Raw genomic sequence first — 288,358 nt, 5'->3', positions numbered from 1 at the left:
TAGCTAAGTCAGGTGTGCTACTCATAAATTTGGGATTATCAGAGCTACCGCCTTCTTCCCTCAAGATACTAATAAAATTTTTATTTGAAGACTATTAAATTGTTTCTTAGCTTACTCTTCTCTAGGATAAATCATCTCATTTTTCCCCATCTGCAGCAAGAATAAGAACCACTCCACCTCCATTCCACCCCTAGTCCACAGATTATAGGAAGCCATAAACCCTGCCTAAGAAATTGATGCTGCAGAAGTAGAAGAAAAATGAATTGCAAACCTTCTGCCAAGTGTCATCAGAGATAGATCACACTTTTGTTTAGCAGGATACCATTGATATACAAAAGTAAGTGTCCAGTCAGTTTGGAAAACACTTGAGAGTTAAACTGGTTAACGTATTTGTGTAATGAGGTAGGGAAATACAGGTAGCAAGCTCTGGAATGGGGCAAAGGGGGCAGAAAAAAGAAAGGTCTCGGGATAAATAAAGAGAGCAAGCAACATGGCAGCAGGCCAGGGCCCAGGGACAAAGACAACCAATGTGAGATTTCCCCCAGATTCTCCACAGTACATGGTGCTAAAGAACTTCAGTCAGTAATGTCCAATATTAAACTTCATTTTAATTTGGCTCCTGTTCTGGGCTGTGCTAAAATTTGTATCCATTACCCTCAAACTTCCACTGTAAGTGTCTATACCCAACCGCCCGATGGTGGTGGCGCTTCAGGGAGTGGAGGAGGGGGGAGAGTGGCCACCCGAGGCAGTCAGCAGGCTGGAAAGAACACAGCAGCTGCAAGATGACTCGGGAGTTGGGGAGGCAATCCTCAGCATCCACTGCAGAGGGGACACTATGGCTTTCTTTCATTCAACAATTATTTTCTGAGACTCGAGCACCGGGCTGGAATGGTGCTAAAAATTTAACATGAATAACACAAAGGCCTCCCCCTCACAGGCTCACAGCCTATTGGAGAGGAGAGAAAGCAGTTCTTCTAGCACTGTGGGATAAGTGCAATAAAATAATCTACAAATATACATTATACATTAGTAGCATGGAGGCGTGGAGGGAAGATCCCGAAGAGGCAATCCTCCAGTCGTATCTCCATTAAGAATGTTTTGGCTGAAGATAATAGGAAAAAAAAAAACAGGCAACCAATTCCAGGGCCATAATTTTCGAGTCCCTGGTTTAAACAAATAGAAGTCTATTTTTCTTACATATAACAAGGAACTCAGAGATGAGTGGTTATTGGTTCTGGCTCAGAAGCTCCTGGCTACCAGTAGGCTCTTTCCATCTGTCTGCTTCACCTGCCTTCATGCATGCTTTCTCATGACACAAAATGACTTGAATAGCCCCAGCACCGGGTCCATCCACGTTCAAGAAAGGAAGAATAGGGAAGAGGCAGCCTCAGCTGCTCTCCTCTTGTGTTTGTCCCTTTTATTAAAAAGGAAACACTTTCCCATGAGCCCCAAGTAGATAGATATCCCCTTTGCTTCGTTGGCTAGAACTGAGTATATGGTAAACCATGGCAGGAGAGGAGACTGCAAAAGTGATCATCTCTCTCCTTGACAGGGGAAATGAACAAGGGAGAAGGAGCTGGGAACACGGTCGGGTCCATTCTGCAGCATCTGCCCCAAGCTGGATTCTGGTGAACAGGCAACAAACAGCCAAAGAAACAAGGAAGGGCATGCAGGCAAGCTAAAGAAACAACATATGAGAAGGCAGGAAGAGAGGAAAAGAAACAGATTCTAATTGTTGACAAACATTCCACATGGCTGGAGCCCCAGAGTCACAGGGAAATGAGAAACAGTGGGAGCAGAAGGTAAGTTTGAAGCATGATGATCTCTGTGGCCTCACTGATGGGTTTGGGTTCTACATCTCTTAATATGCCTACACCTAACAGTGCCTTGATAAAAGCAGAAACCCAATCAGCGTTAATGGTAACTGAGACCAAAACAGAAAGACAAACAAACCTTTGTTGTTAAGAAAATCCTAACTAATTATAAAGTGAAGATTCAGTCAACTATCTGGTGGTGGATGGCAAATGTTACCCCCTTGATGTCAATTTTGTTTTTCCTATTAACCCCAAATTGCACCACGATAAAAACGAACCAGCTGTACCAAGGATTGCCAGTGCTCTAGAATCTCAGCCCTGGGCTCGCAACAAGCCCGGTGTAGCCCTGAGCACTGCCCAGGCTCCCCCAGTTCCCTTCCTACTATTTTTGTGCCCCCTTCTCATCTTTGATGGGCTGTCACTTCCAATAGCCAGCACCTGCAGTTTTCTTTGGAGGACCAGCATTGCTACTAGAACCGCATTGTTCATGAGTGCCAAGAGCTAGAAGCACCTGAAGACTCCCACCCCCTGGGGCAGCTCTTAACCAATGACTGACCGATGGGAGAATAGAAGCCCCAGGTTCCTTGCCCTAGGTCAGGACAAATCTGAGGTATTTACCATCACTTCCCGGTGGGATTGGCTGGAAACTACCCTCTGCAGGATTTTCCTGAGATCCCCTCCTCGCTTGGCCTCTTCTCCTCGCCCATCTGCTTCTCCCGTACCCTTACTAATCTTTCCTAGAAGAACTTTCTTAATAAATCACTTGCTCATGAATTCTTATCTCATGAAAAAATTGTTCCTGGAGAATTGGAATCAAACACCCTATCTTGTATGACCAAGTAATATTTTAGAGGTTTTGGAATTAGTAGCATTCGGTTGCTAGAAACAGAAACCACCCTAGTTGTGTCAAGCAGAAGGAATTCAATACAGGAATGAGGCCCTTACAAATCATTCAGAAGTTGGTTCTAGGCTGGGTCTACAGGACTGACTCCCTGCACAACATCACTAGACTAGCCCACTTCCTATAATCCTGAAGATGGAACTGGACTACAAGAACACCCTGGCTGTATTCGGAGGGCCAGAAAGCCACTATTACTGCTGCCCTTTTCCACATGGATAAAACTGGGGCCTAGATAAAGGAACATTGTTGCAGAATGATACGACGTGCCCTATGCTCGTCAGGAACAATAGCCAAATAACCAGAATAAGGCCCTGCCACATTTCTACTCTCCAAGTCTCAGGACCTAATCAGAAGAACCTAACTCACAACCAGAAACCCAACTCTAGGGGAGTCTGGGACATATTTTTGTGTTCTGGCCTGTGTGTTACATGAAGGCACAAGAAGCAGGCATTGGAACACATGCTGAGTGGCAGTCACCATATCTACTAGTTTGTTCAAAGGCCAGCTTTGAATATTCACTTTGGGGTAGGAGGTTTATCACAAGTCACATGTGGCAACATACATTTCCTAAGGAAATCAGCATCCTTTCATGCCTAATTTTATCCTCCTCTCATTAACGTTTTTTTGTGTTCTGTAGATCAGGTAGGAATGGATCTATTTTTACTGGATTTCTCTGTTCGTCATATACTTACTAAAGTCAAATAAGTAACTGAGACTCAGCAATTCCACTCCTAGGTATCTACCCAAGGGAATTGAGAGCTTACATACACACAAAGACTCACTTGCAAATGTTCATGAGCAGCATTGTTCATAATAGCCAAAAAGTGGAAACAACTCAAATGTCCATTAACTGATAGATGGATAAACAAAATATGGGATAGTCATACAGTAGAATACTGTTTAGCAGCAAAAATAAACAAGCTCTTGATACATGTTATAATGAATGAACCTCAAAAATGTTGGGGTTAATTGAAAGAAGCTGAACACAAAAGGCCACATACTGTATGATTCCATCTATATGAAATGTCCAGAAAAGGCAAATCTATGGAGACAGGAAGTCGATGAGTGGTTGCTCGGGGCTGGAGGGAGTACTGGGGACTGAATGGACATCTAGATGGACACAAGGGACCCTACTGCAGTGATGAAAGCTAGATTATGCTGGTAGTTGCACAACTCAGTAAATTTACTAAAAACAAACAAAAAATTAAATTGCATATTTAAAATGGGTGACTTTTATTACTTAAAAGTAATCTATGCACCCTGGGTGTAGAAGTCAAGAGTACTGACCAACATCACAGTGTTTGGTTGGGGCTGTGCTTCCCAGAAAGGTTTTCTGCAACATTAGTCCTGGGAAACACTCGTTGAAGGGGGTTTTCTTGTCCAGTTTGAAGGGGAACTCTTCTTAGAGATTCAGAAAGCATATTGGCCCATCAGCAGGTTCTGAGAATTCTTGCAATGTACAAACCAGAGTTTCCCAAACTTAGCACATACAACGTGCCAGTCATGGTGTTAAACATCACACACACATTTGCTACCTCCTTTAGTCCCCATGACAATGGTAAGAGGTAAGTACAATCATCTCATTTGAAGGAGGTGGACATTGAAGCTTGTGAGAGGCAGACCAGGAAAATCTGACTCCAAGCCTGTGCAAGCCCTACCACTACAGGGCACCATGTCTTTGGAGCCTCATTGCTTGTATAAAAAAAAAAAGTATTCCATGAACACACTTTAGGAAACACTGGTTCAGGGAATTTCTATTACAAATGTGTCAATAAAAAGACACAGCGAATGAAGATGAAGGAGGCTGTCTCCATGTTCCTTTGTAGAAACTGCTCTGAGGGAAGAAAATCATTTGTGACCCAATACCAGTAAACCAGAATCCAATGACCAGGGTCCAATGAATATTCTATCAATAAGTAAACCATGTCGAATAGGACACAATGATTAGTCTGGAAAATGAGACAGTTTTCAATCACAAAAAAACAGACTTTGGGCCGTTGAGTTCCCAAGACTATAAAATAATAATAATAATTTAAAAAAATTTTCTGCCACATTTCTTGGAAACTTGAACTGATACATCACAAATTATTCCAAAACACAATTCAAATGTCACTTTAAGAATAGGGCATGTCAGATTAGTCACATGAGAGTACATTATGGGAAGATGATGATGATGATGAAGATGAAGATGATGATGAAGAAGATGATGATGAAGAAAGTTCTAAGTTTTAAAATGGAGCAAAGCAGTAAAAGGAAATTTTAAAATGTGATAACCATTGATTGTGAACTGTATCCATAATTGATGCATTTCTTTGAATTCATATATGATCCCTGGACCCACCTTTAATGTACCCAGTTCAGCTGCAGAAGGGTGGTAATGAGAAGGCATTGAATGCCGTGCCTAGGGTTTAAGTGTGAACATCTGTTTGATCTGCCTCCCTGTTCATTTTCTCGTAGCTTCTATTTTCATTAGAGAGGGAGGGAAATGAGCCCGATAGGCTACGTGTACCCAGCTCCAGAATTTGTCATCTGCATGGACTGGCATGAGCACAGGTGTTCTGGATTTTCTGAGTTGACTAGAGTTTCAGAAAACCAGGATTGAAAACACAAAGGATTTTTTTTTTTAAGATTTTATTTATTTATTTGAGAGAGAGAGAATGAGAGAGAGCACATGAGAGGGGGGAGGGTCAGAGGGAGAAGCAGACTCCCTGCCGAGCAGGGAGCCCGATGCGGGACTCGATCCAGGGATTCCAGGATCATGACCTGAGCTGAAGGCAGTCGCTTAACCAACTGAGCCACCCAGGCGCCCACAAAGGATGTTAATCATAGCAATAGTTATTTCTGCAAAGAATCCATATTGACCTAAATGCCAACAAAAGGGAAGTGCTAAATAAATGAAAGAACACCCAAGTCTGTGGGCTCATATGTAGTCATTAAAACTCAAGCTTTGAACATTGTTTAAAAACACAGTAAAAATTTTACAATAAAATAAAAGTTTACAATAAAATTTGCATAAAAGAAGATATAAAAAGGTATCTACAGTATGTCCTAGCTCTATAAAATAAAGAATTATATTTCTAGTATAAATACAAACAAGAATTTCATCAAAATGTTAAAGATGGTTATCTTGGAACAATGGGATTACTGTGACATATTTTTCTTCCTTTTCTTTCCTGTTAGTACTTGCCTGTGATTTTTTGTTTTCGGTTTTTTTTAAATAATGACATTGTTCTATCTTTATAACAACCACTATGTCTTCATTGAAAAACCAAAACAGATACCCACACTGGATGTCTGAGAGATAAAAATGGGTAAAATAGATCCTAAAATGCTAAACTAAAGCTATCTGTTTTATACCAGTTGTCCCTGAGGGCTGTAGAACAAGACAGTTCTGGGTTCAACTCCTAGTTCAACTACTTCCTATCCAGGTAAGCCTGGGAAAGTTATTTCATTTCTCCTAGTTCTGTTTTTCATATGTAAATGAGGGCTGATGTGACACGGACAGCACCCAGAGCAGACCGTGCCACAAATAGTGAGTCCTTGATAAATGTTGTTGTGGCCCTTACTTCTTTGCCACAGTTCCACAAAGGCCTCACAACCAGGACAGGACACGGGAGTCTGTGACGATCTGAGAGATACCTGTAACCGCCAGACAAAAAGCAGAATTTTGACTGTTAAGACAGAGCAACCTGAGTCCTCTGTGTGACGTGGTCCATCCTTTTTCACAGAGGATAGCAAAACATTTGCCATCACCCAGTAAGATACAGGCCACCAGCCTACAGCTAGTAGGAATATTCTTTGTGAGCCAAGGAGAAAGTACAGATACCATTTCGGTTTATAACAAGTGCATTTCTGAAAATCCACTGTGGCTTAAATTGGGGGGATATTTCAAATGCACTAAGTCAATTGAGAACTGAAAGAACACTGTAGGACACCTATTATAATATAGTTTATTGTAATGCAAAATTGGAAAAAATCCAACTATACATCAATAGGTATGTAAGTGAGGGCAGAGCTGCCACCCAGTGGGCCTTGTCCATTGGTGAGCTGAGAATGGGTGCAGGGGTGTTGAGACTGGTTACTTCAGCTCACAGGACAGCTAGCAGGGGTCTAGGTTTATCCAAGTGAGCCAGAAAAGTATACTTTTCATAGAAATTTTTGTGTGGGGCATGATATGAAAAGGTGGGAGCACAGGTTAGGGTTTTTGGGTAGAAAGAACAGAAATCAGGTCTGGCCAACTTATTAGAGGCTCTCAGAGACTTAAAGATCAACAGGGGCCTGAAGTTCCTGCTTGAAAAACCCAGGTGATTCTGAGGCCCATGGGAGCAAGAATCACAGCCATAACCAATAGCAGGAATGGTTTAATCAGGACATGCTTGCCTGAATGAAGGATCACCTTGGGTCAAAGTTCCAGCAGAAAGCAACAATCTGATTGGGTGAACTCTCTGTATCTAGGGCAAGGAGAGGAAAGACTGGCCCTTTGACTTCTTAGTGAGAGGCAGACACAAGATTTAAGTCCCACCAAGACTAAATACAAGGAAACCAAGGTGCCAAGGAAGCTGGGTAGCCAAAAAAAGTGACAAGTGTCCATGATAACAGATGACTGGTTAAAGTATGGTACAACCATAAGTGAGATTCTGCGAAGTTATTTTAAAAAGGATAAGGTAGAAATGTCTGGTTTCTCAACCTGCAACTTGGAAGACTAGAAGTTGCCACTCGATCCTAACAACAAGTAAAAAGCTGAAAAAACTGAAAAATCAACAACTCTTCTTAGATCCATTGAACAACGGAGGTCACAGGGCAAACAACTGCCCCAAAAGCTAGAGAGACAGACAAGAGAATGCAGAGAATTGCAACTTACCAGAGCAGAACTATCTTAACAGAGCCTCACCTACCTGGGGAAGGAGGGGAAATACCCAAATCCATCCCCTCTGCCAGTCTTGTCCCACCTGAGAGGAAATGGGAGAACGAGAAGCTCTGGTAACATTTACAATTCAGGACACAATCTCACCAAAAGACTATGCTTCCCTCCCCCGCCCCAACCTTACCACTACATTAATACAGGCCTACTTAGCACAGTTCCTTTGAACCAGGACGTCATGTCCACCTCTACACAAAAAATTACTAGGCATACTAAAAGTCAAAAAGCCCAGTTTGAAGAGACTGGACAATCATCACAACCAGAGTCTGATAGGGCAGAAACTTGGAATTGTCATAACAGGAATTTTTTTTTAAATGTATGATTAATATGCCAAGGGCTTTACTGGGGAGAGTAGACAATACGCAAGACCAGGAGATAATGTAAGCAGAGTTATGGAAATTCTAAGAAAGAATGGAAAAGGTATGGTAGCAATAAACACTGTAACAGAAATGAAGAATGACCTTCAAGGCTCATTAATAGACTGGACACAGCTAAGGAATTTGATATGACTTAGTATGACAACAGAACTTGATATGACAACAGAAACTCCCAAAACTGAAAAGCAAAGAGAGAAAGCACTGAGGGAAAAGACCCCAAGACACAATATCCAAGAGCTGTGGGATAACAAGAAAAGATATGACATATGTGTAGTCGGAATACTAGGTGGAAAAGAAAGAGAGAAAGGAAAAGAAGTAACATTTGAAGCAATAATGACTGAGAATTTCCCCCCAGATTAACATCAGACACCAAACCACAGATTCAGGAAGCTCAGAGAACCAAGAAGGATAAATGACTGAACACAAACAAAAACAAACAGATAAACTACTTTTAAAAGCTACACCTACACCTACCATATTCAAAAGATAAAGGAAAAATCTTGAAAGACGTCAGAGGAAAAAAATACCTTACCTAAAGAGAAGCAAAGATAAGAGTTATATCCAACTTCTCCCCAGAAGCCACGGGGAAGTTGAGTGAAATATTTTAAATGTTAAGAGAAAAAAATCCACCAACCTAGAATTCTGTACCCTAAAAAATGATCCTTGAAAAGTGAGGGAGAAATAAAGACTTTCTCAGACAGACAAAAATTGGGAGAATTTGTTGCAAGTAAACGTGCTTGCAAAAAATGTTAAAAGTTCTTCAGACAAAAGGAAAATAACATAGGTCAGAAACTTGGGTCTACAGAAAGAAAGGACAAGCATTGGAGAATAAATCAGTAAAGGTACAATACGTCTTCTATTTTTCATATTCTTAATTGATCAACAGATAATTTAATCAAAATAATAGCAACAATAAGCTTACATATATGTAATGTATATGAATATGCTTATGTATGTTTATAAGTAAGATGAATGACACAAATGATATAAGGGACAATGGAGGAATTCACATTATTGTATTACAAGGTACTTACACTACTTGTGAAGTGGTATAATATTATTTGAAAGTGGACTTGGATTAGTTGTACATGTGTATTGCAGTCTCTAAGGCAACCACTAAAAAAAACTTTTTTTTTTTTCAGAATAAGGAACTTTAGCTTTTTATTCCTTTTAAGACTTTCTGTAGTTGACTACTTTTTTCTTGCTTTGCCATTCACTTTGGATGTGTATCACCTCAGATCCTCTGAGATAAAACAAGGACAGAGAGTCCTCATTTAGAAAACATTTCCTAGTTTTACATTTAAAAGTCAATAAAAAGAAAAACCTTCTTAACCCCCCCCCCAACTTCTCACCCCATTCTGAATAATCTAGTTTAATACAAGCCTGTAAATTTTTTTCCTCAAAAAAAAATTCTTGTAACTTTACAAGAATTATTGTTTAAAAAATTTACCTAGGGAAATTAAAGTTCCAGTCATTTTACCCCTACAACAGATGGTACTCAAGTATTTGAGTATCAGTGGTGCTTCCTCAGCTCATCACCCTTTAGTTGTTCTGTTAGCTTGCTGGCCAAGAGTCCTCTTAATCACTCTTTTCTTCTCCTTGATAATGTCTATACTCTGGCTTCAGCTCCTATGTGTTTTTGTGGGTCCCTTTTACATTCTGAACGCCAATTTCTTCAAGATTTCCTTTAGGTACCCCATAGGCTCTTTTGTGATGTCCACCAAGTCCTTAAGATTATAATATTGATGTTTCTCAAATGCCGAAAATAGCATGTCTAAAACGTGTTGTTTATCAGCTCGAGCTCGTTTTCCATCTTCTTTCTTTTTCCTTTCATATTCAATATTGTACTGATGATTAGCAACAGGTTTATAATTGGTTGTCACAACTTTGTCCAGTTGTTGTGATACCCTTACAGGCCTGGAAGATTCTTCTATTTGCAATCTCTTTAATCTCATGTAGTTTTCACTGGCAGCAGGTCGGCATTCAGCTCTTTGTACCACTATTCCTTCCAATGGAAGTTTATCTGATGAGTTCTCAGTAAAGACTGTTAATGTCTGTCCTCCAACACTTTGTAAGACAAACGGATGTTCTCTAGGAGTGCTGACTGAAGCTGGTTTTCCACCAATATCGTGAATATTTGCAAGATCCTCATTCAAAGTAAATGACACCCCAATCCTTCCTTGATTCTTGGCAATCCACAGTTTCCCAACTTCACCTCTTCCAGGGGCTTTAGCCGTTTGCTGTGACAAATATTTAGGAACCTTGACCAGCCACACTCCGGTGTTCTGTTTGGCGCCCGTCAGATCGAGTTCCCCACGGGTCTGTTGCCGGTGGAGGCTAGCGGGTGGGAAGAGCGGCCCGGGAGCTGGGGGCCTGCAGTGCAAAGGGCCTGCGGTGCAAAGGGCCGGAGAACAGTGTGTGCCGCTGCCGGAGGCGGACTAGGAAGAAACCGTGTCCACCCGCCAAGATATAGGGAATCCCCCTAAAAAAACTTTTTCATAAAGTTTTAAAAATTAATAAATTAATTTATAAATTAATATGCTAAGAAGAGAGATAAATGGAATCATAAAATGCTCAATAAGAACCACAAAAACAAAAATAAGAGCAAAGGAAAAGGGCAAAAAATAGAAAACAGTAACAACATGGTGGATAGTAGTCCAACGTTATAAATAATCACTGAAAATGTCAGTGGTTTAAATGCACCAATTAAAAGACAGACATTGTTAATGCAGATGAAAAAGCAAAACCCAAGTGTGTAGTTTCTATAAGAAACACACTTTAAACATAGAGATACACATATCCTATGACTAGGTCTCGGTCTTTCAGTGAGCCTGTGCCTCTAGACAGTGAACATCACGAGTATTTCTCCGTTTTTTTCTCCCCCTCCCCCCCCCCCAACTGCTTAGGTGCGTCAGGATGGCCAGAGTGGGCTAGATCAGGGCACTTCACTTCCTCAGGATTAGGGCATATCCCTTAGGCTCTGATAATACCCCAGCAGATTAGGTTAGCCAGTTTCTCCTGAGGGCAGGTATGGTTAAGAAGAACAAGATACTCTGGCATTATTTCAAAATCATTCCTTTTACCTTTCCTCTGCAGGAAAGATGAGGTGACTTTTTTCCACCCCATACTTTCTATGAGAATTTGGTCAGGCTCTTGGAGGTAAAACGCACAGTATTGCGGAGGCCTCCTCATGACTGAGTACCCCTGGAGTATTTTAACTCCGGTGCTTCCAACAGTTGGCAATTACAACTCGGGTTTTCTGGTTCCCACTGAGGTTCCCACTCACTGGTGAATCTCTGCTCTGGTGAGCTGTATTCGCTTGTCTGACTCTCCAGTTATCGGGGTTTGCCTGGGGTCCTCCTCTCTCTTACGCATCCAAGAGGAGTTGTTGATATTTTAGCCTATTCGGCTTTTTACTTGTTGTTTGGTTGGACTGGCAACTTCCAACCTCCTTATATGTGGAACCAGAAACCAGAAGTCTCCCCAGCTTTATTCCTAATTGTCAAAACTTGGAAGCAACCAAGATGTCCTTGAGTAGGTGAATGGATAAATAAACTATGGTACATCCGGACAATGGAATATTATTCTGTGCTGAAAAGAAATGAGCTATCAAGCCATGAAAAGACATGGGGAGCCCTAAATGCATGTTACCAAGTGAGAGAAGACAATCTTGAAAAGGCTGTACACTGTGTGATTCCAACTATATGACACTCTGGAAAAGCAAAACTAAAGAGACGGTAAAAAGATCAGTGGTTGCCAGGAGCTGGAGGAATGAGTAGGCAGAGCACAGAGGATTTTTTAGAGCAGTGAATCTATCCTGCATGATATAGACTGGTGGAGACGTGTCATTAGATATTTGTCCAAACCCACAGAAGGTACAACACCAAGAGTGAACCCTAATGTAATCTGCAGACTATAGGTGATAATGATGTGGCAATGTAGGTTCATCGATTATGACAATGACCCACTGTGCTTCAGAATGTCTATGGTGAGGGAAATTGTACATGTGCGGGGACAGGGGCTGTAGGGGAACTCTCTGTACTTTCTGCTTGATTTTGCTGGGAAACAAAAACTCCTCTGAAAAATAAAGTTTAGTAATAAAAAAAAATATCTAGAAGGTCATAACTAAATGGTTAACAGTGGTTCTCTCTAAGGAGCAGAATTCAATGGTAGGGAAGCAAGGAAGTTGTTGGATGGTGGATTTCCACTTTCTATTTTAATTACCTCCTCATTATTTGAATGACTTTTTTTTTTTTAAAGAGCATGCATTGCTTTTATAATGAAAATTCTCATTTTAGAAAAATCCGAAGAATGAAAAACAAATGGATGAAGAAATAAAGGAGACTTTCCATGCAGGCCTCTTTGGGGTCTCCATTGTTTTTGTTTTTATATTCTCTTGTCAGGAAGAAATAAGGTCTTGCAGGTAGTAAAAGTTAAGTGACATGATCTATGTAAATCAATTCCCCCGGTGCCTTGAATTAGCCACTTTTAATTCCTTCTTGCCCATTTCCAGTTTTTTCCCAGGCCCCATCTTCACCTTCCCTCCAATTCCTCCCCCTTGCTGAGCAGAAGCCTGAGTAGGTTTCGAAAACCCTCTTGCCCTCTTTTCAGTATCTTGTCTGCCCTCCATTCCGCCACCACCGCCCTCACCCCACCCCATCCCCACTGTACATGTTATGCGAAGAATGTATTCCTGGAGACCTCCTATAATTCAAAACTTCCATAATTCAATCCTGCTTTCCCCACAGGACTGAATATAAAGTGTATGCGGGGGAGGGGGGGCATGCAATCTTGGAGTGCATAAATCTGCAAACGTTGTAATGTATATTTGCTTTAAGACGGCTTTTTATTTTCCCTGTATTTTCTCTAATATTTTGAAGTGCTCTCTCTTAAATTAACACCACAGAGCATCATGGTGGTTGTTTGGCCTTCTCGATGGAGATTTAGCACATCTAAGTTCTGTTCCAAAGTCCCCGACTTGCCTGAGTGTTTTACAGCTCTACCGCTTAATGAACTCTTGGGTGACCTTGTTATGGGATTATAGGTAGGATATAAAGAAGATTTTAAATTATAATGGCAGCAAATGTTCAAATAAGAGAGGAGAAGCCATCGGGTCTCTCCTAGGGGTTCCCACGCACATAAACAGCTGTGGTTCGCCAGGCATTTACAAAGGATGGCAGTGGCTAAGGTGCGGCTGATGTGTGGCCACAGAGCAAACCCGGTTCCCGACTACTCCGCCCGCCCGCAAGGATAGTGTGTGATTCCGGAGGAAGGTTTTTAATGGGGGGTGGGGAGGATTTAAGTTACCTTCAACTTGGAACGTAAAGTGAGACTGTTAATATTTTATACAGCACTAGTTCCATTTTACATAACTTCAATAGAATGCCCCACACGTGGAGAAAATGTCTTATTTCTTAGCTTAGCATTCAAGACTCCTCTGGCTTCTACCTACATCTCCAACTTTATCTCCTTGCCACTCTCATCCCCAGCCATGCTGACCCTCATTTTCACGCACCTCACTACATTTGCATTAATTTCAAATGGTTCCCTTTAGAAATGAAGATAATACAAATAAGCAAAAATAAAATGAAATCACCCATAATTTCATCACACAGAGGTAATCATCATTGATATTTGGATGTGTTTCTTTGTGGTCTGGTGCTATCTACATGTACACAGAAATGAAAGTATTTGTGTATGTGTACTGTGTGCGTAATTTTTTTGGCCGAAACGGGATGATTTGGTAAATATTGTTCTGGAGCATATTTCTTTCATCTTATGATGTAATTAACTATTCTTCATTATTTTGTTTAAAACTTGATAGGCTTCCACGATGTAAGTAAGTGTTCCATAATAGATTGAAATAATGCTGTGTTTTTGAACACTTACTGTTTACAAATGTGAGCTTTTGTGACCAATACTGGAATGAATATTCTTGTTGCTAAATCTTTGCAATCTCCATGACTATTTTTAAAAAAACAAATCCTTGGACCAAAAGGAGTGAAGATTTTCAAGGCTTTAAATACCCACTGCCAAATTGCCCCGGGAAGTTGGAAACAATTTGTACTCCCCTCAGTGATATCTGTGAATCCCCGCATACTTATCTGATGGGAGCCTTCTTATTCATCTACCTGCCTATTTCAGAGTGTGATATAAGAAAACCCATAAAAGACACCCATAGTCATTTTTTATGTTTAAAAAATCACTTCCTATTGGTATAGCATGCCTCAACGGACTCTGCTCAGTTGTCTTTCTTAGCCCAGAAGCTCTGAGAATGCACAGATTATGTATGCGTAAATCTTTCTTGGTGCAGGACCACATAGAAACAGGCTCTTAAATGTCAAAAAGCATTTATTAAGTGGGCTGATAAATGTATTTCACTTGCAGGCCTGATGTAAGTTATTTGTCTTTCCTTGGTCTCCTGTTGATGGCTTATTTATAGAAATGGATAGCATGATTGAGTTCGTGTGTGTGTGTGTGTCTGTGTGTGTGTGTGTGTGTGCGTGTGTCTGTGTATTGTTTTGCCTTGATTGTTTAATTTTTAATTGATGGATATATGCTCCTAGCCTTTTGATGGGTGTATTTTATAAAATATTTAAAATCAATGAATTAATCTATGGTGCCTCAGGGACTGGATATATCAGTCCCCTTGTGGGAACTAAGTCTATTCTGGTGAAATGTAAAAAAAAATGGCACTCAATTATTTCTCATATCATTCAGTACTAAGTGACAGTGGCAAGGTCACCGTGAATACACACACTACAGGACTCAAGTTCATGTGGGAGATAATTGTCTCTTTTGATAGCCTGTTGCTGTGTCTTCTAGTTAAGGTTGTTCGCATTTTGCAATGAGTCTCACTCCAAATTCTTTTCCCTTTCAGGCATATTACTCACGTGTATTTTGCCCTGTGACTTCCAGGCAAGGAACAACAACAAGCAAGACAACAACAGTTCTTCTCTCCCTCCACCTCTCTCTCCTGGGATATCTGGCATTCTGTTAAAGAGATAGTCAATCCATTAAGGGATAGATCCATCTGTTCCTCTAAGTCATCCACTTAGAAAATGGCCAGTTAGTTAATGAATATCTCATACTAAGAGTCTAGGAAAAAGTCATGTGGCAAAGAGTCACGACAATTACTATAAAATCACATTAGCAAGTATATATGCTCCTCCCTTTGGACACGTCCGAATCCTTCCTTCAAGTGCCAAAGGAAAACCCCTATGGGACGCCATTCTCTACACTGGGGCTATTTTCTCAAGGTGTTGGCTGCTGCCGCAGGCTCTTGGGAGGTGATTATTGCTTTCTCCTAGGTGGGAGGGACGGAGGGGCTGATAACTTCACAGCTGTGAGAGGAAAGGGGAAGAATTTAAGTGAATAACCCTTTCTCTCGGGCTCATTCAAATGGAAGAGGTCACTACCTAGAAGGTGTTACCCCCTCCTCACTCACACCATATTTGATGGAAATCTTCCCATCAAATGTGGCTTCTAGCCAGTTTGTCTCTGAGTTATTATAAATATTCTGTTCCTTTCCTTGGACTTTTTGCAGGTCAAGCCTAGTAGCTGCAAAGGGTGACAGTGAACAAGAAATTTAATTTCTGCACAGTGAAAGCAATAATGTGATTGGAGTTTTGTCATAAAAATCCCAGCACCGATCATGGCACCAGCCATGATCCTCTCTGCATATAAACATGTCAACATACCAACGTGTGATCTGAACACCCTGCAGGTCCAAACCCCGCCCCCCATCCTGAATTCCTAATCAATTATAGAACTATTGAAATTGATGATAGACAAACCATTAAAACAAAAATCCACCTCCATCTGAAAGTGCACTAAACACGGGCTGAAGTACTCCATATTTGCTCCTATCTGGGCTCCATTGCTCTGGCCATTTGCCAGAATTAACATATGTCCGTCTTAGATGGAGTATACTGCTTCCTCTCTTTACCTTTTTTTTTTTTTTTTCTATTTTGTTTTTTCTGGAAGTATCAAACATTTTTAAGCTTGTTCTCCTTACCTATAAATCAAATGTTTGATTTAAAAAGCACCTGTCCCAGGTTAAAGGACTTGATAAAGTGTTGAGGGAAAATGATGCTTGTGGTGAGGTGGCAGGGGAAGCAAATACAGCTGCCATTCTAAGCCAGCAAGTGTTACAGATGCCACCCTGACCAGTGAGACTTAGGTTTGCACTCCCGGATGAACTTGACTTCCCAGAAATAAAGCAGCGTTGGACAATTCATTGCCTACAAATGATCCTCTCTCAAAGAAGACTTTCATTCAATTACTGTTTCTTTTTCAGAAATGAGATTCACCATATCCAAGAATTTTTCTGAAGATCAACGATTCAATCAAAACAGGAATACACATTCCACTCAGGTCACAACATACAGCTGGAGCCAAAGGTTAGGTACCAGTGAGTATGAACCATGGGCTTACCTTTTGTATTATTGAATGGACTCTGCTTCTGGATCTGTTCTGTCCAAGGTAGAGCCATCTTTTGTGAAATACATCACCACCAGAGTGCTTTGTTCTGATAATGTATTACTCTAATACATCTGTTGCTTTAATGATATATTAATGTAATACATTATCAGAGCAAGGACAACTGATGATATATTATGGGAAGTAATGGTGCCATTCAGAAAATGAAGGATTCAAGAAAAGATTCATTAGAATTACCGGATAATAGCCAACATATGGGACTCTGGAAACTGCAATCTTGGTCTGTTTTCTACTGGTTGGATAAACAGCTCCCTCGTTCCAGAGGCTGCCCCCCACCCCCGCCGCCCTTTCCATTCAGGCACCAAATTCCATAAAACATTGGTTGCTACATATTTTATAAACTCTTTATACATACTAACAATGTCTCCCATGAACCTGGGGTCACTGCAAGCTCATTGTATCCAGTTACATTGTTTTTACTAGGAAGTCCTCCTTATTTACCCCTAACCGTAGGAAACCAAGTAACATTGACCTCTGGACAGTTAGAACAGCCTATCATCTCTCATTACAATAATCTGAACTCCAGTCATTGTTCAACATTAATTATTGCCAAGGCTATAGCATTTTCTTGCTACTTGACAGTTGATCTTCATCCTATCATTAACCTTAGGTCAATTTAATCCCAACCTCCATTTTCAGCACTATACAAACAATTTATTTTTGCATTTTTTTCAACCACACAAAGACAAACAATGTCAGACTGCTCCACATTGTTTTATGCATTATGATGATTAAACATTTTTAAAGACATCCAGACATCAAAATTTGGAAAGCACCAATCAACGAGAGTTCTGGAAATGAGATGTCATGGTGGTTTATTTTCCTGTAGAAGAATTATATAAGGAAGGACTCGAGAGTATGTAAGTTCAGGACTTAAAACATATTTTCTTTGAAGATAATTCTCTAATATGAACCAAGAAGATTTATACTCAGCGTCTACTATACAGAACTATCCACTAGAGTATAGAATACTATGCATTTTGTGTTTTTAAAGCCATGAGCAGAAATGATAGCCGAATTCAGACAATTTTATCTGCCTATAATGTTTCTTTTTTTCTCCTGGAAATCAGAAGTATGAATATAGGAGAAAGGAAGCTGGAATTCCTGCTGAGAAATTTATTTGGTGTTCTCTATTCTTCTTGACCTGATGCTTATATTGAAATGCCAGAAATAACAGTTTGACACAGCAAGGGCCATTGAAACAATAGTATTTAATGCATTTAACTGAAAAATAAGTAAGCTTTGAATAATCACTACCAATTGAAAGTTAAAGAAATGCTTTGCAGAACTTCGGTGAGCTTTCCTCTGCAAAGTAAAATATAAAGCTAAAAAAGCTGTTGAAATATATAAGACTCAGGAAAGCATTAATTTAAAATTCTTCCAGGGGATAAACACTTTCACTTACAAAAGAGCTGTTTTATTTCCACATATAAGACGTTATATAAGAAAATGGTTAAAATCAAACAAGCAAACAAATAAACATAAAGTTGTATACATCAATATACCTTTATATGAATTTTAATTATTTCTGTGGCTTATCAAGGAGTTAAGATAAAACATCCAATGTTCTCTGTTACGACTTCGCAGGATGACAGGGTAATGGCTTTAAGTATAGATTTGTTAACAACTCTCCAGGCTGAACACTGGCCCTTCCTTTGTCCCTCGCTGCCCTTACCACAAAGGAAAAACTGAAACACCTTGCCCTTGGCAGAAAGAGTGAAAACATGTACCTTTTCCAAAAGCACTTTTTTTTTTTTTTGCAAGACTTAAAATGTGGCATATGAAATTCAAGATTCCAATTTGTTTCCACACAACTCTTAATGCAGAATGTAGGGTGACAGTACTTACGTGTACAGCTGGGCATTAGCGTCAGGTATCTCTCATTATCCTGACCTTGAACAATAAAGGGTCTAATTTCAAATCTGCCTCAGTGCCTCAGAGTGATTCCCAGGGAAAGTTCTGACTACCTTCTGGACCATCAGTTATCACAAGACTCAGGGAAAGCGGGCTGCCCTTGTTCTGAATGTGTGTACTATTGCCAACAGCCTTCTCACTTCCAGGAAGGAATGAGGTCCAGGGACAGAGCGGAAAGGCCCCCTTTGTTGTTGAACTTAGGAATTGACAACAAAAGCAGGTAGGTAATAGGAAGTCTCCCTGCCATCCTGGCAGGCCAGAATTCTGCATCATGACCCAGTGGCCAGATTCGTCTGCAGTTCTGTGGGAGCTCATGGACAAAGGGACACAAGGCCGAGGCTTCCCGGAACCCTAAAGAGTCTGGAATGGGGAGATAAGCCTACAGTTCCCCCTTAGCCTTGGGAGAAAAGGCCTTTGCACACTGAGGTCTAGAACTAACTGGATACTGGAAGACTCATCCTGTCACTCTATCATCAATTCTTAGAAAATACAAATTTTAGAGGTGTCTGGCTGGCTCAGTCAATGGAGCATGCGACTCTTGATCTCAGGGTTGTGAGTTCAAGCCCCATGTTGGGTCTAGGGATAACTTAAAAATAAAAATCTTGAAAAAAAAATAAAATACAAATTTTAGCAGGAAATCCTGGGAAATGAGTTAGAAATACAATTGAAATGGTGATAATAAATTGATCTACAACAACTCACCTTTATGCTGATCTTTGGCAGGGGCCTCCTCAAAACTTCTAGTTCACAGCCAATAGAGGCAAAATCATAGTCTGCTTTTCTTCTCTCCTCACAAATTCTCCGGCACCCTCAAAATTCAATCTAACCTGCTTTTTTGTAACATACTGGTGTGGGTATCTTGATGAGAAAGAAATACACGTATGAAATCTGCAGCAGCCTTTAGTAAAATATTCTTTAGTATAGATCATGCAAACCTGCCAGAAGCAGGTAGCACTTCTCACGACAGACGTTGTTAACAATTCCATTGGAATCTCAGAAACCTAATAAAAAAAACTCTGAGTTCAGTTAATACTGAATTTTTAAGTTATTTAAGTAATTTCACAGTCAAATGCTGAGTTCTTCTATTCAGTGATGAACTTCCACATGGCATTAAAAATATCTAAATTCAACATGTCAAATAAAAAATGCTATTACCAGGCATATGTCTGTGTCTGCACACCCTTGAAGTATGGGGATTTCAAGTGAGATTTGTCATCTAAGAGGTAAAGATGGCAGTCTACTTGAGCTTGTCTGCAAGGAGGAAGCAGAATATTGGCATTCACCAATCCCCACTGCTGTCTTGGAAACAACACTCCTAAAGTAAACAAGGAGTGATCTACACCTTGATGCGTGCAACCGGAATGTGTTACGACAAATTCTCTCCAAGATCAGGGACCACCTTTGTGCAATTCTGTAAAATGACACCCAGAACCAGGTGAGAAGACCTTCTGCTGACAGACTGGTGGTTGCCAGATGCAGGAGGTGGGGGAGAGGGGTGGGTAAATTGGGGGAAGGTAGTCAAAAGGTAAAAACTTCCAGTTAAAAGATAAATAAGTTCTGGGGATATGATGTACAGCATAGTGACTGCAGTTAACAGTCCTGCATTATGTGTTTGAAAGTTACTAACAGACTAAATCTCGGAAGTTCTCATCACAAGAAAACTAATTTGTAACTATATGAGGGGATAGATGTTAACTAAATTTATGGTGATGATCATTTTGCAATGTATACATATGTCAAACCATCACATGCTTTACTTAAAACTCATACAATGTTATATGTTAATTCTATCTAAAAAAAAAAAAAAAAAATAGTGGGGGGAAAAAAGATCTGCTGTACTAGCCCTGGAAGGACCAACCTGTGATCTCACTCCTGGATGACTTTGTAAATAAAAATTCCATACGCACAGCTTGGTTTAGGTAGATACCATAAAATATGATGGAATGGGAGTGGGAAAAGGGGAGGAGTTCTCAAGCCTATAGCTTTAAGGATCTATCACACTACATGGCCTTCTTGCCAACTGCTGACAAAGAGCCAGTGTTGAAGGAAAGAGATGGGCCTCTTGCACGTTGGGTAAGGTGATGAGTTCTGGCTGCCAATGAAACTGAGGTGAGCCAGACCAAGAAAATTCTGGGATGGTGAAATTTCACTCAAGAGTGGACATAATAAAACCTCAACCTCTCATCAGTGCCCTTTCCCCACATTTACCCTCAGTCATCACATCCTAAAGCTCACATTATAAACCTGTATTCACAGGCCAACTTGGACACAAAGCTCCACTTTCATGCAGTCTATATTCCATTGTACAAATTGCAGGCACACAGTTTAACCTGCTTTCACAAATGTTGTTCTATTCGTTCAAACATAAGCTTGATATGCCATACACAGTAAAGCAAGTTAAACAGAAAAACATGAAAGGACATGACGTAAAAAGCAAATTGAATGTAAGCTAATCTCTCAACAAGCTTTCACTGAGCACCAACTCTGTAACCAGTTCAAATAAGCCTCAAACCGAATTCAAAATGAAGTTATGGACACATTAAGGGTCTTGATACACATGTCCAAATTGCCCTCTAAAAGCATTCTGACACTTGGCACTCCCACAAGCAGTGTAAGAAAGTCCCTGTTTCACTGTATGTGTTGTATTAAATTAAAACCTTAAGTAAAAAGGATGTCACGCAAACTGTACATTGCATAAACCCAATGTTCTGTAACTTTAAATCCCTAACATTTTAGATGGTAGAGTATCTAGTTTATAACCTAGAGGACAGACCCTCACAACTTAAAACAAGAGGAATAAGTTAGGTGAACGATAAACATAACTATTTTGGTTATCTTCACATAGAAGCCACGGTTCTTATGCCCACCTTTCATTTAACTCCAAAATCTATTGATTTGAAAAATTCCCTACACATTCATGATTTTCATACAATGACAAGCATTATCTCCCCTCCCCCATATTCAGAGACCATAGCTCCATCCATACCCTGATGAAATGAGTGTCTGTGTCCATGTTTTATTTAGCTGACCCAAACTCTATGGCCAAATCTGCTTGGACAAAGAGGAAATGCCTAGGCCCAGCTGAACCAATCAGATTTCTCCTACCAAAGTTTGTAATTGGAACACTTTAAGAATAAGTCTGAGCAATGGGTAACAGCCAAACTGAGTTCAAATTTGGCTCCCTGAAAAGTCCAAGCTGAAACTATGGGGGAGCAGAAGTTGAGGGGCAAGTGGGAAGATCTGCAATTAGAAGAAGTGGAGAGACATGCAGAGAGAAGACAAAGCCAGCACTGGAGATCTTGGTGCCTGGTGACCTCCTGGTTCTTGTGAAGTCTTCCTGTGCTTCCTGCACACCACATCTAGATCTTTCTATGTCCTTAAAATAAATGCCTCTTTTTTTTTTTTTTTTTAGGTGAACCAATTTGGTAAGAACAAACCCTCTCCAAGTTTTCGTCTTTCTACCCAATTTTAAGATACACCTCCTCCTCCCAGCCACTTTACAAAATTTCTAATATCATAGGATTTATCATACAAATGGTATGTATATTAAATATAATAAGAGTTTTCCCCCTTGAAAGGTTATTACACTGATGGTGCATCTTGCATATAACAGCATCTCAGAACCTAAGCTTATAGAACATAAGCTTAGGAAGTAAGCCAGGTTGGTCAGCTGCATGCTGTTTACCCCCCTGCTCCCCAGCTAAAGAGATCCTAACACCTTCTAGGCAGAAATATCTAGAGTTTATATATATATATGTATATATATATATATAAATTTAAAGATTTATTTATTTATTTGAGAGAGAGAGAGAAAACTCCATGGGGAGGGGCAGTGGGAGAGGGAGAGAGACTCTTAAGCAGACTCCCCTATAGACTTGATCTCACCACCCTGAGATCACGACTTGAGCCAAAACCAAGAGTTGGGAGCCCAACCGACTGTGCCACCCAGGTGCCCACCTCCCGCCTTTTCTTTAAAGATTTACTTATTTATTTTAGAGAGAGAGAGCCCAGGTAATTTGAAAGAACCAAATGGAGAGACAAGGCTTATTACGTTTATTTGAGTTCAACATTTTTGAGCTGAACCCACTTGTCACAAAAAGGTCTATAAAGATTGTTCCACCTTAAACTTAGTTAGGTATTACCATCACCATACCTAATTATATAATGAATTTTTTAAATCCCTTTTTTTTTAGATTTTGAGAAATTGAAACTTTCTACTTCTACCAACTCTATCCCATAGAAAACAGTAAAATGAAGAAATAAAGTTTACTAGTTTTGACTATCATGAGAATTTGCCTTAGAAACATGGTGCTTTCCAGGTAGACAGACAAGGGATCTGATTTAGGAACTGAGTGCCACTCCATTATTAATACAAAAGCCACACCCTCAGAGACCCCTTCCTCTTTTAGCCCATCTCCCTCTTTCCCACTGCATTATGAGGTCAAGAAGCCTGCTTTAATCTAAGGGTCCAGGAGTTGGACAGAGAGGACTGTCAGAAGCATGGAGAACACCCCACAGAAGATCATTCTTAAAGGGAACCACATGTGTCTGGCATCTGTTTGCCATCTCTGTGGTAACTGGGTTTTATGAGTCCTAATTTCTGATGGGAACAAACAGAACTCTGAATGCACTCAGGGAATCCACCTGGTGAGTACTTTTGTCGTTTCTTCATTTCTGTTCGCCTGCTTGTTGTGCTTCTTAATTTGTCAAACCCTCTAAAGATGTGTGGCGAAAGAACATAATGACATTTTTTTTAATTACCAAAAAAAAAAAAGCATTCATAGAGTATTGGCAGAATCATGCAAATCCATTTGCTCATTTCTATTTGAGCTAAAGTTTGATGTTTATTCACATAACCAAAAAGCTTTTTAATTATGGTAACAGAACTATGTTTTCTACCCTGATGGATTGGGATAATCATATATAGTGATGGTGCTTCTTCATTTGCTTGCTCGCTGTCCTAAGGCTTGCAGACCTGAAACAAATGGAATCAGCCAGCACCAAAGTTAGAAAAAGCTCACCTTCTATTTCACAACCCACCAAAAAGCATAATTAAACAGAATATGCAGTCGAGTCCAAACATTTAGGATCACCACTTTCCCAAAGAAGATGAAAGAAACTTTCAAAGTCATTTTCCCTTTGGAACTTTCCTCTAAAAGATATATGACCTGGGATCATATGAAAATGAGCATTCCAGATTATACTGTTTGAGCTCGGAAATGTTCCAAGCTATCCTGAAGCCCTAACCAGTGCTTTCCAATGTCTGTCTGCGTTTCCCTCAGTGGAATTTAGGTTGGTGCCAGAGCTCCTACTGAAAGCTCACAGACTTAAGCAATCTACAGCAGAGACCTTAAGATAATGTGATAGGTGCTATTTTAGGGTTCTGAATGGAGCCTTGATGAGGGAAAAGTCACAAACGGCTTCAAGAGAGATGGGTGTTGAAAGTTGCCAGATGTGGAGGGCTCCGTGATGAGCTGCAGAGAAGGCTCCACCTGAAGGATACACATTCGCCCTTCGAGAAACCTCTGTGTTCGCCAGACAAAATATTCTGGAGGCCAGATTTAGTGTGTGGGCCTTCCAATTTATGTCCTCTACTTCAAAGATGGTTTAGGCTGTGGGGACAGCAGGCACAGGAACAGGAAGTTAAGGAGGGGAGATTGAGAGGTCTGGGCAGCTGACTGTAGTTTCTCAGGAGGGGCAGGAGGTGAGATGACTCAGGGTTGGTTAGGATGGAGGAGGCTTAGAAAACTACTCGACTAACGCTAGACTTTATGCCGAGCACCCTGGGAACCAGACACTCACTCTAAGCAGAGGGATGACTTGAAGGTTCACTTTTAGTAAGATAATTGCCAGCAAGCCTGTAGAGGAGACAGGCCAGATGCAAGAAGGCTGGTTGGTGATGTGAGAGACCAAAAAGGAGGCCAAGATGGTGGCAAAGAGGGTGGTGAAGATGGGTTAAAACTGAGAGATATTTCTGAGGCAGAAGAGATAAAGCTTAGATACGGGAGTAAGAGAGGGGAGAGATTAAGAATGATGCCAAGGTTTCAGTAAGTGCTTTAGTAAGTGCTTAGGTAAAAATACACTCATCAAAATTGAGGATCAGAAAAGGAGCACTTGGAAGAGTGATCACTTCTGCTTGAGCTATACTAAATTTTAAATACCTGTGGTTTTAACCAGATGGCAATATTTTTTTTCTTTCTCTTTGTGTTCTTTTGCATTTTGGAACGTTCGAAACTTCCAGAAAAGTTGGAAATAGAATAAAAAAAAAAAAGACACACTTTATACCCCTAAGCCCTACTATGTCTAAGTAAGTCGCTGACCTGATACCCCATTACCTCCTAATTCTTCAGTGTATATTTCCTAAAAACAAGAAAATTCTCCCACACAATGGGAAGATAAGCACAAGATTAGGAAATTAGCTTGATACACCACTACTACCTAAATCCCCAAACCTCAGTCAAGTTTTGCCAAGTGTCTCATCAGTCTTTCTTAGCACAAGCTTCCCGCGCAGAATCACAGGCTATGCTCAGTTACCAGGTCGCCTTCGTCCCCTCCAGTCAGGAACAGGGCCCCTGTCTTTGCTCACTTTTCCTGTCCTTGACTCCTTTGAAGATGACAGGTCATTTTGTTCTATGTCCCTCAGTTTGGGTTTGTCTGGTGTTTCCTCATGATTAGATTCAGGTTATGCATCTTTGGCAGGAAAATCAATGAAATGATGCTACCTTCTTACTGCATCTTATCAGGTGACACATGATTTCAATTTATCCCGTTACTGATGATGTTTGCTTTGATTGCTTGATTAAAGTGGTATCTGCCAGTTTTCTTCATTTTAACATTACTCTTTTGCTTATGTAATTAATAAGTAAATTTGCTGTTGCTCATCAAACTTGCAATTTATTCATTTGTCAGTTTATATCAGAATGGATTTGGGATTTCTTTATTCAATTGGTTATAATCCATTGCTATCATTATTTATTTAGGTGCTTAAACTGTTCTAGATTTGGCCACTGGGATCCCCTTCAGGCTGGTTTCTGTGTCCTTTTGACATGTTCTTATCATTCTTTGAACACTTCCTTGCTTTCTGGCATAAATAAGATGTTCCAGACTCATCTTGTACTTTTCCTACCAGCCTTGAAATCAGTCATTTCTCTAAGGAGCCTTGTTTCCTTTTAGTGGAGAATAATATTTAGAAGCTGTATTCTGGGAGCTGGATGTGCTCATATTATTGCAATGTCACTGTTCCAGGCCCTCTCAAAGGACAGAGCTAGGGAATGTATTTGTGTATACACATCTATACACACATACAAACATAGAGATTCACACACATTTATTTCTTTGTAAGTCTATTTACATATATTGAAAACCATGAGTTCATACTGCCAACCCTAACATCATAGGGTTTGTTCTAATTTTCTCTTTCTCCATACCTCTAAATTCAATTTCCAATAGTGAGAAAGCTGGCTTTCTGGTTACTTGTGACCAAACCACCATATATAACCACACCCCAGCTCTCCTGCTGTTCCCTCCCTGGCACAGATGCCCCCCCCCCAGGCCGCTCAGCCTCTGACACTTCCTGCAGGACCACCCCCCCCCCCATACTGGTGCCCTCCTCACCCCCAGGCTCTGATAGCCCATTCTGGACACAACAAATCCTTCCCCCACCCCTTACCCCACCTTAGGTTCAGACACCAACCTTGTTCTGCCCCACCTAACAGCTTTAGGACGAAATTGTTCAGGAAAGGAAAGGAAGAGAAAAGAAGATAATGGAAAAGAAAGGAAAGAGGGGAAGGGAAGAGAGAGGAAGAGAGGAATGTTAAATAGATATATTGAGAAGCACTATGGTGTAGGGGATAAGACAAAAGGCTGGGTTCCAACAGGCTCTGCCATTTGTTTTCTGTGACCTTGAGTGAGCTGCTGTATTTTATTAGATATAAGATGTACATTTTTTAATTAAAAATTTTTGGTTGTAGATTCCCATGTAGTTTTGAGAAATAATACAGAAAAATCCCATGTACCTTTTACCCAGTTTCCCCTGATGATAACACCTTATAAAAATCACAACCAGGATATTGACATTGGTACAGTCAAGATACAGCACATTTCCCTCACCATGGAAGTCTTTCATGTTGCCCATTCATAGCCACACCTAGTTCGCCCCACTTGTGGAGAATTTGTTAGAAATTGAATTAAACCTGTATGTCAGTTTGGGTGATATTTACACCTTTACTACGTGGAAGACTTTCAGTCCATTAACACAGCCGGTCCCTCTATTATTTAGGGTTTCTCCCCCCTGTCATCAGCATTGTGTGCCTGTTGTCATATAAGTTCTGTTGGTGTTTGTTAGATTTATGCCTACGTATTTATTTTTTAAGCTATTTTGTATGGTATTGTATTTTAATTTTAGTGCCCATGTACTCATTACTCGTATATAGAAACTACACTGTTGGTGGGAATGCAAGCTGGTACAGGCACTCTGGAAAACAGTATGAAGGTTCCTCAAAAAGTTGAAAATAGAGCTGCCCTATGACCCAGCAATTGCAATACTGGGTATTTACCCCAAAGATACAAATGTAGTGATCCGAAGGGGTAAGTGCACCCCAATGTTTATAGCAGCAATGTCCACAATAGCCAAACTATGGAAAGAGCCAAGATGTCCATCAACAGATGAATGGATAAAGAAGATGTGGTATATATGTACAATGGAATATTATGTGGCCATCAAAAAAACCCCGAAATCTTGCCGCTTGCGACGACGTGGATGAAACTAGACAGTATTATGCTAAGCGAAATAAGTCAATCAGAGAAAGACATGTATCATATGACCTCACTGATATGAGGAATTCTTAATCTCAGGAAACAAACTGAGGGTTGCTGGAGTGGTGGGGGGTGGGAGGGACGGGGTGGCTGGGTGATAGACATTGGGGAGGGTATGTGCTATGGTGAGCGCTGTGAATTGTGTAAGACTGTTGAATCACAGAACTGTACCTCTGAAACAAATAATATATGTTAAAAAAAAAAGAAGATAGTAGGAAGGGAAAAATGAAGGGGGGAAAATCGGATGGGGAGACAAACCGTGAGAGACTATGGACTCTGAGAAACAAACTGAGGGTTCTAGAGGGGAGGGGGGTGGGGGGATGGGTTAGCCTGGTGATGGGTATTAAAGAGGGCACATATTGAATGGAGCATTGGGTGTTATACGCAAACAATGAATCATGGAACACTACATCAAAAACTAATGATGTAATGTATGGTGATTAACATAACATAATAAAATAAAATTTAAAAAAGAAAAAAACAGTTGATTTTTGTACATTTATGTTGTATCCTAATTCACTTATTCTTGTAGCTTGAATCTAAATTCACTTATTCTAGGAAGTTTTTTTGTATAGTCTTGGGATTTTTCTATGCAGACATTTATGTCATTTGTCAGTCAGGTGGTTTTATTTCTTCCTTCCTGATGGCTATGCCTTTTATTTCCTTTTCTTCCCTTATTGCACCGGCTAGAAATTCCAGCACTGTGTTGAATAAGAGTGGTGGAAGAGACATCTTTGTTCCCAACCTAGGGGGGAAGAATTCAGCCTTTCATTATTAAATAGAGTGTTAGCTATTTTTTGTTTTAGATGGGTTTAGGGTTTTTTGTTGTAGATGTTCCCTATTAAGTTGAGGCAGTTTCCCCTATTCTATTTTTTTTAGAGTTTTTATCATGAGCAGGTGGTTGAATTTTGTCAAATGTTTTTCCCACTATTGATATGATCATGTAACCTTTCTTCTTTAGCCTTGGAATGGGGTGGATTACACTGAGTTATTTTCAAATACTGAATCAACCTCACTCCTAGAATAAACCACACTTAGTCATGGTGTATAATTCTTCTTATGTATCACTAAATTTTATTTGCTAATGTTTTGTTATGGATTTTGCATCTGCATTCATGAGAGGTATTTGTCTGTATTTTTATTTTTGTACTATTTTTGTCTGGTTTTGGTATCAGGATAATATTAGCTTCATAAAATAAACTGGATAATGATCACTTCTCTTCTATTTTCTGGAAAAGACTGCGCAAAATAGGTGTTAATTCTTCTTTAAACTTTTGGTAGACTTCTATGGTGAAACCATCTGGGCCTGGATCTTTCTTTTTTGGGAGTTTTAGAATTATTAATTACACAACCTTAATAATTACAGGACTTTTCAAATTATCTTTTTCATGTTGGATAAGTTATAATAGTTTGTGCTTTTTTGTGGAAATGGTCTATTTCACCTAAGTTATCAAATTTATGTATGTGGAGTTGTTTGTAGCATTCCCTTATTCTCCTCTTAATGTCTGCAGGGTCTGTAATGATACCCCATTTCAATCATATATTGGTGATTTTTGTCATTTCTCTTTTTTTCATTGTCAGTCTAGTGGACATTTGTTACTTTTATGGATTTTTTTAAAACCCACTGTTTGTTTCTTTGATTTTTCTCCATTGTTTTTCTTTTCAATTTCATTCATTTATACTCTGTTATTTCCTTCCTTCTGCTTGCTTTAGGTTACTTTTGCTCTTTTTCTAGTTCTTGAAGTAGGAGCTTGGATTATTGATTTGAAACTTTTCCTCTCTTATAAAGTGTACATTTAGTGCTATACATTTCTCTCTCAGTATGTGCTATGTCCCCAAAATTTTAACATGTTCTATTTTATATCAGTTAAACATATTTTTAAAATTTCCCTTGAGACCTCCTCTTTGACCCACAGATTATTTAGTAGCATGTTGTTTAGTTTCCAAGTGTTTGAAGATTTTTTTGTTATTCTGTTATTGATTTCTAATTTGATTCCATTGTGGTTGAGAACCCACACTATATGATTTCAATTTTTAAAAATTTGTTGAGGTTTGTTTTAGAACCCAAAACATGGTCTGCCTTGGTATCTAATTTATGCACATACAAAAAGAATGTGTATTACACTGTTTTGCGGGGGGAGTGTTCTATAAGTTTTTATTAGAGCTTGTTGGTTGTGACGTGGTTGAGCTCTGCCAAATCCTTGCTAATTTCCGTCTAGTTGTTCTATCAAGTGTTGAGAGAGAGGTGTTAAAGTCTTCAACTACAGTTGAGGATTTATCTATTTTTCCTTTCAGTTCTATTGGTTTTTGCTTCGTATATTTTGCAACTCTGTTGTTTGGTGCATATGCATTTAAGATTGTTAAGTCTTCTTAGTGGATTGACTCTTTTATCATTATGTAATGTCCTTCTTTGTTTTTGGAAATTTTCTTTGTGTTAAAGTCTACTTTATTTAATATAAATATAGCCCCTTATGCTTTCCTTTGATTAATGTTTACATTATATATATATATATATATGTATATGTATATTTTATATCTTTTTACTTTCAACCTGCCTACGTTATTATATTTGAAGTAAGTTTCTTATGGACAGCATATAGTTGGGTCATGTTTTTTAATCCACTCTGCCATCTGCTGTTTTTTAATTGGTATATTTAGACCATGTGCATTAATGTGGTTATTGATATGTTAGGGCTTACATCTGCTGTTTTATTTTTTGCTTTCTGTTTGTTCATTCTCTTTTATTTCTTTTTCCTTTTTTGAGACTTACTGTGGATTACTTAAACATGTTCTTAGAATTCCACTTTGGTTTATCTAAAGCGTTCAGAGTGCATCTCTTTGTATAGGCTTTTCAGTGGTTGCTCAAGGTATTACACTATATATACATAACTTAGGACAGTCATCATTGGTATATCATCATCGTACCACTTCAAGTGAAGTATAAAAACTTTAACAACCCTTTAAATCCTTCCTCCCTTCCCTGTTTATAATATAATTGTCTTAAAATTTCCTCTGCATGCATTCAGAATTACATCAGAGAGTGTTATAATTCTTGCTTCAAACATCGAACATAATTTAGAAAATTCAAGAAGAGAAGGAAAGCCTGTTATATATACCCATATTTTTTGCTTACGATGCTCTTTCTTACCTCCTGATGTTCCAAGCTTCCTTCTTTCACTGTTGTCTTTCTGTTTAGAGAAATTCCCCATTCTTTTAGGGTAGGTCAGCTGTGTTTGTTTTATAGTGTCCAGGATTTTTAGCTATACTAAGCAGGAGGAATAGGAAAAATTATGTCTAATCTACTCCATGTCCCTAGAAGCAGAAGTCTTGAGATAGACATTTTAACCTTTCTAAATGAGGAGCTGTCTTTCAATTGCTATTTGTCACAGTGCTGCATTCACAATATAGTGGTTTCAGTCTCTGTATGTGCAAATGTGATCAGAGCTATTTATATTGATTCATTTTAATTGAGTTGGGTACCTTGCTTAAGCACAGGCTTCGCCTTTAAGAGAAAGGAATTCACAGACCTAAGAGGTCCTCTCAAAGAAAGTTGAAGGCAAGAGGATTTCTCCTGGTCCAAAGGTCCCTCTGAGCAGAGGAAAGGAAAGGAGTGGCAGACACTAAATGTCACCTGGAATAGCCCTCCATGAACTCCATACCACCCACCCAGTAGACTCTTGATGTATTTTATGGACTTGTATAATAAAGAGGAGCTTGCTAGAAAGTATGGTGATATGATTGTTATTTCAGGTGTCATGACTGGACAACAACATCCTCTTGACATTTCAGTCAACAGATCATTAAAAGACCATCTGAGGAAGAAATATGAACCCTTAGAGTTGTCAGAAACCTTCCATTGAGACTTTCTGGTCAGATCAATAAAGTGTCAGCATCAAAACTTGCAGGATGGGTGTCATTATCTTGGCAGAAAATACGGAGACAATAGTGATATTCTCTCCTAAAACATGCTACATTACCAGTGCTATGGATAGCCCAGAGGACAATTTTATGTGGAAAACCATGGATATCAAGGACTCAGCTTTGAAAAGTAATTCAGGAAATTCAGACACTTATTATCAAATTCTTTTATTTATATATTCACAAGTGTGATACATAATAAAAATTACACCTAAATAAGTCTCTAAGAGCTCTTTCAATAAATATAAAATACAAATTCTAAGTGATAGGAAATCATTGTGCTATTGTTTAATTGGCATCATTATTTTCCCTAGTGGAATATAAAATAAGGATGTATTTTATACTCGATAGCATCTTTTTTCAGTAGCATATTAAGAAATACAGGAAGTGGCAACAGTGAGGAAGACTGAGAAAAGAGCCCTGTAAGGTATGGAATAAGAGAACCAAAGCTGCAAGGATGGGAGTTTGTAGTCTAAAAAGAGAACAGTGGAGTTTCAAAAGTGGGGGATTTTTGATGAACAAACTCTAAGGTATGGTCTTGGTAAAGGTTTGGGGAAATAGAGACCAAGGTCACTTGTATTTCCTGTGCAACTTTCTTTCTGGAGAAGCCAGATCTCTCTTCTGACCATCTTTCCCTTGATGCTAAGGGCATACAATGGTTAGATTTTCCCAAAGGTCGTCTGCCTTGCAACCTGGCCTAGAGCCAGTGCAATCATATGAAGAGGAGGATTTAGGTTCCACAGCTAGTGAGCCCTACACCCCAGCTCTTACTACGCTTTGAGTAGTTGTGATTATTCTAATAAATAATGGATTTCCTTAAATTATTGCCTTGGTCCTCATGCTGTAATTTGATTTGTCCTGATCTTGGTGACCATGCCCTCACTATTTATTTATTATGAATACCCTCACACAAGCACACTTTTTCACATGCTTTCTGGAACAATCACGGCCACATCACTATCTTTGGCTTACAACAAGTGAAGGATTAACCCGCTGCCATTTCTCTGTTTATTGAAGTCTGAGCCAAGAGATCATTTCTAAAGTTGAGTTTACTTATTCGGCTTTGCTGTTTGAAGTTAATTTATGATATGTCCAACTAACTTGTTATCTCCTTACCAGCCCACAATGGTTTAATTTTTCATCGTGGCAAGGGAATATTATGTAAGTATAGAATGGTCTTAAACTTACAAATGCTATATTTATCTTCTTTTTTATGGCTTTAAATATCAACTATCAAGTCAATAAGTCACTCTTTGGCATTATTGTTCAATATGCAAATATATCTTCATCCATCTGGGCATTTCTAATGGCAATAGATTACATTGATACTAAGATATCTGCTGAATTCCACATTTACCCAGAAAACAGTCCAAGATATTAATTATATGGAGTTTTATCCAAACTTAGGTGTTTGGATAAAACTTTCCAGTATAATCCATGATTCTCTATCAATAGGAAACTCATTTGGTATTGAAATGAATGACTATCAAATAGTTTTTTCATTGCAGTGTATTTAGTCTATCATAATACAGCCAGTTTTAAAATTTTCTCCTAAGAATTTGAAGATTCATACATAAATTTATAACAACCTTACCAATTCTCCCCATCATTATCTGCTTCAGTCTTCCAACCTCCAAATGACTTTCCTGCTTTTGTAAAGCAATTGGAATTCCTATTTGCTATCTTCCTCTCCATCCCAATCCTGCCATCTGCCTGGGTTGCAATAATGTCCATGTGAGGATCCATTAAACACCATAGCTTCCTTACAGCTTCCTAATCTCACTTGTTGTAAGCCAAAGATAGAGATGTGGCCGTGATTGTTCCAGAAAGCATGTGAAAAAGTGTGCTTGTGTGAGGGTATTCATAATAAATAAATAGTGAGGGCATGGTCACCAAGATCAGGACAAATCAAATTACAGCATGAGGACCAAGGCAATAATTTAAGGAAATCCATTATTTATTAGAATAATCACAACTACTCAAAGCGTAGTAAGAGCTGGGGTGTAGGGCTCACTAGCTGTGGAACCTAAATCCTCCTCTTCATATGATTGCACTGGCTCTAGGCCAGGTTGCAAGGCAGACGACCTTTGGGAGAATCTAACCATTGTATGCCCTTAGCATCAAGGGAAAGATGGTCAGAAGAGAGGTCTGGCTTCTCCAGAAAGAAAGTTGCACAGGAAATACAAGTTGAAAATGACACACTATGTAGTAAATGGATATTGAAGAAGAGCCATTAATGCCACATATTTTAGCACTATAGGAATAATCTTAGGGTGGGGAGATTTTTTTCCCCCAAAGAGTAATAAAAGATCCACTAAAAAAAATCATTATTGGTCACATGGAAATGAAAACATTCTCACTATTAATTTTTTTTTTTTTTTGAGAGAGAGAAAGACAGAGTATTCAACTTCGAAGCTTTTAAAGTAATACTGAACTCAATAAATACAAGTAATAAGACTAATGCCTTTAAGCTGGCTATACTGTGGTCAGTTGAGGGGAGAAGAGGAGACATGACAAAGATGGGGAAATGAAAGAAGGAAGAGAAAATAAGATGATCATGTTCAGTTGTGGCTTTTCCTCCCAGACTCTGCTCCCTTCTCAGCCCCATGTGGATACCTGGGGTGGGGGGGTCTCTCTTATTCACTTATCCCACAAACTGCTCCAGTCTCTTCCCCTGCCACCCACCACCGCACTTGTGTTAATAAAAGAAAGTTAGTCCACTTTAATACCCATCACCAGGCTAAGGGCACGTATTGAATGGAGCACTGGGTGTTATACGCAAACAATGAACCATGGAACACTACATCAAAGACTAATGATGTAATGTATGGTGATTAACATAACATAATAAAATAAAAAAATTAAAAATAAAAAAAATAAAAAGAAAGTTAGTCCAAACATTCTTCAGGGGCCTTCAGCTCCTAGTGTCCTAAGTTTGAGCAGACAACACTATTTTTAACTTTCCTGAGAAGTTCAAAGTGGTTAGATTTAACCTCCCCAACTCAGTCTGTTTTCATCTCTTCATGGCGCCTTTCATTCTCCCCTCCCCTCTCAGGAAAGACTACCCTCTCTCGTGTTCCAGCCTCACCGCTCCACCTTTGTCCTGAAGAGTTCCTCTGTGGCTCTAGCCTTTCAACCAGCTCCTTTCTCTCTCAACATGCACATAATGTCGTAGAAGCAACAATCAGAGAAAACATTTGTGTGGTATTTTTAGTATACAAAATTCTCTTGCTACATAATTTCCTTTGAATCCTTACAATCGGGCTAGAAAATAGGTATTATTGTTTCCCCACTTTTAGTTCCCTGAGAGGTGAGCTGACTCACCAACAGTCACACAAGGAATGAGTGGCAGAGAGGGGACTCCAACTCGAGTCTTCCAGCTTCAGACCCAGCGTGCTAGCCAGACCACCTCCTTCCTGGGATTGCTATTAGCGTGGCTTCCCAACTGGTGAGTGCAGACACTTTCCCAGCCTGGCCGGAAGACAGCTCCCTTGGTAAATCCTTGTGGGGTCCCTAAGGGGTCCCTATGGGGCTGAGGGGTTGAGAGGCCCCAGGCCATCTCCTGCCAAGGCTGGTCTCACCCATCATCCCAGGATGTTTTACAAATATGACCATTTTCCACACGCCATGACTTGAACAAGGCTGGAAAAGGCTATTGGTGACCCGTCATCCTGTTTGCCCAGGATTTTCCCAGTTTTAGCGCTGAAAGTTCAACACCCCTGGCAAATCGAGACTGTTGATCCTGCGGAGAAAGTTCTGATCGGCTCTGTGTCCCTCCCAGGGTGCTTCCTAGATGCATCTTTTATTACCATGTTTCAAATTCACTCAGTAAACACTTCTTGAGCCCCTGCTGAAGTCAAGAGCCCTACACCAGGCATCAGTACATAAAGATGAACGATCTGTGTCTCTGCTTTCAGGAGCTTGCAGTCAAGTGGGGAAGATGGTGTGTATTCAAATGAGCACACAAAGTGAAGCGTGATAAAACAAAACAAAACAAAACCCTGAGTATTGTAACAGCCAAAGGAGGAGAGAATTTCAGGGAAGAGATGGCAACCAATAGAATCAAATGCTGTGGGAACACCCAGAAGGATAAAGCCTATGAAGAGCCCACTGGATTTGGTGCCTAGAACTGAAATGAAAGCAATTCAGCTAAGACAGCAAGCACAGAAATTAGCAGGAATTGAGAACAGTAGCCAGACCATCCTCTAAGATGTAAGTCAGAAGACTCCCACTTTCGATCATGAAGAAGTAACAAGTACCAGACTAGTCCTCCCACCATAAACAACTAGAAAACTGGACAAAACATACAAATCAACATCAGCCATTGCACCACTGGCAGTTGGCATCACTAGAAGAAGTAAGCCCAGTAGAGGCCGAGCTTTCTGCCTGTAGGCATTTACCGGACCCTTGCTCAGGGAGGGGAACCTAAGCAAGACACGGTGCTCACACTAAGCTGAGGAAACGAAGATCGGGACCCAGGGTGATGGCCTCCTTACCTCCCTGCCTTTACTACACTTTTCCTCCAGAGCATGAATCACCACCTGACATTATAAATTTGATTTTTTCATTGTTATCATCCATCTCCTTGGATGACTCCCTCCTCAGAATGTCATCTTCATAAAGACTGGGCAGAGATACTATCTATTTTATTCACTGTTGTATCCCTGAAACAGTGTATGTGGTGGGTGCTCAAAAACTATTGTTGAATGACTGAAACAAAAAGGAAGTAGGTAGGGGTGCCTGGGTGGCTCAATCAGTTAAGCATCTGCCTTTGGCTCAGGTCATGATCCCAGGGTACTGGGATCGAGCCCCGCATCGGGCTCCCTGCTCAGCGGGGAGTCTGCTTCTCCCTCTCCCACTCCCAGCTCATGCTTTCTCTCTCATTCTCTCCCTCTCAAATAAATAAATAAATAAAATTTAAAACAAGACAAAACAAAACAAACAAAAAGGGAGTAGGCAATGAGGAAATACAGTCAGGAAAAACAGACAACTCTTTCAAGAAATGTATAGATGAGGGAAGATGAGAGATAAGTTGGAACCACACAATGTCACAGAGTTTAAGGAAGGGAATTTTGTAGAGAAAGGGGATATCTAAAATATGCACATGTTTGAGGGATCCAGGTTACATATGGTAGCAGGCTGATGGGCTGTAACCTCTAAAGAACCCCCTGAAGACTGGTGGTTGAGATGTTTGGTCATGATGAAATTGTGGGAGACCTGGAAATTGCAATACTATGGCTAGAGAGAAACTTTGTAACTCCAGATGGTTTGGGTTGTCCACTGCTGCATAACAAATCACCCCACATTTAGTGGCTTTAATCCATAATAATGTATTGTTTCCCACACCTCCTAATTTGGGTTGGGGAATGTCTAAGATGGCTTTCTCACTAATATGTCTAGAGCCTCAGCTGGGATAGCTGGAAGAGCTGGGAGTAGGCCAGGCCTCTCTTTCTCCACATGGGCTCTCATATGGCTAGCTTGAGCTTCCTCACAGCATGGTTGTCTCAGAGTAGTCAGACTTCCAGCTCATTTCTAAAAGGGAGGAAGTAGAAGCTTCCAGTTGTCTTGAGGCCTGGGTTCAAAGATCACAGATGTCACTTCCACCACACTCTATTTACCAAAGTCAGTTACTGCCAGCCCAGATTCCAGCTGAGAATAAATAAATTGTACATCTTGGTGTGTAGGGCAATTTGAGTGTACATGGAGGAAAAACTTATTGGGAGCCATTTTTGGAAGCTAGCTACTATGAAGGCTTAGAAAAGAGCAGTCCTAAATGAAAACACAGTCCAAGATTAAGATGAGGTCACATCAGTGGTTCAGTAAAGAGTGGAGATTATAGTCTTCAGAGCCTAAGAGGTCAAGAAACTGAAGGCTTGTTGTATCATTAATGTGAATACCAGAATACCAATAGATGTTGGCTATATATGGGACACAGATCTGAAGTCATTGAGGAAGATAGAAGTTTTCTCTAAAATGAGAAATGATGGCGGAAAGAATAGACAGAGGCTGGCGTCCACGAAAGGTAGACTCCAGAAGAGAAAGTGGTGGAGCCGTTGCCTGCGATTAGCAGAGTTCAGGGAGGGGATCCCTTCTTCTCAGCCCATAAGCAAGAAGAGTGACTTCTGGTGGAGAAAGTTGATAAGAGAATTGCATCATGACAGAAATCCTGGTTTCAGTTAAACTGATGAAATGGGGGACCAAATTAAAAATGTAAAAGAGATCAAGGGACTCCCCATGGCAAAAGGCACATGGTAGACAGATGCAATTGGATGAAAGGTAGTACTGAAATCCTGCTAATGGATGTGGGAATAGAGATTTGCTGGGAGAGCTGTGTAAGGAAGTATTTATTAGAGGGATAACATTAGCAAATAGGAAGATCCCTCACTCTTGCACTCATTCATTCATTCATTCATTCAAGGGAGAAGAGAAGGGTAGATGCTGGCTGGTGCGGATTGGTATTAAGATTTTCCATCCTGTTGCTTCCGAGTTGGGAGCCATCACTTTGCCTCTTTAGCTTCCTTTGGTTTGATGCTGAAGGCAGGGGTAAAGGTGGAGGACAGGAAAGAATGTGAAAGACAAGGAAGGTTTGTCTCAGAAGTTTGTCACAGAGCTTAATAGCAGACGCTTACGTCATGATATCAGACTATGAATCCATGTCTAAAATTCTGAACACTATTTTCCTCCTAAGGAAAAGGATATCAGTATTTAGTACATAAAGTTAGTCAATTAATTAAAGATGCACACTCTCTTTCAAGTGAAGGAAGAAAGCAGAGGAAGTAAGACATTCTGTGGCATTTTAGCTGGCCAAAACAAAACAGAACTAATGTAGTATCATTTCAAAGGTTTGGTTGGTTGGTTGGTTGGTTGGTTACGTAACTTGAGCCAAAGGATTGCCAAGTATTTTACATACACGCTGCTCTCTTACCCTGTGAGATAAATCAGCAGAAAACACAGCTCCTCAGGGCGCCTGGGTGGCTCAGTTGGTTAAGCGACTGCCTTCGGCTCAGGTCATGATCCCAGGGTCCTGGGATCGAGCCCCATGTCGGGCTCCCCGCTCAGCGGAGAGCCTGCTTCTCCCTCTCCCTCTGCATGCCGCTCTGCCTACTTGTGTTCTCTCTCTCTGTGTCAAATAAATAAATAAAAAAAATCTAAAAAAAAAAAAAGAAAGAAAACACAGCTCCTCACCTGGCACCTCCCACTCTCTAAAAAGAACATACTTACCAAGATCTTTTTTTTAAAGTAGGCTCCAAACCCAGCATGGAGCCCAGCACGGGGCTTGAACGCATGACCCTTGAGATCAACACCTGAGCTGAGATCAAGAGTCGGAGGCTTTACCTACTGATTGAGCCACCCAGGTGCCCCCATACTTAACAAATTCTAAGTTTTTTGTTTTTACAATGATATTTTAAGTTTGGAATAGAAAGGACACCTTTTTTTTTTCATTAGGGAAAAAAGAAGATGCCCATGAAATAGGGTATTTGAATTAAATGTTCATATTTATTTTGATTTGTGTTTCTCTTTTTTTTTCTAAAGAGGCAAAATACTCTGATAATGGCTCCGTGGAACTTGTTCCTGCCTGGAACAGCCATTCGTAGGGTTGAGGGAAAACACATGGGGTGTTCATCTGTTTGATCTGATCTTAAGTGGTGTTCTGACTTAGAGTACACAGAGAGGTGAGCAGACCTCTCAATTCGGTGTGGCCTGTGATTCAATGGATTTTCAGAAAACTTCAGTGACACAAACATTCTCTCTTCTCTGACCCCAACAACATAAGCTGAGAGGAAGGCAGGTTTGCTTCTGGAAGTGGGCTGTGGCTACCAGGGGAGCTGGGGAGAACCTGTCTCCCCTCTGAAAATGTAATAAAACACGACACATACCAAGCTCTCTTGTCTAACACTTAAGCCCAGATAGAAAGTCATCTGGCATTTACCCAACTTCTCTAAGACATAGAAATGACTTACTTAAGATAGTCCAGTCAGAAGCAGCTGTAGAAAAATCACCTACTCCTCCTATAAAACAGCGTCCCCAGAGGACAGACTCCCTTTCGCGAAGAAAGGGAATTCACTCCCCACCCATACCCACAACCAGGGCTCAAGCTGAAGCTGATGCTGGGTTAAAACAAAATTCTTTCTTTCTTTTTTTTTTTAATGTTTCAACAAAATGAACTTCTCCCTCCTCGTGTCTTAAATCATAGGAATTGCTTACATAACAGGACACAAGAATTGTGAGGAAGGAAATCTAATTTTCCTCCACATTTGCTAATGATCTTTTCTCATTGTCCCTGGGGAATCCAATACTTAGCATACTTCCCTGCAACCTCTTAGATCAAGTCCAGGCCTTTTATGCCAAACCAATCCATTACACTTTCCTTCTGGAGCCAAGAGCAATGGACATTTTTTTTTTTTTTTTTTTTTGGCCACTCAGCGTCCATACACCCTATTTCTTAAAACTGAGATCAGGGGAGCCCACTCCACTCACTCTTGGTCCCTGTAGCTCAGGAGCATCCCACTGCCTTCCCCAGCACCCCAAGTCACTCTACGAGCTGACCCAGGCCAAAGATGGTGAGTGCACCATCACACACTCTGCGGAGGTGCTGTGACTCAGCCAAAGGCAAGTAAATGGCCCAATCAGAGCCAATGAAACACAATGAGACCTAACAGATACTTCTGGGAAAGAGACCCTCTTTCTGCTCATGCCGGATTTGAGAGGACAAAGAGGTTAGAGCTGTGCCTCCACTCTGCTATGTGGGGGAGCTTAGATGAAAGTCACCCCATCAGGAGGAAGGAGCTGAGGAGAGAGAGCAACCCAGCCCAATGACACTGCTAGAGCTGGGACTCCGGGAAGGCCTGAAGCAAGCCTATCCCTGGACTTTTCAAAGAGCCATTAAGTCTCTTTTTTCTTGAAAAGAGAATTTTGCAACCCAGAAGTCAGACCTGCTACTCCCAGCATCATTTCAGGCACCTGTTTCTAGATGCCTGCTACATCGATAAGCTCTGTTTTGCACACTAAAATTATTATCTTGTCCTATCCGACACATGTCCCTTGGCAAGGGCTTTGCATTTTGTTGAAGCCATCCTCATTCATTCCGTGCAATCCAATGTTGCAACATAAACTCTTTACACTTTTGCAGAATCCTCTGTATCTTTCTCTTCTTTCTTTTCATTCACTTTCAATTCAGGAACGATTTATTGAGTACTTGGTACGTGCTTGTAGAAGTCAGCAGGTGCACAGTAAAGGAAATGAGCAACAGAGTAAAAAAAGACCAGTGGAATGGGAGAAAATATTTGCCAACTATCTGTCTGATAATGGCTAATAGTCAAAATATATAAAGAACTTCTAAAGCTCAATAGCAAAAAAATCTAGTAACTCAATTAAAAAACAGGGTAAAAACTTAAATAGACATTTCCTCAAAGGAAACATAGAAATAGCCAATAGACATACGTAAAGACTCTTAATGTTGCTAAACATGAGGGAAATGCAAATCAAAACTACAATGGGTTATCACCTTACATCTGTTGGAATGGCCATTATAAAATAAAGCAAAGCAAAACAAAACAAAACAAATGTAACAAGTGTGGGTAAGGATGTGAAGAAATTGAAACCTTTGCACACTGTTGGTGGACATGTAAAGTGGCACAGCCTCCATGGAAAACAATATGGAGGTTCCTCAAAAAATTAAAAATGGAGCTACTGTATGACCCAGCAATCCCACTTCTGGTTGTTTATCCAAAAGAATTGAAATCAGGACCTTGAAAAGATATCTGCACTCCCATGTTCATTGTAGCATTACTCACAACAGCCGAGATGTAGAAACAACCTAATGTCTGTCAACAGATGGATGGATAAAGAAAATGTGGCATGTACATGGAATGGAATTCAGTCTTTAAAAAGAAGGAAATTCTACAATATGTGACAACATGAATGAATCTTGAAGTTATTATGCTGAATGGAAAAAGCCAGTTACAGGGGCGCCTGGGTGGCTCAGTCGTTAAGCGTCTGCCTTCGGCTCAGGTCATGATCCCAGGGTCCTGGGATCGAGCCCCGCATCGGGCTCCCTGCTCCGCGGGAAGCCTGCTTCTCCCTCTCCCACTCCCCCTGCTTGTGTTCCCTCTCTCGCTGTGTCTCTCTCTGTCAAATAAATAAATAAAATCTTTAAAAAAAAAAAAAAAGAAAAGAAAAAGCCAGTTACAGAAGGACAAATACTGCATAATTCCCCTCATGTGAGGTATCTAAAATAGGCAAATTCATTGAATTAAAGAGTGGAATAGAAATGAGTTGCTCATCAACCCACTTCAGTTAAGCAAGATGAATAAGTTCTAGAGATCAGTCATACAACATTATACCTATAGTTAATAATACTGTATTTTACACTTAAAAATTAAAAGGGTAAGTCTCATGTTAGGTATTCTTACTAAAATAAAATGAAATAAGCTGTGAGGGATACGAAGCCTCAGCAACTGTGCAAGATCACAGAACAAGGTGTTGTGGACTAGGATCCGAGAATGTAAAAAGTGATAGAGGATACAGAGCAGGGGGCGCGGTTGGAAGAGCCAGGGCCTCCCAGCATTGTCACAAGCCTTTCTAAGATCTTCAGAAGGTCAGATATTTGAGCAAGAAAACATTTTCCTACTTCCTTCACGCTCACTGTTCAATCTCTTTGTATAGTGGAAGATGAAGTTTTGGAATATAGAAGAAATATCTCAGATGCAAATTCATTTACCGTGGAGCAAACATTTATGAGCATCTACGGTGTGCCTGACAATGTGCTGGGCCCTGGGGACGGAGTACCAGTGTCAGAAAACTTATATTCTAGTGGGAGAAACAGAACACAAACAAGTAAAACATCAATGAATATTTAATATGATGTTAGATACTTACACCAAAAACAGAGCCAGGTTAAGGGATGAAAGTGATTGGAGTTGAGGTGGGGGCCTGTTTTAGATAAGGTGACTAGAAAAGACCTCTCTCAAAAAATACTGCTTTTGCAGAAATGTGAATTCAGTGAGGTTATAGGTTGGGTGGTGATCTGGAGGAAGAGCATTTCAAACAGTGGGAACAGCAATGCAAAGATCTTGACAAGGCCGAGTGCTTCATCGGCTTGACAAACTTTGAGGGGACCACAAAATGTTTTCATTTCTTTTAAAATCAGAAGGAAAGAAAAGAACTTTCAGATCAAAGGAAATGTTTTCATGTATAACATTAATATATTTATCTTTATAATGCAGTAGTGAAATAAAATTTATTTATTCATTTATTTTTTCAGTGGTAGAGCAGGCCCACAAAAGTCACAGTGCAGCCCTGGGCCCTGGGGCAGAAAAGAGCTGGGCCTGCTGGAAGAAGAACGGGACTGTGTGAGCAGAGGCGTCAGAGTGGAGGGACGGGGCAGGAAGTGAGTTCAGAGAGGTAGGGTATCAGGGTGGGGATGGCAGGGAGCTGATATGCCAGAGACAGCCTCAGGTCTTGGTTTGGATTTGGGAGTTGGGGAGTGGGTAGCTAAAAGGGAAAGGGGGGGCAAAGAAAAAGTCCCAGTGCTCAGAATTTCTGACACTTTGTTGAAGTCCACAATCGGAACGTGGAACATTTCTGGCCATTTCGAGCAAGGGACTCCTATTGACTTTTTAACTTTTCAGCAATATAAACGAGCGACTTCAGATGGGTTACCAGTTCCTCCTGCATCCTGAAGTCAGCTTCTGCTGCATCTAAGCTTGCTGCTTTCCTCCTGACTTTCTACCTGCTCCACGGTGGGGCACGGATAACTTCGAACAATGCGGAAGCACTTGGCAGTACTCAAATGCCATCAGATCGCATATTGTTGTCATTCCAGTGAATACTAATAAGTAATAATGCTTCTGTCCACGGATGGACTTTGGCTTAGAGACGAATGACCTTTCTTGCTGGCTCACCTACCTTGTGTCCGTATCCAGCACTATCAGGAATCCCTCAGCTACAACCAAAATTTCAAGAAGGATTTGTCACGCCATGTTGTGAACTCATAAAGTTTATGGCACTGCTCGTGGTTGCTCCTTTACTAATACCAGTGATATTTAAAGCTGTTAACAGTGAAGGCCCGGGCCACTTGCTGCATCGCCCCTCTGCTGTCCTACATCCTGTTGAGACAATTGAGGTCATCTCCCTTCGTTAGTGTGCATTCTCATATTTAACATGACCCAGCGGAACCGGGGCCTGGGCCAGCAAGCTAGGCACTCCCCACACCCCCCAGACTTTTCAAGGTCCTTTGCAAAGCTAGCCATTTGAGCAAGGAAGCCTTTTTTTCCACCTCCCTTCTGAGAAGGAAATCAGTTGGGATGCCTTAAAGGCAGCGAGGTCAAAGGGCTCATGGATTTTGTCAGAGCTTCTTTAGGAAGTCACTTTTTATTATGTTCTCCTATATGGGCAAATACCAAGTGAGAAATAATATAAAAGGGCCCCTGTATTTTGGGGTTAGGGAGGGCTTTATAGGAAGAAGGACAATTGGTTGTGTTGTTACCTAAAGGTGGGAGGTGCCCTTCTTGGAAATTTAACTTTTAAGCTTTTAAGTCTACATTTATCATTTAGTAGTAAAAGTGTCAGAAAAGGTGGTGGCAAAGCACAGAGGGGGGGACAAAAAGTTTTGTCTTAACTTTTCAGTGCCTCTTGTCTTTGAGCCTCATCTGATTTCTGATGGGCACAGCTTCCAAACAGAACAGTCCATGGATGAACCAGAAAGCTCCCTTTGGTGCCTTTGTCAATTACAGATGGATTTTCAGAGGAAATGCAAATCCGTTCATGCCTGCAGTTCCAGAACCCGGAAAGAAATGGAAGTATTTCTTATAGATCAGTTTTGAAGACATCTGATCAGGGAGTCACAGTCCTGGAGGTCTCCCTTTCTCTGCCTTTCTCCTTGGAGGCAAGTAAGTGAGCCCTACTAGTGATGCTGGAGACACAAGCTCTGAGGGCCCAAAGAAAGTGAGATAAAACCTAACACACTCGTGCCATGCCATGGGAGGCGGCCTCCGGAAAGTCTGCATTTGGAGCAGGGGAGGTAAGCTTCCTGCTCACCTTTGCACACGCACTGTGTTCTGGCCTGTGTGCAGGGCCCAGACAGACTGGAAGGACTCCAGGGGAGAGCAGAAAGGAAGACCGGCTGCTCTCAGCCAACATTTGGAGGATAGTCATGAAAAAGAGTGGACTGAAGGAGTATGGCTTCAGATGGCAGAAGCAAGAGCAGAGGGCAGAAATGCTAGGTTTCTTTTTCACATTTTTTATGGTAGTAAAATATACATACATAAAATTCACCATCTTCACCAATTTTAAGTGTGCAGTTCAGTGGCATTAAATACATTCACATGGTCCATGCAACCATCACCACCAAATCTCTCCAGAATCTTTTCGTCTTCCCAGATTAAAATGCTGTGCCCATTAAATGAAAACTTCCCATTCCCCCCTCCCCACAATGCTGAGCACTCACCATTCTACTTTCTGTCTCTATGCATTTGACTACTCTAGGTCCCTCATGTAAGTCAAATCGTACAATATCTGTCCTCTTGTGTCTGGCTTATTTCACTTAACAGAATGTCTTTAAGGTTCATCCATGTTGTAGCACATGTCAGAATTTCCTTCCTCTGTAAGGTTGAATAATATTCCGTTATATGTCTATACCACCATTCAATCATCAATGGATGTTTCGATTGTTTCTACTTTTTGGCCACTGCAAATAATGCTGCTATGAATATGATGGTTCAAATATCTGCTGAGTCCCTGCTTTCAATTGTCCTGGATATATATCCAGAAATGGAAATGCTGGAGTATCTAATAATTTTAATTCAATTATTTGAGGATCTGCCATATTGTTTTCCACAGTGGCTCCACTATTTTATATTCATACTATCAATGCACAAGGGTTCCAATTTCTCCACATCCTCACCAACACTTGTTATTTTCTGTTTGTTGGGTAAAGGCCATCCTAATGGGTATGAAGGGAAATGCCAGATTTTGATGGACTCTAAGAAGGAACTATCTCACAATAAGATCTGATTAGAGTCTGTCCCGTTTTTAGGGTTGATAAGTCAGAAGCTAGCCTCGAGAAGTGCTAATCCATTTCCAGAATTGAGGGTCTATGAATCTGTAACACACAATAGTACTTGAGGGCCTCATTTATTTTTGGGTTTGATATATATAAGAGTAATGTATGAATTACAAGGATTTCTTGGGGGTTATGTATAGACAGAGGGGAGATCACAAACTGGTGATCCCCAGATCTGATCCACAGATGTACTTTGTTTAGTACATATGCCCCCAAACTTGGAGATTTCTCAATAAATTTAGATTTCCTGCTTCTCCTGGAAGGTGGGAAGATATGGCAACAATGGGTCTGTAGTCCCTGGAGTGGAGAAGCAGGAAGTACCCTGGCTGCCCTGATCAATAGCGTGCAGCCCACTCCCACACCAGCCCCTGTTGTCCATTGAGACAAGCTACTTAATCACAAATGAATGGTGAATTAAGTGATTTCTGTACTTAAAGAACTTTCAATAAGTATACGAGCTCTTTGGCCAAAGCATGTGAAATGAGACATTACTGCATTTATTATTTTTTTCCAGTGTTCATATGTTTAACTATTTTGTTAAATTTTAAAGCAAATTAACAGGATAAAGTCTAAGGTACTAGCATTAACATGTTTTACAGAAAGGATCATGACTTGTCATTGTGATATTTGTTCTGTAACAGCAAGGACCGAGGTTCTTTTTTCACACTTGTACACCCAAAGCATACTTGGTGTAGGTAGATATTAGCCATACCATGCACGCAATGTTATTATTAAGTACTGAGTGTATTTTGTGGTGAGTTGAATGCAGTTGTCCAACATAGTAACTAACAGAGTGACATAGGTATTTAAAATAGTGTGTAATTAAAAGCATTCATTTAAGGGCACCTGGGTGACTCAGTTGATTAAGTGTTGGACTCATGATTTCGGCTCAGGTCATGATCTCAGGGTCCTGAGATGGAGCCCCGCCTCTGGCTCTGCGCTTAGCAGGGAGTCTGCTGGAGATTCTCTTCTTCTTCCTCTCTCTCGGCCCCTCCCCCTGCTCATGCTCACTGCTCACACTCTCTCTCTAAAATAAATGAATAAATCTTAAAAAAAAAAAAAGCATTCATTTATTCAAAGTACATTGAGACAACTACATTTGTCTCCTGACTTTAGTCCTTTCAAGGATAAAATTCCAAACTAGGATTTGGTTAAATGTTATCAAAATATATATATATATGTGTGTGCTTTGTTTGGTTTGGTTTTTTTTTTTTAATTAAATTTTATTTATTTTTAGTCTAAAAATCCTTTTTCTGAATTCAGAGAAATTCCAAGTTTATAAATTTTTTTACTTTGTTCTTATTAGTTTTAAAAAATTTTTGCTTGCTTATCTGTTTGTTTTGGACACAGAGAAGTGTTAAAAGGGAAAGGGTAGTGCTCATTCAGAACTATACTTTTCCGTAAGACTGTAATGTAGACTTGAAAGTAATCCAATGTGGGTTATGATTTATGTCAGATGAATGCCAAATAATACTGGGTCATTTATTTTGTTTCAGGCACAACAATGGGGGTGGAGGAGGGAGAATAGGTTGGTTTAAAACAAATCAAATCATGAAAACCTCAATAAATGTTTTATAAGTGAAATTTATAACTGAATAAATGCCACAGTGCCTAAAATTCCTGCTATTAAAGTCACTGCTCTGGGATAAAGCATGGGGAATCCAGAAAGCAGAGGTAATATATTCAAACTTTGCCTCTAGTAGCCAAAGAAAATGAAAACTTATCCCATGGGAGTCTAGGGGGTAGAGCTTGAAGAGGTTTCCGGCAAAACTTCTTTGAGACCTTGCATTTTGACTTAAAGTTTATGCGGAGTTTGGACCTCATGACATAGCCCATGCCATCAGGAGTAGTTACTGTGCTTGGGGCTTCACACACCGGATTCATTGAAATCCCACACCAACCTCATAAGGTAAGGAATTTGCAGTCATTACTCCCATTTTCCATGAGAAAAACCAAGATACTTGGTATATCCAAACATATCTTAATAAAAGTATGTCTAAAATTATTTGAATGTTAAATTAGTTAATTTCCCCCCAACAAATATTTGAGTGAAAAGAGCATTCCAGAAAGACGGCCATGTTTATTCTATGATATCTTAGACTCTCTGGCTACTTTATATATATATTCCTCTTTGAAAAAACATGAGAGCAAGCTATTTGTATTGCTGAAGACATCAGCGTTAAGTAGCTAATATATTATTGTTACTGTCTTTATTTTTATTATTTTTTAATTTTATTTAAAGATTTTTATTTATTTATTTATTTGACAGAGAGAGACACAGCGAGAGAGGGAACACAAGCAGGGGGTAATGAGAGAGGGAGAAGCAGGCTTTCCACTGAGCAAGGAGCCCGATGGCTGGGCTCGATCTCAGGACCCCGGGATCATGACCTGAGCTGAAGGCAGATGCTTAACCAACTGAGCCACCCAAGCACCACTGTTACTGTTTTTAAATGCTTACATTTTAAATTAAAAGAATTATAGCTATATGTTTCAATCTTGCAGACAATAAAAGAGAAAAAAAATGAACAGCTCTCATTATCCCATTGGCTATCATTTTTGGAGAATGAAAGCATCAGGAGGCCCTAGGAAAAGGGAGAAAACAGGAACAGGGATATTTTGAATGTAGAAAGATGATGAGCCCGACCTGCTGGGAGAGGGTGGGTTTGATGGGCAGTGCAGTGGTTATTCTAGATGCTGAAAGGAACAGTGCTGCTGCTCTCCTTGAGAGCACAAGTGGGCACCGAACATGCTGCTAGGGGGAGGGGAGAAGGACAGAGGAGGCAAAGGTGTTGGGCCTGGTGGAAACCTTTCCCACTTAGCAGTTTTGCTAAGAGCATGGGACTGAGATGGTCCTAGATCCTGGCGGACTGGGGGATGAAGACTTTTCTTTAGGCAGCTAATTCTGCTTGCTCTTTTTTTTTTTACATTTTTATCATCTGCTATATTGGTCAGCTGGAGTTGCCATGACAAAATACCATTGACTGGGTGGCTTAAACAATAGAAATTTATTTTCTCACAGTTCTGGTGACTGAAAGTCTGAATTCAGGGTGTCAGCATGGTCAAGTTCTGGTGAAGGTCTCTTCCTGGCTTTGATTGATTGATTGATTGATTGATTTTTAAGTAATCTCTACACCCAACCTATGTCTAAACTCATGACCCCAAGATTAAGAGTCACATGCTCTACTGACTGAGCCATCCAGGTGCCATTCTTTCTGGCTTTTAGATGGCGGCCGTCTCCCTATAGCTTCACAGGGCCTTTCTCAGAGAGAAAGAGAGAGAGAGAGAGAGCTCTTCAGTCTCTCTTCCTATAAAGGCACTAATCTCATCATGCGGGCCCCATCTTCATGACTCATGTAAATCTAATTACCTTCCAAAGGCCCCATCATATTGGGGGGTAGGGTTTCAACAAATGAATTTTGGAGGGACACAAACATTCAGCCTATAACATTTAGTAATTATTTGCTTCATATTGGTCTGGGTCTATTATTATTTCTCACATAGCTTCATTTCCTGTTCTCAGAGTTCTTAGCTGACCTGGAGAATTTCTGTACTTTAAAAGTAAAAAAAAAAAATCATCTCAGTTTGTTTTTTTTTTAAGATTTTAAAAATTTGTTTGAGAGAGAGAGAGACATAGTGAAAGAAAGCACGAGCAGGGAGGGAGAGGGAGAAGCAGACTCCCTGCTAAGCAGGGAGCCCAATGAGGGGCTCGATCCCAGGACCTTGAGATCAGGACCTGAGCCAAAGGCAGACGTTTAACCAACTGAGCCACCCAGGTGCCCCTCAGTTTTGTTTTTGTTTTTTTTTAATCATTTCAGTTTTATGGGAAATGACAAATAAGGGTTAATTAAAATAAGCCTTGGAGTTCTGTAAAATCTACAGTCAGGGATAATATTACTATTTGCTCAGCATGGTATTCCCAGTGGTTTGCTCAATGTTTTGCACACTATAGTACTTATTAAATAGTTGGCGAATGAATGAATGAATGAATGAATGAAAGAAAAGAGCTTGATCAATCTAGGTTCAGTCAGTGAACAGAATTCACCTCTTATGGGTCAAATAAAGAACCTCTAATGAAGGGACTACTTACAGAGGTATGGGTAAGGTTATGGGGAATAAATGAGGACTGGTTAGACATCTAGAGACTAGTTATGGTGGAAAGCCATCACCTCTAGGACTGAAGGAACAAGGAGTGGAAATAGTATATCCCAAGTCCAATGAAGTCTGAGTTGTGCTCAGAAGCCATATTCATGGAAGGACAGAATTACAGCAAAGGCATCAAAGCTGGGAAAGAGGAAAGAAGAAATATCCCTATCCTTCTCCCCCACCCCCGGGCTTTTTCCTATTATGAGTACCCCCTGCTGGCTGGACCCAACTGTAGATCAAGCCAGCCAGGAGCTTGGGTGGTGCAGTCACTTGAGGTCAGTTCCTGGGGCACAGAACAGGGCAGAGGAAGGAGGAGAATTGAGAGAAACAAAGGTAGAGGAACCAACCGGCAAGGTTGAACCACCCACCAACAATGTCCATTTCTGCCTATCTGTGTTCTGGTTACTTTTAGAAATTACTTTGTTCTCTTTAGTAACGTAACAATTCGTATCTCCATGGGAGCTCACACTCTTTCAGGCAACTGGAAGCAACATTTCCTGGGGAGAGAAGCAGGGGCATCTGGGTTTACTCCTTCCCTATTAGATAAAAGCTGGAAGTCTCTTGGCCTCTAGGGCATGATACATGGCCCATCTGTTCCTTAGACTTCTGCCTGATTGATATAGAGAGATCATTAAGGGCGGAAGTAGAATACTAGTCATTGAATTAAAATATCTATAGCTCCAAGTGAAAGTGGTCTAATAACAAGGTTCTGAGCAATTTCTTGCCTGAGCCATGCCTCAGCTTCTCCAGCCATAGAAATGGTTTAAAAAGTTAATGTGAAAATGAATTAGGGAACCCTTGCTGATACACTATGTTCTCCCCCGACCCCATATGTAACTATGTTGACACTCAGACAGAAATACTGCTGAACAAACCACTTATATTATGCAAAAGACACAACAAATCTTCCCATGGACGCCCTACAAAGAAGCAAACTCTCCAAGGACTTGGGGTATGTAAAAAACCAGTCCGCAACCTAAACTTCTCTAAAACAACAAACGACCTGGCACAAATGAAGCTTGAACCTCCTGGGGTGCAAATTTCTAAAGGCATGACCTTTGGAAATTAATTAATTCCCGCCATGCCCGTTTTCTGTTTTTCAGGACAACTAATAGGAACTAGATGGCAGACAGTCCTCAGTGCTCTTTGGGAACCAGACAGATGCCAAAGGGAGTCTTGGTCTATAAAGCTTTTACAAATAGAATATCCATGGAGCAGCTCCTCTCTCCAAGTGTAACTCCACACTAATTTGTTAATCCATTCACCAGCGTCTGTTTACCGAAAGGACACTTGCTGAACCAGTTGTGCTCAGATCCAGGGACAAGCTTGTATATTGTAGTTTATCCATTCTGTTTCTTCCTGTTGTTCTGAGCGGTTTGTAGGTATAATTTTTTTTTTTGTCCTGAACATTGCACGAAGCTCCATTTTCCCCATTGTCCCTCAGGTATGTAATCGTGAATGCAACGTGGAAGAAGGATGAGGTTTCAGGAGCAGCTGCTGTTAAGAGTGCCCATCCTTCCAACGTGAATATGACCCCGCTGACCTGCTGTCTCAGGTCATGATCTCAGGGTCCTGGGATCGAGCCCCGCATCGGGCTCCCTGCTTTGGCCCGAAGCCTGCTTTCTTTCTAGCCCCCAAAGTTACCCTTTGTTCACATTTAAAAGAACCTTCCAGAAGCTAGTTAAATAATAGCAAGCCAATTCTAATTTACCATGTCCAATATTTAAACGCCCTAATTTTTTATGTTGTTATATCAAATGCTTCTACGTCCTGGTTTGCAAAATTGGTTTGTTTAAATCCAATAGGATGCGTCAATATGCTTTCACATCATCCTATGTTTGAGCTCTAGTTTTCTGAAATAGCAAATAGTCACTAGTCTGAGCCCAGCTAGCAGCGTCATCCAACAATTCAGTCCCTCCAGTTCCCATCTGTGAAATATCAGGGCTAAACCATGTGATCTGCTAGGCACCTTTTGACCATAAAGTTCTGTGATTTTAATTTGAAGCTCTAATTTTCCCTCCTTGTTAAAAATATTAAAATTCGTGGGTAAATGATTGAAGAGAGGGAGCATATTACCTAACTCCCATGGCATTATCATGTGCTGTTGTCTATGAAAGGACTTTTAATCCAATAAAAAAAGGCATAGCCAACCACTCAGCTATGGAAAAGACACCTTTGGAGCTCAAGGTAACTTGGCCTTATCTTCTGTGAGGTATCAAACCACATAAAATCTGGCAAAAAATGGATGGAGGCCAACTGACATGACTACAGACGGAAGAGCTGGGAATCACGGAGGAAAGAGTATATAAGGGAAACCCACAGGAAGCTTTTTGATTGGCTTCTGCTCCCATTTTATTGGCTGGTCACCAAAAATTATGATACTTGGTGTGTTATAGTTTTGCTTTCTGTTATTCTGATGGCATTATACCACACAATGCCATGGTCAAAATTGCTTGGCATGTGGGTTGGGCAAACAACCTTGCCAAGATGTCCCAGTGGGTGCCCCATAGTGGATAAAGGGCATAGGGGAACAGAATAGACAAAGGGAAAGATAGACATTGTAGAGAAACTGAATCAGAGCTGATCACAGCCAGAGAGAGGGGCTGGGAGAAAAGCCATAATGCACGAGGGGACTTGCAAGGAGACAGCAGTATGATTTGAGGCAGGTCAGAAGGTGACTGGGTCAGGCAACAAAGAAGTACATTAAGCAACCAGACAAATCAGTTGGAAAAATGCATGAAAGTGGGGAGCAGCTGCTTAGGGGAGTTTTCATCCGTATAGATAAAAAAAAAAAAAAAAGGGACCCAGAGAAGCTAAATTGATAGAGATGCTAAGAATCCTGGCAAATAAGGCTTTAGAGACAAGAGATTTAGTCCCAATTGGGGTTCAAGTTTGGAACGAATAAGGAAGGACTGAGTGACCCAATCATTAAAGCTGACAGGAGGGACCAGGTGAGGGAAACATAGATCACAGGGATCAGGAATTTACCTAATCTAAATATGACTTGTACTCTGAGATGGTGCAGAGTTGAAAAACAATTGGTAAGATATTTAAGGGAAAGATCCCGAGTACATGAACTTGGACAAAAAGACACCCAAAATGCTCAGAAGTGTTTCCTGTGCCAGGTTCTCTGTCAGGTCATATGCTTTTGAAAGCATGGTTTATCCAAATTGTGACAAAATTTGCTGACCCCAGCCAGGCCCTGGCCTCCTAAGAACGCAAGTACAGGTTACAGCAAATGCTTCTCTCTCTGTAAATGATGGCTGGTCATCGTCCCTAGATACTGATTTACAACATGTGAGGTCCAGGCCAGGAGAGACGCCAGACCCATTTCTCTGCTTTGGGACAAGCACTAATTATTTAAAATGTCAAATGTGGAGCACTTTTGGGGTAAAGACTGTCCTGAGGCAGATAGCTCAGGCCCTGGGAAAAAGAAAGAGAGAGACCCTAGTGGTTTCACTTTCCTAAAGGGCCTGAGGCCAGAATAGGCTTGGACCCCGTGTTCAGAATAACCAGCTTCTCCACATGGCTGGACATATTCCAATAGGACTTGCTGAACACCTAATTCTCCTCTGTGATGGTTGATGTTATATGTCAACTGGATTGACTAAGGGATGCCCAGAGAGCCGGTAAAACATTATTCCTGGGTGTGTCTGTGAGGGTTTTTCCAAAAGAGATTACCATTTGAATCTGTAGATCAGCCTCACAAATAAGGGTGGGCATTAACTATTTGTTGAGGGCCCCCAAATAGAACAAAGTCAGAAGAAGGGTGAATTCCCTCTCTCTCTGATTGAGCTGGGACATCCATCTTCCACAGTGCTCACACATAGGTTCCTGTGGTTCTCAGTCCTTTTGGACTTGGACTGAATTGCACCATCATCTTTCCTGGTTTTTATCTTGCAAACAGCAGGATCATGGGATTTCTTGGCCTCCATAACCATATGAACTGATTCCTATAATTCCTATAATAAATCTCCTCTTCTATATACTTATATATCCTATTGATTCTGTTACTCTGGAAAACCCTGTCTGATACAGCCGCTCTGTGTCTCAGAAGGGAGCTCGTCAAGAGGAGTCGGTCTTGGGGCACACAAAACCAACTCTCAGCTCCTGAAGCTAAGTGTGCTTCACTTTATGAGAAGTTGAAACATACAATTTGGTCCCCAGGCCTCTAGTAGAACACCCAGAGAAGGTCTTTAACTATGAAAAGAAAAATTTCAGTGAGAAGAGTAGCCTTGTGTTTTATTTCTATAAATCTCTATAATGTCTGGCTTAGTAGAAGAGAGCTGGATTCTCATATCTGCTTCCACATTCAATCTGTTGTGATATGTTGCTTTGGTTAAAGACACACATGAAGAAAAACAAACTTCATACAGATATGTAGTTGGAGGAAGGGAAGAGTATTTTAATAATCTTTTCAGATAATTGTGGATATTCTTCTTTGACACTATACCAAAACTTGATGAGTGGCAATTTCTTAAATATTACATATGGTGTCGAATCTGAAACCATATCAATGAACTTTTTATACTCTTACACTAAAATTCATTGGTCTACCTTGTACATTGAATGGATCCTTTACTACGCCATGAATTTGTAACACCACGTATTGGTCATTTGGAAAATATTGGTTCACTGAGTTATGCTGTTCGTCCAAAATGTTGACACAATATATAAAAGTCATATTCATTAACATCACCATGGATCACATCAGAAAAGCCTGTATTAGGAAGCTGTTAAACTCACAGTGATGGATACAAGTTATCTAAAATTCTAATTTTCACTTATAAGTACAAATATTGTCATTGCCAAACAATCCCGTGCATTATTGTCCTTGAAGTTACAGGATTACTTTATTCCTTTTTTTGAGGAATATCCAACTCTGCATAACTGCAGTTTGTCATTCTTTCAAGTAGAAATAATATTCCATGAAAAACGCAGCCATATCAAACAATCTCAGAGGTGATTTTCTTTGAGACAACTGATGTATGTCAGTATGCACCAGAAGTATTTTCTATGTACCTACCATTTTGTCACAAAGAATATTTAAAAGTCTTGTACTCAAGGGTCGAGATTTAATAAAATTAGTAAATTTTACTGCTCAATCAAGGGGACTTTTAAATGAATCTTCCTTTTTTCTCTGTCTAAGTGCATGGTGGTGGAGAATGACTACTAATACATTTTGCTGCCATTGCCTTGATTCGAGCTGCTAAGGTGTCAGCATTTTATTCCCATTGCTTTTGCATCATCAGTAGAAATATGAACACAGATAAAAGGGCAAATAACATCTTAGTATTATTATGAAAATACTCAAGGACCCCTCTAGAGACCACACACCATTCTAGGGGAAGTGCTCCCTCTGTCTAACCTCTCCAGCAATACTTGGGCTAGGATAGAATGTACTCCTGCGAGAGCGACCATTTATGAAACATCTTAAAATGCATAATTCTGAGAAAATCGATTCTAATCTCACATTTGAGAGGTGATGTAGATGGGGGTGGAGAGAGTACTATAATTATTAAGATAAAATATTCTTTTTTTTAAAAGATTTTATCTATCTATTTGTCAGAGAGAGAGAGCACAAGCAGGGGGAGTGGGAGAGGGAGAAGCAGGGAGCCTGATGCGGGGCTCGATCCCAGGACCCTGGGATCATGACCTGAGCCGAAGGCAGACACTTAACTGACTGAGCCGCCCAGACGCCCCAATAAAGTATTCTTTTAAAAGCTTGGACTGTGGGGGTGAACCAAGTGGAATATTCCAATGTAATGACTGTGGTCAACAATAATCCAAGTTAAAGGTTCATGGCTATGTGCATCCAAAAGGCAGGCATTCCCAGAATCATTTATTCATTTGATTTTCAAATCCATTGTAGCAACTTCCAGCTATTTATCATCCTAATATTGTAGATTGGCCTAACATTAAAATGAGTTTGTGTTCTCTGAACATATAGCCATTGAGAGTGGTGCCCTTGAAGAGTGGTTTGTAGCAGACAGATACCACGCTGAGATTTAAACAGAAATTGTTCTGTCCTTATTTCCATTTTCTATTGTTGTGTACTACTTCAAATAATTTTTGGAAAGTGGTACAGGTATGAGTAAATTCAATTAAAAATGCTTCTGGCTGTTGATAGAATACCTTTATAATTAAACGTTGACAGCTTTTGCCTGCATGCCTTTAAAAGGCCGCAGGAAATGTACTCTACTTTGAGGAAAGGCCTAAAGTGTGTCTTCGATTATAGTGTACTAAGCATTGTAAAGAGTCATAGCAATTCAGGAAAACAGTGGTGGTGAGTCTATGCAGAGTAATTGTCCTTCAAATCCTAGCCAAAAGTTCAGAGTGTGCAGTGGTAGAGTGCTGTGACAGTTCTGTTTGCCCTGTGTTAGGCTTAAAGATCCTGCCCACTCAGGGCAATGAGTCTACTTGGAATGGATGGGCTCTGACTTATCATTCATATATTAATTTCAAGTCCAATGCTACTGACAATAGTCAAAGTCATGGTAAGCTGAGTTTGATTTGAGTTGGACAATCGTTCCATTTCAAATTATAACCCCGGGGAAACTTAGATAACCGGTTTACTTAAGCCAACACTCAGGGAAGAATTGGTTTAAGAATGATGCTCCATTTTAAACTTGACTGCTCTCTGTTTTGGTTTCAGATTGAATTCAAGCAGATGTTTCAAAACCTGCTTCAGATAGCATTACCTGTCACACACTGAAGCTGGATCTTGCTGGGAGTTGGCAGAGAGGGTTTCATCCTGATATTTCATTATCAATGGAAAACATTTTATGGGAGATATAACACTCTTTAAGCTTCTTTAACAAAAGTATGCAATATAAAGACTTATTGTTATTTTTAAGGGGGAAGTAGGGATTTATCCACCATGGCTGTTGTTAACACCACTCAAGTTGTAAGAATTAGCCTAGACCCTCCAAGAGGCATTAGCTATCTGTGTAAGCTTACAGAGTGTCATTTTAACATTCTGTATCTCCACCATGCCTCCACCTTCTTTGATGAAAAAGTCTATTTCAAAATTGGTAAGAAAATATTTAACATAATAAGATGATGAGTCAGAGTTTTTAAAAAGCTAAAAACGGAAGATGTAGTTAAATAATTCACCTTTTTATTTTTTAGCTACATCTGACTCATGACATATAATGTATTCTGCTAAGTTCAAAGTTTCCTCTTACAAAGAGAGTTTTATGAAACAACTCTTCTTCAGACCATTTTTACTTCAATTATAGTAGCAGGTTTTGGAGTTTAAATCATTAACAACCTCTGAGTGAACTTTTATCCAAATGACTGCAAGTCACAAAGAGAACAGTCCTCTTTCACCAAGTACCTTTTGTGCTAGAGTGAGACCCATCCTTTTCTATTTTTCTCCTTTATGTCTCTCTTTGAAGACAGATGTGTGATTTGTAAAGTAATGAAAGTATGTATCAGTTGATGAAAACTGCTATATTTGGGTTTATAATGCAAACTAGAATTGCTTCAGGGTAGCTTCACATACCTGCACTACAGTAGCAAAAAAAAGTAAATTTCAGAAGTCAAGATCTCTCTGTGCACTGTAGGAGTATCATGTAGCAGTTAAATCAACCACGGGGGTGACCGAATCTCATTTTTTCCCCCTTCGTCAAGGGGATGTAATTTTCATTTCGGCAGCGTGTTTCAGTTTTAACTCCACTGAACATTCCAAAACTGGGCACTTATTCCATCAACCTCGTTATCGATTTCACCATATGCTATCTTTTTATTTTTTTTTTTAAATTATTTTTATTGGAACGTTTTTGGAAGAGTGTGTGGGAAACTGTAACCTCCACAAACTTAAGGTGATGGGGTGAGAGAGTAATTCTTGCAGTGAAAAAGCCTGAAGAATTTTATACAGAACAAAATGTAGTTTAATAAACAAAAGAAAGTTAAGAGAAAAATCTGTTTTCTTTAAAAAAAAAAAAAATGAGCCAGAGTAATGGACTAATCGTTGTTTAAAGAGTGGGGAAAACTTTTTTCCCCCTAGATTTGGCGAATAGCGGGATAAATTCGAAGAACTCCATCCCACCCCCGCACGCGCGCCCCCCATTCTTTCCAGACCGAGCGGTTGCAAATCCCAGGCTGAGTCCGCCCTGGGAGCCTTAGGGCACCTTCCTCTTTGCTCTGCGTGTGTGTGTGTGTGTGTGTGTGTGTGTGTGTGTGTGTGTCTAGCTCTCGCTCTTTCCCTCAGTCTGTGCCTCTGTGTATGTGTGAGTGTGTGTGTGTGACAGAGAGAGAGAGCGCGAGAGGAGAGAGAGAGCGAGAAAGAGAGAGAGAGCGAGCGAGAGAGCGAGCTGTGAGCTGTACCGCCGCCGCCGCTGCCCTTTGATCCCGACATTAGTGTTAGGGGCTCGGAGACACAGAGCGCGGCCATAGACACCGCCGCACCGGCACTCATTTATTTATACCTCCCATCACACACGCGAGCATAGGACACACACACACTCACACCTATTAGATCCGTTTCCATTGAAGAATATTACGCTCGGGGACAAGCCAGGTGCACGACCAAAAATTAAAAAAAAAAAAAAAAAAGGAAAAAAAGAAGGGAAAGAAAAGAAGAGAACCCCTCATCTGGCTCCAGGAAACAAGCTTCAACCCATTGCACACACCGGAGAGAAGGGGTTTCCCCCTGCCCGCCCGCCCGCCCCCCAACTACCTCCCCGCTCCTGCCAGTGTCTGCCTCTCTGCCCCCACGGGGGTTTATTTGATCTCACATTAACCAAGGAGGAGAATGTGAGAAAAGGGGGAAAATGCCCAGGAGGAAGCAGGAGCAGCCCAAGCGCCTTCCCTCACGTAAGTCATCCCTTCTCCACCTCCTCTCGTGCCATTTTCTCGCCCTCCCTCTCCTCTTTCCCCTCCGCAGCCTCCTCCGTTGTTTTCTGCATTAGTTTAGGGTTACAGAGGTGAAACTGACAAAGACACAGCCCGGGTTACTCCTCGTTTAGGTCTATGCTGAGGCAGCCATGTTGGTGATGATCAGCCCCGTGCCCTTTCTATTCTCTCTCTCTTTTTCTTTCTTTCTCTCACCCCCCCCCTCTTTTTTTCCTTGAGATCGGGCTTTTTTCCCTTTTCCCTCCCCCTCCCCCTCCTCACTCCGGGTTGCTGGGGGGAGGGGGCAAGAGACGGGAGGAGGGGAGTAGTGTGGATGCCGGGTTTTTTTTTTTTTAAATCGGGGAGTGGGGGGGGGAAGGAGGTGGGAGAGGTTGGAATCTTTAAAAAAAAAAATTCCTTGTGGATCCTAGTGCCTGAGGGTGCGGGGGTCGGGGCGTGCGGAGGGCTGGGGGCCGTGACATGGCGTTTGGGGGTGTCGGGGCGAGGGCGCGCGGCCGCCCGCCGGCTACAGGATCCAGGGAGAGGTCCGTCTCCGGCTAAAGGTTGCGCCGGGGTTGGTCGGCCCCGGGGCCGCCGGCGGCAGCGGCGGCGGCGGCGGCAGGAGCAGGAGGAGGTGGAGGAGGCGGCGGCGGAGGAGGGGAGTCGGGGGCGGGCGAGGCGGGAGCGGCTGGGGAGGGTGTGGGGGCACCGCACACAAACACAGCGGTACACACGCGCCGCCGGGCGGCTGCTCCCGCGGCGCCCGGGCGAGGGGGCGCGCCGGGGCGCGGGGGGCGCGGGGCGGCCGGGCGGGGGGCGAGGCCGGGCAGCGGCGGGCGGATGTGGGGTGCGGGAGCTGCGCCGAGGCGGAGGCAGGAGGCAGGGCGGCTCGCGGCGCGCGAGGTCCCTGCAGAGCCGAGGGGAGGGAGGAGCAGGGCTCCTGGCCGCAATAAAATGCGGGGTCAGTCGGAGCAGACGGAGCCAGGCGAGACTCGGGCTCTCAGACCCCCCTCCCCGGCGAGCCTGAGCAGAGTCCAGGACTAAAGTGCATCACAACCCTCCCCGGCTGCAGCCACACACACCAACTGGAGACACACACCCGCCGGCACGGCCCGGTCCCCTTCCCCTCCTCCACCCGCGCCCCCGTCCCTCTCCGCCCTCCCTCCGGCTTTTCTTTGCTAGACTCTTAACTTTTCCCCCACTCCCTCTCCAGCTCCCGCCCCCCCCACCCCAATCTTTCTCCGCTTTGAGTGTTCCGAGATGCTGCTAAAGCTAAAAGTGAAGGAGAAAGAAGCAACTAAAAATATCCCCCGGGGCCGCCCGGCTCCTTGAATGCAGGGAGGAGGGGGCAGGGGAGAAGGCGTGGGGCGGGGTGACGGGGAGGAGGGGACGCCGGAGGCGCCGGAGGGAGGGGTCGGGGGAGACTGAGGGTCAATTTCTCCTCTCTCCCCCCTCACTGCTCCCCTCTCCCGGCGGTTTGGCGCTGCTTGGATCCCGATCCTGCAAAACCCGGGCTGGGGGCGGGAGCGGAGCCGGAGCGCCCGCCCGCCTGGGTGTCAGGCCGACGTGGTCGGTCACCTGAAGTTCACGGAGGGTGGGGGAAGGGTTAAGGTTATGGTGTCTCGGGCTCGGGTTGTGTGTGAGCTTGTGCGTTTCCGCTGCAGACAGGCAGCGCGATCGATCTCCCCCTCGCGAAATATCCGTGGCGGTGCCTGCCCGGGGGGACGGGCAGGGGGCGCGGGTTGCTCGGGCCGAGCGCCCCCGCGGCTCCGTGTCACCCGGGCCGCGGCCGAAGTGGCGAGCAAGGGCACTTGCAGGCAGCCCGCTCCGCAAACATTCCTCTTTCTTTCCCCTTCCCGGTACGCAGGAGTCGACGCACAGGGCTTGGGTTGTGCTTTTTTCCCCTTCCTTTAAAAAAAAAAAAAAAATGCCCCTGTGCAGTCCTTTCTTCGCCTGCCCGCTAGAGGTTCTGAGGATAATATCACATATGTAATATATATGCACATAAAATCACTCGCAGGCGGCTGCGTGTGTAGGGAAATTTTGTGCGAGGAAAGAGAAGGCGGTGGAGTCGGGGAGGGCGAGTTGGGAGGCTCCGCGCTGCGATTCACAGAAAACTCGCAGCAGTTGGTGGAAGAGTGTGTGCGTGCACATGGCCGGCCGGCCAGTTCCCAGCTCTTTTCGGGGGCGTGTGGCGGGGGAGGGAGAGGAGGCAGGAATCCTGGGGGGGTCGGGGGAGGCTTGCCCTGCTCGGACAAAATGGGCTTCAGTGTTCTCTGCGAACTTGCCCTTAGATGGCAACTTTGGGAGCTGATGAGCTTGTGTGCGAAAACCAGGGCGGTGAGGTTATTTGGTCATTTTCCTTTCTTCTGTTCTCCCCCTGCTTAAAAAAAAATGTTGGCGGGGTTAGAGGGAGGGTAGGAGAGGAGAAGGGATTTATCTGTTTTCGGCTCTGACGGAGATGGAGCGCTTTCCCTCCCGTTGTGTGTAGCGCATTCGGGCAGCTGCAGGCTGCCCTGCTGGTGACCTTGACCCTGACCTCGTGCGACTACCCTCTCAGTCTGAGAGGAAATTCAGGCTCCATTTTAGCTCGTATGCGTGGTGGGCCTCTCTTGCTTGCTGGTGCCTGGTGATTAAGTTATATTTTAAGAGTGGGCTCTCCCACCCTTTTCTCTAATTGAATACTGTTATCCACTCACTTAAAAAAAAAAAAAATCCAACTCCTTCCAGTCACATAAAGCCACTTTTACTGAAGTAAGAAGCAATTACCTTTTGGAAACACCGTAAATGTCCCTCCAGTTTTTAAAGGGAAGCCTAATTTGCAAAGCTTTTCCACTTACCTTTGCATTGAATGGATTTTTGTGGATGTGTGCTGCTTGTTCTAAGCATGGTTTACACATGTTTTGTAAGCAATTTGCATTTGGACTAAGAGCAATTTCTGGGCAAATGGTGTGTTTTGCAATTCAGACACAGTAACCTAAGGCTTCCTAAGTGCTGAGTGAGTCTTAAAGAAACTTGCAGTCGTGGGGAGAGGTAATAAATATTGACTTTGGTAAAATTAGTGTAAATTAGTATTTAATGTAGAATATACTTGTAGTCTTAAATCTCAGTTTTAATGCTAAATTCTTTATTTGTTTATTTATATGTAGGGGAGGGGTTTTTTCTTAACCTGGAGAACCTTTTTGTATACAATTAAAAAAAGTAACTCTGCGGATTATGGTTGCCCTAATAGGTCATCTCAGGGTTTTAAGAAGTTATATACAGCATTAGATTTTTAAACTCGACCCTAATAAAAGAAAGGAGAGATGTGTATAACTTTTTTTGGCGGGGGGGGGGGGGGGGGGCGGCTAGAATTGGACCAGGAATGAGATGGGGAAACTTGCTTTTGAAACCAAAGAACCCTTCTGAGTAAACACAAAAGTGGCTAATAGCTACTATTGATCTAGAGAAACTGTGAGCACATTTAAAATTAGAAGTAGAATATAAATTAGATTACAAAAAAGAAACTTGTGAAAACTGAATCTATTGAAACTTCAGAGTGCTTTCTTCTTTCCCATAGGCACCCCCCCCCCCCACCCTTGCCTCTGCACTCCCTCATAAACCAGAGACTTTATGTGTGGAATCTATTTTTTCTGTCATAAAATATAATACTAGCCAGGCACAGTGTGGATGGACAGAGTCCTCCCACTCTACAACACAGACACCAGGGAACCTGGAAGTTCCAGCCTCGAGTAGATTAGTCCTGGAAATCCAGACGAGCACTTGGTATTATCTGATACCGAGTCTGGGGTGCGCCTCAGCCCCTGGCACGGAGTTTCAGCAATTCCCCAGGCTGGGCTTCGGCCTGCTAAGGTTTCCTAGCTCCTTCTGTTCCACGAGACACCCATGGGACTGTTCAGAACCGAATTAGCTTTGGGGATGGGCGAGCCTTTAACCTGACACTACTAACTTAAGCGTTAGATTTCTGATTTAAAATTCTACCTAGTCATTTCCTCTTGGGCCTCTGAAGTAAGAGAGAGAGAGAGAGAGTGTGTGTGTGTGTGAGTGTGTTATATGGGCCTCATACATATGCAGAAAAGAAAATGGCCTGTCCTTTAAAGCTGCGTGGTGATTCCACTGGCCACAAATCAGAAGAAGTTTTGTACTAGTTTTTGGAGGAGACCTCCAACAAAGGGTGTTAAACCTAAACTATTTTTTGAGAAGTGGCTTTAAAAATTATTACTCCAAATAAAGCCTTTACTTCTTGGCCTAGAGCAATATTATCATCTGGGAATTTAAATATGATTCTGCTGCTGTTGGTGGCTCTTTTCTAAAAGTTCTTTCTATCAACAAGGTCCAATTCCATGTTCAAAAAAATGTCCTAGAGCCCCTTTGAACCATACCATGTGCTTGTCTGTAGCAGGATCCCAAACTGCATAGCTTAAAAATGTTTGTCAGTCTAAGAAAGAGGAAGAGGGGGAAAATGATACTGGGTCTGTTTGCCAGGCCTGGGGCTCAGCACTTTATGGACATGGTTACATTTGGGATCACTAACTGAGGAGGGAAAGGGTCAGGAAGGGCTTTCCCCTGTGTTTGTTACATCTGTAAAGCCTTTTACCTTTGACGCCATCAGCACTTTTAAGATCTCCTCATTAGCTGCAACTTACCCATGAACATGTATGAGTTCAGATCCTATTGTATTTATCATTGGAAATCTGCCTGATGCCTATTCCCAAGGGGGAGCACAAAGGAAAAGTTAATAGAATAGTTGTTTTGCTATTCTCGTATTTTCATTGTTGACTCAGTTGTGGGTCAAGACCAGAACAGGTTATTGTGTTCTTCATTAACAAAACTTTAAAAACCTTCTCTTGCTTTCTAGTAAATGTGGGAAGCAAAATGACAGGAAAGCCACAGGAGCCCTTATATTTATATTTTTCCATGTCTTTATATATCTGTTGGAAGAGAAAGGGTCGAAGGTTTAACTCTTTCCCCTACTTACTCTTACTAATTTTTTCAGTGACAAGGCACTTCCTCCTGACTATGACAGGAACCACAGGGAAAAATCTTGAGTCTGAAGCAATAAAATAATTCACTGTTCCTGTCAGGCAGAGCTAGATGATTCTGAAGTACCACGTAGCAAGCCAGGTTGATACTGAGCAATGAACGTTCATCTGTTCTCCTAAAAGAAATCCGTATATTCCTAATATAGTAAGTAGGGAACACTGAACTTTCCTGTTAAAATAAGGAAGAGAGTTCAAAATCACATTCCTTCTAATGCTTCAAAATGGTTTCTAATAAAAAAATTGATTTTTAATTTATCTATGTGCTGCCATCTCGCTCTGGGGATGACACAGCTGGTGTGAGTTGACCAGTCTCCGGCACAAAGTGTTAATAAATCATGCTGGAGAAGTATAAATTGGACAGCTTTCGGCCCATATGAGGGCTGACTGTGCATTTGAGTTTTTAGAGCCTTTGAATGGCCTCTATTAGGAGAGGTCCAAGGGAGGTGTGGAAAATCTCTGTCTTGTGAGGCTTGTAAAATTAGATGGACAAAGGCCGTGGAGACACCCAAGGGACAGTGTTGTGTTGGTGGAGCAACCAGGCAGGCTTCTCTTAGGGTCAAAAGGTGGCTGAAAATACAAGGAGTCCTATTAATGTTAAGATGGTCCTGTAGGGAAGATTGGGTTTGAAATGTGTGCTGCCTGGCTGGGTTGGTAAGCCAGTTAGTGATCCCAGTCATTGGGGTTCCATGTCTGGATGAATCAGTTTGACAAAAGAGAAAAACTCACCCAGGATCACTCACCCTGGTCACTTGCACGCCAAGTGGCGTCTTTGGATGCACCGGTGATAAGGTGTGACAGAAATGGGGGACCCCACAGTATCACTGTGTGAAGAAGTTCTGTCGGTTTCTGGGACCGGTCGGCAGTGCCGTCTTTGAGAGCCGAAGGGCTGCAGGCTTCCTTGTGTGAAGTTGCCTTGTCTCTACTCCATCCTTTTTTAAGTATCTGCTGGAGCATTAGGACAGGAGGACTGAAATGCAAACACAACAGGCTGGAACTGATCTCTCCATTCTGAGTGATGTATTAGTAATTTTCTATAATTTAATCAGACCGATCGCAGAACAAGATAATGATGGTATGACCTACAAAAGAGGACGTTTGGGGGCGTTAAAGGCTTTCTAGCATAAGGTTTTACAAGACCATGGGCTTTGTGGCGAAGGAATGGAGTCTGAGTTTTCTCTTGTTGCAAAGAAATCCAGACCAGGCCTCGTTATGGAGAAACATATGGGTTTTTTTTTTTTCCATCAGACTTTATTACTACTGTATTTTGGCTTAGTTAAAGTACTGGAGAATCACATGTGAGAGATAGAGGTTATAAATGAAGACGCTGTGTCCGGTTTCTGATGTATTCTTTTCTGTTCCCTACTTTGCTAGGTGTAGCTCAGTAATTCATACCATCTAGGGCCAAGTGTACAAAATACTTTATGGTTCATGGTCGCTGAAATGTCTTCTGTCATATTTTATAAGAAGCTAATGTGCAAAGTACAGACCTTAGAAAGAGCTAAGAGTACTCGGGCCAAAGTTACTAGCTGCTTTCCCTCTTCTGTGGAGGAGCAAGTTTTGTATTTCTATCCTCTGTCTGTAAATTACATTTTTTATGATATCAAAGAATAGTGTATGACTAGGTGCTGAAGCAGGGGCCTCTCAGATTACTCTTATCATGCCCCGAGGACCCACCTTTGGGATAGAATTGCTGTAGTAACAAGGTAGTTTCATAAAGTAAAATCAGACTTTGGCTTGAGACTAATCTTTAGCTGCATGGGTGCATATTGCTGTTTATTTTATAAAAGTCAGCTTCACTGCCATGTACACACACACACACACACACGCACACACACGGAGGCTGCACTGTAGCTAATTTTATAAAATGTACAGTGATACACGCCCACGGTCTGAGATCAGCATGTGGCCTTTAGCAACTCTGCTTTTGACCTAGGGTTATATTAAATGCAGCAGATTCTGTGTGCCTAAAAAGGATATTGTTTCCAGCCATCCATTCCCTTCTTATTAAAAAACAACCTCCACCACTGAAGTTCTGTCTCTAGAGTTCTTAAATGACTAAGGCTGAGGTGCTCATGGCTTCTGATGTTGAGAAAGTCCAAAGTCAGCCACGTTCTATCTATCAGCAAGAAATGCTGGGCCTTCTCTGAAACTTGAGCCTGAAAAAGCAGACCCTAAAATTATCTCTCTTTCTCTCTCTCTTGTAATTTCTGCATGGGTCAGACAAGTGGTTAGACCCCATTAGAAATGTGGTGTGGAGGAAAAAAGACAAGCAGGGAGAGAGAGGAGGGTCCCAGGCTGAGTTGTGCTGAGTGCTCTGAAGCAGTTGGCCTTCAGAGGGGACCGGAGAAGGCCAGAGGAAAATGATCGTTTACAAGATTGATCAGCAGCACTCTGCTTCTGAGCTTTGGAGACAGGCTGCTGTACTTGCGGAAGGTGATAGATTTTTCTAACGGTATATAGTAGTGCTAGTGTCTTCAGTTGTGATTTTAAAAAGCTTTTGTTGTTTGTAATGAGAGGGAGGAAAATATCATGTGATTTTGCCCTCTTTTCACTGTGTCTACTGTATATGATACGACTTAAGTGAAAGCAGAGAACACACATGCTTTTTAAGTTCATAGTGGTTAAGTGCATGGACTCTGGCACCAGGCTGTTCGCAACCCAGCTCTGGCACTCACTTGCTGTGTGACCTTGGGGAAATTGCTGAACTTCCCTGTCTTTGCTTTCTTCATCTCTCAATGGTGATAACAGTTCCTCTACCATAGGGTTATTGTAAAGCTTGGCTGATAAATATCGGTATCGACATTGATAAATATCAATAATATACACACACATAAAACCATGCCTAATTAGTGCCTGCTGCATAGAAAGAGCTGAAGAAATATTAACTCTTACTATGTATATGAAATAAGTTTCCATTTGCTTAGATTGTGATTAGACTGCAGGCTTTTCTGACCCAGGATGTTTTGGTGATTTCTGTGTTTAAACATTTTTTTTCCCATATCTCTCATTAGAACGATGAGTAATAATATGATATGGTAAAATTCTTTTATAAGGCTGTTAAAATAGGGCTTGACTAATACTTGTTTCATAGGCCAACAATATTACACTAGACTTTAACTATCGGAACATGTTCTGTGTTTGTGATTTGACCTGAATTATGTCTAAACTGTGTAATAATCATATGAATTATGACTGGGTTTTACTGTAAAGTGAGGACAATAAATCCATGCTCACAGACTTATAGTGAGATTGAAATGAGAGAATAGGTATTTAATAAATGTTTATTTATTCATTTATTCAACAGTCAGTCTGCTGATTAAAATTACCCAGGGGAAATTTATATTGGTTTTTCCATGTGTTGTTTAGGTAATAGTTTAAATTTTGCACCAAAGAAGGAAAGGCAGGGTCTGCTGTTTCTAATTGCAGAGAACCAGTCCAAGAGAACACATTAAATTAATTTTAAATGAAGGATTCAGGGGTGTGTGTTTGTGTGTATGTGTATGTGTGTTGTGTTGTCTGTGTGTGAGATAGATCATATCAGAGGTTACAAGCTAGTGGCCTACTGATGTGTTTTGCCCTACACAGTATGTTTAAAAACTTGAGACAGCATTTGGAAATGGGCGGTTTCACATAAAAATCCAAATTTCTAGCTTCTTCTGAAAACTTGGAAGAGCCAGCAGCACGGGGCCCACCTCCCCACATGGCAGCAATCTGCTGTCGTCGGTAGCGGCTGTCTCCCTTCCCCAGGCATGTGCTCGTCAGTCTGCCACAGTTCCTACCACTCTGCTGCCACGTCCCCGTCTGCATATACACCTGCCCACCTCCCTCATGTATATTACGTCCTGGCCCCGGCGTGCATTTGGATTAGAAACCGTTCTACATTTTCCAACCTTCTGTGAGCTTTTAATTCATCGTTGAGGCTAAGGTATTGTAAACCTCATTCTGTGGCAGTATTAAGAAGCAGTAGAGGGTGGGGATTAAGATCCTGGTACCAGATGCATGAGACCCGTCCTGGCTGCATCACATTTTAGCCGTGACCTTGGCAAGTGACTGCAGTTGTCTGCCTGTTTTCACATCCGTACAATGGGGGGACATGTAGGCTCGTGTCTGGCACATACTTTGCACGGTAAATGCTGGCCACATTCATAGATGTGAGGTGTAAATTCATTTCAACTAAGGATCTCAGTAGGATTGCTCTAACTGCTATGTAATCAATCAGAGACAACTATCGCTGCCTATAAGTTTCTGATCACCGTTAGGCAGCGCAGTGATTCTCAACCCTGGCTGCACGTTAGAATCACCTGGGAGATTAAAAAAATGAAGACGCCCCGCCTCCCCCAGCAATTTAAATTTGATAGCTCAGAATGGATCCTGAGCATGGACATTCTTAAAAAGCTCCCTGAATTATTTGAATGGATAGCCAGTGTTGAGGACCCCTGAACTTACCGGAACTCCCACTCTGGGCTGAGGCCATTTCCTCCAAAAATAAAGACATGTCATGTTGAGCCTGGGCAGCTTATCGACGATAATTTGTTTGACTTTTAAAACCCTAGAAATAGCTCATTGACTCCCACTCCTCCAAGTTGAAACCAGAGAGGCTCAAGGAGGGACCTGCCCTAGGCAGGGGGCATGGACGCCAGTCTTTTCTCTAACCCTCTCCCTCCACGATCACCAGGGTTTCTCACTCACTTTGTGACTTTGGGCAAGCCAGTGAATGTCTCTGTGCTTAATAGCACCATCCTGTAAAATGGGTAATAGTAGATTACCCACACCTTCTGTTTACTTTGTACTGTATTGTTCACAAAGCATTTTCACTGATCTCATCTGCCTGTAAGCAGGCAGGAAGGACTCCTTTTCCCACCACTTGGACGGAAGTAGAAACTGAGCCATGGAGAGGAAGAAACGAGCTTGAGGTCACCAGTGTCAGCACTGTCAAGGGCTGGACCACCTGCTGGTCTCCCGAGGCCCGCTGCGAAACCTTCATGGGGCCCCGCACGTGAAGGACATGACTTCACCACCTGCTCCTTTCAGAGACCTTCCACTATAGGAGGAACCCTTAGGTGTTGATGGAGCGTGTTGCTCTGTGATTCATGAGAACTTGTGCCACCAATAATATAGTTCTTTCCTCAAAGATGTATTTGACCTCAGACTAAGCTGAGGGTAAGAGAATTAGAGTCACATGCAGTGACACTTTCTGGGGTCTGAATTACGTGCTCCATATGGAGAACACTGCTTTCGTGAAATGGCCTAGAATTATAGTTGTCTTCTAATCTGGGCTTGTTTGGCCCTACTTGTTAACCCAACAGTCCTCTCCAGAGCATGAAACACAGCTGTATTTGGAAGGAAACAAAGTGTGGGACACCCTCTGCTTCAGGAAATGTTCCTGAAATGTGCTACATGATTTCTCCCTTCTAGGGGAAAGCAAACCTCAAATAATCACGTACTGGATTTTAATCTGACCTTAAGAAAGAGGGGAACCAAATTATAGTGAGCTGCTTTCTGACATCGCTAGGAAGAGAGTAATGTCACAATCTAGAAGTGGGGTTTGGGTTGGCTAGACCACTAGATCATATTTAGAGAGAAATGCTATGCACCAAAGGCTACTCGAATACTTGCTGAGAGGTGAGAAAATATATACAAAAAAAAAAAAAAAAAAAGAAGTACAAGTATTTTAAATAGGACTTAGGTGTACTCCATGAGACTGGAACCTAGAAATCACAGATATGAATTCTGGTTATTCATTCATTTGTAAAAGTCTATATTGGCTCTTAATGGCAAACGTAGTACATGCTTCATATAAATAATGAAAACTATGTAGAAATGTTTAAAGTAAAACGTGAAAGCCCCCTTCCCCAACTTCTATCCACAGAGATAACCACATTCATAGACAACAAGCAGAAAGATAACAAGCAGCATTGAAAATTCAGCCTTCATTCGAAAAATGGAAGCATTTCAGCGGAGTTGGCTGAGTTAATGCAAGTGCTGAATTCAGAACAAGGGTGGCAACACTGGTCTTGTAAACTGATTAGATCACATCTGTACCTTGAATGCCAGATTGGGTGCCCTGATTTAAAGGGGGAAATTGATAAAACTACTCACCAAGAGGGAGGCAACTAGAATCTAGGCTCTTGAAATCATCATCAGAGGAATTAATTATTGCGACAATTGCGAGTTCTTAATTTGAAGCTAAGAGTGAAGAGAGATAACAGTCATGCCTGGTAACTACATTCAAATTATATATAAAGTTCTGTCAAGTGATAAAGGGAGTAAACTTACTCTGAATTGTCATTCCTCCTAAATTTGTAGTTTGTGTCTGATAACTGATACTTGATTGATTGATTGATTCATTCATTCATTCATTCAGCAGTAACTGAGGGCTTCTGTACCAGGGAGTAAGGATCAGTGGAGTTACATAGAGCATGGTCCCTATTTGTGAGGGGCTCGAGCCAAGGGGGCAGAGAAAGAGATGGAAACAAATAATTAAAATTTGGCTTGAAAGATATTTTCTTAGATTTATGAAATGCTGAGCAGAAAACAGGGACTAGGACCAAGAGGGTAGAAGTTATAGGGAAGTAACTGATTTTTTTTTTTTTTAATATAAGGGACTATTGAGTAAATACAACTGTGCAAAAAATGAAACAGAAGATCTTGTGTTTACAAAGAAGCTGGTTCAACCACCAGGCAGGGGTGATTTTCTAAGGACTTCAGGTAAAGAGGGGCGGGATGGAAGGAGACATGTTGAACTTTGAAATCATTTAATATTATGAAAAAGAATCCTATAAAGCAAATGTTGCTTTGCTTGGTTTCTGTCACGAAGTCAGAGATCCGTTCCTACAACAGAGGAAAACCTCTCTCGATATACTGAACTGGAAAGCCTTTTCAGGGAATAGGGTATATGTCAACATATATGGTGTTACATTAGCGTAGTGAGGACATGATCCCCTGAGAGTTGTAGTCCCTACTGGGTGCTCATTCATTAAGAAGAAGTTTTGAGCATTTACCTGGCTGGTAGAAATTGTAGAGAAGGCAGTCCCTGCTGACAGTTCTTTCAAATGTTGACACAAAACAATCACAGAGGATAAGCACAAATCAATATGCTAACAAGTGCACGACAATATAATATGAATTAGATGTGTAAATGTTCGAGGAAAGTCGGAGTGAGAGTGACGGGGAAAAGATTCCTGGAGAGAGGCGATACTTCAAATGTCCTTGAGGAAGGGATAGATTTAGATCTTGAGAATAGAGGAGAGAACATTGCAAGCAGAAGAAATGGCATTAGCCAAAAGTATGTGGGAGACACTAAGAGAAGAAACGTAGCTGAATCAGAAGGGTTATATTGGTGGTAGAAGGACAGGAGGTAGGAAAAATGTAGTAGGAGCTGGTCCAGATGATAAGAGATTATGATTACTAAATTTTGTAGTTTGGATACAATACAAAATCAGCTGTGAAATGTAGTAGTTTCTTTCAGTGTGATAACAAAGGAGATGGAGGATGGTGGCCTGAAGGGGGCCGGGGAAGCTTTTTTAAGTGGGGAAAGCTGTTCAAAAACCAAAATGGATGAATGGTACTGATGTCGCCTTGAAGGTGTCTCGGAAGACCTGCCAGTGATGGGCTTCTCTGGGGCCAGTGCTCAGTGCTGCAGACCCTCAGCCTGGGCTGCCCTGTGCCTCTTGCCCCTTCCTCACCTCTTTGGTTTTCCTTGGCAAGGAGAGCTCTAATGCAGGGACTCCCTTTGAAGGTCGTAAAGTAAGAGCTATTTACAAAAAATAACATGGCTAACATTTATACACAGATAATGAAGCGTAATGGTAAAAGGGACTGCCCAATCTAACACATTTAAACACTGTCGAACTTCTAAGGTGCTCTTTTCCTGCTACCTGTTCCCCGTTATCCTAAATTTTCTGTTTATCATTCCCCTCGCTTTACCCTATTTGGTTTTGCTTGTCTTTGGGATTTGCAAAAATGGTAGCACACGGCACGCGTTCTGCACCTTGGGTTTTCACTCAGCCGTTATCTGGGCGAGATACAGCCACACTGACGTTTGTAGCTGTGGTCTCCCTGGCCCTGCTGTCGGGTGGTACGCTGACGAAACACACCACGATGGACATACGGTTCCTTTCTCCTTCTTGCTATGATGAACAGTGCTGCTGTGCACGTGCACGTGCAAATCACTTTGTCTTGAGGGACTGTCAAGTTCATAGTGTAGGGGATATGGGTTTTCTAAAATTTTAGTTCTTGCTTGCAAGCTTGAATTTTATCATTGGCTACAAGTACGGTCAGTCTTTTCTTAAAGTATCAGCATTACTTTGCTCGTTTCCAAGAAACAGTGTGCTGGATACCCAAATTTGAATGACCATAGTTCACCGGTTATTCTTTCATTGAAAGTGACGTTCCCTGAAAAGAGTGGCTAGTTCAGCTCCCAACTGAATCAGAGATTGACTTTTCCTTGAGATAGCCATCACACTTCAGTAATGGTAGAAGTGCTTCGTGGACACATTTCATTACATATCATATTAAAAAGATATTTACTCAGGGTCAGTCTTTAATAAAATTAGTAATTTTTACCGCTGCTTCATCAAAGTCATTCTTAAGTGAAATGGACAGGGTTGCTTACTTTGGGGGGTATGCGCGAGCGTGCATGCGTGCGTGTGTGTGTGTATGTGTGTGTGTGTGTTTCACTGTGAGTTTGTGGCAGTGAAGAATACAGTGATTACTAGGATGGTTTGGTGCCACTGCCCTGATTCGAGCTAAGTTGCCAGCATTTTACCCGTCATTGCTTTTGTATCATCATTGCAAATGTCAATAGAGTGAAAAGGGCAAATGACATCTTAGAATTATTATGAAAACAGTTTTGATCTTGAGGACACTTAAAAGGGTCTCAGAGACCACTAGGGGTCCGCAGACCACATTTCGAGAATCAGTATCTAAGCTGTCTACATAGGAATGGAAACGCAAGTCTTGGTGTTTGTCTCTCTTCAGCTTTACTTGATAATGTAATGCTGCACTTCGTGAATATTGGCACTGAACAACCCAAAAGGCAGAGAGCCCTGAAGACAGGGAACCCTTTGCTCACAAGTGTTCTCAGCTTCTATGCGATTTCTTTGAAGTCTCTTGTTCTGTCTGCAAATGGGAATGAAAATATGTATCTTTCTGTATAAAAATCTGTTTTGAAATAAAAGTAATGTTTTAAATAAACTTAGCAGTTAATATTTTTCTTCCTCACACAGACATCTATATAACATCATTGGTCTGTGGAGACGCTTGAGGCTTCCCCTGTGACTTGCTGGCATCCCTGTTAGGGAAGGAGCACACCACTGGGTGCCACGGCTAGCACGCCTTACCGTGGAGGGTGCATGGCTGCGTACGACAGATGGCCACGGGTTTTGGGAGTATTTCTGGGCTTCTTGTGTTCTCTCCCTGGGCTACTGCCCTCACCAACCATTAACCCCCTTACCCAGGACAGAAAGCTGAGTGCGATCCTAGGTGCCATGTTCTGCCTTTCCTCCCGCATCAGACCAAGTCTGTTGACTCTGCTGTCGATGTATTTCTGGAATTCATCATGCCCACTCCCTGCCATTGCTGTAGTTTATACTCCTAGTTTCTCCTGTGAGGATTCATATTTTTTTTCTTCTTTTTGCCTTAGTGTCCTGTCCCCTTCCCTCTACCCTGGCCTTTGTGGAGCCCTGTGTTCACACTGTTAGCATAGTGGGCTTTGGAGACACTCACATATTTATTTAGTATCTTTTACACATCTCCTCAAAGGATAAAGTTTGTTCTTCTTAGCAAAGTATAGAAGGTGCTTCATCATCTGAGCCTCCGTTTTTTGGCCCTGCTATATACCCTTTGTTTCATTCACACCGAATTATCTATTTTACAGACCACTATGTTTGTATTTCCTTATTTTGGAATTCTTTTTCTCCATTTCTGGGATGTCTTCAACCCATCAGATTCTACTTATCCATTAACACTCAGTTTTGGGGAATCTTTTCCTGCTTCCCCTCCTCCCCGACTGTTGTCCCACCTACTAGGCAGAATTAGGCATCCCCTCCTCTGGCTCCCATTGGTCTCTCATAATACCTCCCATGCCACACTGTAATTCCTTATTCCTCTATGTCCTTATTGACCATGAGCTTTCTAAGGACGTGGACTCTTCCTTATTCATTTTTGTACGTTCTTGCATGTAACAGTACGCGGTATATAGTAGGTGGTCAAATATTGTTGAATAAACAGATGAATGAGTGAAATTAAGAATGGGTCACGGGATCAAAGAAATAGGCGGTGTTCCATAAACATTGTTGAATGAATGAATGAGTTGAACAAATGAAGTTCAGAGTGGGTCCCAGAGTCAAAGGGTTTTAGAGGTAGAAGGGACCTTGGAGAACATCTCCTGTTGTCATCCTCTCTCAGAAATGAGAACATGATTTGCCTAAACTGTACAACGGGGCCGAGTGGGAGGTGATGAACAGTGCCACAGACATTCACGTGGATGTGGCCTAGGGATGCCTCGGCAAAGTCATGTGCTTCCGGAGGAGACTTGCCGAGGGGAGCAGAGGCCATGGCCTACGCCACAGGGGGATACCGCAGTCGAAGTGCAGAGAGAACTTTTGTGGTTGGAAGTCTGTGGCACATTCCAGACGGTAGAGTCTCCCGTCAGCCATTGGCTGGTGCTCTCTCTCTGTCCTCAAGCTGTGCCAAGACTGTAAGATTTTCCTGATGACTGGGCATATTCTACATCTGGATTCCATGGTCATAACAACCAGAAGTTTCCTGTCCTCTTTGGTTGAGGTGATTATGATATAGAGCTGGGTAGCAGTCTCAACAATTTTGAGGTAAGCCCTACCATTTAAAATCTAATGTTCTCTCATCTGAGATTTCTAGGTGCCTGGGAAGGAGGGCAAGGGGCCACTGTTATTCACTAAGTGCTAACTCTGTGCCAGGTGCTTTACTTACATAATTCTGATTTACCTTCGCAATAACCCTGTGAAATAATAGGGAGAGATTATTTCTCTCTGTTCTATAATATTCTATAAGTGAGAAAATAGGCCGTGGATGGATGTCGGGCGGGTCTCTTAGGAAGCAGAGTGGGAGTGTCTGGGGTCTAAGCTTGTGCCTCTTCTGTTTTGTCATGTAGCTTCAGCTTCTAGAAATGGTGTTTTGCTCTGCAAAACCTATCGTGGCCTTATTTTATTAATTTGGTGAATTCTTGAAGTTGCACTTATTTTATGTACTTAAAAGGAGGAGAATCTGTAGTTTGCTAGTTTAGTGTTGTCTGTGCTTTGCAGTTCACAAATGCTTTGCCATCTCTGCAGGACCACGAGGTACAGGAGAGGGAATACGTGTTATTACCCTGCTTTACAGATGAGGGATGGAGTGATGGGAGGCAGAACGTTCCACATCTATCTGGTTCATCTCCGTATCCCTAACACCCGTTCTATAGGTTAGCATTTAGTAGGCTTTCCTGTTTTTGTTAATTAAACATGAGGAGTTATATAGCTGGTAAGTTCCAAATTCAAACAGGAATCCAGGTCTCCGAGTCTGAACTCCAAGCTCTTTCCACTGCTAAACCATTCTGCTTTTCCTGGAGCCCTGATCTGCGGGACTCTGGAACACTCTGGTAGGGCTATCTGGCGGATTTCCACAAATCTAAAAAAGTACAGTTGGACCCTTAGAAGAGCTCTCTTGTTCTTGTTTCTTTGCCTTTAAATACCTCAACATAGGATTTAAAATAATTTCCTATCTACCTGACACTTCCTAATAAAATGACTTGAAAAGGATTGATTATCCAATAATGGATTCATAGAGAATTAACAGCAGGAGAATTCCTGAGATCATTTAATACAGTATTTTTCAAAACTTTAAAAAAAAATAGTGGAACCCTTGTCTTTAAGGGGAGCTCCAGTATATAGATAAGAGCAAAACCAGGTTGTGCTGCTTAAATGTGTGCTAAGGTGGGAGGTAGGGGTGGATCCATGGTACCATGCTCTTCCTGGAGTTCTCGAGTTCATTGACAGTATGGTTTATAAGTCACTGATCTGTTCTTACCCCTCATATTATAGTGAAGAAACTGAGACACAGAGGTGCTCAGTGACTCAGAGAGGTGGTTGGATTAAGATGATGATGAAGCTTGTCGCCATGTATCAGAATGTCCAATATTGTTTTAAGCACCGTTCTGCTTTTATTATAAAGAAAAAGTAAAGTACCTATTCTTTCGAGTGGGGGTCAAACTCTGACCTGTTTTTGTGCGGCCCCTTGAGCTAAGAATTGTTCTTATATTTTTAAAACAATCATTAAGACAAAAAATAAGCAACAACAAAAAACAAAGAATATGGGACAGAGACCGTATGTGCCCTATAAAGCCTAAAATATTTGCTGTCTGTCCGTTCTCAGAAAAAGATTGCCGATCTTGCTTTATTGTATTCACTACTGCTGACAGTAACATGGAAATACCAAAGGAATTTGGCTTTCTCTAAGTAACTTCAAAATATGTAGATTTGGGGTGCCTGGGTGGCTCAGTCGTTAAGCGTCTGTCTTCAGCTCAGGTCATGATCCCAGGGTCCTGGGATCGAGCCCTGCATCGGGCTCCCTGCTCGGCAGGAAGCCTGCTTCTCCCTCTCCCGCTCCCCCTGCTTGTGTTCCTGCTCTCGCTGTTTCTCTCTATCAAATAAATAAAAATAAAATCTTAAAAAAAAAAAGGTAGATTTAAAAACAAAGCCTCCTTAGTTGAGTGTATTTAACTAAAAGCTTTTCAAACTTGTATTCCTCAAATGAACTTTAAATTGCCCAACACATTTTCATCCTTCTTTTCAAATACCAGGTTTTGGTGGAAAATAGGCTAGTTAACTAAGTTCTTCAAATACGCAGGAAACATTGCAGCCTGAGGGCTGCCTACAGTTGTATGAAAAGGAAGTGATGTGCACATTTAAATACAAAATTAGTGCATTTTATAGACCCCCCCAAAAGGTTCAGAACAAGAGGAACAAGAGTATGAGTGATGTGAATTCCTCCTGGTCACTTTGGGGCCATACTTATGCATGCCAGAGGGATTTTTATTGTCTTGAGCCTCTACCTTGGAGTTGGGCCTCTGTTTTGTTTGTTTGTTTGTTTTTTTCTTTTGTTGTTGTTATTTTTTAAATTATTTTTTTCATTTTTTAAATTTAAATTCAATTAGCCAGCATATAATACATCATTAGTTTTGGATATAATGTTCAGCGAGCCTCCCTTTGAAGCAGGGATCAGTAGAGCACATTTCTTAACCTCATCCTTACTACTTGATGCATTTCCGGAAGCATCTGAGCTTTGTTGGGAAGAGGAATAGATGTTGGACTATGGCTCATGGGGATAGACAGCTAGAAAGCAGTGCCAGGTCTTTCAAGTGAAAGATCTAGGGAAGGTTTCTCGGTGAAACCCCAAGTGGACATGCCCGTGGAAAGCTCCCAGCCCCGGGAGTCTTCAAAGGGAATTAAGTGGGTGAAACCATAGGACTCCCAGCTGTTGAGGTGAGGGTCATCTAGCTACAGGGGACCCTTGGAATTGCCCCGGTTTGTTGGTTGGTTGTGATATTTGTTGTTTTCATTGTCTTTGGCATCATTCACTTCTTGTGCGTGTGCCAGGAGGTGGGCAGGGAAAATAAAAGGAGGCAACGGATAAGAATACATTTGACCACTTGATAGCAGCCGTGGCACAAAGCCTGGTCAGAGAAAAGGTTAAAATTGTTGGCCTAAATCAGTGTTTAAAGTTAATTGAGTTAGGGTTGTCCTTGTCATCAGTGTCATGGATTCGTGTGGTTAATAAAAAAAAAAAAGTTCTCTCCCAATTCATTACCCCAATATCCTTTTGTGAAAATGTGGTGGGGACAGGGGGTTGGGGGCTGCTTTCTCTATAGCTTTTGTTTTATATGTACTTAAGCACTAAATAAAAAGCAATTCCATGTCCTCTCCTTTGGTAAATCTCTCATCCCCAAAGGCCCATTTTCTTCCAGTATAGACATATATTTTTAGTCAATAAAGGACTTACTGTGTGAAATTTTCCTTTGGCAGGCAGAATGATTATGAGCATAATCTGTTTCATTACAAGGTACGTGATGTCAATGCTTGGCAAATGTGCCCAGGAAGAAATGTATCATTTTATGTATAAGCTAAGATTTCAATAAGTAGCCATTTATCTCTCTATAGAGTGCTGTTCATAGAGGACAGAGTGCATTATTATGTTATTAGGGCTTTTTTTGTAGTTAAGTTCTTTTTTGATCTATTAAGAATGTCCTGGTGATTTCAGTAGTTTGGTAATATATTGTTCATCTTATAACATCTTATATAACATAACAGTATTGGTAATGTTGGGATGAAAACATTTATACAAGAGGAAATAAAAGTCAAGGAAGCAGATAATCGACCGATTTATCAGCCTTAACAGACAATTTTTCTGATAACGCCATGGTAGCCATGGTAAATTTACTTCTGATTGCTTGAGGGGACAGATTCTGTATGCTTTTTGTAACATGGAGGTGCATGCAAGGGTGAAGGAGCAAAGGAATCAATCTGTGGACTAACCAGTAGTGTTTTGGTCTCCAGGTTGGCCTTTTGGCCAGTGGATTCATGCTGTATTTTGAACTATCCCTTTCTTACTAATTTGCCACAACATACGTGGTGATGAGTGTATTTTTTTGTCTGGAGATTTTGAAGTGCTCTAGTAACAGAAGCCTTCTCTTACCTAATGTCTTTCTCAAAATCTTTCCTTTGAACAAAATTTGGTTAACATGTAGAGGTAGGTAAAAATAACTTAACAGTCTGCTCACAGTCCTTGCAGCCTTAGAGGACTTCACGCTGAGCAGCAGGGTGGTCAGTTTTGCGCGTTAATAACCAGCTTGGACAAAAACTACAGCACTAACCAAGGCTACAGTTTAGAATCCTGAGGTGAGCAAATCCAGAAAAAAAAAAAAAAAAATGTTTCAGGCCTTCATTCAGGCTTACCTATATTAGTTTTCAGGGGCTGCCGTAACAAAGTATCACGAACCGGGTGGCTACAGAAATTTATTGTCTCACTGTTCTAGAAGCCAGAGGTCCCAGGTCAAGGTGCCGGCAGAGACACAAGGAAGACACTGGAAGGATCTGTTCCAGGCCTTTCTCTTCCTTGGCTGTGACAGTGTCACTCCAGTCTTCCCTGCGTGCATGTCTGTCTGTGTCCACATTTCCCTTTTTTATAAGGAAACCAGTCATAGGGGATTAGGGTCCACTCTAATGACCTCATCTTAACTTGATCATCTGCAAAGGCCATCTTTCCAAATAAGGTCACAGTCACAGGTCCTTGGGGTTGGACTTCACCATTTTTTCCCAGGGGCACAGTTCAAGGCATGACACTAGGTTTTCATCCTTAGTTTGCACACAATGTTAATAAGCTGGGTGGTTGTTATTACAGCTATGACAGACAAAAAGGCACACATTTAGAAGGAAGGGACTCATCTCTGAGGGTGTATATATTTTGAAATCCCATCAAAATAAAACTTAAAATGTTGATTATTTGAAGGTACTGTGGTACTTTTTGGTCACCTGAAAAATTACTTTTTTGTCAAGCTACTCGTACTCTTAGATTTCCTGAAGATTTGGGTTTCAACCTTGCTTTGTCACTCATTAAGTGTGTATGTTGGCTAAGCCATTAACCTGTGGATTCTTGGTTTCCTGGTCTGTAAAATGAAGAGACTACGGTCTACCACATAAAATCATTGTGAGGATAACATTTGCTGATGAATATTAAAGCATCTTTAATAAAGCACCCTGTATATTTTTAGTGCTTTATGCATGATTGTTCATTCATTCAGCAGATGTTTGTGGGGAGGCTCCTGTGTTCCGTGGCTGGTTCTAGAATTCACTTGTTCACTTCATGATGATTATACCATGATTTAGTAGTAAAAGTACTGGCCTTTGGAGTGAGACATCTGAGCTCAAGTCCTGTCTATGTTAGTAAATCAACCATGGGACCATGGGCTAATCACTGGCTCTTTCTAGGCCTCTGCCTAGAGACTAGCCATATGGACTAAAATAAATCTCAAAGCCTTTTCCATCTCTAATTCAGACACAAAATTCAAATTTAGCAAATAGAGTTACAGTTCTGAGTCTCTTACAGATCCATGGTGCAGTCCAGGGAAGTTACCCTCTGTGATTTAGCTTTTCTTTCTGAAGTGGGGGCAATAGGACTAGTACTTTCTGTTTTCTGATAGTAATAATAGTAACAAGGATAGCCACCCTTTACTGAGCTCTTGACCCTGTGCTAGATACTTTTCATAGATCCTTGCTTCCCCACATAGGGTACATGTTTCTCCAGAGCAGGTGGGAATCCGGAGAAACGTGGTGCATCCCTGCAGAGAAGAAATTTTCCTCAGTGGTTTGTAAGATACACCCCTGTAGTATTTAGTAAGAACAAGCATGGCTATAGCATAGAGTAGAATGTGGGATTCCCTTGAAATGTTAAGCCAAGAGTCAAAAGAAATTGGGGGCTTCCTGGAGGGGGCTTCAGCTTGGGTCCCTCGTTCCCCTGGGCTCTTTTCTTGGCCACTAGGCAGACTGGTGGAAAAGTTTGCAAAACACGCTCTTTTCCCTATTTCATGTTTGACTCACATGAGAAAAATAGGATTATCATTTGTAATTTTGAAAATCGTTCTCATTTCCAGTACTGACAAGTGCTGCCTTTCTGATTGTTAAGTGCATTCTTCTTTCTCATTCATACATTTGACAAATAATAACTGAGCACCTGCTCTGTGTTCCATACCAATCTAAGTGCTGGGCATACAGCAGCGAACAAAACTGTCTCTTGTGGAGCTTTTATTCTAATAAACAGTGATGTTGGAGGGGAGACCTGAGGAAGTAAAGGAGTCAACCCTGTGGCTATTCGGGGGAAATTTTGCTATTTATTTATTATTTATTAGCAAGGCAGAGCAGTAGGAGATGAGGTCAGAGGGATACAGATTATGTAGGACCCTGAGGGCAAGATAAGGGTTTTAGATGTTATTCTGAGAACCATGAGAAGCCATTTTGGAGGCTTTGAGGATGAGGGTCATGGAGTGTGATAGAGATTTCTAAAAGCTTACTGCGGCTGCTGGCTGAGCAGAGTGGGGCAAGAATAGGAAGTAAGGAGGCCAACTGGAAGGCTACTGCCATAGTCCAGGGGAGGGATGGCAGTGCTGTATATCAGGGTGGGAATGGTAGACATGGTGAGAAGTGGCAAGATTTGGAATGTATATGGAAGGCAGAACCAACAGAATCTGCAAACGAATTTGATGAAGGGTATAAGAGAAAGGGAAGAGTCAAGGCTGGCTTCGGGGGCTTTTTGCTCGAAGCAAGCATAGAGATGGAGGAGTTGCCATTTGTGTTGAGATGGGCAGTTTTTGTTTTTTGTTTTTTAAAGATCTTATTTATTTATTTGTCAGAGAGAGAGAGAGAGCAAGCACAAGCAGGGGGAATGGCAGGCAGAGGGAGAAGCAGGCTCCCCCTAAGCAAGGAGCCCGATACGGGACTCGATCCCAGGACCTCGGGATGATGAACTGAGCCGAAAGCAGACGCTTAACCAACTGAGCCACCCAGGTGTCCCAAGAGATGGGCAGTTTGATGGAGGAGGTTGGGTAGCTCCTCGGTCACTGGAAGACCTGGCAACTTTATGTAAGGATACTGAAACCGGCTCAGATACAGTTGGCAACTGCCTTTGAAGGTAAGGAGTGATGTGTTCATTTGTGTTACCTTTGTTTTACTCGTGGACATTTACAACAATACTTGGAAAATACTGTTGTGTGCAAAATGTGAGTCTTGACCCAGAGGGCCTCTCGGTGCTATCTCAGTCTGCGGACTCTTATCCTCTCCAGACTTCCTCCCATTTCCCCCGTGCCCTCACGGCACCTTTTCCCCAGCTGGACTGGTGACAGGAGTCTGGTTGTCTTTTCCACCCTGGCAGTTTTAAATAACTAGCTGTTCTTAAATTTTTCTCCTGGCCCTGCTGACAGGTTGGGTACCCTGGGCGTTGCGATATTTCGCTAACTGTGAAAGGCTGGGGGGCCGATTGCCCACCCGTGTGTTTCACTCACACCGTGGCCTTGGAGCCCCGAATCCTCGAGAGGTCTCTTCATGTGGGGGATGTGCTGAGGCTTTCAGGCTTCAAAGGGACAATTTAAAAATTGGCAGGTAGGACCAGCCTAAATGAGGATATGTTTTATGCTTAAAATCATCAAATTGGTTCGGAACAGCCTGATGTGCAGCATGCCAAACCTTTATTAAACAATACAGAGGTCATCGTTCTTGTCTTCCTGGTGCCTCCTCCCTCTTCTTTCTTCTGTGACTCACATTAAGCCAATCGTGGAGCCCACCCTCTGGCTTCAGTGTTAAGTCCAGAGAGGGCGGAACCTGACCTCCAGCAGGCTCATCCGAGGGAAAAGACCTTTCTCTAGGTAGTATGTGGTTGAGAGTAAAAATCCAGAACCTGTACAGCCAGGTTTTGGGCCTCCAGGAGAAGTTGGCCTGAGAGGAGGAGGTTAAGCTCTGAGAAGAGATGAGAAGCAACAAGAGAGAGAGCCCTGATGGTGCGTTGACGTCCTCTCAGATGCTAGCTTCATTGTGCCCCTCTCTGGCTTTGGTATAGGGGCTGAGAGCCTTACCTGTTGCTTCATGCAGTCCTAGTAGTCACTACAACCACAGGGGACCTAATACCCTACTCTGGGCAGAGCATCGAGCAAGCAATGACCAACTCATGGTCCCACCTCAGACATTCATAATCTAATGGTCTGATTTCAAAACGAGTGGGTATGGTAAGAAAATTGGTAAAATCTGCCCTTTAACAAATCAATAGATGGTCTAGTTTTTAAGTGTGAAGAATTAAGAATGTAAAAACCGTTTCATGAGGTTAGTTTCACTAACGTATGTCACGTGAATATTAGCTTACTCCATGACAGGACTATTTCCTGTTTGGTAGATTCGGAAGAGCAAGCCCTCCAATACGTGAATTTCCAGTGTCACCTGTTAAAATCATCTTCATCCCTTCGAGGTCCATTTCCAAAGCCATCTGCACGATTGGAATTGATTTATGCACACACAGCTCTTTCTCGGTCGCTTTGTGACGGCACCAGCCGTTGTGCTTCAGATGCTTGGGCAACCCTCGCTCCCTGATGATTACAAGCCGTTGGGCAAGAGACTGCTACATCCTGAGGCTCCCTGTCGCAGAGAACAGCTCCCTGAACCATAGTAAATGCTCAGGAAATGTTTGTCAGATTAAGTCAATTATTAGCATTGGTTTTGCTCATAGCTTCCATACAGAGCTCCTCAAACCACTTTTTTTACACACCCCTTTTGTATAAAATTGCATGGAAGAGTTGGTTGTACGATTTGAAGTAGGTACAAGTGGTTAATACCGATAGAGATGCGTGACCTTAAAATTAAATATAGATACTTAGCTATCGATGTGTGGTAGCTGGAAAGGAAGGGCACTTGGAAGATTTTTAGGTGAAAATGAGCCAGACGGTTAGTTGGTAGGTACCAATGAACACACCTGTTGTCACAAGAAGGTGTTGACTGCCAGAGGACGGACCATGAGTCAACACCATCCCAGGCGAGTCCTAAGAATTTAAACCTTGTTCTCTTCAAACCCTGCTGGTTAGATTTACGGTGGACCGACTGGTGGAATGGGTTGTGGGTAGATTTAGAAACGGGGCTTTTAGATTTCCATCTCCACTTACTTGAACCTCAGCCAAAAGGCATGAAAATTAATAGGTGTCTGTTTCTTGTGTTTTTTTTTTCTCCCTCTTTTCGCTCCCTGTCTTTCTGATCGAGGATCTTCTGAGTTGAGTATTTGTCCAATTAAATGCATCTGATTAAAACTGTCAAACCGAAGAGGAAGTGAGTTGGGAAAAAACAACAACAACAACAACAAAAACGCAGCGAGAGTTGTGGATATCGAGTTACTGATTTTCTGCTTGAGAACCGAATTATAAATAAATGTGTTAGGTAGTGGAATTTTGTTTTGTTTTCCCCAAAGGAGAAATATTCACCACATGGAAACAAAATTTATTCAGCATATTTTCATTCTGTAATTGTACCATTTCTATTCTTAATTCTTTGAGTTTATGATTTAAAGTGAAAAACACCCAAACAGACTGTTGTGTAAAATTGACAGGAATGAGTGTGAACCTGGCTGTCAGAGACATAGGTTGTTGTAAAGTTAGCAATGGAAATAGCTTCCTATTCTGGAGGTTAAAAATAATGTATTTAGAAGGAAGTTATTTACATTGGCCGTTGAGAGGCTTCCCCCGGAGCCTGAGTTGGGAAAGCTGTGAACCGCACGGCCGGTGTGCGCAGGAAGGGTTTCCGGGCCGGCGGCCGCGTGTGGGGCGTTCTGCGGCCAGGGGGCCATGACTGGGCGCTGGGGACAGGCAGGAACGTGGAGCTGTCTCGCTGCCCAGGGGCTTCTCGAATGGTGAGAGGGAGTCCAAAGTCAAGCCCAGCTTGTTCTGAAAGTTTGTGGTGGCCAACAAAGTAATCCCCTCGATTGCAGGAACGCTTTGTTTTGAGCTTCTCCAGTGAGACCATCTTTCCTCAGAAGGTAGTGCGGAAGGTGCTAGGGGTCCCTGCCCACCCACCCCGCTGAAGCGGAGCTCCCCGTAACTGGACCAGTGCAGCCTTCAAGGACGTCTCCTGCTTGAAATCGAATGTGAAGTACAGAGCCGCCCAGCAGGGGGAAGAGAATTCGTATTTGTGGGAGAGAAAAGCCTTGTGGCTGCTGTAAGGAGAGCGTTACTTGTTTGAGCCTCTTACGACTGTGCGGCGGCCTCTGCAGGTCTCCACTTCCCTTGCATTCATTTCTCTGAAAGCTTTCCCCCACTTTCCGCTTGACCTCAGGTGGTGCCAGAATAATTTCAAAAGTGGTTCTCCTCGGGTTTCTGGTCTGGCTCCTCCTAGGCCATGCATTAACATTATTTGGTGATTTATTACTTGAATAGCCTCGTTGTAGTAGCAGCGTCTTCAGAAAAGCAATTAATAGAGTGTTAGGAGTTTAAAAATATTCTTTACGGACCCGAGTTTTCTTGCGTTTCAGAAGAGAGTGTTACCTCGGCCGTGTCTGCAAAGAACGGAGGACTGGATGGTTGAGAAATATCCAGGTATTTTAGAGGACGTCAACTGGTCTAAGAAATGCTTCCGTTGGCGTGTTTGGGGTTGCTGTTTGGCAGGGTTGGGAAAGTTGCTCTAGATGCAGATTATCAGCTGTTTGTATCATTCAAGAATGTTCGGATCTCCTTATCGCGGCTTGATAGGATTAGAGCCTGAATGGACGACTTTAGTGTTTTGACGCACTCACCACCACCTCTGCACGTTCGGAGGGGGAATATTCTTGCTCACCGAGGCTGTCCAGGGGGTAGGAAATTAAGCTTTGCGTTTGGGGCTTTGCCAGTAGATGTGCTGAATTCTTGAGGCATTTGAATTAGTTTTTGACCACTGCAACAAAGAAGCTGCAGGGAGGGAATGGAGAGATTAGGGTGTGGGAATAATGGATACTTACCTCTTCGTGGTGTATCTCAAGATAAGGAGTGAATACTGTCCTTATCTATGAGAATTCTCTTGCTCCTTTCTGTTTCCAGACAGTGGAAGGATGGATGACTACTGGGGGTGGGAGGGCCGCTGCTCCAAGTTCACTAGAAGTTGCCGTTCAGAGGGCATCTGGCAGATGGGGCAGTGGGGCTGTGCAGAGAAGCACTGGCTGGGTGTTGTGAGATTTGGGTTCTTGGTTCAGACATTAGCAGTAGGTAGCTGTGTGTCTTTGATCCCAGCAGGTAGCCCCTCAGAGTGTTTAGTAGTCTCAGTAAAATGACAAGCCTGGCCAAGTGGTTATGATTTTTTTTGTGGTTCTGAAAACCCTGGTTTTATGTACCTTGTTCTCTGCCACTTATCACATTGGTTCTAGACCAGTCTTGACTATCTAGAGCTTCTCTCGTATGACAAAAATATAACCTGAAAGTATTTACTTTCGAATCCTTTATTTTCCTATGTTCATTTAGTGAGTGTCAATAAAGATCAGAGAAAGAGACTCTTTGAGGAGCTAGTCACCTGCTCTTACTGTAGTGATTTTTAAATCTTTTACTTTTCTTACTATTTATAGGATAGTTCCCATGTGATTTTTCTGAAGGATGAGATATTTAAACTGAAATCAGGAAAGGTGGTTTGCCAAAGGAACTTAAAATTAGCCCTGTTGTTGAAATTGATGTTGACTGCTTGGTGTTTGGTAAAAAGCATCTCTTCGAGAAGCCATTGGGGAGATGAGTAGTTCAGGGTCCTACCGGTTTCAGCAAAGATGAAAAATGTTGAAATCGAGTGGGAAGAAGGAAATGTGGCAAATCACAAGGAACCAGACTGTTTTTAACAGAGCGAATTCAATTTTAACTGCCTTTTTTCAGCAAATTCCATTTGATATTTTACATTTTCTTGATAATTTAATAAAGAATCTCAGGAAGGAGTTGCAGAACTTTAGCTTAGTGAAAGAGAATTTGTCATTTGTGACATTTCTTCTCTAAATAGCATGGGAAGATCAATGTATTAGCTTGTAGCTCAGGCATTACTAGTTCTAGCTATTTCTATTCAGAAAAGAAACAGCATGTTATGTAGCAAAACTTGGCACAATGGGGACTTTAGGCTCAGTCCCTAAACATTCATTGAACTCTCCTGGGGTCCAGGCATTGTGCTAGGCGCAGTGGGGGACATGTGGATGATAAAACTCCTTCCCTGCCTCCAAGGAACACCACCGCTTACCTTTTAGAAGATACACTGATAGTAGACAGGTAACTGAGAGTGATATGTAATCAGTAGAAACAAAACACGGGAATGTGGGTTCTGCATTCAGAAGATGCACAGAATCTGGCCGATTCTTGCGGCCGGCAGTCACCTTGAGCTGAACTTCACACTGGCATCCTTCACCTGGGTTCCAGCCTCATAGCTGGTCTCCCTGCTCCCACCCTTGTGTCTGCAGCCTCTTTTCCACACAGCAGCCAGAAGAGTCCTTTGAAAATGTAAGCCACATCATATCAAAGCCCTCCGTAGTTCCCAATTTCACCAGATGCAAAAGACCTTTCAGCAGTTTACAGCCTTGTGCGGGTCTGCATAGCCTCGCTCCCTCACCACACACTCCCAGCCACCCTCGCTCTCCCCCCTCCCTCCCTCTCTCACATTATTTCTCTGACTTCCTCTCCTCCTGCTCTGCCTGCTCTGACCCTTACTCGTTCCACTCAGCCCACACTGGCCTCCTTGCTGCGTCACAAACACACCAGGCATGTCCCCACATCAGGGACTTTACAGAGCCTCCCTCTGCCTGGAACGTTCTCCCAGAGGTAGCTGCCTGAACAACTGCTCACTTCTTCCATCTTTGCTCAGATATCACCGCCTCTGTGAAGCCCCATTCTGACCACCCTATTTAAGATTGAAACTCACCTCCTACCATTATCCCCCAAACCTCCTTGTCCTGCTGTGTATTTTTTTCCGTAGCACTTATCACCCTCTGGCTTACTCTATGACTTAACTAGTTTTTAAGTTTTGTGTGGCATCTATCTTCCTCCACTGGGATGTAAGCTTCAAGAAGGCTGGATCTTTGTTTTGTTCAGTGCGGTTCAATCTAGAATGATCTAGAACAATGCCTGGCATGCTGCAGGTACTTCACAATTATCTGTTGAGTAAGTGAATGAATGAATGAGAAGGAGAGATTAATTTTGAGAGTTCCAGGGAGAATCACAAGGAAGAAACTTTTTAGGTAGGAAGTTGAAGGATAAATAGACTGTCAGGTTTTCTGGGGGAAAGAAAGACATTCCTGATAGAAGGACTATCTTGAGCAAAGGTAGAAAAATGACAGAGCTCATGGGTGCTCTTGGATGGCAGGGAGTCCCAACTGAGCGGTGCTTGGGGGGCAGTTAGACTGGTAGTGGTGGATAGATAAATTAATGGATGGAAAATCATTAAAGGGGACTCTCAGTAGAATGAGGGAACAAATCCCTAATCATTGCCTGTGTCAGGATGGCAGCATGTTGGTAATTGGAATCCACGACTCTCAAAGAAGTAGCGTGTATATCATGGGAGACGTCGTCACTTTAAGGAATCAGTTATGTGAATAGTGTTTGCTAATGAGGTCTGACTTTTGTATAGAACTTGACTGTCTGCAAATCACAGTCACATGCTTCTTATGATTTAAGCTTCCTAACAACTGGGTGAAGTTGTAATATATAACAGCAGGTATTATTTACATTTTTGGATGAACTTTTCAAAAAAATCAGTTGCATCTTCTATCAAACCAGCTAAGCGACTTGCCTGAGGTCATGGAATCAGAAAGTGGGGAGGCAGCTTCCCACTGTCTTGTGCCTCACAATTTCCCACCCTGCCAGGCTTCCTCTCTAATTGTGATGCGACACTAAAGATATCATGCTGGTTTTTTTTTTTTTTTTTTAACAAGGGGCAAAGCTTCTTTCCGTTTCCCCCACCACTGAGAATAAGTCTCTTCATGCAGTTACTTTTTTACAGATGCATTTTTCTCCCCCCCCCATTTCAGCTTGTCTGGAATAATTATAGAAAGATGAATATGTTTCATAACCGGGTGTGTTTTTACCTTTGCTTGTTTAGTATTTTACCTTCTTTCAGGCTAATGCCCAGACTGTCTGACTCAGCACCTGACATTCTAGTAAGGTTGTTGCTGTCTCTCTTGTGGTTGTTGCGGGGGGAGGGGAAGAGGAAGCATGTTCAACAACTCCATTTGAATGTCTTCAGACTTGCTCAGTGCTCACTGGGGAGTAAACCTGATCTTCTTACTTCCCCCAGATGTTAGTAGGCTGGAAGAGGCTGAGGGAGAGCTCAGTGAAGGAGAGCACTGGTATGGAAACTCTTCAGAGACTCCGTCAGAAGCATCCTATGGAGAAGTCCAGGAGAACTATAAGTTGTCTCTGGAGGACCGGATCCAGGAGCAGTCCACTTCCCCTGACACCTCCTTGGGAAGTGCGACCCCCAGCAGTCACACCTTGGAGCTGGTGGGACTTGACGGTGAGGTCCTGCGAGACTCGCTGCAGTGTCAAGACCACCTCTCCCCTGGCGTGTCTTCTTTGTGTGAAGATGACCCCCCAGGCTCCACGAAGCCCTTGAGCAGCAACCTGAGGCGGCTGCTGGAGGCCGGTTCCCTCAAACTCGATGCCACAGCCACGGCCAATGGCAGGGTGGAGTCCCCGGTAAACGTGGGCTCGAATCTCTCCTTTTCCCCACCGTCCCACCATGCCCAGCAGCTCAGTGTTCTTGCCAGGAAGTTGGCTGAGAAGCAGGAACAGAATGACCAGTACGCTCCAAGTAACCGTTTTATATGGAATCAAGGTAAGTGGTTGTCCAACTCAACCACCACCTGTGGCCTGTCCCCGGATTCAGCCATCCTCAAACTGAAAGCTGCAGCCAATGCTGTTCTGCAGGACAAATCTCTCACCAGGACTGAGGAGACCATGCGATTTGAGTCCTTTTCCTCCCCTTTTAGCTCGCAGTCTGCCAGTTCCACCTTGGCAGCCTTATCCAAGAAAGTCAGCGAGAGAAGCTTGACTCCTGGTCAGGAGCACCCACCTCCGGCCTGCTCTTTCCTTTCCCTGGCTTCCATGACCTCCTCGGCCGCCCTCCTGAAAGAGGTAGCAGCAAGGGCTGCTGGGAGTCTTCTGGCTGAGAAATCGTCACTGGTGCCTGAGGACCCTCTACCGCCACCGCCTTCGGAGAAGAAGCAAGAAAAGGTCACCCCACCGCCTCCGCCACCGCCGCCCCCACCACCTCCCCCTCCACCGCCACAGTCCTTGGAATTATTGTTACTCCCAGTTCCTAAGGGAAGAGTTTCTAAACCCTCCAATTCAGGTATGGAATCTTTTATTTCAGTCATCGTGTACGTTTTTGGTTTTTGTTTTTTTTTTTTCTTTTTTACTGTAAATTGCCATGTCTTCTTCACTGCTTTATTCCGTCGGGCTCCCCATCGGATCTGAGGCAGGAATAAAAAAGCAGGAGCACAAGAAAATACTTTAAGTAAGCAGTGTAGTGGGCTTTCATGTATGTATTACACAAAGACTTCACAAATAGCTTCATTTTTGAAAGGTAATGAATAATCTTAAGAGACGTACAGTACTCCTCCCTTTCATATAAATGATCTTTTTTTTTTTTTTTTCTTACCAAGTGCAGGCTAGGTCCATACAAGACATATTTAATGGGAGAAGATCAAAGCATCTCTGTCATGGAGTGCATGGCATCACTGAATATAGGGGGAGAAAAAACCCCGCTGCTTTTGAAACAGTGGACAAGGGAGAGCCCACCCTCCTGCTGCCTCCCATCACAAATGGACTTTTGTATACAGTAACTACTCTGCCCTAATTTATCACACTATACACTTTTATGTTAGCATTTTTATTATTTTTGTGTGTGTGTGGAATTTCAGCCTTTCCCACTTATCCTGTTCTTCTGTAATTTCTTGTCATATAAGAACTCTAAGGAATATTGTCATTCAGACATAATCAAAGCATTTCCTGCAAGTGCTTTTTTAAAAAAATTCAAATCCAATCAGATTCTGAAGGAATGTGCATGTGGAAAATTTGAATCATAAGTTTTTCTTGTGAGGGCAGTCTTTCCAAAGGAGAAGTCACTTGTCTTATGGAGCCTTGACATTCACAAGTTACTCATCTGAGGGAGAAATTTAGTCACTTGCGTTCTCACGGTGGAAGCATCACTTCTTGTACTGGTTTGTTTTTAAATTGTGTGTATGATAAATCCATGGTACTGGGATGGATGTATGGAGCTTCAGATGTCTCCTGAGGATATCCTGTCAGATTGGAACAGGAAGTAGGCTATGTGTGTCCTCATCAGTATAAACACTGCCGTTGTGTGTGTCTAGCCAACTTCTGATTATTTGCAGCCACATTGATGAAGAGTGCTTAGAATGGCAAATAATTGAACGATCGCAGCTAGCATCAATTTGATGCACTTATGACAAATTTCCATTTAAATTGCTGAGTGGGCTATATGGGCTAATTCTAATTATTTTAAAACTTGTGTAAACAGCAGAATAGAACTAGGAAAATGGATATCTGGAACTTTTATGACTCTGCATGATCCAGACCATTCACTCCAGAGTTTCTGAAGTGTCCATAAAAATCCTGAAATATTTATCAATTCTGAGTTTCATGACTCCTCAGTTCTTACCTGCCATCTGGTGAAGTAAAGAGAGAAATGGCTAAAATTAGGAAACCAGGAGGAGAGCAAAGGGAGCTGGGTAATTTTGCAATGGAATAAATCACTCCTCATTTAGAGAAATTTCATTTAGGGGTAGCAGCAGAAAGAGAGGTATGGCTGTATATAACATGTAATTTTATAAATATTCTCCGTATCTGGTTATTGAATGAATGTATTTATGGTGTTTACACTATAAATTCATCCGGACATTAGTTATTTGGAAAAGCTTATACAAAATTAATAATCAATGTTAGTTGGCTGAAGACTCGGAAAGAGGTAACTGATAAAACTGTGGCTCCTGAAGGCAAATCATAGCAGCTTGATCGTTGTGAAGTGTCTTGGGTATAACGAGCAGTATCGGTGAAGTATAATTTTTTTTTTCACTCAAGTGCTTAGATGCATGTAAAGATGTTAAAGAGGTCATGAACTTCCGGTGCACAGGAGACTTTCTGCCTGTTTTGTTGTAGGATATATCCCCAAAGGAAAAGGTATCTTCCCTTTATGGTTTAAATGCACTTAATTCATGCCAACATCTCAACGAGCTTCTCAGCAGAATTTTACATGGAAACCTATCAACAATCGTTTTTTTCTTTTCTTTTTACTGAATTTCTTCTACTGCCGAAACCCTTACTATTTTAATCGACGAGTGTTCAAAATGATCAGATTGAAAGAGGGGAGAAAGGAACTTTCTGGATTGCGTCCCTGCAACCCCCTGGTGGCTGACTGGTACCCATGGCCCCTGCTCTCCATGTGCCTCTGGGCACCATCCCAGAGTTGGTGAAGCATCTCCACTGACGAGTCACTCATTTTGTAAAGCTCACACATGTGGAAAGAGCGCTGTGAGGACAAACACGAGGGCTCTTGACATGGTCCCCCAAAAGATGTTCCATGTGTCCATGTGGACGCATCCTAAATTCCAGTTCTGTGTCTGACCACGTGGGTTGGCAGTAGGGGGAAGGGTGGCTCTGTGTACTTCTCAGTTAAAGCGAATGTTAACTTCACAGCATGCTAGCTAGACAATGGGTTAAGGAGAAGTTGATGGACTATTTCCATTCTGTTATTTATCTTCATATCGTGGAGTGATGATTTGGTGGCTGTTACCGATTTTTGAATCGGAAGAGTGGAAGGGAAGGTGGGTCTTCTCCATCTGCTCCCCCCTTCCCTTTGTACACACTATACTGTTGGTTTCAGGGCAACCTGGGGCTAGATTCAGATGTGATTTGGCTTTACCGGGCAAGTATTATGAGAATGTGGTGAGAGCTGTCACCCATGTTTCTAAACATCTCTCTCTTTACTGTTTTTTCCTTTGCCTTAGAAAGAAATCTTCGTTGAATTCGAAATAGATAGGTAGGCTGGCTTCTTGCAGCAGAGAAAGGATGTCTGTTGCCTAATCATTTAAATAAACAAATAATAATTTGCAAAACAGATCCTTAAAAATAACAACACACCATCCTGATTTCAAGCAGGGCTTACATTTTAAAGCTGTTTCCCAAAATGTTGCAAAAAGGGCACAGAAAGTGGATTCTGGAGTTACAAAGAGATATGTGCTCGAAAAGCCAATCCTGTATTGAGTAATTTAGACACCAGCATTTCTTTGACCTTCTTTAGGTCAAGGGAAGTCCAAACCATGGGAGAAAAAAAAAGTGTCTTTTAGGTCTGACCTTATTCCTCCTTTTTGAACAGAATTCAGTTGTTGCCAGGTCATGGTGTATTTAATTCCTTTAAAGAGTCCACACTTGGTAGCCTTTCCCCCCTGCAAGAGAGACGTGACACTTGAGGAGGAGGTTTCTTTCATGTGACCCTGCGCCCCAGCACATGCCACACTGTTCCTCTGAAAGGGGATGCGAGAGAGAGAAGATTATGTCCGTTTGCTATAAAGATAAATGTCACACATTGACTCAATTCTCTTTGAAGCTACTGTTTGTTGCCTCTCAGAATAAAATAAATGGTTTTTATTTTAAAGACAAAGTTTCTTGTAAACGGCCACCAAGATTCCCAGGATGCCAGGCTCCTAGTTAAAAGAAATAACAAGGAGAGTTTCAAGAGAGAGGGTCTCTGAAACATCTTATTTTACTGAATAAAATTTAGATATGCTTAGAAGCAAGCTGGTGTCATACAACTGAAGGCTAAGAATATTTCCTGGGTCAATAGAGAGAGAAGTTTTCTGGGTACTGTTTTCCTTCATATTTACGTGATGCTATTAAAATTTATTGCAAAGCCATGGAAAGTCCAGAAAGTGAGGTAACCTCCTCCTCTACTCCCATTAGGTCCATGGTTACTAGAGCCATAATCTGGGAGTGATCACAAGACAGGAACTTGTTTAGAAAATTCACTTTTTAATCAAGATTCAGAACTATCTGTCACCAACCTCAGTTTTATTTCCCCAGCGATTTAAACGTAGACTGCCTCTAGTCTAGATAGACAGCTATCTAAAACTTCTTAGTTTTATTGAATACTTAGCAATCGTTAAAATATGCATTAATAACATCAAAGTCAATAACAACAGATAAATCCAGTGATATCCATTGCTAACATAGTTTTTTACACCCTGAAATAGCATTTGAGAGACATGCCCATGAAATTCTATTAAAAGATATTAATTCCCTGTATATTGTTAGGAAGGAGTACACAGATGTGCACTGGTGGGTTGATAGGCCTGGAGTGGAGTTGGTGATGAGGGTTATGCATACCCAGGGTCACCTGGCGTCTTGAATTCCTTTGACGTGTATGGTAAGGTGTATATGCAGATACTACCTGCAGAGGACTTGCAGATTAGCTCGATTTTTCTGCAAATTGCTACATAGGATCTAACAAGAGAAAGTTTAATTTCAAGGCCTACAAAACAGTTACATTGGTTTTAAAAATTCCTACCTTGAGTTAAAGCAAGTAAGTTAATGAAAGCCTCCATGACTTCTTCCCCCCAGTGATATGTGTTGTTATTGCTTTATGGATTTATATATAACAGCAGGGTAGAAGACCAAACCAGAAGTGAAGATATTGGCTCTAATCCCAACTCTGCCACTAACTAGCAGAGGGATTTTAAGCCTATACCGTAGTTCAGCTTCCTCATCTATAAACTGAGCTAGTTGGGAATGATCTCCAAGATTCCTTCCTGTGTTAAGATTCCTTGCTTTTCCTTTCTTGTTCTTGAACTCTGTCTGTCAACTCAAAACAAACATAATTTTTTTTTTTTCTATTTTTTGAATTAACTATCTTGCTTCTTAAAATTCACCCTCAAACCTCCCACAAGATTATCTCTGCCTTGGGTAGATCTTGTCCATTGTAAATAGTCTAAACATTTTCCATTGTACCTTACTAATGGTGTAGTCATACTGCATGCATTTTAAATATCAGCTGCTCCAAATTCATTTTGGAAATAGGTGAGATGTAAGTACATGAACATCTCTCCACACCCATTCATTTGAGACATGTATCGGCGTGCTATGTGAAAAGAATGCACTCTTGGGCTGACACTGCATCCACTGGGACTTGCTGGCAGCTTCCTGTACCCTTTTCTTCCATTTCCAGCACTCATTTCACTTTTTGATACTCTCTTGACCAAGCCCCTTCCAATTACTCTCATTACAGTCCAACACACATTTATTGAATTGCACATCATACCCGCACTGTCTGGGTGCTGGAGACACACAGGTAAAGACCTCTAGCCTTGCCCCAGCCAATCGCCCCTCCCGCCCCTTCCTCCCCTTCCGTCTTTTCCACTTCTCTCTTTTCCCTGCTGAGCTGAATTTGACCATCAGAGTTCTGCCTAGAGGCTGAGCTGGACCCTACCTGCGTAGCACAGTGGACTCCTGCTCCTTTATTTTCTCCAGGCTCCTGTGACAAACCACCATTTTGGGCCAGGCCCTGAGCTCCGTATTTATGTGATGTCAGTTGTTTAAATTTACATCTGCTCTCCTGTGAGAGCTTTGGAAGGTACGACTAGAGCTTATCATCACTACTATTATTGCAACAGCTACTACCAGTAGCTTTCATTTACTGTGTGACAGGCGTTTTACACACATTTATTATCTCTCTTATTCCAATAATACTGTTGTCTGTGAGGAGAATGTGTATTCTCCAAAGAAGCAAAGTAGCAACTATCCATGCCACTGGGTCTGTTAGCATTTGGTGGGATTTAGTTTTGTTTGTGGTGATATTAACCAGATAGTGATCTATTTGGGGGAAATTGTTTATCAGACAGTTGTAAACTAGGTGAAATAATGAATATTTCGATCCTATTGCCTTAAGAATGTGTGGTTCAGTCTGAGGAAGTGGTCATATTTCCTTAGGCTCTAAATTTGAGTGAAATTTACAGCTGTCAGTTCCTTGAAAATAGTTTGGCATACAAACTAGAATACATCCTTACTTCCTCCCTTAGACAGGGAGGGCATCCTACTAAAATATCAAAAAATGTTTAATAAATAAAAATGCACATGTACCAGGAGAGATTAATGGCCAACTTTGAAAATTGATCATTGTATTATGGTTATTTTTAGCATTTGGCTTGTGTCTTCTTCCTTTCCTGCCGTGATCAGTTAAAATTTTCAAACAGTTATAATAGTGTAGTGCTTCGACACATATCTTGCTGTTAGTTTCTCTTCGTTATGAGTATTCTAATTCTTTTCCCAGTCAATGCAAGGACACCCTAATTTGTACATGATTCGTGTGTCTTTTGGTATTAATTAAAACAAAGGAAGCATAGCTCCGAAATAAAATAGATTTATATGAAATGCTAATATGCAGGATTTAATGTAGTGTGCTCTGTAATACACACTGGGGGGGGGGTTGTCAGAAAAAATAAGGAAGATATTGGTCATATTAAGCAAAGTGGGGTGTCCGGGGGGCGCTGGCCATGTTCCTTTTGTCAGTTAATGCCTTTTTATTGCCTTCCTGTGATGTGCCATGAAACCTCAGATTAGTGGAGGACATCTCTGTTTTTCTGTCCTCTCCCAGACAATTCTGTAAAATTAGGCAGTTTGCAGGTTGAAAATGGAGATTAGGGGCAGCCTGTTTGTGTATGTCTTTCTTACTATTTTGATGTTCTTACAACCCCAAAGAGACATCATTATCATTTTCCCCCCTCTGGTTTATGACAATAATCTCACCTAGAGGCCTGGTTCAGCCTTTTCTCTCAGATCTATTGTTCAATGTGTAGTCTTTGTGATCAAGATACCAGAGTGGAAGAAACGACAATGAAGGATAGAAAATGAGAGGCCAAATTAGAGATAGGACTCCAGGTCAGCAAAAGCAATCAACAAAAAACAGCAGGAAAGCTAAAGGCAGGTTAATAAAAAAAAAAAAAAAAATGTTTATAGGCCTCTACAAAGTGTGCTTGTCCTAGAGCGAAAGAACCCTCCATCCCACCCCATCCCCCAATCAGAAAAGGAAATGCTTGGGATGGAAACATCACAAGTAGAATTTCCAGACTTGAAGGTATATTTTTAGCAGATTCTTTTTTAGGTTGCTTGGTTAGGGTAACCAATATTGCTTATTATACCTGTCATAGTAAAATAGAATTTTTGGAATGCCCTAAGTGTATTCCAGAACCCTTCTGGTTTCATCCATGATAAGTGGTCCTTTGCATATAGAGACTCAGTTGACTCGATGAATAAATAATAAGATGATTTTAAAGTTTACACATGAGAATATATCCTTTTAAAATTATAAAAGTAATGTGCGCATTAAAAAATCCAGTGATTATAGAAGAATATAAAATAAAAACAAAAATTTCCCTCTCCGACCCCTTCCTTTTAATCCACAGTTCTTCAAAGGTAACTGCTTAATGGTTTCTTGGGTATGCTTCCGGGCCATTTTCATATAAATAAAAGGATATCATTTCTTGTTTCATTTACTCATCCCGTTCTTTCTACTCTGTCTTTTTTTGCTCAAGCATTTAAAGGCAAATCCCAGACCTCTATCCATTTGCCTGTAAGTATTACCATGTATATTATCTCCAAAAGAGAAGAACTTTAAAAAAAAAAAATAACCACAGTAACTATTATCACATCGAACGGGATCAATGATGGTTTCATGATTTTATGGAACACCTGGGTTACAATCAGTATTCCTTCAGTTATCTCGGAAGTGTCTTTTCATAATTGCTTTGTTCGAGTCAGGATCAAAATCAGCTTCACACCTTGTATTTGCTTGATATGTCTCCATAAGCATGTCCCTTTCCCTAGTGCCATTTCCTTGAAGAGACTGTCATCTGTCCTGTAGAATTTCCCACATTCTGGATTTGGCTGATTCTGTCCCCTGGGCATGTGGGTTTACTCTGTTGTTGCTATTTTAACCACCTGTATTTCTGGTAAACTTCTAGTTATATAGAGGCTTGATTAATTTTTTTGTATTCCTAGGAATACAGGAATACAAAAAATTTCATAGGTGGCTTATCAGAAGGCCCATGATGTCTGTCCCCTTTTCAGTGATGTTAAACTTAATGAGTGGCGTTAGGTGTTGTCAGCTTGATCCATCCTTTATAAAGTTTTCTATCAGCCTTTCACGTCACTGTATTAGCAACAATCGATTCTCATTTTTTTAGAAAACAAAAATAGAATCTGCCTAAATATAAGTTCCTATCTTGCTTTATCCACTAACTCTAATATCTTGGGTATGTTTCTATGTCAGCATCTATAGATCTAGTTCATTTTTGAAAATGGCTCCATATATTTTATAAGTATATTACGACTTATTTAATCAGTTTGGAAATATTTTGGATCCCTCATGATGAAGAAAGGAAGGTCTGAGTCTTCAACTTTACTTGTTTTGATTTACTATATCCCCCAATTGCAGAAGCTAGTACGGCACTGAGCAATAGAAATTGATGAACCAGAGGGTAGCAACACAGTGTCACAGTGGAGACCCTTTCCTGTGGGAATGGAGGAGGAGAGAGTTATCTTAGCTTTCCTTGGAGGAAGTAGTTGGTTTGTTTGCTTTCCTGAAAAACTGAAGCATTTGTGACTGCCTTGTTGTAGCTCTTCCCCAAGCGGGTGGGTGGTGGGGCCCGGGTCAGAGGAAGGCAATGGATCTTGTTAGTGACAACCAGAGGGACAGAAATAAGTGGGTGAAAAACCCTGACCTTAAGACCCCTTGATGGCCAAATTGGCACTGGCGTTTGCTCAAGACATAACTAAACAAGTCAACAGAGGGATCCTAAAATTTGTCTCCGTTGGAGTTCGGTTTGTGAGGTTTATGATGGCTGTTTGGTTTTCAGCGTGGTGCAGTGCATCATTCCCTGTCCCATTTGATTTGTCTTTATTTCTTGCTGTTTTCTAAGTTAGGAATTCAAATATGGCCTCAAGCCTGGTGGTTTCCTTCAGGAAACAAAGCCCCTGAAGTCAAGCTTTTCTGGGCTGAACTAGGTCAGGCCAGGCAAAGCCCTTTTGCAGACGCCTTCCTAGGTGTGGGATGGCCTTTGAAAGTAAGACCGTCACACGGCAGCATGGTCAGATTTTGAAAGATGGAACCCACATGGAAGTAATGAGATGAACATGGGTTTCTACTTGGAGAAAAGCAGTGATAAAACTTCCTGGTGGATAAAGTCTTGGAATTGCCCAGGGAAAACACCAAATCATTTTTAGTGCTCTCTACTTGGCAATGCATGTGAATCAGTGCTGGATGCAGTGTACCTTTTTGTTTTCCTCAATTTTTCTTTCTTTCTCCCTCTTCCAAGCTTCAGAAGAGGAAAGCGGAAAGCCTTTCCAGTGTCCGATATGTGGTTTGGTTATCAAAAGGAAGAGTTACTGGAAGCGGCACATGGTGATTCACACAGGTTTAAAAAGTCATCAGTGTCCTCTCTGTCCATTCCGCTGTGCTCGCAAGGACAATCTCAAATCCCACATGAAGGTAAGCCACCTGCAGACGGGCCTCCCAGAGAGGCAGGCGCAGCCGGAGCTCTTGCACACGGTCCAGTGCAGGAGGCTTCGAGGCAGGAGAGGGGCCATCGGTGGATCTTACGGAATGTAGTGCTCATTGTCTCGAGGTCGGGTGCAGCACCCAATGAAGCATGTGGCGAAGGGTCTCCTTTGTAATGCTACTCCCGTCCTTTTTAAAGTCAAAGAGAAGCTTCGGTGTCCAAACAATAGACGTAATGTAGGGCCCTTTCCTATTGGGGAGCAGCAGCCTACCTTAGCCTTGCATGGCAATGCATGTCTGGGACGCTGGGAGGAAGACTTAGGGAAGAGCAAGGAGCAGGAAAGACCAGTGCAGGACGGGCTGCTGGACCTGTGCTCCAGAGAGGGGTCCACCCTCTTCTGCTGTTGCTTTGCTCTTCAGCTTACAAACCCACAGGAACACCCAGAGGCTCCTTATAGGAGGTGTGAGGACCTTGAAAGACACCTGGGCTCTAGCTTTCACCCTGTGTGAGGCTTGGGGTTGCTATTCCTGACAAGACTGGGTCCTCCCAAGGTTGTCTGTGTGTGTGCTGTCCTAACTCCCAGGATCACAGTTACCAAACATTTAAGAACATTGTTTTCACTGTCTTATTAAAAACAACCGTGTTTCACTCTTATGTGACATGGAGAAAACTTAATCATCTTGAAATCTTGCTGGCAGACCCCATTACTAATAAAGGTTTTCTCTGAAATCCAAGGAAGAAAATCACGAGATCAAAAGAGCATGGGCTCTTGAATTTGATAGACCTGCATTTAAATCTTATTGTGCAACTTACTAGCTAAGTGGCCTTGAGCAAATGAACTTTAGGCTCTCAATTTTCTCATCTGTTCAATGAGAACGATAATGTTTATCTGGAAGCGTTGTCATGCGTATTTAAGGAGATAATGTTAGCAAAGTTATCTGACACAGAAATGTTCAATAGTAAGTTATTTAATTTTGATAACTGTCTTTGAACACCTTTATTTTCCCATTGATATTTTCAGTACAGCTTGGCTGTTGACGTTGTTTATAACGTTTTTACTTTCCTGCCATAAGAAGCGTAGTGAATGTACATAATCAAGATATTTGCTTTTTTTCAAAACCTTGTAGTCTAATCCGTCTGAATAGATCAGTGATGACTGTATAGAACTGTAGTTCTAAAAAAGTGTGATCAGACAGAACCTCTCCTGATTTTAGGAGATAGCTTAGAAGATTAAAAAGAAAAATTAAATCCATGATGTAATTTGTATTCTGTCATTTGCCTTTTTCTCCTGGGATTAGCTTGCCCTTCATCTTCAGAATCCATTGAACACCAGGAGTTCTGGTTGGTTGGATTTTACTGAGCCTACTTAGGTTTTCCATTCCCCTCGTCATCCTCTATCACCTCTTCCCAAAGCAAAATCTCGTATTTTATACCTGCAAAGTGGATTTCATTAGCAGGATGAGACTTCAAAAGGAATGCCTTTAAAACTAAAATTTGTTTTCGTTACTGTGTCCTACGCTGTGTTTAGAAATCAGGTCTGGCAAATTTAAAGCTTCGGTGAGCAGAAAACTTGCATCTAGCCTGACACCTTGTAAGCTTGGTTTCAGCTCAGGGTCACATAAAACAACCTATTTATAAACCCATGGAAAAAAAAAAGCTGGGTTTTCAATAGCAGGAAGTACTGACCCTGAAACTACAGGGAGATGAGTTGGGTGCCTTGATGATACAGACGGTCGGCCATGACAGTGTTACAGATGAGAGCTGCAAGGGCTTTGCGGGTCGCGGGGTCTCAGAATGCTTTCAGAACAAATCAATAACCGGTACAATAAAGCAGTTGTGTGAAATTACTACTTTATTCAGACTCATAGTGTCCTAACCTGTTGAGCTACGACTCTGAGCTTTTGATAAGGGAAGTGTGAGAAGGGCTCATGCAAGTTTAATTTTATCAAATGGTGTACTCTTTCTTTTCTCTGTTCTCCACCTCACCGATGGGCCGTTTTCTTTCTTTAAAGAATCCATGCTTTTGTTTTGACTTGACGTACTTTAATTTTGAGACATTTTGTAAACACAGTCTACGTAGGGGTAGAGTTGTGGTGGTCTTGTGACTAGACATCTGCTGCTGCATTCGCCAGAGACTAAAAATATGAATGGATTTTCTACAACAAATCCAGCCTGTGAAGTGGGGGCATTGTTGCCTGTAGATTAAGATCTCACACTGAGTGCGGGGTCAGACAGACCTCAGTTAGAATCTCAGTTCCACGACTTTTAGTAGCTGTGAGACTTGGGGCGAATCATTTAACCTCTCCCAGCCTTCATTTCCACTCGTGGAGATAATCATCCGATCTGTCACCTGGAGTCTGGAGTCGTTATAAGGGTTAAATGAGATAATGGACATAAAGCAACTGAATACAGTGCCCGGCACAGAGCACACCCAGGAAATGTAGCTAACCCGGTCATTTTCATCCAAGAGTTCTCGGAGTTAGCGTTTACATTTGGAAATAAAGTAATGACGTCGGACAAAAAATTATTCTAAATTTTATTGCCTTTTTCTTTTCATGATAAATCTTTAATGGTGACAATTTAGGAAAACCGGTAAATGACAAGAATATAAAATTGACCCTCGATCCCATCACACAGAAATAACCATAATCATTCTAAGGGATATCCTTCCATATTGATGCTATTGACTTAGTTAAGACGAATTGGGATTCTACTTCATTTGTTCAACAAGGACAGTATTTACTGTGTTCCCACTCGGTGCTGGGCACTGTACATTTTTTTTTTTTTTAAACCCGCCTTTTCCTCCTCCGTATATCTCGCCAACATTTTTATGGGCAGCTGAGGAAGGAGCTTGTAAATGCCTCCAGCTTCCTCAGGGTTATCTTAGATTTCCATTAAGTCTTTTACAACTTTCCTGGATGAGTGAGCATATAGGAATTAAATACGAAATTCATAAGCCAAGATGGAACAGAAAAGGTGAGGACTGTTAAAATAAAGCACAGTGGTGAAGTAATGGCAAGAAACTGGGCAAGGGTCAGAGCGCTGAGTCCTGCTGGTCTGGGGCCTGCCACTTAAGGGGCTGTGACTCCTGAGGAGGCTCCTTCCCTGCCCGGCCCGGTCCCCTAAGGGGCTGGAGCAGGTGTGTGTCAAAGCTTCCTCAGGTTCATCCCACCACCACCGGGAGACAGACCTTATGATGTAACAGTGCCTTCTCTTTCCCACCCCTTAGGTGCTCTCGCTGCAAAATGACCAGTCCATCAGCATGTCTCTGTGTGGCCTGGAAAGAATGATATGCTTTAGACAAGCGTTTCTTCATGTTAGCGGACTTCAAAGGGTTTTAAAGCCAATGTTAGGCTAAAGAGATTAAAAATCATCACAGAAAGTGCTTTTCTGTCAGGACAGAAGGGAAGAAACTCAGCGGTAGGACATAGGGAATACTTCTCTCAAAGGCCCAATGCGACATCTCGCCCCTTTGGGAAGGTGTAGCTCAAATAAAATGACAAGTTCGAGAATCAACACCACGGCCCCTGTTCCTCCTTGAAACCGACACTGATTTTTCCACAACTAAATATAGCAAGGCCAGGATCTGGTGCAAAAGAAGCCACGTAAAAATACTTGCGCACAGACGCTTTTCAGTCCAGGGCTCCCTTTCGACTTTAGAACTTGGGCTCCCTCTCTGTCCTTTTCCTTCTTCCAGAAGCTGCTTCCGGAGCTTCTGTTCTTGGATTAGCTCCTCTCCTCTCCTGGGTCAATAGATGTAAGGACACTTCTGAAATGGAATCTGCCCCATTGCACTGCTCCCGGGACGACGGAAGCGTTCTGCCTCGTGACCTTTACCACCTGGTTCCGGGCATGCTCTAGGCAGCACCTGTCAGGGTCCTGTGGGGCTGTGACCCGAGCCCTCAAGGTGCCCTGCTCCTGCGGGAATTGGGTGGAGGAGATGGTGGGGAATCTTCAGGATTCTGTGAGAAAGCAAAATGAAATGATCAGCTCCAGACTGAAATCCCTTTGTTGTGAAAGAACAGAGAGAGGTGATGTTAACAACCAGTGACAAACGCGTCCCGAACCCCCCAACCCCTCCCGACCTGGCAGAGGGGAAGCCTTTTAATGAGCAAGGCCTTGCTGCAACTGAATTGAAATTTATATGGTTATTTCTGAGAAATGCATGCTTTGGGGGACCCAGAATCTCTTCAGCTGTTTTTTTCAAAAAGCCACAGTGGGGTGCTGTAGCGACAGGATCTCACCATTAACTTTTAATTTCTTTGCTTTTGTTGGTCACTCAACATTATTTAAAAGTATGTTTTGGCTGGTGAATAATGCTTTTGGATTGCATTCAGAATGCGTAAACAGCTGTAGTAAAACTTGCTCTCTTGGAAAGGAAGCCTACACAGAGCGGCCAGGTGGTGCAGTGAATTAACGAACTAGCCTTTAACCTTCGTTAGACCTGGGTTCAAATCCCGCTTAGGTCACCCCTGGAAGATGAGGTGTCAGTTCTGTTTTGGTTTTGAATCCCAGTCACTTGCTTGTCCAGATCCCACAGCTCCCCGAATCATTTGGCCCAAATCTACACAATTGGCAGTTTCTACGCAAGGGAGGGGCAGTCCTGAAATAGCAGGGTGTAGCAGGTCAGCACTGAAGTACATTGGCAGAGCTCAATGGGGAAGTTACGAGCTGACGAGCACCTGCCAGCTCGAAGCCTGGCTCAGTCTAGTGATTGATTTCCTCACTTTTTCAAGCACTACATTTGGTAGGGACAGGAAGAAAAAAGCTTCTTCCAATTTTTTACAGGTACTGTGCCTGCAAGACTGGAACTGGATTTAAAAGTCTGCACTCTTTCATTGCAGACAGCAGAATCTGGAGCCCGATAGAACCACATTTGGAAACATTGGTTTCATCTTGCCGAGAATACTTGGTGGGGATCAGACCTTGGTTTTTCTCACACTCTACTTTGCGTGCTTCGTATGTGATTTTGCTCAAGCCACTTACTCTGGGGTCTCAGTCTCCCTGTCTATGAAACGGGAATACCCCGGAGACCTCATTTTCCACAATTCTTAATTACCTAGAGAAGCGTTTTGAAAATTGAAATTACCATTTGCAAAACAGAACTAATTCTCTGAGTGACAATAATCGGGTATGTGCAACTTATTATTATTGTGAGAGGAATTACTTGACAGGTTGCCTCTTTTGACCCCCAACTGGTAATTATGTAAGTTCGCACTGTGTTGGGTTTATATTTTCTCTGAAGACCCACCAAGATGAGATGACTAGAATATTAGGAGGATTCACCTGAAAACAGCCTCCATTGGCAGACAGCATCCTCCGTTGTGAGTGTGGCTCTATTCATGGGCTCTTAAGCTACGTGGATCCGCATTATGTTTAGGGACGGACCTCATTAGCTGGAGCACGGTAACGAAATGCTGCTCTGGTGATTCTGTTTCCTGGGCCAGCCCTTGGTACTGTGAGGAAATGGTTGATGAGTAGTCTGGATATACAACAAGGCATTTTCCGTAAGCACATGGTGGAGAGCTCATTCTTCTTGCTTCTTCGTCAGGTTCATCAGCACCAGGACCGGGGAGAGACCTTTCAGTGCCAGCTATGCCCTTTCACTTCCTCACGCCACTTCAGCCTGAAACTCCACATGCGTTGCCATCAGCATTTCCTGAGGACAGAAGCCAAGGTGAAGGAGGAGATCCCAGACCCAGATGTCAAGGGATCTCCCCACCTCAGTGACAGTGCCTGCCTGGGGCAGCAAAGGGAAGGAGGAGGGACAGAGCTAGTGGGGACCATGATGACGTCCAACACTCCAGAGAGGACTAGCCAGGGTGGGGCTGGCGTCTCGCCTTTGCTGGTGAAGGAGGAACCCAAGGAAGATAACGGCCTGCCAACCTCCTTTACTCTGAATGCTGCCGACAGGCCGGCCAACCACACAAAGCTGAAAGACCCCTCCGAGTATGTGGCCAACAGTGCGTCAGCATTGTTCAGCCAGGACATCTCTGTTAAGATGGCGTCTGATTTTCTCATGAAGCTGTCAGGTACTTCAATAGGGTTGTATTCTCTCTCTCTTTCTCTCTTTCTCTACCAGGATTCTCATCTGTAAAATGAGCTGGTAGTACTAGATGATTTCAAGGTCCCTTTAAATTCTAATCGTTTGCACTTTCATAAATTCTCTCCTTGACTTTTTCTTCCCCCCCCCCCCCAGTCCTTTGGAAGTAGACATTGCTGTGGTTTGGGTCTAGAAACAACAGGGCTTGTTGATTTCCTTCCGGTTTTTCCCCTTTATGGGTTCTTGTTGTGGGGGACAGGTCACATGGTCAGCCAAGTTGGTGATAGTTCTTTGTGTGACCTTGGGCCATATTTAACTCGTCTCTGCATTTGGTTCTTTTAAAGTGCTCATACGGAACGTCTCATTTTGCATTATGCAAGTTTTTTATTGCCTTAGTTTGAAAGAGTTTTAAAAGACATATATACAGAGACTACTGTTAGGAATTATAGTTTTAAAATTTGTGCAAATGAAAGATTATCTTTACATTATTTTTTCCACTAGAAAAATTTTTATTGTAATAAAATATGCCTAACATGAAATTTACCATTTTAACCATTTTTAAGTAGACAGTTCTTTGGCATTAAGTACATTCCTATTGTGTAACCATTACCACCATCAATCTCCAGAACCTTTTTGTCATCCCAAACCGAACCTCATACCCATTAAACAATAATTCCCCATTCCGCTCTCCCCACAGCCCCTGGTAACCACTAGTCTACTTTCTGCTTCTATGAATTTAACTATTTTAGGTGCCTCATGTAAAGTGAAATTTAAAAAAACGAACAAACAACTTTTTAAAAAAATATTCTTTCCCAACTACCCCACTGCCTTTTGGAAAGAAGATGAAATATGTTATAAAAATTTATTATTAATTGACCTCATGTTCATCATCAGATTACACATGGTGTTTCTTTGTGTTTTTTGTCCTTTATTTTTCCCCCAATTTCTCTGATTAAGTTGTGGAGTTGAATAGGGGGTGTGGCAATCTTGAGGGAGCACTTTTTCCTGACTGTTTGGGAATGATAAAACATGACGTGGGATTGTGCTGCTACATGTTACATTTTTAAAAGTATGATTTTAAATTGTAAAAGAGATGCGGTGGGTGGGGAAAGGTCGGCTGAGAGTTGGTTCTGTCTTTCAGTGAAGATGGCAGTCCCCACGATGATTTCCAAATGCCATTTCAGCTCTTTGGAGATTGACAATACCCTTTTAAATGGAGAATAATTGGTCACCGCCTTCCTTTAAATGGACTGTGAGTCGCATTTCACTAAATGTCATTGCCAGGTGAATTAGAGGTTCAGCTTCACTCGCTTGGAAGTCCCTTTGCTCAGTGACACTTCAGTCAGGTCTCTTGGAATGTCCCCAGCACCCTAGATCTTTGCCCCTCAGGAGCACACAACACTAGTTGGAAGAAATGAGGAAAGGTAGGGGACAGGAAATGAGGCGTCAGAAATGACCCGGGGAGTCAACTGGGGCAGGGAATGTTACAGCCAGGAGCTCCAACCCGCCAACCCACAGCGTGAGTGCAGAGTCCTCCGCTGGAAATGGTCAGATCACAGGAAGCCAAGTGGATCTGCCTGTGGCCTTGAAGAACATGGGAGGGTGGCTCTCTCCTCTCCTCCTCTCCGCCCCTCCGCCTACCTTCTCCCACCCCAATCTAGGGGAAAATGTGCTTGTAGAGTCTTCGAGTTTTATATTTAAGCATTTTTTGAAAATGTGGGGAAATGCATGATTCTAGTTTTCCTTTTGCTGCTGATCCTTTAGGCTTCACCTCCGGCAGGGGAGGGGGCGTGCAGGGTGTGCGTCTCTGGTTTTTCCTGGGTGGTCTCTCTCACCAGTATTATAGCAAAAAGGGCTCCTTTTCTGGGCTCTTCTAGTGCACTCCCAAGGGAGGGAATGCAAATGGCGTATTCAACTGGTGTGGTTTAAACATGGGATGTTTCCTTACTTAACAGACCGGGGGAGACTAAGTGGGGGGGGAGGGGCGGTTAGTAGCTCTTAGTATGGGGTTACTCCCTTTACTCCAGGACTGTAAGAAATTTTTAAATCTGGAGGAAGGGGAGAGAGGATGAAGGAAGGATTGGTCTTCGGATAAGACACTTGGTGTATGATACACTACTCCTGCTGGGCTCAGGCTGTAATTAGCTCCCGACCCAGTCTCAGGGAGCATAAGATAAGGCCTGCTGAGAGCCCGCACTGCAAACAGGAGAGACTCAAGAGAAGCCAGTCGGGTAGGTTGGGGTGAAAGACTGCACCAAAGCCTCACACTGTGATCTGTTTTCTCAGTTATCGATGGGACTTGTTTACAGTTTGGCAGTGGGAGTATTTACTGACTGATCAATTGGCATAAGAAAACAGATAACAAATGCACACTATTTATGCAAAAGGCCCATGCAGCTATTTTCTGGTGGCTTACTAGAGGTCCTGAAACCTGACTTGTATGCACTGTTACCTAGCAACCTGTTACAAAGTCACCAGGGAGTGAGATGCATCGGTAATTTTTTTTGTGTGTGCATATTTGGATGTAAATGTAAACTTGGTGACTGTGGAGGTGCAGCCCACAGGAGGAGAAGATATGTTAAAAGGAAAGGAATACATTTTCTGGAGGAATTTTTTTTTTCTTTAATTTCCACCAACTCTCTGGTTGGTTGGGCCTTATCATTTATAGCTGCTATCACTGGGGTGCTCTATGTGGCCGTGTCTGTGAATATGATCCTGGGACCCAAAGGCCAGATCCCAGGGAGCTGGGGCTGAGTTTCTAGCTCCTGCCATCCTCAGCTGTAGTACAGTATGTGCTTAGTATCAGGCCTTGTCCCTCGGCGTCATAACGGCGCCATTGTTCTTGCAATGAATTTTTGAGCTGGGCTCTGTGCGTGCACCTGCTGGGACCGTAGGGTGCAGCTGTTTGGGGGCACCAAGTCTGCGAATCTCTGTGCCAGCCACATGACTGCAGAATTGGAGCACAGTGACAGATTCAAGCGTGCACATACCTACTTGTTTCCCAAAGAGAGAGACGGAAAACACTTGATTCTTTCTTGCTTGGTTATTAAGGGAAGTCTTTCTTGCTCCTTTGACTAAAACTAAGCATCAGGATGACTTCATGGAACCCAGTGGGATTAAAAAATCGCCGGTAGAATGCTGTTTTCAACAGACTCTAAATCCTTCTCCCCCCCCCCCCCACTCCCCCACCTCCATTTTAAGGTTTTTCCCAGTCTGTGTGATTGTGAAATCAAACCCCTTCTCCAATCTATCAACTATTCCTCTGCTGAGCCCACACTTAACATTCTGTAGTCCTTCAAGATTAATGTTGCTCCCTGAGAACCGAGGCTCCCAGGCTCAGCACCGGAGCTGATTCAGGGAAGAGGATGAGGAAGCCCGGGCTGCTGGCTTTCTGGGCTGATGGAAAAAATAATTTTGTAAACTTCGCTCAGGGTTTCAGCCTTGGAGGCAGGCCGTGGAGGGCTGCAGCCCTGTGTATTTGCATATTTCTTTCTTGGGAGCCAGAAGACCCGGGCGGATGGTGGAATGCCAGAGCAGGTGATCCAGTGGTCACATGACCGGGGCATGGGGGTGGGGGAGGCACTCACTCAACCGTGGAGCACCTAAGTTCCTGCTGCTTCTGAGCCTTCTCTCCCTTAACTAGCACCAAGTGTAAATTCAGCGGCACATTATACTTACCTGGGGAGTTCCTTAAAAATGCCAAGGGCCCAGCCCCATTCCCAGAAGTGAGGATTTCATTGGTCTAGGAAAGGACCTAGTGCCTAGTGATTGGCATTTTCTTTAAAATCCTCAATGATTCTCATATGCAGCTGGGACTGAGGCCCACTGATGTGGAATACGCACTTGGTACCTGATACAGTTTTTTCAGTACAGCTGTGGTGTTGTGGTGTTTTTGGGTTTTGTTTTTGTTTTTTCAGTACAGCTCTCCTTCCTCACTTTCTATTTCAGACCATGAAAAGGGGCCTAGTGGGTGGTGTGAGATGAGTCTGAGGCATTCACCATAGGTCAAGGTTGACATGAATAAGAGGCCTGGTTGAGTCATGGCCACTGAGCCCCTTGTTTTTCCTTGTGGGGCCTCATGACAGGAGAATTAGAAGAAGCATCTTAGTGTGTTCTCCCGTTAGAACCAGAAAGTCTCAAGACTCATCTAGAGCATCAAGGGGCTGGGAGTGTCATCATCAGATGCCTGACTAAAAGTTGCTTGCAACGGCCTTTACATCATCTCTCTTCCTCAAAGCTACACTTTTCAAGATAGAAAATTTAATTCTAACTCTCCACATTGTAACCAAGCAGTTGACAGAAAGTTGGCGCCGTTGTAGGCTGGGAATATCTTTTTGTCCCTGGTTTTCCAAAATAAAAGATACAAGTCATTTCAACTATTTTTAATATGGAAGCTGGCAAAAAAAAAAAAAAATTTCATACTGTCTCCCACATTATATTAATTTTGTAAAATGAAGTCCAAAATAATTTTAACTAGAAGAGATGGCATTTTTAAAGCAGTGACTTACAAATGGGTACAGGCCGAACCGTTTCTGATTTATTAGGAGCTCTGCCGTAACATAGCAGTGGCTTTCTTGGACCAAGACAGGTGAGTTGGGGACCGTGTTTGTGTGCTGTCTTGCAGTTCCCTGTGGGCCTTTGTTCTTCTGCTTCCATCTATTTCACACAGTTTTCTGCATCTGCAGTTACAAATATAGTTAGTCTGTAAATGGCAGCTGCCCTATCCGGTGAAGCCTTTGTTTGGCCGCTGGAGAAGGAGGGATAAGATGCGCTGTAAACCAGGTAGCCCTTATTGCCTGGGGGCTGGGGCTCTGATTGGCTTTCAGTACAACATATTTCCACATGAGCCTTCTTGTAAGTAAATGCCAGCCAGTCATGCCGTAAGACTCCCATACCAGTAGCCAGGGGCTCCCACTTCCCTTCCCTAAATGTGCCGTCCCCAGTGGTTTTATTTTTAACAACCTTCCTTTACGCCTTCAGTTGGCCCTTCTATTTTATTTTATTTTTACTTTTTTTTTAAACATTTTATTTTATTTTTTTAAGTAATCTCTACACCCAACATGGGCCTCGAACTTACCACCCCGAGATCAAGAGTCGCACACTCCACTGACTGAACCAGCCACGTGCCCGTCTTTTTAACCCTGCCCTGCTTTTCTCATGATGGGCACGCACTGATCACGTGACTGGAATTCCTGGTATTGGAAGCAGCATTTAGGGCCTTATCCATGCAGGCAAGCCTGAATGCCCTTTTGAAATCCTGGATTTTATTGACCCCAGTGGCGATTCACAGGAGAGGGAGAGTGTGACTCCTGTTTTTCAATGACTTGCTACTCCCTGAGACAAGGACTGATCTGAGTCACAAAAGGAGCAGGACAATGGGGCCTGGGGGTGTACACCCCTGTACTGAAACTTCTGGGGACACTTGGTGACATCTACTCATTGTTGATTATTTTTCCTTAACAATCACTCATATGGATATAGTGCTTACTCTGTGTCACCTAACTCACTTGAACTTCATAACAACTCTATATAGGTACATAGTATTAGGATTCCCAGTTTACAGATGAAAACCGAGAAACAGGGGTTAAGAGACTTGCCCAAGTTTGTGCTGCTAGTAAGTGGCGGAACTGGGATTCTAATCCAGGGGGCCTGGTTCCAACATTCCCTCCTCCCCCAGGCTGCCTGTACCCCAGATCACAAAATAAGGAGGCAGCGCGACTGAACTTGGCTCTGTTCTTTGCCCTGGTGTGCTGGTGCGGAGTTAAGAGTCCCCAGCATGGAGCCTTTCTCTGAATGCTGTATGTTAGACACCATTGAAAGTTGCATTAATTCTTTTAGGCTTTTCAGGAATTACTTAGCGCAAATAGTAATAACAGTAAGGCCAACTAATAGTTCCGTAGGGCTTTACAGCGTATGGCGTATTTCCAAATACATTGCCTCATGACAAGCATGTAGACAAAGACCAAGACTCAACGAGATTAGCTGTAAAAAGGTCATGACTGGAATTCAGATCTTTTTTCCTCGCTGTGTTGGATAGAGTATACCTCGTTCTAGAATTGCGCTGAGAATAATTTTTTATCTTGACAGATCCCTGGGAAGATTTATCAGAGTCTATGTTTCTGCCAACCTGAATGCAGGTCATTTCCTTCCTTCCCTCATTAGTATATTTTCTTCTCCTTATTGCTGTTTGTTACTACTGTTACCACTTACTAATCAGATGTGTCTATAGCAAGCTGGGCGCTGTGCCCACAGCTTCATGTAATTTCTCATTTAACCCTCTTAAAAGCCCTAAGGGGTCACTAATATTAAACCTATTTTACAGATGAGGAAGTTGAGGCTTCAAAGGTTTTAGCTGCAAGGGAGAGAGCAAAGATTCCTCTCTGCCGAGCTGCGCAGCCTTGGCTCATGACCACTTAATTAGCGATTACTTAATTTTTTTTTCTCAGTTGAGCGAACTGTCTTTTGACCTCTGTCTGCTTCACTGTTTATTTTCCTTGGCTTCAAACCATGGCATCATTTCTAATGCATGCTAATTCGGTCACTAATCTGGTTAAATTTTTTGTGTCTTGAAAATATATCTATAATCCAGCCCTCCGATGCAGCCTCTCCTGGCCATCAGCTCACACCTAGACAGCTTGCCTCTTTAGCTCCCTCCCTGGTGCCTTCTCCACCCCAGCGTCCCCCTCCAGGCCCTCCAACGCATTCTAACGGACTCTTCTTGATACCTCTTGTATCAGGCTCTGCCCCTGCCTGGCTCCTTTCTCCAGAGGAACCGTAGCCTCACTGCTCTCCAGAAAAATATTGACCGTCTTCACCAGCTCAAACCTACACCCTCTCATCGCTGTTTCTTTGCCTTCACTCATGTTGTTCCAGGGGTCTGGTCATTTGAACTGTGGAGTTCCATGCAGCTTCCTCTTGTTAGGTAAAATGGGAAATCAGAACTTTTCAAAAAAGAGTAATAATGTTCTTAAAACTAAATGAACTGTTTTAAGGCTCCTGTGACCCAGAAGTGGTTCTGTATCTTTGTAGGGAATTTCTAGCAATGTTGGGGCCCATTCCTGTGATACCCTCTCCTACTGTTTGGCCCATGCAAATGCTGGTCATCCTTCGAAGAATATTTTGGTTCCCACTTCTTCAGTAAAACCTTTTCCTGTTATTCTGGTCTTTACTGACAACCCTCTCACCCCCTGTGAATTCCAGTGATATTTAGAGTCTTTATCACCCAGGCTGGGTGGTTGTATTATTGCATAGTTCATTCTATTGCTTGTGTATGATTAGTCAGGTCTCTTGAGCTATTTCAGGTTGCTATGGTGTGTATGGCGGGGGGGGGGGGGGGGGGCAGATAATGTTTCTTTTGTAACATCTTTATCTTTACCATCTACAGTGCATTCCACGATGGATTATAAAAAAGATAAGCCGTTAGTCATATTCTGGAAGTCCGGTTTTCTGAGGTTGTGATATTGCTTCACTTAAAATTTGCAAGCAGCTCCTTAGTGGTATAAGAAAGAAGATGAAGCAGAGTGGTGGTCTGTGGAAAGTAAGCAGGCTGTTCAAAGGGTGCCTTGATGGCAGAGTCCCTTGATGTCTTCTCATGTCCCATGTTCCAAGCCCTCAGCTTGGAGGGCCTAGTCTAGAAACTGGTGTCTGTCACACTGTTAGTTAAGTAACAAACCACTCCACAGTTTAGCAGCTCAAAATAATAGCCATTGATTGAGCTTATGAATTTGTGGACTGGCATTTTGGGCCAAGAAGCATAGGGTGCTTCTTTGGGTCTCTCCAGGCATAAATCTCAAATCCGTTTCGACATGGGCTAGGGGCAGACTGGTCTAGGATAGCCTCAGCTAGGGATGGCTTCTCCCTGTTCTCCATGGTCTCTCATCTTCAGTGGGCTAGCCCAGGCTCGTTCACATGACAGCCCGGCAGGGTTCCAAAGGAGAGAGCAGAAGCGCACAAGGCCTCTGGAGGCTAGACTGAGAACTGGCCCAACATCATTTCCACCACCCTCTATGGACCAAAGCAAGCCACAACTCCAGCCAAGATTCAGGGAGTGGGAAAATGTACTCCACCTCTTGATGGGAGGAGCTGGGAAGTCACATTACAAAGGGGTGGGGCTTCAGGGAGGGGAATTGTTATGGCTCTTTTTTTTTTTAAGTAAGCTCTATGCCCAATATGGGGCTTGAACTCACAACCCCAAGATCAAGAGTCGCATGCTCTACCGACTGAGCCAGCCAGGCGACCCCTGTTACAGCCATTTTATAGCCTACCACAGCTCAAGAGTTCTTCAGGCTCTCTGGGTGTTCCACAATGACAAAAATCATTTAAAAACTGATGTATAAACCAGAATGTCGGCATGGTAATTTAAAATGACAAGTGTAACAATCAAGAGGAGATGTCATTTGGGGCAGATGGTCACCAACTTCCCTGAAAAGTGTCGGAAATACATTATCCAATCTTTAGGTTTTCTTTTTTCTAGTCTCAAATCACTTCATGCTGTTCATACATACAAATCACTTCACTGCTGTTCATACATTTCATTCGTACGTGTTAATAGAATGAATTTAAAATACAGCTTTCTTTCGCATTTACTTATGACTTGATTGGTTTTCCAGGACTTGTCCTTCCTGCTTTTGACAAGGGAGATATCCTGTCTGTTAAGCGGATTGCTGCAGATAGTGACTTTTGCTCATTATGTGTTGATTTTGCTAGTTTAGTTCACGGAGGAAAGCCTTATTTATTTATTTTACAATTCTGGAGACACCGCTCATTGTTATTACCCTTGACCCTGCCCTGTTTTGTTTTCCCTTTGTCACTGTGTATAGTGTGATGGTAGCTGTCTTCGGGGACCTGTGTGGTCCCGATTGGAGGACATTGATACTGAAATGTGGCCAAGGATTAGCCCAGGTGGGGATTAATGAGAAATAGGAGATGGTTCAAACTTCACCAAACACTAATTATAAACTACTTAAGGCAAATTAAGTAGTGTACCTTATTAGAGAGCAAGATTTAAAAATTATTTAGCTAATGTTTTAAACATTCTATTTGAATATAATATGCTTAACATCTAAAAGCAATGCTCTACTCTAATTAACTATTATTTAATTACATCTTGGCTTTCCTTATAATTTAGAAGGCGATTTATGTTTTTTCTCACCTAAAGTGCATCAGGTTATCAGATAACCCCCGATCCTGCCAGATCATACATATTTACATAGACTTACAAGGGAACTTGCATAGTTATTTTGTCATATGGGGAGTTGAGCTCCGATTCCAGCTCCATCATCAATGAGCTGTGTGATTTTAAACAGGTCATATCATTCTCTGAGCCTGTGTTTACTTATCGTGAAATGAGAGAAGTAAAAACAATAATGGTTTTCACTTCGTTTTTTTAAACGATAAACTCATTTTTCCAAACAAAATCTTAAGTGCCGACTCAATATATAAAACACATAAAATGTGTAATTTTAATGGAACTTTGTTTTTTAAGTTCACGTTTATTGTATTTATTTATTCAAAAAATCCAGCAATCAGAGCAAAGTTGCTGTTTGATAAGCACAAAACATGGGATTAGCGTTATGATGGGGGGAGGTCGTATATAGCAGCATCAGCCTCTAGTATATTTCTAAATTTATTTTGCCGATTGCAGTTTCCAGAAATACCATTTATACGGGGATGTTGTAGCAAAGAAGAGTAGATTTGTAACAATTCACCTTGTAATCTCAAGATGCCTTTAATTAAATTTATTCAGCCGCTCGAAAGAAGAGCACAATAATGAAAAGTTTTTGCTTCAAAGTTGACAACATTTAGCAACTGCCCTCATTCCTTGTCATACGATCAGAAGCACACAAAACGAGCAATATGCAGTAAAGCCCCCCGTCATCCTATAGTAACTACTTCAGTATTGCTCCATTAACTGGTATTTGGAGATTTATTTACTCTCTCTAGTCTCAGATTCCTCAACTGCAAAATGGGGGTAAGAGTAGGGTTGTTGTGAGGATCAAATAAATTAATTCAAACAAATTAACACTTAGCATACTTCCTGGCCCCTGTTAAGTGCTTTATAAATGATAGACCCAGACAGAACTATATATCTGCATCTGTCTGCCGGTCTGTCCGCCATGATGAGAAGCTTCACCAAAGCAGATCCACTTGAACCCACCCTGACATTTAATGGAAGGTAGTGGTTCTCAACCACAGGTGTGCCTAGGACACCGCTGGCAGTGTCTAGAGAGAATTTTTGTTTTCATGATGGGGCAGTGCTGTTGGCAGCTAGTGGGGCGAGCCCAGGGATGCTGCTAAACATCCTGCGATGCACAGGACAGTCCTCCAAGGCCAATTATCCTGCCCAGAATGTCAGTGGTGCTGAGGTTGAGAAAGCCTGATTTAAGGCATGCACGTCGAGTCTGGTAGGACCACAACTGTATAGTTGTACATGGACACACGTGCACAGGCCTAAATTTTTTGAAAGATCAGTGAATAGCCAACCACCTCCTTATTAATGACATATTACTAGAATTCTAGCACTCCTGTGATAACAGGAGGAACTGCATTACAGGTGAAACCAACTGAATTAACTTGTCAACCCAAGTAAACGTTAGTGGTCTCCATTAGAGCACACATGAGGGTACATATTTTTAAATTAAATTTCGATTGCCTTAAATTATCTTAAAAACTTAAATTTGAAACAAAACATTTGTTGGGACCCGGGAAGCTTATCCTAGGATTTTTGGAAACACTGTTTGAGAACCACCCATCTGTGGCCCCTTCCAGGTCCAAGAGTCTTTGGCTCTGCTTTAGGGTGAGGTAGGAAATAACATTCTTAGTGGCCTACCTTTTTCATGTAGCATTTCAGCATTCACAAAATTGCTAGATTCTGAGCTGAAAGAGGTCTCTGTTTTATTAAATGTCAGGAAAGTGTCATCTTCCTTTACCAGAGGGAACGGACGGAACAGAGCAGAACAGCCACGGTGCGGCCCCTTCTTCCTCTTTCACCTTTTTAGTCAGATCTTCACAAAACTCCTTCCTACAGAAAAGGGACGTTTCTGCCCCTTACCTCCAGGTTATGTCCCACCTTTCCCTTTCTCACTAACAAAGGCTAGTTCACTCCATATCACTTATTTCCAAAGCCCATAGTCCAACTGCTTAGGGTAGCATCCCTCTCAAAGGCTCTTGGAGAGAAAGGAGAGAGGCTGGGTGCATTTGCAGCCAGAAACCCTGAAGTCTGTGTGATTGGGGAGGGGTTGGTCTTTTAACCTCTTGGGACCTTAGTTCCCTCACTCATAAAATGAAGATAGTAGTAATACCTATCTCCTGTGATCTATGGAAGGATCTATGTTAACTATGCAAATGCTAGGTGTGTGCATTATTTTTAAGGACGTTTATAGAATAGTCCTGGGGGGAGGGGGTACTTAAAAGGGATCTCAGCATGGACTGATGACACTTTGCTCTAAAGAGGGCTTTTTTTTTTTTTTTAGCAATTAATTAATCCTTCCTCATATTTAGAATTGGAAACTTGGAATCATTTTATCCCAGTGGCTTTCCCATTTGTTTCCCATACAAGCCTTTATCTTGCATCCTGTATAAATCCTCAAAAAGCTGATTTGTTTCCTTTAAATGGCAGCCCAGCTCCATTGAGTGTGTGAACTTACAGATATACATAATTTATAATCAAAGTGGCTCAGGTCCTAAAATGTTTGAAACAAACAGAGAAGGGGCCTCTTGATTAGTGGGGTTTCCTCCTTGCGTTAAAAGTGGAGTATCTGGAAACTTGAAAGATACATAAACAGAAGTCAAGGTAAGGGCTGGGAAAGTCTCTTACAAATGGAACTCCGTATGTGCACAGATCTTTGTGTTAGTAAGAATGAAGTAAAGACTAGGCTGTGCATTGTAATTGGTTCCTTTTTTCTTAGCAGTTTCCCCAAAGAAAAAAGAAAACATCTTTAATTCCACCTTTTTCTGTAGAAAGAGAATGGGTTTTTTAAAAGTAAGATAAAAAGGCAAACGTAAGATAACAAAAACTATGACAATTATTCAGTCATATTTATCTTAAAATATAGGCTTTATGCACTGTTTTTAGTATAAATATTTCTGGTATTTAGACCCAGAGTGTTTCGGAAATTAAAACTTGGGCAAACGAGTGTTTCCCACAGGTTTTTTTGTGATCTGTTATTAGCTATATTTACATTTCCCCAGCACATTAGTAGTTTTATGTCATTCTTGACATTGTCAGAATGAAAACCAGGTATGAAATGCCTGCAAATTTATAATCCAGCAACATGCTAGCTTGCTAGCTTGCCTCTTGTTTTTTTAAGTGTCTTATTGAAGTTCTGTTAAGTCTGGTTGTACTAACAATGCTAAATTTTTTTCTCAAATCTTATGTAACATTTATTGTGACGAATACTTCTAGAAGCTACTTATATCTTCAGAGAGCATCGGCTTAAGGTTGCTCTCTCTAGAAATTGGGATTTGCTTCTAGGGCTTCAATAGGTTATCTCTTTCCTAGCCTCACCTTAGAATTTTAAAAAGTTTTAAAATAAAAGATACAGAAGCATTTTAAAAAGTACATAACTTTCTATTATTCCTTCCCAAAGAATCAAAGTTTCAGGCTTAACAGAAAACACACCACTTAATTATTCTGTTGTGACTAACTAGGATGCTTTTGGAAGAGGGTTTTATAAAGGGTTCTGGAAGAAAGGCATAGGGCGAGAGAAGCTTTAGGAGGTGGCCAGCAACACCCCACCCCACCCCCCCGCACCCCCACCACCTCCAGGAAATGGTTGAAAGGGGAGAAGTGTGCTAAATAAACAAAGTCCTCTTAGGATCTACCTTCCTTGCTGAGGTCAGAATTACACGATGATTGCTCTAGAGACCATCATTATTCTCTTTGGTTCAAATTCTGATGGCACTGTCCCCAAAGGGCCAAATTTTATTTTATTTCATTTATTTTTAATTTTTTTTAAAGTAATCTCTGCGCCCAACGTGGGGCTCGAACTCATGACCCTGAGATCAATAGTCGCATGTTGTACCGACTGAGCTGGCCGGGCACCCTGAAGGGCCAGATTTTAAGCACTTTTCTGAAATTTACTACTCTTTTAGTAATGGCACAGTCCAAGTGAATGATTATCACAGACATCTCAGTAAGTGCTGTGGTGTAGATAGCAAAGCTCTTATCTCCAGGTCTTATTCCCAGTCTAAGGATCAGATCCAGGAAATACACTTCTGATTGCCTTTGGTGGAATATTTTGGGATTCATAGTTTTTGTTTCCCACGGGTGATAGTAAAGCACCATCAGATGTCACTAATTTGTAGACAACATATTTTATTCATTCCACAGATATATATTGAGCGCCTGTAATGTGCCAGGCACTGTTCTAGGCACTCAAGGTACATCAGTGTTAAAACAAAGATCATAATGGTTAACATAATAAATAAGAAAATTATATGGTATGTAACTAGTCTGCTTGGGCTGCCATGGCAAAATAGCAAAGACTTGGTGGCTTGAATGAAAGAAACTTACTTTTCACAGTTCTGGAGGCTGGAAGTCTGATCAAGGTGTTGGCAGGATTGGTTTCTCCTGAGGCTTCTCTTTTTGGTTTAAAGATGGCCACCTTCTTGCTGGGTCCTCCCACGATCTTTCTTCTGTGTGCATGCATCCCTGGTATCTCTTATAGGACATCCATCATACTGGATTAGGGCCCCACCCTCATGGCCTCATTGAACTGTAATTACCTCCCTATCTCCAAATACAGCCGCGTTGTGGGTTAGAGTTTCAACATAAGAATTGGTGGGGGTGGGCACAATTCAGTCCTTAACCAGAAGTTACCAGGTGGTAAGTTTTTTGGAAAAAAAGGAAGATAAGAGTAAGGTAAGAGAGATTGGGAGCACCATGGGGTGGGGATTGCAGTCAGGATAGACTTCATTGAGAAGGTGCCACTTGGTCAGGATAGACTTCATTGAGAAGGTGCCACTTGAAGGTCAAGTTTACATTCAAGTGTTGTTATAGCAAAGGGACCAGAAGTGGAGGAATGGTGTGGTGGAGGTAGGTAAGGTGGAGGCACAGGGCGGGCAGCTCGTGGATCTAGCTCTAGTCCCCGCTCTGCATCTTTCTGGTGGTAAAACTTCCAAATGTCACCTTAGCCCTCCAGAGTCCAGTTTCTAAATATGCTGGTCTGTGTGAACTTGTGATTCCAGAAGGTACACCTGTAGAGGCCCGAGGGAGAAAGGACTTTGTGCTTCGGTACAGGCTGGGGTAGGTGGTGGGCAGCAAGTTAGAAGTGCTTACTTTGGAGATTTATTTTCATCTTCTTATTTGTTAAGCAGGAATGGGCTTCGGGTTCACTCTCATGAGTGTTCCTAAGAACTCTGTATTAGGATGAGATCTTCTTTCTCAAAAGACATCTAATATAACCAACCTAAAGTTCTTACTGCATGGCCCATTAAAGGGGGGCAAGCTGCCTGGGAAAGTGGCCAGTGGTGGCAGAGGATACTTGTCCTCCTTCATGGTCTTTCCCAGGGAGTGTGTAGCTCAGTGGGTGAAGGCCTGCTATGGTGTAGCCAAGCCACAGAAGCCATCCCATAATAGGCCAGTTAGCTCTGCCCTGACCACATACTCCACACCAACCAACCATGCTAAAAATGGAAAAAGGACATTAGTGGAAAAACTGGTGAAATCTGAATAAAATCTGGAGTTTAGCTCATAGCAATGTGAATTTCTTAGTTCTGACAAACGCACCATGCTTATGTAAGATGTGAACATCCGAGAACGCTGGGCGAAGAATATATGGGAACTCCTTGAGCCATCTTTGCAACTTTTCTGTAAATCTAAAATTATTTCAAAATAAAAGATTTTCTTTAAAAAAAAAAAAAAATGCCCCCTCGTGAGGGGCGCCTGGCTGGCTCAGTCGGTGGCGCGTGCTACTCTGGATCTCAAGGTTGTGAGTTCGAGCCCCACGTTGGGTGTGGAGATGACTTAAAAAGAAAATCTTAAAAAAAAAAAAAAAATGCCCATCATGGTCTCAGAGATGACTTGAGCTACAGATATGGGTTTATTTACCATGACTGGACAAATAGTTCCAAGTGCATGCCCCAGTGTTTGTGGGTCAGGAATGTCAGTTCACAATAAGGCAAAGTAGGATATCTCTAGTCAAAGTGGGATATCTCTAGCCTGAGCTTCTCTCTGGCAAATTCTTCCTCACCTTACCACCCCACCCCAGGTTTTTGCTTTGGGTATTGCCTCTGACTCATGTTTATATTGAGTATTTTATGGCAGAATAATTGCCAGAAAGCATTATTTTATAATAGGATTAAGTGGGGAGAAGCCTCATAGGTCAGGGAGGCCGCAGCATATACAGGAAAGAAGATACTTAGGGAAACCAGAGAGAAAAATGTCCACTTTGTAGAGGCAGCACTTCTTAAAATACGAGCTTCCAAAGATTCAGAAGCCCACATTCTTCAGAGCCGCATGCTCATGGAGTGTATTGTATTTTTTTCTGCCCAGGTTCCAGCCTGTTTTGATTGGGTTGTGGTCCCTCCTGCTGTCAGCGCAGTGTGATGGTGCATTCCATATTTCATTAAGTCCGGGGGCAGCTAAGAGGGGGAGTGGCCTTTTGTATGTGTATATATATATATATATAATGCCTTTCTTCTTTTGACAGCTGCAAATCAGAAGGAGCCCATGAATCTTAATTTTAAAGTGAAAGAGGAGCCCAAGGAAGAGGAGGCCTTAAGTGCCACTTTGCCTCGGTCCAGCTATGTGTTCAGCCCGGAATCGGAAGTGCCAGCCCCGAGCATCTCTGAGGACACCCTTAAGCCCCAGGAAGGGAAGGGGAATGTGCTAAGGCGGGATATGTCTGTCAAAGCAGCGTCTGAACTTCTCATGAAACTATCAGGTACTTGATTTATTCTAAAATATTCACGTTCTGATCATTTCATTTGCAGCCAACTGGGCTGCTTCCTGCATGGGTTATAATTAGGCTCATGGTAGCAATATCACATTATTGAGGCAAATTCAGGAATGATTGGATGGCTTGGCTTGCATTCCTGCGTTGTGTGTACGAGTTTGTTTGCAGATGTTGTCTGTGTACCTGTCTTGTTAAATGCAGCCTTCTTTTCCTGGGAATTGTTGGAAAACACTGCTGCTTTCTAAGATGATGCAGGTCATAATCTTAAGTGCATTCTAACGACATTCAAAGCACTTCTGCTAATTGATCAAAATATCTATTCTTTCTTAATAGAGGACCTTTCTTTTTGTGTGTATTTATGCTGTATTCTTTAAGAACCATTAAAAATATTTTTCTTAACTTAATAAACAGTTGAGATGGCGCTTGTAGTAATTAGCAATAGAGTAGCAATAAGAGATTCTACAAAGAGAAAATTTCATAGTGGACAATTACAATAATTAATCTAAGTTCTTAAGATGAATGAATAATTTTTTAGTAGTATTTAAATGTAATCTGCCTGTCAGAGATAGGAAAATTGATTTTAATTTAAAATTCATATATTTTGGGTTCTTTTCCAGTCTCCCATCTGCCCCTTCAGAACAGGTAAAAATTTAGTGTCTTTTAAATTCAAGAGTATGACTTTTAGAGCATGGGAAGAAAAGTCGTATCAATAATAATATACTTACCAAGTCATATCCCAGCCTCAGTTAAAAGGTAATTTTTTAGAAACTATATTCAAAATGCTAATATGAATCAAAAGCTGTTTTCAGTTTGTAACTCCCTGTGCTTGGAAGATGAAAGCAAGAGATGCATTAGGGATGCTCCTTCCCTATAATTTCCTCAGCAATTCTGACTGTGCTTCTGGTTGACCAGTAAGTTGGAAAGTAAGAAATTAATAGCGATTTACTTAGAGCCATTATATCAGAACAGTTGAAATTCCTGTATTTGCCAGTTGGTGGGGTTAAGAATTCTTTCCTTTGATGTTAATTTAGAACACACTGGAACTTCAGAGGAACATGATTTGTGATAGATAAAGCAGAGTACAGTTATGACATCCTTATTATAGCCCCATTTTTCTAAACTTTGCAGTATTAGAACAGCTTCTCTTTAGCAGATGGGAGGCCTAGCAGGACTGTGCTGATTGCTGAAAGCTGAAAGTTTAAAAATATGATGTTCAGTCCAACATATTTTCTTATATTTAAGCCCTCCTTCCTGTGTCAAAAGGTCTCAGTGACGTAGAGTAATATGTCTCTTGTTTTTCCAGTCAATTCAAAGGGGTCACACAGCTCTCTGGTTCTTCTTCCATAGCACAGGCTTTCACATTGCAATGACCCTCTTCCAACAGTGACTCTGGTCGGTAGGATCCCAGTGTATGCTATTTCTGTTTCAGAGTTTGCTGGGCAACCAGTATTGTGAGCAGAGAGAGATGGGGTGGCACCAGAAGATAATATGCAAAAATGAGATTTCAGGGAAGATTTTCTTTAAGGAAAACATTTTCTCCTGATCCTTCTAGGTGATATGATTTTGGACACTGAAATATGAAAGCATTTCCTAGATAATAATGAGATCCCTCAAATAGAATATGGCCATACAGCCATGCACATTTAATGATACTTGTGGACAGCAATGGTCCTTCTAAATGTTTATGTTGACTTTTGTTGAGTTTATGTGCTGTGGGGGTCAAAGACAGTTGATTGGATGACATAGTCATATTTCCAAAGGGCATCTACCCTGCTTCCTAGTATGGAATGAACACTTGTTTGAAAGACTAAGATAACTAATTTTTTTTGCCTTGAAAAAAATCCCCCAACATTCTTTGTGTGAGAGACTTTGGTCGAAGAAATAGCATCCCAGCCCCTCTCCTCTAGATTCGCATGGTCTAGTCAGAAGTAGTCCAGGGCAATGGAATCCATTCAGTAAACGTTTTGCACTTCGAACTCCATACGTCTACATTCTAGCAGACTATGGTCAGGTAAACTGTGAAGAAGTTTCCAAGTTAGTCCTAGAAATAAACATATGACTTAAAAAAAAAGTGTCTTCTCATTCCTAAGCCCCAAGGTAAAGGGGACTCACCCTTTATTGGGTTTACAGTAGATATTAGAGTTTCTAATCATGGATGGATCAGTGCTCTTGGAAGAAGGATGTGAGGGAAAAACTTTCTATGCTCTCTTTCCTCAAGCTGCAATTTAGCAATTTCAATATTAATGTCCTGAAAGACATCCACGTAAAGAACTTATCGGTGTCTTCAAGTCCCCCTTTCCATGATAGTTCCTGTCCCTCTATAGACAAGAGGGGTAATTCATCTCCCAAAGCAGCCATGCAGGTTAGTCAGGGATGCCTTAGGTTCACCTGAGCTGATACCCCAAAGCCTGGCTGTGGGCGTTCTCATGAACACGAGTCCCTATTGCTTCCTGCCTTGCTAATTTCCATGTATAGTCTTCTGCCACATTGAGGAAAATCCTTTTGGCCAGGAAGAGTTGGGTGAGTGAGAAAAGTATGCCCCATGCATTATCACACATTTTGTTTCTTCTTCCAGTTTTGACCAAAGGAATCAGCTAAGATGTGGAATAAAAGGATTTTTCTTCTTTGTTGTTTCTTTCCTTGAGATTAGAAGCTTTGATCTGTAGTGTAGGCTACCCTCTTAGTCTTTTCACTGAATTAATAAGAGGAAACTGGTCAACAATTTTGGCTGCTTCGTTTCCAGTTTTAAATTAATTTATGGTAACTCCTTAATGATGGGTGTTGGGCACAGGGCCCAGTCAAACATCATGTGAAACCTTCCCGGGTGGAGAAACATCTGTAGGTATATTGTTTTCCAAATTGACATTTACATTTTATGGGAAAAACACAGATGAGGTAGAGGCTAGGCTAAGTTTTTCATTAACTGTGTGTTTGGGAAAATCTGAGTTTTCTTCCTTCCTGTGGCTCAAATTCTACTTCCAGTTGTTAATTGGGAAGTCAAGTGCCTGACAGCTGGGCCAAGTAAATTGATTACCATAAAGAAAGCAACCCACTCTGAGGAAACTGCTGGATGTCTGTGACTACCTGTTGTTATGTGACACAAGGCAGCCAAAACAATCAGACTTTTTTGCTGAAGCGCAGAGTTGCCAAAGATAATTCCCAGAAGCCTTGATTCAAGGAGGCCAAAATCCTGAAGTTCAGTACAGAGGATCTGTAACATTAGACAGACGAAGAGAATCCTGTCACTGTGAAACCCTGGTTTTGCAACGTCGAGTGACCTCACCAACTTCTGGAACAGATGTGTTATCACAGACGTGATGCAATGCTGAAGGTGACACAAAACTTGATCTGTTTTGTCTCTGTTGTACTGTAAGAGGAGTAGGTAGACACACAGATAAAGAAATGCCCCTTCTCCTTTTGGGAAGCCACATGTTTGCATGGGAATGAATACATAAAATGTACCATGTAGGTGGTTGAACCTAGAAGTAGCGGGTTAAGAATACCATTTTAAACATGTGAATTCCACAAAAATAAAAGCTGAAGTTATTTCAGAAACATTAATGAAAAATTAAGCACTTAAGTATATCTAACATGGTAAATAAAACTTCATATTAGATCTCAATTTGAGACACCTCTATAGGTTTTCTTATTTCTGTGCACAAGGAACAAAACCAAGTGGATTTCTGTTCATTTCTGATTTATATTCATTTATCCCAGTCTAGTCTTGGAAAGAAATATAAGTTATAATTGCCTCATGTAGAAAAATCCAAGCAGGCATGGATTTGAAATACATAGAGATGTTTAGGGTTCAGGGAATCTCCTGAGTAAGATAGGGCTTCAGCTGTGAAATATATATATATAATAATTACATAATAAATATTATATATATAATATTTTTTCTTTTAAAGTAATGTCTATCCCCAATGTGGGGCTCGAACTCACGATCCCGAAATCAAGAGTCACATGCTCCACCAACTGAGCCAGCCAGGCGCCCCATGGCTATGAAATATTTAGAAGCAGGTAAACTTGGGTAGGATGAAGTTTAAGGTGAGGTTATTCTCTGCAGTGAACTGAAACAGAGAGGAAAGAGACCCCAAAATTGACTTTATTAACAGTTTTAATTAGGGCCCTTTGGGTTGTACACAATAAATCCTCTTCAGCCAGTTTAGGCAAGCGAGGGGAATTTAATAGAAGGTACAGGTTTGGGGCTAACTTATGGAACCCCAGGGCAGGGATGTAGAAGAGTGTGAGTACTTCACTGAAGCCAGGGTCTGGAGGACCACGTGGAAACCAGGAAGCTCTCACTCCCTACCTCATCCCTGCTTTTCTGCACGTACAGATGGACCTTTTCTGTTACATAGCTCACATGGTGGAAAGTGGCAATTTCTTGCAGCTTCTGAGTTTGCCTCTTGTTCAAAAGAGGAATTCCAAATTCCAGTTGATTGCCTCAGCTGCAGTTGGGATCCACCAGTGGAAACCTGTACTGTCACTAGGGATAAGGGCATCTGGGGCAGACATGGCTGCGGTCATATAGGATGGCTGGGAGGGAGAAGAACCACCAGAAACGCGTCTTGGGTGGGCAAGAATGGGGGTGGCATGAAACCAGGAAGATAAACAATATGTATGAACCACAAAAGTTTGAGGAGCAGATTATGGTAATTGCTGTTATTTAAGTATTGAATGTAAATGTGTTTTGGCCTTTGGATGACTTTTACCTTTCTTTTCCGGTAGAGTCTTGGGGGAGACCTGCCCAGCCAGGACTTTGCCTAGCCAGCCTCTCAACTCTGTAGGTGCTGAAGCAAGGTTTCTCAAAGTGTGGTCGTCAGATTGGCAGAATCAGCATGGGTGGGGGAGGATAGGGAAATGTTCAAAATGCAAATTCTTGAGCTCTACTCTGGACCTCATTGACACTCTGAGGTTGGAGGCCCAGCTGTCTGTGTTTTTGCAAGCCCTTCATGTGATCCTGACAGCTAAGTTTTGAAAAGCACCGTGCTGAGGAAATGGTTAATTAAAGAAATAAGTTTTGTCCGTCTGAGAAGAATACCTTAGGTTAAAGCTGACAGAGGACAATGCTCTATCAAATGTGCATTTTACTTTTTAAAAAGAGCATTTCTTCGGTAGAGATTCTTTCTAACTTATTATGAAATATGGTATCTGGGAACCTTTTTTTGGAAGGGCACATGTACCTAATAAGTCAAGATAGTGTTGCTTGTGAGCCTCAGATTAATACTGCTTTTTTCAGTGTTAAATTTCATGATTATTGCTGGGCGATATTGGCTTTTGTTTTGTTTTGTTTTGTTTTTGAGAGGAAAGAGCTCCTCCTCTCCCCCTCCCCAGCAAATCAAAGACCATGTCAGAGACTGTCCTATTCTAAAGAATTCCTGGAGATAAATAAGAGATTTTAGCTAAACCATTTCTTAGGGCAATAACTATTCACTGTTCTATTTAGGATTTCTCCTTTGGAAAATTGTAGTCTATCAAACTTGATAAGCAGGATGGCTTCAGTAATAACCTACAAGGATGGAAAGTAGGTGTTTTAGTTTTCTATTAATGTCAGCTCACACTGGCCTCCTTCAAACCTACAAGTTATCTAATTAAGTGGTGGAAAGAACATGGGAGGCCCCATCGCACGTATCACCTGGTGGTTCTACCTCCTCACTCAGTCCTAAAGCAAACAGGTGGACATGGTAGCAAAGTTATGGAAAAGATGTAATGAATAATTGCGAAGTATTGGTTGAAAAGCATTTTGTTTATTTATTTTATTAATATTGTCTATTTATCACATTGTCAAATGCATGGCACCGAAGAATCTGAGAGCATAAAAATGTCAAGTGGCATAGTCTACTCAGCCTGAAATGAGAAGTTCTTTTTTTCACTTCAACTTTTTTGAGCACCTGGAGAAATTGGTTGAATCCAGTGGTCTACTACTTTTCTAAGAATTTATATATTTCACATTGTTATGTTTTCGAGGGGCTTCTAGACTGATTTTTAAGCACCATTTCATTTTTAAAAACATCTTTATTGAGAGATAATTCACATACCATAAAATTTACCAATTTAAAGTGTACAGTTCAGTGGTTTTCAGTATATTCACAGAGTTGTGCAACCATCATCACATCTAGTTATGAAACATTTTCATCACCCTGAAAAGAACTCCGTACCCATTAGCAGTCACTCCTTACCCATCCCCATGTCACCCCCACCCTAGGCAACCACTAATCTGCTATGTCTCTCTGTAGATTTGCCTGTTCTCTACATTTCATTTGAATGAAAACATACAACATATGTTCTTTTGTAACTGGCTCTTTCACTTAGCATAATGTTTTTAAAGTTCATCTCTGGGGGCACCTGGGTGGCTCAGTCAGTTAAGCGTCTGCCTTCAGCTCAGCTCATGATCCCAGGACCCTGGGATCGAGTCCTACATTGGGCTCCCTGCTCAGCGGGGAGCCTGCTTCTGCCCCTCTCCCCACTTGTGCTCTCCCTCCCTCTCTCTCTCTGTCAAATAAATAAATAAAATCTTAAAAAAAATAAAAAAATAAAGTTCATCTGTGTTGTTCCTCTATGTATCAGTACTTTATTCCTTTTTGTGGCTGAATAATATTCCATTGGATATTATTGGAATAAGTACACCAATAAAGTAATGTTAATTTTATACGTGGTATAAAATGGATATATACCACATTTTGTTTATCAAGTCATCTGCTGAGGAACATTTGGTTGTTGCCCAACTTATGGCTGCTGTGAACGTTCATGTACAAGTTTTTTTGTGGACATATGTTTAGTTTCTCTTGGGTATATACCTAGGAGTGGAACTGCTGAATCAAATGGTAACTCTGTGTTTAACATTTTGAGGAACTGCCAAGCTGTTTGCCAAAGCAGCTGCACCATTTTACATCCCCACCAGCAATATATGAGAGTTCTAATTTTTCCACATCCTTGCCAAAACTTTTTGTCTGTCTTTTTTATTACAGCCATCATACCGGGTATGAACTAGTATCTCACTGTGGTTTTGATTTGCATTTCCCGGATGACTTAAGATGCTAAGCATTTTTTCATGTGCTTATTGGCCATTTGTGTATCTTCTTTGGAGAAATGTCTATTCAAGTCCTTTTCCTGCTTTTTGAGTTATTTGTCCTTTTATTCTTGAGTTGTAAAAATTCCTTAGGTATTCTGAATATATGCCCCTTAGCAGATGTATGATTTGCAAATATTTTCTCCTATTCTGCTGATTGTCTTTTCATTTTCTTAATGGTATTATTTGTAGCACAAAGGGTTTTGGGTGGCTCAGTCAGTTAAGCGTCCGACTCTTTTTTTTTGTAGCACAAAGGGTTTTAATTTTGATATAGTCCAGTTTATCTCTCTTTTCTTTTGTTGCTTGTGAGCACCATCACATTTTCCATAATTCCAGAAATTAAGTAAAAATGCAGACTTGTTTAATATTAAAATGAAAGCCTGTCTTTACTTATATGAAGGCAGCATTTAATTTGCAGATATAAAGCCTATGAAAACTAATTTATTGACTACAGGCCTCCTAGTGGAATTAAGCCGTCTGATTTCTGTATTTGCAATAGCATTCTCTAGTTCAGCTGATGGCAAAGAATATTTGTATGTCAACTTTTTTTTCTAAAGATTTACTTATTTATTTTAGAGACAGAGAGAGAGCAGGGGGAGGGGCAGAGAGAGAGGGAGAGAGAGAATCTCAAGCAGACTCCCCGCTGAGCACGGAGCCCACTGTGGAGCTCGATGTCATGACCCTGTGATCATGACCTGAGCCAAAATCAAGAATCGGATGCTTAACTGACTGAGCCACCCAGGCACCCCTGTATGTCAGCTTTTTAAATGACTTATAATGAATGTGACTAGTAATGGGCTTCCAACTAATGGCCAGATCACTTTCCTCATGCCATATATATCCTAAGCAACTCTCGGGATATGCATGTGTATGTATGTGTATATGAATATCTATGTGTATATGAATATGTATGCGTACATGTATGTGTATGTACACACACATACAAAGAAAACCCATAACTGGGGGAGTTAAATCTTAAATAAGGAATTAGACTCTTCTTTTAGTACTTGAAAACTCAGTGAGAATTGAAGGTATATGGAGTGTGAAAACCATGTCTTATACAAACAGGGACTAAATCACTTTAATAAGATAAAAATATGACATGTTTATATACTAAAAAGAATCCTTTTCTTGAAGGACTAGATCTTGTTAAACTCAACGGAGATACAGCGGTGTTATTTACCTGACTCTTCAGACAGGACAGAGTAGCACCTAGCCATGTAGAGTCTGGAAGGACCATTCTTTTCCCAGCAAGAAGAGGGAACTTGCTTTGAGCAGATTCTCCCACCATAACTGGTGTTACCCTCACTCTTTGACTAGTAAGCACCCTTCTACTCATTTCATAATTTCACACACAGCTTACAGATCTTGGAGACACACGCCTGAATGGCTGTTGGTGCCCCCCTACCTCATGTGGGAGCTCTTCCGGCTCACACCCCCAAGGGTCAGTGCCTCTGCACCTGCTTTTCCCTGTAGAGCCCTCACCCCTCTGGTCATCCTTTTGCTTATAGCTGCATATGTTAATATAGTCACGAAAATTTGTACTGGCCTGTGTTTCCACAAACCAGGCAAGAACTCTGAAAGGAATTTCACTGGCTCCACCTTCGTTATAGATTCCTTTCTGTTTGGCTGAACTGGGGGAGGGAGGGGTTTGACCACAGCTGGAAGGGTTGAGGGTAGATGATGTGGAGGTGTTCCAGATCTTCCTTGATAATACTGAGGGGAGAAAATGAAGAATGACACCTAGAAAATGTGCTTGCAGTTGGGATAGTGTGCCCTCTTGATTCCTGTGTTGGTTTTGGTTTCCTGGTATAAATGACTACAGATGTTATCCACAACACAAACTGTGGCACTGCGAGACCACTAACAAATACTATTCAATGGTGACAACTCCACGAAGAAGCTTTATTGTCTGAGGGATCCAGTTGCAGTGTGGATGCAAATAGTTGAGCAACCAAACACATTCTATTCCATTTTTCACACAGAGGACAAAGGTCCCTACCAGGTAAAAGCCGTGTGCCCTATCACTGCATTCGGATCTCCTCTACTGCTCTAGTTTTTTATAGTTCTTACCCGGCCTTTTTGCTATATGTTACCACAGTTAGAGTCTTGTCAGGAAGAGCACGACCATTATTTCCCTCAACAAGAGCTCTAAAACATTCTCATTCCACAGTAGCTTTTCTCTTCATTGCCATATTAACCTTTCACCTTTCACTTATCTGTGTCAAGGAAGGGGGACATTCACATGTATGGATAAACCCCATGGATTCTGTGCTCATCTGGGTACAAACTGGTATCACAGATATAGCTCTGGAGAAGAGAACCCTTTCTCCACTGCCAGGAAGCCTGTCCACTGCTGAGTGGCCACATCGCCCACTGAACAGGGGCTCGAGTGGTAGTGCCTGGGCCACTCACTGCACTGAGCACCGGAAGATACCCACAATCTGAGAGCGACAGGCTCTGTTTCCCTTGGGTAGGGGAGTGTCCAGAATGGCCCAAGAATGGGAAACTTCTGTGAAACGAACGATTTCTCCTTTATGGCTTCTGTTCTTCTTTTTAAAAATTTTTTTTCCTAAATTAAAAAAAATTTAGTGTTATATTAGTTTTAGGTATACAATTTAATGATTCAGCAATTTTGTATATTACTCAGTGCTCATCGAGATAAGTGTACTCTTAATCTTTATCTGTTTCACCCATACCCCCACTCACCTTCCCTCTGGCAAGCACCAGTTTGTTCTCTGTATTTAAGAGTCTGATTTTTTTCTTTGTCTCTTTCTTTCTTTGTTTATTCATTTGTTTCTTACATTCCACACATGAGTAAAACCATATGGTATTTGTCTTTCTCTGACTTATTTCACTTAGCATTATACCCTCTAGGTCCATCCATGTTGTTACAAATGGCAAGATCTCATTCTTTTTTATGGCTGAGTCATATTCTATTGTGTGTATGCGCGTGTGTGTCTGTGTGTGTATATACACACATCACATCACATTTATCCATTCATCTATGGATGGACACTTGGGTTGCTTCCATATCTGAGCTATTGTAAATAACATAGGGGTGCATATGTATTTTTGAATTAGTGATTTCATTTCCTTTGGGTAAATACCCAGTAGTAGTGGTAATTCTATTTTTAGTCTTTTGAGGAACCTCCGTACTGTTTTCTTTTTTTTTTTTTTTTTTTTTTTTTTTTTAAGATTTTTTTTATTTATTTATTTGAGAGAGAGAGAGAGAATGAAAGAGAGAGCATGAGGGGGGGAGGGTCAGAGGGAGAAGCAGACTCCCCGCCGAGCAGGGAGCCTGATGTGGGACTCGATCCCGGGACTCCAGGATCATGACCTGAGCCGAAGGCAGTCGCTTAACCAACTGAGCCACCCAGGCATCCCCTCCGTACTGTTTTCTACAATGGCTGCACCAGTTTGCATTCCCACCAACAGTGCAAGAGGGTTCCTTTTTCTCCAAATCGTCACCAACATCTGTTGTTTCTTGTGTTGTTGATTTTAGCCATTTTGACAGAAGGTATTATCTCATTGTGGTTTTGATTTGCATCTCCCTGATAAGTTGTGATGTTGAGCATCTTTTCATGTGTCCGTTGGCCATCTGTATGTCTTCTTTGGAAAAATATTCATGTCTTCGGCCCATTTTTACTTGGATTATTAATTTTATGGTGTTGAGTTGTATAAGTTCTTTATATATTTTGTTTTTTTTTTGTTTTGTTTTGTTTTGTTTTGTTTTTTAAGTTCTTTATATATTTTGGATAGTAATCCCTCATTGAATATATTATTTGCAAATATTTTCTCCCATTCAGTAGGTTGCCTTTTTGTTTTGTTGATGTTTCCTTCCCTGCACAAAAGTTTTTTATTTTGGTGTAGTTCCAGTAGTTTACTTCTGCTTTTGTTTCCCTTGCTTCAGCAGACATATCTAGAAAAATGTTTCTATGGCCAATGTTAAAGAAATTACTGTCTATGTTTTCTTCTAGGAGTTTTTTGGTTTCAGATCTCATATTTAGGTCTTTAATCCATTTTGAGTTTATTTTTGTGTATGGTGTAAAAAAATGATTCAGTTTCATTCTTTTGCATGTAGCTGTCCAGTTTTCCCAACACCATTTATTTCCCAACACCATTTCCCATTGTGTATTCTTGCCTCCTTTGTTGTAGATTAATTGACGATATAAGCATGGGTTTATTTTGGGGCTCTCTATCCTGTTCTGTTGATCTATGTGTCTGTTTTTGTGCCAGTACCATACTGTTTGATTACTACAGCTTTGTAGTCTATCTTGAAATCTGGGACTGTGATGCCTCCAGCTTTGTTCTTCTTTCTCAGTACTGTTTTGGCTATTCAGGGTCTTCTATGGTTCTTACAAATCTTAGTATTATTTGTTCTAGTGATGTGAAGAGTATTGTTGGTATTTTAATAGGAATTGCCTTAAATCTGTAGATTGCTTTAGGTAGTATGGGTGTTTTAACGATACTGCTTCTTCTAATCCATGAGCATGGAATATCTTTCCATTTGTTTCTGTCATCTTCAATTTCTTTCATCAGTGTTTTATAGTTTTTAGAGTACAGGCCTTTTACCTCCTTGGTTAGGTTTATTCCTAGGTATTTTATTATTTTTGTACAATTATAAATAGGATTGTTTTCTTAATTTCTCTTTCTGTTACTTCATTATTAGTGTATAGAAATGCAGTGGGTTTCTGTATATTAATTGTGTATCCTGTGACTTTACTGAATTCATATTTCAGTTCTAGTAGTTTTTTGGTAGAGTCTTTAGAGTTTTCTTTATATAGTATCATGTCATCTGCAGATAGTGAAAGTATTACTTCTTCCTCACCAATGTGAATGCCTTTTATTCCTTTTTGTTGTCTGATTGCTGTGGCTAGGACTTCTAGTACTGTGTTGAATAAATGTGGTGAGAGTGGACATCTCTGTCTTGTTCTTGATCTTAAAGGAAAAGCTGTCAGTTTTTCACCATTGAGTATGGTGTTAGCTGTGGGGTTTTTATGAATGGCCTTTATTATGTTGAGGTATGCTCCCTCTAAGCCTGCTTTGTTGAGAGCTTTGATCATGAATAGATGTTGTACTCTGCTTTTGCTGTATCTACTGAGATGATCATATGGTTTTAATCTTTTCTCCTATTAATGTGATGTATCATGTTGATTAATTTGCAAATATTGAACAACCCTTGCATCCTTGAAATAAATCCCACTTGATCGTGGCGAATGGTTTTTTTAATGCATTGTTGAATCGGTTTGCTAATATTTTTTTGAAGATTTTTGCATCTATGTTCATCAAAGATATTGGCCTATAGTTTTATTTTTGTAATGTCTTTATCTGGTTCTGGTATCATGGTAATGCTGGCCCTGTGGAATGAATTTGGAAGCTTTCCTTCCTCTTCTATATTTTGGAATAGTTTTGAGAACAATAGGTATTAACTCTTCTTTAAATGTTTGGTAGAATTCACCTGTGAAGCCATCTTGTCCTGGACTTTTGTTTGTTGGAAGTTTGTTTGTTTTTTTTTTTAGATTTATTTATTTATTTATTTATTTGACAGAGAGAGACAGCGAGAGAGGGAACACAAGCAGGGGGAGTGGGAGAGGGAGAACCAGGCTTCCCGCCGAGCAGGGAGCCCGATGCGGGGCTCGATCCCAGGACCCTGGGATCATGACCTGAGCCGAAGGCAGCCGCTTAACTGACTGAGCCACCCAGGCGCCCCTGTTGGAAGTTTTTTGATTACTGATTTAGTTTCATTACTAGTAATCAGTCTGTTCAAATTTTCTATTTGGTCCTGATCCAGTTTTAGAAGGTTGTATGTTTCTAGGAATTTATCCATTTCTTCTAGGTTATCAATTTGTTGGTGTACAATTTTTCATAATCTCTTATAATCCTTTGTATTTCTGTGGTGTCAGTTACTATTTCTCCTTCATTTCTTTTTTTTTTTTTAAAGATTTTATTTATTTATTTGACAGAGAGATAGAGAGAGAGCACAAGTAAGCAGAGTGGCAGGCAGAGGGAGAGGGAGAAGCAGGCTCCCCTCTGAGCAGGGAGTCAGACGTGGGGCTCGATCCCAGGACCCCAGGATCATGACCTGAGCCGAAGGCAGCCGCTTAACTGACTGAGCCACCCAGGCGCCCCTCTCCTTCATTTCTGATTTCATTTGAGTCCCCTTTCTTTCTTGGTGAGTCTGGCTAAAAGTTTATCAATTTTGTTTATCTTTTCAAAGAACCAGCTCCTGGTTTCATTGATCTGTTCTGTTGTTTTTTTTTTTTTAGTCTCTATTTCATTTATTTCTGCTCTAATCTTTATTATTTCCTTCCTCCTACTCACTTTAGGCTTTGTTTCTATTTCTCCCTTATGGCTTCTATTATTCTTACATGAAGACGAAGGATTGAGAGGGGCATTTTTGCTTTATCCAAATGCGAGGACCAATGCCATTCTTTCTGAAGGGATCTTGGTCTTCCCTCCTCATAGTTCTATTTACGCCACCCATGTATCTATTTTTCCCAAATCTGAACCATCCTGAGTTTGTGCTGTGAGGTGATTTACTTCCTATTTTCTAAATTGGGGACAGCAGCTGGATTCCAGCACATTTCCTGGTTTCCCGTGACTTGCCATGTGCTTGGATCACTTATCTCCCCAGCTGGAGAAATGGGGGGAAGTGATAGAATATAGTTGTGACCCACCACATTTCATCTTAGGGCCAAAATCAGGTGGTAAGGGTCGTTGTCTAAAGAATGAATTATGAACTCCTTCCTTACTTCCTGCTACTACCATCCTTATCCCCATAACCTTACTTAAAGATAGACACACAGTTCCCTACCGTTGCTACCAGAAATTCTTCCTAGTGTTCTAGGGTAGGGGCATTCATGGAGATAGCCTTATTAGAGGCTTTCTGTGGTCCCCATATATGTAGCCAAAGGTACGTTTCATAGCCCCTCTGGTCGAGAGGGAAAGAGGCTCTCAGCAGAGCCAAAAGATTAATGAGAACGAAAGGTGAGAGTGCAGTGATTTGCGGGACTGACTTTGAGAGTGGAATCATCCTGCCTCACTCTATACATTTGAATATTGGTACTCGTCTTCAGTTGGAATTCATCAATGCTTATTTAGCTCACAGATTGGATAATATGTAGATAATACCTTTTTGCCTCCACTTTGTTTTAAAGAGCTGTGGAAAAGAAAAAAGAAAACTGGGGAGTAGGAGGAGGAGGATAGTTTAACCAGGACAGATGGTGGTCTCTTCTCAGTTACTTGTGCGAAAGCCTTTGCGCCCTGTTTATCCCATTTTAATGCTGTTTAAAATATATTCTCCTAACACATTGTTTATGTTAGAAAGCTCTTCCTATATGACTCTTTCTCGGCTTTCCGGGAGACATCCAGAGCTAAAGTGTTCATCCTGTGGTAACAGTGAGTGTTCAAGCGTTAGGCCTCATTGTCCGATTTGGGGTTACCTCCCCCTTCTCCCTGGTTGGCTGTTTCATTGCTCTTCAGCACCTGCACAGGAGAGGACACAGAAACAGAGAGAGGAAGGGAAATTCAAATGAGTCATTTATTGCTACTTGTAAGTAGCTTTGATTTCAAAAACATTTGGAAGAGAAGGTTGAAACACAGCCAGAATACATCATGAGGATACCCATGCTCTCATGTCTCCAAGAACTAAGGGGAATTAAGAGCCCAGAGGGACCATTTTCCACCATCAGATGGTCTCACCCCCGGTCTAAGGATTCCCGCAAGCATGGTGCTAGGGACGGTGCCCTAGCAAAAGCAAACGGTCATTTATCACTGGCTCTAAGGAATTTGATTTCTGGCACAAGTATGTAAAGATTTCTTGGGTTTAAATGAACTCTGTACTTTAGTTCTCTCTTATCTTTCTACTTCTTCTTTATGGTCTTCCTTCTTTCTTCTTATTTTTGTTTGTTTTTTCTTTCACTTATTCATTTTTTCAACAAGTATTTATTGAGCTCCTACTATTTTCTAAGCCCTGCTTTAGGTCCTAAAGGAAACCTAGGGGAATAAAACAGTGCCCTCTCCTGCACAGGTCCTGCATTCTCTTCCCACCCCATCTGTTGCTACCCATACCTCCCTCCCTCACTCTAGTTAGTTAGTCCCTGGGTTAATATCTGTTGTTATGGGATGTTCTGCTCTCTGCACCATGCTTACCAGCCCTTCCCTGCCTGCTGGAAACATCAACCAATGGAAGAGAAATAGTCAAGGCTTCTCAACAGAGATAGCCTGGGGGCATGATTCAGTAATATTTAGTACCACCCAAGGAAAACATGTTAAACTTGTCTGTATATACTTATACCCTGGTACCATCTTTTAGTGGAAAATACTTAAAAGTTTAGAAAACTCTCAGCTATTGAGAGAAAACTCTTCACTTGCTCCTTCCTGTCTTTGGGTATTAGGGACTCTCTCTGTCCTTCTCCCTCCTCTTTGGGCATAAAGCAGTGACCAACTGATCACTTGACAGAGATGGACCTTGCTTTTTGGTTATTTTCATGTCAGCAGGAATTTTACTGAATCTTGCAAGGATTCTGTTTAAAACCTACACCCCCAACCAGCATTCAGGTTCAGAGAAGGATATGTAAAGGCCTATTAATCACAGCAGATGAGGTGGACAGGGCTTAGATTTATTAAATGGCAAAGGATAATAATGTTAAATAGATTTAAGGTTAGATCAGATGCTTTAATTGACCCTTTTTCTTTCTTTCTTTTTTTTTTTTTAATGTGAGACAAGTGAAGTGTATTCTGGACATTAGATGAAAAATAGGTTAATTTTTTAAAAATGAGATCATTTGGAATGTTACCAAATGGTGGACGTACAGTTTAAATGTGCCTCTTTAGCTAATTTCTAGTGAAATCATCAAATGAAAAGAAAACAAGATGATTGGGAGAGGTTTTACATTAACACTGGGACACTCAGAGGTCAGCAGATAATGACTGAGCCACTCCACGTCATCTGCTGGTTGGAGAAACTGATCTCCTGGAGCCCCCAGTGACCGAAAAATTTTCATTCTTGATTGTCATTGGACACAAGTGAAATTGTGCAGAATTTGTTTAGTGTGATGGACACATCCTGACTTGTGATCATCTTCTGCGTGACCAGGAGGGAGGGACTTCCTTTTCGTCACGTGAGCCTCCTGTGTCATCTAACACTAGGCAACATCAGACCCAGAATCGAGTCTAAAACTTGTGCTGCAACCATGGGCCCGGTTTGGTGGCCAATCTGAAAACACCAGCAAATGCCCAGCTGAGCTATCTCAGGCGAGGACCTGTTGCATTGCTTGCTGGTCTGGAGGATGCAAAGGCAAGTTTAAAAATCGACCAAAGGATAAAGCCTCAACTACTTTGCTCTGATGGAAAATAATGTTTCTTGGACCCCAGAAAGAGAACTTCCAGGGCTCACTAACTCTTTATTACCTTTAAAGTTCAAGTTCCATTTTTGAGGGCATATTTGTTCCTTGAAGATTCAGATAGAACACCTGGTACTCCTCATTGTAGGTTTTTGTTTTATTTTTAAAATATTTATTTATTTATTTGAGAGAGAGAGAGAGAGAGAGCATGAGCAGGGGTGGGGGAAAGGGAGAAGCAGACTCCCCACTGAACAAGGAGCCCTATGTGAGGCTTGATCCCAGGACCCTGAGATCCTGACCTGAACTGAAGGCAGACGCCTAACCAACTGAGCCACCCAGGCGCCCTGTAGGTTTTTAAAAACTTGATTCTAAGTGGACCCCCTGCTTACCTCTGTCTAGTGAACTGTGATTTCTAGTGTGCATAGCTAAATCTTCAGATGTTTGTGACTTCTCCTTCCTGAGTTGCCAGGTAGTATATGGTAGAGGGGAAATAACTCACAATTTTGGTGAGCCAATTCAAAAGGCCAATTCTGATAAAATGTCTTTGAAATTGTTTTAGGAATCGAAAGTGTGTGTGTGTGTGTGTGTGTGTGTGTGTGTGTGTGTGTGTACTGTAGGTCACTGTAGGGCTCTTCTGTTAGAATATACTGTTCTCAAAGATTCTTGTATATTATTAGAAGAACCAGAGTAAAATCTTCTGCCCCTCTGTTTTGTTTCACGGAGAGCATTTGCTCTCATTTTCCCCAGGAACAGATGAGCAGTGTGTCCATAGGGAGAGTAGGAAACTGATCAGAGCATGTGTTTTGCCTTTCTCTGGGGTGTGGAGCACCCATGGAAAAGCCACAGCCTTGGATTTTGTTCCTCAGAGCAGGAATGGGGAGCTTCTCCCTGCTGAGGCCTGCAGCACTCTCGGCATTGTGGAAATGAACCAAGGGCCACACCGTGGAGAAAAATGAAACTTAGGATGAACTAACCATGGAGAAGCCTATACTGATCTGGTCCCCTAAAGAAAGGAAAATTGTGTCAGGATGCTTGTGCTTGTGTTCCATGTGATCGCTACTTTAGAGAGACAGGGTAGGCTAAGAAAGAGGAAAGGAAGAATACCATTCAGCGTGTGAGACTTGGGTTCTTCATTCCCATATGAAGAGCGGGGCTAGGTTTCTCTCCACTTCACTGGGGACCCAGCTCCAGTCACAAGGTGAGGGCATGGCCGCCGGGCCAAGGCTGCCTCACTCCCACATTGCTTCTCTCTGAGGACAAAGAGTCCGATGGGTGGTGTCAGACTTCTGTGGAATAACATTTACACTTCGGCCTCCATCCTTGCCTCAGAGGCTCAGGGAGAGGCCTGGGGCTCCGTCTTTCCCCGAGCCACCAAGGAAACCCACCCCAACTCTTCAGTCCATTTTGATTTTGGCAAGGGCAAAGTCAAGCAAGAGAAAGCAAAGGCAGAGAGCGGCCGCCTTGATCAGACGCCCGCGGGTGCCAGGCGCTGCGATAGGATGCCACCGTGTGAGCTTATTTCTTGTCCCTGGTTGTTCCTTTCACTTCACCTGGGCCCCTTGCCCTGCACTGTTGTTCACAGAGTGTTAGTAATAAACCCACAGTCTACAGGAATCGGGTTTCACACCTGGACGGTGTTTTTAGGACCAGTGAGAACCCCGTATCTTTGAGGATGGCCAGCTGGAGATGAAAGATTTTTAATTTATCTAATTGACACGAATATCATTCTAAAAAGTGTACTGTTTCCACGTGGCATCATTGGTGTTGCTTCCACACGCATTCTTTGAAGCCTCTTGTTATTCTAAAATGCTAGTTCAGGGTCACGATCGTGAACCAGCTGGAGAGAGAAGGGGCAATTTTTATTGTCTGTATCAGTGCCATTGTCAATGTTTCATCCTTTCATATTTTGTTTTTTGGGTTTTTTTTTTTTAAAGATCTTATTTATTTATTTGACAGAAAGCACAAACGGGGGAGAGGGAAAGGGAGAAGCAGGCTCTCGCTGAGCAGGGAGCCTGATGCAGGACTCGATCCCAGGACCCCCCTGAGATCATGACCTGAGCCAAAGGCAGACGTTTACCCAACTAGCCACCCAGGCGCCCCTCCTGTTTTGTTTTTAAGTTCATAGCATGTATGAGTTCATAGCGTCTATGGCAGATCGAGGAATCAAGAGACAGACACGAGCATCACAAACGTGCCGTGTGCTGTGCTTCAGGTGACGCCTGTGACAAATACACATTAAGAATATCGAATGTGCCAGGCCCTGTGCGACATCTCGGGAGTGAAAGATGAATAAGAATCTCGCTCACCCCCGAGAGTTCGGTGCAGAGGGGAAAACGCGGGTGTGAATAATAATTGCAGCGCGCTCCAGGGTTTGCAGGGCTGAACGATCTAGAGGTAGGATAGAGCGGGGAGAGAGAGGGTCACTAGATGCAGATAAAGGAATGCTGCTCACAGAGGGAACACCTGAATACAGATGATACTTGAACAACACGGGTTGGAATTATGCGGGTCCGCTTCTGTGCGTCCACGGGATTTTCGGGTCCACCTAGACGTGGATTTTTTTCGATAACTACAGTACAGTGCCTCAAATGTCTCTTCCTTATGATTTTCTGACATTTTCTTTTCTTTAGCTTACTTTATTGTAAGAATACTGTTTGTGATACATACAACAGACAAAATATGCACTCATTGGCTGTTTATGTGATCATTCAGTCTTCTGGTCAGCAGTAGGCTATTATCAGTAGTTAAGTTTTGGGGGAGTCAAAAGTTACATGTGAATTTTCGACTGTGTCGGGGGAGGAGGGGTCACCACCCCTGACCCCCACATTGTTTAAGGGCCAGGTGTACTTTTGAAATCTGAACAGGATGTCACCGGGGTGTTTTAGAAGGGAATAGGGTGAGGAACAGCATGGCATGTTGAAGCTGCTGGAATACTGCAGTCTTGCAGGAGCACAGAGGCCTCTGGAGGCATGCTGAGGGATGATGCAGGGGGGTGGACCTGAGGCTTTACAGGGGACAGAAACTAAGGGAAGGAATCATCTAAGGGTGCAGGAGCCCAAGGGCAGTAATGCAGTGGGCCTCAACAGGCCTGGAGGCTAGAAGCAGGAGGCTTTCATGAAGGTACCTGGGGTGTCTCTCTCCTTCTCTCTGGGTTTGCATGAACACACCATGCTGGGCCACTCCCTTGCCTCCTCTCTTCCTCACTCTTTCTTCCTCCTCCGGTCTAAGAGTAGAGGTAACAGTCCCACCCCATCCGCTGCTCTCTACTCACCTTCCCTTGGATCTCACCACGTCCTCTGGAGTTGGATGACCTCCGGTCTGTGTGTCACTGGTGACTCCCCTCTTACTGCCCACAGCCATCCCGACCTGCACTTCCTGCAGGAATCCTAAGTACTTAGCCCAAACAGAACTGAAAATGTCCCTCCATATTTCTCCACCACCCAACTTTTCTGTCTTTCCTACTCCTATTGAGGGCGTCTCCCAAATCTCGAGGCTTACAAGTCATAGAATCATTTTTTTAATCACGCCACCCCATGCCATGTATGAACTTTCTTTGTAATTTCTCTCACATTGGTATCTTCATTTTTTATTCAGACTCCTAGACAGTCGCCTCCAGTTCCTCCCCATTCAACCTCTAGAATATCCTATGAATCTTCTATCCCCATGACCTTTAGTTCAGGCCCTCAGTGTCTCCTTGCTTGGATTACCACCATAAGCTCCTAACAAGTGCCCCCATTTCCACTTCCCCCCAGGCCTTCCAAGTGCCACTGCCAGGTTGGCCTTCTGAAGTGCATCCTGATCGTGCTCCTCCCCTGTGCAAACCTCCCAAACGCTGGCTCCTCGCTCACCCCGCCCCATTCTGTATAGGCTTCCGGGCCCCCACCGAAGACTCCACATTCTGCCCCTACCTACCTCTCCAGGTTTATTTCTCTGGAATATAATATGCCTCTCTTTGTTAAGCGGTTGTTCATTAGAGGATTTGACTTCAGCACCAAGGTTCCAACATGAAGAATTTTAAGGGAAGGGAGGGAGGGAAGGAGGGAGGGGGAAGGGGAGAGAAGGAAAGAAAGGAAGGGAGGGATGGCAGGGGAGTGAGGAAGGAGGGAAGGAAGGGGAGGGAGGCAGGAAGAACAGGAGGGAGGAAGGGGAAGAAAGAGAAAGGAGAGGGAGAGGAGGGAGGGAGGGAGGAAACTCTTGCCCTGGAGCCAGAAAATAGAAAGGTGGTTACTGTTCTGGGAAAAAGGGGGAATAGGGAGTTAGTGTTGAATGGGTAGAGCTTCAGTAGGGAAGATGAAAAATTCTGGAGATGGATGGAGATGATGGTACAACAATGTGAATATACTTAATGCCGCTGAACAGGACACTTAAAAATGACTAAAGTGATACATTTTACCACACACACAACTCTTGGACCTCTTGGCCAAACTGAGAGTATGAAAGTGAGAGGCGATTGAAGATGGGGGTGAGGGTATCTCGGAGACAACTGTGCTGTGCTCCCCCCCATTGCAGGGTGGCAGGGATGAGGGAAGGGGTACCGGCCTCACCCCAAATCTAGAGAGCACAGCTTATGGGACGCCCCCTGGGCGTTTGTGAGGTGTTTTCCTCAGTGGGGAGCCTCGTGCACTGGTGTCCCATGTCTCTGCCTGGGAAAGCTAGAGGGTGGGAAATGGCGAGCTGCTTTGGGGACTGCGTGTACAAGAAATCCTTCTGTGCTATGAGGGGGCTGAGCTTGTGCTGTTCATCCGGTCAAGTACAGAGGAGCTGTCAACCATGGCCCCAGTGTAGACCATTTTCCCACAGGAGGGCTAGTCTGGGTATGGCCTTAAATGCCTTCCAGTGGGGTCACCTAGATGATTGGTGTTTGCACAATGATAAAGGGGGATGGACAGGCAGATTCCTAGGGCAGTGGAGGGAATAAGGGACCCCAGACAAGAGGGAGTTCAGTCACATAAAGGGAACTTCAGGGGAAAGATCACTTCGAAATTAAAGATCTCTGAAGACCCCATGCTTGAATTCCATGAGAGAAATGCCTGCTGGCCTAAACAGGGTGAAACCATTCTAGAACGGGATAGCGAAGAGCTTTCCATCCTCTCTCCTTCCCTCCCTTCCCCCTGCTCCTCTAGCTCTTTTCTAGGGTCTGAAAAGACAGCTAGTGTGCTGGGGAGAAGGCAACGAGAGAGGGAGAAGGAGCCAATTCCCTCCCCCATGAAAGGCTACCTGTAGACCCTTCCAGGAAGGACTCCCTTCCAGGAAGGACTCCCCTCCCAGGAGGTGGAACTGTAGACTAACACGTGGATTGGACCTTCTGGATTCTGAATCAAGACCATTTTGCTGTTTAAAGGACCATATGGCTTTGTATTATCTAAGAATTATCAGGTTATGGGCCTGCCCGAGTTTTCACCCAGGGACGGTAGAGGGACTCTTCCTACAGGGCCGACTTAAAGACACAGTGGAATACAGAAGGAGAGTTGCTTTTATGTTTACACCCTGTGAGTCTCACTTACTCAAGGTGCCACTTCCATCTCTCAATTCTGGCCCTCCAGCCAAAGCAGCCAACATGATATTCCCTGAACACCCCAAGCAGACTACAATCCACCTTTTGTGCTTTGGTTCCTGGTCTTCCTTGACTCCTCTTCCCACACTGTATTTTAATTTTACCTCTTTTATTAGAGGACTGTTTATACTTGTCTGATCATTCATGTAGATTTAAAGTGCTTGGGGTCATGGGCCATGTCTTCTTTGCCTCTGTATCCCACATCTCCTCTGTCCTAGTACATAGTACCTAGTAGACATTTTTAAAATGATGGGATGACCAAATGACTGATGAATGAAATAATACTAATTGATAATTACTTATGTGTACTGTGTTCGCAAAAGTAGAAAAGACCATGTTGTGATATTCTCATGGCTTTTTCCCCTGCGGTTGCCAAGCAGAGTTTGAATCGGACTTATCTGATTTGCAAACCCACTCTTCCGATGCCACCAGGCATACACAGTGTTCTAAATGCTTCTAAAAGAGGAAATAATCGTCTTCTTATGGGCATTTGTAGTCATTTTTTTATTTTTTAAAAATGTACGTAAATGACAGAATATCTATATTGATCATAGAAAAATTACAAGATACAAATGAGCATTGCAATAAACAGTCACCTACAGCCCACCTCCCAGGCATAACTTTACTGTTAACACTGTCTCTCATCTTTTTCCACGTGCCAGTTTTTTTTCTTGGAATAGCGGTATAGGCCACTTGGGGTAAAATTAGTATTTGTCCTATTATTTTAGGAAGAGATTCTAAAAGGATTTATGATATGTGTGGAGAGGGAAGATGATGGAAAAGAGTAAACCCTGGATGGGTAGACATGTCCCTGGGTGTGGGAGTCAAAGCTAAGAGTGAGTGAAATGATTAATTCAACCACTGTTTTGTCAGGACACCTCAGGCAAAGGGGAGGGAGGACCATTGGGATCTCTGGCCGACTTAGGATCTGTTCCCAGATCAGCCTGCCTCCTGCCTCCTAGGCCAGCCTGTCCAGGCACCAGGCTGAGATATTGATTAATATGTGGGGGAGCCTTAAGCTAGAACTTAAGAGGAGCTTTTCTTTCTTATTTGCCTTGGGTTCTGATTAAATTTGGGGGAAGGGGGTTGAAAACCCAAGTGTAGCAAAAACTTCATAGCAGTGGTTTTCAGTTGGGGGATTTTGCCCCCAGAGGATATTGGCAACATCTGGAGTTATTCAAGGTTGTCACACCTGGAGGATGGGTGCTACTGAGATCTAGTAGGTGGAAACCAGGGATGTTGCTAACCATCCGACGATGCACAGCACAGCCTCCCCAAATAAAGGATCTAGCCCCAAATGTTAACAGTGCTGAGGTTAAGAAACCCTGCTTTAACAACAACAACAAAAAAAGGCAAGAGAACAGTTGGCAAATGTTTTCTTATATATTTCTTATATTATGTCTCACTTGTCCATTGAGATGTCAGCTTGAAAACTCTTCTCTGTGAGTCTGGAGTCTATCAGGTAGATTAAAAATGTTAAAGATTTTTATCAGTAATCAGTGTTTTGTGCATTTGTGAAAGGTCAAGAGTTGTCATAAGAAAGGACAGAAAGCACTTCATGTAAATCATACTTGAAATTATCCCAAGTAGCTTTCAAAACCTGATACCATTCAAGCCAGTGGTACACATAGCCAGATGATTTTTAACCTAGGGGCAAAGCTGGGGAAAGGAGATGGAAAAAGACAAAGATAATGGAGCTTCATTCTAGCTTTGCTCTTCGTATCATTGAAATTTTTTGTGGAATTAAGTGAATCCTTTTCAGTATGTTTTTGTGTTTGTCTTCAAGCCTTGGAATGACTTGCAGGGTTCAGAGACATCATTACATACCTGTGTCACTGACCCCGCTGTTTATTTTCCAAATGTTGCGTACTTTGAGGGAGCACAAAGAGGGAAATGTGTGTTGTGACTGCACCTATGGGTGAGGTAGCTAGAGGTCAGGGTGGCTGTCAGGTCATCAAATCCCTTAAGAGGTTGCAAGGGCTGCAGTCCATACTCCAGAAACAATCAGGTGGACTACAAATCAAGGCAAAGAAGCTAGGCATGTAACTTTGAAAGCTTCATATTCTTTTATTTTCTCTTTCTTTTTCTTTTCTTTTCTTTTTTTTTTTTAGCATGATTGAATCAACTTGGTTTTTATGAGCCTCACAGATAGGCGGAGAAACAACAGCTTGGCAGGAATAGGGAAAGGGGGAAGGGTTCTAAATTAAATATAACAGTTGCTTGGCAGTTTAGTTGCTGACAAACAAGTCATTTACCATGAAAACCATGTGTAATATGTCGGGAAGGAGAAAAGAACAATTAGCCCACTTCTTATATAGCTTTTATTGACAGCACTATATTAATCGTAATCATTTAATTCAAAGTGCTCTTCCGTCTTCTTTACTACAACTCAATAAACTACACATATACTTGGTTCCCACCCTGTCTCCTGCTTTGTAAGGAACGCATAGTTTTCTCTAACCACCCAGCTTACAGCAATGAGGTTCCCCTTTCACATCTGTCCAGTCTGCTCCCTACTGCTTCTTATTGCTATATCCATCCATCCATCACAAATTACCACCAACTTGGTAACCTAAAACAACAGAAATTTATTCCCTCACAACCTGGAGGCCAGAAGTCTGAAATCTGAAGGCTCTAGGGGAGCCCCTTTCTTTACCTCTCCCAGTTTCTGGTAGCTCTGGGAAATCCTTAGCCGGTGGCCACCATGACTCCAGTTTCTTGTCTTGCTCCGGTCAGGGTGCTATAACAGAATCCATTGACTGGGTGGCTTATTAATGACAAAAATGTATTTCTCACAGATCTGGAGGCTGGCAAGTCCAAAATCAAAGAGCCCAAATATTTGCTGTCTGGGAGCTCTCTGGGGTCTTTTTTATAGGGGCACTAATCCATTCCTGAGGGCTCCATCCTCATGACTAATCACCTCAAATATTATTACATTGGGTATGAAGTTTCAGCGTATTAATTTTGGGACAGAGGGTGGAACACATATTCAGTCCTGTTTTCACGCGCCCTTCCCCTGTCGTCCTTATCTATCTATTCTAGGGACACTTATCATTGGTTTTAGGGCTTACCTGGGTAATCTAGAATGATCTCATCTTGAGATCCTTAACTGAATCACATCTGCAGATCACACTTTTTCCAAATAAGGTGACATTCACACGTTCTTGGGGTTAGGACATAGACAGATTTTGAGGGGTGACCATTCAACCCACTATTCTCTCTATGTCCTCTTTTTTTTTTTTTTTCCAGAATGCTGAGTACACTATAGTTACTAATAAATGCTTATTGATTTGAAAGTGTGCTCATTTTAAAGTGACCCAAATTAATGGCCAGGCTGATTGCCCCACCTTGTTTCAAAGATGCTCTGTCATTAGCTCTACAGAATGCATGGACATAAAGACAGTCCGACTTTGCAAGGCGAATGTATGTTTCAGACTAAAGATCAAACATCTAACAGTCACACCTAAAGCAACAACGGCCTGTAAGATTGCTGTTTTTCTAAGCATTGGTCCTTGGGCTGCAATTAACTTCCTAGGTGGTCTTGAGGATTACTAGCTCCCAGCAAGGTATAAATGTCTCAGTTGAATTGACCCTGTTTACCCTTTATTAATTTAGGTGCCCTAGAAGAGAGAGAGAAAAAAACTGATCAGAGCTTTAAAAATAGAGGGAGACAATCGTCATATTAAAATGTTCGCTTTGATTTGATTCGCTGAAATTGAGTAAGTTCTGAAACAAGGACAGACGTTCACCGTGTTCTCCGTTAGTTCTGGAAGCAGCTTAGCAGAGAGCATGGAGCACATGGGGGAGTGCCCGGGAGACCCTGGTCACCAGACCCCTAGTGCTAGATTCAGAGACCTAGCTGGGCCTGGATCTGCTGCCACGGGTGTGGCCTTGGGCAAGTCACCTACTTTGTCTGGGCTTCAGTTCCCTACCTTTTCAGGAAAGCAGGTGGGCTGAACTAGTAGTTTTTCCATCTGTGTGCCCCTGTGCTGTGGCACTCTTCTCACCTGCTCCCAGACATGATCCTCGTGGTTCTCTCTGTGATTAGAAACTGGGTTTGGTTCAGAATTTTAAAACCGTGGTGTTCTGGTTTCTCCTCGTTCACCTGCTTGCAGCGGAGAGCTACAAGGAAACTCAGATGGTGAAGATTAAAGAGGAGCCCATGGAGGTTGACATCCAGGACTCGCATGTCTCGGTATCACCCAGCCGGAATGTTGGCTATAGCACTTTAATCGGGCGAGAGAAAACCGAACCCTTACAGAAGATGCCAGAGGGCAGAGTGCCCCCAGAGAGAAACCTCTTCAGTCAGGATATCTCTGTGAAGATGGCTTCCGAGCTTCTCTTTCAACTGTCAGGTACGTTTCTGTGCAGAAAAATGTCAATAATTGGGAATAATTGGAAGGAAAGCCACTCTAACAAAGTAAAAACACCCGCATTATAGGATTTTTCAGGCAGAAATCAATTTTGTTACTTTAACATGCATACTGCCACTCAAACTAACAGTTAATAAAATGTTGCCAAGTGGAACTCCTGCCAAACTTTCTTTAATAAATAGTTAAGAATGATTTGAAATTAGAACTCTATTCAATTCTGTGCAAATGATCCCTGTTGACTAGGCTAAACATCTCACCTCTACTTTTGCTTAGGCTGTTGATCTGATTAACAGCCTTTTTTCTTTTTTTCTAATGTTCAAAAGATAAACTTCAATTTACTCCAACAGTGACTGAATTACCATGAATTCCAAATTAGTGTGGTTTGAATTAAGATTTTACTGTATCTTGCCAAAAAAAAATCAAGGAAAGGGAGAAGATGAAAATGGGAGGACTCTTGCCAACTATCCCCTTGCAGAGCATTGTTCTGTAAACCAATTGTTTCTACTTTGAATACTTGGAATTCACAGGTGTAGGAATTACCAGCTCAGCTAAGAGTCTTGATAGAACAGTTGAGGGTCCTCTTGGTTACCTTTGTTAACTCTTTCAAGCTGCATAGTGTTTGTCCTTAACAAATTTAACATGCTGTTATTATCTGAACGTGATTGAGATTGAAGGTATATACACATATAAGATTCAGATTCATATGAAATACACACAGCTTGTCCGTACTCAAGCATTGGCCTACATATGGAAGTTCATGCATCAGTAAAGTTTGTTACTAATGTATGATAACCTCTCTTTTGTTATGGATAACATATTCAAAATGCCATGAGATGCCTCATTATTTAAGTATTCACTTGCTTTCCCTGCTAAGAAAAATATCAGGGAAAAGAAGCTAGAATCTGCATACCATCATGATGGTTCACCTTCTTGTTGGCCTGGTGACACACCCCAGAGCTTGAAACTATCAGTTGTTCCTGAAAACGGTGGCCTCCTAATACTCAAACAAGGATTGTTCTTTGTGCAAAGCCCTGTAGTAATGGAAATAGTTAATTCCGTAAATTTCACAGGCTACGTGGATCTTTGCAAGCTCCCCAAAGCTCCAAATCCTACAAGATGCTTTAAAAAAAAAAAAAAGAAAGAAAGAAAAGAAAAGAGGCTGAAAGCATATCTAAAAACAATATAACTTTGAAAATTACTTAGCAGTTAAAATTTGCAAAAGTGAGGCCAGGGTGGTTCTTTTCAGAAAGTCTCTGTCTCTCACAGTACATTATCGCTGTCTGCTGTCAGTGACAAACTTTGTGTCTGAGAGTTCTTACCCTGGCATGGTCACTTACTGCCTGGGTGACCTCAGGCAAGTCTTTTAGCCCCAATTTCCTGCTCTCTGAAAGAATACTGCCTCTGAATCCAAATTCAGCCTCGTTGTCACTGTCGAGGGGACAGAAAGCAACCGTCCACACCAACTTGCATGCAGCCATTTCAGACTAGTGTTAACAAAGTACTGGGCTGATGTTGGAAGCCTTTCGTTTTTCCAGATATCTGTTTAAATTTGTTCAGAAATCCCTAAAATCAGGAGTTTTTTGCTTGCCCTGCCGTGGAAATCTGAAACCCTGGTGAAGTTGGCCAGGTTTTCTCTGCATGCTGAAGCCATTGAGAGCTGTAATAGTCAGGGCAGAATCCTCACATTTGAACTGGATTGGGGAAGGCCGGAGTTCAACTTTTGTGTTCTTGAAAGCTAATTAAATAATTTCTGACAGCTGGTAGATACAGACCTCAAGACAGAGTAAGGGAGGGTTTACCTCTGTTTGTCTAATGATATTTTTTTTGTCCCTGGTGACATTTATCAGAATAAGCGCTCGATGACTGCAGAACTCAGGGGTCTTACGGCTGTTTTTGTATCTCCTCTCACAAAGGGGCCTGACAATACAGAATGCTTAAAGGTTGTCATCAAAGTCAGAAGCGGAACAGTTGCAACAACCGCAATTTTCATGCTGAATCAGAGGAGAGCAGAAATTTTCAGCCGGGGAAAGATGTGGTAGAAATAACGGGTTCTGGGCACATCTCTGTGTGCATATGTGTACTTATTAAGGCCTCATTAAAATCAGACAACACACTTGAAATTTGTCAGTGATTGTTTCCCTTTGGTTTTTACTAAAATGTTTTTGTGGATGCTGTCTATATGCTTTTAATGATTGTCTTTACAAATAAGCCAGAGAGGGTTTGAATATATAAAAAGGAAACCAAAAGAAAACCACAAGAGAGAAAAAGAAATGTTGAGGGAGTTTCTGTTTAAGCCTTAGAGACACAGATTGAATAAGAACAACCTAAAAGGGATGTTTCATTCTTTCTTCTTACAGAAAAAGTGAGCAAAGAGCACAATCACACAAAAGAAAACACCATTCGGACAACCACCAGGTAGGCCATTTTATGTGGGGGGGGTGGGTGGGGGGCGTCCCCTTAGAGTGCCCCCTGTGTGGGCCCTCAGGCCCCAATCACGTGTTGCGTATTGTTCCCCAAACTATTTTCTCCCGCTGGGTTCAAAGGAGTCATGCCTTTTGCCCCCAGTTTGTGTTAGACATTTTGTGGGAACAATACAGAAAGCAAGAGCGCCAAGGGGGAAGACCACTAATATTTATCAAACATCTAATAGCTGTTACTTGGCCGGAGAATTTTCCAGATGTTCTTATTTTTTATTCCTTTATAATAGTTTTGTGAAGTAGGTCATGTTATTATTCTCTTTGCAGAAGTTTCTTGACTTGGGAGTTTAAACAGGTGGCACAACTGGGATCGGGAGCTGGGTCCGTATCTCAGGAGGGCTTCACCCAGGCAGGAGACCAAGGTTCTTACTGCAGCTGTGTTCCTGAGTAGCTCCACAGGTGTGGACGGATCACTGGTCATCAAGGATATCCCAACTTTTTGCCTCACGGCACTGTTAGGAGGACAGAACACTTTAAAGCGAGAGAAAATGCTTTAAAAGGCTGCAGGAAAACCTTTGTCATTAACAGCTGTAGATAAGGATGCTGTACATTTGCCAAAGGCAGCTTGAGGAGGTCAGCCAGGGTGGGCTGCCCATCCGTTTGCCAGATGGAAGGAGGAGGACCGGCCCGTGCGGCCACTCATCCCCAGCCTGGAAGGCCATCCAGACCGCAGCTGTGGTATGCACACTCCACTAGCGTATACCCCACCGCTGTGAAAAAAGCACCCCGGGGGAGATAGGAGCTCTAGCTTTCAAGGACCGTCCCCACCCTCAGACCACCCTCCAGTCCCTGAGTTAGCCCCAGATGCAGGCTTTACCAGACGAAATAGAAACAGGGAGAACGAGATGTGAGCTCCCGAGAAGGCTTTATATCAAGGAACTAAGCTTTCCCGAGCAAACTTAGATTCGATTCTTCCTAATGGGAGCATTTGACTAGTTTGGTATTTTTCATTCTTGCAACGAAAGATAAATGATGTTTTTCTTTTTTGAGGTGGTATGAGTGGACCTCAGAGCATCATCAGGCACGTGAACAGTGCTCATCTGAACCTTAACCCGAGTTGGTTTTTTTCTTTTTAATTTTATGAATTGGAATTTGGGATATCAAATGTCAAACAGTAATTAAAACAGAGCCAGCTGGCCTCACACAAAGTTCCTATAGTATTAGGAAAATGAAACCTGCTATAACAGAACAGAAGAGCGGTACCAGCCTTGTCTCTGTGTATTAAGTACACAGATGGAAAATGGGTCTTGCGATCTGGGCTGCACACTGTTTTGGGAAATGGGTCTGGGGACTGGGCGGGTTATTTGTCTATTAAGTTGGATGCCCGAATTGGCGATGTTACCTACTACAGATGCCAGTGGACCTTCCACATGTAATCTTAAGACTATTTAGTATCTATGCTTGTGTTCATGGGTCTGAGCACATGAAATTGTCCTGATTGGGAGACCATGAAAGACAGCAGATTAAAAATAATAAATGTTAATTTTAATTTGCTTCCATAAGTTTCTTGAAGTGTCCCGGGTCAGGTTCCCTAGACGCAGAGCCTGAGACAGGGATTCCTGTGAAGGGGCTTTATTGAGGGAGTGCTCTCAGAGGACTCTGCTGGGAAATGAAGGGGGCAGGAGAGGGGAGAGGAAGTTGTGGAGCAAGGACGTAGTTTTGGCTGGATTCCAGCTTTAGCTCCATCCCACGGAGAATTCTGGAGCATGAATTGCACCACAGGGTAAATCCTGCCTGGAGGCAAAGGGGCCGGGTCTTTGGACCCCCATGCTATTCACTAGCTTCGGGTCACCCCCAGCAGGGGATATGGAGACTTCTAGTTGCAGGGGCTCCAAAGGTGAAGGCAGTTCTTGCTCACCGTTCACAGCCAGCACCCCAGCCACTCGCTCACTCGCTCGCTTGCTTGCTCGTGGTGAGCGCGCTAATGCAGTAAAGGAGTTCTGGGCAGGACCCGACAGCACCCCCTGTGGTGGTTTTCTGCTGGATCTTTAAGATCACATAGTAATACTTATATAACAGAAAGGTATGCTACGAAGCCATGTTATTTTATGCTTTTCAGGTGGAAGAGTTTGACCCCAGTACGGTGCTGCGGAAGACTAAGAGGAGGTTTGAACTAGCCCCAAACGAGTGAAATGCGTCTCATAGCCTAAATTGCCTTGGCTGGAGCTAGAACATAATTATAGGATAGAAGAGAAATTTTTTTAGCCATTTGGCAAAAATGAGGCAATCTTTAAATTCTTCTCTTGCTGGGAGATTATGAGTAAGAAGAAATCCAAATCAGATTTTTTGCCCAAAGCAGAAGAAGAGGTGCTTGCTGTGAGCCCCCAACGTGGTACAGTGTTCATAAAGCAGTGTTACAGAATTCTGGGTTTATTCTCCTTCTGTAGAATCCTTGGTGTGTTTTTATTCTTCCTTTGAGTAGCAACTTGTTCAATTAGCCTCTCCTCAAACAGATCTCTTTTTTACCTTCTCACCTCATTACTTCAGGTGGAATAGAATCAAGCGGCTTCATGCCAAGAAATCCTCTTTAACCTCAGTTAACTGATAGCAGGGACAGGAAAAAAAAAAAATGCTTCTCTTTTTTGATTCCTGTTTTAGAAGGAACTCTTATTTTGTATGCACAAGGTCAGCTCAGGGGGCTTAGGTTTTAAGGTAGGATTTTCGATACTTTCCAAAAGATTGACATCAAGCCTCCGAATTTCCTTCTCTCTGGATCTTCAGGTACTTAGTGGGATCTTCTAGGTGTTCCAGAAGAAGCTGGCTGTCCAGAATAATGGCTCATGTTTGCAGTCAGGTTCAGAATCTGCCATGTTTGAGAGTTGCTAGGTACACTAAAGATAGTTTAATTCTGAAGGGCAGGCCTTGGTACGCTGGCCGCAGCACTGTCCTGGGGTCAAACTCTTCCAGATGCCAGGGGGTGTCTGAGCTCCTACACTCAGTGAGATCTCCTGCCCCTAGAGTCTGGATATCCAGGGGGCCAAGAGCAGAGAAGAGATGTGCAGTCCTGGAAGAAAGCACCTGATTCTCTCTCCCTGTCCTGTATAAACCCACAACTTTCTCCACAGTTGTTTGTCATTTTTTGGTCTTGACTCTCATTCCAACCACAAGAGCTAAGGAAAAGTGTAGCGGCCTAGGAAGAAACACTGTAGCTTGGCATTCCAGTATGTGTTTACCAACGAGAGGAGACGTGGGGTGCGGATATTCCATGCCTGGGCCCCAGGAGAGCATGGAGGATGTGTGTACAGCTCACCATCCATCCCATACAGGCTGATAGTTGCACTTTCCTCCTCGTCAAATCCTTTCCATTGGCAATTCTGCTGTTTGTTAATATCTCTATTATAAGATGGGCAGATATGGAGAGAGAAAAAGATGTTAGACAGTGTTCCTTGTTAGCAATTTAAAAAAAAAAAAGGTTTAGGTGAGGCTAAAGGTTGAAACAAGTAACTAGCAAGTTTCTGGATCATTGACTCTCTACCTCATTTAAAAATTAAAAACAAAAAAAAACTCTTTCAGTGGAAAATTTCAAACATATACAAAAGTAGAGAAAGTACCCATCATTCATTCTGAACAATGATCATCTCATGACCCTTGTTGAGAGGTCCCCTCCTTTTGTTCTCCCTCCCCCTAAATTATTTTAAACAAATCCCGGACATCATTTTAAGAACTTGTTTGAGAATGCTTTTTCTTTCACCCCAAGAACTGAGACTCAGCTGCTTAGATTAGTATCACCTTCCCAAAAGTTAAGGAGAAAAACAGTCTACCAAAGTGCACTGTGTAGCCAGGCAGAGAAATCAATCTACTTAACAACTGGAATGATTGGATCATGTGGTCCTGCTCACCAATGCCTTGATCTTAACCCTTCCACCCTTGTTTGTGCCCTCATAGGGGCACCTCCACTGAATCAGTCCTTTAGTTGGAACTTCACTGTAAATGTTAAAACAGCAGTTCTTTTGCCTGTTTAACCTCAGAGTCTAGCAAATTCAGTCTAAGTGTAAAGAAGGCTGCATCTCCTTTGAGATGGTGTGTGGACAGAGTGTTCTTAATGCCATTCCACCTGATAAATGAGATGAGGAGACAGTCCAGCCAGACCCAGGAGAACAGAAGGACTGAACACTTAAGAGACTAATAAAAATCCTGATTTTTTTATTTCCTTTCCTAGCACAAGCCTAGTTTCTGCAGAGAATAGATACCCAGCTAATATGATCATTTGTTGATGAAAATATATGAGGCATGATATCATAACCAGATCCCAAAGTTTAATGGAATAACAAGAAGATCTACATCTTCTGACATGGACCATCACCCTGCCAGATGCTGGATAAGATCGAAATAGGAAAATGGAACCCTAGAGTAAGAATCAGATAGCTCCTGGCAGGTGAATTGGACATGCTCAATGTTGTGTAACACCATGAACGCCAAACAATGGCTGCCAAGAACCCTTTCTTGGTTATTTGTTCTCTCTTTTGCCCATTAATAATTCAGTGTCCATGGGGATATAAGATTGCAGGCCTTAAGAAAAACTTCTCACACCTGGCTTGCTTTATTCCAAAAGTAAGGAAGTGTTTACCCGAATTGTCCTTTTCCCCATTACAAGACAAAAAGCAGAAGTGGGAAAATCAGAGAAAGGTAGACTCACAGCACGCCGTGCCAGCCAACATTTAATTTGCCCAATTTTCTGAACTTGAAATGAGGGCTTTTTGTTATGATTTAGGTAATGGCACTTACAGTGCTCACTAAAAGACGTATGCACTTGGAAGTGTCCAATATAGAATTTTCCTGTGTGATCGTTTGTATGCTTGTCCTTAAATATTTATGATTCAGTAATAGAAATTGCACACATTTGGAAAAACATCAATTTGTACAATTTCCTCTTTTCATTTTTTGGAAGGCCAAAGAGAATAATGCTCTGTTACCTTAAAAAGTAAAAGATTACTTACAAAGAACATTGGATTAGACAAAAGCAATTAAGAAAATAAACAAGAAACAGAGCACATGAAATTGGTGATTTTTGAGTAGCTCTCCACATATTCTCATTACCCATTAAATTTTAGGACTTTAAAATTAAATGCATTGAGATTCCATTTCTAAAAAATGGAAATTGCAACTAATTTCATGGAGTCCCTTCAGTTAAGGCATTCGGTGCTATTTTTGGTGAAGTCAAGGCTCTCGGAGAGCCATATGGTGCCATTGCAAATTTTAAGACATCTTTCCTCAAGATACTGCCATCTACTGGAATACTGTCACAATAAATACATAAATCTTTAATATCTGTGATTAAGCAGGCCCCCCTAGATGTGGTACCTTTGTGCAGTGCACAACCTGCACCACTGTCTGCAGCTGCTCTGACACAAATGTTGACTTGAGTGTCTTTTCATTGGCAATACATCCTTTTCAACTTACCTTTTGAGTTTTCAGTTTTCAAAGAAATTAAACTCATCCTTGAAAACAGTAGGGTTGGGACGCCTGGGTGGCTCAGTCGGTTAAGCGTCTGCCTTCAGCTCAGGTCATGATCCCAGGGTCCTGGGATCGAGTCCCACATCGGGCTCCCTGCTCAGCGTGGAGTCTGCTTCTCCCTCTGCCTGCCGCTCCCCATGCTTGTACTCTCTCTGACAAATAAATATTTAAAAAAAAAAAAAAAAAAAAAAAGAAAACAGTAGGGTTTTTTGTTTGTTTGTTTGTTTTCTCTACATATAGCCTGAAATTATTCTGTCCATTGCTGCCACTTGGGTTTTTTTCCTTCTTATTTCACCAGACCTTTCTCAGTACTTTTTATTCCTGCACTCCATTGTCCTGTAAGTATCACCCCTGCCATTTTTCTTTCCATCTGTGATGCCCATCTTGAACTGTTACAGTTGAAACAATATGCCTCCAGAACCATTTGGTATTGTGTTATTGTAAAGAGACAAGTTTAAGTCTCCCTTTGAGGATCTAAAGAGGGCTGTGCCTTTTCTTCATTTCCCACGAGCTCTACTGTCTTTCCTTCTACCGGCTTGCAACAGTGGTCCATCTTGTTTGTGTAACTCAGAATAGCCAGGGATGAAGTATAAATGTGTCAGTCTCTCTAAGTAGACAACTAGCTTTCTCCCTTAGCCACCTTTGACAAGTTATGTAGGGGTGACATGACCAAAAGGTGTATGTGGTTTAGGTGCTAGCTCCATCCTGTTCTTCTTATCTGGGATTATCTCTCAAGAGTGTCTCCATGGTTGTTACTAGAAGCATATCAGATATAGAAGGGTTGACCTCTGTTGAGGAGTAAAAAGCCCTCTTGGGTGATGCAGCAGGCCAGGGAGCATCCACATTTCACCGGCGTCACCTACAGCTTCCACAGGACAGAGTCTTATGTCACTGCAGGGAAGACTGAGTTCATCTGTTCCCGGCTCACCTCAGCCGAAAGCCCATCGTCCTTGTTTATGCATAAAGTCAGAGTCCCGTGGGAGATCCAGGTCCCTCACAAGCTGACATTTCGTGGATCCGGACATGCAGGTTCACTTCCGTGGCCTGCGGTTGGCTCCGGCTCCCCGGGTCTGGCCTCCCTGCCACAGCAGCCCTTCACAAGGCCTGGCATTGTGCTCCTTGTCCTGAGAAGTTTCCTGGCCCCACAGTGGATGAATGCTCGAGTTGCAGCAGCAGGAATTGTTCCTTGAAAACTTGGTGTTAGCTTGTACAGACTGGCCCGCCTCTGAGAGAACCCTAAATAGAAGGTGTTTGTGCTGTTGAAAGAAGAAAAAAAAAAAAAAATTACCAATATATATTTCTTCGTAAGATCTCTATTGTTTTTTAATATTTTCAACAGCCCCTCCCTTCCATAGCTTTTGGCCTTTCTCCAGCTGAAGTTGACCAATCCTGGTGGAATCCTAATTTACATACAGTTGTGCCCGCCTAGGTCTTAACACTGCTTTGGAATTGTATCATCCCTCAGCTTACTCTTTAAAAGACTAAGTCTCTTTAAAAATAAAGGATCCTACACTGTAAAACTTAGTCTTTTTTTAAGTTTTTAAAAATAACTTTTATTGGTGGAGAATATAGGAGAACATAAAGAAGAAAAAAAAAAATCATTTATAATCAATCCTGCTACTTAGAGACAGCCACTGCTAAGTTGGCGGTGGGGGGTTCTCCTGGCTGAATTTTTGTTTGTTTATATATGTATACTTTCCTATAAAAATTGGATCCTACTATATATACAGTTTTGCAGGCTTCCCTTTTCACCTAGTGATATACTAAGAACTTCTTTCCATATCAATAAACATAACTCAGTATTATTCTTTTAATGTTTACATAGCATTTGATGTTTGCATGTGTCATAATGTATTTAATCAGTCCCCTGTTATTTGCTATCAAGGGTTTTGTTTTGTTTTGTTTTATTTTCCCAAGTTGTTGCTAATATAAACAAACCGGGGATAAATTGACTTGAAAAAAAAAAGCATTCACAGTTTTCAGGCTTTTGCATGATTTGTCTAATGGACTTTCGAAAAAGCTGAATCTATAATTCCACCAGAAGCTAATAGGAGATAGAGAGAGAAAATATTTCAAAGATCTTGTGCTTTATCATTAAAAAAATTTTTTTTTACCAATTGGGAGGTTATAAATTCTATTTTATAGTTAAAATCTTTTTATTTATTGATTCTTAGTGATGCCAAGCATTTTGTTCATAGGGAGGCATTTGTATTTGTTCTTTTGTATATTTTCTTTTACTGCCATTTATTCTTCTCTTTGGTGGTTTGTCTGGGTTGGAATTTTCATTTGATTGTTGTTATTGATTTTTTTTATTATGAAAAATTTCAAAACACAGTAGAAGGAATAATGAAATAAACCACCACGTTCCCATCACCCACTGAGAAAACATTTGCCACGCTTTACTTCATGACCCTTTTCTTCCTTCCAATTTAAATCACATCCCAGGGTGCCTGGGTGGCTCAGATGGTTATGCGGCTGCCTTCGGCTCAGGTCATGATCCCAGGGTCCTGGGATCGAGTTCTGCATTGGGCTCCCTGCTCAGCCTCCTTCTCCCTCCCTCTGCTGGTCCCCCTGCTTGTGTTCTTTTGCTCTCGCTTTCAAATAAATAAATAAAATCTTTAAAAAATATATTTAAATCACATCCCAGACATCATAACATTCACTCTCAGATTCTTTGATATATATCTCTAAAAAATAAGCATGTTTTCCACAATGCCATTGTACATCGTACAGAATCAACAACACATTTGAGTGTTTGTAATTGCTAAGAAGGTTCTGTTTGATCAGCACCAGCCAAGTATGCGGTCATATCAATGGACTAGGAGGAGGAGACACAGCTTTCTTGTCAACTCTGAAAATTAAAGATGAAAATCTGGTGCCCATATGAGTAGTAGAATGACCTTGGTTCTCCATCTGCCCACAAGCCCCATTTAGAAACCCACTGAGTCTGCAGTGCCAGCCTCAATTTGTAGATAAATGTCCTGGCTGCCAATGTATAGTGATTAATTCACGTTTTATTCAGTACAGTCCTTTCTTTGAAAATGTGTGCACCCAACATGATCAACGACTGGGTTTCTAGGCCTGCCCATTGGGATTGTAGGTGGTCTCCTCTGTTGTGTCCCTTTCAAGCTCGCATAGGGAACTTGCTGTTGTGGATGGTTAGAGTTGTCTTTAGGTCAGAGGCTTTTGCAATCAGTTTTAGTCTTGAGCACTCTTCCCCACGCCCATGTTCAAATTCTTGTATTAAAATACATTAAAATCATTCAAGAATAGGGGGTCCTTATTTCTGTGGTGTTGCAAAGAGAAGGGCAGTTAAAACTGCTTTCTTTCATTATAGTTGATTACCTTTTTAACAGACTGCTAGAATGTTCATAGGAAAAGTGGCACTGACTGCTGTACCTAAAATGTTAATATCTGGGCCCGTTTCAGAAGAAGCAGCTAATCTCCCGTCCAAAATGAAATTGAGGGCCCAAGCTGGAAGTTGGGAGGACCACATACAGTTGAAGTTGACGAAGAGTGATTGCTATACCATAGCAAAATGACCTAACCAGGGTTTTGTAAAGTACTAAAAATTCTTTAAAAAAAAAACAAACTGCTTTTTAAAAAAAATTTTTTTTTAATTTTTTTTTAAGATTTTATTTATCTATTTGAGAGAGAGAGCACAAGTAGGGGAGAGGGGCAGAGGAAGAGGGAGAAGCAGGCTCCACACTGAGCAGGGAGCCCGACATGGGGTTCGATCCCAGGACCCTGGGATCATGACCTGAGCTGAAGGCAGACGCTTAATGACTGAGCCACCCAGGCGTCCCAGTCCTAAAAATTCTTTTACAGAGATCTGTAGAACTGAGCATTTAATGTATTTCAAATACAATCATTTATAAATGTTACAAAACACATAGATACGTAAATATATAAAAAATATATTAAGCATCTATTATTCCATTTTAAATTATTAGCAAAGAAATTAATCAAGGCCAGTGATATTTGAGATAAAAAATAAGCACTTCCTAAAAATTCATGTGTTAATCATGACAATTAAGTTGAAAATGAAATAATGTTACTTGACCTTTTATAAAAAATGAAATATCAAAAATAGTGTGGTGATGTTTTGTTGTTCAGTTGTGGGCATATTTTCACACAAGCTACTTCAGCTTCTCAGAAAGTTTCTTCTGACCTTAAAGTATTTGAGGAAATGTTGAGAAGACAGTTATAACTAATCCAAATAGTTCCCCTATTCCTTATCTTAGAATAATCCCGTCTTTTGTATTTGATATGTGGGAAAAGCTTTAAAAAAAAACCAAACAAACAAAAAACACATTTTCGTTCTTCGGCAAGGATGGTCTTCTGTTTTTGTTAGCCAGGTCTAGGTTTTGTTCAAAGAAAACATTTCCAGTTTGTTGTCATTTCCTTTAGTGTCATTATCTATGCGTGGAGATTCCTGGTAACTTCCAGGAAGTTACCTGTATCCATTTCAGTCTGTCACATTCATATTCCACACAGGCAGAAAGTCCTTGAGCGAGAGTAGGATTTATTCTTGGAGTCACTTTGTTCTCTTGCCTATCTTTTCTTGAGGCTTCTGGAGACATGGAAGATTGTTTTTGCAGCCAGTGCTTCCTGTCACTTCAAGATGTTAATGTGGTGTGTCACTCTGGGGGTGTGTCTCAAGGTCGAAGTGATTCGGAGGTCAGAGTTTTAAAAAGACCAGTACAATGGTTTTAGATTAATATGTGGAATTTCAGTCCTTTAAAAATAACAGGATATATCGATACAGAAAACTCGTATTTTACTGACTTGAATTAATAGCTGGGACTTGGAGATTGAAGCAAACCCTGTAAACAGGGCCATCTGGTGAGGTGGCCCAGGGACTGGGGTCTGCTGGGGAGTGGGTAGCAGCTAGAGAGAGAGAAGACGTTGACCCCCACAGAATTTTCCACTCCAGAATGGGACTTCTGGCTCTCCTTTCACAATATATAACTTCTCAGAAATATCTGAGTCGGATCACTTATTCTTAAGATTTCCTTAAAATAAAACAAAACAAAACAAAAATTAACCCAGATGCTTTTGGCCTTATATTACACAGCTCCTGGAAAAAATCTTGAGGCCCTGTTAAGTTGTATGATACATAGCCGAATAGATAATCAAGTACTTTTACTTGAAAACACACCATCTTTTTTTATTCATTAAAGAAAAATTTGTAAATGTGCAAATGAAATCAGAATATCAATCAGCGTGGTTTGTCTGAAACTCTTACATTAATAGAATTTCATTCTACCCTGAAGTATATAGATCCTTATGGGTTCTGAGTAAAAACTCACTACAGAGCAAAGTCTCTTTCCCTTGTTTAATCTTTCTTTTCTGTTGGCCATTCCCAAGTTCAGCTCTAAGAGTTATTATTGTCTTTTAGAAGGGAAAAAATATATATTTCTTCTCCATTGCTCCTTTGAAATAGTTGTGTCATTACTTAAAGTACTTTTTCCTGGGGCACCTGGGTGGCTCAGTTGGTTAAGCATCTGCCTTCGGCTCAGGTCATGATCTCAGGGTCCTGGGATCGAGCCCCGCATCCGGCTCCCCGCTCAGCGGGGAGTCTGCTTCTCCCTCTCCATCTGTCCCCCCCATTCGTGCTTTCTCGCTCTCTCTCTCAAAAAAATAAATAAAATCTTAAAAAAATACTTTTCCAACTTTTTCTTATATACTGTATCCACCTTCTTTTCCTTTTCCTTCTTGTTTTATTTTGCTAGTGTCATCGACACGAGAATTCCTGTAACGCGTTGGTTTCAATGCTGGTGCACAGGGAGGGGTGGTTTCTAAGTAGATGGGCTTCTGTTCTGCATGAAACACGGTTCCCCGTTGGCACTCAGATGTTAAAGGTGGAAATATTTGTGCCACAGTCGGCACTTAGCAAAATGTATCACTATTTACAGCCATAATCTTTTATGAACTGTTTTATTATTTATTGTAAATCTTTCCTTCTTGCAGCCCCGTGCTGTTGACCCTATGGTTCATGCCGTCTGATGCCTGGAATTGTCCAGCCACTGTGACGGCGGTGCCCCCTTATCTTTTAACCCTTAGATTTTCTACAAGAGAAAAATGAAAATACACATTCAATGTTCATTGCACTTTTATCCAGAAAAGAAACTTGAATAGATAAACATTTTGTCTTTTCTAAGTAGCAAAAGGCAAGAAGAATAATGGGGGAGTCTATACGGGCAGCTTCCAGATGCTGCTTCTGAACATCTATATGCATTAACTAAGTCTTCCAGGTAGCCTGTCTCTGTCTGGGGCCCAAGGGGATATGCTGTGGCAGGTGGGGATTTTGTTAGATGAGGACAGGTGATGCCCTCTCCTATTGGCTGTTAGTTTCAACCTCCTCCATTACCAACTTTTCACCACAAATGTTAACCAGAAAGAAATCACTTTGTGACAGTTTTTCCCTTTTTCCACTTCTTCAGCTCACTTTCTGTTGGAGAGGCTTTTTCACAGTGAAATGACTAAAATTCAGGCAGCTGGGGAGTCTGGAAGCGAGAGCCATGCAGCAGTCACAAGCTGGCTGCATTTCTGGAAGAATTGGGGACCGACTAAGTGACTAGTTGAAGGACAGTACCAATGTGCTTTGGAGTCGAGCATATCAGAAAGTCTGTGTTTCATTTCTTGTTCTCCTCCCTGGGGAGATGCAGACCCGGTTCGTTCTGTGCCGGGCACGTCCTGGAGCTCCCCCTCTCTGCCCGCTTCTGCCACCACTGGCCATCCCTGCAGCGTGAACGCAGTGCCGGTGTTGTCCACAGCAGACCTGGGCCTCTGCTGAGAGCGGGTGGGCTTCTGCACTTTACAAACGCATGAGGCACGGGAGAAGACAAGGAGCTTAAGGAATACCATCTTGGCATCCTGAAAATTACATCGCAAGTGCAGTGTCTTCTGTCCTCAGAACATCAGCAGAGTTGAAGATGACCAACGTCACTGGAGATCTAATCTCATTAAGCAAGCACATGCTATGTAGGACGTGCTCCAAGTTTGGTTTTTTCTCCTCCTCTTCCTGAAACATAGATGCCAATCTAAGTACCTGCAAGATTAATATACAGATGTCTGTGTAGCCATAGTGCCACCAGGAGCTTCGTATCTGTGCTGAAATAGAGGCTTCTCGTTACTCTGATCTCTTCATTTAGGCTTAATAACAGAGATGAGCTTGCCCTCAAAAGCAGTGCGTGCGGGCAGTGGGGAATGTTTAGGATGGCAAATTGACCTCAGGGTTGCAGAAGTTTTAGAAAATTGGGGCATATCTTCTCCAGGGAAGTAAAGACTAAATCATTTTCACTTGCTCTGTTTCTCCGTTGAAAAAGTTCTCCTTTAGTTACCTGGGATCCCGCATCCCGAAATGGCTGCTCCTATACCCCCTTCAGCCCTCCTTCCTCTGTCTCTTCCTTTTGCTGTATTCGTTGCAAGGAGGATCTGCGGTCTGTACTGTCGGTGAGCTGCCTGGATGTTAAGGGATCACAGAGAGGCAGCGTAGCTTAGTGGGTCAGAGTGCAGACTGCGATGCCAGCCTGCCTGTATTCACATCTGGGCTCAGCTCATAGGCATGGGCAATCACTTCCGTTCTTTGTGCCTGCATCTCTTCATCCCTAAAATGGGGTAATAATAATGATAGTAGGGCCCTTGTGAGGATTAAGTGAAGCTAAAGTACACAAGGTACTTTAGAACAGTGCCAGATACTTAGTAGCAATATATGCGCCAGTTGCTCCGTTTTATTGAGCATGTACTATGTACTAAGGACTTGACCTTGAAATACCTTACTTAACCCTTGCAGCACCCTTAGAAAGAAGGCATTTTTAAACCTTTTTCCAGGGATGAAACTGAGGCTAGAGAGGTTGTTGACCTGACCAGAAGGCATTTAACTATTAAATGGCCAGTATGGAATTCAGACTCAGATCTTTCTGTTGCCAAACCGTGTGCCAAACCACTGCACTCCCCCAGAATGAATGCTTACGAATGCAGAGCATTGCAGCCATGCATGTGACCTGAGATTCATGCTCTCTGTTAACCTAATATTGTCTCTTTCTACGATCTCCTGTTGAGTTCGTAGGTGTTCAGAATGGTTTGATCCCTATCCAGCTGAATTCCTGGGACCAGACGAAATCCAAGCCTCCTACTCCTCCGCCATCTTGCTCCTCCCCAATCCGTCTCTTTCTAGATAAGACTTGACTTAATGAAAGTGTCTTCATTGATTCTTTGCCCCGTAACATTGCTTGTCCTTTTGTGCCTTTTTAGTATTCAGTGTGACTCCCTCTCCCTCAGAAGAAACCTTTTCTACACAGGATAAAGCTGCATCCGGGGTAGAATATTATTTGGAGTGTTGTTGCCCTCCGTGATTGTCTCCCTTTCAACTCAATTTCTTCTGAGTGGCTTGGTGATAATAGGGCTCCTCTCCTCCCATCAGTGGAAATCTGTGCTGTTGCAGAGAACACGTGAGGATGCAGAGCTAGCCCACTTCCACTTTTTAGCAAAACCTAAGAGGCTCTTCCCAGCATGTAGCACGGCAGCCTCGGCCTGGTTCACCTGGAAACCTGAGGGTTGGTTTTAAATGTACCTGTGGTCTCTACCTGCTCTTAAACTGTTATCTAATCTGCATGTGTCGCTGCTGGTTTGAAGCATTGGCCACCAGCGTCATGATGCCCCACATGGACTGCTACTCTGGCCACCTGACTTGTCTTCTGCAAGGCCCCCCACCCCCAGCAGAGCTTCCTGGAGCTGGAATCTTATGCCATCCCCCACTTTCCTAAAGTACAACGGGCTTCCCGCTGCTGGTGGGACAAAGTCATGATCCCTGCACGCAGTGTGCCTGCCCGAGGCTTTGGCCTCATGTCCCTCCTCAGTGTGCCTTCTGCCAGCCCTGCAGACTGGTTGTGTGCTCGGGCTATGCAGGGGACACGTCCCCAGCCTCTTGGAACCCGACCACCCTACCCCCTTTCAGGTCTCAGCTCAGTTTCGGCTTCTGCAGTTCTTGGGCTTCCCTGAACTCCCAGATTTCCAGTGCTTTCTATAGCCAGGGTCCCAGTAACATGCAGGCCCATTGCCTGACCTTTACCCCGTGCCCAGGGATCAGCTCTTGGTGTTTCCCTTGTGAACCGTCCGCTCAGACACAAGGATAGCTCCACCCCCTTGTCTGGAAGCTCCAGAGCTAATGAGGTGGGGATCAAGAAACCTTACCCTCTGGGTTTGACCCGCAATTCTCCACGGTCTCTATGTCCTTAAAAGTCCTTTGATCGTAAACAGTTTTCTTACTGGAAGAGTTGGAAATTAACCTCATCACCCAGAAGTCAGCGACTCTTCAAAATCAGAGTGACTTGTTCTTCATTCATTTTATACGAGAAAATTTTACACTTTCGGTCAACTCGTAAGGAAAAGTTGGTTCATTTATGCTGCTTTTTGAGTTAGACCGAGGTACAAATAAAAAATAGCTCACATTTATTGAACACTTCGTGTTTGCCAGGCACTAGGAAAGCATATTCTATGGACCATCTTACTCATTGCTGACAGCTTCTCTATGAGCTGTGGATGCTGAGATCATCCCACTTTATAGACAAGAAACGGAGGCTCAGGGAAGCTAAGTCATATGTGTCAGGTCACACAGCCAAACGTGGTAGAGCTGGAATTTGAACTCAGAGCTGCCCACCTATGAGCACATGCCATTAGCCACCATACTGCATTGCCTTGTCCTTTCGACTATTCTGTATCACTTTAGGTGATGAGCTGTGTGGCATAAAACAATGTTTCCCCATTCCCCATCACCTACTAGCCTATAACCAGTTCACTCTCTAAGCCTATTTAAATGGTTTTATGTTTAAGATATAACTAAAAAGCATGCCACACAAAGTTGCATTAAATCTAGCGTAACAGTCATAAAATCATATTGTTAATTGTGCTTTACTTTTTTATAAATATATATCTCCCATTTTTATCTTAATATTTCCTTTTAAGATTTAATGGCAGTAACCGTAGCCTTGAGGCATGTTTAGAAAAGCAACACCAGTCATGGTGGTCCTTGGCTTGTATGCCTCTGGATCTTTTCCTTCCCCTGATCGGCAGTTTTGCAGGGGACCCCATCCCTGCAGGCTGCCTCTCCCTGGCTTCAGGGAGGTTTGGGCCAATCAAGAGGCCCTGGTGGGAGATGGGGGTGGGGCTTAAGGAAGACTACTCCTTTTCTGTCTCCTGATCTTCGTGGCTCTGGGCTGCGTTACTGCCCGCTATGGACCTTCCGCCACCTGTGTACCCGGTTCCCTCCATTAAATTTCCTACTTTGTAAATAAATTGGGCTTTCTGTTCTCCAGGTCCGACTTTACTGACAACTGCGGTATTCTCACATGTGATCACAATACTTACTTACAGTTTACTTTGGAGGCATGGACGGTGGATGCTGCCATTGGGTTAAAATCCTCTGATTTAAAACATCCAGAGCCTCTGTGTGCGGAGTTGCAGTGGTAGTAACAGAGCAAAACCCTGGCTGGGTGTGTGACATCCCTGATTCTAGTTCTAGCCGAGTCACTCAAGGAACTTAGAATCACTCAGTTTCATGGGAAATAAAGGGCTCCCCAGTTAGCTGGCTTAACTCCTTCCAAACCAAGACATTTCTAGGATGTGGTCTCAGTTTCCGTGGGGACCAGTGAGTTGTGTCCTTCAGTGCAATGGCCCCTTGACTCTGGCCTGCGTGCTGTGCTTCTGATGTGTGCTGTTGGTCCTGAGGGCTCAGGTGACAGAATGTGGGTGAGCCAGGGCAGATCTCTCGCCCCTCTGGGAAGAACCTCAAATAGGCCTTTCTGATTGTGAGTCGGGCAGTTGGTCTTCATTTGGGCGCAACACACTGGCAGGACACAGAGTACGAGAGTAAAATTTACTGCTCAGCTGTCCTGACTGTGGGTTTAACGATGTTTCAAAGATGATGTTTCATATAGTCACCTTAAATATAAAACCAACCAGCAGAACATACAGATGGCACTCGTCTGATGTCATAGATTTTCTCTTTCTCCATTTTAAGCCACAATATTCTTATATTCTCTAAACACCATTTAAAAAAAAAAAACAACCTATTCCGTATGTGTGTGTGTTTGTGTGTGTGTGTGTATATATATATATATATATATATATATATATTGGGGCCAGATGCTCTGGGTAATGTAAATAACTTTAATTTACTAAACTTTACCCCCCTCTCCCCACCCCAGCCCTTTCTTTTCAGAAGATACATTTAGACAATCACCATTCACCTCTAATTCAAAAGACCTGCTACCCAGTGAATCTGTGCTTCATGGAAGAATATCAACGCCAGGTATGGAAACGTTATTTGACTTTGCTGCTACTGTTGGTTGCTTAAAATGACTTTTCTGAAATGTGTAAATGTTCAGATACTTTCAGCTTAGATGTGGACGTTTTTCATATGAAGCTAGGCTTTTAAAAAAGAGGAGACACTCAATTTAAACAGCCGCAAAAGTTTATTAAAATGAAGTGTGGTCAGTAATAAAGTGCTTCATTTTTTGCTTTAGGAGCTTATTGTTCTTTACCTGCTGATGTTTCATTCATATATCAAATTTCCTTTTCTTTGAAATAGCAAAGTATAACTTGAATATAATTTGCTTTACATTTGTTAGTATTTCAGGCAGGCAGCCAGGAGGATATAGGAGGGCAGTGGCAAGAACTAATCGCCCGCAGAGAAGGTTGTGACCCTGGTGGGGTGTGGGTGGCCACAGAGACCACTTTGGTTTCCATGGAAACAGCACAACTCATTAAGATAATCTTGCCACCCAGATTCCGCCTCTCTTCTTAATAAGAGTATCTGCATATATCCATCTAATGCTCCTTTTTGCAATCTCAGCATCAATACATAATTAATTTATTATCCACTCTTCCTTTTTCGTTTCTCCTTTCCAGAGTAGAGGGCAAGATGTGTTTGCTGTCCCCTTATCAACAGCATGGGCAACCCTCAGGGCTGTGTGTGTGTTCTCAGAGTTATCGGGAGATGAGAACATTTGAGAACCACTGCACTGTATCCCATACTCCTCACCGGCGTCCCGCCCCCACCCCAATACCAGCATAGCAGCCAGGAAGCTTCCTGCTGTTGTAAGCTTAGTTCCAGCCATTGAGAGAATTTCAGAAGCTCTCCGTGGCCTCTCCGCCCATTCACTTGTCCAGGAGAGTGTGGGAGACCAGGGCTACGAGGGTTCGGGAGAAGCTCGTAGTGGGGCTGTTGGCCAGGAACCCCTGCAATAATAAAGTCCAAGTGTCCTCCACACACCCAAGGAGCCTGGTGTCACAGATGGCTGGGAGATCTGAGTATTTTGCAATTCGGAAAAAGCCAAGTAGCATTTTATGAAATATTGGCTTGGGGGTATCACAGGTCACTGGAAGTGGTTTGTGACAAACAGTGGGGGGAAAGGCAGCTCTTTGTCAACCCTTTAGTCTTGTGATGACAGATCCATTTCTTCTCATCCCCAAAGAGTCCGGATACCTACACGCTTTTTAGCTTTGCAGGACTTTTCTATTCAATCACCATAAATAACATGCTTACACAAAAACACATTACATAATATCTGGTTCTAGAGGTGGAAAGAAATTTTGCTTGGTCGATATCTTCATTCTCAAACAGGGACTATTTGAACTACTGTTTACTTCCCACAGTGTCATTTTGAATAGCCATCTCCCTGGTCCCAAAATTATCACCCTGCTGTAAAGTTGATGGATTGTGACTTTCTAATGTCAAAATAACTGCCTGGGAACTGCCTGTCAGAGTGCTGTGACCCATACAGCCAACGTCGCGTGATGTATATACAAACCCTGCATTGCTGGCTTAATGTTTGGCTTGGCTATCTCTTAAGAAGGGTTTATTGGTCAAGTTACAACCCGACCTCAAAGAGTGATATCAGTGTATGTTTAACTGCGTATAGAGGGGGTTTCTGTGGTTTGCTTGACAGACGCATTACAAATTAGATAAACTCACACTTAAAAAGTTAACTTTTATTTTGGGTGGGAAGTCAGCATAACTGGGATTTTTAAAATGTAAATCTACCGTTCTGAGAGATAATCATTCTATACTCCAAAAAGCCTTTAGGCAGAGGACAAGCAAAATGACTGTTTTTACATTTTGCTAAAATAGACAACTAAAAAGGGACTTTTTTTTTAAAAATAAACAAGGTGAGGGGCGCCTGAGTGGCTCAGTCGTTAGGTGTCTGCCTTTGGCTCAGGTCATGAGCTCAGGGTCCTGAGTTCGAGCCCCGCATTGGGCTCCCTGCTCGGCGGGAAGCCTGCTTCTCCCTCTCCCACTCCCCCTGCTTGTGTTCCTGCTCTCGCTGTGTCTCTTCCTGTCAAATAAATAAATAAAATCTTTAAAAAAAAAAAGTGAAAATGCTTTAGAAATGGAATCAAAATTAGAAAAATTAAAAATGACAAGGACAACTTTGTAATCACAAAGTTCTCATAATCTGAACACATGTTTTGTAAGGAAAGCCTCAATAATTTGGACGAATTGTGGAGAAGACCAGTCTGAATTAACAGAAGACTGCAATACGGAGACTTTACAAGAAAACATCTCTTTCAAGTCTGGATAGCAATAGATGGCCCTTGTATTCCTACTGCGGCTCCCCAGTCCCTTACCCACAACTCTGAAATCCGAAAAGCTCTTCCAACCACAATTTTTTAAATAAGTTACTTGGTGGCAAAACTTAATGGGAGGCTATTTATAGCCCATATGTGCCGCCAAGTGAAATTCATCCATTTCGTTACAGAAATATCAACATGTTTGATTATGAGGGCCCACTAGAGTGTTATGTAAAATATGTCTGAGGCACCATATTAGTATTCTGAAATAAGAAAAAGTATGAATCCCCAAATACATCCCAGAGCCCAGGGGTCTCAGATAGAGACTGTGGACCTACAGGTATTCCAGTACTCTGCTAAATGCCGTGCTGGAAGCAAAGAAATTAAAGCTACAGTTGAGGGTCTTAAGGTTCAAAGGCATAAGAGTCAAGGAATCTTATAGAAAAATTTCAGAAGACTTGGTGGGCAGCAGATTGCTAAATCATTGGAGATGTGGCAAGCAAGAAGAGTCCAATGGGGATGTTCTCATGCTGAGGCGGGGTTATTAACAAGGGCCTGGGTTAAAGAGAAAAGGAAGAGGTGGGTAGGAGAGGCAGACAAAGGGCTAGTTCACTGGTTTGGGAGACTGGTGAGCTTTGCGAGAAGCAGGTTGAATTAGGGAGGAATAGTGTTTGTGCAGAAACGGGGAAGCCAGGGAGAAGACAGGTAGTGACTAGGCAGAAAATAATGTGTGGTTAGTGTGTAAATAAAAGCCTCAGAGTCCTTAGAAATCTTCTCTTCAGTAGTTTGAACATTACCATTAAAATATTATTTCTGTTCTTTATTCACTTAGCAAACTTCTTCTTTTGAGAGATAATGCAAAGATAAATATCAGCCCAAAGAATTGTCTCAGATTCCCAATTAGGAGAGACCCTAATTAATGAGGTTTAACAAGCCTGGTTCCAATCTAAGAAGTCCCTTGCAAATGCTGAAGACCCATAGCATTAATTGAGCAGTATATATTGGCGTGTGTTTATATACCTTCTCTCAATGGGATGAAACACTCTTCTAAACACCTGTGGAGTCGGACCGTGGGGCAGAGGAGGTGCACCATCTGAGGGCACCCAAACAGCTCCAGACCAAAGGGATCCAACCCGCACATTGTGCATGTGTCTCAGGCCTGTGGAGAAGGAAGCAAGCAATATGGGGGATAGCAAAGTGGGGAGAGGTGGGTAGGACTGTGGACTGTGAAGAAATCGAGAATAGCACAGTTAACTAGGCATTTGCCTTCGGCAGATGGTATCTGAGACACACAGCTGCCGCCATCCCAGAGAAACAGAATAAACACAGAGCTTCACGGTGTCCTGGCCTTCATTGCTGCCACTATTTCTAGAATGTTCACGTGCCAAGACCCAACATTTTTACTTGCTGTGACTGTCTTAGGCAGAGGTAACACCAGGAATTCTTAATAAAATGATGAGTTCAAACCTGCTGTCCCCTTCTGCTGGAGGGGTGGGGGGACCAAATATCCTGGACGCCATGAATAGATGATGGAGTGTACCCTGGGTGGTGGTGGTGCTGACGGTCATTTCCCAAAAGAAATAAAAGCGCTTTCCCATTATGGGGGAGATAGAAATTACCGGCCATGTAGAATCTAAGCTACTTTGTCTAATTTGTAGTGGTCTCACTTTGTAGAAGATTTACATTCATAGAGGAAGAGCGTGGGGTCAGGTGTTTCTCAGGGCACCGCGGGCTGCTCTGTGTGCAGAGTGGATGTGGGACCGTCCCACCTGCAGCCACTCCCTATTGGCCTGGCATCCTTCTGGAAGCAGAGACTCTCAAGAGGAGAAACTTCTATCTCAGTACCCCCTTCAGACAATGTGGAGCTTCCATCCTGTTTGATGATGATTTTGAAGGCACAGTATGTTTTCTCTGTGTTAAGCCAGAAAACAAAAACACAACCAGAGCGGGTGCGAAGGGAAATGTGGGTCTCTGTGGAATTCTCTCTCAAAGTTTGGAGGTACGCATGCTTCTGTTTGATATTTCAGAGGGAGCTCAGAGCTAGACAATGCAAAATGTACCAACAATTACATTTGTCCACCCCCACCCTCATTATTTGCCAGAGCCCCTGAAAAAGGTCGTCCTTGTGGTTTAGAACACGGAAACAAGACGTAAAGAACTCGGGGAAAGTCAAGTCCCTTCCAGAACATGCTCTGCCCATCAGGATCTGCTGTTAAGTTAAAAAGACTGGTTTGGAGCGGCCAGCCTTGTCACCAGGCCAATTCTCGATTTATTTTCCTCCCTCTGTTCTGCCCATCAATCTAATACAAGGGGTATCATCTCATATACTTGGCTGAGATCTAGATGAAGCATGCCTTGCATTGACTGCCCCCCTCGACACCCCCCCCCCGCCCCGCCCCACAGCTGACTGTCAGCCAGCCCAACTCCTGGCCAGTTAGGGATGACCTCTTTCAGACTGCTGGCTTAGAAGATGTGCAGGTCACCTTCCTTTATGTTAACCCTTACCAGCTCAGAGAGAGAGAGATAGACAGACAGACAGACAGACGGAGCTGTCCTGGATTATAGCAAAGTGTTTTCTTTAATCCTTCTTCAAACACAGCAGATTCGTTTTAAATTCAGACTAAGTCACGGATAAAGAGTAGAACATTGAGTGTTGTTGGTGTGTATCGTTTTGTAGCTTAAGGTCCTTTTTTGATTCCACAAATTCCTTGTGCCCAGGAAAGGAAGCTAATATGGGTCCACTTACATGCAGCTTTTTTTTTTTTTCCGATTAATACAGTACAGTACTGTAAATGTATTTTCTCTTCCTTATGATTTTCTTTTCTCTAGCTGACTTTATTGTAAGAATATAGTATACGGGGACGCCTGGGTGGCTCAGTCGGTTAAGCAGCTGTCTTCAGCTCAGGTCATGATCCCGGGGTCCTGGGATAGAGTCCTGCATTGGACTCCCTGCTCGGTGGGGAGCCTGCTTCTCCCTCTCCCTCTGCCTGCCACTCCCCTGCTTGTGCTCTCTCTCTCTGTCAAATAAATAAATAAAATCTTAAAAAAAAAAAAAGAATATAGTATACAGTACATACAACATATAAAACGTGTTAATTCACTCTTTATATTATTGGTAGGGCTACTGGTCAACAGTATGATATTAGTTCAGTTTTGGGGGAGTCAGAAGTTATATGCAGATTTTCGACTGCATGGGGTTGGCACCCCTAACACTCCCATGTTATTCAAGGGTCAAATGTAGTTATTAGGGCACAGGACCTACGTCATCCCATTTAATCCTGAAGACAACTCATTGAGACACAGGAATTATGCTTCCTTTACAAATGAGTGACTGGAGGTTCAGAGAGATTTAATAACTTTTTTCCCCCTGTTTTATTGAGATATGATTGACATATAAGATTCTGTTAAAGGTATACAACATGATGATTGGATACATATATTGTAAAATGATTACCACAGTAAGTTTAGGTAATACCCATCATCATACATAGTTACAAATTTTTTTTTCTCATGATGAGAACTTTTTAAGCTCTACTCTCGTAGCAGCTTAAAGATTAGCAATACAATAACGTTAACTATAGTCACCATGCCATACGTTACATCCCCATGACTTACTTGTCTTGTCACTGGAAGTTTGTACCTTTTGCAGAGAGATGTAATAGCTTGTACAAAGTCCTGCCGTTGGTGAGAGGCAAGCAGCACTGGAATTCAAACCCAGAACTGCACAATACATTGTCCTTCTGCCCCGTCATCACTGCCTGCTAAGTCAGGGGGGGAGTCACTGGCAGTGAGCCAAGGGCACGCATCTCTGCAGTGTTTGCTCCCACGGACCCACACTTAGCATTTGAAGTCTCACTGATGGATTGCCCTCTTTTAGCCAGGAATAAAAAGGTGGCCCTCTTCGTAAGATATTGCAAAGAAGTTACTAGATAAGAATATACTGTTTATTCATATAATTCTAATTTTGTCCTCTTCCGTTTCCCTCTTTTCTTTCGTCCTTTAATATACTTAGATATCGAGTAGTCATCATCCCTTAAAATGTTTCTTTCAGTTAAGAAAATTGAAGAAAGTGTTCATGTTTATTTTTAGTAATTTTTAATAGATAATCTAAGCCATAGACCTAGTTTCAAGAAACTCTAAAAACCTCCTGATGAAATAAAATGCGGAATGCTGAAGGTAGTGGGGATCTGGTCAGCAGTACAGAAGAAAAAGTTCTAGACTGGGAATCAGGAAAACCCAGGTGTAATTCTAGCGCAGTTTCCAGTAGAAAGAGAATAGAAGGCCTCCAAGACTTCTTCCGTATCCCCTCTTTGTCAAAAACTCTGCCATCTGGAACGTCAGCCCCGGTGCCTTTATTTTCTTTGCAGGGCCCAAACTAGAATGCTGGAACCGGGGAAAAAGAGAGTCTCTACCCCCTGAAATTCCACCACCCCCACTAAGAGTTGGGGGAGGGACAGTCACCATAAGTAATTCAGTACTGGGGGTGGTAGTGGCTGGGAAGAGGTGCAAGAAGGGTTTCTAGGAAGCTAGGATGTTCTGTTTCTCTATCTGGCTGCTGATTGCATGCATATGCAATTTTGTGAAAATTCACCAGGCCATGTACCATGACAGTATTTCTGCGTTTGTTAGGGCTAATTGGCTTATTCACAAATGGGTGGGTCTAGATGCCAAGCGGTCACCTCCAAGCCATGAATCTGAGTGCACGTTCACTTCAGAGACTACGACAGTGATGATGAGGACAGCAGTCTTTCAATTATCAATCTTTTAGTCTGCAGGAACATTTCCATTTGTAACACGAACTTATTGCCCTGAACTAAATGACATGTAGGCTGATAGATCTGATTCCTGTTGTGTTTCAAATTGGAAAGCTATTCTGTACCACTTATAGCATTTCTTTGATGTCCGTGCTGTAGATGAGCTGTAGTCTGTCCAGCTGTTTATCAGAGGGGGGAAGTTTTCATTGTGCTGGGTCTTCCTGATCCAGATAATGTTATTTGAGGCTAAAAAAAATGTGCTCACAACTGGCCCCATCTGCCCCTCGCCTGCCTACTTTGGTCTTAGAGCATAGGCAAGTTCCAAAAGAGAGCTATTGACTCCTTGTAGACAAAGTGCTTGCATCAGGCACAGTCAGCTTGGTGTCCAAGTTAGCCCTTCTCAAAACTGTCACTAATGGGGTCTCTGCAGACCAAGACTTAATGGGCTTCACACACTGAAGTGCACACTTTTTTTTAAGGGTGGTGAGCTTTGCCAAGGAGAAACTTGTATCCAGTTTGGATGCCTCACTTGAGCTTTCTATGAAGAGCCACGAAACAGGGCGTGGGGGGGGCAACTGTGGTTGTTTGGCTAAAGCCTCTTGATCTCTGCCCAGATGGCACAGGGGTTGAATCGCTTGGTACTGAAGATAATCATCAACACTTTCATGTTTGTTCTTTGTGGGGAATGTAACATCCAAAAGCCTGGGGGGTTGTGTCCACTTTGGCCCTGGCCCAGTATCTTCCTGTGAGCACAGCAAATGTGTACGTGCTCACATAAAATTTTCTGCACACCATTTACAAGGCCTTAGCAGTACCTGTGATCGTGATTTTACTTTTGCAAAGACTATTGAGGTGCCTCGAGAATGAATAAAAGGCCAAATTCTCAAGTACAGGTAATGGATGATGAAGAGTATTTGTTTGAAAATTGGAATCTGGTAACCTCTGGCTTCAGTTTGGGACTGGCTAATTCAATCTACAAGGCCTTTTCTGTATATACAATATGTTCTTCCATTCCTTTACTATCAAAAATAATACTCTCATCTCATGCAATTTCTTCTTTGTGTTTATTCCCTTTCAGGGCAGCCACTGCCCTCCGGTAACCAGGGTAGAAAAAAAGAAAAGTCATTGCAAACTAGACCATCTATTTTCATTTAAACAAACACATTCTGGATTCCCATCTGTAGGCCAAATGAGTGCTTCTCCCATGGTAAGAAAGATAACCCCGCGTCACACCACAGCCCTTTCTTGATGTCGTTATAGGAAGGACGGTCAGGGGCTTCATTTTTTTGGCAGCTCTCCCTCATGCAGCATCTTTCCTTTTCAGCGTACTTATCATTTCTGTCCTCAGTGTATCATCCAGAAAAGTTAACTAGAAGCATGAAAGTATGGGCAGTCTTTGAATTTGCTTAATGATATTTAGTTCTCCGTACCATCTGCTGGAGTTCTATTGAGATATCCCATGCAGAAGTCCCTCAAGCTCTTTCAATTCAACAGGTCCCAAACTAAGCATAATATTTCCCCCACCGTCCCCTGTCCCTTCCAAAACTAATTAATTAGTTAATTGATTAATTGATTAAAGCCCTCCTCTCTCTTCTCCTGTTTTCTATCCTACTGGATAGCATCATCATCATCACCCACCATGACATAAACCTTAAGGTTGGACACGATTTGTTTGGGTTTCCTTAGGAGCAGATGCTGAGACAAAGATTTGAGTGCATGTAGTTTTTCAGGAAGTGACACAGGAAACACCGGGAGAGGAACGGGGAAGTGAGCCAAGGAAAAGAAGGCAGCCAGTAAAGGGAATGTCATCCAACAGGTCACTTGCTGCGAACAGTTGGAGGCTAATTTCACTGGGGAGCTCTGGGAAGCAGTGGAGGGTGCACACCTCAGATTTTCCTACCCGAGAGGTCGGAGAGCTGGGACGTTTATGCGGTCAGTCATCGATCAGTCAAACCTACTCTCAAGAATCAATTCCCCAGGTGGCGCCTGGGTGGCTCAGTCAGTTAAACGTCTGCCTTCAGCTCAGGTCATGATCTCAGGGTCCTGGGATCGAGCCCCGCATCGGGTTCCCTGCTCAGCGTATAGCCTGCTTCTCTCTCTTTCCCCTGGCTTGTGCTCTCTCTCACTTTCTCTCTCAAATAAATAAATAAAATCTTAAAAAATTAAAAAAAAAAAAAAAAAAAGAATCAATTCCCCAATACTCTGGTCTCCTGCACAGGTGGGCAAAGCAGGCTTCAGTGGCCAGAGAGAGCCCTTGGGAACCCTCTGCAGGTGCTGGTAGTGGGAAGGTGACGTTGAAGTAGTAAAGGCCAGGTGACCACTGAAGATCAGTGAGGATGACGCATTCCCTCTTCCTCCCCCTCCACTTCTGCTGTTACCTTTCCTCCTGAGCTGATTCTCCCCCCACCCTCCCCCAGCTCTCTCCTAAATGCATTCTTTTCTTTCAGTCCTAACTGCCAATAACTTCATTCAAGTCTCCATCGTTGGTCCCCTGGATTACAACAACAGCCTCTGGCAGGTCTCCCCATGTCCAAGGTCACCCCCACCAGGCCCTTCTCTCCATCCTGCAGTCATAACCTTTCTAGAAGGCGGATCTCATCATATCCCCCTTGGCCCTGCTGGCTTCCCATTGCCCTCTGGATAAAGTCTAAACTTTGCACATGCACTCTCTTATACACTACCTGTTGGTTTGGGGTGGTTGGTTTTTGTTTTTGTTTTTGTTTTTTTGATAGTCTGTGTTTTCTTTGGAAATGGTTCCCTGCCACTCCCAAACTGGATTAGCCACCACTTTCTTTGAGGCCCTTGGATATTCAGAATTCCTGTTTACTCATCATTTTCTTAATTAACTGGAAGCTCTTTGGTGGGCATAAACAGTCTTGTTGATCATTCTATGTCCCAGAAGCTAGCACCTAATATAGTTGCCCATCAAATCTTGGGACAAAAGCATATTGTTGAAAACCATGTTATTTGTAAGAACTAGTGTTAAACGTTCTAATGAGGGATCTGGTAAGGCTTTGATTATAACACAGATCTGTTTTTGACTACAGATAAAAATGGATCCCTTTATAATATAAGATGTGCAGTAAAGCCCTTTCCAAATATAGTTGGTCTCTCTATCTAATGTGAGTAGCACACTACCATGATGTAACTCTCTTTTTTAGAATTAAATGGCTTAGCTTGACAAGAGAAAGATTGCCGGGCTGTTGTGTCCGTTTTTTTTTCACCTTAGATATAGATCTAACTGCCAACCACCAAAGAAACTCTAGGGCAGCATTTCCGAAGTCAGAGAGTAGAAAATGGAAGTACAAGAAAAGTTTAGACAGTTTGATGTGAAAGGCCAGTAGTTGAATTACTGTTATTATTACACTGATTTTCATGTGTAATAATAAACTTCCCAGGCATAAAATCCCCTAGGTCATTAATCTCATATTAAAAAGCTTGGAATTATTTCATACAGAATTTGTTCCCATCCGTGAGCCAACTGCTTTATCAAACGAGCTTCTCTTTTAATGTAAATTATTTTATTAAAGGACAGTGTTATATTTTGATCCAAATAGGGCAAAAGTTCACATAGGAGTCTCATAAATACAAAAGAGGGGGTGCCTGGGTGGCTCAGTCAGTTAGGCGACTGCCTTCTGCTCAGGTCATGATCCCAGAGTCCCAGGATTGAGCCCTGAGTGGGGCTCTCCACTTAGCGGGGAGTCAACTTCTCCCTCTCCCTCTGCTCCCCCTGCCCCGCCCCCAGTCATGCGCACTCTGTCTCTCAAATAAATAAATAAAATCTTGAAAAAAAATACTAAAGAGAAACTTTGTGTGAGACAGATTTGAATTCAGGCCTGAATCTCTCTGAAAATGAAAACATCTTTTTTTTTCCTTTCAAATCATTAAAAAATTATATATGGCTTTTTCCTCTTGCTTGGGAAACATGTTCCACAAATCTTCTGACACTTCCTCAGTCGCTTCTTACGCGTGAGAGAGAGAAGCCGTTTTCTACAGTTCTCAGGCTACACAGCTCCCTCGTCTTACACCTCTCTCCTCACCTCTACAAGAGACAACGGAGTTGGCCCTGTTAGAGCTGGAAATGAACTCACATGCATAGCCATTCTTGCCCTCAGCTCCCTGTGCTCTCAACACTTCTGCATTCTATCTCATCTCAATCTTTTCCTTCCCTTTTTTCTATTATGAGCCATTGTGGGGCTTACAAGTGGCAAGACTTCCATTAAATACTCTATTAAACACGTAAATAAGAAATGAGTTCTCTCATTTGAGAAATACGATGCTCCGTGTTATTTTGTGAGCTTCGAATCTGATGTTCTAGGAATTTAATCTACAAATAGACTTGAACAAGTAATACTAAAGTATATGGACAAGGACATAAGGTATATGGACAGAGATGCACTTTGCTGCATGGAGATTTGAAACAAATTAAATGTCCATAGGTAGGGAGTGGATGAAATGAGCCATGGGACGTTGCATGGAAAACTCCACAGCCAATAAAAAGGATGAAGGAAATCTGTAGGAATTTATTTAAAAAGATGTCGAAGAGATAATGTTAGATTTACAAAACAAACACCAAAAAAACTGGCTACAGACAGCATGTGTAACATGATCCCATTTGTGTTAAAAAAAAAAAAAGGCGATGCATTTATGTGCACATAATATGCTTGCATGTGCATAGATAATTTCTCAACAGATAAACTGTTAACAGTGATTACCACCAAGGAGTGAAAAGGACTGGGATTGGGAGGAGAGGGATAGTAAGGAAGAGGTATTTTTTTATTTTTAAGTTTATATCCTTTGTTCTATTTTTTAAACTATTAATTTGCATTACTTTTATAACTTCTCAAAATTAAAAAAAGTTCAAATCAACTTTTCTTTTTTAGAATCTGTCATTTACACGTATGATGACTTGGAGCCTTAATGAGTAATCTGTAAATTAAGTGAACTACTAAAAATATAGACAAAGCAGTGATTGTTAGCCATCTTCCTTCAGTGAGCAACCCCAGCTGGAAGCCAGTTCAGTGACTGTTTTGTACAGTTCATGAGAATATAAAGCAGGTTACAAATCCCCTTGAATGGTATGATCCCATTGTTTATAAAATGTGTGCATACAGGAAAAAAATCACGAAGGATAGATATAGAAATATTAACTACTGTCTCCGTTTACTTAGGATTTCAGGTGATTTTTACTTGTATTTTATGGACCTCCATTTCACAATAAGCATATATTATTTTTGTAATCAGAAAGCATCAATAAGCTCCCTTCATTTTGAACAAAGGAGAAATTATCTTGTCCATTCTGGTGCTGAATGCTTGACACCAGATCTTTCTGGAAGTTTCTGTCATGAGGATAAGATCAACTTCCACAGAACCACATTTAAATGTGACCCCAGAAAAAAATGGTAGACTTACCAAAAGCAACAAATGTGAATGGAAATATTTTCAGCTAGAAGAGATGAAAATGTCAGGGAAAAAAACCTAGTAAGCGGTGTTTGGAAAGTAGAACCCATCTTAAGATATCAAAGTACCTCAGACTAAGGCATACTGTTTTCATGCCTTGTGTTTATTGGCACCTACTACCTTCATGATTTCCCCATCCTCTGTTACACGCACCCTCGGGTACTTTTTCCCATCCAGGCTTCCCAGTCAAAATGACTCATCCATCTGCAGAATCTAGTTCCTGCCTTAAGTATCCAGGAATGAGTCACTCAATCAGTTGCTTCTCTTTTAACTTGAATGGAATTAGGCTCAGGGACGTTCGATTGAAAGATTCATGAATGGGTGGGTCCCGGGAAAGGCAGGGGTGAGGTTATCTGGGAAATCAGCCGTATTATAGGAATGAGAGAAAGGCTGGGGAAACAGAATAATTAGGGAGTCAGATAGCTCAAAGAAGCACAATTTACAAAAAAAAGATTAGGTCCAAACTCCGGCTGTCAGTCTTTGCTAGAGTATGGCGGCAAGAATTAATTGGCTATATGGATTTTAGGTAACTATTTTGTCTTTCAGGCAAAATGACTCATACCAATTATTTTCTTGCTCACTAATTTTGTATGTACTGTGTAGGTACTTGCCAGAAGAAAAGCAGGGGAAAATTTTACTCAGAAAAAAAAAAAAATGTGTACTCTTGCAAATGCTTTTAACATGTAGGCATGCTTTCGGTATGTGAAAGTTATTTTTGACACTATTTTTGGCCAAATTGGTTTTCATTTTTATGAAAAATGTTAATTTTTAAAGCACTCCGGTCTATCTCCCAACTGTTACTTTTATCACTCGAAAATGTGGTATTTTAAAAATACCATCACTGGTGTCATACTAAGACTTGCCTTGAATTACATGCCTTTCATAGTAATTAATGTTTTTTTAAAAAGGCATTTGGACATGAAAAAGGAATAAAAATGAAAGTTCACCAAAATGTTCATAGCAGTTGTCTTTGAGTGGTGATGAATCTGTGGTTGTGTTTCTTTTTTTTTTTCCCACTTGTCTCTGTTCTTCTAGTTTTCTATCATGACCATGGAACACTTTTATAAAGAAAGAAAACTAATTTATTAGAGGGAGTAAGGTGTTAAGGAGCAAAGATAAGGTTCACCATGATTTAAGTTACACCATAATAATTATTACGGTCACACGCAAGATGGGTCTTTTGTCGAGGGCTCCTAAACGTCTTGTCTTACCATGAACGAATGTTGGCAGAGACATTTCTAAAATTTTCTGTTAAATCCTGCAAGTTACTAACAAAGAGCTGTGAAACCCTCATGTGAAATACAGATATGACCACACTCATTTAAATACATATTTCAGGGGTGCCTGGGTGGCTCAGTTGGTTAAGCGACTGCCTTCGGCTCAGGTCATGATCCTGGAGTCCCTGGATTGAGTCCCGCATTGGGCTCCCTGTTCGGCAGGGAGCCTGCTTCTCCCTCTGACCCTCCCCCCTCTCATGTGCTCTCTCTCTCTCTCTCTCATTCTCTCTGTCTCAAATAAATAAATAAAATCAAAAAAAAAAGAAAAAGAAAATAAATAAATACATATTTCAGTTTGGGTCCTTACTCAGCTCACTTGAGGAATGGTTGAAGCTTCAGGATGGTTACTTATTTTGAACTTTATAAGGGAGATTAAATTTACCTTAGGGCACCCGCTGCTAGAGAAGGACTGAACACCATCTTATTTAACTTGGTCGTGGAGATAGTGTTTCGGTGAACACTCCACTGTACCATTGCATCGCACAGCTGGTCTCATCAACGACCTTCATTTAGGAATAATTAATAAAATGATAGCTGCTCTGGAGGATATTTTCCATAGTTCTATCAAAAAAAAAATAATGAGTATTCACATTTCTGCTGCATCTTTTTAGTTTCCTAATAGAAGAGGTCAATTACAAGGACACTCTCTGTGGCTACAGACAGGTTCACTGACTCCCCCTTCGATTGTCTGCATTTTACTCCATCAGGGTTGGGGGACACTGAGATATTATGAGATGAGGATTAAGTATAAAAGGATCTGAGTTAGGGGCACCCGGGGGCTCAGTCAGTTAAGCGTCTGACTCTTGATCTCAGCTCAGGTCGTGAGTTCAATCCCCTGCATGAAGCCTACTTAAAAAATAATAATAATAAAAATAAATAAAAATAGAAGGATCTGAGTATCATTAAATATCTGATGAACAGTGTGAAAAGCCATGGTGAGGTGTGTGTGCCAATGGGATGAAAAGAAAATTCATTCACTCATCCAACAAATACTTAATTGAGCAGCTGTTATATACCAGGTACTTTTTAGGTCCTAGGGAACAGCAGTGAACAAAATGAAATCTCTGTCCTTATGGGGTTTACACTTGAGGGAGAAAGGCAGACAATAAACAAATAATTACACAGACTGTTTACAATATGTACACACGCACGCACACACATATATATATATACATATATATAATAACATCCTAAGAACATGTTATTTATATTTATATCTACTATATAATAACATCATGGGAAAACTAAGTGGGGTGGGGGGGGTCACTGAGGTAGGGTGGTGGAGAAAGCTAAGAGAGATAAAAGGTATGGAGCGGATACCTCGAGCCAGTCTTGTTGCACCATACACCACGGCGGGGTAGAGTGTTCTGGGCAAAGGGAGGAGTAACTACAAGGCCTGAGGTGAGGGTGAATTTAGCATAAGGAAGTGACGACCAGAGGGAAATAAAGAATAGCTTATAGGGCTTCGTGGTGAAGAGCAGGGACTTGGGATTTTACTGCAAATATGCCAGGAACCAGTGGAATGTTTTGAGCAGAGAAATGGCATAATCTCACTTCCATTTTAAAAAGTTAATCCGACTCTTTCTTATTTAATCTTTAAAGCCCGAATAAAGTCCCCTGAAAGGCTTAATGGAAACAGAGAAGCCGTGCATAAAGATAAGAGAGGCAAAGAAAGTTAATTTAATTTGCTGAATATTATTTTTACTAAGTGGATGGAATCTGTGCATATCCCTTTCATAATTATTGATTGTAAGTGTTGCCCAATATTTGTCTCTTTTAATTTTTCTTACTATTGAGTTATTTTAAGAGAGATTATATTTTTACTATGTTTAGTTGAAATTTTTATTTTCTTTCTCAGTTATTTAAAAATGGCTATCTAGATATTTAACTGAATTTATGGAAAAAGTCTAACAATTCAACCTAATAAAAAGGCTTAGAAGTTACAGAATTTGAGATCAGAAATTTTTTAAAACAACAAGACAAATTCATTTAGAATTCATTGTAGAAAAGTGAATGCCTTCATAAGAAAAGTGACTTTAGCTTCACACAAGAACTGCTCCAGTATTGTTTGTAAAGAGTTCTGTCAGGGAACTATGAATTCGCCAATAAAACTGCAAATTACTCTAACAGATGCTTACAAAGCGTGCCTAGAGGCTATTGTATATGTGTGTTTGGCCAGTTCTGGCAATGAAAAGGTGATTTACAATCCTAAAACCACTAATGATGGCATTTTACAAATGTTATACCCAATTATATTGTGTACGACAATAAAATTCATTATTTACAACAGAATTCCTAAATATTTGTTACATACATCCATTACTGACAATCAGAAGGACTCATATTTGCTAGCACATACTATGAATCTTCTGGAGTGGGGGATTCGCCTTTGCTCCATTCATGGAAATAGTACTGAATAAGGAATTTCTTTGCCTTCCATACTGAGAAAGACCACCAAGTACTAAATTATCAAAAACCTCGTTACTAAGTAAGATCGCTACCATCACTGATGGATTCAGGTTCAAGACAACCCTTTGGCATATACGCCACGTCCCACGCACGTATCGCCAATAATCCTAAGATGTTGAAATCCCTTTAAAAAAAGTATTTTGTTACCCATAATATCTGAGGAAACGTAGCTTCTTCATAGACTTTTCAAGACTTGCATTATACAAATATATATTTTTAGCAGCTCCATTTTTCAGTGGTTGTTTTGTTTTGTTTTGGCCACCAGAATAGAGTAGGTGATTCTCTAGTCTAGACCTGTTACCATATCATTTTTCAGCCAAGCCATTCAGAGGCAGTTTGCTAAGATAGGGAGTGAGATAATATGTTTCAATGATAAAATAAATAGTCCACTCCTTGTTGGCAAGCTGTGAGGTTGCCTACTTAATATTGAGCTAGAGAGTGTGTGAATTACAGTTTCCTCCAGGATGATGCAAGCTTCGAAATTCGCTGCGGTAACGGGCGAGGGTGGAGAGACAAACCTTTACCAGTGGTCCAATGATATCCATTTTCACTTGTGTGTGTGTGTGTGTGTGTGTGTGTGTGTGTGTGTGTGTTCATTTCCTTGCTGCATGTGAAAGCACGCTAGTCAAAAATCTCTAAAAGGGCTTTGCAATTTTTTTTTTTTTTAAGATTTTATTTATTTGACAGAAAGAGACACGGTGAGAGAGGGAACACAAGCAGGGGGAGTGGGAGAGGGAGAAACAGGCTTCCCGCTGAGCAAGGAGCCCGATGTAGGGCTCCATCCCAGGACCCCGGGATCATGACCTGAGCCGAAGGCAGATGCTTAACGACTGAGCCACCCAGGCGCCCCCCCAGCTTTGCAATTTTTTTTTTTTTTTTTTTTAAAGATTTTATTTATTTATTTGAGAGAGAGAATGAGAGAGAGAGAGCATGAGAGGGGGACGGCCAGAGGGAGAAGTAGACTCCCCGCTGAGCAGGGAACCCGATGTGGGACTCGATCCCGGGACTCCAGGATCATGACCTGAGCCGAAGGCAGTCGCTTAACCAACTGAGCCACCCAGGCGCCCCAGCCCAGCTTTGCAATTTTAAACAGAAATCTCCACTTAAGGGATTTTATAGTTAAAAAAAAAGAAGTTCTTAAGTCAACTAATTGTTCCCTAGCAATAGTGGCCGCTCTTCAGGGTAGCACACCACATATTAGAACAAGTTATAACAAAAAGAAATGAATTTAAGGAAAACTGCATCCATTTTGAGAAAGTGGATTTTTTTTTATGCGTAAATAACCCAACCAGGATGTTCCTGTGTGTGTAGCACACTGAATGCATTGAAGTCATTTTTGTTTTATTGAGGAACTGGGATAAACCTGCAGTTAGACCTTTGGGAAATCATTACTGGCTCAAGCTAAATGATACTGCTGACTTTATTATGTTCTTAGAGTTTTGGGGAGTCATAGACACTGATTCATAAGGAATCCTTTGATCAATTGGAAAAACCTCTCTGCTCAGAAGGAAGGCAGAGACGATGTCTCACAGGTCAGATTGTGTGGTTGACATTCTAGAGATGATGATATTAACTCCTCCCAGATTACCTCCATAACACTTTCCAGATCCTTTTGCAAACAGCTGGATTCCAACATGACTCTTGGTTTGTGCAAATGAAGAACTAGGAAGTGATTCTGATACGTTGTTCGCTAGCAAAGAAGTGATTTTCTTACCCTCTTGCAGGTGGTAACAAGCTTGGGCTCATTTTTTTTTTTTTTTTTTTTTGATTGCTGAGATGGGTGGCATTAAAGAAGTTTCTGGAAGAAAGAGTTGTAAGTCTGCACTAGGAAAAGGATATTTGTTGTTGTTTTATGTACTGGTTTTGATAGAGTTGGACTCTTAAGAGACTTTATCATAATAAAGTGGAATGATGTACTGAGTTGGTATATCTTTCAAGCTTTCTTGACAAAAACCTAGAGTAAATTTTACATTTATATATGAGTATGTGTTTGTGTGTGCTAAATGACGATGTAAAATATACAGAGAGGTTGTATAGAGGTTGACTGATAGATACAGATGAATGAAACAATCTTCACTCATGTACCATATCTAATATTTTCTAATCTATCCAATTTTATTTCACCTTTTTTTAAATGCTGGTCAAGACCCTCTAAGTTCATTTCATGATCCGCCAGTGGGTCACAACTAGACATTTGGACATCACTGGGCTAATGGATAGGGATCCCTGGAGTCTTTTCCCACCTTTGAGTTCCCTTCTGGCAAATCTAAGAACTACCATCTTTGGTTTTGACTCAGCAGGGTGGTTTGTGTCAAACACCTTGTGGATCCAAATTCCCATTTGGATTGAAATAATCAGATCACTCCAGAACCAGACCTTTGAAGCTGTGCCCTACTGTATTAAAAAACAAAACAAAAGAAACCAAACCCTTGCCCAATGTGGTCTGGTAATATTTGTGTTTGTATCTAGGTAAGAAAGAGAAAGTAACAATGTTTTACATTTGAGTGAATTTCATTGAAGAACAAAGGTCTCTGAATGGCTTTTCAAAATCTTAAAGTAATGGCAAAGTGTACTTAAGTGGGAAGAAAAAGATAGAAGAAATTTTTAAAGTTCTGCCTTTAATTGAACTATTAGGGTCCTTAATACCTGAAACTAGTCTTTGGTTTTGCACCTTCTTGGATATAGGTAACTGTGACAATGCCCAGCCTTCATTCTTATTCAGTGTGTTAGATAAGGGATAAATAACCCTCTCTCCCCAATGTGTTGCCTTTAGTTTCCATTTTTGGAAATAATCTCTTCCTCTGAATAGATCACCCTTCCTGCCATCCAACCTCCCTACACCCCCCCACCACCACCACCTCCATGAAGGGTAAAATGCTCAGATTAAAGTCATAGAGGTTTTTGGTTGCTGGAAATGATGGATTGCAGTAATGAGCTAAGCTTTTAAAAGCATATCTAATACTCAAAGAGAAAAGAATATATGTCTTGGATTCCACCCACTCCAGAAATCAGCAAAGAGAGAATTCTCTCAATTAAAACATGTCATTTTCATCCCACCCTTGGGGCATTACTTCTGCTTTGTTGATGAAAATGAACATCAAATTGATTGGCTTCCCACACCCTGACAATCAGTAATTATGCCAAAGGTGCTGGGGACCTTCCTGATGAGTGTAGTGATCCAAAAGAAATGCAAGGTGACAGCTTTTCCTTCACCTCACCCCCAGAGTTCCATCTCAGGACAGGTGACAGGCCTGACGGATCATTTCAGAGTACACTTCTTCCCCCACTCTTTCTAATAGAGAGATTTTGAAGATACTGTTCGCTTTGAATGAGCAGATCCCATGGAACATAGAACAGTTCCATTCGCCAAAATAGATTCAACGCCAAGTATTGTGAGAGGTATCAGGGTAGAAGAACTTGACGGGTGGGGCTTAAAAAGCTTACGTGTTTGAAAATACCTGCAAATCATTCTCACTTATTACACATATATAATATCCAAATGTCTGAAAATATGGTGCTAGCAACATATGAAGGCTAAAAGGAACTGGAAGTTGAATAGGGCAATGCTCTCAATTCTGACAGGTCAGATTTTCTACTATCATTAGAGTTTCTGTAAAATAATTCTATTCATACACAGAGGGTTATTATTATTATTTTTTTACTTCACACAATTATTTTCATCTTAACCTTGGATAGAGGAAGTTGGACTAAGAGTTAAATGTGCTTGGAATTATGCCTATGACTTTTTTACTACCCTGTGAATTTTCTTATTGAAAGCTTGGTGAACTTCTTAATTTAAAAAACAAGAATCAGCTCATTCTCCTTGCCCCTGGTAATCACCGGGGCACCACTATCATGGAAAAGTATATTAAGGATCTACCTGTCTGTTATCCCTGCTAGAATTTAATTAGTCACAACCTCTGCTTCCCCAAAAGCTGCCACCTGGGATACATGAAACGTAGGGTTCTCAACTGGGGAGTGATTTTACTTCCTAGGGAACATTTAGCAGTGTCTGTGATATTTTTCATTGTCATGACTAAGGGGAAAGATGCTACTAAACATCCTACAATGCATGGAACAGACCCTACAACAAAGAATTATCTGGTCCAAAATATCAATAGTGCTGAAGTAGAAACTCGGCCTTAGGTGTTGGCAGATGTACGCCAAGGGCATGTTGAAAGCTAAAACTCATAGACCAGATATACAAACTAAATAATACCACTTCAACTGTGTGTAAACATGTATTTCTAGAAAATTTTTCAAGTTTCTAAGGGACAGTTTGGTTATTTAATAGCTCTATTAACACTTGCACTTGTTTCATAATAAACAACTGGTCAATTCTGACACTATTTCAGTAGAACAGTGGTCTAAAAACAAGCATTAAAGATGACAGAATCGTGCTCATGAATTATCATTAAAATCTCAGGAAACAGAGAATATGCATTATAGAATGAGAGTCCTACACCCCAAAAACTAACTGAACATCCTTTAAATGACACAAGAAATTACATGTATTCATTAGGATAATGTTTTGGCTGTAAAAAAAGCCAGAATAACAGTGGCTTAAAATCAGTAGAAGTTTCTCTTTCTCTTATATAGCAGCCAGAGTATAAACAGTGTGGGGTTCCTGTGGTGGCTTCAGGCTGCTCAGGTTCTTTCTTTCTGTCTTGTTCTGCCATCCTTGGCAGATGGTTTCCATCTCATGGCCCAATATGACAGCGCCATTGCTCACCGTCCTATCCACATGCTAAATAGCAGGGAAGCAAGAAGGAAGTCAAGGGCGTGACCCCCTTTGAAGGGCGAGATCAGAGGCTGTGTACATCACTTCTGCTCATCCTCTTGTCCGGAACTTGGTCACGTCGCTATGGCTACCAGTTAGGGAGGCTGACAGTGTCTTGTTATGGAGACAAGCTAAAACTCGAGGTGCCTTTATTAAAGAAAGAAGAAACCCATGGGTGTTGGAGGACAGCTAGCTGTCTCTACCTCAAATATCTTGTCTTAGGTTAATTCAAGGTCAAGGAACCGAAAGACTGCTTAGTAATTCCAGATGGCCTTTGGTGAGGATAGAGGTCAGAGACTATGATGGCATCCACCATGGCCTGTTTTTTCACTCTGTTACATTAATCCGAAATCACATGAGAGGCAGCACTAGGGCAAGAGCTAAACCCCCAGGGTTCAAATCTTAGCTGTGCCACTTGCTCGCTGAGTTGATTGTAAGCAAGTTTTCTTCCACTCTCTGTGCCTGGACTTCCTCCTTTTGTAAATTGCTAAAGATAATAATATCTAACTCATAAGGTTATAATAAGGATGACTGAAGTAATACATGTAAAACACTCAGAATAGTCCTTAACATAGCACCTGAGACTAAGAGCTCTAACCATTGTTATTGTGGGGGTTCCTGCACCTGACTGATTTCATATCAGCTGATTTGAGCCTTAATTTATTTATTTTTTTTGAGCCGTATCTTATTAAGCACATAAATCTCTGTTAATTTCATTTGGTTTTAAAATCTCAATAAATATGGGTTGCTTTGGTCTAATTTTGAGTTGTAACCCTCACCCCCAATAAAGTATCAAAATGTAGGATTTGGCAAAACAAATGAATAAACAAACAAACAAACAAAAAGCAGAATCAGACCTATAAATATAGAGAATAAATAGCCGGTTGCCAGAGGGGAGGGAGAGCGGGGGATGGGCAAAGTGGGGGAAGGGCGGGCAGTGGGAGATACAGGCTTCCAGTTATGGAATGAGTAAGTCGTGGGGACAAAAGGCCCAGCACAGAGAATATAGTCAGTGGTATTGTAACAGCCTTGCATGGTGACAGATGAGAGCTAAGCTTGTGAGGGTAGCATAATTCACAGAGTTGTGGAATCTCTATGTTGTATCCCTGAAACTAATGTAACATTGTATGTTCACTATACTTCAATAAAAAAGAAAGTAGGATTTGATCTGAAATGAAGATAAGGCTAAACTGGGATTGATGTAGACCTGAGCTAACTCATGAACCAGCGGACTGCCGGCTTCTTACAATGAAGCCACATCAGAGGGCAAGCTAGTCAGTGTAGACAACGAATGCTCCAGCTGCTTTGTCAATAGATAACCTTGCCTCACATTAGTTGATTTCTCAGCAGATGTCAGAGGTTTCTGGTTTGATCTAACAAAGTTCACTAAACTTGATAATTTTCTTTACTCCTCAGTAAAGGAATTTAAGAACTCACAGTAAAAACACTGAAACTCAGAAGATCTATAAATGGCTGTAGTTGTCTTACTTTCTACACTATTTTATATTTCAACATCTTGTAACAGATATCCGTCCCTGACATTTTGTCTCTTCAGCTCTAATAAGCAAGTGACTAAAAATAAGGTTAGAATATCTTTAAAGCTGCAAACATGCTTGTGTGTGGGTGTGTGGGTGTGTGTGTGTGTGTGTGTGTGTGTGTATCAAAGAAAATCCTATATTGATGACAGTATAGTTTGGCCCCTAAAACACCCATGTTCTTTGTTAGGTCATTGCATACTTTTTATTAGTGTAAATTTTGAAAGCAGGTCACTATCTTACCGCTATACGAAGTGATAGAAATGCAAATCATGTATATTGCTGTACTGAGGGCAGGAGGTATTTTCTACAGACCGTAACATACTCTGGGGCAAATGTGAAGTTAGTGTGAGCAGCCAAACTCCAGTACACAAACCTTTGTCTTGATTTTCTTCTCAGTCCCTTTGGTCCTCACAACATAAAACTTAACAGGATGATTCTCTGTCCATTTCATCTTAAATTCAGGGAAGAAGGATAATAGTGACTCTATAGCAATTATTATTATTTTACCAACAGAAAATGATAAAGAAAATTTCATACGGTCATATGGAAATGAAAACCTGTGCCAAAATATTTAGTAGGTTGGCTAGTAAGCACTTAGAAGTCGTATGGGTTTAACAACAGTACAATGGGAATTTTCAGATAAATCATTTCCATTTCTACCACAGAAGCTTTGATCTCTTAAAACTCAACATATTATAGTATAAACTGAAAATTATACATGACTTGAGAAACAGGTCTTAGGGTGTTAATTCCTCCAAACAGAAAAAGAAACATTCCACTCCTTACCTCTTTCTTTTTAAAATAAATGAATACAGGAAACAAAGGCATTGAAGGAGCCCATGGGAATGGAGACTAATTGCCTTGCATTGGTTGAACAAGCTCCAATGAAAGGGGACAAAGTCCGGGGGCGCCTGGGTGGCTCAGTTGTTAAGCATCTGCCTTCAGCTCAGGTCATGATCCCAGGGTCCTGGGATCGGGCCCCGCATCGGCTCCTTGCTCTGCAGGAGGCCTGCTTCTCCCTCTTCTACTCTCCCTGCTTGTGTTCCCTCTCTCGCTGTGTCTCTCTCTGTCAAATAAATAAAATCTTAAAAAAAAAAAAAAAGAAAGGGGACAAAGTCCATTTCCTATAAGGCAGCATTTGTGAATTGGGGGGCTATAAGGAATAATCTCCTAAAAGTTTAGGGACTTCACAAATCTTTTCTTGGCCAACTTGAACAAAGCATAAGACTCGTGAGTGACCAGGTAAACAGTTGTAACTTGATAAAAAGATAATCCTCTGGCTATTATTATATAAGAGCAGTAGAGGGAGTGTCTGTAAAGGTCAACATGAAGCTTTTGAAAATAATTTTACATAAAGCCAAAGAGTTTGCCTTTAAGGGCAAGATCTGTACTTAATCTGTTCTCTAGGGTCTCTCTTCTCCAACACAGAGACTCCTACTCTGACTTGAACCAAGTATGATTTATTTGTGGGAGACTCTTCAACACCTCAGTGTTTGTTTTGGAATATGAGATCATACTAGGATTCCACTGATTAATCATCATTGCAAATGTAGTCCCAGAATTGTGTAACTCGGGGCTGTCCTTGGAAGGACACCCCCAGCATGTCCACTTCTGATTCGCGTGTGTGGTTTGGTTCAGGATCTGTGAAAAGGGGACAGCACCTACCATATAGGTTGTTGGGAAGAGCAATGATATAACTTACACCAGGTACTTTACAGAGTGCCTGGCACATCGTTAACTCTCAGTAGATTTTATTATTGGTGCTGTTGCCATATTTCCTGCACGGGTGTTAAGAGGGTAAATGGAGAGATAATACCAGATCTTTAGGGTTGTTTAGAAATTCAGTTTGCAAGTAATGAAATAAAGTGTACCTCCCACCCTTCTTCCTACCACCAGTTCACTGCTCCTGGCTCCTACCGTCCTCCCCCTCCACCCTTTCCTCCCCCACCCTCCCCCTTCTCTGCCACTCAACCAGTGTTACCAGTTTTCATGGCATCCTTCCAGAGATACTGTACATACAGACAAGTGAAAACGTATCTGTGTATATTGATACTTATTTTTGGAACATTTATCTTAAGCAGCCCTCCACTTGAAACGGTAGAAAACCTCCTTTCAAGCTGATAATTAAAATGGGAAATGAAGTAGTAGTCTCTTCCCTCCGTTGTTGCAAATGGCAAGTTTTTCTACCCTGTGGAATCAATGGTTACATCCTTCCCCATTGGACAGGATATAGAGGATGTGAGCATCCTTTTGATAGGGTGCACATCAAGGCCCAAAGAAGTGGTTCAGTGGAGTCACATTGGAGCATATTACTGCATTCAGTAGGCCACTTTTTCTCCATATAGAGACAAGATTATTTAACTACTAGGCCAAATATATGGGTGCCCAGAATCGACAACCAGTTCTCTCTTTTACACATTTTTATATGATGTTAGTTGCCTGGCTCCCAATTGAAAGGAAGTTGGAAGCCTAGTTGAGGTGCTGCTGGTATAAGATACCCTGCTCTAGCTGAACAGGTACAGCAAAGGACTTCAGAGAAATGAAAGCTGCTTCTGCTTCTCTTCCTTTAAATGTGCCCATTGCCCTGCATACTTGGACCTAATTAAATCGTGATTCCGCACTTCCACATTCTGTCCCTTAGGACAAAAGGTTAGAAGGACAAAGTTACGATTATCATGGTGCCTTAGTAATGTGGTAATGTTATCCATAAGTAATGCAATGAGGGAAGAAGAAGCAGACGCGGTCACTCCCCATAAGCAGCTGTTGGTGACTGATGTCGTTTGGCAGGTACACGTGTGTGGTTAACGGACCTTGTGTAGGTATCGTGGTTTGCCATTTGGGTTAAACCTTCACTTTGGAAGAATAGGTGTGCCTGTCTGTTTGAAAACCTTCCCTTTGGAAACTCACTTTTTACCCAGGATTACCTGCCAAGCAAGTATTTGGGGTTTGGTGTTACTCGGTGCTCTGTTCTGCTGAGGATGTTGTTGGTCTCCTTAACAGCAGAAATAGCTCTGTGGATTTGGTCTTGATAAGTAAAGAGCTTTTCCATTGGCCTTTACGGATGGTGTTGGGTATGTGTGTGCTTTTTAATCTGAGAAATGGAGATATCTCTAGGAGTTTCACCTGACATTATCTCCTGTAAGATTAGAATGTGACCACATTTTCAGCTCCGAACACACCAACAGGACCTTGAGGCAGATTCATACGCTGAAAAAACAGCCATACGCTGCTCATCAGAATGTGGCAGCATTCCAATTCGAGGAGCATTTGTGAGTCCTCATATTAATATTAAATGCAAGAATCTTTGTTCATGCAACGTGAAGGTTACAAATGTGCACATGCCAAAATTGGGAAATAGCAGAAAATAAGATTCTCACGGTGACATCTGTTCTCCACTATAATACATGTTCTATAATACAGTGTACAGTTTGGAGAATGATTAGTTATGCAAAGCCTTCGGTCTGTGGTGTGATTAAGAACCTGAACTTCAGCATGTGGGGAAGCAGGGGGGAGGAGGTGAAGAGGGCACTAAGCTAAGACTGGTTCACTGCCAGTGAGGATTTTACTGTATGACACTAGGCAATTAGCTCACCCACACCTCAGGCTCTCTCGAAACTAGAAGGAATAATGTGCCTTCTTTTTAGTTCTCCCTAGTTCACAGAACGTGAGGCAAAGATTCTGCTGAGGGGAAGTCTCCAAAGAATGTTGAACTTTCATCATCAAAGTTAGAGGTAGTGGCTTTCTGTTATGGGGTGGGAAGAGGCACCACAGAGACAGGGACTTCTCAGTTTTGTCCGTTTGCACGTGATTTATATGAATTTACATCTATCATACATCAATGCATATATTCCCTCCTTTGCCTATAATTAGTGAAATCTTAATCAAATCAACAGGTATTTATTGTCTCCTATATTTAAGATCTGTGTAAAGATAGAGGAGAAGTAGAGATGCTTTCAAAGATGACCAAATCAGAATATATAAGTAAACTACATATATACCACCTACAATAATAAAGGACACATAGCTGGAATATATTGCATTTTTAGTACAGTGGAAGGAAGTGCCACTGTTTGTCCAGATCTGTTATTTGATTTTTTAATAGTTTGGTCCATAGCTGAAATATACAATTGATATTTTTATATTTAATTTATTTGATTTCCATTCAATTTTCAAATTGAAATGGAAGATACTTTTTTTTTTTTAGATTTCTCCTTTTGCTGAACTATTTTGGAGTTGTATCATTGAGTATTATCTGTTTCTTCACATATTTTCAGGCCAATAGATATTTACATGTCTGGTTTGTGAGCCAAAAATCCATTTTTTTATTCTTTCAATCCTGAAATGATTAAATAGAAGTGGCTTAGATTTTCCATTTATTTCTGTCGATAAAGATAATGCCCTAACTTTCATATACAAGCTCAATTCTTCAGACCCCTTGTGGTTAGGATATCTATTTGGAATAGGATTAAATTTACTTTAAGCCTTCCGCAGTGTATTTAACAGGGACATTGGTGTTCAAGGCAGCTGATAAGACTGTGTTTTCTTCTGAGACCATAGAATGCAGTGACGCTTGCCACCTAGGAAAGAGAAAAATGAAACACATGACCCTGGCCTCCGTAGGACCTGGTCCAAATCAAGGTCATCAGCCTATGAAAATCTCCAAGCCCGCAGCTGTCAGCCTTTTTCTACTTTGATACAGAGACTGAAGATCCTTCACAAAAACGAGTGACACACCCCATGGACACACCCAGAGGGTTACTGCAGTATAAGGGAAGCCAGAGATTACACGTTCCTCTAGGTTGAGTATCCTGGGTTCAGATCCTGGCTCTACCTCTGAGCAGCTCTGTGAAAACAGGCCGATTCCTTAATGGTTCTGAGCTTTGATTTCTCTCATCTATAAAATGAAGATAATAATGAGACCAATCTTAATGTATTGTTGTGAAGATTAAATGAAATAATGCAAGCAAAGGACTTAGCCTTAGCACCGTGCCTGGAACAAAATAAGTGCTAAGTAAACCTTAGCCCAAGATATTCGAACTTTTGACAATGATATTATTATGGAGATGGCCTGATATATTTATTTTAAAAATAAAACATTTGCCAACTCTGTTACTTATTATTCTTGGTAACAAATTACCAGTGCTGCCAATCACTATGGCATACTTTCATAGGAAAATACTAACAATCTTTTCCCTTCTCTCCTAGCTAACAAGGTATTTCCCTATCCTGTCCTTGATCCCCACCTGGGGGGAAAATCATTAAATAAACCAACAAACAGAAATTTCCACCATATGAAAACACATAACTCTGTTTAATCAAATAGCATTTCTGGGTCAAGGAGAAAAATATTTGTGATCAGTGTTGCCTTAAGATGTTAAAGCTGACATCAACTAACATAAATTTTATAATGTGCTAAAGCCCAAGGTCAAGAGAAAGGCAAAATAGAAGAGTTATATTTTCTATTAATACAGAATTGAATAGATTAGGAGCAGAGAGAGAAGAAGACTAAAAATTTGAAACTGGTTGTAGTCACACAAGAATATTGCAGTGTCTTGGAGCTGATAAGGGCTTTAAGGAAATTTAGAAATCTTTAAAGGAATGGATGATACGATCAAAGCTTGTCCATAAGAAAAGAGGACTAGAATAATTGAGAATACCAGTGGATTCCAATCTTAGTGAGGAGAAGTGCAGAATCCCTAGAGGCTTACTTGAATAATATTTGGAAATGGCTGTGACTTGAATTTTAAAAGAAACATACTAAATATTTTTAAAGTGTGGTAAAGGTGTGATGCATAGCACATCATATAATTTTAGGAGTAAGTGGACGTTAAAATCTTCGTACCCTAGGAAGTATTCCAAAAGTCTGTATTTTCATATTTTATCGTATTCTGCTGTTTTCCTTTAGTTTATTCATCGCCACATCTATTCAATAAATACATATTGAGCACCTAGTTCAACACTAAACAAGAGAAAAAAGATCCCTCTTTTTGCCCAATTCTATTTGCCCAGACAAGGATAATGTCTTTTTCTCAAGATGTTCTCATATGGGGTCTATACTTTCTAATAATTCATAGAGGGAAACTCTTTCAGAGTTAAAGATTTGCCATCACCTAATACTCAGTGGGGTAGCTCCACACTTGAGTGCCTGTTTTTTCCTTCCCTAGGAAAAGTTGGAAAAATAGTCATTATAGGGTCTTATTCTGGGGCAAGTGAAAGCTGACCTAGAAGGAATTTGGTAATTAAAATTTATGTAATCAGTGCTCAGAGTTTTGATATGCAGCAAGCCGCCAGCAGTCAAGAGCTAGGAAGGAGCGGGAGGAAGTGGGCGAGAGAAATGAGGCGGAAGCTCTGAGTCCATCATTCTGTCCATTTAGATCCTGGGGGAAGTGTTTGGGTTGCCCCGATAAAGACAGACTTGTGTTTGCGATAGGCTGTCCCTTACCAGCTGGGTGACCTTGAATTCATTCTTCAACCTCCTTAAGCCTGCTACTCCTTTTTTTTTTTTTTTTTTTTTTTTTGGTAAAATGGGAATGGTGGTATCAGTAACTAATGCATAGTGCTGTTATAAGGTTCAATATAATATGTGTAACCTGCATAATACAGTAGCTCACACAATGGTAAATCCTCTATAAACGTAAGCTATTGTGTTCATTATGCATTATCTCCTTGATACACTTTTAACAAACTCTGATACTGTTTTGCATAATGGAGACAAACTGCCAAAATGGGGTGAAACTAGTTATACAGTTTAAGCCTTTCTCTGTTACAATTATGTTCAGCTTACCACAGTGACTTAACCAAATGGGCATCTGGGTTTTTTTCCACATGATAAGGAATTCCGAAATAGACAGGATAGGGCTGGTGTGGCTGTTTGAGGACCCAGCCTCCTTCTGATTTTCTGCTGTACCAACCCTTATTAGATGCCTTTCATCTGCATGGTTGAAAGAGGGCTGCTCTACCTCCAGACATCTGAGGAAGAAGAGCCCAGGGTGAATGGCCGTTTTACAAGACTGTCATTTTTTCAGGGAGTGGGGGAATGTCAGAGACTCTCTACCCAGGAACTCCTACCTATATCTCATCGGCCCAAACTGTTTTTCCTGCCTAGCCCCTAACTGCAATGGAGGCTGGGAAGGGAAGAGCATGTTTTTAACTGGGCACATAACCCCCTAAAAATAAAATAATTTGTAGCTCTGTTAGATATTACATAAGCAATCAGCAGGGTCTGTTACAAAACCACAAGAAGGACATAGCTCCCAGACCTGATGGTTTTCTAATAAAGATTTATAAATGTCCTCAACATTAGGACATTCTGACAACATCTGCTGAGACTTTAAGTCCTACTACCATCATGAAGAAGAGAGATGATCGCTGATCTATGGATTTGGCAAGATAATAACCAAAGTCCTTTAGATGTGACTCCTGAATCAATATTGTCAGTTTGCTTTCACATTGCAACGTAGAATCAGGTTGCCATTTAGTTCAACAATCATGATCTTGGTGATGTGACTGTCTCATGTATTCAATAAGCACTTGTTGAGGACCCACTGATCTTGGAAATGCAAGTAAGGGGAAAATGTAGACGCAGCATCCAAATTCCCAATGGATTTTTTTTAAAGTTAAGTTAGACAGAGGTGACAGAAGCTGGTGGTGATGCTCCATGTTTGGATGCTTAGAGAAGTTCCCTGAAGTGCTCAAGTTCTGTGTGATCAGCCTCATTGGAATTAGGGGTACCAAGTCCAAGCCGTTTTTGATCACCAGAGGATTTGAGGTCCAGTTTTCTTCTATTGACTTAAAATGCCCTGCACAAAAAACAAAAAAAAACAGATGTAGGAAGCATTTATGATTCTTTACCAGCTTAAGAGATTACAAGTCAACCAGTAAGGATTTCATTGAGGCTAACTGTTGCCCAGAACTAAGCAAAAAATGTCATCCAACTTTTCTGGGTTGATCCCAGGATGTTTACTAAGAACCAGTTTCACAAACCGTTCATGGTTGTAGACTTTGGCATTGATTTCTCAAGGCTGAAAGGAGCCCGAATGAGACTGTGGGGCAATTGCTTAAGTACTTTGGACTTCAGTTTCCTTAAATGTAAGAAGAGAACTTTGGAGAAGAGGATCCTTAAGGTTCTTCCCTGACCTAAAGTTTGGGGCAGGATGGAGGCTTCATAACTATGGAAGTCTTGATTCTGGTACAAGTTGTGGGGTGCCCTGGGGTGGGAGAAGGCCTGGAATTTATGCCTTGGTTTCTTCCTCATGGAAATATAAGAGTTGGATTCGAAGGAATCTGTGTCCTCTACTTGATCTAATGTTCTATTGAGTAGAGTTTGATAGAACTCCCTCCCAAATTCTACCAGCTGGGTTTATTTCATGGAAAGTTTTGGAGAAATGCTTGATGGGTTTCATCTTCCCAGGGCCTGTGCGTGGACTCTCCTAAGTTTGTTAAGCAGTAAAGTTTGAAAGGAGCCTACAGAAGATCAAGCCTGTGAACTCCTATGCCTAAGAAGCACCACCCAGTGTTTTTAACCTTTCACAGATTGACCAAAATGATCACTAAATTCTGCTGTCCTAGCTGATCATTGAATTGAAGTCTTGACCAGCAGAAAATCCCATGCTTTGGGAGAATGTTTGCAATGGTCCTTAAAGGGGATTTGGTTACACAAAGACCTGCAGAGAGGTGACCCTAGGGAACCTAATAGATCTAAGTTACCCTAAGTTGAAGTGACCTTTAAAAAGGAAAAAAAAAAAAACCAAAACCCATTAAGGCTATAGAAGAACTGCAAGCACTAGAGCAAAGATGTCAACTCCCCCAAAGAGTCCTTCACCACAGCTGACTCCTTAATTCACAAGCAGCCCTCAGAAGGTGGCAGCTTGTTTTAAGCAGAGGCCTGCAGAGCTCATGAAACCAAAGGATGGAGCCCACAGGGCCAGGATCTAACCAGATAATCACCTATCCAGGATTCTGACTCTAAATGCACAGGATTTCAGAATTTCAGTTGAGATTGGCCTTGAAACTCCAGGCTTGACAATGAAAGAAAGAAATGATCAAAATACCGTCTGTCATAATGGAAAACGCAGGCGGCCCCAGAGCCTCTTCCTCATGCAGCCGCCAATGCAGATTTAGTCAATCTGGACAGTTCTTCATGCGTTGAGGTCACATTTTGGCCAATCTTTTGCTTACGGCTTTAACCAAATAAAGCCTTCTCCTCTCCGCATTTCTCTTGCCAAAGTCAGGTTGAGAGATGGTTCTTTGAGAAGATTGTTTTGGCAGGAGATACAGAGATCCTCTCACACAGCAAAACGCACCAACAAAGCCAAACAGTTCACCAGTCGGGGGCTAACTGGTGTTCAAATGGAAAAGAAGCAAACTCAAGTCCTTTCCTTTGCCCTGCTTGTTCTTTTTTTGGTATGGTTTGCTGAGGGGTGGTGGTGGTGGTGGGGCTTCTTTGTTTGTTTGTTTACCAAAAATGTGCCCCAAGTGTCAAATGAAAAGCCCAGGGGAATTTTCTTCAGGAATAACTAGTTTACCTCAGAGGGAAATGGCTTTTAGGATTTTCCCATCTGATCTTCCTCTTGTTCCTTCTTTATTCTGACTCTCGACATACTACAGTTTCTAACTTCTCTGTGGCTGGAAAAATTCTAGGCTGACACTTTCAAGAAGAAAAACGGAAAGAAATCTTAGTGTCTGTGAATTGTTGCTAAATCTGCACATGTCCACTTGTAACCAAGAAAATTAAACTCAGAGCCAAAGGACAGGAGGAGAAGAAAAATCCCTTCCTTGTTTGTTGTAGACTTTGGCATGGATCCCATAAGGCTTGGAGGAGCTTCGGTGAGCCCGAGGGTCTGAAGTCTCTGCTCTGCCAGAGGCATGAGCCAGGTTACCTGGGATAATTCACTTCTCTATGCCTCAGTTTCCTTATAAGTAAAAAGAAAACACTGAAGGAGAAGATCCTTAAGGTTCCTCCCTGAACTAAGGTTTGGGGCAGGATGGAGCCTTCATTACTATGGAAACCTTGATTCTGGTACTCAACCCTATACAAGTTGTGGGAGAGGGACTGGAATGTATACCTTGGTTTCTTCCTCTTAGAAACGAAAGAGATGGATTTGAAGGAATCGGAGTCCTGTACTTGATCTAATGTTCCTTCGAGTCTGTCAGGCTCCCTCCCAGATTCTAGCAGCTGGATTTATTTCATGGAAATTTTTCGAGAAACACTTGCTGGGGTTCATCGTCCCAGGACCCGTGCATGACATGAAATGGTGCATCCCCTTGGATCACTAGGTCATAAGAGACACAATTTGGCATACCGTCTCTTGGTCATTAGGCCTCGTTATGAATGAGGGACCGAAAACAGGAAGAGCCAAGAGCCTCGTATTGGGACTGCTAAGATGGTGACTCTCCTTTCACTCGGATCCTGTTTTTCCAAGTGTACCGTGGGGATAAAAGGGCTTGCTCTTATGTACGTATTTATGTCATGTAAAACAGAAACCAGTTTAAGAAAGAGGGAAAGTCCCAAATGATAATCAAGACAAAAGCCACAGGTGGGAAAGTAGAGACAAAACCATCTGATCAGATAAAACTGAGTAGTCAGGAATTTGTGGAAATAATTAATGGATATCCTAGGAATCAGAGCCTAAGACGATGAAGATAAATAAAATGCTTTGTAGGAGACAAAATCCTCTGAGACTCTCTATAAAAAAAGGTATCATTAAAGGATGATTTTGCTCTAAAAGAAATGAAGAAAATCATTATTCACAGCTACTTAAGATAATGAAACAAATGCTAAGGGATATGGGAATAAAGATGGAGAAGAGCAAAAAATGTTTTAAAATAATACCTATATTCCAAACTGTTTCTTGACTATTAACAGTTTAAAAGAACAGTTACTATCATGTGGAATTTTCTGCTAAATGTTATACTTCAATAAAAGTTTTATAAAGCAAATTCCTTATGAATCTAAAAGAAGCTAAGTTTTGTTTTTTAGCAGAACAGAAGAAGATAATTGAGGTGGAAATGTGCTCAGCTGGCTGTATGCTTGTTGCTACTAATAATGAATGTGAAGAGTTCTTCATAGGGTGCTGGGCTTCTGAGTTAACTGATCAACAAAGTCTGCCAAAGAGTTCGTCTTGGAAAGAATAATCTTCTGGCTTATTGTTATTGGGAGGAAGTAAGGATATAGAACCTTTGGGGTATGGCTCAGACCCACAGATATTTTCTCTAATAAAATCCTTAAGTCACAGTTCTTGGGTTGAGTTAAAACACCTATTCAAAAGGCAAGTAGCCTTATTTTCACCCTGAATTGGCCATAAACCTTAACAAATGCCATCTCCGGGCCTCAGTCTTTCCCACTATAAAAGAAGAATAGTGTTTATTCCCTGCCTCACTTAGATGCTTTCATTCAGTCATTCAAATAGTCAGCACATCTATACTACACACTTGTTATGTATCAGGCACTGTGCTATTGCTGAGGACGCAGAAGTCAATCACGTAGAACCCCTTCCGCTCGATGACTCACGTTCTAATAGGGAAGGGGGGCCAGAGAACACATTTAGCGAGCGCCGCTGCATGTTGGACTCACTGGCTGCTGTATGTGAGAAAGATGTATGTAATATAGAAGATATGTCAACAAATAATATAATAGGTAAAGTGGTGCAATGAAAATACTCATAAAAGTGCTTTGGGACAGAGGAGGGGAAATGAGTCATTCTGCCTGGGGCCTGGGGAATTGGGGAAGGTTTACTGAGGAGATGAAATCTGCACAGGGCTTGACAAGGAGGCGGACTTGGTTGTGCAGAACAAGGGCTGGGATGGGGAGGGGTTTCTGGTGCAGGTACAACTGATTCAAAAGCACTGAGGGCTTCAAAGGGACTGGTTCGTTTTCCAAAAGGACAAGCGGCTCACTCTGCTGAACATTTGGGTGTTTGGGGGTGAAGTGGGGAGCTGAAGGCGGGAGTTGGTTGGAGAAGGATTGTGAAGGATTGTGACACTCTTCAGAAGGCACTCGAAGGAGCCTGGCCTGGAGGGGCCGTTGGAATACAGGACAAGACACATCAGATTTGTGCCTCTGAAAGACCATTCTAGAACCAGTGAGGGGGGCTATTGGAATGGAGAGGGGCTGTTCAGGAGGCTTTAGCAGCAATCCTGGTGAGAGGTGATGACTCAGTTCCGGCAGAACTGAGATCCCAGAAGGATCTTTGAGATATTTGAAATCTTTCGTTTGTTCGTTTCCAGAGTTTTTAAAAAATCAAATAATAGAAAAACTTTACATAAAAATATGTCAATCTTAACATAATAAAATAAAATTAAAAAAATATATGTCAGTCTTAGCTTCCACAGTGTTGTACACACACACACACACACACACACACACACACACACACACAAATCAGAACATGAAATCTTTTTGCTAAACTTGTAGCCTATGACCGCAGTGATAGCCATGCCAACTCATTCGGGTCCCAGGACAGTGATGGCGCTGGGTGTCTGCATCTATGAACCAGGATACTCGCTGCTGCTGTCCCCACAGTGGTCTCCCTAATGTGGGCTTACAGTCACTATTGCTAATTCACAGAGACTAGTACAGGCCTACGTATCCGTTTTTATAAATATTTCTTTATCAATAGGCTCACAATTTAAGTATTGTAAAATTTTTTTTTTTTTTAAAGATTTTATTTATTTATTTGAGAGAGAGAGAATGAGAGACAGAGAGCATGAGAGGGAGGAGGGTCAGAGGGAGAAGCAGACTCCCTGCCGAGCAGGGAGCCTGATGCGGGACTCGATCCCGGGACTCCAGGATCATGACCTGAGCCGAAGGCAGTCGCTTAACCAACTGAGCCACCCAGGCGTCCCTCGTAAAATATTTTTTTAAAGATTTTTTTTCTTGTATTCATTTGAGAGAGAGAGCGTGCAGTGAGAGCACGAGCAGGAGGGAGGGTCAGAGGCAGAGGGAGAAGCAGACTTCCCACTGAGCAGGGAGCCCGATGCGGGGCTCGATCCTGGGACCCTGGGACCATGAGCCGAGCCGAAGGCAGACACTTAATCGACTGAGCCACCCAGGCGCCCCAGGATCATGAACTATTTCTGATAACAGTCAGTCATCAAGAACAAGAGACAGAGGAGCTACTCTGTTCTGGCATGCCCCTCGAGAGCCTGCTGACAATTCTCAGGGGTAATGCGGGCCAGTCCTGCTTCGGAAGGGCAGACCATAGACCTTCCCAAGCTTGTCCTTGCTAGGTGCCCATCACATTCAGATCTCCATCTAGAACCAGATGGACAGCTTTTGGTGACTGACTGAATGTGACAAAAGAGAGGGAAGCAGGAATCCAAAAAGATTCTGCAGTTTCTCACGTGGCATTGGAGTGACTCCTTGCACAAGCTTCCTCGCAATTCCGTGAGGAGAGGAGCAGGCCCTTTACCTTGGTGCTTGTTTTGTCAAAATAACGCTCCCCTCCGCACTGCACTCCACCACCTGGAGCCTCACCTGGCTGTGGTTTCCAGGTCATGTTGTGGGCCAGCTGCAAAGGGCCTGTGGTTCCTTGTTCCCACCTGTGAAGGGAAAACGAGTGGCTGCTGGTGGGGAGAGAAGCTGGTGTAGACAAGGCTCGGGTCCCGGCCGGGTCCTGAAGCCTCTGGCGGCTTCACTGTGACTGGAGGGTGTGCTTCCCGCCTTCGCTGCAGCAAATATTCATATTTTTAATAGTTTTCTAAGGCCCGTGGAGGGAAGTGGCCTTCTTATGATGCGTCAACTTCTCAAGTGTGCGACTGATACTTGAAAGAATTATTAGGAGACTTCTTTATTTTTAATTGCATCAACTTGTTTGGTACGTGACCCAATTAATTCATTCTTGTTGTGAATGTTATTGGAAGACCCGGTACCCTCTTGACCTCTCCTTATAAGTATGACTGGTGCCCTCCTTTGAAGCACCATTTTGATTACACACTTAAAAGGAACTACTAAAATACCCTCTCATGGCAGCGTGGCTGAAATGGCCACTGCTTGCTTGGGCTCAAGGACGGTCATCTGAGAGTGGTTCTTGTGTCCTCCACAGCTCAGTGGCCAGGACCTCCCTTTTCGCCTACCCCCTTCCCCCCGGATTCTGCCCCTTACCCCCCGCCCCCGGGAGGGTTTTAGTCACACGGTCCTGCTTTAATAAGACTGGCTGTTCTCCCTGAGGCCCAAAGAGCTGTGTTTTAACAAACACAGCTAAATCAATAAATGTGCCTTATCAGCGTTGGGATCGCTGGCAGGTGCCTCAGAGCAAACAGGACTGCGATGCCCCCATCATCCTCCACCCCCCTCCCCCCTAGACATACTCGTATTGGTTTCCGCTCATCCTTAGATTACACTATCTGGCAAATCCGCATTCAAACAAAAACTGGTCCCGCCCACTCGCCCAAATGCAGGTGCAAGCCTGTATCTGGGGAGCAGTTTTAACCAAACTGTGGGAAATAAAGTTCTCTCTTCTGAGGTCTCTGTCCGGTGGTCTGAGCATTTTCATCTGCATGGATCTTCCGAAAAGTTCTTTCTACCATTTAATTATCGCCGCTTGGCATCCGGTTCCATAAAGCAACATCTGGTGTGCCTTAAAAAGATTCACGATCATTTACCGAGGTAAAGGACAAGCTGTCAACTCAGTAAATTGTCTTGTTCTTCAGAGTGAGACCTTTAAAGCCCTCTTAGTGGCCCAGACAAGGGTCCCCTTCAGTCCTTTTTGGTATTCTCTCTGTCACCCGTCTCCTTATATTACTGTAGAAGTTATGTTTGTGCAGCCCATTTAGAGTTCAGTGGGAAGAAATACAGATGAGAAGATCAGAGGGAATCCTGTGGATGATGATGAGAAAATAAAAACTTTTTAAGATGACAAGAGGATGTATTAAGGTCCACACATCTCAGTCATGGCTGTGAATTATGTACAGATAACTGGCAGCACTCATCACTTTCCCTAATTGGATAAGACCTTCGGGGAAATTCTAGTTGTGCCCTCCTGCCTTGGGGAGTGTTATGTGGAGTAGCGTCTGCGTCCATTGAGTCTGCTATGACAAAATACCACAGACAGGCTAGCTTATAGTAACAGTAGAAATCTATTGTTCACAGTTATGGAGGCCAGAAGTCTGAAATCAGGGTGCCAGCATGGTGGAGTAGGGCCCTCCTCCAGGTCCCAGACTGCCTACTGCTCGCTGTGTCTTCACATGGCAAAAGGGGCAAGAGAGTTCTCTGGGGGCCTCCTTTATAAGAGGCTCACCCCCATTCATGAGGCTCACCCTCACGACCCAGTCATCTCCCAGGGTGTGACCTCCTAATACCCTCACCTTGGGCATTAGGGTCTCAACATATGAATTTGGGGGGCGGGGACACAAACATAGCAAGTAGGATGCAGTTGTCATCACCGAGTCTGTAACATTAGGTTCCTCACTAAGGATTCGGCACAACCCAAAACATAGGGCAAAACTTTTCTTCATAAAGGGCAGTGGAAGTATATTTCCTTCAAAGGATCGAACTATTTGTTTTCCCATCAGAATCCGAGATTTAGGGGCGCCTGGGTGGCTCAGTCGTTAAGCGTCTGCCTTCGGCTCGGGTCATGATCCCAGGGTCCTGGGATCGAGCCCCGCATCGGGCTCCCTGCTCCGAGGGAAGCCTGCTTCTCCCTCTCCCACTCCCCCTGCTTGTGTTCCCTCTCTCGCTGTGTCTCTCTGTCAAATAAATAAAATCTTTAAAAAAAAAAAAAAAAAAAAAGAATCCGAGATCTGGCACTCTCTATTTACCGTCTTGTGGCAAGAGCGTGCATGTCTGGAGTTTTAACATGCCACTCAACCATTCACTCACTTAGCAAATACTGAGTACCGACTGTATACTGTGCACAGTGCTAAAGCATGCTGCCAACCTGCTGGAGGGTTTGGTTGGCTGACCTGTAGTGACAGAGAAAACACTGGAGACTTGGCTAGAACTGGAATCCATTTGCCACCACAACTTTCAAGAATAGCCTTCTTAGAAACAGGAAATGAACACAAAGACCAGAGGTTACCGGGACTTACAGGCAGTTACCAGCCACATTCTTCAGAAGGAAGCCTCTGCTAAAGTTCTGAAGAATATTGACTAAAATGAAATTTGTTCATGATGCCTTGTTTACCCCCATGATGCTTTGCTCTTTTGGCCCAGACACAGACAAGATAGTACTAGAGGCAGGAAACGGATTGCCATCCTGGAAATTCAATGACCAGCTTTTCCCGTGTGATGTGTGTGGGAAAGTGTTTGGCCGACAGCAGACGTTGTCCCGACATCTCTCGCTGCACACAGGTGAGTCAGGAACTCACTCGGATGCCCTCGACACTCTGGATCACCAGCTTCTCTCTTCTCAAGAAGCTGAGTTTCTCTGCGAGAATTATACCAGGAAGTGGCGGAAATGTTTCTGTCCTGACCTTTCAAGCCACTGTACCTGGCGCGTTCAAAGAAGGCCCTGGAAACGGTTTATATTGAAAGTAGGATTGGTGAGAAAAGACAGGCATGTAGGTGTATCCGGGTAAAATTCCGGCACTCTAAGCACCATACTGCTCTCATCTTGAGGGTGCGGGGGATGGGGCTGCCCCCCCACCCCGTCTCATTGGTTTCATCTTAGGTGGTAAATGGGAGCAGCTGAGGGACAGAGCAGCTGATGGGGAAACAGTTGCTATCTTTACCTTCATGTAATAGTAGAGAAATGTGCTTGATTCTACGTGTTGCGAAAGGGAAGGCAACCAAATTAAGGAAGGACAAAGGCGGAATAAATAGTAACTTAATTAATGCAACGAAAATCAGTTCCTTCTCCCCCGGAAGAACGGACTGTACTTTATCTGCAGCGCGGGGCTCCTCCCCTAGCCCCACCAAGCCCCGGGCCGCCAGCACTTCAAATGTGGGGGACTATCCGTAGTAATAATGCTGATGCCTTACATTTTGTTGGAGAAAAACTTCATTCCTCATTCTCTGCTGTGAAGTAGATAAGACTGGGTATTCTTTAAAGCCAAGCCCAGTAATACAAAGTAAGAATCAGGGATAGAAAATGAAGTTGCTCTTTGCCTTTTCTGCCCCCGTCGGCCACCTTTATCTGCACAATGAAAGCAAAGCCTGCTCCTTTTACTATAATTTGCTTGATGAATCGAATGAATTCAGAATGCCACTCTGCAGAGAGTCCTGAAACGTTGTCAGTTTTACGAGAGGGTTTTCATTAAGAAATAAATTGGAATTTTTAATTTTATTTATGTAAAATGAAAATTGCCCATTAAATCATTTCACACAAGTCATTTTTTGCCCCCTTTAATTTCATTAGTTTTTGATTTCTTGGCTGCTGTAGGCCTGGAGCTTAGGGAAAATGATGGGGCTTCTCTTACACCAGTCCTAGGAAGGCTGTGTTCCCCTCCCCTTTCTCCAGCCAGGCGCCCACCCTCGGCTGACACCTGGGGAGTATGTGCGCACACGCACACTCACACATACACGATATTCTTTTAGCCCCTGTGGGGCTCCCCTTAGCAGGAAGAGGGACCTGTGGGTGTCTAGGAAAAAGCAGATGGTCCAGTTGTCCTGGGACCTGCTGTAATCTTTGAAAGTGCTGATAAATACAGCAGTGACCTGCTGGATAGAGACTGTTAGATACTTATAATTCCTAGGGGTTCCCTTGGTCCCCATTTGAAATGAGATTTGAACCCTCCTTTCCTGGAGAGCTCTAAGCAGCCGCTTGCAAGGTGTTGGGTGTTCATTTTTAAGAGCAGTTTGGGTTGTTTCCCTTTGCTTCCCCCGCAGAGGAAAGAAAATACAAATGCCACTTGTGCCCGTACGCGGCCAAGTGTCGTGCGAACCTGAACCAGCACCTGACCGTCCACTCGGTGAAGCTGGTGAGCACGGACACGGAGGACATCGTCAGCGCCGTCACCTCTGAAGGCAGTGATGGGAAGAAGCACCCTTATTATTACAGGTGAGCGGTGAATGGAACCGTGCCCAACTTTCTCGAACACTCCCCGCCCGTGTGCTAGGGCCTACGTGATGAGATGTCTCTCCTCAGTCACAGTGCAAACCTTCGTTGTAATATTTGCTGACTCCTCTCTTGGCCTGGGTGGCCCTAGTAGAATTAATTGAAAGGGAAATGGTCTCGGAGGTGGCTCTCTGGGGTGGAGCTCCAGAGAGCGGCAGGGCTCCAGGGGTTATTAGCTTTTAGGTTTGTGCAGCTGGGAAGTTTCCATCTTTGTAACAGAGCACCTTGCTGCTACCTGAGAATTGTCCTACGGAGAAAAAGAGTAGGAAAAATAAATCTGAAAACTCTGGGGAAATCGCCCTGAAAGTGTTGCATATTTTCCCGTGGTCATGTTGTCTTCAGTACTGGAATTTTATGTTTCCCTTCCACATTCGACCATGAATCAGTATTTGGTTTGGTTGCTATAAAATCCCAAGGGTCAGCATCTTGCCCAAGAGGCAGGCCGTACAGACTGGGGGAAACTTGCTTTTGTGTGGAATGTCTCCACGGATGGGTGGCTTCTATTGGGAACTGTCACAGACAGGACTTGCTCCTGCTTGCAGTGCCGTCCGGGGACCTGCATGTGCCTTCATCGGTACACCGAAGCTTCCCAGAGCCAGGGAGAGGCTCACTGGGTGTGCTGGGTGCCCCGAATTTGTCAGTGTATCAGCACCGCTAATATCTTGGCCAAGCTGCACCGCATCTCTTTGCCCAAAGGAATCAGTAAGGTGATGTGTGGCATCTGGAATCTGTAATTTTTAATTAACTTTATGATTATGATTATAGCGTGTATGGGATTGTTACGTTATGCCGGCACTTAATCCGTCTGGCACGGTGACTACTGCAGAGGCATCCCAGAAAGCCGAAGAATTTTCTAATGCAAAACGTTCAGGCGGGAGGAAGAACGTGCGTAAGAGTCCAGCCTTCTGAGTGGACCACAAGTGTCACTCTTCTCTCCCCCCCCCTTTTTTTTGTCGTCCCCTCGTCTAGCTGTCATGTGTGTGGGTTTGAGACCGAGCTCAATGTCCAGTTCGTCAGCCACATGTCACTGCACGTGGACAAGGAGCAGTGGATGTTCTCCATCTGCTGCACTGCCTGCGACTTTGTCACCATGGAGGAAGCGGACATCAAGGCTCACGTTGGCGCCAAGCACACAGGTGACCGTCACTGCCCGTCCTTCTCTCCTCCATCCCCCAGCCACCCCACAGTGCTTGCCCACCTGGCAGATGCATCGTCGTCACCAGGCGACACAGAGGAAGGACTGTCCCAGGGTAGCAGAGCCACGTGGCGCAGGGTTCGCCTTTCATTTAAGGCGCCTGCCATTCCGGTTAACGTCTTCCTTTTCATGATGTGAACATTGTGACTTCACCGTGCAATTATCCTCTCACAGCTGAGGGTTACAAATGACACCAAGGTGGAGTCGTTAAGTGAGAATGAGGAGGAGCCCCTCCACGCCCCTCCCCACCCCCACCCGCCCCCCGGCGTTTTGTGGTGCTCACAGGTTACAAGCTGATGTTGCTAACTGCCAGCCCGGGGTGTTGGCTCAGCCGCTGGCGTCACTGGTACTTGAAGGATTTGGGTAAGGGGAGTTTCCCGGACAGTTGTGCTGACCACATGCTCGGCCAAGAAGGAGCTCTCTGTGCGTTAACCGGCCGCCTTGGTTCCGTGGTGCCAACGGCAATAAAAGCTTGCTTTTGTCGTAAGTTGAGCAGCTATGACTTGGAGGTCTGCAGAGAGCCCTTATGGTGGGTGAGAAGGTGCCATTTTTACAGTTGGTTGTCTGGCTCTCACATTAGCACCGTGGGCAGCAGGTGAGCTGGGAAACCCATGTCAGAGACAAACTAAATTCAACATTTCTGGAGTGGCTAATGAAGGGAAAGGCCAGCCTGTCTTCCATTTCCACTGGCTTTTCAGATATTCTTTTTTTTCCCTCTTTTCTGTGACTCTCCTATTCTTCTAACCCTCTCCGCCCCAAGTGTGTCTAAGCCCAGTCAAGAACCTTCTCCCCAGGCCACAGCCCCTCTACCACCACCCCACCTCAAGGAAACCATAGAAACCATAATGGCTGGGAAGCAGTTGGATATAGAATCGCTTCATTGTCATCGATAGAAACTTCACATTCACAAGTACCCAATGCAAACACGCTCACTGCCACTGGGAACACAGAGATCTTGTTCCCTCTGAGGTGGAGGGGCTCCTTGTCTACCTGGGAAGAATATTCTCATTTGTTATCACAGAGAGCCAGAGTGAAATACATTAAGGAAGTTGCTTTTTTAGTACAGTAGAAGCCTTTAACACTGCTGCTATTAGGGAATAAGGTTATAAACTTTTTATAGGCTTTTTTTAGCCAGGGAAACAGAGTTTGGTGGTTTTTTGTTTCGTTTTGTTTTTTTGTAAGGGCCAGATAGTGAATATTTTAGGCTTTCAGGCCATACAGTTTCTGTCACGACATTCATTGGAATGAGCTGAAATTTGAAAGTAGAGTAGACAAGACACAAAAAAGTGGGCCTGGCAGTGTTCCAATAAAACTTTATTTACAAAAACAGGAGGCTAGATTTGGCCAAAGGACCCCTTTTAGAAGCTAATGGTCTTCACAGCGAGGATTTCTTGCATGCAGTTGCTGTTCTGAAGTGTTTGAATTTGACCCAAGATGTGTCCATCTAAATCTGTTAATTAATAAGCTGTATAGTTATAAAGTTATGATATAAAGCAGTATACATGCCATGTGATCCATATTATACTATATACCCCCGAGAATAGGAAGCTTGTCTAAGTTGCCATCGTCTCTTGAGCACCTGGGCCAGGGCCTGCCCCGTGTAAGGGGGGAGTAAACGTTCACCCGGTAAATGAGTACATGTGTGCAAGCACATTTACACACATCTGTGTGTGTTAAGCAAGAAAATTATTCCAACATGGCCCTTACTGAACCCTGAGAGTCTACTGACTTATGCATATAATCTATGTGGAAGAAGTTACTGGGGATGGAGGGAGACACACTTTGGATTCTAGATCCTAGTTCTAGACCCCATGTTACCATAAATAGCACTGCAAATGTAGAAACTCACTTAACTTCCCTGGGCCTTCATCCATTCCTTGACTTTTTGAATGTGTAGGAGATGCCCAACAGGCATAAAGTTCTCTAATTCTGTGGACCTTGTTCTCTGATATGATTTACCTGTCATAGGAATGGGCACCTTTTATTTCAGTCCCCTAGGAAATCTGCAGTGCTTTCTTGTTACAGACGTGAAGTTGTGATCTACAGGATGAGCTCTGTCTCCCACAGAATCCATGTGCTTTCTATACTTCCTTCCCGGCTACTCTTACCCGGGGCACACTGGTGAGCAGGGTGCTGAGTGGGTATCTGAGGAACTGCCCTCTGTTTAGGTAGTTTCTTCCCAGTGACCCCTCCTTACCCTCTTGCTCCCACTCCCTCGCTCTTTGTGTCTGCAGAGAACAAGGGAAAAATACTCCCTCTGGTGCTCCCAATGGCCTTGGTGCAAATTTGGAGGCAATGTTTAAATGCTGCCGTAACAGCATTGAGGAACCCGAATAGCTATTTGGGAAATACAGCCATCAATACTTGACCTCACACCGACACCAAAATAAATATCAGACGACTTACATAATCCCCGTTAACAAATCAGCCCTAGAAAAGCTTGAAGAAAATAGAATGTTTATCAGACTTCCAGAGTGAGGAGGATTTGTGAAAGCTTAAGTGATTCAAGAAATGGCAAAAGAAAAGAATCAAGAGACTTGCTGCATAAGAGTATCTTCTTCTCTTTGCAAAAGAAAAGGAAAAGAGAAGGAAAACAAAACCAAAAAACCAGTCTGAAAAGCGTGTTTGTAAAAATGACAAAGGCTGATACATTTACTGCATAGAAAATTCGTATAAACTGGTAAGAAACCCTTCAGGTCTCTAAGTGAAGAATTTACAAAGGACATAAACAGTTAATACACAAAAAAGAAATAAAAGCTAACCACTCGACAAAAGGAAAAATATTTGACCTCACTAGCCATCAAATTAAAACTCAAGAGTGGCTTACGTTTCACCGGTTGCATTAGGAATGTGTTTTACAGCATTACCCATGGTCATTGGATGCTGCTGATACTTTTATGGCCATGACCCTACAGAATGGGAGAACTTTTGAAAACTACTTAGGTAGATAGACCAAGAGGCTTGAAAATGCCTGTAACTCAGTAATCCTTCGGGGAGAACCTCCATAGGGAAAAAAATCAACAATGGAATATTAATTTTCTTTTTTTTTAAGAGTTACATATGATTTGTAACTTTCTTTTCTTAAGATTCATTTATTTATTTTAGAGAGCGTGAGCATGCGAGTGAACAGGGGGAGGGGCAGAAGGAGAGAATCTCAAGCAGACTCCCCACTGAGTGCGGAGCCGGACATGGGGCTCGATCTCACAACACTGAGATCATGACCTGATCGGAAACCAAGAGTCAGATGCTTAACTGAACCACCCAGGTGCCCCTAATACTATCATTTAAAACCATTAATTAATAATTATTTTCATAAATTTTGAGAGCCAACTATGTGCCAGCATGGGAAAATACAGTGTTAATGATTGTTATTATTATTTATAAATATTGTATGTTATATATATATATATTTTAAAGATTTTATTTATTTGACAGAGAGAGACACAGTGAGAGAGGGAACACACACAGGGGGCGTGGGAGAGGGAGAAGCAGCTTCCCGCAGAGCAGGGAGCCCGATGCGGGGCTCGATCCCAGGACCCTGGGATCATGACCTGAGCTGAAGGCAGGTGCTTAACAACTGAGCCACCCAGGCGCCCCTATTTGTTATATTTTATAATAATAATAATAATAATAATAATAATACATTCTTCTATAATGCATGCATTGAGCCAGGCATTGTTCTTGGTGCTTTATGTATAAAAACCTATTTGATCCCCACAACAAACATATGAAGCTGCTGATATTAACCCCATTTTTAAGATGAGATCATTGAAGCACTAAATTAAATCCTTTCTCTTAAGTTATTCAGCCATTAAATGATACAGGTGGCATTCCAACTCAGGTATTCTGGGGGCGCCTGGGTGGCTCAGTCGGTTAAGCTGCTGCCTTCGGCTCAGGTCATGATCCCAGGGTCCTGGGATCAAGCCCCACGTCGGGCACCCTGCTCAGTGGGGAGTCTGCTTCTCCCTCTCTCTGCCCCTCCCCCCCAGCTTGTGCTCTCTCACTCACTGTCTCTCTCTCTCTCTCAAATAAATAAATAAAATCTTTAAAAAAAAATCAGGGTGCCTGGGTGGCTCAGTCATTAAGCGTCTGCCTCAGGCTCAGGTCATGATCCCAGGGTCCTGGGATTGAGCCCCACATCGGGCTCCCTGCTCCGCAGGAAGCCTGCTTCTCCCTCTGCCACTCCCCCTGCTTGTGTTCCCTCTCTCCCTGTGTCTCTCTCTGTCAAATAAATAAATAAAATCTTTAAAAAAAAAAAATCAAACTCAGGTATTCCGGATCTGAAGTCCTTATTCTTAACTACTATGCAATTAGCGGCAACAATTTTAAAATAGATATGCTTACTTCTAAAAAAATTAAAAGTACATCAAAAATGTAATGGTGTTTATATTGAGGCAGCAAGACAACTGGTAATTTTTATGGTCTCAATTTATCATTTTGTGTCATGTTAGATTATGAAATATTTAGGTTTTTTTTCAAGTTCTCTTTAGCTGGCTGTCCTAATGTATGAGGTTGCATTACCTGTGCACGGATGTCCTTCACCAAGAATCTTTGTGCTGCTGAAAATGAATGACCCCTTGGATCACAGTGAGCCATGGACTGAGTTGACAAGGGCACCCTGGCTCACTCCCTACAGAGCTAAGGGAGATGAGGACTGAGAGCAGAGGAAGCGGTGTGGGGTAGGGATCACAGCTTGAGCGGACTGGGCTATTTCCCCACACCTACTCACAGAGCAGCCACCTTGGCACCTGTATGTTTATACATTTATTAATTTAGACAGCTCTCCCCAGTGTCTTAAGCCTCAGGGTACTTGCCGCTATTGTTAAAGATGGTAATTAAAATTATAGGTTTTAACTCTAAAAACTAATTTAAAATAATCACTTGCAAGATTCTATGGATAAGACCACCTTAGAGGATGGATTTGGTGAAGCAATAGACTCAGGGCCCCTACTGAACATACTCTGTTTGTCTACAAAATGTGACTAACCTGGTTAAATATTTAGATAAGAGACTGGCAATGATGGTGCTAGCTTTCACTAGCTTCCTTGTACCAAGGGGGGTCTATACTTTAAAGGCATATTCCCTCCCTCCTTGTGGGTCAGTGAGTGAAGTCACACAGTGTCTTTCCAGGAACCAAGTTCCATCCTGCTAGGAACAAGATTTTTAAAATTGTAAACTGAAGTAAGCGCTGTCTTCCCTGGACATAAGTGCAGGTTTGCCGGGAACAAGACTTGGAAACATTGCAAGAGGGTAAATATTTCTTCCTTCCTCTTTTAAAAAAAAATTTTAAATTGGACAAGTTAATTTATGGTCACTTTAGAAAATTCTGAAAACCAAATAAAAGAAAACAAACATACCGCTGATAATTTCACCCACTAGCTGTCACCACCATTACAGCTTTGTTTACTTCTGGACTTTTTTATGCCTGTATATAATATATGATTTGTTTTTTTTAATCTCCTGAAAAAGTTCATTTCTAGAGTTTACAGTCACTAGATTACTTAATTGACTGATTTGAAGGGAACTGACGCACAGTCTCCCTGTATTTCCTACCCTAACCTAAAATGATGGGCCTGCTTCAATCTCGTTTGGGGAGAAATGACATCTTAACAGTATCAAGTCTCCCAAACCATGAACAGCATAGAACCTTCCAGTTATTTGGGGTGTGTAATGTACATCGTTAATTTATTACAGTACATGTTCAAGTGATACTGTACCTTTTCATGTGCAGTGTAAGATCCTCACAATAGCATACTTCCCTGTCTCCTCTCCCAGCCTTTATGCTATCACTGTCATATTTTACTTATTTATGTTATAAACCCTCTATGACATTATTCTTTTTTAACAAAATTACTTTGATTCTCTTTTAGAGAGATTTAAATAAGAAAACTCAGGTATTTGGCCATGGAGTTGCCATTTCCTGTGCTCTTCATTCTTTTGTGTAGATCCATTTTTACTTTTGGTGTCATTTTCCTTCTGCCTCAAGAATTTCTATTTTTTTCTTAATATTTTTATTTATGTATTTGACAGAGAGACACAGCGAGAGAGGGAACACAAGCAGGGGGAGTGGGAGAGGGAGAAGTAGGCTTCCTGTGGAGCAGGGAGCCCGATGCAGGGCTCGATCCCAGGACCCTGGGATCATGGCCTGAGCCGAAGGCAGACGCCTAATGACTGACCCACCCAGGGGCCCTCAAGAATTTCTTTTAACATTTTTTGTAATTCTCGTCTGCTGGCGATGAATTCTTTACCCCTTTTGGGTGGGGAGGGAAGCTTCATTTTTGAAATCCATTTTCACAGAGTATGAGATCTCAGATTGACAGCTGTTCCCTTCAGCACTTTAAAGATGGCGCTCCACTACTTCTCGCTCGCATTGTTTCCCGTGAGAAATCTGCTGTCATCCTTATTTTTGTTCCTCTACACAGAATGTATCCTTTTTCCTTGGGCTGCCTTTAGGGATTTTTTTTTCTTTATCACTGGTTTTGATATCCCTTGGTATAGATTTCTTCATCTTTCTTATGCATGCGGTTCATTTTGCTTCGTGGATCTGTGGGTTTATGGTTTTCCCCAATTTGAAAAAGTTTTGGCCTTCTCAGATTTTTCTGCCCTTCCCGCCCCATCAGGGACTCCAGTTAAATTTATATTAAGCTACCTGAAGGCATCCCACAATCCACTGATGCTCTTTTCATTTTTATGATTCTTTTTTCCCTCTGTTTCATTGCAGATAATTTCTATTACTATTACCTTCAAGGTTCACTAATCTTCTGCATGTCTAAATTGCTGGTAATCCCATCCGGTGTATTTTTCATCTCAGACGTTGTAATTTTCATCTCTAGAAATTTGATTTGGATCTTTTTTGTATCTTTCATATCTCTATTTAACTTTTTCAATATATAGACTATAGTTATAATATTATGTTCTTCTCTGCAAATGCTAACAACTGTGTCAGTTCTGGGTCAGTTTTGACTGGTTAATTATTCTCTCCATTTTAGGTTGTGTTTTCTTGTTTCTTGGCATGCCTGCTAATCTTTGTTTGGATGTCAGACATTGTGATTAGCCTTCCTGGGTGCTGGATATTTTATATTCCCATAAAAATTCTTGACCTTTGTTTTAGGATGCAGTTAATTACTTGGAAAATTTGACTCCTTTGAGTCTTGCTTTTGTGACTTGTCAGGCAGGTCTGAAGCAGTGGTCCAACTAGGGCCAATCATTACCCACTCCTAAGAGATCTTCTTCAGTTTCCTACCCAATGCCCTGGGAATTGTGAGTGTTTCTAATCTGGCTAGTGGAAACAACAGTGTTTTCTGAGCCTTTCACATGGCCTTTTTTCCCTCCAGTCTTGGGGGGTTTCTCACACATGTGCTCTGATCCCTACTCTGCTGAATGAATACTCATGGGGGACCCCCTGCAGGTCTTTGAGTTTTTCCTCTGTACTGTTCGCCCCCCTCTGGCACCCTGCCCCACCAAGTCCAGCAATGTTGATCTCCCCAGACCCTTAGGGCTCTTTCTTCAATTCAGTGAGTCTGATGGGCAGGTCCCCACCCCTGCACTGCAGGCTGAGAAGTAAACTCCCTAAAGGCAGGAAGTGGGCCACCTCTTTTCTTTCTTGTCTCCCAGGGATCACTCTTGAGAGCCTGATGTCCAATGTTGTAAAAACTATTTTGGGGAAAAAACAACAACAACAACAAGTATTGTTTGATATATTTTGTCTGGTTTTGTTTTAGTTCTTTCAGTAGCAATGGTAAATCCAGTCTCTTGACACTTCATCTTGAGTGGAAGCATTAGTCTCCTGACACTGAATTTTAATGGCCTCCCAACTGGTTTACTCCTGGGTTTGAGGGAGAGTCCAGTCCATGAAGAGCATGGATCCTGGAGTCGGACCAACTGAAATCTCTGCTCCACCACTTCCTAGTGTGTGACTTAGGCCAAGTTACCCTGACTGTGCCTCCCTCCCCTCCTCTGTGAAACAGGAGTGCTAACAGTTGTGTCTCATTGGATTTTTGAGAAGATAAAATGAGATACTGTGTTCAAAGCATGACAGAGTTCCCAAGTCCCACAAGTGTCATCATTGTAGATGATGGGGACCTGGGGTCCCAGTAGGTGCCCTGGGAGAGCTGGGAACCTCACCCTGTCTTCCCTGAATGATGATGTAGCCACGAGACCCCCCACCACCCCCACCCCTACTTGCTGTTATTCGAGGGTTATCATCTCCTAAATAACAGACCTGGGTTTTGGGGGGGTTTTGTTTGTTTGTTTGTTTGTTTTTTCAGGAGAAGACAGGAAGACCCCCAGTGAATCAAATAGCCCCTCTTCCTCCTCCCTCTCAGCTCTGAGTGATTCGGCCAACAGCAAAGACGATTCAGACAGCTCTCAGAAAAACAAGAGTGGGAATAACCTGCTGGTCATCTCTGTCGTGCCTGGGAGTCAGCCCTCAGTGAACAGTGAGGAAAAGCCAGAGAAAGGTGAGGGAGGAGTGGGTTGGCCTGCTTAAACATCAGCCCTCAAGGGGAGTGATGTTGGAAAACAGACAGTAGGCCTGGGAACAGTATAACGCTATCATCGCCTCAAATTTGTATTTCTTTTGGCTTGATTTGCACCCAAATATGGGGTGGATGGATGGGCAGTGTGACGCTGATTCTGGAACTGTACACTTAACTCCTCCTGCCACAGAGATGCCGGGAACGGTGCCTGCAAGGGCATAGCTGGGGAAGAGGAGAAACGGGGGGATGTCTGTCCCCCTCCTGCCCTCCGGTCCCTCTGCCCCGTGCACCCGTACACCCAGCTCCCGTCCTTTCAGGGTTCGAATGCGTTTTTTGCAACTTTGTCTGCAAGACGAAGAACATGTTCGAGCGCCATCTGCAGATACACCTCATCACCCGGATGTTTGAGTGTGACGTGTGCCACAAGTTCATGAAGACACCTGAACAGCTGCTGGAGCATAAGAAATGCCACACTGTCCCCACCGGTGGGCTCAAGTAAGGAAAGCAAGTACAGAACCTTTTACTGTGTTGTTATTAAACACCCCTCCCCGTCCCTCCCCCTCCCCCCTCCCCTGACGGTTCTGGGGTCACGGAGAGGGAGAGCTGGGCATGGGGCTAGTCAGTCAGGCACCTCTGCTACCTTTAGCCGGGTGTGAATCCGACCTGTTCCCCGGGGGGTCAGCAGACGCAGCAGGAGAATCCATTTCACAAATTCCCCAGGAGTCCTGGCAAGCAAGAAGACGTGTTGGAGCCGCTCGGCATGCAGGGGGTAGACTCAGCCTACACCGCTTGAGTTTGGTTCGGACTGGATTTTATGGACTTGGGGCTTATGTCCCCGAGCGTAATTCATTACACTCTCACAGCCCTTCGCTATCTGTGACTTATTTTTTTTAGATGATTTGCCATGTATCTTTTAAACCAGCATCACAACAAGCCCACCCGCACCCCACCCCCAAATATTGGATCCTTGCCTTTTCGAACAGGCAGGAGGCAGTGTTTTTCAGGTAGAGATCACGTGCCTCACGTCTTCTGCAAACATGCCTTATTCCTTCCCAGGAACTGCGATTGGGATCTCCCTGGCTAGCCTTCATGAGATCTGACATTTCCAGTCACATGTTACTCACAGATCCCCAAAGACCTAGACAACAAGCATCATCATTAACTACTATTTGCAAGAAGCCCTCTGGTCTGAAGTGAGACCCGTCGGTTACTACCGAATGCACGGTGTGTCTGGCTTGATAATAGGCACTGAAGGGCAAACGAGGAATAAAACATAATTTCTACCCTCAGGAAATGTATGTCCTAGCACTACCAGAATTTAATCTTTCCGGTGATTCTGAAATCAGCCCCTGTTCACAAGGCACTTAGGACCTAGTAGAGAAAGAAGCATATGTCGTTGAATACAGAAAGACACACAAGTTTCAAGGCATAATTATTCATGTTTAGCTGAAATAATCATGTCATTAAAAGAATGAAAATTTATATTTTACTTAACACAAGGGGAAGAAAAAAACCCTCTTGTTTTTAAACATTTTTATCTTTGAAACTCACAAATTGCCAGAGAGGTTGGCATGACTCTCCTGAATGGGCGAGGGATGGAGAGACCCAAAGGGACCCTGGGGGTCAAGTGTTGGGGGTAGTCCAGGGTTGACCCCCTCTGCAGGCTCCTGCCCGGTCAGAGGCACCCTCCTCAAAAACTTTCCCAAACAGAGGAGTCAGGGAGCAGCACACCTACTGTCAAATTCCATTTTGTTTCACTCTTGGGGCACTTAAGTGGGAGGGGGAGGGGATGCCTGTAGGGATGGGGGAGGGGAGATTATAATTCAAGACAACCAGTAAATGGGAAATGCCCAGCAAGAGCTTATTTGGGAATTGGATTTGGTTTGTTCCCACTGTCCCTTTCCTAAATACTTGTATACTCTTATTTTTAAAAAAAGAGAAAAAGCCATGTATTTCTGCGGTTGGACTAGTGCTCGTCGCCTTTCCCAGTAGCCCAGTCACACCCGTTAACCCTGCGGCCCCTGCTGGTTGTGGCTTTGTCAGTTAGCCTCGCCTTGGGGACCTACGGAGTCCCAAGCCTCCGCCCCACTGGGGAGAATGCACAGTGAATGCTGATGCTTTTTGCCTGTCCAGACACTTCCCGTGTGGTGCTAACGGTCCCCTGTGTAATAGTTTATGTTCTAGGATGACCAAGTAGAAGAATACTTTGAAAAAATTGATAATGCCTTCTGGCTATACAGTGAGTCTTTGTTTTGTTTTGTTTTGTTTTCCCTTTGCCATATCAGAGAACTGATTTGCCTGAGAGAGTGTCTTTACGATAAATATCGGGAGCACGGAAAACCCTTAGCACTTTGCCTGAGCAGCGAAAGAAAGATTGAGCTGTGGGTCACAGAAATGTTCTTAAAATGAAACAGACTGCCGATGTCTAAATTGCTTTTCTGTGATGGAACTGCTTGTACTCTATATCCTGTTCATAATGCAGATCAAATAAGATTATACTATTATTTTTCTTTTGCCGTAGCTCAGGACAGTGGTGAGTTTCAGACTCCTCTAGGTAAGGCCCAGCTTGGCGTAGGGGTTGTGTGTGCACCTGACCTGGGAATGGGCTTTATATTTCTCTCGTGTGCACTCTTCTGTGAGCTGAGGTTCAAAGGCTAACGGCGAGCTTGGCGCTGAGGAGCAGTGCACGGTGCACTTGGTTGTATTGGGCTCTGCTGAACACCTCTCCAAACCCTCAGAGGACAATTCACTCCAGGGCCCTGCCCTGCAGGTGCCAAGTGAGAGCTGAGGCAGCCACTTTTGCATTTGCATTCTTTTGGGAAAGAGAGCAAACACGCTACAGCTATCATTTCAGCCACCAACTTGAGCCTTGCAGCTTCCAAAAGAGAAGCTCAACAGAATTTGTAAACATGCCCTCACTGCTCCTCCTAGCCCCTCTGGACAGCCAGGAGGCTGGGGGGTAGCATAGCCTCCCTGCATAGGATGGAGAAACCGAGCCACGGAGAGGCCCAGGCTTTGTCCCGGGGCATATCCAGCTATGGCCCGATAAAGGTGACGGAGCTGGGACCAGAATCTGCCAAAATTCTGTGTAGAGACCAATCCAGTAATGAATCAGTGCCTACCAAGCACTGCAGAGAACGCAGAAGAAATATAAGATATGGTCCTGCCCACCGAGACACCGAGAATTTATGATCCAGTTGGATTACAATTATTTCTATGATGGAATAATGTTTTCCTAATGTCTTCGAACTCCAGATAGCAGTTGCCTCCCTCCCTCCTTATCCCTCATTCGTGATGGGCTGGTGGGTGGGCCTCCCTCTCCCGAGCCCCGTGCTGGTCCTCATCTGCCTGCCCTGATGGAGAACCAGGGCTGTAGGAGACAGGATTTATGAGTACAGATCTATGTATACACACACACACACACATACACACACACACTCACGCAGAGAGACACACACACACAGGCCTTCTCATCCTAACCACCCTTTAATAAGCACGATTCTGACCCCTACAACTTTCTGTTTGCTGGAGGTAGCTCTCCCCCTATAAGCTGTTCTTCAAAACTCTTAGCCTTTCTGCGTGTGCTTGGTGTGGTGCATGAAAAGTCGATTCTTTGTGTGGCTCCCATCTAGAGGGGAGGTCAGGAGGTTTAGACCTCTGCTATGTCTGGCGGGGAGCGGGGAGGGCTCCAAGGGGAACGGGTGGGGAGGGCGGAGGGGAGCAACCGCTTATGTATTCCTCGCCCTTTCTGTGCTCCCCTTCCTGTGGGCTGGTGCTCACTAACCCAGCCAGGAGACCCCCAGTAGGCTGAGCGTACCTTGCCGGAGCTCCCCCTCAGCGGGGACGGCTCAGTCAGCAGAGAGAGCCCAGAGGGTCATCTTAACCCCCCGGAGAGGCGGCAGGGCAGGGCTGGGCTGGGCAGGGGCAGGCCAGGCCTTCCAGAGTGGGGGGGGGGGGTGCGGAGCGAGGGGAGGCTGGTGAGGAGGGTAGAAGCGGGGCCGCCGCCGAGCCTGTCCGGCTGACCCTCCCTGTCATTGCTTTCCCCCCCCACCCCCCGGCAGGTGCCCATTCTGCATTTATTCCACCAACCGCCCCGCTGCCATGGAGTGCCACCTCAAGACCCACTACAAGATGGAGTACAAGTGCCGGATCTGCCAGACGGTGAAGGCCAACCAGCTGGAGCTGGAGACGCACACCCGGGAGCATCGCCTCGGCAACCACTACAAGTGCGACCAGTGCGGCTACCTGTCCAAGACCGCCAACAAGCTCATCGAGCACGTGCGCGTCCACACCGGCGAGAGGCCCTTCCACTGTGACCAGTGCAGCTACAGCTGCAAGCGCAAGGACAATCTCAACCTGCACAAGAAGCTGAAGCACGCCCCCCGCCAGACCTTCAGCTGCGAAGAGTGCCTGTTCAAGACCACACACCCTTTCGTCTTCAGCCGCCACGTCAAGAAGCACCAGAGTGGGGACTGTCCCGAGGAGGACAAGAAGGGCCTGGGCCCAGCGACCCCCAAGGAGCCAGCCGGCCCCGGGGCCCCGCTCCTCGTCGTCGGGAGCCCCCGGAATCTCCTGTCTCCCCTGTCGGTCATGTCCGCCTCCCAGGCTCTGCAGACCGTGGCCCTGTCGGCCGCCCACGGCAGTAGCTCCGAGCCCAACCTGGCACTCAAGGCTTTGGCCTTCAACGGCTCCCCTTTGCGCTTTGACAAGTACCGGAACTCGGATTTTGCCCATCTCATTCCCTTGACAATGTTGTACCCCAAGAACCACTTGGATCTCACATTCCACCCTCCCCGACCTCAGACTGCGCCTCCCAGCATCCCCTCACCCAAACACTCCTTCCTCGCCTATCTCGGACTGAGAGAACGAGCAGAGACTGTCTGAGGGCAGCCGTGTTCTGTACCAAAAACAAAGAGACAAAGACAGAAAACAAAAACAAAAACAAAAACAAAACAAAAACCCACAAAACTTAAACACAACCCCAGCAGGTGTACGTTGCTGCAAAACCTACAGACCCCCGGGGTCTGAACCACGTGTACTGTATATCTTTAGTAAGGAATAGAGAATTGGCTCTGTGTGTATACCTATTGCATTGACCTGAAAGCTGCTTTATCCAATCTTCAGAGAGGTGACCTACTGCATACTTCTACCTTCAGAGGCATGCCTCCCCACCACCCACTCCCACTCTCAGCCTTCTCCGTACTTTTATCTGAAAGGAATTTTGTCTTGTTAAACCCTAAAGAGAGTGTCCTTAACAGCAATCAGCACTTGTACGCTTATAGACTGGCGCATTTTGTTTTCTGTTGGGTGAATGGGCTGTGTGGGTGTTGTGGATTCTGGAAGAGAAAGCCGTGTGCCGTGTGCCATGCCATTTCTGTTGCACATTTCTTCGTGCTGGCTTCTTTAACAGCGATGAACATTCTTTTCCCTCCCGGGTTGTTCATCCATGACAGTCTCTCCCCGAGCTCCTTCATCACCTTTCCCTCTCTCTTTTATGGCTACAGAGTGGTAGGGCCTGGTGCTTAAGTCGATGAAGGACTGGTAGACACCCACAGTGCTGCTTGAGATTTCCGGCCAGGTGGTCAGATCTTCTCGTTCTGCTCAGATCTTCTTGGTTATGAAGATGCGAGAACCGAGAGTCCACTCTGGAAGAAATCTCTCACGGCACTGCAGCCAATATAAAACTTAAGTGTGTTTTGTGTGTGTGTCCATACGTATACAATGTGTATGGTGCGCACACACAGTGCATCATTTTTTTAAGGGCAGATTATATATATATGTGTGTATACATATACACATACATATATATATATGATGTATTAATTCAGTGGTTACCATTCATTTGCAGGAAAAAAAATTGTATGAGTGAAAAATTTTATGGTTGATAAATCCAGCCAAGGAGATTAAAGGGGTTTGGATAAATTCTGGGTATAAATGCTCAGACTAAAAAAAAAAAAAAAAAAAAAAAAGAAACGGCAGTTTTGCACAGTGCTTTGGTCTTGCACTAGTTTTTGTTTCTCATCTGCAAAAAAAAAAAAGTAAAATAAAAGGAAGAAAATGTACCTTTTCTATGGAATGAGTAGACTGTATGTTTGAAAATTTTGTCACAACCTCTTTGACATATAACGACCCAACAAAAAAGGTGCTGTTTAGTCCTACGGTTCAATTCATGCCCCTGAGAAGTTTCCCTTGTGTTTGCAGATCGTCTGGCTATAGCGGTATTCTCCATGTTATTAATAATTCTGTATTCCATTTTGTTAACGCCTGGTAGATATAACCTGCTAGGAGGCTAACTTTTTACTTATTTATGGCTTTTATTTTGTGGTCATTAAAATGGCAACTTATGTGCAGCACTTTATTGCAGCAAGAAGCAGATGTGGATTGGTTGCATAGCCCTTTGCGAATCTTAAAAAAGTAATGGGTGATTTAAAAAAGAAAAGGAAAAGAAGTCTTTGGCCGAGTATCTTAATTGCTTGTATTTGTAAGACAACAGAATTTCCAGTATGAAAACAAGCTGAAAGGGCAGGAAGAAATGTGCTTTGTATAATAATGGAACGTTTGGAATATAAAAGTCTATATATTATTTATCTATTGAAGAACTGGTGTACAAGAGGAATGCTTTCTTACTGCATTGCTGTTTTCCATCATGTGTTATCCTAGAGTGGGGATTTTTCTTTTCATCTGTTTCACCAGGGGAAAATAAAAGCATCCCTGATTTTCTTCCTCTAGTCAGTTTGCTTCACTGAAAGCCCCCTCGAACTTGGTGCAGTTCTCACAGGAAGCCAGAAGACTGTACCGTCGGTCCACACCATGGACTCCCCCACCCCCATACCCACCCTTCTTCCCCCAGACCTAGCACGTGTGCTACACTTCCCTTTGCCAGTCCTCCAGCCCTGGCAAACCTGTTTACACTAAGGAGATGTCCCCAGGGGCAGGGAGGCTGAGCCAGCTAGAGCAGGAAGCCCCCCGAACCCTCGGTCATCCTCCAGCAGAGACATTTGTTCTTGGCTATGTTAGAAGCGTCGTTCAACCTCGCCATGTCAATGTCTCGATAAAAGACACTATAGACAGTTATGGACAATACACTCCAAGAATACTGGGCGTATGGGTGGGTTGGTTTTTTTTAAAAAGTCCTGTCTTTATCCCCATATAATGGAGAATGTGCCACTTGGCTAATAATGTGCTTTCAAAATTACAAGTTCAGTGATGACAGAAGAGGGCCCCGGTGATCCCACGGAGGCTGGCAGAACAGGCGAATCGCACGGAAGCACCAGCAGGTTAAAAACCTGACAGGGTGGCCCTGACAGTTAGGACTGCAGGTTTTACAGCATGCCACGTGTGCAATATGAGGTCCTCGGTTGAAACTCGCAAGATCGAGAAGGGTGTTGGAAGGAGATGTTTACTGCTCAAATGCCATGCATTTCACTGCTTGCCACTGAACTTGTATTTGAATGACTTAGTTATGCTTAATGTAATTGGGCAACTTTTTTAGCACTTTGGAAAGAGTCATCAATCTTTCTGGTAAATTATAAAAAGTTTTCTGAGTGAGAAAAGGTGTGTTTGGAGTTTGTTTGACTTTTTATATTATTATTATTGTTATTAATAAAGAAAAACCTACAGCATTTTTGAGACTCCACCGAGATAATATATACCCCCGAATTTGGTTTGCAGTTCGATACTCAGGGAAGGATTATTCCATAGATATCCTTTCCGTGTAAAACACTAACGTCTTTGAGAAATTCACCTGCCAACTAACTTCAATTCTGTTTTCACTATGCATTCTTCAATGAAAGCTAGCTTATTTGTCCATATAGTACTGCAGTTAGAGTTCTCAGCACTTTCTTGCTTCTATCCTTTTTTTAACTCCTCATATTATGTTCAGATGATCATACTGTCAAGGTTTGTGTACATTACTGAAAATTTGTATTGTATAAAGCTTTTTGCATTACAAGGCTGTACAGGGTCATTTTGACAGTAACTGGTATATTTCTTTGCATCTTATGTTGCATTGCCAATTTCTAGTGTATCCAGTTTGGAAGTATAATATACTCTAATTAAAACAAAAAAAAAGGTTGGCTATACTCTTTGTTTCTTTTTTTTTTTCTTTCTCCGCCCGTCGCCCCCCCTTGGTTGCCATCCTTGACTACTTGTTAGTCTCAGGGTTTTATTTGTCTTGCTTTGTTCCCATTTTAACTTCTCAGTGTATTTTAAATAAGTTTAGGAAATGTCCATGACTAGTTACAGCTATTGCAAAATGCAAGTTTTGAACAGCCATGGTTATAATACAAACTGTCATTATGTAAGTCATTAATAGCCATTAAGGCTGAGAGCATATCCATCATTCAGTACAGTTGCAGACCGGCTCCTTCCTGAAACTACTTGGTGACATTTTAAAGTGTTCACCAGCCTTACCCTCTCCTGCTTAACATCATTTTACTGACCCCATAGCCAAAGGGCAGGGGGGAAACAGATGAATAATTCCATTTATCCTAATGAAGTTTGGCAACTATGAGATTTTAATGAGGGGGGAAATGGTCTATTTTGTAAGCTAAATAATAATCTATCCAAATGCAAGTAATGATTTGCCATTCAAAGGAAGGTACCAGAGGAAGAAACTGAGGCCAAAACAAAAGATGACAAGCACACTTAAGTTCAAACAATAATTTTTTTAAATCCATTTTAAAGTTCCGTTCCTTAAATATTTTCCCTATGAATCTGCGACGGTTGATAAAAAATATAAAGCAGCAAAAGAGGATGTTCTATCTAGTTCACAGCTTGCATGCTTATAAATATAATGTCCTTTGCTCCTTGTAAGAAATTATGAACCGATTCAATCTAACACTGAAAAAGATCAAATTTACTTTTCATAAAATGAGATGATATAGGAGGAGGCACTTTGAAAATGACCAGTCACTAATCAGACACTATTTTCCCCTTCACTTTTTCATCCAATAGCTATTTTTGGTGATTGAATCGAGTTCTCGCACTTGATTCAATACCAGTTTTGTTTGGGGGCGGCTGATATTTATACTGAAAATATTAAGTCAGACTTCCTTGCCTTTTGCTAGCACTATAGGCTGGAGTGGCTTTTCATTTTGTATACATATTTTTTTTTTTCTTAGATCCCACACCTACCTCACATGGGCCCTGTGATTGAGAAAAGCCAGAAATACAAAGAAAAGTCATCAGTTTCATAATGGTCTCCCGTTAATGGGCTTCCAGTGACTGAGGAACGACGGGGATGGGAGCCATCCATGATGGAACGGACCACGGCCGCTAACCCTTCTGCTGACCTAGATGCCTGCAGGTGCACAGGGGCGGCTCCAAGCCAGTCATGGGGCCCCTTCCTGAATTTAATCTGAAGTCAGACATACTTTTCCCACTGTCATGTTAAATAAATATACTTGAAGTTAAGACTCAAGGCCTCCTTTTCTTGGCCACCAAAAACTCCCTGACGATTTAACAGAGCCCCAGGGCTGGTCACAGACAGGAGCGTGGGGAGAAATTTCAGGGTTTGATGAGCACAGGTACCTCCTTACCCACAGAAGCACCATATTAGAACCCCTGCCTGCCAAAGGTGATGTGGGGCTTGTGAATGACTTGAAGGAGAAGGCACATCTCATTAGTCGCTGAAACAGAACTCAAAGCCCCTCCCCCCCCCCACCCGCCACCACCCGCCCCGGCTGTCAGTCTTCAGGGACGAAGGAGACCCACGAGGAGTTCTAGGCATACAAAAGGGGAGAGACGGAAGAAAGGGGATAGCAGCTGGGTGACTACATCGTGCTTGCAGAAGACTGGAATCCTTCCCAAGGGTGCCTTAGAACCTGTAAGCAAAATCACAGGATAAAAGAATACCCTTGGGAATTTGGACTCCATTCTAAAGAGCCATCAACCACAAATATTCCAGGGACCCCAGCCAACATTCTTACTTATACCACTGTCTCAAAACAGAAAAGTCCTACACAAAATGAGGTCTATTGTGCAAATAACTACCATTAACTAACAAAGCAGGTATCCATAAAGCGGTCCCTGGGGTAAATAAAGTGTGGTGACTGTGGGGACTGAGGGGACACATTCTTCCCCGGTCTGGGGTCTGAATGGCCTCAAGTTATCAATCAAGACCTCTTCTTTATGAGGTAGCAGATCTCCTATTCATAATTCTTTCTTGATAGCTGGGTCTATAAAACAGGACATGCAAACGTTGCTCACATTGGTCGGAGCTGCAAAGGGGGAAAAGAAGGTCAACTTCCAAGAATTCCCTTTGGAATTCTGTTTTGATAAGAGTTCGGGTAAGTATTCATTAATTAGTTCTTAGTTTTCAATAGAATTATTGACCCAGACCAGAGTCCACCTCAATTCACATTTCAAACTTATTTTCCCCTGTGCCCCACCCTAACAGGTGACTTTCTACCCTAGTTAGTGAGACTATCTGGATTACAGATAGTCTTTTCCAGCCCTGAAGGCCATTGCCATGGAATCAGATCACCTGAGTTTGAGGCCTGATTCAGAAGCTATAGGTTGAACTAAATGATCTATAAGACCCCTTCCCCCCCCCAGCAGATAACATATAATAAACGATGACTCTGTCACTCTTTCTAAGCAAGCAAAAGTCAGCCTTCAGAAACAGAAGTGGTCACAAAGCAGAATCCTTGCAAGGTAGTCATAGCAAAAATGACATCTCAACGTTTTCAAACAACAGCAGACTCAATGGGGGTAAAAAAATGGCTAAAAATATTTTTCGGCCCACTTCAGAGTTTGGGAGGTCTAAAATGTTTCTTTTCTGATTAAACACAAAATCATCATGCTTGGATCACCTGCGGTCATCTGGAGGGTGGCTTCAACATATTTTACCAAACTGTGGGTACTTAATTTGGTTAGATGAGTTAGAGGTAACCAGATGGGGATGGAAAGGACTAGCCTGCATTCCTCTAACTTCGCCCCCTCCTTCTGCCCACTGGCTGTTTCCAGCCTCCTCCAGGTGACTTAGCAAGACTGTGACTGCTGAGCTCTCTGCCACCACGGTTCAACTATTTTCTGTAGAACAGCAAACAGTTGCTTGTGACAAGTAAAAACATATTTTAGATTTAATGCAATGAAAGAATATACTAAGTATGCTTATTCTGCCACTTGTTTAAGAAGACTCTCAGCCCCCGGGGTGCCTGAGTGGCTCCCGTCGGTTGAGTGTCTGACTCTTGATTTTGGTTCAGGTCATGATCTCAGGGTCTGGTCGTGATCTCAGGGCTGTGAGATGGACCCCCACATCAGGCTCCATGCTAGGCATGAAGCCTGCTTGAGATTCTCTCTCTCTCCCTCAAAACAAAACAAAACAAAACCAACAACAACAAAAATCCAAGAAACTCTCAGATCAAAACTCTAAACACATTATGAAAGCTCCCAGGGACTTCCATTGGGTGGAAAGGCTCCACGTGTTTACAGAGACACAGGGAAATAACTCATCTACCCCCATCAGCAGACAATTAAAGCCAAGAGGAAACACTGGTCTAGGACCAGGGAAATGTATCTAGCCGTCCTCTGGCTTGAATGTAGGGCTCCACCCAAACCACCCCAGAATGATCAATGGGTTTCAGATCTTAAAAGATTTCTAGACGGGGAATGCCATCACTTGGTTTCAATGTGCTCTTATTTTAATTTTAAATGAAATTCCTAATTAGTCCACAGACTTTTCAGTGTGTATTATAAAGGACCAACAAGACCCTGTCCTCTTATGTCCCACTTCAAATAGAATGTCTGTTACAACATTCTCCATGCAATGGGTTTGATCGCATTTGTAGGCTCCCCCCACCAATCTATTTTCTAGATCCCCCTAAAAAGCAGAACCTTGAGATTTATTTGGGGAAGCAATTCCAGAAACAAAATGGGGTACTAGAAAGAGTGAAGCAAGTAAGAAGGTAAAGCCAACCCCAGAGGTATTGGCCAGCTGGTCATTGCTGTGGACCAGGGGGATGCAATCCCTCCAGAAACTCTCATGAGAAGCTGTGTAAATGTATCTCAGAATTGACAGCCCAAGGGGTGGCAGAAAGAAGGGGCTAGAGTAGCCCCAGAGTGTTAACTGCCTTGCACTTCCAGGTTTGGCCATGATTTAGAATGGCTGAGTAGGTTCCCAAAGGCAGCCACAAAGGTGACAAAGAAGCCAATGGTTCAGAACTCGAGAGGCGCGTGGTGAGGCTAAGGTCGGGGCTGTCAATTACACCTGACCATAGCTGGTTACTGTAGCAGAGGCTGGCTTAAGAAGGTGAGTTTGTGAGATGGGGAACAATAGATATCCAATGAAATCATCATATTTGGCAGGAATATTGCCATCACTTTGTCCTCTAAACCAATGTTGGCTACATATCCAACCTACTGAGTTAGCTCAAAGCTCTTCTCCTTCCCCGTGGTTGGAGTTGGGCGGAGCCAAGGACAGTGCTGGGTCATGATGCTACGGAATGGAAGGGGTCGCACATGAGAAGCAAGTGAAGGCTCTTTATGATAGAGTCTGCCCTCTGGGGTTCGCTTTTTGATTTCTGTGATGGAATTGAGCTCTTCTAGGACTCCCTTCGGGGGAAGTCACTTGACAGGGACATTGGCTGCCTCCCACCTCGGAGAGCCTCCTTGAGCTGGGGAAGCCACACGAGAGCCCAAATGAGGCCAGAAGAGAGGAGTCACCCCTCAGCCTTCTGAGGTGCCTGGTATCTCTCAAAGCTACCAACTTACCATGAATGAGGGTCCAACAGAGGGGTCGGCAGCCAGACCGCAGAGAGAAATAAAATGATTACACTTGGTTTGCCTGGCGTTGTTTTCGTACGTATATCTTTTGTACATATATCTCCCAGGCAACTGGCGCTCAACAGGGAAGTATCTGTCCTCATGGAAAACAGTTGATTGAAAGTAAAAATAGTCAGGATATGGGTGATCTCTGTTTCTTTCTATCTCTAACCCACAACCAGCAGTCAGTCCTTTTGCTAATGAGGACTGGGCTAAGCATGGACCAATGGATAGTTACACAGATACATAGAAAATATATATAAAGAATGCATACAGTGTATACATAATATAGATATAAACATAATAGATATGTATTTGTGTGAGAGCATCCAGAAGGAAGGCCATGAATTTTATTATTCTGGGATTCACATTATTAAAAGATAATTTTTTTTTCATTTTTCCTTTGTGCTGCTGAAAATAAATACAGGTTGATGAAAGAGTAACATATGAAAAGAATAATTAAGGGTCAAAGAAATCCCATTAATCAGAATATCCCCCTGCCCATCTTTTCTACAATTAAATAAATGGGCACAGCAATGGGTCATCACCATACTATCAGTCAAGGTCCCATCTCTTTATGGCATCAGACAATAGACCTAGCAGCTGCCAAGAGCTAAATATGTGGGAGTCTTGGTTACACAAAGAGACCATGTATCTTTTTAAATGGGCAGAATAATAATTTCCTGCTGATGAAGGACTTTACAATTTCGCTTGTCTGCCTGTGAGTAGGGCTAAATTGTATACATGCATGACTTTGTGTCACAAGATCCTGTCTTTAAATATGAGCCCCTCACATTACCCAGAATCCATTGCCTCCCTCATTATTATTCCCCGCAACTATTCTTCACACACAGAGTGTCCATCCCAGTTGGCCATATTCTAAAGCAAGTCGAAGTCTATCCTACCGATCACTCCTCCCACCCAACCAAAGTCCCCTTCATTCTAACCTTGACCAATTTCTCCGCTTCGTATTCATTACTTACTGAGCAACAAATATGTGGGAAGTCATGTGTAAGCAGCCGGTATGAAAGAGAGACATAGAAGATATGTTTCCCAGCTTGGAAGAGTTTATCAACCAACAGAAGAAATGAGTATTTGAGCAAATGCATTCTAATAACAGGAAAAATACACATACATTGCTGTGGAAAAACTGAATAAAGAGTTACTAATTCCATCCAGGGTGAGAGGAGGCTTTATGAGGGATGTAATCCCATGCAAACTGCAATCTAAATGATGAGTGGAATTTTCTAGGCAGAAGAAGTGGGGAGGCATTCCAGATTGAGAGAACAGCTTGAGAAAAGGCAAGAAGGTGAGAAATTGCATGGTGGGTTCTGTTGTGCTAGAAGATTATAATGAAACCAAACAAAGCCAGCTTGCACAGGGCTTCAAACCCCTCGTTAAGGAGACTAAACGTCTAAACTACTCTGTGGTTAATAAGCGCTAAGAAAAAAATTTGAGGAGGAGAATGGCATGATCTGACCTTTGTTTTAGGAAGATAATTCTAGCAGCCCTACCAAAGGAAGATTTGATTGACAAAAAAGGCAGAGAGATGTGATAGGTTCAGAATGTCCTAAAGGGAAGCCATCATCCTCTCCCTCAGACCTGCCCCTGCCCCTCAGCCACGTACTCCTTAGCTCAATAAGGGCACACCGTCCTCCAAATGACCCAAACTATAACACCTGGGCTCAACTTTGCCCCCTTTTCTCTCTCCTCCTCCTTTCTCTTCCTCCCTTTCTTTGGCCAGCCAATCCATCAGAGTTGTGTTTATCTGCCAAGTATTTCACGAATCAATCCAGTCTTTCCACACTTAACATCCTGGTGCAGGTCCTGAGCATCCTTGCCAGGTGTCTTGCAATAGCTTCCTGTGTGAATGGGACATTTTTCGTAGGAAAGACTGCAAACAATTTATTCCAGAGCTCAGAAGAAAGTTCATGATCAGATTTGTGGATGCAAAGATGAGAGGTGGGGTCAGCGGACAGGGCGATGACATCGGGGTGGCGATGGCACCAACAAAACAATGGCAGAGGCACCAAAGGCAGGATGCTGGGAGATGCCACCTTAGTGGAGAAGCAGGAGGAAGCAACTCAGGAGACTTAGAAGAAACCAGCAGAGAAGGCATAGACAAAGGCAGTATTTCAGAGAAGCCAAGGATAGAGAGACTTTTATATGACATCGGACAGAGGGATGAGTAGGGTGAAGTTGGATTTTAGCTTTTACCAATTTGATGATCTTTGAGGATGCGGTTTCAGTGATAGGTTGGGGATGGAAACCGAACTCCTATACGTAAAAGAATGAATTGACAGTGAGGATCTGGTGACAAGGAGAGAAGACTGCTCTTGTATTAAGTTTGGTAGTGAGAAAAAAAAATCATGGATGCCTGGCCCCTGCCAAAAGATGCCCCATCTTCCCTTCTCTCTCAAGGAAATCTACCCTTTCCCCTTTCCCTACTTCACATGCCTTCAAAGAGGAGAAGCGTAAGCTGCTGACATTACAATCCCCAGCCACACTCCACACCAATTTTCCATATCACTTTTGATATAACTCATCCTTTGAAGTGCATGAAGTCTGTCTTCACACCATGCTGAGTCTGCCTGGACCAATTTCTGTTAGCCAAAGACATCGGCAGGAAATGGGCTGCACGGAAAAAATTTAGTAGCGCTTCTTCTAAATATGAGAATCTCGAAAAATGCAAAAAAGATGGTCAAGAGATGGAAAGTCAGTCCCCAGCCCCCCTCTACTGGGGCTAGAATAATAAAATAAGGATTTCAGTGTGGAAAGATGAAGGCTTAGAAGGGAATATGATAGGTCTCTAAAAAAAAAAAAAATGATGGATGTGGCCAGAGAGCACAGACTTAGTCACCAAATTCCAGAATATTAGACCCAGGGGGTAAATCTTGAAGCTTAAGAGAGGTTGTTTATGTTGGAGCCCTGACTAACTGTCCCTTTCTAAGGCTTTGCAAACCCGACCTTTGCGGAGAGCAACGGATCTCAAATCCTTCTAGGCCGCACACCACTTCTTCAGCTGGGGAAAAAGAGCTCCAGCTCAATTATTCTATCCCTGCTTGCTGTCATCCCCCCAACAGGAGAAAAATCACCCTCATCAGACATAATGGAAAGAAAAGGTACTGGATTTTATGAGATAGAAATGAAATAATCTGTTTTTTATTAAATATCATGAGAAAATTATTAATTCATGCCAGAAACACAAATATAAACATTATCATACTGAAAGCATTTATCCTGAAGGAGACCATCTGGCAGAGCCCCGCAGACGGCACTTTGAGAAGCAGAGGGTGTGTGTCGCCATGGCGGCCTCTTCCAGTAAAGCAGCAAGTCCAGAGGAAGTGAAAATTCAGGGGTTTTTAGGGGAATGCTTTGCAGTAACGACAGCTGCTAGATACTTGTCGCATGTTTCTTGAGAGGTGGGCCTGCTTTTACAAACGTTGTATATGAAAACCTACATTTTCAAGACAAGGGGATGGGTATTATTTCAGAATCTCTCCCTTTAAAAATGGATGCTTTCCTTGGGCACCAAATTCCAGAAGAGCATTTACATACAAATGTATAGAGCACACTTGTTGAACATAAAGACTAGACAAGAAGATGAAGGAGAATGGAGGAAATCTAAGGAGTTAGGAGCCATGATCCACTATAGATTAACCCAAAATTGAAAATACCGTACAGCATCATGAGATTATAAAGTAAATACGTGGTTGTTTTTTTTGTAAAACGGAGTCTTAAAAACCTTACACCATCACACTTTTTGCAGAAGGGCAGGAATATCTATAATTTGGAAAGCACATACCCTCTCTGGAGATGGACAGAGCACTGGGTACACACAACGTAGAGAAAACCTTGCATTCCAGAAAAGAAGAAATGCTGATGGCAACTTGAAGAAATACCCAATTCCCTTGAAGACCCAAGTGAACCGCTTTCACTTGGCTGCCCTCTATTTTCATAGGATTCCTGAACTTAATGTTGTGTGCATCTTCTGCCTTCAGAGATGCTTTTGTCAGATGAACATGAGTTGTTTCCCTTTTCCAAATCTCTCTCCTCTATGTCCCACATCAACTCCAATGGGTGCACCTAGAGAATCTATGGAACAAATTCCTCAGTCTAGAATAGGGAGAGCCAGCAGAGCTTGACCTTGATAGTCTCAGCACTTGAGAGTTCATTCCCATCATCATCTCCCAACCTACCCAAGACCATCAGGCACCTGCCAACGCTCAATCGCTATGTATTGAGTCATCTGAAAAGGGTCACACCACACATCGAAATGGTATTAATATGATGCACTGCATTCCAACTTAGGCTTGTCTCAAATTCTAATGAGAATAGCCATGTCTATCAACTCGGAGCTCAGTATTTGTCAGGGGTGGTGGGGCTGCAGCTACTCAAGCCCTAATTACTGTTTAGCTCAGAGAGTGAGTAATTCAGATTATAGAGGCTACATATGTTTACTGTCTCTTCATATCAAACACTTTAATGTGTATATTTAGAAGTGGAAGAAATAGCCATCTTGCAATCCAAATCTCCTAGGAGAATTTGGACCCTCGATGATGACTCCTATATCCCTCACACTTTTACAAGTTTAATAACTATTTTTAGTGCTGTTTAAGAGGTAAGACATGTGTGTGATAAAATACAAACTGATTCAATGATTAGGTTTCAAGAAGAATAACTTTAATTTTGTTGGCATCTTCTGCGTTTGTTTGCTCAGAGATGCTGTTACAAGTTGAGCCTTTCCCTAATCTCTCCTCTATGCCACTTATCAACCCCAATGGGTGGACCAAGAGAATCAGTGGAATGAAGTTCTCGGTCTAGAGCGGTAGCTACGGGGGAGGTTGGCAGAGCTTCACATGCCAGACATTATACAGCAGTCCTAACCTGCTAGAAGCTTGGTCATGTGCTGTCTTCTCTGTCCAAATCTATAATCAGCTCGTTTGATGACTAATTAGATTACAGAATGAGTGAGCAAACTATTTGTCTATGCTTCTTAGAAGCTATTAGCCATTAAAAAATGTTTAAGTAGGTAAATGAAAGATGAGGAAGAGAGAGGGAATGAGAGTCAGAGAAATGGCAGAACTTCAGAGCATCTAATTCCATTTCCTCACCCTATAAAAGAAGAACCTGTGGTCTGAGAGAAGTTAAGAGAGGAGAGAGAGAGAGAGAAAGATACTTGCTTAATGATTAATAATAATTGTTTCTATAACTAATTAATCCAAGGCAGTCTTCTGGTTCAGTCTCAGCAACAAATCACAGAAGAAACAGTCCCAAAGAAAAAGCAGAAACAGCAATTCAAGTCTTAGCCTCTCCATAGAACACCAAAGAGCGGGATATACTCTTGATATACATGTAAAATCTTAAAAATCTTCTGAGGACATTTTCTTCACCTTACTGGCAACGAATCCCTCCAAATCTTACTCTTCTCCCTCTCTCTAGAACCCCTTAAAATTCCCCCTCCAATACTCAGGCCACCCAGTCCATTTCCTCCCCTCCTTAGCACTCTGGTATATAGATCCATGTAACTTTTCTGGTTTTTTCCTTACTGCCCCACATCCTAGAACTAAAGAAAGACTGGAGCTCTCTGACTGAAAGAGCCTATCAGTCCCAAGGAGGATAAACTTTAAAAATAAACTGACACATAAAGATATCATAATAAAACTCCAGAACATCAAGGTGGAAAAGATGTGAAAAAGAAAACTCCAGAACATCAAAATGAAAAAGTCCTGAAAGGTAAAATAGGATACAGATAGATTACCTATGAAGGAGTGAAATTCAGATCGACCATAGAAGGTTCAAGAAAATAATGGAACGACAGCTTAGAAATGTTCAAGAAAAATAAATTCAAACTCAGAATTGTATAACAAGCCAAACTCACACTCAAGAGAGAGATTAAACTATATTCTCAGACATACAAGCCCTCAAAATTATCCACAAGATACTTTCTAGCAGAGAAAAGAGAACAAAAGAATAACCTACCAAAGGATATACTACAGCAAAAAGAAATATGAATATAAAAGGTAATCAAGTGGCAAAAAAGAATGTATTTTTTTAAGTTAAGCTCTATGCCCACCCTGGGGCTCAAAACTCATGACCCCAAGATCAAGAGTCACATGCTCTACCAACTGAGCCAGCCAGATGCCCCGGATGTATGTGTTTAACTTTTGTGAAATTAAAAGGTTATTTTTGTGGTGGTTGCCATGGTGGGGTGGGGAGAGATGAGCAAAACGAGAGGAATGGGAGGTACAGGCTTCCAGTTATGGAATGAATACATTATGGGGAAGAAAGATACGGCATGGGGAGTATAGTCAATGGTATTGCAATAGAGACAATTGGTATGGAGACAGATGGTAACCACGCTTGTGATGAACGCAGCATAACATGTAGACTTGTCAAATCACTGTGCTGTACACCTGCACCCAATGCAACATTGTGTGTCAACTAAACTTCAGTGAAGAAAAAGTAATTTTTGAAACGGCTGGAGGGAAAGGAAGGTAGAAAACAATTCTTGGGGCACCTGGGTGGCTCAGTCGTTCGGCTCAGGTCATGATCCCAGGGTCCTGGGATCGAGCCCCACATCGGGCTCCCTGCTCCGCGGGAAGCCTGCTTCTCCCTCTTCCACTCCCCCTGCTTGTGTTCCCTCTCTCCGTCTGTCAAATAAATAAATAAAATCTTAGAAAAAAAAACACAATTCTTTACTTTTTAAAAACTTTATTATGGAAGTATAATTTACATACAATGTTGTATCAGTTTCAAGTGTACAACATAGTGATTTGGCAATTCTATACGTTACTCAGTGCTCACCACGGTAAGTATACTCACCATCTGTCACCACACAGAGTTATTACAATATTATTGACTACATTCCCTAGGCTGTACTTTTCATCTCCATGATTTATTTTAGATCTGGAAGTTTGCACCTCTCAATTCTCTTCCCCTATTTCACCCATCCCCACCACCCCCTCCTCCTCCAGCAACCACCAGTTCCTTCTCTGTATTTGTGATTCTCTTTCTGGTTTTTCTTTTCTATTCCATTTCACCTTTGCTTAGTATGTCATTACAGTTTACAAGAGGCTATCAGATAAATCATGAGTAGCTAGAATCACAGGACCTTCAAAAATATGTTTTAAGAGAGACCGTGTTGGGGCAAATAGTAATTCCAATAAAACATGGAAATGAGTGTAGTGATGCGCTTCGTGCCATGGAAACTGGCTGCTTTGCACCAGTCATCATGACGACAACGACAGTGGGTCTGAGGAGGGGGGACAAACATCGGGTTCGGCAGGCTGACTGGCTTTCTTACTCTGTCCACCAAGTTGGACTACATTATGAATTGGTCAGGAAGGAAATGAACAGAGGTAAGAACTACAAAATCTCAGACCAGCTGACTGCACAGCAAAGGGGCTCATTAGACGTCTAGTCCGTGGGGTCTGTGGACGAGAGGCCTCTTGCTGCCCCGGGGGGAGCCTGCGGATTCACTCTGTGCGAGAGGCCTGCTAATGAAAGGTCTTAGCTCCACAAAGACTACTGTTGAGAGGTTCATGGGACTATTGCCTATGTCATATGCTATGAGTTTAATGCTTGGAATCTCTCACTTGAACTTTTTTACGCCATCCCGGAGTATGCCAAAAAGAAAAAAAAAGCAGCTGCCAAAAAGCAAACATTTTCCTGTCTCTAAAAATAAAATGCTGGCAACACTTCAGGCCTCTGTGCCAAGACCTGGCCCTTCCCAGGATAAACAATAGGTGACCAAGCTGATCACAGGGAGCACAGAGCCCAGGAGCGGGCCCAGGGCCAGCCTGGAATGCCTAGGCCGGGGCATGTGCCGCTGTAAAGCTAGAAGCCAAAGGTGGCCCTCCCTCCTCTCCAGCTGATGAAGGGCAACTGCCAGCCCCCAGCCAGGGACCAGGTGTGGCTGAGTGGGGACAGCCTCGGGTTACACCAGAAACCTTGACCCAGCAGAGGTCACAGAGCTCCTACCATCCCCTCCCCCCAGAGCCCCAGGTGCACAGTGACAGATCTGAGGGTTGTGAGAGCCTGTCCAGAGAAAGCTCCCTGGGAAGGAAAGTTTCCTAGGATCCATCTGCATCCGTCACTCAGGTTTGCGCCCATCACCTGTCAAGCACTTCCTGCCCAGCTGAGAGCCCTCACGTGCCAGACGCGGGCCCAGCACAAGCACCTTAGTGTACGAATGCTATAATAACGGCCGTCGTTCCTGCTCTAATTGCCTCCCGGCTCCCGCTGCATTTGTTCAAGCCCCTGTGCCTTGTCATTAGGGTTCAAATCTTCCCTGGACCACAAGCTTGGCTTTTGGCTGGTGTGGGGAGTTGAAAGGGCTAAGAGGGGGTTAGGGGAGGAGAGGGGCTAAATATAGCAAATATCTGCAGGCATAATCACTCCATAAACATGCTTCAGTGGAACAGAGCGGAGGACCGACCCAGATGACGGATGTCACTCACCCGAGTGTCACATCATAAATAAAACTGAATGAGCCCATTCTCCTGCAGAACCAGAGTTCTGCTCACACTATAAATAAATATTTATGAAGTCATGGTCCTTAGAAGACTTTCTTTTTCCAGGTAAGTAGACTTTAATGAAAAAGTGGAGCAGAGCTTCTCCTGCAATTATGGAATGGTCACTGTAGCTTTTCAACGGGTATTCCACGGAAAGGGAAAAGAAAAAAAGGAAAGAAGAAAAGGAAAAATAAGGCCCCGCTCTGAGAGGCTGCCGCACGGAGATCTCCTTTATGCCAGGCAAGATTCATTCTCATTCCAAAAGTGACAGCCTTCTCTGAGGTGGCGGGCACCAGAAGCAGCACGATCGGTCCCGTTCCAGCCAGGCCTGTGTAATGAAGGAAGCACAAACACATCCTTGTCACCCAAGTTCAGACCCCTCCCACCACCTCTGCCAGGACGGACATTCTCCTGAGCGCTCTCAGCCGGTCTCTTAGTAACTGAAAAAATGTGCACCTCACCCCGTTACTATGCTCATGTGCAAAGAATTCCCAGAATGTGCCGATGCGTGCCTGGGGGTCTCTCGGGTGTTTATGTGGAGCCCCCCCCCACTCCTGCTCTTACTCCTGATTGCATTAGCAATGTCACCCACAAACGGTGCCCGAATCGGACCAGCCTTTCCTGTGCTCTTCATCTCATGTTACTGCAGAGAGAGCAAACACCCCTTGCGCTCCCAGCAGCTGGGCCACATTCCCCTCCTCCAAGGCACTGTGACAATCCTGTGTCACCTGGAGCTCCCAAGCCACTGCCTCCAGTACTATACAAGCTAACTTTCATGTCGCTTTGCAGCACACGCGTTACTCAGCACTTCAGTGCACCAAAACCCTTGCCCAAGTCCAGCAAGCCTGTTTTCTTTCCCGGGGGAGGGCCTTCTGCCCGGGCTCCCTTCCCCTGCAAACCTCAAGGTGGCCCCTGCTAGGTCAGGCTGAACGGTCCCCATAGGGAAAAGCTGAAGATCCTTTGGCTCTAGCCTCCAGGAAGTCTTGTCCCACAAGGAACAGGAGTCTCTGGTTTTATGAAAATGAGTCACAGGCTGCCTTGACCGTGCCTATCTGGGGAGGCCAGGGCTGCCATGTATGGTCCGAGCTCTGTGCCACCCACCTCTCCATGTAAGTCGGAGTTCTTTGCCAGGACAGCCTGAGTCATAAAACTCAGCACATTCCTTAGGCGTTGGATAGTCTTTCCTTCTTATTACTTTGCTTTTGTTTTAGGCAGCACCTGGTTTCATTTTAAAAAACCCAAATAAAATCTCATAGTCAGGGCTCGGGTGGGGTGGGGAGATAGGAAGGGAAGAGAAAGAGCAAGAAGGGAGTGAAGCCAAGGTTAGGGGAGGCAAGAAAGGGCTGTAACTCCCCACAGGCGAGAGCCAGATCAGAGCACACAGGGAAAACTGCAGAGGGAAGAGCAGGAGAGAGAGGATGTCCTACAACTGAATTGAGTTTGATCGAAGTCCTTTTTGCAGTATATGATAAGGCACTTGATGTCTCGGGCTCCTCCCCGAATTAGGCCACAGTACTGAAAGCCCAGTGACCTCTGAGCGCCTACACTTTCTGAGTCTTCTCAATAAACTAACAGGCTTATTTTTGATGAATTCTAAGGAACTTTGCAATTATGACACTATGATTTTATAACCTGACTGGTTCCTTTTCTCTTGGACCACAAACCCCAATTCATGTGTAAGGGAATATTTTCCCACAACCTAATATTTGTTTTTTGTCTGTGGCGGGTAGTGGAATGGGAGACAACAAAGGAAAAGGTGTAAATCCAACCACACAAATGTTGCTGGTCAAACTCAATTTCTGTGGCCAGGTTATTGTGTAAACTCATCTGTAAAGCTGTTAACATAAGAGTTTTAGAATTAAAACAGAATTCTAATAAGCAATGCTTCGCATATAGCAAACAAATAATGAATGAATGAATCAATGATACCAGTTAACATGGAGAATTGTATTTCCTTGGAGTAGTAAAGCATATTAATTACAGCGTAAGACCAGGACCATAGGGTACTGGACTCAGAACTTAAACAGAGGCTTTTACCTCCCTCTGCCTGAGATTCTCTAAACGAGGCTGGAAAAGGCAAAAATCCTGGAGGTTCCTGAGCGGCTCCAAGGCTGCATTTTCAACGCACGGTTTGGCGAGTTTAATGGAAACCATACGAAGGGATCCCGGGAACCAGACCAGATGGCTTCCCGGGAATGTATTTAGCTTAACCTGGGCTAAAGAACAAAAATAACCACTAGGAGTTTCGGAGCGGGGCGGCGGGGCGGGGGGGGGGGGTGAGGGGGGGCCGCAGGGCCGCGGTGGTGGTACGACTTTTAATGAATTACCTTTTCTATTCAGCAGGAATCATGAGAAGACGGTCTGGGTAAATGCAAGTAAATGGAGCTGGGGCCAGGGGGCGGGGCGCGAGGTGGGGAGGAAGGGGTAGGAGGCAGCTACTTTCGTTACCACACAGTTCCGCCTGCCCTCAAAGGACACCAGCCGCTGCGGCCCTCTGCTGCCCGAGACCGCGGCGGGTTCCTTCCCGCGCGGCGGGTTCCTTCCCGCGCGCCGGGTCTCCGCGCCGCCTCCACGGCCGCCGGACCCGGGCCCCGCCTCCAGCGCGCTCCGCACGGGAGGGCGGGAGGCAGACGGGACATGGGAGGGGGTTGCGGGGGGGGCGGAGCGTGGAGGGAGACGGGGCCAGAGGGAGTGGGAGAGGAAGCCCGCGGCAGACAGAGGGGCGGGCCGTGGGCGGGGCTTCGGGGCCGCGAGGCCCCTCCGCGGAGAGCCGGGGCGTGAAAGGCCGCGATCTCCCCGCCCCCAGCTCCCGGTCCGCCGCGCCTCGCGTCGCCCCCACCCACCCGACGGCGTGGGCGCATCAGCTCCCTCGCGGCACCCTGCGCGGAGGGAAGGCCGGCCGAAGAAGGCTGCGGCTCCCCTGGGCTAGTGCTCTGAATACAAAAAAGCCTTTCTCACGCCCCTGCGGCCCTCCCCGCCCGGGTCTCCCAGATGGAAGGGACTGGCTCCTCCACGCTGGAGCCCACAGCTGTCGGGGCCACAGCACCATTTCTGTGGCTCTTGCGGAGAAGTGTGACTCCCAAGGATTTCCTTTTAAAAAATCAGTAATGATTATAACGATAACTTTTGTTCCCGCTTCCAATTTAAGAGAGAGAAAAAATTGAGGGCTGGGGGTGTTGGAAGCCCGGGAAAGTGTCCCAGAAAGCCAGCCTGTGAGGGTCTAGATAGTAGCGGGCCCTCTCCTACCTCAGAGTCGTTACTTAAGCAAACTGCAGGCCTCCACCTTTGGGACTTGGTTTTGCGACTCAGCTAAGTGACGATGCCGGTGCTCCCAGACTGTAGTCGGAGTACTGATCCCCTTCTGAGTCGTCCGACGAGCCCGCCTTGCTTGCGGAATTACCCTGTTGCTGAAGCTGGAGGAAAATGGCGGCGTTGTTAGCACTCGCCCATCTGCAGAGGTTACTTTTTGCACGGCACTGGGAATGCAGTTGCAAAGACCTCATTTTTGAGCAGGAGTTGGGATTATCCCTGCATCTTCTTCCATCTCCGTTAACCTTCCTATTACATATATCGTGCCTGTCAGGAAGGCCAGTCAATAAGCAGGAGAGAGAGAAAAAAATGCAGGAACTCCGGAATCACAACCGAACTACCACTGCTTCTGGCCTCGCCTAATCACCCCTTAGTGGTAAGATTCTTGCCCGTCTTCCCTACTGTTCCTGTAGGCTGGACTTCCTGGGTGTGATTGCTCTGCTTTCCAGTTTTACAACGTGAGTTTCTTGAAGATAGGACCCAGAAATAGCGACAGTAAGATGGGTTACCAAGGCATTAGCCACCAGGCAAATACTTTTTAAAAAGTGAGAATATTGTTAATGGTGGTTGAACATTTCAACCATCCAATCCTTACCGGTTGCTGAAAATTTCCTTCAATCCCTACTTGTTGCCGATGATGCTGATGCGGGGAATTTGTGCATTTTACATCTCAGTGCTTGTTCTCCTCCCCCAAAATACAGCACCTCTAAAAATAATTAAGATTTTGCCTTGTCTAATAAATTAAAGGTCATGATTTATTTTTGTGGTCAGAACTTCAGGCCCAAGGTTTCCCAAACAAGTGCCCCACATTCATGGTGTGAACTGGGCCGGAGGTGGGGGGGCAGGGCTGGGGGAAATACCTTCAGCCTGTTGTACCATAAAAACAAGAGTAGGATGTAATGCCACTAATTTGTCAGAAATTGTTGACTGAAAAGAGGCTACTGTGAGGATAGGAAACTCACGTTAGGGGAGGGGGCCGGGGAAGCACCTCAAAGAGAAAGGCAACTGTTCCCCACAACAGCTGCAGCCACTGGCGGTGGAATTGCTTGGCGCCAGCACAGCTCCGTGCAGCAAGAGGGATTTATTTATTTAGCAATAGTTAATGATTCTCCCAAGCAACCCCCAGGAGGCCCAGCTAGCAGTAATAGATACTTTCAGGCAATCATCTACCCTTCCTAGAAGGATGCAGCAACACTACAGTGAAGGGATGCCCCTGGCCCCCCCGCACAATGTATCTTTTAGTAGACTGCCCAGCTCCAAACGCCCCCAAAGAACTCCCCCTCCACAGCCTACCACAGCCCTGCCTCCTCGTGCTTGCCATGCTCCGGAGCAAAGTTATCAATTCCTAAAGCAGAAAAATCAAGAAACAATTTCTGGAAGGCCATCATTCAGTGGACTAGTTACCTGGGAACCCAGGTGGGCTGTCCAACCCTGCCCCATTAGCTAACTTTGTCAGATTAGCTAGTTGGTGCCCACGGACTAGCATTTTCCAAAGTGCCATGTGTATATAACCAGTGGGTCTTGTGATAATGTTAGGTGGTACTTGAGTAACACTTCTTTTAATGGTCAGGTTTTTGTGGTTTTTTTTTTTTCTAATACACATAACTAGAATACCAAATCCATGGTGTCACAAATATAATTACTTAAGGTGAGGCTGGGATTTTTTTGGAGTCAATTTAAAGATAAATCTTAATAAACAAAAGAGGAAAGCAAGAATAATTGTAACTTTTAAATGAGGTGAAGTCAGTGGAGTGCTTGCAGAAACTAGTTTGTATTCCTTTTTTCAACTCATTCTTTAGGAATCTCTGCCAGAACTCTTAAGACATAAAAAGAATTCCATTTTAGGGGCACCTGGGTGGCTCAGCCGTTAAGCGTCTGCCTTCAGCTTAGGTCATGATCCCAGGGTCCTGGGATCGAGCCCCACATCGGGCTCCCTGCTCCATGGGAAGCCTGCTTCTCCGTCTCCCACTCCCCCTGCTTGTGTTCCTGCTCTCGCTCTCTCTCTCTCTGTCAAATAAATAAATAAAATCTTAAAAAAAAAAAATAGAATTCCATTTTAGCATCCTGTTAAAAAAATTACTGGATCTTGAGAAAGTCTGATCAGGCAAGACAAAGTCCCTGCTCTGGAGGGCCATGTGAAGGGGAACAGAGATGGTCGATATTGGATGGCAGAACAAGCATCTGAGGAGAGTGAGCCCAGGACAGTGGGCACCCAGGGTGGGTCCCAGAAAGGAAGGACAATCTGAGAACTCATTACCTTTTTTGCAAGAGGCAGAATCCAGCAAATCACTGATATCGCTAATGAAAATTTGGGGAGTACAAGAGAAATTTCCAATTCCCATAAGCCTCTTTGAGGCTTGTTTCCACAACAACTGGAGAGATCTATACAGGAATGTTCATGATGCTTTAAGAGAGAATGCTCATCAGAGCAGTCTACTTTTCTATTCGTCACGTGATTGTAAATTTGGGATCACCTTCACACCAGCTCTGCACATACACACACCACCATCCTCACTGCCACACTATGCACACTTATGGACACCACCCCAGGGATCCACTGTTGGGTGACAAGCAAAAAGATTCTTACATGCTTCAGAAAGTCTTTCTTTAGTTGATTATAGTTCATCAGATTCTTAGATACTGGCTTTTTAATTCTCATACCTAGTAGAAAGAGACAGGCAATGTGTAAATGCTTGTGGTAGAATCTACCATGAGATAATAAATGAAATTCACTAATATTCCTTAATCACTTTTAATCAGTAGCTCCAAACACTCACATCCATACTAACCCCCAGCCCCACCCAACTTCTGCTACCACCACGACCTTCTCACATATATGGTCTTTTTCAGAGCTGCTGCTGGCAAATGTCTCTCTGGGATTTCTCCCTCCTTTTATTTCTGCATCCTGTCATCCTTACTGTTTAGGAGAGGTACAACAAAGTAACCAGGTGCATGAAAGGAGGAAAGAAGCAGAAATGCAAAAGGCCTTAAATGGCCTCAGACTCTCGAAGGGAGGAAAATACCAGATGAAGACCATAATTAAAATGAAGGCAGAACATGATATAAAGTGATAGTTTGGGACAGACTTACATGATTTTCCATAATTTGGAGGTGCTGGAGAAAAATCACCAAGCAGAATTTGGTGTGTCTATAAAAAAGAGAGATAAAAATAAATACCAACCACCCTCACAACAAGAGAAATTTAATAAAATTCCTTTTCCAGTGTTGTGCTTCTTCATTCAAAGGCAGTTTTTGATACTGCTGTCAAAAGCCATTATAATAACAGACACTAACAGTAAAATAGACAAAACTGGGGAAAATATTGATAAAATAGGATAGGCAAAAGAGTACTATCCTAATATGGAAATAGCATACACAAGTCAATGCAGTAAAGCTAAACACCCTAATAGACATATGGGCAAAGAAAATGAATATAATCAATCTTCATTATTCATGGGTTCCAGATTTTCCAGTTTTCCTACTCAATAAAATTTATTTGTAACACCAAAATCAATATATGCAGCATTTTTGAGGCATTCAAGGACATTCAGAGAGCAGAAAACAATTTGAGTCACCTGACATGCATATTCTCAGTCGAGGTCAAACAAGAGGACACTTTGCCTTCTTATTTCAGCTCTCATCTTTAAACAAGTGTCCTTTGGGGGGGCCTATTTAGTGCCACATTTTCTGCATTTTTATGTGTTTTGTTAGTGATTTCACTGTTTAAAATGGCCCCCAGTGTAGTGCTGACATGCTGTGTGATGCCCCTAAGCGCAAGAAGACTTTGATGTGCCTTACTGGGAAAATACGCTTGTTAGGTAAACTTCATTTAGGCATGAGTTAGATGCTGCTGGCTGTAAGTACAACGTTAATGAATCAACTATACTTATGAAATAAGGTATCTTCAAACAGAAATACACATGAACACAAATTTATAGTTGATGAAAATGTTGTGACCAGAGGCTCACAGGAACCCGGCCCTATATTTCTCCTAGGAGCAATGGTCCAGTAATTCAGTGTTAGTAGGGACTTTAGAAAACATAACTACCTCTGTGAATAACGAATAAACAGAAGATGCTCAAACTCACTGATAATCAAAGAAATTAAAATTAAAAGGAAATTAAAATATCTTCATCTATCCAATTGGGAAATAACAAAATTACTTTTTAAAGCCAGTGTTAGAGAAAATATGGGAAAACAGGCACTGTTGAGGACTGCTGGTGCATGAGGCCAGTTTTCTAGAAGGCAATTTGGCCATATATCAAAATTTCAAATAAGCATAAATCCTGATCTAAGAAGTCTACTTATGAGAAAGTACCCTGAGGAGGTAATTGTGCAATTGCAAAAATTTATATTTAAATTTATTCATCACTGCATTGTTTATAATAGTTGCGAATTTGAGAAACCTAAATGCCTAGCAATATGGGATATTTTTAAATTGTGATATATGCAGTCAATGGAATCTTACATATCCATTAAAATGACCAGTATTATTGCTAACACTGAAAGAATATGTCCATGAAAATATTCAGTGATTAAAGCAGATCAGAGGACAGTAGATCCCATCAATGCATTCTGTGTCCGTGTGTGCATCTTTATGTATGCATAACTATAGAGAGACATTTCTAAGGAGGTTCACTAAAATTCATGGTGATTATCCCTGGGGGGAGGGAAAGGATTTCAGACAATTTTTACCTTTGTTTCTATTCCTCTGTATTATATTTGATAGTTTAAAATCTGAGAAAAGCTGTTTTTGTTTTTAAACTGTCAATATAATATATACAGTTACTGTCTTACATGGGAAAGAGAAGTTGGTGACTCTGAAGAAGACACAACATCATCAGTTAACAATTTATAATCTTGGTTGTTTATCTTTGTATCCCCATCACCTAAAAGAAAGCTATGCACACAATAAATAAGCACTCGTAAATAAGTGTTTGATGAATAAATAATTTTAAACAATAACTCCAACCCCCTCTAGTTTGTTTTTTATGAAATACGTAGGTACAATGATTTAAGCTCTCCATGGAAATGATGGCTGAGCAATAGTGGACTTACCACACTGTGCTTGACATCAGGTGAATTTTTGAAAGAACTGCTTATTTGAGGAAATAGTCCTGCATGCATGTAAAGAAGGAAAACCAGGATTAAACCCAGTGTTAGAATAAAATCTCTTACACTCCCAATTATACCATACAAATAAATTGTACACACATGCCTTATTCCCCTTTAGAATTTGACCAACAGGAAAATAAGAGTCAGGTAAAATGAAACTGTGACTAAAAGTTAACTCATGGTAAATACTTTGGAGCTTTTGAGGGTGGAGGTAACTTTTTTTACGGTACACATTTCAATTTTATTTTAAAAAGAAAACAATACTGATAACAGCTAAGGGGACATTGAAATTATATGTCTATAATTTAAAAATGTTATCAAAATAATTCAGTTTTACATGTCCTTTGGCTTTCTCAATGAGGTTTTTCTGAAGTAAGCCTAAAGTAGAGGCTGTGTTTCAGTCTTTGTTAATTTTCTTGAGTTTTAATCCAGCTAAAAATAATTATCTATGTCCCCTTTCCCATCTAAAAATAGTTAACCTTTCAAATGCTGCTTTTTTTTAAAAAAGATTTTATTTTTTTTAGAGCAGTTTTAGGTTCACAGGACCATTGAAAGATACATAGAGTTCCTATATGCTCCTGCCCCCACACAGGCATAACCTCCCATTATCAACATTCCCCCACCAGAGTGGGACATTTGTTACAACTGAGAAACCTACACTGACACATCACAATCACGGTTCCCATTACAGTTTACTCCTGGTGTTGTACAATCCATACGTTTGGACAAATGTATAATGACATGTGTCCATCATTATAATATCATACAGAGTATTTTCACTGCCCTAAAAATCCTTTGTGCTCTGCCTATTCATCCCTCTTCTTTCCCAGCCCCTGGCAACCTCTGATCTTTTTACTGCATCCGTGGTTTTGCCTTTTCCAGAATGTCAGGTAGTTGGAATCATATAGTATGTAGCTTTTTCAGATTGGCTTTTTCACTTAGTAATACACACTTCAGATTCCTCCATGTCCTTCCATAGCTTGATAGCTCAGTTTTTTTAGTGCTGAATAAATCTTGCATTGTCTGGATGTACCACAGTTCATTTATCCATTCACCTACTAAAGAATGTCTACATATATATATACACATACATATGTGTATATATATATATATATATATATATTTTTTTTTTTTTTTTTTTTTAAGGAGGCTCCATGCCCAGCGCAGAGCCCAGTGTGGGGCTTGAACTTAATGACCCTGAGATCAAGACCTCAGCTAAAATCATGAGTTGGATGCTTAACCAACTGAGCCACCCAGGTGCCCTAATTATTTGCTATATATATCTTCCTTAGTGAGGTGTTTGTTAAAGTCTTGGGCTCATTTTTTAGTCAGTTTTTTGTTTCTTGTTGTTGAGTTTTAAGACTTCTTTGTATATTTAGAATAACGGTTCCTTATCAAAAGTGTCTTTTGCAAATATTTTCTCCCGATCTGTGGCTTCTCACTCTCTTGACATTATCTTTTGCAGAGCAGAAGTTTTTAATTTTAATAAAGTCCAGCTTATCTATTATTTCTTTCATGGATCATGCCTTTGCTGTTGTATCTAAAAAGTCATTGCCATAGCCAAGGTCATCTAGGTTTTTCCTATGTTATATTCTAGGAGTTTTACACTTTTGCATTTACATTTAGGTCCATGATCCATCTTGAGCTAATTTTTGTGAAGGGTGTAAGGTCTATGTTTAGATTTTTTTTTTTTTTTTTTTTTGGCGTGTGGATGTCCAGTTGTTCCAACAAAATTTGTTGAAAAGACCCTTTTCTCCATTGTTTTGCCTTTGTTCCTTTGTCAAAGATACATTGCCTATATTTATGTGGGTCTGTTTCTGGGCTCTCTATTCTGTTCCATTGATCTATATGTCTATTCTTTCACCAATACCACATTGTCTTAATTACTGTAGCTTTTTGTAAGTATTGAAGTTGGGTACTGTCAGTCCTTCAACTTTGTTCTTGTTCTCCAATATTGTTTTTTTTTTTTTAATTTTATTATGTTATATTAGTCACCATACAATACATCATTGGTTTTTGATGTGGTGATCCACGATCCATTGTTTTTGTATAACACCCAGTGCTCCATGCAGCATGTGCCCTCCTTCATACCCATCACCAGGCTAACCAATCCCCCCTCCCCCCTCCCCTCTAAAACCCTGTTTGTTTCTCAGAGTCCATAGTCTCTCATGGTTCATCTCTCCCTCCAATTCCACCCCCCCTCCCATTTTTCCCTTCCTTCTCCTAATGTCCTCCTTGCTATTCCTTATGTTCCACAAATAAGTGAAACCATATGATAATTCACTTTCTCTGCTTGACATATTTCACTTAGCATAATCTCCTCCAGTCCCATCCATGTTGATGTAAAAGTTGGGTATTCATCCTTTCTGATGGCTGAGTAATATTCCATTGTATACATGGACCACATCTTCTTTATCCATTCATCTGTTGAAGGGCATCTCAGCTCTTTCCACAGTTTGGCTATTGCGGACATTTCTGCTATGAACATTGGGGTGCATATGGCCCTTCTTTTCACTATATCTGTGTCTTTGGGGTAAATACCCAGAAGTGCAATTGCTGGGTCATAGGGTAGCTCTATTTTTAAATTTTTGAGGAAACTCCACACTGTTTTCCAAAGTGGCTGTACCAACTTGCATTCCCACCAACAGTGTAAGAGGGTTCCCCTTTCTCCACAACCTCTCCAACATTTGTTGTTTCTTTCCCTGTCCATTTTTGCCATTCTAACTGGTGTAAGGTGGTATCTCAGTGTGGTTTTGATTTGGATTTCCCTGATGGCTAATGATGATGAACATTTTTTCATGCGTCTGTTAGCCATTTGTATGTCTTCCTTAGAGAAGTGTCTTTTCATATCTTCTGCCCAATTTTGACTTGATTATTTGTTTTTTGGGTGTTGAGTTTGAGAAGTTCTTTATAGATCTTGGATACCAGCCCTTCATCTGTAGTGTCATTTGCAAATATCTTCTCCCATTGTGTGGGTTGCCTCTTTGTTTTGTTGACTATTTCCTTTGCTGTGCAGAAGCTTTTTATCTTGATGAAGTCCCAAAAGTTCATTTTTGCTTTTGTTTCACTAGCTTTTGGAGATGTATCTTGAAATAAGTTGCTGTGGGCGATGTCAAAGAGGTTACTGCCTATGTTCTCCTCTAGGAGTTTTTTTTTTTAAATATTTTATTTTATTTATTTGACAGAGCGAGACACAGCAAGAGAGGGAACACAAGCAGGGGGAGCGGGAGAGGGAGAAGCAGGCTTCCCACCAAGCAGGGATGCCAACACGGGGCTCGATCCCAGAACCCTGGGATCATGACCTGAGCTGAAGGCAGCCACTTAACGACTGAGCCACCCAGGCGCCCCCCTCTAGGATTTTGATGGATTCCTGTCTCACATTGAGGTCTTTTATCCACTTTGAGTTTATCTTTGTGAATGGTGTTAGAGAATGGTTGAGTTTCATTCTTCTGCACGTGGCTGTCCAATTTCCCCAGCACCACTTATTGAAGAGACTGTCTTTTTTCCACTGCATATTTTTTCCTGCTTTGTCAAAGATTATTTGACCATAGAATTGAGGGTCCATATCTGGGTTCTCTATTCTGTTCCATTGGTCTATATGTCTGTTTTTGTGCCAGTACCATGCTGTCTTGGTGATCACAGCTTTGTAATATAGCTTGAAATCGGGCAACGTGATGCCCCCAGCTTTGTTTTTCTTTTTCAACATTTCCTTGGCGATTCGGGGTCTTTTCTGATTCCATACAAATTTTAGGATTGTTTGTTCCAGCACTTTGAAAATGTCATTGGAATTTTGATCGGGATGGCATTGAAGGTATAGATTGCTCTGGGTAGCATAGACATTTTAACAATGTTTATTCTTCCAATCCATGAGTATGGAATATTTTTCCATCTTTTTGTGTCTTCTTCAATTTCTTTCATGAGTGTTCTGTAGTTCCTAGAGTATAGATCCTTTACCTCTTTGGTTAGGTTTATTCTGAGGTATCTTATGGTTTTTGGTGCTATTGTAAATGGAATCATTTCTCTAATTTCTCTTTCTACAGTTGCGTTGTTAGTGTATAAGAAAGCAACTGATTTCTGTGCATTGATTTTGTATCCTGCCACATTACTGAATTGGCTGGATGAGTTCTAGTAATTTGGGGGTGGAGTCTTTGGGTTTTCCACATAAAGTATCATGTCGTCTGCGAAAAGAGTTTGACTTCTTCTTTGCCAATTCGAATACCTTTTATTTCTTTTTGTTGTCTGATTGCTGTTGCTAGGACTTCTAGTACTATGTTGAACAATAGTGGTGAGAGTGGGCATCCTTGACGTGTTCCTGATCTTAAGGGAAAGGCTCTCAGCTTTTCCCCATTGAGGATGATATTCGCTGTGGGTTTTTCATAGATGGATTTTATGAACTTGAGGAATGTTCCCTCTATCCCTATACTCTGGAGAGTTTTAATCAGGAAAGGATGTTGTATTTTGTCAAATGCTTTTTCTGCATCAATTGAGAGGACCATATGGTTCTTCTCCCTCCTCTTATTAATGTGTTCTATCACATTGATTGATTTGCGAATGTTGAACCACCCTTGCATCCCGGAGATAAATCCCACTTGGTCGTGGTGGATGATCCTTTTAATGTATTGTTGGATCCTATTAGCTAGGATTTTGTTGAGGATTTTGGAATCCATATTCATCAGGGATATTGGTCTGGAATTCTCCTTTTTGATGGGGTCTTTGCCTGGTTTGGGGATTAAGGTAATGCTGGCCTCACAGAATGAGTTTGGAAGTTTTCCTTCTGTTTCTATTTTTTGAAACAGCTTCAGTAGAATAGGTATTATTTCTTCTTTGAATGTTTGGTAGAATTCCCCAGGGAATCCATCAGGCCCTGGACTCTTGTTTTTTGGGAGGTTTTTTTTTTTTTTTTTTTTTTTTAAGATTTTATTTATTTATTTGACAGAGAGAGACATAGCGAGAGCAGGAACACAAGCAGGGGGAGTGGGAGAGGGAGAAGCAGGCTTCCCGCAGAGCAGGGAGCCCGATGTGGGGCTCGATCCCAGGACCCTGGGATCATGACCTGAGCCGAAGGCAGACGCTTAACGACTGAGCCACCCAGGCGCCCTTTTGGGAGGTTTTTGATCACTGCTTCAATCTCGTTACTGGTCATTGGGCTATTCAGGTTGTCAATTTCTTCCTGTTTCAGTCTTTGCAGCTTATAGGTTTCCAGGAAGGCCTCCATTTCATCCAGATTGCTCAGTTTATTGGCATATAGTTGTTGATAATAATTTCTAATAATTGTTTCTATTTCCTTGGTGTTAGTCGTGATCTCTCCTCTCTCATTCATAATTTTATTAATTTGGGTCCTTTCTCTTTTCTTTTGGATAAGTCTGGCCAGTGGTTTATCGATCTTATTAATTCTTTCAAAGAACCAACTTCTAGTTTCGTTGATCTGATCTACTGTGTTTCTGGTTTCTAATTCATTAATTTCTGCTCTAATTTGAATTATTTCTCTTCTAATGCGTGGCTTAGGCATCGTTTGTTGCTTTTTCTCTAGTTCTTTAAAGTGTAGAGTTAGTTGGTGAATTCGGGATTTTTCTATTTTTTTGAGTGAGGCTTGGATGGCTATGTATTTCCCACTTAGGACCGCCTTTGCAGTATCGCATAGGTTTTGGACCGATGTGTTTTCGTTCTCATTGATTTCCATGAATTGTTTAAGTTCTTCTTTGATTTCCTGGTTGACCCAAACATTCTTGAGCAGAGTGGTCTTTAGTTTCCAAGTGTTTGAATTTCTGCCAAATTTTTTCTTGTGATTGAGTTCCAGTTTTAGAGCATTGTGGTCTGAGAATATGCAGGGAATAATCTCAGTCTTTTGGTATCGGTTGAGACCTGATTTGGACCCAGTATATGGTCTATTCTGGAGAAAGTTCCATGCACGCTCGAGAAGAATGAGTATTCTGTTGTTTTAGGGTGGAATGTTCTGTAAATATCTATGAGGTCCATCTGGTCCAACGTATCATTCAAAGCTCTTGTTTCCTTGTTGATTTTCTGCTTAGATGATCTGTCCATTGCTGAGAGTGGAGTATTGAGGTCTCCTAGAATTAATGTATTGTTATCAATATGACTCTTTTTTTTTTTTTTAAGATTTTATTTATTTATTTGACAGAGAGAGACACAGCGAGAGAGGGAACACAAGCAGGGGGAGTGGGAGAGGGAGAAGCAGGCCTCTTGCTGAGCAGAGAGTCCGACGCGGGGCTCGATCCCAGGACCCTGGGATCGTGACCTGAGCCAAAGGCAGATGCTTAACGACTGAGCCACCCAGGCGCCCTTCAATATGACTCTTTATTTTGGTTAACAGTTGGCTTATGTAGATGGCTGCTCCCATGTTGGGGGCGTAGATATTTACAATTGTTAGATCTTCTTGTTGGATAGACCCTTTAAGAATGATATAGTGTCCTTCTGTGTCTCTTATTACAGACTTTAGTTTAAAATCTAATTTGTCTGATATAAGAATTGCTACCCCAGCTTTCTTTTGAGGTCCGCTGGCATGGAAGATGGATCTCCATCCCTTCACTTTCAGTCTGGATGTATCTTTAGGTTCAAAATGAGTCTCTTGTAGATAGCATATGGATGGGTCCTGTCTTTTTATCCAATCTGCAACCCTGTGCCGTTTTATGGGAGCGTTTAGGCCATTCACGTTGAGAGTGCTTATTGAAAGATATGAATTAATTGTCATCATGTTGCCTGTGAAGATGTTGTTTTTATAGATTGTCCCTGTAAATTTCTGTTGTATATCACTCTTGGGGTCTTTCTCCTTTTATAGAACCCCCCTTAATATTTCTTGCAGGGCCGGCTTAGTGGTCACATATTCTTTCAACTTCTGCCGGTCATGGAAGCTCTGCATCTCTCCATCCATTCTAAATGACAGCCTTGCCGGATAAAGTATTCTTGGCTGCATGTTCTTCTCATTTAGTACCCTGAATATGTCTTGCCAGGCCTTTCTGGCTTGCCAGGTCTCTGTGGATAGGTCTAACATTATTCTGATGTTCCTCCCTCTGTACATAAGGAATCTCTTCCCCCTAACTGCCCTTAAGATGGTTTCCTTGGTTCTAAGATTTGCAAGTTTTACTATTACATGCCGGGGCATTGGCCTGTTTTCCTTGATCTTAGGAGGGATCCTCTCTGCCTCTAGGACTCGAATGTTTGTTTCATTCCCCAGATTAGGGAAGTTCTCAGCTACGATTTGCTCAAATACATCTTCTAGTCCTCTCTCTCTCTCCACTCCCTCCAGGATTCCAATTATTCTGACATTGGAACGCTTCATGGTGTCACTTATTTCTCTGATTTTATTTTCATGGATTCTGAGTTGTTTTTCCCTGGCCTCCTCTTTTCCCTTTTTATCTATTATATTGTCTTCCAGGTCGCTTATTTGCTTTTCTGCCTCAGTTACCCTAGCTGTTAGATTATCTAGATTGGATTGGATCTCATTGATAGCATTTTTAAGTTCTGCCAATTCACCTTTTATTTCTGCCCTTAGAGACTCTATGTTGCCATTAATTGATTTCTCCATTCTAGCCATTGTCTTCACAATTGCTAGCCTGAATTCCACCTCCAACATCTTGGTTATATCTGCATCCATTTGTAAATCTGCAGCATAAGTCATAATCTCTGAGTCTTTTCTATTTTGGGGGCTCCTCCTCCTAGTCATTCTGTTGATGGGTGTTTGAGGGAATGTATAGAGTCCAAATTATTGACCAGAACCCAAGCAAGATGCACCTGTTTTCTTGGACCTTAGTGTTGCTGGCCTCTTGTTTTCCCAGCCTGTCTTCTGGGGAAGGGGCCTGCTGCGCTGTTACTCAGGCAACCCTGTTTGGGCGGAGTTGCCCTGCGCCCCTGTGGCGGGGGATGGGCTCAGCTGGAATCAGTTTTTGGGGCTTTTGTTCTCTGGCAGCTTTCCCTGGCGGCTTTCCGCGTCTCTTCTGCGAGTCAGAGCAGAAGAGACCGTTTCCAACCCTCTGCCTCAGAGCAGAGAGACCGCAGTCTGTTCTTCAGTGAGCTCTCCAGGCCACACTGTCTCCATTTCTGTCTGTGCTGCTATAAACTGCGGCGTCCTGGGTTGTGCGCCCCTCCGCAGTGCTCCCAGTCCTGCCTCCAGGTCGTAGCACGTCTCTGCCCTTTGTGCTTCTAAAACCGCCAGCCTCTCCCAGTTCACCCACGCGACCCCGCTGCTCTGGGTTCCCGCCCAGGGGGCTGCAGTTCACAGGCATGACCCTGCCGCTCCGGGTTTCCGTCCCAGTGGCTGCCCTAAAGTCCTTTTCCCGCCGCTACCGGTCTGCGAGTCTGTGCCCCGTCCCCAGCGCACGCTCACCGGCGGTGCAGGATCCCCATGGCCAGGCAGCCTCCCACTGCCGTTTATCCTCTGATATCTGCCCGTGGAATCACAGCTCCCCTCTTTGTACCTCAAAACCAACCGCCTGCGATATTCTGTTTGTAGAGATCCAGATCTTCTTACATCTCAGGCTGGTTTCGTGGGTGCTCAGAGTGGTCTGGTAGATATTCAGCTCAATTCTGGGAACCAGTTGAAATAGGGTCCCCTACTCCTCCACCATCTTTCCCCCCCTCCTTGTTCTCCAATATTGTATTGGCCACTCTGGCTCTTTTGCCTCCCCATACAAATTTTAGAATCACTTTGTCGATATCTGCAAAATAACTTGTGGGGATTAAGTGATTGCACTGAATTTAATTTTAAATTTCACTTGTCTATTGCTGGTATATAGGAAACTTTTCTATATTAATCTTGTATCTTGCAACCTTACTATAATCATTAATTAGTTCCAGGAGAGGTGTTTTGTTTTTTTTTTAATCAATTCTTTTGGATTTTCTTCATAGACAATATGTCATATGTAAACAAAGACAGTTTCATTTCTTCCTTTCCAATCTCTAAAACTTTTTCTTTTCTTGTCTTACTGCATTAGCTAGTACTTCCAGTATGCTTTTGAAAGAAGTGATGAGAGGAGAACCCTTTATCTGATCTTAGTGGGAAAGCTTTATGTTTCTCATTATTAACCATGGTGTTACTTATAGGTTTTTTATAGATTTTCTTTATAAGTTGAGGAAGTTCTCCTCTATTCTTGTTTCTGAGACTTTTTTAAATCATGAATGGGTATCGGATTTTGTTAAATGCTTTTTCTGCATCTATTGATATGATCATAAGATTTTTTTCTTTTTTTAGCCTCTTGATATGATGGATTACATCAATTGATTTCTAAATGTTGAACCAACCTTGCATGCCTGGGATAATCAGAAGCTGATTCTGTGCAGTAAGACAAGAAAAGAAAAAGTTTTAGAGATTGGAAAGGAAGAAATGAAACTGTCTTTGTTTACATATGACATATTGTCTATGAAGAAAATCCAAAAGAATTGATTAAAAAAAAAACAAAACACCTCTCCTGGAACTAATTAATGATTATAGTAAGGTTGCAATTTCTTAGAAATTCTTGGTCATGGTGTAGAATTATTTTTATACATTGTTGGATTTATTTGATAATATTTTGTTGAAGTTTTTGCATTATATTCATGAGATATAGATGTCTGTAGTTTTCCTTTCTTGTAGTGTTTGCCTGGCTTTGATATTACAGTAATGCTGCCTTTATAGAATGAGTTAGGAAGTATTTCCTCACCTCTGTCCTCTGAAAGAGATTGTGGAGAATTGGTATAATTTCTCCCTTCAATGTTTGGTAAAATTCACCAGCAAACCCATCTGGGCCTAGTGCTATCTGTTTGGGAAGGTTATTAATTATTGATTTAATTTCTTTAATAGATATAAGCCTAGTCAGGCTATTCTTTCTTGTGTGAGTTTTGGCAGCTTGTGTCTTCAAGGAAGATATCATTTTGATTATCCAATTTTGGGGCATAAGGTTATACATAATATTTCTTTATTATTCTTTTACTGTCCATGGGGTCTGTAGTGATGTCCTCTCTTTCATTTCTGATATTAATAATTAATATCTTTTTTTCTTAGAAATTCTTCATCTTTTCAAAGAATCAGCTTCTGATTTCCTTAATTTTCTCTGTTGACTTCCTGTTTTCAAGTTGATTTCTGCTCTAATTCTTATGATTTCTTCTGCTTACTTTGGATTTAATTTGCTCTTCTTTTTCTAGTTTTCTAATGTAGAAATTAGATTGATTTTAGATCTTCTTTTCTAATATATACAATCAATGCTGTAAATTTCCCTCTAAGCACTGCTTTTATTACATTCCACAAATTGGTAAGTTGTATTTTCATTTTCATTTAGTTCAAAATATTTCTTTAGCTTCTCCAGATTTCTTCTTTGACTCACGTTATTTAGAAGTGCGTTGTTTACTTATTTGGGGATTTTCCACTAATCCTTCTGTTATTGATTTCTAATTTAATTCCATTGTGGTCTGAGAGCAAATATTCTCTGATTGCTCTTCTCTTAAATTTTAGGTGTGTTTTGTGTCCCAGAATGTAGTCTAACTACCTGTATTTACTTCTCCATCTTTCCAATGTTGGGAGCAGCAGTTTGCCCTGGGACCTCACCTCTCTTATGAATCCAAGAAGAGTTGTTGATTTTTAATTCTGTTCAGCTTTTTACCTGTTGTCAGAATGGAGGGGCATCTTCTAAGCTCCTTATAAGCAGAACCAGAAACCAGAAGTTGAGATAAACATTTTTATTCCTGGAACATTCTATAATACACAGCTTGTACTTTTAGAATCAGGGGGAACCATGGCTATGCTGAAATTCTAAGGTTATAAATTTTTCTCAAGGTCTGAAGAAGCTCTGGTATATTTTTTAACAATTTTATTGAAGAAAATTTTATTGAGATATAACTTACATATCATAAAATTGACCCACTTTAAGTACATAGTTAATGATTTCAAGTATATTTATTGAGTTATACAACCATCATCATAATACCATAATCTAGTAGTAGAGCATTTTCATTATCCCAATAAGATTTCTAATGCCCATTTATGGCTAATCTCCTTTTCTGCCCTCAGGCCCAGAAAACCACTAACCTACGTTTTCTATAGATTTGCCTTTATTGGACATTGCACATAAATGGAATCATATACTAGATGGTTTTTTATGTCTGCCTTCTCTTACTTAGCGTAATGTTTTTAGGTTCATCCACATTGCAGCTGTTGGGTATTTTGTTCCTTCTTATTGATGAGCAGTATTCCATTGTATGAATATACCAAATTTTGTTGTCCATTCACCAGTTGATAGACATAAGGGTTATTTCCCATTTGGGCTATTATGGATAATGCTGCAGTGAACATTCATGTGCAAGTCTTTGTGTGGACATATATTTTCATTTCTCTTGGGTATATACCAATATGTGGAATTGTTAAATCCTATGATAAATTTATATTTCACTTAAAAAAAATTGTCAAAGTGTTTTCCAAAGTAGCTGTACTATTTTACCTTCCCATTAGCAATGAATGAAGGTTCTAGTTTCTCTACATCCTCTCCAACATTTGTTATTGTCAGTCTTTATGGATATAGCCATTCTCATGGGTGTGAAGTGGTATCTCACTGGTTTTAATTTACATTTCCCTAATGACTAATCATGTTGAGTTCTCTGGTATATTTTGATTAAAAAAATAAGAGAAAAAATTTTAATTTGATTAAAAATAAAGATCAGGGCGTCTGGGTGGCACAGTTGGTTAAGCATCTGACTCTTGGTTTTGGTTCAGGTCGTGATCTCAGGGTCATGCCCCACATCAGGCTCCATGCTCAGCACAGAGTCTGCTTGAGATTCTCTCTCCCTCTCCCTCTGCCCCTCCCACTTGCGTTCTCTCTCTCTCTAAAAAATAAATAAATAAACCTCTTAAAATAAATAAATAAATAAATACTATTGATTTAAAGGAAGAAATGGGGCCTTGCTTGGCATAATATGATGGGGTCTGTTCTTTAGGAATGCGTCAAGGGAGAAGAACAGTTTTTGCCAAATGCTCATTGTTATTTGTGCAATTTTATGCTGATAAACTTTTAAAAACAAGATTTCTTAAGCTAAAGTCAAATACAGAGTCCAACAATTACTTAGTTAAATTCAAGAAAAGCTCACTTTTTCACAGCTAAAGTAAAAGCAGGTAGATAAGAAGTTTATCCTGCACAAATAGTTCTGATTACTCCATTGGCTGTGAATCCTTAGCCTTTCAAAACTCTAAAAGATTTTTATAAATCCCACAGGCCTGCCAGAGGCTTTAACTAGTTTTATGTCACCCTTCCTTTCAAGAATTATATGAGATAATCAGTAATTAGTAAATGATATGATTCTATAATATTAAAGTTTTACGGAAAGTATTTTTGAGGCATTTGGTGGATTATGGGAAAAAATAGTCATTAGAATTTGTGCTAGACCGTGTGTGAGGGATTTACACATATATGTCCATCTTTTACCCAAACTTGGTCATTCTTCTGAGCTAGAAATGTCTATTATTTTCTTTAGTCTGTCTATGGAGAGGAGCACCAGCAAGCCCACATATGTTGGCATATGGTTAGCTAGTGATTTTTTTCTTTGTGTGTTCACAGTTGACAAAATGGAGCCCACAGTGCAACTTGACAGTGGTAGTTTTAACCAGCCTTTTAATTAAGGACATTTAATATTACCCTGAGTGTGTATCCACCTCCCTGCTTCCCTTTCCCAGTCCTAGGACTGTAACCAAATTGAGCAATTTTGTTGATGAAACTAACAATGTTAGTAATATCCAACAAATTCCACCTTTACATATTAGGTCCTTAAATACTGTGCCAATACTAATGGAACACTCCAGGTATTTGGTTTCTAACAGCATGTTGTCAAGAAAGCAAGTGTAGGGGTGCCTGGGTGGCTCAGTTGGTTAAGCGACTGCCTTCAGCTCAGGTCATGATCCTGGAGTCCCGGGATCGAGTCCCGCATCGGGCTCCCTGCTCAGCAGGGAGTCTGCTTCTCCCTCTGACTCTCCTCCCTCTCATGCTGTCTCTCATTCTCTCTCTCTCAAATAAATAAATAAAATCTTTAAAAAAAAAAAAAAGAAAGCAAGTGTAGGATTGTGAGCATCACTGTTCTCAGGATCAGAGATGCTCAAGTTTGGAAGTATTCATTTAGGTCTTCTAATCATTTAGTCCACCTACTGTGTGTCTGTCATAATATAACTCTCAGCCATATTTCTGATTGAGTTTCCTTTTCCTAGATTGAGATAAGATGATCTCCTACCTACCCATCTCTGAATTTCTTGAAACTCTGAGTTTCTTGAAATGAAGACTCCTGAACGCAAAACAATGTTGGAAGGTGAAGACAAACTGTTTTTAACTTCTTCTGAGAACTATGGTCTTAAATTGTATGTACACAAAAGAGGAGCATTTAGATCAAAGATGAACAACACTTAACCTAGAGTCCATGGACACCATAGAGGGATCCAAGATATATGCACTGTTGGCTGGCAGAACTGTCTTTATGGATGTTTTTCTGAAGATAGGGCCCAGAGCTTTCATGAGATTTTTCAAAGTGCCTCAAAAATATGAAGTGTCTTGAAGAGAGAGTTGCTAACCATTGGGATAGATGACAGAGCAGGTCTTTTCCTGACAGATTTTTAAGAATAAGGCATGTCATGGTTTGTTTGTTTATTAGGTAAAAATTATTCTATCAATATTAAGTTTCTTGAGTGTGATAATAGTATGATGGTTATGTAAGAGAACATTCTTACTCTTAGGTAAGTGCTGGAGTATTTAAGGATATACTGTTATGATATCTGTAATGTACTCCCAAAAGTTCAGCAAAGAAGTGTATATAAGTATCAGTATAAAGAGACAGAGATAAAGCTACATGTTAACAAATGTGGCAAAACCTTAACAACTGATGCATCTGGGAAAGAGTAAGTGAATATTGATTGTGCTATTCCTTCAACTTCTTTAGAGCTAAAAAAAAATGAAGTTGTAAATAAAAGGATAAGGCATTCTTTATCTACCTTACTTTCATAATTATAGGTAAAGAAAGAGTGCTATGATCGTATTTTATAGATGGCTAAAACCAGGCAGAAAAAGATTTGGAAAACCAGCGAGTATCATCCCAAATTACATTTGAGCCATAAGCACAGGCAGACAACATGGTTCGTTCACACAAGCCCACTAAAATCACCGTGGTGCCCACTGTAATGCTGACTTGTACGTTCACAGGCAAAATCTATTGCAGCCACCTCCTAGCTGATGTTATGCTTGAACAGTAAAGTGCACAGGGAACAGATGGCATCTTGTGACCTTCTTAATAACAGCCTTGGCTGCCAATGTTCCTTTGTGTCCAGTCTCTGCAGGGAATTTGGAAACTGTTGCCTTACACTTGAATATGTTCTGGCAAACTCGTTTAACCATTTATTAGACTGGTTCCTAATTTAACACAGTCAGAGAGAGCACAACAAGATTCCCAACTCCTGAAAGGGACATTGGTATTTCCAGGGCCCATTCCTGGGATTCTTTGGGGGTGAGCTGGCCATCACTCAGCATAGCTGTCATGTTTAATGCGGTGAGGCCGTCAATCCCAGGCAAACTGCTTCTCAGGCTATCTAGATTTACTGGTGGCCCATGTGAGATTTTTTTTTCTTTCTATAGTTTAAAAGAAATGCACTTCCCCCATCAAGGCATGCAAATGAGCCAGGAAACAGACTAACTCCCAGTATCACAAGGTCCTTCTGCTGTGACAGCTCACACCAGGAGTGAACGTGGGAACCCTGAGGTGAGTGAGGCTTGTTCTAAGTCACCCTGCTCCCTCCGTTGCACACCCCGGGCAGCCAGTGGCTGTCGAGCTCCAGGCTCCGCAGCGAGAGGAGGAGGGAGGAGGATGAGGGCACGAGGTGATTAGGTGAGGGAGCGGTCTGCCAGCCTGGCCCTCCTTGAGTCCTCGACTATCCCACACGGGCAGCTTTCCTCTGGCAACAGTGGAAGGCAAACAAGGAAGGCCCTAAGAAAAGACAATGAAGACATTCACACCAAAGCCCAAGGAGTCTCCTTCCCCCAACAGAATGAATCTGGAAGGGCTGTACCAGGAGAAAAATGGTACAATCAGTCCCTGTCAGGCAACAGGTGTGGGGGGTAGGTGGGGCAAGGGCAGAAAGGCCACTGCCGGTGCATATGGTAGGTCTGAAAAGCATGGGATCTCAGGGTAGAAGCAGCTCAGCTGACAGGCACGGGACTGTGTGGAAGAGAGACAAGAACCAGGTTTCTGTCTGTTTGTGGGGGCCGGGGAGGCTTCATTCCAGGGTTTCTCCGGGTGGCTGAGGGGGAGGTGAGACTCCTTCCTGTTGGCCCCACTTATGCACTTCCAAGGATGCCTTGGAGCAGGGAGGTTCTCCCTGAGGCCTCTACCTGGGAGAAGCTGGCCTGGCTGTGAAGGAGCCTTGACTGGGGAGCTGTGAGTCTCTCCTGGGAAAGCAGGGGGCAGCTTGCCTGATTTGGCTGCTGTTTACCCCTCTCTTATTCCATCCCAGGGCCAGCCTACCGCCCCTTTCTCAGGTAGACTAGAAAACCTGTGAAAAAAGCCTCTTCTGTTGGGACATGCCCTAACCCATCTGCTTCCACCTTCATTCTGGGGCCCCAGCCTCCAGGACCAATAAGCTTTGGAAATGACCCCAAAACCAGAACAGGGGCATATATCCTTGGGACATTATGGAAACAAGATTAGCAAAGACTGGAAGCCACAAGACACCAATATTACCAAGCAATGGAAGGTAATTCCCCTGCTTTAGGCCCTACAGGTACCACTTACTCTTCTCTCTCCTCTCTCCGTCTCATCCCCAGTCATGCTTCCCATATCTTGTTTATACTACTGCATGTGTATTGTCAGATTTGGGGTTTGCCTCGCTGTATCTCCTTCAGCCCACTGCAGATCTGGGGCGGGGGATGGAGGAGTGTATATAACTAAAATCATGTATACATGCAACAGTGCCAGATGCTATTTATTTACTCCATGTTTAAAGTCTTACCATTTTAGGTGCTACAACACAGGATTCTAAAGACTGCCATTGGAAACAAGTTTCTGAAATGTTGCTTCTGTAAAAACTACATTCTAATTTTTAAAAGCACTTTGTAAACTCCCTTTTGGAAGACAAATGGCAAATAAGAAGCTCCCTGTATAAGAAATATGTTGCGGGGGAGGGAAGTCTACAATGGAAGGCCATAAAAACTACTGTCCAACACACAACATCGGGCATCTGGTTTATGTTGAGCCCTGTCCCAGGTGCTGGAGATGCAGAAGCAAACAGGACAGACAAGTCTCTGCTCTCATGAAGCTTATGTTCTAGAAAAGGAAAGAGAAAATAAACAAGTGAACTAATACAATAGTACATAAAAAGCAAGCAAGGCGCCAAGATAAAAATTAAGAGGGAAAGAGTGTGAAGAACTTACTTTAAATATGGTGGGCTGGGAAGGCCCCTCTGAAGACATGATGTTTAAATTCACACCTGAAGAACACAGCTCAGCAGAGCTGGGATAATTGCATTCCAACAAAGAGAACATATGTGCAAAGGCCCTGAAGTAGGAAATGGCTTAGCATTTTCAAGTTACTAAAAGAAGGCAATGTAACTGGAATAGCACGTGAGCGAAAGGGAGGAGCTGTGCAATGAAACCAGAAAGATAGGCAGGGTCCCATTCGTGCAAGACTTTATACAGGTTTTGGTAAGGAATTAAAATTTTATTGCAAGTGTGATAGGAAACAGAGAAGTGATATCATCCTGTTTATGCTTTAAGCTCTCCATGTGTGAACACATGACTTATAGGGTAGTCTGGTGAGTTCTTACTGCTTTTAGAAGTCTTCCAAGGTTTGGAGAAGGCTTCACAGAATAAAAGTGAGAGTAAAAGAATAGGCAAAACAAGAAGGATATTAAACATGGACACAAATACTCTTGAACTAACATGACAAACTGTCTTCATGGTGCCCTCTTAAAATATTAATGTTCTCCTAAACACTGTCACCCTTATAAGAGGCTATATACCATACAAACAGTTCCCGTTCCAGAGAGCTGCTTCAGGGACTTGGAATTTGTTATAGGTGGTCAGGGAATATCCCAAGGAGATCTCACACATGTTGTCATATCTGGGCTTTGATGTGGTCATACTATATAAAACCTCTTCCCTAGTATATATTATGTCTCCTGGAATGGCAAGAATCAAAGAGGCCAGTGTACCCTTTTGCAAGGGTACCTTGGGCACATCCTAGAGGGGTACGGGGCTAGGACATAGGTGTGGTGCTAAGAACAAGAGAAGGGAGAGAGAGAGCTGATGAGTGCTGTCCTATAGTCTGTGTTCCACCATGGAATAAATTGTTTCCGCCAGAGAGAAGCTTTAGTTTAAAAAAAGATTTGCTAGTGTCTGCCTTAGAGTGTAAATGGAGAGAAAGTGGAATTGTTTAACAATTTCTGTTTGTTGTACTGCAGTTGTATAATGCTTGATCTTTATAAGCCCACACATATATAGATGATTAGTTTATAACAAAGAAGCCAAGAGGGAAAAGGACAGTCTCTTCAATAAATGGTGTTGGGAAAACTGGCAACCACACACAACAGAATAAAACTAGCCCACTCTCTTATACTATACACAAAAATTACCTCAAAATGGATTAAAGACTTGAATGTAAAACCTGAAGCCATAAAACTCCTAGGTGAAAACATAGGTGGTAAACTCCTTGACGTTGGTCCTAGTGATACTTCTTGGATCTGATTCCAAAGGCAAGAGAAGCAAAAGCAAAAATAAACAAATGGGACCACATCAAATTAAAAAGCTTCTGCACAGTGAAGGAAACCATCAACAAAACAAAAATGCAGCCTACTGAATGGGAGAAGATATTTGCAAATGATATATCCGATAAGCGATTAATATCCAAAATATATAAAGAACTCATGCAACTTAACAACAACAACAACAACAACAACAAAAACCCCCAAACAACCCAATTAAATAATGGGCAGAAGATCTGAATAGACGGTTTCCAAAGAAGACATACGGATAACCAATATGTACATGAAAAGATGCTCAACATCACTAATCAGGGAAATGCAGATCAAAACCACAATGAGATATCACCTGACACCTGTTAGAATGGTATCATCAAAAAAGACAAGAATAACAAGTGTTGGCAAGGATGTAGAGAAAAAGGAACACTTGTGCACTGTTAGTGGGAATGTAAACTGGTGCAGCCACTATGGAGACCAGTATGGATATTCTTCAAAAAATTAAAAATAGAACTACCATATGATCCAGCTATTCCACTTCTGGGTATTTATCTGAAGAATAATGAAAACACAAATTTGAAAAGGTATATCCACACCTATGTCTATTGCAGCATTATTTATAATAGCCAAGATATGGAAACAACCTCAGTATCCATTGATGGATTATCCATTGAATGGATAAAGAAGATGTGGTATTTATACAGTGGATACTACTCAGCCATAACAGGCAGTGAAATCTTGCCATTTGTGACAATATGGATGTAAGTGAAGTAAGTCAGATGGAGAAAAACAAATACAATATGATTTCACTTCTGTGTGGAATCTAAACGACAAAACAGAGAAAGCAAAACAAAAACAAACTCATAGATACAGAGAATAGATTGGTGATTACCAGAGGGAAAGGGAAATGGGGGTGGGCAAAATGAGTAAAGGGGCCTAATTGTATGGTGATGGGAGATAACGAGGCATATGGCGGTGATCACGTTGTAGTACACACAAATATCAAATTATAATGTTGTACACCTGAAACTTATATACTAATTATATGCCAATTTTACTTCAATAAGAAAAAAAAGATTTTAACTTTCAGTAGCTATCGCTTTGTTCTTCTTTGAACATGAGAGATGAGCACGTGATAGACCATAGGAGGGAAAGCCATAACCAAATCAAACACTTGGAAAGAAAACTAATAGTAATGCAAAAGGAAAACCACCTTAGTGTAGGTAGAACAAATAAGACTGAATGAACTCTTTGAAAGGCAGTTGTGAAAAAGAATTTGAGAATACATTGCCTATGATGATCATAAATCACACTTAAGAACAGCTCATCTGATTTGCATATCTACGAAGGGATATATATCTACAAAGAGATAATCAACAGACCCATGTTCACTTGACTTCATGTTTTAACTCCCGTTAGCGGCTTCTAGCACAATTACACTTGATAATCCAAAAATTAAGCATGGAAATTGGAAAGAAGCACTAGAAGAAGTTTTAACAAGAAGAAGTTATTACTTGGCCAAATTAAGTAATTCTACCTTGATGTATTGTCACCTCTTAAGGAAGAGAGGAGTCATCAGTTAAGTTAAAATGACCATGGGAGGAGAGTGAAAAAGGCAACATAGGCCAAGTCCCTTAAGAAGTCATCATCATGGGGGCGCCTGGGTGGCTCAGACGGTTAAGCGGCGGCCTTCAGCTCAGGTCATGATCCCAGGGTCCTGGGATCGAATCCCACGTTGAGCTCCCTGCTCAGCAGGGAGCCTGTTTCTTTCTCTGCCCCTCCCTCCTGCTCTGCTCTCTCTTGCAATCTCTCTCTCTCTCAAATAAATAAATAAAATCTTAAAAAAAAAAAAGAAGTCATCATCATGATATACACTGATGTTGTCTCTACCTTTCCTCCTACCAGTATTGTACCATAACAATAGCAGAGGAGGTAGGAAAATACATTAATACTATCATGTAGGAAATGATTGCTTTTGCTGCTCATGTTACCACCCTTCAAGACTTCCACCCATCCAGCTCTGGGACTGCTCATCTACCAGCACTCACGGGCCACCAGTGATTAGCATGGTTAATCAGCATTCTGAAGGGCACAGATAGCAGCATAAATGCAATAGGCCTGGACTCTGTGCCACTCAGATCAGATGCACTGTCACCTTAACTTACTGTGAAGGACGTGATCGGGCTGTTTAATTCCCCATGCCCTAGCTCAGACTTGTCTCCCAGCTATGCAGTGTGTTTTAATTTTCTGTTCATTACTGCAAAGGGGAAAAAGAAAGTCTTTCCTGATTTTAACAATAGCACAAATGGTTAGCTGCCCTGTCCTCTTGCCTCAACAAACCATAGAAGAACACAGAAAACCCACCTCAAATGCACTATTCTGATAAAGCCAGATTTTATTAGGAAAGCCAGCAGAAAAGTGACTGCCCCAGGCAGCAATGAAAAACTTTTATCTCCATTATTTAGGAAAACCCATAAGGCTGCACGATACTTCATTTTACCGTCCACCCTCCCCACCCAACACATGCATGCACGTTAAAGCTTTAAATACAACAGCAAAACAAATGACCACAATATTTTATAAAGTACTAAAAAGTCCTAATTTGAGATTTCAATCATGAGTCTTATTAAACCTTCGAAGATGGAACCCTGAGAGGTGGAAGTTATATGGAAAAAATCTATTGTGTTTCTTCCTCAAAATCAGCATGTGTGGCGGATGACCAGTTGTCCCCTTCCCTAGTGTGCCGTTTTGTCACCAGGAAGTGGCTGCCCAGCCCGGGAACCCACTTCTGAACGCTCTGGAATCTAGGTGGAGCCTTGTGGCTGCTTGTGCCGTTGGAATGTGGGCATGAGAGCCGCGGGTCGTTTCCACGCTCAAGTGGTAGGAAAGCAGGTGTGCCTTCCCCACCCTTTATCCCGATGCAAGCAAAGGGCTCTGGCGCCCCAGGGGGTGGTGGAACGCCAAGCTAAAGGACATCTGTGTCCCTGAATCATCATGTGGAATGTCTGCCTGCAAAACACCCACCTTGGCCTTTATATGAAGGAAAAAAATGAACTTCTATTGTGTTAAGCAACTAGAATTTAAGATTTGTATTCTAGCAGCTAGTGTTATTCTACTTTAATCAAAACAGGGTGGAGGTGGTTGTAGGTTAGTAAATATAGTTTACTAGTTGGTGGTTTATAGCTTTGGTTTCTCTTGTTAGTTTTTTGATGTACCCAGTAAAGTTCAGATGACATTACCTAAAAGCTCCAAACTCTGGGACTTGACTAATATGGAGGAGGACGTTTTGGCCCTGGAATAATTCATTTTTAAGAGTGACAGATCCAGAGGGCAACACACTCGTTTTCTTGCTAAAGACACCTTGCCTTTACTAGGCATAATGGAAACGGATGGACTACAATCAAGAACCTACACGTTACAAAGACAGCAACCCTGGCAAAAAGGCTGTGCTCACAACTGACTGTTGCACTTACCCTTCGCATCTGTAGTCTCTCGGGAGCCAGCCCTGCAGACTGTGGGATTGAAGGCAGAATTTGGTGATGATATCCTGAAGCAAGCAGAAGAAACAAGTTATGAGTTCATGGGTCTATAAGCCACAGCCTGTGGACTTAGAGGGATTTTCAGTCAGCTTCTCATTTGACTTCGTAAACTTTTGCTTCTTCTCCTCTCCTCTTTTCACGCTCCCAACCATAGCCCCGAACTCCCATTAAATCAACCCGACTTGGACTTTCTCATCGTCCTTAGTGATTTGTTTGTTCCGTTTTGTCATAAAAGGGTAAAATGTTCAGCTTTTATACATGAAAACCTCAAACATTGAGTTCATAATTGTTTTAACAGGATTTGTGAGTCTTTCTCTAGGGAGTTGTTTTCAGAATAAGTGAAGTGCTATGAACGGAACAGGAAATATCACAGCAAGTGTGTTGATTTCCCAGGAAAGTGTAGGACTGAATAGCAGAGGAGTAATTCGGGAACTTACAGATGCCGTGTCTATTCTTCGAAACACATCTCTATCTCGGTTTCCCCGAATCCAGATACGATACTCTTTTAAGGCAAGCAGGGTCTTGGTGGGAAGCACAGTTATTTTGTATGGAATGGACAGTCCTCGATTTCTAGTGTGCAGCACATTGTTTTTGGCCTCTGCTTAGGGGGACAAGAGGGTCTCCAAGCTCCAGGGACCTGGAACTGTGTGTGTGAAGTAGGGAAAGAGTGGAATTGATGTCAGCCTAGGGAGTCCCAAAATGCTCCTAGACATGCATTCAGCCAACAAAGTAGCCCTAATCATTCCTGAGAGAAGGGCTGCTAATCTACTGTGCTTCTTTCTTCTCCCAACCTACAACAGCAGATGAGTCAACAGAGGGTATTAATTTTAAAATGCAGATTTCTGAGCCTGAGCCCGGTAATTAATTTTCAATAGGTTTAGGGCAGGTGGTCCGATACAGGTAAGCAGTGGACCAGTTTACTGACTTCTATGGAAATCTTCTTTGCTTCTCTTTATATTTTTTATCCCCTAAGCAGACACACCCAAACACTATGATGTGGGCTATTTAATATAAGTACGTGGAATTATACAACATGTACTGCAGCTGGCTCACATTATGTCGGTGACATTACTGGGTGTAACCACAGTTTGTTCATATTCATTGACATTGTATGAAGATACCACTGTCCATCCATTCTGTTGTATAGTACTAATTCTACCTTTTGGCCTTTTAGCTTTTTTACTCTTATGAAAAATGCTTCTATAAACATACTTGCATGTACATGTCTCTTGGTGCACATGTGAAATGCATTTCAGCTGTGTATACACTTAGAAGTGGAATTGCTAAGTTTTAGGGTACCCGTAGCACCAACTTTAGATGATAAGACAAACTGGTTTTCTTTTCTTTCTTTTTTTTTAAGTAGGCTCCACATCCAGCGTGGAGCCCAATGTGGGGCTTGAACTCACAGCCTGGAGATCAAGGCCTGGGCTGAGATCAAGAGTTGGAGAGTTGGACGCTTAACTGACTGAGCCACCCCAGTACCCCAAGACCAAACTGGTTTTCTAAAGAGTTGTATCAATGTCCGTTCCCATCAGCTGTATATGAGCGATCTCCTGTTCTACATCCTCACCAACACTTAACATTGATGGTCTTTCTAATTTTAACCTTTCTGGAGGGTTATTTACATGAGTAAGCTTGTTGTGGTTTTAATTTATGTTTCCTGATTATTTATGCAGTTAAGTACCTTTTGATACATTTATTCATCACTTGGATATCTTGGTTTGTGAATTTTGTTTTTTAAAATCTCTTTCCCATTTTTCTAACGGGTTGTCTTTTTCCTACTAGTTTGTAGGACCTCTTTATACCATATCATATTTACGAGCCCTCTGTCAGTCACTGAGTTAAAAATATCTTCATCCTCCTGTGTCTCACCTTTTCATACCTTTAATGGCGTATTTTTTACCAGAACTTGTTAATTTTAAGGTAGTTCAATTTATCTAACTTCTTCTTTGTGCTTAGTGCTTTCTGTGTTCTGTTGAAGAAATCTTTGCCAACCTCAAGATCATCAAGAAATTCTCTGTCATCTAATGGTTTTATTGTTTTGCCTTTCATACTTAGATCATCAATTCATCTGGACTTAATCTACCTAGAATTGAAAACATGGATTTTCTCTACTGCTCTGCCACCTTTTTCATAAATAAGTGTCCATATATGCACAGGTCTGTTTCTGGGCTCCTTATTCTGTTCCATCGGTCTATTTGTCTATCCTTGTGCCATAATACCATCTTGCTTTAATTACTGAGGCTCTATAGTAAGTTTTGTTATCTGTAGCAATCCTTCTAACCTTGTTTTCTTTTGAGAGTGTCCTATTTCCTGGCCTTGAATCATTTTGCCAAGTTCCACAAAAACACCTATTGGAATTGCATTGAATCTATAGGTCAGTTTGTGGAGAACTAATATTTTTACAATTTTCAATCTTCCAATCCAAGAACGTGGTTTACCTCTCCATTTACTTAGATCATCTTTATTTTCTCTCAGTAATGTTCTATAGTTTTCGGTGTGGAGATCTTGCACATCTTCGATTACATTTATTCCTAGAAATTTGACATACTTTAGCAATATAAGTGACATTTATTTATTTATTTATTTTTTAAAGATTTTATTTATTTGACAGAGAAAGCACAAGCAGAGCAAGAGAGAGGGAGAAGCAGGCTCCCTGCTGAGCAAGGAGCCCGATGTGGGACTCGATCCTAGGGCCCTGGGATCATGACCCAGGCCGAAGGCAGCCGCTTAACCGACTGAGCCACCCAGGCGTCCCGTAAGTGGCATTTTTAAAAAAAATTCATTTTAAAACTTACTTTTAGGCACTAATTTTCTTTTCTATTTCCTGTTTTAATTTAAAGTTACGAAAATTCTGTATTGTTATCCTTTCCTTTGTCATAAAATTCATTTATACATTCCTTCAGTTTAAAAACATTTCTCCTCTCTGTTCCACCTGTATTAGTTTTATATGGCTGTTATAACAAACTAATGCTCCCTATTTGTCTTGTGGCTTTTGGGAAGACCTGGCCCTGTGCCTCTTCACTTCAGAAGCATGGTCCAATGTGCTGCTGCTTCTTCATAAAGGGATTTGTCTCTGTAAGAGACACCCTAGGGCAATGCTTGCTTTCTTATCTCAACCTTGGACTCCCATGTGGCCTCATTGTTGCTCAGGAGGAATACAAGCCCCAAAAAGATGAAAGCTGTGCTAACTCTGACTGGGCCTTGCAGAATAATCCTGAAGTATTTGGAAAGCAATGATTTTCCTGAAGACCTATGGTCAGTCCTTAAAAATGTTCCACATGCTCTTGAAAAGAATGTATATTCTTCAGTTGGTGGGTTCACTACTCTAGATGCGTCACCCAGGACAAGTGTCTTAATCATGTTCAAATTTGGTGTGTTCTTGCTGATTATTTGCTTGTTCCACCAGTGATTGAGAGACGTGGGTTAAAACGTTCAATTATGATTGTGCATTTGCTTATTTCTCCTTTTAGCTCCTCCAGTGTTACCCTTCTTAAATAAAAATTTAACTTGAAAACGCTTTTAGATTAACAGAATTATTGTGAAGATAGTACAGAGAGTTCTCATATACTCCACACCCAGTTACCCCTATTATTAGCATCTTACATTAGAATGGTATATTTGTAACAATTAATGAACCAATATTGACACATTATTAACTAGAGTCCATACTTATTCAGATGTCCTCAGTATTTTCCCTAATGTCCTTTTTCTGTTCCAGGATCCCATCTAGGATATGACATTACATTTAGTCATCATGTCTTCTTAGGCTTGTCCTAGTAGTGACAGTTTCTCGGACTTTCCTTGGTTTGATGACCTTGACAATGTTGAGGATTATTGGTCAGGTATTTTGTAGAATGTCCCTCTATTGGGAATTATCTGATGTTTTTTTCATGATTAGATGAGGGTAATGTATTTTGAGGGAGAAAACTACAGAGGTAAAATACTATTCTCATACTAAGGGTGAAGACTTAAGTATGGCTTATCATTGTTGACATTCATTAAACTTGATCAGCTGGCTTGAAGTAGTATTTGTCAGGTTTCCCCACTTTTCACTTTCTATATTCAATGGAAGAAAGTCACTATGCACAGCTCTCACTTAAGTGGTAGTGACTTATGCTCCACCTCTTTGAGTACAATGTAGCTACATGAATTATGAAAATGTTTTGCATGGGAGATGTGTCCTTTGTCTCTCATTAATGAATTTATTCAATCATTTATTTATAACACTATGGACTTGTGGTTATTTTATACTTTGGGCTATAATCCAATACTACTTTATTTTGTTGCTCAAATTTTCCAGCTTCAGTCATTGGGAGCTCTTTCAGATGGTTCCATCATTGTTTTTTTTTAGCTTCAGTCATTGGGAGCTCTTTCAGATGGTTCCATCATTGTTTTTTTTATTTGTTTTGTTTTGTTGGACACTTTCTTACTTTCTGGCACTATAAGATACTCCAAACTCATCTTGTATATCTCCTGCTCCAGTCTGAGAATCAGCATTTCTCCAAGAAACTCTGATCCCATTACTGGAGAATAGTACCGGAAACTAAAATCTGGGTACTCGGTGTGCTTGCTGTTACAAAGTATTGCTCCTCTCAGCTGATGTCCCATGCTGATATGGGCTGCACATAGGACTTTCCTCCAAAGAGTAAGGAAGTACATGTGTGCATACTAATCTATGTATATACACAAACCAATAAATGTTTTTTTACATAACCATCTATATTTATATTGTTATGCATGAGTTCATACTGATGTATTCAATTCTAATCCATTACCATGTGGATCATTCTCACCTCTTAGTTTTGCTTTTCCAAAATATCATATAGTTGAATATGCAATATGTGACTGTCTGACCAGCTTCTTTCAGTTAGGGCTAGGGAGCTAAGATTCATCCATGTCTTTACTTAAAAAAAGAAAGCGGGGGGGGGGGGTCCTGGCTGGCTCAGTCAATGGAGCATCCGACTCTTGATCTCAGGGTCACGAGTTGGGCCCCCACATTGGGCATGGAGCCTACCTACTTAAAAAAAAAAATCCATCCATGTTTTTTTGTGGCTTAATACCTCATTTCCTTTTATTGCTGAATAATATTACACTGTATGGATGTGACACAGTTTGTTTTTTTTTTAATTTATTCACCTATTGAAGGACATTTTGTTTCCTTCCACTTTGGGGCAATTATGAATAAAGTGGCATTAACATTCATGGGCAGGTTTTTGTGTAAACATAAGTTTGCAAATCAGTTAGGTAAATATCTAGGAACATGCTGCTAGATCACCAGTAAGACTATGTTTAGTTTTGTAAGAAAGTGCCACCCCTCTTTTTTTTAACGAAGTTCCCTATTTGTTTCCTTCAAACACAAATGGCTTGTTTCCCTGGTGATTGTTTCCCTCACCAGACTATACGCTCCATGAAGACAAGGGCCGTGTGTATGCTTCCATCACGTATGTAGCCCCAGCACCCATCCTAAAAGACCTTACATATAGTAGGATCTTAATAAATATGTGATGAATGAATGAATGAGTGAATAATTTAATAAATAAACAAAGCATCAAGACTTAGAACGTTATACTGAGCCATATCCCTGTCTTAGGAATTCCAAAGTGCAACTCTTTTTTTTGATTGATGTACAGTTGACATACAATGTTACATTAGTTTCCTCAAAATGCGGCTCTTATTTTGACTTTGGCAGAGAAGTGGGATTGACACGCACAGTCTAGGCTCTGTATCTATCTGTACACACGCATCTCCCAGGGCAGCGTCCTTCCTTTCACACGCTGGTAACTTTTACATATTTGCTGTTAAAACTGACTCAGAAACAAATGATTAAGACTTCTCCCAAATTTCTTCTGTCTTTTCACTATATGGGTATTCAATGTACTTGGTGAATAGATAAGGTGAATAAAAGGTATTGTGTTTTGTACACCTTGATGTTTTCCCGACTTAACACATTTTAAATCATCAGTCATTTTATATTTTATTCAATAATCCCCCTTTGGACCATTTTGGTGTTATAGCAGTGTAAAAATGTCTGCTTATAGCTTTACAAAATTTTAATCAAACAGTTTTCGTCCAGAACTTAAGACATTTGCCTTGGGGCTAAAATTAACCAAGACAAAGATTAAAAACAAAAGCAAATTTAGAATATAAGCAGTGTTTTCAAAATGAGCTAAATCTGCCCTTCATCTTCATTTATAACACTGACTGGCTTCTTAACCTATAATGGAATAAGCTGTAGTTGTGCCAAGATTATATTTACTTTTCTGAGGTCCCAAAAAACAGACAGACCTCGCAAGCTTTGGGTCTCCTATGGTTTGCAATGTCACAAGGGGCATTGGTCGGAAGGATGCACCTAATGATCACAATTTAAATAGGACACAAATTTATAGTTCTGGACATTTTCACCAGATGTCATATTTCTGCACTTTTTTTTAGTGATTAAACTTTTTTCTACTCTGGTGAGTGGATCTGTTTGGATGCCAGATTTCAAACACTATTTTCAGGGAGGACCCTGGCAGTGCTTAAAGATTCCCCCTAATTGGCCAAAATGTACTTCAAAATTCACAGAATTTGCAAAGGGATTTCCAAAATTAACTGAAGTGTCAACATACTTGAGAGCCATTAAAAATGCAGAGACTATAGTTTGTTGGAATAAACTAGACAAGGCATCCAATAGAAAAGTCATTCTGAGATATTTCAGCTTTAAGCACCATTTTGATGATTTGGAAAGACCTGGAAGGCAATATAATTAATAATTACTAGGGCATTATTTGAGTTATTACTCACATCTCAAGTTGGAGCCAAAAATCCAATTGATTTTCAAATAAATTTCCAGAATTTGGACAAGATATTAGACAATTAATATCCAGAGGAACATATTTCATAACAAGTCCTCATATTTTTCCACATTTCTCCTTACGCTTTCACTGAGCTATTTGTGGTTCTCTGAACATGCTTGGGATTAAACACTTCTTTGCCTTTGTGCATATTCTCTCATCCATGCACTATACTTTTCCTTTCCCCACCTAAGCCAGCTCAGAGGAAACCTGCTTTACTGAGATCTTTCCAGAAACACAATATCCCCCACCCCAGACACTGATAAAATCTCCTTCCTTTGCGACTACTTATTTCTATGGTTTCAGTTACCATATTAAATGAATTAATTTTTTTCTGTGGGCCTATAGAAGACTTAGCTTAAAGTGAACACCCGGAAAATGTCTTTCAGGCCCTCACCGCTTGCCTTTACTGATAGACAACACAAGGTGGGGAAAGAGGAGGATTTAGTCCACTTTCCTTCTGCTCTGAGGGAATTTTTCAACTTCTGAAAGTGGAAAAACTAGACCAGAAACAAAGAGAAATTCTAAGGAGCACCTCTTTGCCGAGCAGACAATACAAAATACCTACAATTTAATCAAATACTCACATTTTTATCTTCACAGGGGTAGGTAGTTATATATAATGTTAGGACTAAAAGAGAATATAATCATAATTTCAGCTGGTAACTGACATTTAGCTCTTCTTCCCGCTGACATTTACACAGGAAAATATACAGAGTTAAAGTCTATGAAGTCTCTCAGGGTCCACAATACCCTCTTCCTCTTAAGAGCATTCTTGTCTATTTATAGTGACATATCCAGGTGCAAATTACAAAGAAATCTTACTGGTTACACTCAGGCCGATGCTGTCCTGCTTTAAAAGAAAATCGGGTGCTCACGGACTTATCCAACTTATCCAGTTGTTTTTTCCGGTAACTGCCTGTGTACGTTGTTACAGATGAGTCCAACCATCTTGTTTCCTTCTGCCAAGATGCTCCAGCCTTGCGTCTGATCAGATCGAACTCTTGAGAGGTGAGAGGGCTAAAGGGCAGAACGATTTGTGGAGTCAAGTAGAAGAAGTGTGACATAGCTATGGATGGCCTGCTCTGGATGCCAACTTTTCAAGCCCTCTGCATAATGGACAATTAATTTCCTTTTGGTCAGCAAGAGGTAATTGACTGGGCTCACCAAACTTTGTAATTCTGACTCTCACAGAATGCAGAAGCTTAAGTCTCTTGAAGTTGCCAAGCAACAGATCACAGAATTCCACAAATACTAGCCCCCCCCCCCCCCCCCCCCCCCCGGCCGACAAATTTTAACTAGAAAATGTGTAAGGTATGTAAGTTTCTGGCCTTTGTTCTGAGCAACATACGGCTACAAATGATGGCAAGAAAGCAGGTGGCTACAGCTTTTATAAATAAAGCAGTGAATCCCAGTGATGCTGGCTTAAGAGGTGGGAACAAGAGATAAAAGAACAGTGCCAAGCATTCACTTCTTCTAAAGACTGGGCTCCAAGGGTCTGGAAGCAAAACGAACCGTTTGTGATGTCAACAAGAGCAGGTGACTCAAACAGCTTCTCATATGTCATAGAGCAATGGTGCTTGGGCTGGCTGCACACGAAAGTCATCCCAGGAGCTGTTAAAATCAGCAGAAGCTCAGACCTCACCCACACCCCCAGGCCACCCCCATAGATTCTGATTTAACTGGTCTGGAGTACGGCCCAGGCTCTGGTATATTTTAAAAGCCGACTCCTGGAGAATTCTAAAGACAGCCAGGGTTCAGAATTAAGGTCGTTGAAATATCACTGTGAGCCTTTTTTAGGCTGAGGGGTGATAGTATTCAATCTTCCATTCACATGATGTCCTCCATCCCTCACTAATAAATACTCTAAATCTGTGTCATTTGTTTGCCTGTCCTTCTCTGCAATAACCAACAATTCACTGACAAATCAACTAGATCTTTCAACATTACCAGCTCTTGGAGCAGTTCTCAACCTTCAGTGCTCATGCACATAACCTGTGGACTTCTTTATAAATGCGGGATGGCATGCCTCATCTGGATCAGCACCTCTGCCAGTAGATCTATCATCATCATTGAAAAAACCCCATCTCCATAGGAGTTTAGATCAGCGCCTATGGGCCTGTTAACCATGCAGAGACCTCAGTCCTGCCTTCGCAGACTAAGTAGGTGTGAGGAAAAGCCCAGGAATCAGCCTAAGAACATTGTTGTGTGATTCCGATGCAACTAATCTTTGAATACTGGGAATACTGCTCCAGGAGCTGAATTCAAACCATCCTTTATAGGGAGGCTGACACACTACAGGCCATGTTTCTTTGAGAATAAAATTATTTATAAATAATTGGCAGTATTTAAAATTAGGAGTTTCTTTCCTTAAGACGTTGCAATTTGGAACATAAGCACTTCACCCTAGAAGACTTAGCCAGAGGTTTCAGACCCCAGCTGCTTTTTTCCATGGAATTGGGGCTCCTTAGAGAAATCCAGATCAGATAAGAAGATGGGGATGCAGAGGGAAGGAGGAGCCCAGAAACGCAGCTGCCCAGCTCCTTTAAACCCACCCGGTGTCAGGTAATAACTGTGCATGTGCTTCAACTGTTAGCCATTCCAGCAAAAATCATGGTTTTAGAGAAATCTCTGCTAGCAATATATATTACTTTGAGACAGGAACATCTATAGAACAGATTGTGAAAGATTATTTGTAGAAAACATTTTAAAATCTTCTTCTTAGGTTGTGTGGCAGTCTACAAACAAATATGTGATAAAATAAGCTCTTTAAAAAATAAATTATGGCATAAGTGTACTTTATCATCACATTCCTGTCCTTTATATTATTTTTATTTCTTCTTCCCAAATCAATTATGGTATCACTTTAACAACTATAACCTCAAGAACCAAGAGTGGTGAGGGGTGCCTGGGTGGCTCAGTCGGTTAAGTGTCCGACTCTTGATTTTGGCTCAGGTCATGATCTCAAGGTCATGAGACTGAGCCCCACATCAGGCTTTGCACTCTGCGTGGAGCCTGCTTAAGATTCTCTCTCTCTCCCTCCCCACCCCTCCACCCCTCCCCCACTCATACACGTGCACTCTCTCTCTCAAAAAAAAAAAGACTCATATTAGGTTTAGGTGGAATTATAGCTTAGTTCATCAGATGTCGAACAAGTCTGTTAAAAATAAGTCAGACTTCAAAGTAGAGAATAAACAGAACAGACTAACTGAATTTATTATCATAAGTATTTAATCTGTAAAATCCTAGAATTCTAAAGAACTTCCTACTCATTCTATGTTCTCATTTGATCAGACGCTTCACTCCTCTTGGACATTCTCAGTGCTGATTTGTATGGTCTGACTTCCAAGTTGAGAGTCTAAATCCTCTAAAAACCTCCTTTTGGAACTGAATTATGGCAAGCTATGTTGTTCAGTCCCTGGTATTTCAATGTGAAGAAAAAGCTAATCAAGAGCACTAGGACAATGAACTCTGGATTGTGAGTGAGATTTAGTGAAAACAAGCTTCCGGAGTGAGTGACCTCATACTCAATAAAACCAGCAGGTGGCGCACTGGCAGGTGGGTAGGCCTTGACCAGGCTTCCAAGCATAAGCTGATTATTCTAATGAGGTGTTAACAGGTATTAATTAAAAGAGTTACATGGTTAAATAAGTTTAGGATGAGTTGGAATAAACGTGTTTCTTTGCTGTAGGATTTAGAGCCTTTGATATTTCAATGTGCACTATGAATCTTTCAAAGGGGCCTGGGTAATGAGGCACTTCCTAAACTTACCTGACCACAAGACTCCTTTTGTGGGGTGGGAGAGCATCTCTGGGTATTGCCCTTCTATGCAACGGTCCAGGGACTGAAAAGGCTAGTGGTCTCTATAGCTAAGACAATGGCTGGTCTGTAGTCTCTGGAATTTACTAAATATTGACTAGATCTCCAGCTAAACCACGGACAGCCTCACAAGAGGGTAAATCAAGGCAGTATTTTTCTTTTTTAATTGAGATATAACATCAAACAGGAAGGTACACAAAAATACATATGTGTACATCCATGTAACTTCTCGTCCCTTTCCAGTCAAAACAGTAACGCATGCGCGGGTGCGCGCACACACGACCTGTAACCACCATTCCCATTTCGATCACCACAGACTAGATATGTCAGCTGTATTCTGTGGAGGCAGAAATGTACTGATGCCATTCCAAGACGAAACCAGGAGGAAAACAAGTAGTATAAAGGCCAGAAAAAGCAGAATTCCCTTGAGAAAAGAGATCCCATATGAAGCTAAAGCTTCCAGCTCAGCAAAAATCTGTCTCCTCCCCACAAGGTGCCAAACTGTGATGTTTGGATAAGTGTAGCCAACAGCTGAATGAGCATGCATAATGTGTTATAGTTAATAACTGTTTGAGTCTGTCAGTTATAATAATATTAATTCTCAGCCCTTGATCTTGGAATACTTTCTTCATATTTATCAATTCTGTGATTTGGAAATTTTTATTAACTTACTCATCAAAAACCTGGTCTAAATGACACAGGAAACCAGTTGCAACAGGACTAGATGGAAATAAAAGAAGGGTAAAGTGCAAAGGAACAGGAAAATAAAATGGATAAAATTAGCGAGGAGAAGCCTAAAAGGAATGCTCTTTTGTCTTGTCTTTCTGAAATTTATTTTTGGTTATGTTTATTGTTTGAAAACTGAAACTGATTGCAAACAATGTATACACTGTGATCCTGGTTTGTTTAATAAAAATTATATAGGTGTGGGGCGCCTGGGTGGCTCAGATGGTTAAGCGTCTGCCTTCGGCTCGGGTCATGATCTCAGGGTCCTGGGATCGAGTCCCGCATCGGGCTCCCTGCTCCTTGGGAGCCTGCTTCTCCCTCTGCCTCTCTCTCTCTCTCTCTGTCTCTCATGAATAAATAAATAAAATCTTTAAAAAAAATTATATAGGTGTGTATATGTATTTATAAGAAAAGGCTTAGGGGGCTATATATAAAAAATGTTAATACAGCTGAGTGGGAGGATTACATGTGATTTTTATATTCTACATTGCTTTTATATTGTCTAAACTTTTTACAATGCATGTATGTAACTCATAATCAGAGCCCAGATGTTATTTCACAAAAACTAAAACAAAGGGAATACATCCATATATAATCAACCTCCAAATCTTGCAAAGAATCTCTTTCAGGTTTATAGTGATTTTTCTCTTCCGCTTCTCTCTAGAGTCCAGGCCATTAAAACAAACAAAGAAACAAACAACTCTAGAGCAAAGAGATTGGAGTCAATTCAATCAAATATGATGTTTCTTAAACTTTCTCTTCTTCTAGTTCTGGGTCCAGTAATCAGAGGTAGGGAAAAAATAAGACCTATAGCTCTTTCAAAGGTGTGTATGGAGGGGGTGGAATAGTGGGTAAGAAAATAGAAACAGGAAAAGAGCATTTACATAGTAGACCCCAAAGTGATGAAACTTGAATTAACGGTTGCTGTTCTCCAAGGAAACCCTGTCTAACATCGGTACCCAAGAGGAGGTAATATACGGAGTGTGCCCACACCAACCAACAAACAAAAAGACTCATGATGATTGAAACTAAAAAACGAGCCATAACAATGGCCAAGATTTTTTTGATATCCCAGTGGTACCTCCTGGGATCAATACCATATAATGATCGCTGATTTCTTCAGCTCGTTGAAGGACAGTGGGGGGGAAGTAGAAACAAGCTGAACTGGCCCATCTTTCCAATCCTACAAAATTAAGACTTCTCTGTATAATTCTGTTTGGATGACACTCTTCGTCTTAAATAGAACATATTATCAGGATAATCAAAAGTCATTTAGAAAAATATCCCAAAGGCATTTCAAACTTCTATTCTTGCTTAAGTGACCTGAGTCTTAGGAGAGTCTCATGTATACAATCATAACTGGTGACAAGAGAAGCAAATTACTATGTTCTAGACCCTTTCCTCAGCCCTTTACACACCATCCTTTAATCCGCACAACGCTATGATGAAAGTACAGGTTTATCTCCACTTTACAGATGAGGAAACCAGTCCACAGAAAGGTAGTCCACTGTCACACTGCGAGGAAATGGCAGAACTAGCGCTGAAAGTCATGCAGTCTGAGACCTGTTGAGACTATTTTAGACTACTCAAAACTACATCTCTAATGAGCTTTACTCTCTTCACCTGTTGTCATCTACCCATCTCTGCCCAACACTCCCTTCTTGCCCATTGGTCCCACACCTGCTGACTGCTTCCCTTCTCATGAGTCCCGTCTGAAAGCATCCACAACAACCTGATATTGCTGACTTTCGTATTCAAAGTAACTTCTAATCAGTGACCCAATAAATGTACCCTGAAAAGAAAGACCAAAAAAGCATAGTCTTCACTTTTTTAAATGAACTATCTTATGTTCCTAAGCTGAGATCATAGACTTGTTTTTAAGGAAGGAAGTGAACAGCCTCCTGTTACATTTAAATACCTTGAAGATTCTGAAGTCAAGCTTAAGAACTATACATCAAATCTTGTCAATTAAGTATTAACATGCAGTGGGGCGCCTGGGTGGCTCAGTCGGTTAAGTGTCCGACTCTTGGTTTTGGCTCAGGTCATGATCTCAGGCTCGTGGGATTGAGCCCTGTGGGCAGGCTCCGCACTCAGCGAGAAGTCGGCTTGTCTCTTCTCTTGGCTCCTCCCGCCCCACCACCCCAGCCCCGCTCTAAGTAAGTAAGTAAGTTAATAAATAAATAAAATCTTTAAAAAGATATTAACATGCAAAGCCCTCAGAGCCTCAGAAATATTCCAAGCTAAGAAGAGGGCTTTTAGGAAGATATCAGCTATGCATATTTCCTAACTAGGGTTCTAAAATATTCTCTGTTAGGGGCGCCTGGGTGGCTCAGTCGTTAAGCATCTGCCTTCGGCTCAGGTCATGGTCCCAGGGTCCTGGGATTGAGCCCAGCATCGGGCTCTCTGCTCGGCGGGAAGCCTGCTTCTCCCTCTCCCACTCCCCCGGCTTGTGTTCCCTCTCTCACTGTGTCTCTCTCTGTCAAATAAAATAAAATAAAATCTTAAAAAAAAAAATACTCTTTGTTAAAAAGAAATTAATCTTAGTGGATTCTAGTTCCTAAATGTTTGGGAAAAAATAATAAGTAGATGAACTCACAGCTTAAAAAAAAAAATTGAATCCTACCTGGAAGGTCATGACAGGTATAGGGGATAGGTACAAAATAAATTTACTAAAATGATCGGTTAATAAAAGCATGTTGGTGAACAAAGACCGGAAGAGAAATCCTCTTAAGATTTAACTGACAGATCTTCTTCCCTCCCTGTTCAACAAAGGGAGTTTATTTGCTTATGTTGTTGACTTAGTCAAATATGAATCCGAGTTCTACTTCCTTTTCCCTGTTACTAAATCTCACTACGTGCTGATTTGGGGTCCTCAGGTTTAGAGATACACAGGAAGGAATGTACACAAGATCTGAGAACTGACTACCCTAGAACAATCAAGATTAATACTCCAGCCCACCTCCTTTGGACACTTAATCTGCATGTTGGCAGATTTGTAATGTGCACAAGTATTTACATGCCTGTTTCTGCATTTCTGGGGTTATGCTTAGAAATGCTTTGAGTTAAGAGACAGACAATATTTAGTCCTACAGAAATGTGGGTATCCTGACAGATGCAATTTTAGGGTATGCTGGATAATTGGATTAATTCAGTATATTCCTGCCCTTTGATTTAATTCCTGCCCATTCTTTGTAGAGGCTGTTCAACATATGGCTTTGTCTCTCTGTCTCTGTGGCTATATATGAGCTTTACTCAGAATTTGTTCATTTATCTATTCATTCAGGGAATATTTATTGTGCACCCACTTGGGCCCCTGAACAACACCATTTATTATTTCGTGCCATATTGATTTATTCCCTACAGATACAGTGATATGCACTACAACTATGGCATTCTTCCTGTCACTCTGGTTAGGATTCGTTCACTGATCAAGAGAGATTTCAGTAGCGAACTATGTAAAAAGGCAGTGTAAACCTCATACAAATTTAGTTGGATTCACCTTCTAAATACTGGAAAGTTGGGAGGTGGGGGGGGGATGGGTGAAATAGATGGTGGGGAATAAGGAGTGCACTTGTGATGAGCACCCAGTGATGTACGGAGGTGTTGAATCACTATCTTGTACACCTGAAACTAATATTTCACTGTATGGTAACTAACTGTAATTTAAATAAAAACAATAATAAAAATAAATAAATAAATGTTGGAAAGTAGGTAGACCATGTGCAGTGAAGTAACTTTTGTTGTTTAGAGATACAAATACCTATTATAATTTCTTGGCAAATTATTAAGGCTAAATTATTTTGAGCTAAAAATTTGTATTGCCAATGCCATATGATAGGACTTGATGCCAGAGAAGCTTAGTACACGTTATAAAAAGCTGACTAGAACCAGAGAGAGTTTTATAAGGGCAGAACACTTTTTATATACTCTAGCCCTTCCCCACACTCTGGTGAGGATCAGACATTATCTCCTCAGGGCAGAGAAGGCTAGACTGGCCAGACATTTCAGATGGCTTTCCTGTTGCTCACGAGGCTAATCTCCTTAGAACGCCTCGGTACTTTCCTGAATCCCTCTTAAAGGACCCAACCTCCCAGGCTTGTGAAATTTAGGTCCTTTGGGATAATCAAAGCTAATACTGAAATCATTGCCATGGGATGATAGAAATTGTGGAACACCAACAGAAGCAAGTTACCTTCACAAGAGAAACACGAGGAGTCTTTGGTGTTCCTTTTGTTTTATGGGTTTTCAAGGTATTGAGGGAAGGCAGATTTGGGAGGTCAAAGAACATATTATTTGGGGTGGGGAGGAGTGTAATAAATATTTTCGAAGAAGTTTCCCAATTTGAGTTAGACTCAGACAGCGGTTGACAATAGTTTCCTCGGGTTGCCCTAACAGAGTACCACAGACTGGGTGGCTTAAAACAATGGAAATTTACTGTCTCACAGTTCTGGAGGCCAGGAGTCTGAAATCAAGGTGTCAGCAGGGCCCATGCTCCATCTGAATCCTCCCTCACCTCTTCCCAGCATCTGGTGGTTTTCTGGCAATCTTTGGCACTCTTGGGTGTGCAGCTGCATCACACCAATCTCTGCCTCCACCATCACACAGTGTTCTTCCTGTGTGTCTTTGTCTTCACACGACTCTCTTCTTATAAGGACATCAGTCATATTGGATTGAGGCCCATCCAACTCTAACATGACCTCAGCCTAGCTAATCACATCTGCAGCAACCTGATTTCCAAATAGGATCACATTCTGAGATCCTGGGGATCAGCACTTCAACATATCTTTTTAGGTGGCAAATCCAAACTATAACAATGATGGGATGTGATGGATACTATGTGGACAACGAAGTGTTCTGAGATTCACTGAGTAAAATAGTCCCTATTTCCTCTATTATTCCAAGAGCCCCAAGTGACTAAAACTAGTCGGGAAGAAAGTTTCCAGAACCAGCAATATCACTGGTTTTAAAAAGAGGTGGTGTGATTTCTAAAATTCTTATGCTACATAAAGATGTAGTATGTGTAGCAGATCTCTGCTAAACAATGACATTTCTAGAATTAAGTAAACTGATTACTAAGGATGAGCAGGAATAATTTAAAAGATTATGGTCAGTAGGCAATATATTTTTCTTAACAGCTTGTTTCTAATCCATATAATAGAGATCACTGAGTAAAGAAGTAAGGTAGGTTTGAGTCTGAGTCATACTGGCTACTTAAGCAAGTCACCTCACCCCTATGAAACTCATTTTCCACGTAAGTTATATATATCATTCGTTCTGCGGTAGAAGTATACATCACTGCCTGGCCCACCCCAAAACCCCAAGAAACCGTGCCTTACAAACTGTTCTTGATGAAAAAGGAACCATATTTATACTTTATTCCACCCGCCTGAAACACAGGTTGAGGTGGACAACTGATTCTGGGAAACTCACCCGTAGGTTTCCTTCACTGACATCTGTTGCCTCCAAAAGATGAACAGGCCAATCACATTTCTATCAGGAATTTGAAATTGGGAACCAAGAAACTATGAAGTATTAATGTGGGAAATAGAGTTATGAAATAGTGAGATAAAACTGGAATAGAAAGGGCCTTGGTGGTCTGTGTGAGACAACAGTTATGGAAAAGTGAAGTCTAGAATGGTACAGAAAAAAAAAGAGAAGCGGAAGTACCTGAGACTTTCTAGCTCATGTATGAGAGTTGCCTTCATTCTTTTTGTCTTTGGTCCTCTGCTGTTTGAATACGATACAGCTATATGTGGGTTTTTCTTTTCGTTTTTAGCATTTATCCTGTTCAGTGTTCTCTGAGCTTCCTAAATCTGTGGTTTGGTGTCCACCATTAACTTTGGATAGTTCTCAGGTATTATTACTTGAAACATCTCTTCTCTCTCTTCTCCTTCTAGTATTCCAATGGCTTGTAAATTGTATCTTTCAAAATTGTTCTTGAATGTTCTGGGTCTTTTCATCCTTTTTATCTTGCATTTCAGTTTGGAAAGTTGCTCACGGCCTGTTTTTAAGCTTACCAATCTTTTTTCTTGGTCATGTTGAGTCTACTGAGGAGCCCATTGAAGGCATTCTTCATTTCTGTTAGAGTGTTTTTTTTTTTTTTCCTAGCATATCCTTTTGATACTTTCATAGAGTTTCCATTTCTCTGCTTACATTACCCATCTGTTCTTATCTGTTGTCTATTTTTCCCTTAGCATTTATTATCATAGCTATCTTAAATTCTCTGATAATTCCAACGTCTGTGCATATCTGAGTTTGATTCTGATATCTGCTTTGTCTCTACAAACTGTTTTTTTCTTGCCTTTTGGCATGTCTTGTAATTGCTGAAATCCAGCATGCTGTATTGAATAACAGGAACTGAGGTAAATAGGCCTTTACTGGGAGGATGTTTGTTAATCTGTCTAAGTCTTGGGATAGATTTCATGCATGCTGTAGCCGTCAGAGCCAGAGGCTACAGATTCCTCTAGTGTCCTTGTTTTTGCTTCCCCTCTTGACTCTGGGCTTCCCTAGATACTCCTCCTCAGAGTCTGTATCTTGCAACTCTTTCAACTGTAATTCACTGTTACTATACCAAAGCCCTGTTGGCATGACAATAATGTGGGGGAGGCGAGAGTGTTCTATAATCTTATGATTAAATATCAGTCTTTTAAATATTTAAATATCAGTCTGATATTTACTGATTTAAATAATCAGTCTCCTGTGTCCTTGGGCTGTGACCTTTACAAGTATTTCTCCTGTAGTGTAGCTTCTCCTACCCCCACACCCTACTCCATTCACTGGCTACAGGGTTTCCAATCTATTTCCTTGAAGACCTGACCGCTGTTGTCTATGTTCCCCTTCCCACATTAGATGAGGAGAAAACAAAACTAAACAAAACCTGACCCCCATTGTCTACGTTCCCCTTCCCACATTAGATGAGGAGAAACAAAACAAAACTAAACAAGGAGTTGGGAGGAATGTCCTTATCCTAGCTGGGATAAGACCCCAGCAAAGTCTTTTCTCCTGGAGAGTAGGCCTTACAGAGAAGATCCTGGGTGTACTACACACAATTACTCATCCCCTCCTCCTGCCAGAGCTACGAGGGATTTTTCTTGGGTCTGCACTGTGACAACACAGTTCCTACAGGTAAAGTCCATGAAAGTGTGTGGGCCCCCATAAGCCTGCAGCCCCAGGAGTTTCTCACTCTCCCATTGGTTCACACTCAGACTTCAGCAACTCTTCAGAGTCACCACTAAAGGGTTCCTACCAGTTTATGGCTCTAACAGTCTCTGCTCCAGATAAGCAGACCCTGGCTCTCACTCTCTGGTTGTACCTCTATCTCCAGATTTCTGGGTGGTTGTCTCTCTATAGGTCCAAGAAAAGTAATTAATTTTCAGTCTGACCAGCCTTTTCTAAGTTGTAAGGATGAGAGTGAAGATTTCCAAGTCCTTTACATGTCAGACTTTAAATGTAAGTCCTCGTCGTTGCGTCCTTTCCTGAAGGCTGAACTTTGAGTCCTGTCTTTGGACTGTCTTTGGATTTTCGAGAGATTTCCATATTTAAAATAAATCTATCTTCTCCTGAGTTGTCTTGTGTAGGTCAACCATGCAATCAAAAGACGCCTGTCCAAAATTTATTGCCTGCCATGAGTTGCAGCTTCTCCAACTGCATAAAGGGGTACTTAGGCTAAAATAACTCTAAAATCTCCTATTAATCAGTTAGACATAAAAGGGAAATAATACCTAAAAGATACTATACTTTTTAAAACCATTCCTCTTCAGGGTACTGATCCTTTCTTGTTTTCAGATACATCTTCACTATAAGGAAGAGTAAAATAACCTAGTGGTGGGGGTCGGGGAATACTCTACTTATAAAACTGGATTAGGGAAAGATATTTTCAATAAGTAAGAGCGGCACAGCCACGAGTTTGAATATAAGTGGCAGCCACCTACATGAACGTCACTTGTGTGTTCTGGGGATATATTACCAACAATTGGGTTAATAATCATTTTCACAAAAATTACATCTTTTAATAAAACACATCAATAACATTTATTTATATCTCACCTTAGTCCAAAACAGACAAAATAGATGAAAGCATCTGTAGTAGGGGCACCTGGGTGGCTCAGTCGGTTAAGCTTCTGACTCTTGGTTTCAGCTCAGGTCATGATCTTGGGGTCATGGGATCAAGCCCTGCGTTGGGCTCCACACTCAGTGCAGAGTTTGCTCGAGATTCTCTCTCTCCCTCTGCCCCTCCCCCAGCTCGTGCATGCACTCTCTCTCTCAGATAAAATCTTTAAAAAAAATTAAAAAAATAAATCATCTGTAGTAGACATGTTTTTGGTCTGCCTGGCATCCTTTGCCACAGAGATGAACCCATGGTCTTTCAGGCAGGTCAGTCTGAGTGCTTCCCTGAGACTTTCAGAATTGGATCTATGGAGAGAAGGGACGTTCTTCCCCTGAACCCAAGTGCGGCTGGTTGCCCCATCTCCAGCTCTGTGGAGGAAGCTGGGAGAAGGGAGTCAATATGCAGATGGGAAGAAAAGAGACACGGAGAATCCTAGCATCATTTATGTCCCTGAACACCTTGCTCAACCCCTACCCTTCTCCATATAATGATTGGATGAGCCAATAAATAACTTTTTGCCCAAACTAGTAGCTTTCTATTATTTCTGGCCAAGAATCCTGGCTAACATAGAAGTTGATATTAAGTGTCATTTTGGTTTGGTTTTTAAGGTCTAAAATATTATCTTCAAACATAAGCAGAAAAGTCTACTGGAAAATACAGGCACCAGTTTCCAAAAGAGTAAAATCTAAGATAGTAGGTTACAGAAGAAAGGCCTTAAAGATCAAACACTGAGCACGATCTTACCATCTGGATTAATGTACCAATCCACCCTATACCACAGAGGTATCTATAAATGAAGATAATATCTGTCATGAAACTTTTTTTTTTTAAAGATTTTATTTATTTATTTGAGAGAGAGAGAGTGAGAGAGAGCATGAGAGGGGAGAGGGTCAGAGGGAGAAGCAGACTCCCCACTGAGCGGGGAGCCCGATGTGGGACTCGATCCTGGGACTCCAGGATCACGACCTAAGCCGAAGGCAGTCGCCCAACCAACTGAGCCACCCAGGCGCCCTGTCATGAAACTGTCTTATAGAAAGTATGAAATGAAGTTCATAAAGTGCTTTGAGCAACTTGGAAAATAGTATTTTTAAAATCTAATGTATATGTCAAATGTAGGAACAATAAATTTAGATAAATATCTTAATATTCCTGTTGCTCAATTTCTCTTTCTATAAAACGGGGATAATAATACCTCTCTTGAGGGGTTGTTGACAGAGTTAGTAATCATATATATGTGAAGCTGGAAGATCATGACTCAACCTAAGGTTGATCTGCCAGAAAAGGAGGGACTGCCAACTACCCAGGCCTCTTTTGCAGGAGTTGATAGACATTTTGAAAAGGGGACTTGTGAGGAGCAAGTTTTTTGCAGAGATTATGTGCTTAAGTCCTGGGGGAGGAGACAGGAGAGCTAAGTACAATGAGAAATGGTATGGTTAATTGGTCTCTACTCCAGCTCACGGGACCCTATGAGGAGAGAGGCAAGGATCCTGTTCTCTGGGAACACAGCACTATTTGGGGAACTTAAGGAGTTTCACAGTTTGGAAACATCTAAGCAAGGTGGCATTCTCCTATAGGCACAGCAGCAATTAAAATAATGGAGGCCCAACAGAAGCCTGGGAGGGACACGCTGCACCCAAGAGTGTGAGCTTGTTTGTAGATCAGTGAGGAACCCCTGGGACTTCCAAAAATACGTGAGAAGAGGACTTTCCAGGGGATTGAGATTCCTGCATGATATGATGGAATCTCAAGTCAGCAAAATTTGAGTGTAAACCTAATATGATTTTATTCATAAGAAAAGAGAGTTAATCCTTGAAATAGTTGGGTTCTATATGTAACAAGATTTGGCATTCAGCTTTGAGCCCG

The 288,358-nt window shown here is 42.1% G+C and overlaps 2 protein-coding genes, 2 long non-coding RNA genes and 1 pseudogene across 9 annotated transcripts; 1 reads left to right on the top strand and 4 right to left on the bottom strand.

The window, feature by feature from the left end:
* Positions 1 to 9,437: 9,437 nt before the first annotated feature.
* On the bottom strand, positions 9,438 to 13,506 carry LOC118526510 (general transcription factor IIF subunit 2 pseudogene; annotated as a pseudogene).
* Positions 13,507 to 57,518: 44,012 nt separating this feature from the next.
* On the top strand, positions 57,519 to 224,146 carry ZNF827 (zinc finger protein 827). 6 transcript variants are annotated; one of them, XM_036077792.2, is made up of 15 exons: positions 57,519 to 58,186; positions 88,059 to 89,114; positions 98,149 to 98,321; positions 103,883 to 104,363; positions 120,025 to 120,258; positions 146,359 to 146,598; positions 148,974 to 149,031; positions 165,758 to 165,861; positions 204,551 to 204,688; positions 206,165 to 206,336; positions 207,363 to 207,529; positions 215,856 to 216,047; positions 216,383 to 216,560; positions 218,587 to 218,619; positions 220,127 to 220,259. In XM_036077792.2, the coding sequence occupies exons 1-14, from the start codon at positions 58,144 to 58,146 to the stop codon at positions 218,600 to 218,602; spliced, it is 3,252 nt and encodes a 1,083-aa protein (XP_035933685.1). In that variant the 5' UTR covers positions 57,519 to 58,143; the 3' UTR covers positions 218,603 to 218,619; positions 220,127 to 220,259. The 6 variants fall into 6 exon arrangements, with proteins under 6 accessions (XP_035933685.1, XP_035933688.1, XP_035933689.1 ...); XM_036077795.2 differs by having other exon boundaries at positions 216,383 to 216,573; positions 220,127 to 220,218; XM_036077796.2 differs by lacking the exon at positions 218,587 to 218,619 and having other exon boundaries at positions 216,383 to 216,573; positions 220,127 to 220,232.
* Positions 196,162 to 207,918, bottom strand: LOC144381379 (uncharacterized). The gene is made up of 3 exons (XR_013446475.1): positions 207,872 to 207,918; positions 207,592 to 207,762; positions 196,162 to 196,199 (listed from the first exon to the last, which is right to left on the bottom strand). It is a non-coding gene; the product is annotated as an uncharacterized LOC144381379 (long non-coding RNA).
* A 13,253-nt stretch (positions 224,147 to 237,399) lies between the features above and the next one.
* On the bottom strand, positions 237,400 to 239,995 carry LOC144378732 (uncharacterized). Its single transcript, XR_004912659.2, has 2 exons — positions 239,674 to 239,995; positions 237,400 to 237,674 (listed from the first exon to the last, which is right to left on the bottom strand). It is a non-coding gene; the product is annotated as an uncharacterized LOC144378732 (long non-coding RNA).
* A 24,279-nt stretch (positions 239,996 to 264,274) lies between these two features.
* Positions 264,275 to 274,910, bottom strand: C3H4orf51 (chromosome 3 C4orf51 homolog). Its single transcript, XM_078068244.1, has 3 exons — positions 274,669 to 274,910; positions 266,942 to 267,015; positions 264,275 to 264,291 (listed from the first exon to the last, which is right to left on the bottom strand). Exons 1-3 carry the CDS (start codon positions 274,908 to 274,910, stop codon positions 264,275 to 264,277), a joined length of 333 nt encoding a protein of 110 aa, XP_077924370.1.
* Positions 274,911 to 288,358: the final 13,448 nt, after the last annotated feature.

This window comes from Halichoerus grypus, chromosome 3 (genome assembly GCF_964656455.1).
Source record: "Halichoerus grypus chromosome 3, mHalGry1.hap1.1, whole genome shotgun sequence".
Classification (NCBI taxonomy): domain Eukaryota; kingdom Metazoa; phylum Chordata; class Mammalia; order Carnivora; family Phocidae; genus Halichoerus; species Halichoerus grypus.
The sequence above is the reverse complement of the archived record's forward strand: the minus strand, read 5'-3'. Positions and strand labels throughout refer to the sequence as shown.

What these genes read in the sequence shown, in the direction of transcription:
- ZNF827 (XM_036077784.2), top strand. Translation starts at nt 58,144, where the DNA reads ATGCCCAGGAGGAAGCAGGAGCAGCCCAAGCGCCTTCCCTCAC. An exon ending in GCCCAAGCGCCTTCCCTCAC is followed by an intron (nt 58,187 to 88,058) that starts GTAAGTCATCCC and finishes TACTTCCCCCAG; the next exon opens with ATGTTAGTAGGCTGGAAGAG. An exon ending in TTCTAAACCCTCCAATTCAG is followed by an intron (nt 89,115 to 98,148) that starts GTATGGAATCTT and finishes CCCTCTTCCAAG; the next exon opens with CTTCAGAAGAGGAAAGCGGA.
- C3H4orf51 (XM_078068244.1), bottom strand. Translation starts at nt 274,910, where the DNA reads ATGTCACACTTCTTCTACTTGACTCCACAAATCGTTCTGCCCTTTAGC. An exon ending in CATCGGCCTGAGTGTAACCA is followed by an intron (nt 267,016 to 274,668) that starts GTAAGATTTCTT and finishes TGCTTGCTTCAG; the next exon opens with GATATCATCACCAAATTCTG.